Below are 212,335 nucleotides of genomic sequence, written 5' to 3'. Positions count from 1 at the left end.
GTATAGGTGTCTCGATCTCACCACCAATAAAATAATCATATCGCGTCATGTCACTTTTGATGAAGCGACCTTTCCTTTCCGAAATATCACTCAATTTCGTAGCCAAGAATATGATTTTTTAGGTGATGACTCTCCATCCCCTTACTTGTTTCATCCCACACTCCACAGCCCACAACAAGTAAGCCCAAATACACCTACCTCTCCACAAATCAGCAGCCTAAACTCATGAGGCCCAGCTACCCTTCCACTTAGCCCACAACGCACCCAAACAAATTCTGCCCAGCAGAATTCTCACGCTTCTCCTGCCCAGCAGACTAGTCCACGGCTAGGCTGCGGTAGCACTGACCCAGCCACGGCCAGCCCGCGGACTCCTCTGCCCATGGCACTGCTCCACCCACAGCCACCTTGTACGCCCAGCAGCCCTGCCTCCACACCCGCCTTCTCTCCACCACCTATGCGTGGCATTCCTCCCATACAACCCACTCGGCCACCACCTCCCTCGCCCCGAGTCACCCGTAGTCAACGGGGTATTTTTAAACCGAACCCGAAATATTGTAACCTCACAGTTCAACCTTCGGGTCCCCATCTTCATAAATCACCACTTCCAAAGTCCTATAAACTAGCTTTAAATGACCATAATTGGAATGCGGCGATGAATGATGAATATATTGCTTTAATTAAAACAGGGACATGGGAATTGGTGCCTAGGCCTGCGGGGGTGAATGTTGTCAATTGTATGTGGCTATTTAAGCATAAATACAAGTCTAATGGTGACCTTGAAAGGCACAAAGCTCGTCTTGTATGTGATGGTAGGTCGCAGGAAATTGGTGTGGATTGTGATGAGACTTTCAGTCCGGTAGTTAAACCGGCCACTATTCGTACTGTTCTCAGCTTAGCCTTGGCTAAAAAGTGGTCGATACATCAACTAGATGTCAAAAATGCCTTTTTACATGGTGACTTGCAAGAAACTGTTTATATGCATCAACCTCCGGGTTTCCTAGATCAGAGAGCGCCCAATCATGTTTGTCGTCTCCGCAAGGCTCTCTATGGTTTAAAGCAAGCTCCTAGAGCTTGGTACCAACGCTTTGCAAATTTTCTTATTAAGTTGGGCTTTGTCATTTCTAAGAGTGACACTTCTCTCTTCACTTTCCGACAGGGTGATGATATGGCATATTTGCTTCTTTATGTTGATGATATTATATTAGCTACCTCATCTTACAGGTTGCGTGCAGGGATCATATCTCAGTTACAAACTGAGTTTCCTATGACTGACTTGGGTCCTCTTAGTTATTTTTTGGGTATTGCAGTAACCCGAAAACCTTCTTATTTGCTACTTTCACAGGAAAAGTATGCACGGGAGATTTTAGAGCGTGCAGGTATGGCCTCTTGTAAACCTGCAGCCACTCCAGTTGACATTAAGTCCAAACTTAGTGCAGATGCAGGGCCACCTTTTCGGGATCCTACTTTGTATCGCAGTTTAGCAGGTGCTCTTCAGTATCTCACTTTTACTAGGCCAGATATTGCATATGCGGTACAACAGGTGTGACTTTTTATGCATGATCCCCGGGAACCTCACTATGAGGCATTGAAACGCATTCTGCGTTATGTTCAAGGTACCATTGATCACGGCTTACATTTATATCCGACTGTTTCTCATCGACTTATTACTTACACTGACGCTGACTGAGGAGGTTGTCCCGATACTCGACGGTCCACATCGGGCTATTGTTGTTTCCTTGGGGACAACCTCGTGTCTTGGTCATCTAAGCGTCAGCACACTCTGTCTAAGTCGAGTTCAGAAGCAGAATATCGAGGCGTCGCGAATGTTGTCTCAGAGGCGTGTTGGCTTCGTAATCTTTTACTTGAGTTACATTGTCCTCTACGGCAGGCTACTATTGTTTATTGTGATAATGTCAGTGCAATCTACCTTTCTGGCAACCCAGTACAACACCAACGCACCAAACATGTGGAGATGGATATACATTTTGTTCGAGAAAAGGTTGCATTGGGTGAAGTTTGGGTTCTACATGTCCCTTCAAGATATCAGTTTGCAGACATTTTCACTAAAGGCCTACCACGAGATTTATTTCTGGACTTTAGATCCAGTCTTAGCGTACGCCCTCCTCCCGCTACGACTGCGGGGGTGTGATAGATATTATAGGATTATTATAATATTTGTCGCAGAGTAGGATATATTTGTATATATTTGTGATATAGTTTGTATTCTAATCGTACTAGGTTTCCTAACATGATTAGGACTAGTATTGTAACACTATATATATTATTCAATGGTACACACTCCAACCCAAGGAGTTTTTCCGAAATCTAACACTACTGAATTAGCAAAGGCCAATTTTAGGAACATGTAATGGAAGAGGAAGTTCTTGCAATAGAAAATAATCTCCATATGTAACCAATCCATGATTAATGGCTTGAGAGAGTCTGAGAATTGTTTTTGTGTTGCAAATTTGCTTTATTGAATCTATGACGTTGAAAAAAAGTAACCATATTACTTTTTGAAAAATTCAACCCTTAAATACGTAGTATTTAGTTACCCCTAATATATGACGTTGTACAATAATATTATTGTACATATAACATATGTATGGAACAAAATATTTGTACTCCTTAAGAATGAACCACATAACATGTATCATGATAAACAAACAAAATTTTTAATGATTGATGTACTTGAAATTTGAATTTGCACACATTTCATGTTCGGAAAACTACTGTCCAATATATCTACAACTTTTGGAATTATCAGGCTAAAATGGTAATAAATCACAATCAACTCTATATTTTATTATCATTATTTTATGTATAAATATTAATGTAGTATAAACATAAAAAATATACGAAATTTATGACAAAATACTACTCCGTACATTTTTTTAACAAAATATAATTAGAGAGAAAGATAGCTCAAATAGTTAGACCTTCCTTTCCGATCTCAAAAAATCCTGAAAAAAATTCCCGCACTATAAGTATTTTTTAATAAAATTTTAAACACCCATAAAATCACATATTCACATTAGTGGTATACTGGTATGTTTAGAAATTGGGTCATATCAATGTGAGGTTTGAAAAAAACACAAGAAATCAGATTTGTAATTGGCCCAAATTGTTGACAATCAAAAAATAAAAGCCCAAAAGTTGAAATTTAAAAATTCCCAAAAAAAATACTTTAAACATAACTCCCGTAATTTTCTCACAATCTCACCGACATTCTCTCTTTCTCTCTCCTCTTTCCTTTCTTTCCTTCCTTCCTGCAACCACTACTTACTACACTACTACTACCAGTCATTCCAACTCAAACAAACAAAACCAAAAATCATGAAAACAAATTCTAAAAATTATAATTTAGTTCTCGTTTTATTTATATTTGCAATTATACCCTTTACTTTCTCTGAATTTACCTCTAAACATTATGTTGATGCTCTTTCTAAGAGTCTTTTGTATTTCGAAGCGCAACGTTCAGGGCATTTGCCTCATAATCAAAGGGTTCTTTGGAGATATCATTCTGGTCTCCTTGATGGCCTTGAACAAGAGGTATGTCGTAATCTTAGGACGATAATTTTTATTATATACTCGGGTGTACGTAGACTGTATTAAGGGTTTGGTGTGTATTGTTGGGATGATACAATATACATTGGGGTTTTAATGGTTTAATTTGATGTATTTTGGTATAATCAATCTATAAATCAATAATGCTCTGTGTTATAATTAGGAAAGTGAAAATTTTGAAAAATGTTATTTTATTATTATGTTGTTCATTCTGTTTCAATTTGTTTGCTTGATCTAACCATAAATGAAAAAGGGAGAAAAAGTGAAAGTGAGAAATATGAACAAGTTAGTGTGGGGCCCAAGCTAGGAAGATATAGTACTTTCTTTTGATTACAGGGTAAATGCAACAATATGATTTTTGCAATAATTTACCCATGTTTTTAAATTGGTCATAACTTTACTGCTCCATATTGTATAATTTGGGATTTTAATGGTCGAATAAGTTGTGCATTGACAATTGTGTTCGTCATTGTTGTATTTTTATATAACCTGAAATAAAATTATTAGAGAGTATTCTTAGAAGTTTACCATAAAAGGAATGAAGCTAGTAATTCAAGACAATTATAATAGGGGAATGAGACAAGTATTTTGAGATCGATGGAGTATTTTTTTAAAAACTGTGTATGTAAATAGATTGGTGGACAATATTGAAATGTTTAGCTTCAAAAGTCAATATGTATGTGACTAATTTTTTGAACAGAATTTTGATGGTTGGCTCTATGCCTGGTAACCGAAATGAACTAATGACCAATTTTTTTTTTTTTTTTAATCATAATTAATTGGTGAATGATAATGAACAACATATTTGAAGCTAAAAAAAAACAACTCATTAATTACAAGTTTACAACAATCTAGTGATTTTGTTATAAATTCTCAAACAGTCAAACTTGTATGTTTGCATATAGAACAAGCCATCTGTACCCAATTAGGATGAATGTACAATGGTTTGGTTTTTTTTTTTTTTTTTTTTTTTTTTCACTTTTACATTTTTTTTTTGAAGAAATATACAGAGTATAATGTAAGGGTTTGTTCTCATACGATTATTTTCAGTTCAGTTCAGCTTTAATCAGTTCAGTTCCTAAAATTCTTCTCTTATAAAATATTCATTTCAGTTCAGCTCAGCTCTAATAAGTTCAGTTCAATTCAACTGAGTTCGGTCAATGAAAACAACAGACCCTAAGTGTTATTTAATTAAGTCTGATCAATTTAACAGTCTTGGGAGAAAACTTTCTTAACTTTATATAAAAATATAAATTAAATTTTTTGACAAAGGCAAAAGCTAATGGACCGTCCAAGAGCATTAGATAAGATAACTAAATGTGAAAGTATTAAAGTAAAATTAACATTAATTACACCAATTGACACGTGATTTTGTCAAGCATTCCAAACTTAAAAATAATCCGTGTTTTAGTAATAAATTAAGTGGTTATCTAACGCTCCGGCGCGTTTGTTAGCAATATCGTTTTAAAAAAAATTGAATTACTCTTAATAATGTGGATTTATGTATTTTTTTTTTTGTGTTCACATTGCCTAAATTCATTAAAATATATGTACGTGAATAGATTGATTTGGTGGGAGGGTACTATGATGCCGGCGACAATGTCAAATTCGGGTTTCCGATGGCGTTTACCGTGACAATGTTGTCATGGGGAGTCCTTGAGTATGGAAAAGAGATGAAGGAGGCTGGAGAATATGATCATGCACTTGAAGCAATTAAATGGGGCACAGATTATTTCATCAAAACTCATCCTCATCCAACTGTATTATGGGCTCAGGTTTAATTTGTGCCCTTGTAACGCTTTCTTTAATTATATTTGTTATACCAATAGTTGTTAAATGTTAATATATTAATATAAGACATGATGCATGAACGCGTCATTTTAATTTAATCAAGGTTGTTACATCTTACATGATAAAACAAATATTAACTAAAGAGATTTTTCAGGTAGGTGATGGAAACTCTGATCACTATTGCTGGCAACGCCCGGAAGACATGACAACATCACGGCAAGCTTATAAGGTTGACGAGAACAATCCGGGATCAGACGTTGCCGGAGAGACGGCCGCTGCTATGGCTGCTGCATCGTTAGTGTTTAGGACAACTGACCCACATTACTCTAATATGCTCTTGGACCATGCTCAACAAGTAAGCATTTAATAATTCACGTAATTAATTAATTACTTTATCATCTATGTTGGTTAAACTCTTCATTTTAGCTTACACACCTTAGTCAACTTTTTAACTGGATATGAGTATGGCCCTTTTACAATTTTATTTTGGACTAAAATTGTGCAAAATTTTCATTTGGTCTAATTATTGGTCACATACTTGGTCCAAACACTTTTATTCGAGTCCAAGTACATATATCATATGAAATAATAATTAACACGAGTTTGTTACAAATGTGAATTCATTAAATTTTTTTGAGTGATCTATTCTATCAGGCCGATCAGGGTAATGTACTTATATTTATTTTTTCTTTTTTTATGAAGTTGTTTGAGTTTGGTGACAAATATAGAGGAAAATATGATGATAGTTTAAAAGAAGCAAAGGGTTATTACCCTTCATGGAGTGGGTACAAAGATGAGTTATTATGGGCAGCATTGTGGCTATACAAAGCCAGTAAAAAGGAGAATTATTTGGACTATGCAATCAACAATGCCGTCTCTTTTGGTGGAGTCACTTGGGCCATCAATGAATTCAGTTGGGATCTCAAGTATGCTGGCCTTCAAATTATTGCTTCCATGGTAATCATACATTTTACTATGTTTTTTACTTGCTCTTTCCCAAATAATTGCAACTTATTCAAAGTTTTCCACATTTCTAAATAAATGCATTGTTCCCTCTTCAATTCCATCATGTTTACTTGTGTCCACATATTTATGCTCACACTACTTTAAACATTTACATTCAAATAATGTAGACTTGTAGAGTATGTTTTGTATCATCTCGATTAGACGTCAAACTGTACCTAAAACTAAATAACTCTATACAATCCAAGTCGGAAGAATACTGATATGACTAATATTGACCGAAAGTATTTTAAAAAATATTATATTTGTACATATATGACGGTGCCTAAATTGAACTAAAACTAAACCAAATGACTCATCACCTTAGTAAGGCTCGAATTGAGCCTAACCTAAATGATTCATTTCGGCCATTTGTCACTTGTAGAGCTTAGTGATTTGCATTGTATAGTATTTTTCTTGTGATACATTTTCTAGCTCTAATTTTTTTATGATATCATTCTTTTTGGCAGCTATTAAGAGAAGAGAAGAATGATAAAAACAGGAAAATACTAGAACAATACAAATCAAAAGCAGAACACTACATTTGTGGTTGCCTCAACAAAAACAAAGCCAACAATGTGAAACGCACCCCAGGTGGCTTACTGTACACCCGCAGATGGAACAACTTACAGTACGTATCAAACGCTGCGTTTTTACTTACAGTCTACTCTGATTACCTTCAAACGACGAGTCAAACTCTAAACTGTTCTTTAGGAGAAGTGAGCCCACAAGAAATCATGGCTCAAGCCCAATCACAGGTGGACTACATATTGGGCTCGAACCCAATGGGCCTAAGCTACTTGGTTGGGTTTGGGCCCAAATACCCATTAAGGGTCCATCATAGGGGTGCATCAATTCCATCTTATAAAAAAGTGAGGGATTTTATTGGGTGTACTGAGGGATACAATAAGTGGTATGGACACCCAAATCCAAACCCAAATCTTTTGGTTGGGGCCCTTGTTGGTGGGCCCAATGATAAAGATGAGTTTACTGATAAAAGGAGTAATTATGCTCAAATTGAAGCTTGTACATACAATACTGCCCCATTAGTTGGAGTTTTTGCTAGGTTGCATAGTTTTAAGAATCATACCATATATTTTTCTTCTATTTAGAGTTCCTCTCATTGTTAAGGAACTTGTTACTTATATATATATATATTGCAATTTTGAAGCGTGACTCAAGGTTAAGTCCGCTCTCTAAATTTCTTACCCTTAGTTTTGTGTTTAGACATGTTAAATTGTCAGAAACTAATCTGTACCCGACCTGTAAAATTGCCCAAAATTGAGGAACTATGGGATAAAATCTAGCTAATACAAACAAATATGAGTGCTTTATCTATGTAATTGCACAAGATGATAAGCATTGGTATTTATTTGAGATTTAGAAGTGAACAAGATTACTACCTATATGTTTTGGATGCAAAAGAGGTGCCACAATAAATTGATATATATCTAAAAACTTGTACTTTTATAGTCCCTTATTAGTTATTACAGCAAAATTTCCATATAAATGACATAAGCAACTAGAACTATATTAGCTGAATCCAAAAAGAAAGCACTTGTATACAACATCAAACAATGCAAAATATTTAGAAGTCGGTCCAAATTAAAGATTATCACTGTGAGGCTTTGTACTTCTCGTTCACATCATCAGGATTATCATTACCATCATCATCATTAATCACCTTATCAGCATAATGGTGTCTTACAGTATCTTGATCAGAATTTTCATCCAAGCTTCTTTCCTTCTCATCCTCTAATTGTTGCAGCACCTCCGCCGTTGACGGCGCCCTTTCTCCTCTGTCCGATGATGACACCATTTCTTCCTTTCCTTCTCCTTTGTGTTGGCTGTATTTCTAATCGTCACAAATTCACAATACATACATAATGTTAAAATTTCATACATCGTATATTCATATTACGTATGTGTAGAGTATAACTTGTCTCACGTTGAAAGAGAAAAAACTATGTAATAAAACGCATATTCATATTGTTAACTTACAAGTTACGTACCACCCCTATTACTAGCTAGTACATCGTACGTTAATTAGATTTGACATGAAAACTAGCTAGAATTATTTCTTACGATTAGACATAACTCAAAATCTTTGGATCAATCTACAATTGTAAAGATGGACTAAAATATCTAAATGAAGTAAACAATATACTTTGTTAGAGTTAATCAGCTAGAAAATCATCATATTGCCACTTTTTAGTGTACAAAGAGCCACAAAGAGTAAGGTAAGTGAAATGCCTAAACTAATACCTAGGAATCACGCGCCTTATATTAAAACTTTCACCAATCAATTTAACCGATCTGATCTTCATCAGATTCCAAAAATCATCACAAAACACGAGAACATAATGTAACAATGAAAGATCCTACTCAGTACGGTATTGCTTAAAGCAATTAAAATTGACAATAAAAAGAAATTATAGTTCAAAAATTAGTACCTTGATAGATTTAGAAGCAGCATGTGGAGTTGCAAGAAGTGGATTAAGTTGTGGAGATTTACTAGAAACGAGGTGAACTAGTCGATTCATATTGAAGATCTATTTTATTGGTGTTAATATTATCGAGTTTCTAAGAATAGTAACATACAAAACACATACGCCCCCTTAACATAGGCATATTAATTTGTTTCCTCAAAACAAGAAGATCGAAGTAAATTCGTAGTTCGTATTATTATAATATGTATAAATATCGTGGCGTATAATGAGAAGTTTGTTAACACGTGGTGGAATAAGAGATGGCCACGTACTAATTGTTCTTTTTTCTTTTAATCTTTCTATTTTATCTTTGTTAAGAATATAGAAGCATTATCCACAATTACAACTCAGTGATGAAGTCATTTTATTTAATTGAGCATTAAGGGATTTCTGCGTCCCGAGGAAGAACTACTCTCATGTACGTATTTTATTATACGTACACATCATGTGATTTTGGTAAATTATATGGCAAGGTCGAGTTAAGTTGGGTTGTGTACTTATAACACCCCTAATAAAATTCAAGTTATAAGTAACACAATGTGTGCTTATGTTATTATTTGTTAATGCACGAGAAAATTAAAAGGTAAGGTCGAGATAAGTTGAGTTGTATACATATAGCAGCACTCCAAAAAAGTTCAAGTTACGTATAATTAACACAATGTGTTTGCTTATGACGACATTATTTCTTTCTTCCTATTATTTGACCCTTCCAAAAATCCAATTAAGATAGAATTAATAAGTGAGAAACTAGCTAAAAGGTTTTGTGTGATATCAGACTCACGTGAGACCGGACTCAATAACAAAAATCCAATAAAAAGGCGCGGGCTAACTAAACCCGATCGCGAGACCCACAACACCAAAAACATGATAGTGGACTCACGTGAGTCCGTATCACCCAAAACTTTACCCTTCTTATATCATATGTATACATATAAAATTCGAAGATTTATTTTTAATCCAAGTTTTAACTTTTTTATTAAATTAACTACCAATTAATAAAGTAGTATTCATATATGTATGATATGATATACAATTAGCCAATCAAATTTACTGATAGAATCAATATTTATATCATACTTACATGTATAATCTATAAGTTTATAACCAACAAAATCATTCTATTGACAATTAACATCATAACATTGGGACATATACACTGTACACACTTTTTACTCTCTCTTGCGCTTGTTACGTTGCAGCTTCCCCTTGAGTGGTTGCTCCTCCACTGCCTACTAGTGTCGCCACTTCATCTCTTTCGACCGCCTCCTGTAAAACACGACGATTCAATCCTTCTGTCATCATCGCCACCATCATTAGTTCCTCTAGCATTTCCATCTTGTTGGTCTCGGTATATACCATCATCCTTCCCCAAGTTGGCACTATACATTTTTACAATAATAACACATGCAATAATACAAATTAATCAAACGATATTATCAATACAATAATATTCTACGTTAGTGAATAATATTGTATTAACTTATGCATGATACTGTATGTAATTGGCCAAAGTTTAATGATATAAGATGAAATTAAATAAAAGATTAAGTGACAGTGGGGATAGCTCAAGTGGTTAGAGCTTCCCTCCCGATTCCAAGAGATCTTGGGATCGATTCTCACCCCGCCCTTATGGCTCTCTAAACACCAAAAGAATAAAAGATTTCAATACATGAACGTACCTGCCAACGTAGTCATGAGCAAGAAGATGGTAAGAATAGCAAATCCCTTCATTATGTAATATTTTTGTGCGTAAGCCTAACAATCTTTGCCCTATTTATTATGGTAATGCACAAAATTATTATGTCATTTAATTTACAAAAATAAAAATCTCACACGGAAGTAAAATGGGTGGAGTGAGGCCGATCCATTGGCATTATCTTTTTGATTTCATATGGACAACATTTTTTTAAATATAATTTTTTTATGGCCAACATTTTTTTGAAAGGATTATATGGACAAAACTCAGATAAAATCTTAATCCACAAGAGGGTGGTGGCCAAAAAAAAAAATAAATAAAATAAAATAAAAATAAAAAAAAACACAGAACTATGTCTCTCTCACCTCGACTCCAAATCCAACTCTTGAATTCCCTCTCCCTCTCTATAACCATCATAATCTTCGCTGCACAACCGGTTGTATATGTTGAACTAATGGCTTAAAAGGTCTTGATTATGGCTTTTTCATGGCATTTTTTCTTGAATTCTATGAGTTGCATTGTTTAAAACATGCATGTTAGATCTGAGCTTCTTAATGTTTCATTATATGTTGAGCCTATGAGAAAACCACATGTGAGTGGTGTATTGTCCCACATTGAAGAGTGCAAAAAGTGTGTGGAAGTGTATCCCACATTGAAGAAATAAAAAAGTTGTGTCCACTTGATAAGGCTAAGGAGCTTCTCCCTTTATTGGCATATGTTGAAGTAGAACCTCCTTGATTCTATAAAATGAACCGTTGTGACGGGTGTGGCTCAGGCCCGTTTATCATTATATGGTGTTTATGGATGATTACATTTAGATATATTAATATCTTTTTGAATTGTATTACATATACTTCGTTAATTGGAAAAATATCATAGCAAGGCTACTCTATCTAAAATGTGCATTCAATTGGGTTAGGCCACATTTCAGACCAAAAACAGGGCGCTAATACTTGGGCCTAATTGGATTGTGCTAGACGCAATTAATTTTCAAGTTGGCCAGCAGTCCAGCAAGGGCTAGGTTGTGAATTAACGAGGATAAAATATAAGTTTATCACCTTGATAAACCTATTTTGTTTATCAAATAACAAAATATAAATATATCAATAACTATTGGTAATTTTACGAAAAGTTGTTGAGTTCACAAAAATTTAATGTAAGTGATTCATTTTGCATGTCACAATCAATACTATTGGACACACAAAACAAGGTGTTTACGTATTTTTTTTTTGCAAATTCTGAGCTCAATTTGGTCCCTAGAGTTCTAAACCAAAGCCTAAAACATTACCCGAAAAATTTTAGCGCCAAAAAAAAAAATAATGACATGCAAATCAAAATTTTTTTTTGACACGTAAAATGAGGCACTTATGCTATTTTGGCCAATTCCAAATTCAATTTAGATGCTCAACGGAACATTTTTCGTCACGCACAACAATAAAAACAATAATTGCCCGTATTGTGTGTGGCCGGCCACACCGTGTGACCACTTATAAAATGACAAAGTAACCCATATAAAAATGATTAAGTAACCCCTATAACACTAACTGAGTAACCCTATAGCACTGACGAAGTAACCCCTTTAACACTGATCAAGTAACCTCTATTACACTAATAAAGTAATCCCTGCCACACGGTGTGGTCGTCAGCCAAATATAAGACTTTGTGAAAAAATAATTAGTTGACTATAAATGGAACCCCAACGAAAATTGTTAAGTACCAAAACTACCTATACTTTTAAATTTGATTGTTAGTAAAATAAAAATGAATTTTAGATAAGTATCAAAAATCAAGGTATATATATAGTCTTTTGGTGGTAACAAAAGTCAAAATTTCTTAAAGTTATTGAATTTAAAAAATTAAACAATGGCATCCAAAGATTTATCTAACAACATAAATTTCATACATGATCCACTTTCATTCATGATCCACAAAGATAAAGAGTAGGTATACATTTGTAGGTTGCATATACATGTAATGTATATAACAACCATGCATAACAAACATATGAAACATCACACAGATTAAGATAGCTCTCTTGCATCTTGCAGTTTTGCTTAACAATTGCTTAGTAAAAGCTAATTTTTTTTAATTTTTAATCACAAACTGCAAGAAGCATATTTATTTTATTTCAAACAAACTCTCTAATTTATATTCTTAGAAATTTTCTGAGCATCTGAGGCCAATAAGGAGGAGGAAAGTGTTCAACACAAACAGCATTGTATGGACCTTCAGAACAAGTGACGGGATTTCCAGCATTGCTAGTCGGACAGCATGAGACAAATACACAATTTTCACCAACTCCGGCGCAACCGCGCAACCTCGCCGTCTTTGTTGGCTCTTCCACTATTTCCACCACTTCTTCTTTTACAACCACCGGTATAACCTTAAAATTTTGTCCCATTTCCATCTCCTTCACCTCAGCTAGTATTTCTTGTTTCTCGTTTTCCATCCTTCCACATGTTGGCACTACATGTAAATCCATATAATAGAAATTAGTTACATTATTACATGTTATTGTAAATATGTAAGTGCAAGTAGATAATATACTTATGTTTTTAATGCTTTTCGATCAATTTTTTTTATTTTATTTCTATTATATATTACTATTTTTTCATTTGAGAAGAATTACTAAATTCATTTATTATTACTTAAACAATAATTAAAACCAAAAAAAAAAAAAAAAAGGACTAATGTTGAATAGTGTTAATTTAGTTTGGTAGTTCAATTTCTAGTTAAGTTGGTTAACAAATTTAACAAATTTAACTAGGAATAATCGAACTGCCAAAATATTATAACTTACGAAGTAGGAAATACATTAATACACTAAATCTCAGAAGAAATTAATTTGTACGCAGAACAAACAAGATATTGTATGATAAAACTAATGATAAAACACCGTACTTCAAACAATATTGTATGAAAAATTAAATGCTCGTAATAAGTTTTAGGCATAAATGAATCGAACCTGCCAATGTAGTTGTCAAGAGCAAAAAGATGGCAAGGATATTCAATCTCTCCATCGTTACTGTGTTTTTATTTGTAAATATAACCTTGAGAGTTAGTTGTATTGTATTGCAAACAAATTTTGCCATATTTATAATGCAAAAAATTATCCTCTTCATTTCAAAATAATTTACATTTTAACTTTTTGTACTATTTATATATTAACTTTGACTACAAGTTTTTATCCCCTTGAAATGTAGTAAAAACAGTTTTTCTCATCATTTTGTTTAATACAAAGTAGGTATTAATAATATATAGTTATCTTAATATCAATTTTTAAAATATTTTATTGAAATTTAAGGTCAAACTAGTATTGACATGTGTACTACATGTACTACATTTGACTTTGTTAATTATTATGGAACGAAGGGAATACTCTCGGCCTCCGTTTCACAATGATCTTTCAATTTAGCCAGAATCTTATGATATTAAAAATAAGAGGAATATTCTAAGTTCATCTTTGTTTATCTCATATGAAATGTAGTTTGATTTGTCAAAATGAATACATTATAGAGTATTCAATCTTTGTTGTTTTCACTACTGTATGTAATATTAAAATTTTTGCGATAAAAAATTTGCATTGTGCATTTGTGCCTTAGTTATATGTGGACTTCTCATTGTGTGGCCAACAGGCCAATAATGAAATGAGAGAAATTTACAAGGGTCAATTGTAGCTACAGTTGGGTATGTGTATGTGCCGTTACAAGCTAAGGCCCTGTTCTCTTCACCTTAAAAAAATAATATTCAGTAAAAATAAGTTCAGTTCAGTAAAAATAATTTCAGTTCAGTAAAAATAAGTTCAGTTCAGTAAAATTCAGTTTTCTTAAAGAAGAATTATAATAGAAAATCAGTAAAAATAATTTCAGTTCAGTAAAAATAATTTCAGTTCAGTAAAATTAAGTTCAGTTCAGTAAAAATAAGTTCAGTTCAGTAAAAATAATTTCAGTTCGGCAAATTAAGGTGAATCAAACAGGGCCTAAGTACTTATGTCATGTCAAAGTGTTTTGTGCTCAAGCGGCAGTGTGTGGGCAGGTGCCAAGAAAAAGCTAGTGACTTGCTAAGCTCCTGTTAATCTTCCATAAACTTGTTTTGTTAGCCCGTTTTGATTTACTGAATTGAGATGAGCTGAACTGAATTGAACTGAAATTAACTGATTGGAGCTGAATTGAACTGAACTGATTTGAACTAGGGTGTATTCTTTTCACCTTATAACAATTATGTATAAATCTAATTGAGTTTGATCCTATTCAAACAAGTCAATAGTTCATGAAAATAAAGCCTTATTTTGTCAAATAAATTTAGTTCAGAAAAATTTAAACAAAGAAAATGTAATTTATTTATTTATTTTTTGACGGGAAGTTAAGAGAAGTGATTTCTATATACTCTATCCGCCCACAATTATCTGCAACATTTACTATAAATGAGTGCTCTCTATTACGTGCAGCAATTTTTTTTTTTATCTTTCTTCTTTTAGTAAATGTTAAAGTGTAAAAAGACTATCTTATCAAACTTAAACATATGAGACCAGTTTCTCTCTCCTAATTCCCACTCACTTTAACCCACTAACAAACTTAAATATATAGGACCGCTTTCTCTCTCATATTTCCCTCCTTTTTACAACTTAATTAAACCCACCTAACCTTAATTAAACTACACTAAAAGTTTTGTCTAGGAAGTCCGCAAAAAGAACGTTTGGTGCAGATAATCGTGGACGGAGGGAGTCTAATTTTCAATAAATTAAATCACAAAATTAAAGTTTATATACTACGTATGTAACACCTAATTTTTGTAAGTATTGTAACTTTATTGGTTGAGTATGTACTATCAAACTTTAAACCTCAAAACTTCACAAAAAACGTGTTTGCTTTTTCATTGGCCGCCAGTTACGTCAATGATTGTGTCTTTTTTATTTCTTTATTATCCAATAATGCATAATTTTTTTTTTCCCTTAGCGTGTTATTATACTCCTTCCTCTCGTGCACCAAATTTTTTTATATGACTTGGGTTACTCAAGTTGTTCGGTCAGGAGTTATTTAAGGGGTTTAGCCAGAATTACTTGAGGGTTTGATCAGGATTACTCGAGGAGTTACTCGGTTAGGGGTTACTGAAGGTTTCAGCTTGGGGTTACTCGGTCAGTGGTTATCTTAAGGGGTTACTCGATCAAGGATTGCTCGGTTAGGAGTAACTTGAGTTACCCTTTACTAAGTAAATCGAGTAACTCTGGCTTTGGTGTGGTCAGCCACAAAGAACAATCCCTCCCCTCCCCCCCCCCCCCCCCAAAAAAAAAATATATAATAAAAATATTCCTTCAAATTTTTTTTTTCCAAAGATCGATTATTTTTTTCAAGTGTTACACTTTTTTTTGAGAAAAAAAGCTATTATTAAAAGCTATATATTTGCCTTTTATGGTCCATACTCAAATTATTACTTTTTAAAATAACTATTCTTGTTTCTAATTATTTGCATGTATAAAGAATTTTTTTTATGTCGTTCAAATAATACCCTTTGTTGCAAGTAATAAGAAACATATATAATATATTTTTTTTTAAAATTTTTTGGTTGAAGGATGTATTAATTCATTCCTCTCACTTGCATTCATTTTCAATAAATTGTTAACATTATTACCTTTATTTAGTAATATTTTAATGGAAAAACTTAAATGGACCCAATTCATAATAAAATTATTGTGAAACTGAGATCCACGCACGCCAACCGATATTAGAGCTGATTGGACTTATTGAACTTGATTAAAACTTAGTTTATTGAAACTTATTAAACCTAATTATTTGAACTTGTTTGGACTTGATTGAAACTCAAGGGAGCTTATTATTGGACCTGATTGAAATTTACATGAACTAATTAGACTCGAAACTTATTTTTAAAAGGTGAAAAGAACACACCTTACTATAATTCGGTCAAAGTTCGATAATGAATTTTCAGCAAAATTGTATAAAAAAAAAAGGTTATATATATGATCTTATAAAATCTTTCAATATGTAGTTTCTACAAAGTAACATTTTATAATATATGATGATAGTCATTTTTGTAAGTGCGATAAGTGATCGGCACATTTGCCAATTCACTATCTCAATCATATTTAATTTCGAAAGTTTGATAATTAGATATTTACTGGTATGTTTGTTATGGTTATACATACTAACTTTAGTTTTGAACTAAACGGATATGAAATTGTGTATTAAAGCATTATTATTAGACAAATTTAAGCTTTCTTAGACCCGGAGAAAGATAAGAGGATGAGATGCTCTTCATGGCAAGGCCTTGGGTGGTTACTTGGGGGGTTGAAAGATCCAAACTATCAACTTTCTCTCTTAATTTTTTAATTTAATTAAATAGGTGAATATATGGACACACCTTTGACCAACATTGACTCAAGGCCCTATCTCGAGCATTTATGTGATTGACTAATGACAATCTAAGTGAGATAATATTATTCCAAACAATGGCCTTTTATGATTTCCAGATGCACTCTTAGCTTCTTTTTTTTTTTTTTTTTTATTTTATTTATTTATTTTTTTGACAAGAGGATCTTATAAAAAAAAACAACAATACAACAAAACACATGAGACGACTAAAACAACATTAAGTAACAAAAACCCAGTAAGGACCAATGCGAGTGCGCTTCACACAAACTAACTTGCTGGAATCCAGATTAAGAGGCAAAGACGAAGATGGACGTCGCTTTGAGCCCACATGATCCACCCTACAACCTACAAATATCCTACCAGAAAACATCTAACCTGACGTCCGAAGACGAGAATGAGAAATAGTCAGTTGTTGATGATTTAGACGAGATGAGACCCTGGAAGGCAAAGGCAAAACTCGAAATTTATGACCTGACGACTGCCTATAAACCCTTGGGAAGCTGCCCCTTTTGGCAGATGAACTTGTAATATTGATGGCTTGATTAAATCTTCCAAAACTTGATTTGCAGCTGCCTCAACAGTGGACGATTGAGAAAAAGCACTCAAGACCTGATGAGAGGGAACCACTTGGTGCTCCGAGCTACACAAAGGAAGGACCGAAGAATTCTCTGCTTTCCTGGATTTTTCACCTAGGGGGACCTCTGTTAAGATCTGAGTTTTACTTGGGATGACCCGAACTGATGCATTACCGACATAGACCTAGAATGATAAATACTAAACACTTCACCGTGCTTAAGACACTGCAAATTAGATGATGCAATATGAGGAGATGAACCAAAACAACCACAGGATCGAAGCCGATGCTAATGCATACCATTATCCAACTTCATTGATTTTGGAGTAGACTTCCTAACTTAATCGTGAAAAATCTTCTTATTTGACACTATCGGAGGAGTTCCACTAACAGGAATGACAAAACATCACAGTCCATGTGATCTCCACTAGGTAACTCCTCGGGAATGACCTCCATACCATAGACCTCTTGATTGGTTGGAGTAGCAACTTCGCCTAAAGAGAGAGCTACAGAAGAGGCACAACCTTAAAGCCTTTCAATCTCCTGTAATTGTTTTTAATACTTCAACATTCCTCGAATCACTATTAAGTACCTTACAAAGGTCAGATTTGGCGGATAGAAGATCGCCTAACCCCTTAAAAGCCAAAGCTTCCCTAAACAAACCTTTTGTATGACAGGAATCATACCTCAACACAAACGAACATAACTTAATTACAAAATCAAACTCCTGTAATTTCAGGGCACAAGCAGCCAAATTGAGATTGTTAGGGCCAAAGACCGAAACATAGCATATGTCTCCTGTAATTCCTTGTTCTGAGCTAGCTTCTCTATTTATGTTTTTAACATTATTATAGCTTTCAAAATTGGTTCGATTTGATGTATTCTTATATCCTTCTATTGAGCCATTTAAGATAATTTTATACTTAACATGATTAGTCATCTAGTTGCGCGCTTCTCATGTTGAAGGGTCCTCATAGGCTTATTTGATGGCCAGAGCCATATAATTCATACATGCACATCTTCCTAGCTAGGCTTATGATTCCACATACTATATTTTTGTCATAAGGATCCACTTTTATTCATTAAAATTAATACACTCCTTAAATTGCATAATTTAAACACTCCATATATAGGTTGCATATCTATAGCAACCAAATACAAGACATTATTAAACCTTAATCAGTACAAACACAACTACACAAGTACAAAACCACTTGTTCTAGCAGCATGGGAAAGGAGGACCCATATCAACACAAACTGCATTGTCGAGACCCGCCGCACACACAACTGTACTTCCACTTTTTTCACAGCATGGTATGGACCCCCAACAACTTTCACCCACCCCTGCGCAGCCTAGTGGCTCCGCCTTTAGTGGCGGCTCCTCCACGACCGCCACCACTTCTCTAACAATCTCATTGAAACCTTCTTTTTCCACCTTCACTACTTCTTCTAGTATTTCCATTTTGTTGGTCATGATAACTCCCTTCCTTGCCCTTGTTGGCACTACATATAACAAAAAGAATATCATATAATTACAATATGTTATTGATCAAATAATGTGTCACCTATATATATGTTTATGTAGGTTAGTAAGGAAATCATGCATGCATATATATATGATGTAACACTTTGAAATGATAAAAAATGAATATACTATTGAACATATTGATGAAGTTGAACATATTAATGAAGTTAAGCATTCAATTCTCAACTTTAATTTTGTTAAAAAGATCAATAATAATACAAAAATTGCGCAAGTGGAGTTAGCAAGTGAGAAAATCAATAATGAATTTGTGCTTGTGGTGTTTGCATGAGAGGATGACAATAATAATAGTGGATATTTACTAAAGCAAAAAGTGTTGTAATTAATACTGCAAATATGAGATGAATTGAAAGTGTTATGCAATATGGATGAAGTATGAACCTGTCAAAGTTGCAAGCAATAAGATGATGGCAGTCATGGTCAATTTCTCCATTGTTTGCGTGTAGATAGTATGCAGTATTTGATTGCAATATATTGTGATTTAGTGTGTGATTATTAGCCAAATAACCTTCGTCGTATTTATAATGCACAAAATTGTTATGCTATAGTATTCTATCTGTCCCTTATTTTTTGTGCTGACCTATAGCCAATATTTGGGGTCAAACTTTGAAAATTTCGATCATGAATTCCCATGAATATATAAGAGATTATATAGTCATCTGACATCTTGTTAGATTCATTTTATTGTATATTTTATTAATATTAGTTTATAAATTTTTCATGTATGAAAATGGAGATATTTATGTTTTTTTAAAACTCATATTGAAGACAAAGAATTAAATGTGGCAACATTATAGGGACAAAGGGAATACTTTTACAAAAATAGAGTATCTGTTATGCTGATCAAACAATATGCTAAATAACTTTAATTATTAGGTCCTACAAAAGCTTCGTCTTTCATTCGCTGTGATTAATATGTAGGAATTCTTCTTTCAACTTATTTCAGACACTTATTTTATATTTTTATTCAGATCAAAAATTAATGATACCATATCAGAATTATACCGATCAAATCAATTCATATAAGATAGCTAGATGACTTATTAAATGATGACATGAAAAATCATATCATATCAGACTAGATAAATTTGGACATATTCAGATCAAATTTGAAATATTTAGATCAGACTAGTCACCTTACCTCAAGTGAAGAGTGTAGTTTTGGATTTTGATCAATTAAGTTAGATTTCTTGTTTCATTTTAGTGTTAGGACTTAGGAGTGAAGTATTTTCTTACATATACTGTATGGGGATCATGCAGTGTCTTGTGCTGGGATGGTGGGTATTAAACATCGGCACAACGTTGTTCGTAATACCCTTGTTAATATTTGTTTTCGGTATGAGATTTCTGCTCGAAAGGAGGTTAACATTGGGTTGATTGGAGGGAACGACGGAGCTCTACGACCAGCAGATGTGTTGCTTTATTCCTGGGATAGAGGCCTTGATGTATGTGTTGACTTGACAGGGTCTTCACCTTTGACACAATCGGGGTTGTCTGACTTCGTTCCTGGTCGTGTTGTGTCGGTGGGGGCTCAGTGGAAGCGGGACAAGTATGGGGCGCGTTGCAGGGCTATTGGCTATGATTTTCTTCCTTTCTCCTTTTCTTCGTTGGGGGAATTTGAGAAGAATGCTATTACGTTGCTGAAGCGGGTTCAGGCGTTCGCTAAGACTCAGGATATTGGTGCTCCTGCAGCTGCTCACTTTTTTAGCATGATCGGATTCGCTATAACTAGAGGGGTGGGGCCCAGATTGTATCTCGGCTCCCCACCAATTTCTTGTAAATTGATTGAGTTTGTAGGTTTTTTTGATATTTTTAAAAATAATTTAAGAGAAATAAAGAAATTGAGATAATATAGTATATTCTTCAAGATGTGACATTCGAACAATAACAATATTTTTTTTTGCTTCTAAAAGTTAAATTTGCATGATTTTGGTGTTTTAATTGATGAGATCAATAATTTTGGTTCCTAGTCAAATTTACCGACTACGGGACCCATCTAGTAATAATTAACTTACCATTTCAACTAAAAGGAGCTACACCATATTGTTAGGAAATTAAATATGAAGATAATTGCCTTTGATTAATATAGTCATATAGAACACATCAATGAAAAATAAGAATGAGAAATACAATTGAAAAAAACGAATAATAAACAAAAAAATATATTTTCTTGATTCGGTTGATTTAGACTAATTGATGGGCATATGATCTATCGTTGGAAAGATATTAAAATTAGCCGAAAGTTAAGAGGGAGTCCATTTCACAAGTCCAAAGGAGTTTCCATTCCAAAACCATACAACAATAGGACTATAGGAGGTTTAGCCCTTTAACGTTATAAAGTGTTTGACTATTGATCTCAACTATAATCAACGTGAGACTTTTATGTATGTTATTTGGTAGGATATACTTCACCAGCTCTTTGTTTTAATTTTACAATACGGAATACTTTTCATCTTCTTGTATTAGTTTGACTGTCGTCACAAGTTTTCTTTAGTATATCCTACTTTGTTTCTACTTTCTAAAATAAATACATGAGAAATTTCATGTTAAATGTGAGGTACCGTGGTTTTATTTATTATTTAAGATCTTCCTAAATACTAAGGCTACGTTTTACATTGCCTCGATCTTTCGATCCAACAATTCCAAGATCATTGAATTGAAAATGTATTTAGCTAGTACATTGCATACGTTGTATATGCAGATCTGATACATATTTGATGCTATATCCTGCACCCTGTCTGCCCTGTCATGATCCTAATTCGACGATTTATTGTACGTTGTAACGAGTTATTCTACCCATCCATAGTATACACGAATGGAATCAACATAAGCACATATCTTGTACTAGTAATTATTGTACTAAATATAACAAAATCAAGCTGCTAGTAGCATGATTGAAGGAGCAAGGAAAGTGCTTAATGTCATGTCGTCATGATACTAATTCGACGATTTAATTAGCAAGCTATTCTAATTATCCATAATATGCACGAGTGGCATTGACATTGTTGTAATTATTGTACTAAATATAAATTATTGTACTAAATATATCAAAAATCAAGTTGTTAGTATAATTGAAGGAGCAAGGAAAGTGCTTAAAGACATGGCCTTGTTGCCCTTAAACTTCATTTTCAAGAAATCTCAGTGAGCTTATGCTATCTTTACAGGCTAACGTTTACCATTTAACAAATAAATAAGTCAAAGCATATTTTGATCTTATTCGATCATGATCAATTGCACTTACTCTTTCAATTTGTACCAACTGTAATGTGCCGGAGAATGAAATAAATTTCACCTCATTTTGTTTTATGTTATGCAGATCAATAAAACACGTAATTACTCCGTTCATTTCATAATAATTGACACGCTTTGACTTTTATCATAACAGTGACTATCAATATCTTTAACAAACTTATACTCTAATAGTATTACATTATAATAAATAAATCTTATGGAGTACTTATTAACATCATATACTACCTCCGTTAATTATTATGTGCAGCAAAGGGGTATTATTTGTGAGACATAATATATTCCTTTGTTGCACATAATAATTAACAGAGGTAGTATATTATATAAAAACAAAAAGAAAAGCTAGTCAAAGTGTTAATTATTATCAAACAGAGGGAGCATAATTACTACGTACTTGTAGTTAATACATTCATCTCATTCAATTCGTGATTATTTGACCAAAAAATTGAAGATAATATTAGTTTCATACTTTATGATTCCGGCAAATTTTTCTTATTATGTGTTTCAAATGAAGAACTAAGTAATAGTTGAATACTACCACCGTTTTTTATTAGTTGATGCGTTTTAACTTTAGCACTATTCACACACTCCCCTTTGACCATGTTTTGTGATTTATACGTAATGAAAAATAGAGTAATGTGGGGTCTTATTAGATTCGTCACGGTATATATTTTCAAAATATCAACTTTTTATAATTTTACTTATCGGTAACTCAAGATATTAACGTTTTGATTTGTGCATTGGCAAACGTGACTAAAGAAATGTGTCAACTAAAAAGAAACGGAGGAAGTATAAATTAAGAAAATTCGAATGCAACACGATAAAAAATGGGAGATATTTAATGTACTGTGTATATTTATATGATCTGTACAAGAACTTTCATTTACATTTTGTATGTATATGTACACAAAATTTGCATTCTGTCTTAATTACTCAGAATGTTGAGAAAAGTTGATCTAGTCTTAACTAGATGCCTAAACAAGGATTCTAAGGCTTCGCCAAGAATTAGAATTTCGGAGTCCAATTTCGTCATCTGGCTCCTCAAATTCTCTAAATCATTAGTATTCTTTAGGCTTACAATTGACTCGAGAGTAGCATCGACAACATCGAATTCACTATTTTTTGTCGATGCTTCCTTGGAACCACCCTTGTGCATCAACTTGGATACAATAGACCATTTACTCTTTGGCGACTCCACTTTTGTACCACCGATGTAGGACAACATTGTCTTAAAAATATCGACGGTGATTGCCTCTACATCTTTGAACATGCTTCCGATTGCATTGACATCGACATAAGTTTGCTCGACGTCAATATTTTTCAAGCACTTCTTGATCAATTTCTTGGCAGTTTTTCGAGTGTTCAAGTATTGAATAACTTCGTTGCTAATGTTAAGCTCACCGTTGCACCTTCTCCTTAACACAGATTGTATGTCTTGGAGGCGTTCCCTAGATTGTACCAAAACATCCCTCGATGTACCACAAATGTCGAGAAGTCTTATCGATCCATCCAAGACTTCCTCGGTCCACTTTGATCGTTGTGACACAGCTTGTTGATTAAGTGGAAGTTGAAGCAACTCATCGACACTTCTGTACAAATCTTTAAGGTTTGCGAGTGTTTGGTTTAGCGACGATGAAGAAGAAGCAGCTAGGGAAGACCTCAATCGAGACAATTGTTCATCAAATTGTTCAACAACTGGGTGAGATTTTGATGGGAAACTCAATGAACGAAGATAATAACAATCCATTTTCAGATTTTAAGTTAAAATTAGCTTATTGAAAAAAGGACAGAGAAGTTTATAATACAAATAGTCTTGGAATTGGAATAATGTACTTGTATTACTTATCTCTTCCTTTCGCGTCTGTTTATATACACGAAAGTAAAGCGAAGACAGCACGAATTCTACAATAAATGGCAGATCATCTTACAACGATTTCAATTTACCAGGAAGAGTTCTCGTGTGGAATGTCCTACAATGTCTCTTCCTACTGAACTTTCCAGCTCATTCGAATAGACTATATCGATTTTGATAAAATAGCTCAACTCTTCACACATTGTATATTCATATATATGAGTAATATGACGTTCGATGTTTAATCCTGCACCCTGTAAGCCCGTCATGATCCTAAGTACGCGCTACTCACGAGTTAAATAACACCTTATTTATTGTTGTAGTTGACAAATCAATTAATAACCCGCACGAATGCGTGTTTGTATATTCAAATCTCACATTCAATGTTAAATTTTGCAATCTGTATATTCGCCATGATCCTAAGTACACGATGATAGTCAGTGGAAACGACGCCTCATTGACAATTCCAATTAACAAATCAATTATTCAATTAATAATTTCGATGAATGCATTATGTTTACACAAATTTAATACAAGTAGGATTGGAAAGGACTAGTTAAGATATATTCAACGATTTCAAATGAATATAAAACTCGAACTTACCTACATTGTTGGATAGTAGGAGGCCAGCAACATACAAATTAATATCGTACATGACCTTTTCGTCTACGAAAACTTCCTGAGTTCCTACAGATAATTGGATTATGTACAGGTTCGCTGCTATATGAATACATAATACAATTCAATGAGTACCTGCATTTACGCCTAACGGAAAAACATACCTGCAATCACGTAATATAATCAGTCCAAAGATATGAAAATTCTATTCTTTATGTATAGATATTATATCAAATAATACACAAAAATGAGATTCATTTTGATGGATAAACTTTTAATGTATTTCAAACTACTGTCAGTAATAATCCCCTGCTTTCGGATTTTCTAGGTGTAGCGAATGTATGGAATATTTCAACAATTAGAACGTGCATAATAAAGGATGAAAACTACAATAATTGGATGATTGTATATTCGTGTATATATACTTCGTATATAATTTAATTCACTGATCAAAATTTTGTACATTTCTGTTCTAGTAGCTAGTTAGTTACTAAGGACATTAAGAAGAATTGCTCTGGTTTTAATTAGATGCCTGAACAAGCATTCCAAAACTTCTTCGATTTCTTGGATTTGTGACTCTAAGCTCATTATTTGTGACATATCAATATGAACTTTCTTCTTTTGGCAGATCATCAACTCGAGAGTAGCATCGACAGCATCAAATTCACTGATGGATGCTGATGTTTCCTTCTCAACTCTTTGGTCGCGGACTAGCTTTGAGAATGACCAGCAATTTTTCTGTGATCCGCTGATGTAATTCAACAGTGACTTGAAGACATCATCTGTTACAGATTGCACATCTTTCAGCATGCTTTCGATGAAATTGGCCTCGTTAGAATGCTCTTTTTCCTTGATGTCTTTTAAGCACTTCTTGACTGTCTTCTTAGCTGTTTTTCGAGTGTTGAGGTATTCAACGACTTCATTGGTAATGTTAAGTTCTCCACTACACCTTCTTCGGTGCACTGATTGAATGTCCTGAAGCCGTTCTTTTGATTGTACCAAGACATCCCGAGATGTGGAACAAATGTCAAGGATCCTTAGAGATCCATCCAATACTTCCTCAACCCAATTTTCACCTAGACTTTTCTGATTGAGGGGAAGTTGAAGAAACTCATCGACACACTCATACAAATCTTTAAGGCCGTCAAGCTTGTTGGTCAGTGATGAAGTTGATGCACCTTGAGAAGACCTCAATCTGCACAATTGTTCATCTAATTGGTCCGCAATTGGGTGGGATTTGGAAGGAAAACTCAAAGAACGGGTGTGTTGAGACGCCATTTCAAAGCTTTTTTTGGATTATTAGAAAGCAAAGAACTTTAAGATGCAAGCTTAACTTTGGTTTGATGATTTGCTCGTTCTTCCCTGCCTTTATATACTCGAAGACAAGAGAAAAAGAATCTAATCATAATTAGCGAGTGATAAAATGATTAAGTTTTTTTTAATTAAGGTCTTCCTTTGGCTATGTTTCTTCCTAACCAAACCTGCCAACTAATAAATCCAAAGATGATCAGCTTACATTGCATTATGTTGGATTAATATATAGTAACTACAAAATCAAATGTTCGTTCAATATTTTTTTGTACTTTTAACACCCGACTTGCTATATAATCGTGTTTGATTCTGATCTTAATATGATATTTTGTCATATACATAGTATACACGGATGGAAATTACGAGGTAATGAAGTCTCATATTATAATATACTCTTGCTGGTACGCTAAAATTTTTCCAGGACGCACACGAGTGGCGTGTTATCAGGTGGATTAAGCCAACCCTTTGCAAACTAAGGGAGTTAAGGACAATTTTTGTACTGTTAACTAATTTTGAAGTTTTAAAGTTGCAAGGGATTATTTTCACATAATACTAGGTGATCTTGGATCATAGAAAATGTTGTTTTCCTTGGTCCAACACCAACTCTAACAGATTCTTAACCCGGTTGCACAAATCACAACCCAAAACTTCAGTCCACTTCCAGTATCTATGTTGTTGTTGATGCATTTGTTGTAAAATCACCTCATTTCGATTGAACCATGCTTTCCAGTTACCGAAAAAAAAAAAAAAAAGAATAAGACCTTAATTTCTACTTTCTACTAGTAGTTGGATATATATATTATTCTAGAACTAGTCATTATGGCCAAGAGTGACAAAGTATGTCACATAATGGCCGGGTTAAACACATAGGGAACCCTCTAGCTTTGCGCCTTTGGATTCAATTCATAAGTGATGAGAGGACGAAGTAAGGATATTAGCTCGTCTTCAAGCCATCTTCTTAGCTAACCTTTTAAAGGCTGAATCAATGCCAAGAAATCATCTTTTATGACTTAGCTTGTTCCCACACTATATATAGTGCAGGGAGCTCAGCCGAGTTCTAAAATGAAGTACTCTCAAGAATATCATTCAGAGGTTTAATTAATATTGTCCATGCCAAAATTAAGCAGAAGACAATATGACCAACAACTTTTCTTAAGTATATTGTCTAAACCACACGCTTTATATACGAACAAGGACAAGGGGGACGAACATTGACTTCCCAACTATACCAATTTTTGTTAATTGAATCTGATCAGTAGATGATCTTTTGAAATATGATTTTGAAATTTCTTCCACGAATGTCTTTGTTTATATAGCTATGTCAATGTAACAGAATACAACAGGAAATCATATCAAGATATTAACAAAATTTTTTAATTATCTGTTAGACTACATTTGTTTTTGTCTCGACGACTTTCCTAGCCAAGTTTCTAGCCAACTTATACATAAACTATGGTCATACATGATAGTATGATATATACATCCGAGATCTTTGATGTAATATACTGTGCCCTGCATACCCTTCATTCACCAACCTTATATTATACCACCTAACTTGTCTGTTTCTTATCTTTAGCCCATTATTTTATCGAAAATTCCCATGCTTCTACACCTAATTATATTTAATATACTCTTCATCTATAATTAACATGATCCATAATATGGACTTCACCGTCTTCACACGAGTGCAATTATTAAGAATAGATTTTGATAATATTGAGATATACATATTGAACAACGAAATTGCATAAATATTCATGATTGATTTGTATATTGTAGGCAACTGCATTGATGTAAGCTGTTGGAGATCAATTAATTAATATCATGGCCTTAATTGTACCGACTAACTTCAACGTCTAACATAGTGCCATTCGTGCGCTTTAGAAAGATTTGCACGAGTGAGGCTGATATATTTATTATTATATAGAGCTAATTACAGAGCAGACAAGCTGCCAACACGATCCATGAAGGCATGAAGCTAGCACGTTCAACAAACAAATCGAACCATATCTTCATAAGTACATGTTCTGGTCAAATTCCACGAAACCACACCCTTAAGGTGCCCATAATCTAATTTATCCCACATTTATTATAAATAGACATGTTTTAATTGGATGTTAATTGATTAAATTTGTTCAAAATCAATAAGTCAATCCTTCATTCCTTCTTCTATAATAATATACTAACAATAAGAAAATGGTGGGAAAATTGGGTCAGTTAATACTATTACTAAGAAATAATGCCAATATAGGGTCAATTAATATTTTTCTTAGATCTTGTATCATGATTTTCAAGTGCTATATTGTGCATTCCTGAGTTGATTAAGGCTTCTGAGGTATATTGTCTTAAGCCTAGATAACAACACTCTATGTATCTTTTCAATAATCTATTTGTGTATACGAACTTTTATTCACAGATTGTGTACAAGTACAAATTAATTTCTATTAGTACTAGTTACTTAGGGTGTCGAGAAGTGTTGCTCCAGTCTATACCAGATGCGTAGAAAAGGAGTCCAATGCTTTAAAATAACTTGAATTTTAGATTTTCATCGATCAGAGTCTAGTTCCATCACCATCTCTACACTATATTAGTATATTTATGTTCTGCTGGCAGATAATCGAGTTAAGAGTACCATCAAGCCATCAACAGCAGCAAATTCTTTGTTTTCGCCATGTTGTGCATTAATTTGCTGATTAGAGACCATTTGCTTGATTCTTAGTGGTTCCGATTTTGAACCACTGAAATAGGGCAAATGGACTTAAGGTTATCAAAGGGCTATGAGTTCACATCTTTTAACATGCTCTGAATGGCATTGTTCTTGTAGTTTCCTCTGCTTCCTTGATGTCATTCAAGGAATTCTTGATCATTTTCCTAGCACTCTTTCTGGCGTTTAAGTATTGAACAACTTCATTAGTAACGCTAAGCTCACTACTACACCTTCTAGTGCTGATTATTAATCTGCAGGCCTTCCCTTGATAGTACTGATACATCCTTCGATGTGCTACAAATGTCGAAATGCCTTAGAGATACATCAAAGACTTCCTTGACCCATTTTGAGTGTACAATTTGGCATTAATGGGATATTTGCCTTTTAATTAAGGGGCAGTTACGTTGAAACAACTCATCAAGACTGGATTACAAATCTGTAAGATTTGCTAACAAATCCCTGTAAGTCCATCATGTTATGATCCTAAGCAATTGCTGCGTGCACACGAGTGTAATGACACCTTATATCAATTAGCTAGACTTGCTAACATTTTTTTTTTTTTTAAAAAAAAAATGAGATTAGAATGGAAGGAACCTCAACCCTTCTAAGAGTAATGTACAAGGTCCAAGAATGTAGGTGACTGCCTGTCTGTAGGAGACCATGTAATATTATGCACGCCCTAACTACCGAGTTTTCTGAAGCTCTTGCAGACCATTGGAATCAATACAGCTAAATTAACTATGAATACACGAGTCGATTCAACGTATACCTTCACATGGTTCTGACAATCACCTTCTATTATTCAACCATATTGTTCTTAATTGGAAATAAAATAAAATGTATATATTGTTCCATTTCATCAATTTTATTTTATTAATTCCCTATGATTTCATATTAGATAACAGAGTTTTACTTTAGCAGTAAATAACAGAATTTTTAACCGTTTAATTTTTGTAATTATTTTTTTCTTTTTTCAGATTACTTATGGAATATATACGAAATTATGAACCTAAAGTTATCAGAAAATAAATAAATAAATAAATAAATAAGTAAATAAAATTATGAACTTGAAGAACACAAATATAGAGGTAATGTAAGGATCAGAGTATATTCATATTTCATATGTATAGAACTATCATTTACAGATCAAAATTTTTGTACAAGAACAAATTTTGTTCTAGTTACTAAGAACATTTAGAAGAGTTGCTCTGGTTTTAACTAGATGCCTAAACAAGCATTCAAGAACTTCATCAATTTCTTGAATTTGTGACTCTAAGGTGACCAATTGTGACATATCAACATTTACTTTCTTCTTTTCTAGAGTAGCATCCACGGCATCAAATTCGCTGATGGCTGCAGCTGCATTCTTCTTCGAGAAAGACCAGCTGCTTTTTTGTGATCCGCCAATGAATGACAACACGGACTTGAAGATATCAAGGGTTATTGTGTTAACTTCTGTCAACTTGCTCTCAACTGCGCTATCCTTAGTAGTTTGCTCTGCATCCTTGATGTTTTTCAAGGACTTCTTGATAGTTTTCTTTGATGTTTTACGTGTTTTTAGGTATTCAACGACTTCATTGGTAATGTCAAGTTCACCACTAGTCCTCCTTCGAAGAGCTGATTGTATGTCTTGGATCCTATCCTTTGATAGTGCCAAGACATCTTGAGATGTGGAGCAAATGTCAAGGAGTCTTAGAGATCCATCTAACACTTGTTGTACCAAAGATTGAGATACAGTCTGATTTTGGGGAAGTTGAAGAAACTCTTCAACACACTTGTATAAATCATTAAGGCCGCTAAGTTTACTAGTCAAGGATGAAGTAGAAGCGGCTTGAGATGAACTCAATCTGTTTAATTGTTGATCCAATTGATCGGAAACTGGGTGAGAGTTTGTGGGGAAACTGAAAGATCGGGTGTGGTGAGATGCCATTTTAGAGTATTTTCCTTTTAGTTTGTTCAAAGGCAAAGAAATGATAGTTAGAAGTTTTGATTTGTGAATTGTTCAGCCTTCTTTGCCTCTTTATATACTATTATGTAAAGAAGACAAATGGAATCTTAAAATAAATGAGACTGAATGATAACATGCTCTTCATTGGGCTTGTTTCACGATGTCTTCGCCAACTAATGAATCGATCGATGATCATAATTAATACTTCGTTAATATTACACATTAAGAAAGAAGATTTGACGGATTTTCTGTTATACAACAACCAATACAGTATCTGCAAGATGTCTTAATTTAAAGTATCATCTGTCAAATGTTTCTTCTGTGTTTTCGAACTCCCAACTTCACAGCTAATACATTATCTCCCTAATCTCACTGAATACGTTCATGTAGTGAGCTTAGTTTATATATATCGGTCCAACATTCGATGTCACACGCTACACCCTGTATGTTCATCATAAGACTAAGCAACAGCTGCACACGAGTGTAAATGACCATATTATTAATGATTCTTATCTTGAATGATTTTAAAATACATTCAAGTAGTTGGTATTGTAAGAAAAGGAACGTAAACCTAATAAAAAAAAACTAAGAAAATGTGTATAAGATCCAAAATTGAAGGCAACTGCCTGATTGTAGGAGACCATGTAATATTATGCACGCCCATTAAATCAAATTAATCAAGAGCTCCTGCAGACAAATGGAATATTAACAGCTAAATTAGCTACGAAGTTATTATGAGATGATTCAACGTGTATCTTCACATGGAGTCATTAATTGATCAAATTCATTTCATTAAATTTTTTTAGATGAAAATCAATAGTCTCTTTTTTTTTTTTTTTAAATATTTTTTTTTTAAATGTAAATTATGTTTTTCTTATAATTTTGTATCAAGAACAGAGATATCCATTAATTTATTTAAGTTTTTTTTTTTTTTTTTTTTTTTTTTTTTTTTTTTTTTTTTTTTTTTATCTAATAACTTGAGTAAATTACGCATTTTTTACTGTCAAAAATTTTTAACCCTTAGTTAGAGCTTCAACTTTTAAGAACAGTAAGTTTGGTGATTGACTGAATGAACTTGAATCTCAATTAAAAAAAAAAAAATTTATGAACTTGATGAATAGACACAAGTATAATTAGAGATAATTGTATGTATAGTATATTCATTTGTATGTATATTCACGTATCAAAAATTTTTGTACAAGGACAAATTTCTATTCTAGTTGCTAAGGACATTGAGAAGAGTTGATCTTGTCTTCACCAAATGCCTAAACAATGATTCCAAAACTTCGTCAATTTCTTGAATTTCTGACTCTAAATTTACTAGTTGTGACATATCAACATTCACTTTCTTCACAAGAAGAGCATCAACAACATCAAAGGTTGTTGCTGCTTTCTTCTCAGATCTTTGGCTAAAGAAAGACCAGCTACTCTTCTGTGATCCACCGATGTAAGACAACAAAGAGTTAAAGACTTCAGCAGTCAACGCTTGCACATCCTTGAGCATGCTCTCAATGGCAACGGGCTCAACTGCATTGATATCTTTCAAGCACTTCTTGATTGTCTTCTTGGAAGCTCTTCTGGTTTTAAGGTATTCAGCGACTTCATTGGTAATGTCAAGTTCACCACTGCATCTTCTTCGAAGAACTGATTGAATGTTTTGGATCTGTTCCTTTGACACTGCCAAGACATCTCGAGATGTTGAGCAAATGTCAATGAGTCTTAGAGATCCATCTAATACTTGTTGAGATTGAGATACAGTTTTCTGATTTTGGGGCAGTTGAAGAAACTCTTCAACTGATTTGTATAAATCGTTTAGACCACTAAGTTTGGTGGTCAAGGATGAAGTAGAAGCAGCTTGAGAAGACCTCAACCTGTTCAATTGTTGATCCAATTGCTCAGAAACGGGGTGAGAGTTTGAGGGGAAACTGAAAGATCGAGTGTGGTAAGAAGCCATTTTTGATATTCTTTTTTAGTTTGTTAAGAGGCTTAAAGTTATAAGATAGAAGTTGATTTGTTGAATATCTCATTTTTCTGCCTCTATTTATACCGAAATAGCAGAAGACAAAAGGAATCAAAAAATAAATGAGACTCAAAGAAAGAACATGGTCTATCTTGGGCTTGTTTCACATTGTCTCTCCACAGCAAACTAGCCAACTCACAAATCGATCGATCATGAAATTTTCTGTTAATATTATATATTCATAACCATTTAAAAAATAAATTGAAAGGATATTATGTTAGACAACAACCAGTACAAAAACTGCAAGATGATGTCTTATTTTAATCTAGCTCCTTTCAGTTGTTTCCTTTATGTCTAAAAATTCAAAATTAAACAGCAAATGTGTTATCAGCGACAAAATGTAGGTATCATGATCCTATAAATGCGGTATACACGAGTGGAAATGAGGAGTACTTATCTCATTCGCTGCAATGCAAACTCCATAACTCCTCTGTGTTCTGTGTGACCTTGTTCATTTGGTGCAATGAAAACTCCATCACATGTCCATGTTCCACGCTCATTTGCTGCTATATATGCAAGCAACAAACTCCATCACCTGTTCATTTTCCATGCTCAATCGCTGCAACGCACATTCCACAAGTCAGTAACCCGTCTATATTGCCAAGCATATCATACACTGTATTGATGAATTAACCATTAATTGTCATACATATCAATTAGTGCATTATACACGACTATACCTGCCAATATACATAGCATGTAGAAGTATGGAACTTGATAATCCGAAGATGAAAGCATTTCAAAAGCAGTATATCTCTTAGGCATTTCATAAAACACCTTATAGGCTTAATGTCTTTCCCTATCTCAAGGACAATGTAACAAATATATATGATATGAGCAAATGACCCTTAATGTAACATTTTTCCTTCTTTCTTTAGCTTCTGTAATGTAAAAAATTGTAATGGGATGATTATCTTACTTTATGAAATTTGTCACATATAAAAATTGAAGGTACAAATAAAGTTATATTGCAAATTTGCAATGCAGTTATTGGAGGAATTCATTTTCTATTGCAATGCAATTTATTATTCTTTACAGACTGAAACCTACCTCAACTAACTAATCAAACTATTTCTATATAAGTATTACATTGGACTTATCCTGGTCAATTTCTACCCAAACACACCCTTATGAGAGTTATACTGCAAAAAAAATCATCCCATAATTGTAGATATTAAAAATCACATAATATTAGCTGTTAAATATAAACATTGCAATTTGCTGAAAATAATGAAGTAAAGGCTTCCACCAACAATATAACAATACCCAGATAAAGGCAACAAGATTTTGAAAATGAATTCTCAATTTCTTAGAATAGTATCAGTACTAATTAAATTTTCATATGATCCAAGTTCAAGTGCCAGCTAATTATCACACGAATGATGCTCGGATTATTAACTTAGGATATTTATATAAAGGTGTAACATACAATGTCATATCGTGATCCCTGTATGTCCATCATGATCCTAAGCAACAGCTATGCACGAGTGTAAATGACACCTTATATCAGCAGGGGTAGCTAATTTAATATACCAATTAATGGTTTGCAATTGGCATGTCTTTTAAATAGATTTGAGTAAAATTTGAAGAATATATAGGAATCTCAACTCCTTCCTCCCTTTAAAAATGTAAGAACTTGTGTGCATGATCCTAGAATTAAGGAGAGTGCTTGACTGTAGGAGACCATGCTATTTCATGCATTCATGCTTGGCCTTAATATAATACATTCTGAAGCTCTCCAGCAGACATATGGAATAATTACAGCTAATTAGCTATGCATTCATGAGCCAATTCAACGCGTATCTTCACATGGAGTCATTATTGTGATAATCAACCTTCATTTATCATAATCTCTTTTAATTTTATCGTATCTTTTAACTTAAGTAAATCATGCAAATTGTGCTGTCAGATTTAGTTTTTTACCCTCTGTTTTTTCAAGAGTCTAGTAACTTTGGTACGATTGAAAAAATGATTGAAAGTGTAAAATTGAAGAACACAGATAAAAATTAGAGAGAATTGTATGTATAGTATATTCATTTGTATAAGTATGTTCAGGTATCAAAAAAATTTTGTACAGGGATAAATTTCTATTCTAGTTACTAAGGACATTGAGAAGAGTTGATCTTGTCTTCACCAAATGCCTAAACAAGGATTCCAAAACTTCGTCGATTTCTTGAATTTCCGACTCTAAATTTACTAGTTGTGACATGTCAACATTGACTTTCTTCTCAAGAATAGCATCAACAGCATCAAAGGATGTTGCTGCTTTCTTCTCAGATCTTTGGCTAAAGAAAGACCAGCTACTCTTCTGTGATCCACCGATGTAAGACAACAAGGAGTTAAAGACTTCAGCAGTCAACGCTTGCACGTCCTTGAGCATGCTCTCAATGGCAACGGGCTCAACTGCATTGATATCTTTCAAGCACTTCTTGATTGTCTTCTTGGAAGCTCTTCTGGTTTTAAGATATTCAGCGACTTCATTGGTAATGTCAAGTTCACCGCTGCATCTTCTTCGAAGAACTGATTGAATGTTTTGGATCTGTTCCTTTGACACTGCCAAGACATCTCGAGATGTTGAGCAAATGTCAATGAGTCTTAGGGATCCATCTAATACTTGTTGAGATTGTGATACAGTATTTTGATTTTTGGGCAATTGAAGAAAGTCTTCAACTGATTTGTACAAATCATTAAGGCCGCTAAGTTTGCTGGTAAGGGATGAAGTAGAAGCAGCTTGAGATGATCTCAACCTGTTCAATTGTTGATCTAATTGCTCAGAAACAGGGTGAGAGTTTGAGGGGAAACTGAAAGATCGAGTATGGATGGAAGCCATTTTAGATATTGTTTTAAAGTTTGTTAAGAGGCTTAGAGTTGTAAGATAGATGTTTTGAGTTGTTGAATATCTCATTCTTTTGGCTCTATTTATACCATAGTAGAAGACAGAAGGAATCAAAATAAATAAATGAGACTGTGTGAGAGAACATGGTATTCCTTGGGGTTGTTTCACAATGTCTCTTGTCAGCAAACTAGCCAACTCACGAATCGATTGATGATGAATTTTTCTGTTAATATAAATTATATGATATCAATTAATAAAATGAAATGAAGGATTTTTTGTTAATCAACAACCAGTACAAAACCTGCAAGATGTGTGTTATTTTAATCCAGCATCTTTCAGTTGTTTGTTCTGTGTCTTCTAAAACCTAATTAAACACCTAATGTGATTTCTGTATCACCATGTATCTGTGAAAGTCATATGGTGTCATAGTATTTAGCAACAAAATGAGGTATCATGATCCTATATATGCGCTAAACACGAGTAGGAACGAAGAGTACTTACCTCTCATTTGCTGCAATGCAAACTCCATATATAACCCGTCCGTGTTCCCTGCTCTTTTGCTGCAATGCAAACTCCATCACCCGTCTGTGTTCCCTGCCCATTTGCTGCAATACAAGTTCCATCACCCGTCCGTGTTCCTTGCTCAATCGCTGCAATGCAAACTCCATATATAACCCGTCCGTGTTCCCTGCTCTTTTGCTGCAATGCAAACTCCATCATCCATCTGTGTTCCCAGCTCATTTGCTGCAATGCAAGTTCCATCACCCGTCTGTGTTCCTTGCTCAATCGTTGCAATGCAAACTTAATGATCCCCCTCTTCAAAGGCCCTCCATTTGAGAGGCAGATATAGCTCCAAAGTCACATCAAAGAATCTCCTATCATGCAGACCAGAACATCATCAGAGCATTTCAAGAAGCAAGATTTCTTTCAGGCATTTCATCAAACACCTTCTAGGCATAACCAAACTCGGGGACGACGCAATTTATTCAAATTTCCCTTAACCATGGCAAAGAATGGTATCAAAAGGGCATATATTTATGAATTTGCAATTCCCAGAACATGAAGACGAAATGGGTATAATATCAGCAAGTTGAGGAGTTGGGGTTTTGGGTATGGATTCAATTGATGGCATTGAAACATTATGTTAGTGGGTTATTGATGAATTTGAAGATAAGGGTGGTGCCATTAAAATGGTAGTATTTGATTGACGAGATAAAGCGATTTGGATGGAAATTATGAAGCAAATTAGAGTATGGTTAAGTAAACTCTTACAAGTTTGTTTTGAAAGGAAAACTACGGTATGGTCTTACACTCTTACTATGGTATGGTCAAGTAAACTTTTACTACGCAGTGTCTAACTCTCTCTATGATGCCTAATGGCCACAAGCATCTCGTTCCGTCGACAATTAATTATGGGAAATTATCAATGGTACACCTGAGGTTTGGCCCTTTATCAGTGGTATACCAACTTACCTTTTGTTTATCAGCGGTACACCTGAGGTTTAGTAGACTCATCTACAGTAAGCCTGACGTTAATTAAACGTTAATTATAGGTTTAATTTAGGTTAAACCTGATTTTCTAACTAAAAAAATTCCCTCCTTTTTTTCCCTCTTTATTTTCCCTCCTTTTTTTTAATCTACCCTACCCACCCTCTATTTATATAAGTGTTTTCCCTCCATCCTAATTTTCTGTCTAATTTCTCCCTCTCTGTTCTTTTTTTTTTTTTTTTTTTTTTTTGGTTATTTAATTTGTTGGCAAATTATGTCTTCTTCTAGCAACAGAAATGGGAGGGCTTTGTGGTTCAAGTCGGTTAATTGCAACTGTGAACCATCAAGATTTGCGGATATCAGGTTCTCAAGCTCTTTATCAAACCCAGGAAGACCCTACTACAAGTGTAGATTATGTGAATTCTTTATGTGGGTGAAGGAGGATCAAATGGTTAGTGACACAGCTAGTAGAGTGGCTAGTTCATCTGAATCTACAAGTGTGCAATTGTTAAGGAGAGAATTTAGTGAGTTTATGATAAGAACCGATGAATTTGCTGACTTTGTTCATTTGGTCGTCAAAATTGCAATTTTTATGTATTTGGTGTTATTAGTAGTAGCTCTAAAATAATGTAATTTTCATGTACTTTGGTTATTGCAAATCAATAAAAGTTAAGTCATTTATGCTTTTTTATTTCAAAATTGTTGTACTTATTTTCAAGCTACTAATCATGTCAAGAGTTTATTTTTTAACACAAAAGGGAGCATACTTGTATTATATCATGATAAATCTGATGAAAAAAATCATCAGATTGGGCAAAACAGATCTGCTGTTCATGACAAGCAGCATAGCAATAGTACTATACTCAGATAGTTTGTGAGAACACTCTGAGCCAAAAGAGCTTAAGCTATTACAGAGAGTACAAACTAAAAAAAGATACATAAAATGTCAAGAGTTTATAATACCATATTCATAACTAAATAGACCTAAATGCATAAGTTAACAAACAAATGAAAAAAGTAAACTGAAGGTGCCATTCATTGCATATGTCAAAAGCTTACAGCACCAATTGCATTGTCAAAAGCATAGTACTACAAGACTTAAATTAAAAGTGATTGTTAAAAAGCTATTACAAACAATAATCAACCCAAAGTATTAAGCCATCAAGCAAAAAAAACATCAAGACCCAAAGTTTTGTAATTAGTTTAAACAGAACCATCAAGACACTAAGCATCTAAGGTTGGGGCTGTGATTGACTAAGAGGGGGCTGACTTTGCAGTTGGGAAGCATCAAGCACTGTTGCCATCTGTTGTGCAGCCTCTTTGCTGGTGGGACCTCCCTTACATGTTCTTGAATTATGACCAAAGGACCCACAGTTGCCACACTTGACTGTCCTTGATCTCTTGCCAGGTTGCTCCTCCCCTACTTCCCTTCTTCTATTCCTGCTAGGCCTACCAATCCCTCTTTTCATTTTTGGAGGGTCAATGTGAGGGAATGCATCCAAGGTTGGCCACTGACTCATATCAGGCACAGGATTAATGCAGTGATTGTACAGTTGCTTGTATGTTCTGACAGAATACCAAGAGCTGATGTAATTCCAAGGATCAACCTTTGCATGGACCATTGCCCTGATGGCATGTCTGCAAGGTATCCCAGATAGCTGCCAAGCACCACAAGAGCAAATCTTGCTGTTCAAGCTCAAAGGGAACTGAGATTTACCCTCATGTATCTCATACTCTCCTGGACTTGATGGGTATACCTTGCAAGATGTGGTTGCCTTGCTGATGTCATTCACCTTCTTAGCTATCTTAGGGCAAACATCATCATCATTCCAAGCCTTGGATTTCTCATGCCTAGTTGCCATCCTGACCATACACACCCTTCTAATTCCTATGACAAGAAACATGAATAAGTTAATGACAATTCACACCCTTCTAATTTCAAAGCTAAATAAGGTAATGGTATTGAGTTATACCTTCCAGGAGATTTAACACAGGTCTGCACCTGTCAACCCCAAGAGTGGAGTTAAAACTCTCCACAAAGTTTGATGTGTTTGAGTCATTACAAACATTTGGGTCAAACTTATGCTTAGACCATCTTGACTGATCCCCAATGTCTGCAAACCACTGCATAACATCATCACCTCCCTCCTTCTGCAGCTTCTCCATGGCTTTTCTAAAGCTGAATTTGCTTGTTGCATTACAGGCCCTCCAGAACAAGATATACATCATTGGACCTGGGAAAAGCTTCTTGAAATTCCTGCTTAAATGTCTGTAGCAATACCTTCTCTTTGCTTCAGGCCATTGTTCTTTCAAAGCTATGTCAACACCCTAGAAAAAACAAGTTCAATTATTTCAGTCAACATATATGCTCTTTTATATCAACAACTGATTTTAAAAATACAAGTGCATACCTTTTGTCTATCAAAAATTATAGTCCAATCTTTCCTTGTTGAGTGTTTGAAAAGGTTGTGTAGATGCCAAAAGAAGTAAGACCAGCTGTCCTTATCTTCAGCACTGACAACAGCATAAGCCACTGGGAAAATCTCATTGTTTGGGTCAATAGCAATGGCAGACAGTAAAATACCACCATAATTGCCCTTCAAATGTGCCCCATCAACACCAATTAGTGGCCTACAACTGCTTAATAGACCCTTTCATTGCCCAGCAAAAGAAATAAAGATACTGCTGAACAGATTTACCCTTGGAATGCTGTCACTCAATTTCCAAGCCACAAATGCAGCTGACTCTGGATTAGTACTCTTCACCATTTCTGCATATGTTGGAAGATGAGTGTAAGACTCATCATGCCCCCCAAACAGGACATCTTTCACAAACCTCTTGACTCTGTACTGTGAAGCTTGCTTCATATATATTCCATATCTCTGGAACAGCAACTCATTCAAGGCTTTCCCAGGGATATCTGGATTAGCCCTTATATCCTCCATGACCTTTTTTGCAGCCCACTTCACAGTGCACATAGGGTTGTATGTCTCCAAACCCCTACATGTGTGCATATCAGGCCAAATCTTCTTTATAGCCCATGTCCTGCCATCAGGAAGCTTGCTTGCATGTAATCTCCACTCACAGCACTCAGCATAGCAAACAACTGTGTACCTCCTATTGTCTGCAAACACAACATTCATTGCAAACCCCTCTTGAACTGCATAATCCTTCAATGTATCTCTCAAATGACCCTTGTCAATGAATAGCATCCAAGGTTTCAAATGAATTTTCCCAAAATATTTTTCTTCATACATTTCTCCATTTTTGTACAACCTATTTATGTAGCTGTCATCATCATCAGAATCAATAAACCCATGCCAATTTTCAGGCTCCCAGTTGTCCTCAACATGTGGAACATCAATGATATCTTCCATCTCATCTGGTTGAATTTCACCAGAATTGATGATTTCATTGTCTGAATCACCACCTGCAGATCCACCATCCCCAGAATCATCTTCACTTACACCATTCCCAGCACCTTTATCACTTGCACCATCAGAACCATCATTGCCTTCATCAAAATTTACCCTTCTCCTAGCAGCACTAGCACTGCAACTCTCTGGAATTTTGGCCTTTTTAGTAGATTTTTCCCAAACACCCTTTCTCAAAGCTGTGGTTTTTGGCATCTTTCTATCAAACAAGGTTGTCTGGGGTAAGGAAATTGTAGGGTTAGATTGAGGGACTGTGAATCTAGGACTCCTTCTTAAAGGCAAGGACTTGAATATGGTGTGTGGAGATTCCGGAGAAGGTGGAATTTTTTGGCCAAGTTCATTAGTAATTGCTAACCCAGAGTTCTCACCCTTGCCCTGACCCCTCCCTTTACCCTTGACCTTACCCTTTCCCTTACTTCCAGCAGAAGTCTCACCCATTCCCCTACCCTTACCCTTTCCCTTAGAAGCTGTTGATCTTGCCTCTGCCTTCTCAAATTCCTTCCTTCCCCTAGTGTATTCCTTACTAGACATATCAGGCACAACATCCCCAAGTTCATTTTGCAAGTCAAGACCAGTTATACTTGGGTCATAGTTAAACTCTGGGGGAAACATCTCACCTACAGTTGGGTCAGTAGGAATATCATCTAAAGACAGAGGGTCAGTATGAATATCTTCTAAAGACAGATTTGTGGCAGTAGCATCAGGGGCATCTTGATATTTCTTCACCAATCTCCTCCTAGGCTTGAGTTTGGTTAATGGTTGTTTTGAAGATTGCTCAACCTGTGGTTGAATCAAAGGCTGGTCAAGGTTTGGTTGAATGACAGGCTGGTTAGGATTTGGATCATTCAAGGGAATGTGGGGAATTGACTCAATCAATGTAGCTTCAGTGCTAGGTGTAATTATATGCCTAACCACTTGTGGAGGTAAGTCTGGGTCATTGACAGGTGGAGGTGGAGGTGGAGTTGGAGGTGGAGGTGGGGGTGATTCTGGTTCATCCAAAGGTGGTGCCTGATTAGCTAGTTGATCAGCAACATTCCTTCTCCTAAACTCAGACACTAGGTCATTCATGTAACTAGATTTCAATGGGTTTGTTCCAACTATAATCTCAAACAAATTAGAAGTAGGAAATGTCCTAAACATTCTCTGAATACCCCCATCATCATCTATGGGCCAATGCTTCCCCCTATAGGCATATGCAAAGATAGGGTTCACTATGACTACACCTTTCTTCTGCAGCCTATCCTCAAACTCAATAATTAAGTCCATCAGGTTGCATAAATCAGGATCCACTTCAATATCAATTTTATGAACCTTATACTTAAATCTAAACACAACCTTGTCATCCATTCTGCAAAATTAGGTCAAAACACCACATTTTAATTTCACTTCCAATTTAACATGCCATGCAACAGTACATAAAAGATGATCAGACCTAGGGTTACCTATCACACAAGAACATACATATACAAACTCATACACAAGCATACTAAGCACAATTTTAACCAAAATTCCAATCACAACCATATTATGCACAATTCGAATTATTTGTTCAACAAATACAACAATTAACCAACAAATGAAAGACAAAAGCATATTATCCGCAATTTAAACCAGAATTCGCATAGAATTATACATGGAAACCATAATTCAACCCTTTACACCACAATCGCATATACTCACAAAACTCATCCAATTGTACGCGAAAATCAGAAATTTTAAGGCTCAGATGTGCACTTACCTCACCGATCAACAATGCAGAGCAGAATTTCCAGAAATTTTGCTTCCAAAATCGCCTCACGCAATAACCTCGCAGCAGCAGAACAGGGGAGAGAAGAGAGACTGAGAGCGAAGAAGATGAATGATCTTCTGAAGGTTTTAGGGTCTTTTTAATTTGGTAGTTGAAGTTTGGAGGGAGCAATTTATTATTAAGTGGGGTAGGGGGGCATATTAGTCATTTCATTTAATCAGTTTAACCTAAATTAAACCTATAATTAACGTTTAATTAACGTCAGGCTTACTGTAGATGAGTCTACTAAACCTCAGGTGTACCGCTGATAAACAAAAGGTAAGTTGGTGTACCACTGATAAAGGGCCAAACCTCAGGTGTACCATTGATAATTTCCCATTAATTAAAGATACCGAATAATTGTGCCAGGGTAATTAGAGAGGTTGTTATATACACCAGGGTTTATCATACACCCATAAGTGTTTTGTTCTCATTGTAATGATGGTTTATTATTTCATCATCAAATGAAAAGCAAAAACTAACCTTGGGTTATAACAAATTCTAGGGTAATTAAATTTGGATGGAAATTTTAATGGAATCTATAATTTGGTGATTCGTAATCTAAAACATTATACTATCAAAATGACAAACTTCCCATCAAAAAAAAAAAAAAAAAACCTTAAAATTTCCAGCTAAGTATGATAGGGATTGGGCTAAGCTAAGGGAGAGTGTTCGGAAGAATCCTTAGATTGTTCGGAAGAAATTACAAGGTATTGGATATAATGCTTGCAATAACGAAATGTGGTTGCACAAGATCGATTGTATTTTTGGGAGAAAGTCTAACTCGCCGTATGTAGCAATTAGCAAGGGTGAAAGGCTTGTTGAGCGTAAGTTTAGTGGGATAAATTTGTGTGATCATCACCGTGTGACAGCCGGGTACATAGGTATATATTTGGTTCATTATATTGGATGCAAAAGTTTTTGGAGCAAGACCCTAACCGTACTTTCTACTTGGTCGGCCTCTGGACACAATGCAAAGGGTAGTGATTTCGATGGATTTATAGACTTAAAATAAATCAAGTGTTTATATGGCTCATTCATAAAAAAAACACGTATGGTCTTAGTGACATGAACAAATTTCAAATTTCATATACTAGTAAGTGTGTGAAACATCATTATTGGTGATTTTAATCTAATGATTTAATTTGCACGATTGACAATGAACTTCAGAAAATAATTGGACTCATCAGTTAAGAACATTTAAGTTGCATATAGCTAGATAGGAGCTAAATTAAATTGGAGGAGATACTAATCTTTTACAGGCTGACACAATCACACAACTCAACAAACAAATCAAACCATATCTTTACATGAATTTATCCTGGACAAATTCCACCCTTATAAAATATAAATTATGGTAGGAAATTTATTCCATAATCACAGAAATTAAAAAGAAATCCATGTTATCTGTTACATGTACGCCATTTATTTTGTTAATAATAATGAATAACGATCTTCCACCATAATAGGCTTAATAGCATACCGAGATTAAACAACAAGATATTGGAAATAACACGAGTGATGCTCGGATTATTGATTTTGGATTATATATTATGATCTAACTCACAATGTCATATCCTGCTCCCAGTATGTCCATCACGAATCTAAGCAACAGCTATACACGAGTGGAAATGAAACCACGTATCAGCAGTTTAGCTAAAATATCAATAAATTGTTTACAATTTGCATGTTTTCATTATGAAGATTGAATAAAATTTGAAGAATATATAGAAATCTCAACTCTTCTACCTTTAAAAAATCCAAGAATAAAGGCAACTGTCTGATTGTAGGAGACCTTGTAATGGCTGCATTAATGCATGCCCTTAAAACAATATACTCTGAAGCTCCTGCAGACACAAGGGATATTAACAGCTAATAAGCTATGGATTTATGAGTCGATTCATCGTGTATCTTCACATGGAGTCATTATTGTGATAAACAACCTTCATTAACCATAATCTCTGTAATGGATTATAATTAATATTATCATTATTTTGTTTTTTATTAATATTTTTTAAAAAAAGAAACTCTTTTTACCCTATAATTTTGTGTAAGAAACAGAGAATTACTGGCCTTATCCAATAATTAACTTCACTAAGTCATGAATTCTTACGGTTAGATTTTTTTTTTTTACCCTTTGAATTTTCAGGTTCAAGAGTCCAGTAACTTCGAAACGATAGATTGAATGATTGAAATAAAAGCATAAACTTGAAGAGCACAGATATAATTGGAGATAATTGTATGTATAGTATATTCATTTGTATGTATATTCACGTATCAAAAATTTTTGTACAAGGACAAATTTCTATTCTAGTTGCTAAGGACATTGAGAAGAGTTGATCTTGTCTTCACCAAATGCCTAAACAATGATTCCAAAACTTCGTCAATTTCTTGAATTTCTGACTCTAAATTTACTAGTTGTGACATATCAACATTCACTTTCTTCACAAGAAGAGCATCAACAACATCAAAGGTTGTTGCTGCTTTCTTCTCAGATCTTTGGCTAAAGAAAGACCAGCTACTCTTCTGTGATCCACCGATGTAAGACAACAAAGAGTTAAAGACTTCAGCAGTCAACGCTTGCACATCCTTGAGCATGCTCTCAATGGCAACGGGCTCAACTGCATTGATATCTTTCAAGCACTTCTTGATTGTCTTCTTGGAAGCTCTTCTGGTTTTAAGGTATTCAGCGACTTCATTGGTAATGTCAAGTTCACCACTGCATCTTCTTCGAAGAACTGATTGAATGTTTTGGATCTGTTCCTTTGACACTGCCAAGACATCTCGAGATGTTGAGCAAATGTCAATGAGTCTTAGAGATCCATCTAATACTTGTTGAGATTGAGATACAGTTTTCTGATTTTGGGGCAGTTGAAGAAACTCTTCAACTGATTTGTATAAATCGTTTAGACCACTAAGTTTGGTGGTCAAGGATGAAGTAGAAGCAGCTTGAGAAGACCTCAACCTGTTCAATTGTTGATCCAATTGCTCAGAAACGGGGTGAGAGTTTGAGGGGAAACTGAAAGATCGAGTGTGGATAGAAGCCATTTTGATTTTCTTTTTAGTTTGTTAAGAGGCTTAGAGTTGTAAGATAGATCAGATGTTTTGAGTTGTTGAATATTTCATTTGTTTTGGCTCTATTTATACCCAAGTAAGAGAAGACAGAAGGAATCAAAAATTAAATAAGATTTTTAAGTCTCTAATTAGAGAGAACATGGACTTCCTTGGGCTTGTTTCACATTGTCCCTTCACAGCCAAATGGCTAGCTAACGAATCGATTGATTATTAACTTCTGTGTTACTATTATATACTTCATATCAAATAATAAAATGAATTGAAGGATATTATGCTACACAACAACCAGTACAAAATCTGCAAGATGGTGTCTTATTTTAATCCAACTCATTAAAGCTGTTTGTTGTATGTCTTCTAACTCCCAATTAAACAGCTAATTTGATTCCGGCATCCCAATGTTTAAGTGAAAATCATGTGGTGATGAACTAAAAAATTCAGCGACAAAATGTAGTATCATGATCCTATAAATGCGCTCTACAAGACTATATGAATAGCGAATACTTATCTCTCATTTGATGGAATGCAAGCTCCATCACCAGTCCGTGTTCCACGCTCATTCGCTGCAATGCAAACTTTCATCACCCGTCTGTGTTGTGTGTTCCATGCTCATTTGCTGCTATGCAAGCTCCATCATTTATCCGTGTTTCACGCTCTATTGCTGCAACGCTAACTCCATAACCCATTTATGTTCCATGCTCATTCGCTGCAGTGCAAACTTCAAATTAAACCCGTCTGTGTCGTGTGTTCCATGGTCATTTGCTATGATGCAAGCTCCATCATTTGTCTGTGTTCCTCGCTCAATTGCTGCAATGCAAACTTCATAACCCGTCTATGTTCCATGCTCATTCGCTGCAATTATTCACAATACTATATGTCCTTCAACCCTTGATCTACTTATGATATGAGGCAGGGGATATGCCAGTTAATCCAATAGTAAAAAAAATTCCAAGAAGCAATACAAGTATCTCTCTTAGGCATTTCATCAAATACCTTCAAGGCTCTCCCAAACTCAGGCGATTATGTAGCGGTTAAACAATGTATCAAAAGGGTGCATATATGGAGAGGTAGTGGGTAGAAGAAATTTAAGGATTTAGGGTTATAATCATGGATTCGAATGATGGCATTAAACTTTTGAGGTCGTATGTTAATGAGCTATGGAGCTGTAGTTGATACAATTGAAATTGAGATGAATGACAGTATTGAATCTATTGATCAAGCTGATTGTGGAATCTTTGAACGTCGATAACGTGGTTGTGCTGGTGGAATTTGAGGCGGCTTTGGTGGTTCAATTTACTAGCGCATAAGGGAGGTAGAGCATGCCGGTGGTTCATTTACATTAACAACATATACATGGGTTTGCAAAAAATCAAGATTTGTTCTCTTCACCTTAGGAGGAAATACAAGTTTATCTCCGGGATGAGGACAAAAGTGTAATTTTTGTGGTGAAAATGGTTGAAACCGCTACCTTAAAACCACTACTTGAAGTAGCGGTTTATCCCAAAATTTCTCAGTTTGCCTAAAACCTCTACTTCAAGTAGCGGTTTGGGATAAAGCGGTTTATCCCAAAATTTCTCAGTTTGCCTAAAACCTCTACTTCAAGTAGCGGTTTTGGGATAAAGCGGTTTTACTCTATGATATCAGAGAGATTGGGGCGGCCTTTCACCTTAATTAGTTTTACAAAATTGAAATTATTTCTACTGTCATTATTGAATATTGATATTAAATTTGGTGAACTAAAGTTATTTTTACTTAACTTAATTTATTTGTACTGATTAAAGTTTATTATTACTAAATCTCTATTTTATTTGTTTTTTGAAGTAATGAGTTTCACTAAATAAAACTTATAATTTAAAAATATTTTTATTGAATTGAAAGTATATTTTTACCAAATTTTAATTTTTTTACAGATCATTATTTAAATAAGGTGAATAGAAGAACAAGGTCTAAGGGCCTTAACTGATTTACTGAACCAAGCTGAACTGAACTAAAATATACTGAATATTTTATGAGAGGAGGAAATTAAGAGCTGAATTGAACTGAAGAGAACATGCCCTAAGTAGATTTGGAATTGGAACTTGCGATTGCAGAAGTTAAATAAACCTAAAGCACAAGTTTAGATTGTTTGTAATTGACAGGGAAACAACTACAACAAGTTTCAATTCTGGCTTTCAAATTTTGGAATTGAAAATTGATGGGTACCCTGTCTAAATGAAAAAAAAACCTGAAAAATGGAAATATAAAACGATAACAAACTACCTCATAATCTCTATTACTCAGTTGTGACTTGTGAGTGTCCCACGTTGAAGAATGAGGAGAGATGATTTCACTTTATAAAATAGAAGAGTTATCCCTACTATCTCCAATTAGTATTAGTTTGTTCCTTTCGAATAGAATCAGTTTCAATCCGGGTAAAACCGTAACATCAACAGCAACATTATTACTTCCTACACAATCATTAGGCTAATTGACATGAGCACCTTTCAAATTTCATGTACTAATGCTCTGGAAAATAGTAGGCTTCTTTATATGATTACTTCCTAGATATTTGAAACAATGGTGATGTTAATCAAAAGATTTTCACGATCGACATTATTCCAGTTAATTTAAAACATACAAGTTGAGATAATATTATTAGCTCACACCTCAACTAACAAATCTCAGCATATCTTTACATAACATTGACTTTTCCTGGTCAATTTCCAACCAAAAACATTAGAGTACACACCCTTATTATAAGTTCTGGTGCAGAAATTCATCCCATAACTTCAGAAATTATAATAATTAACTTAATATTATTAGCAACTACAAGATTATAGAAATGAAATTGCAATTTAGTATTAGCACTAACCATATTTTTCATATGATCAAACCTCAAGTGCCAGCTAATTATAACACGAACAATGCTCGGATTATTGGTTTTGGATTGTATACATAATGATCTGACATACAATGTCATATCCTGCTCCCTGTATGTTCATCACAATCTCAAGCAACAGCTACGCACGAGTGTAAATGACACCATATATCAGTAGGTTAGCTAATAAATCAATTAATGGTTAGCAATTGGCATGTTTTTTTAATAGACATTGAGTATAATTTGAAAATGCAAGAACTCGTGTGCATGATCCTAGAATAAAGGTGAGTGCCTGACTGTAGGAGACCATCCAATTTTATGCATTAATGAATGCCCTTACTACAAAATATTCTGAAGCTCTCCAGCAGACATATGGAATACTAACAGCTGGTAAGCTATGAAATCACGTTCGACTCAAGTGATCCACGCGTATTATCTTCACATAATTAACCTTGATTTAATCATAAGCTCCGTTAATGGAAGATAATTGCATTTATTATTCTATTTAAAAAAAAATTAATTCTTATAATCAACAAACTTTTTTTTTTTTTTTTTTTTTTTTGGAACCTTGTAATTTTGTACAAGTAATAGAAACAGAGATTGCTTTAAGTATCCAATAATCAACAAACTTCAGTAAATTAGGATTTTCAGGTCTAAGAACTCTAGTAACTTTTGTACCATGCAAGAATAATGATTGAAAGCATAAACATGAAAGTAGAACACAAATATAATTGGAGAAAGTTGTATGTATAATATATTCATTTGTATCATTGTATTGTATATTCACAGTATCAAAAATTTTTGTACATCTATCTATTTTAATTCTAGTTACTAAGGACATTGAGAAGAGTTGATCTGGTCTTCATCAAATGCCTAAATAATGATTCCAAAACTTCGTCAATTTCTTGAATTTCTGACTCTAAATTTACTAGTTGTGACATATCAACATTCACTTTCTTCACAAGAAGAGCATCGACAGCATCAAATGATGTTGCTGCTTTCTTCTCAGATTTTTGGCTAAAGAAAGACCAGCTACTCTTCTGTGATCCGCCGATGTAAGACAACAAGGAGTTAAAGACTTCAGCAGTCAACGCTTGCACATCCTTGAGCATGCTCTCAATGGCAACGGGCTCAACTGCATTCATATCTTTCAAGCACTTCTTGATTGTCTTCTTGGAAGCTCTTCTGGTTTTTAGGTATTCAGCGACTTCATTGGTAATGTCAAGTTCACCGTTGCACCTTCTTCGAAGAGCTGATTGAATGTTTTGGATCTGTTCCTTTGACACTGCCAAGACATCTCGAGATGTTGAGCAAATGTCAATGAGTCTTAGAGACCCATCTAATACTTGTTGAGACTGAGATACGGTTTTCTGATTTTGGGGCAATTGAAGAAACTCTTCAACTGATTTGTATAAATCGTTTAGACCACTAAGTTTGGTGGTCAAGGATGAAGTAGAAGCATCTTGAGAAGACCTCAACCTGTTTAATTGTTGATCCAATTGCTCAGAAACGGGGTGGGAGTTTGAGGGGAAACTGAAAGATCGAGTGTGGATGGAAGCCATTTTGATATTCGTTTTAAGTTTGTTAAGAGGCTTAGAGTTGTAAGATAAAAGTTTTGAGTGCTTGATTATCTCATTTTCTTGGCTCTATTTATACCAAAGTAAGAGAAGACAAAAGGAATCAAAAATTAAATAAGACTCAGAGAGATAACATGGTCTTCATTGGGCTAGTTTCAGATTGTCTCTTCACAGAAAACTAGCCAACTCATGAATCGATCGATGATGAAATTTGCTGTCAATATTATATACTTTGATATCAATTAAAGAAATGAATTGCAGGATATTTTGTTATCCAACAACCAGTACAAAAACTGCAAGATGATGTCTTATTTTAATCAAGCTTTCAATTAAACAGTACAGCCAATGTGTTTTCTGTAATTGAAGTGTAACTCATGTGGGTGATCAACTATTATATTCGTCGACAAGATGTAGTATCATGATCCTATAAAGGCGGTATACAAGACTAGAAATGAGGGTACTTATCTCTCATTCGATGCAATGCAAACTCCATCACCTGTCCTAGCTTGTTCAATGATCATTCGCTGCAGTGCAAAACTCCATCAGACCATCAACCGTCAGTGTTCCTCTGTCCCACGCTCAATCACTGCAATGCAAACTCCATCACTCGTCCGTGTTTCACGCTCAATCGCTGCAATGCAAACTCCATCACACCATTTGAGAGGCAGAGAAGGTCCAAATTTTGATTAGGAAATTCCCCATTACACAAACCCGAAAGTAAAAGCATTTCAAGCAGCAGTATTTCTCTTAGGCATTTCATCAAACACCTTATAGGCTTTTTCAAACAACCTTGGCCAACTAATGGAGTCTACAGAGCACATGTATAAGAAATTCATTATTTTGATTTGTTGGGTTTTGGGAAAGGATTCAAACAATGGCATTTAAAGGGTGGTTGATGAAATTGAAGATAAGGATATCATAAGAAAGGCGCCATTAGAAGATTTGGTCATACGAGAAATCCAATTTGAAAATAAAGACAGTCTTGTCGAAGACCTTAGGTGCTCAGGAACATTTAGGGGTGTTTGTTCGATTTTCGATTAGAATTGTGTTACTTGATGGGCACAATCTTATTACTTTTTTTTGAAAGAGGTCGTACTAAGACTACTAAAAATCTTATTACTAGTAATGTACAACAGCAAGGAGAAAACCTCACACTCTTTTAAGACAATTTACATTTTCTTTTGTTCCCCTTTGTGAAAAATTTACACTTATTAAATTCACATAAGAAGGGTAAAAGATAACTCAAGAGGTTAAAGTTTTTCCCCTATTTCGGGTGAACATAGATCGATTCATCACTAGTTCTTGCGACTCTCTTGCCTCTCTAAACACCAAATTTTATTTTTTTAAAATAAAGAAAAAAGAAAATCTCACTTATTTATTGATTATTAATTTTAAAACAAAATCTGACTATGCAATATGAGTCCCATATCGATATTGTACTTAAAATTAAACAACATTATAACTAGAATTATCAACTATATGAGCACCCAACTACAATAGTTGGGTAGCCATTATAAATATTAAATCATGATATATTCCATTGATTAATGGATAGCCATACGTGAAGGATGGGCTAGTTTTCTTATTTTTTAAAGATAATTTTTTATATTAAATGTTTTGGCTCTATTTTCTTTACCTTATATTTTCTAAATTAAAATTATATTTACTTAATAAATGCAATTAATTCTAAATTAAATTATCCTCTATCTATAGCAAATCTGATCCTGTTGAAGAAACCTATAGGCCATAGCCAATAGCCATGCAACGCGTCCCATACTTGTCCTACTTATGTTGAGTTGCAATCGTAACATGACCATGAACGAAGTCAAACAACCCAAACTGTGTTAAAAGAGAAGACCCCGTCATCAATTCAACAAATACATCAAGGCCTCTATCCCACGAATAAAGCAACACATCTGTAGGTCGAAGAGCCCCGTCGTTCCCTCCACTCAACCCAACGTTAACCTCATTTCTTGCATAAATTATTATTATTATTATTATTTAGTTAAATTATTTAATTATTTAAACTTAATTTTTATTGATTCCCTATCTTAATTATTCTTTGAAATCATTGATTTTTTTAAAATGTGAAATTATTGATTTAGAGCTTGTTCACATTTACTGAACTGAGCTGAACTGAACTGAACTGATTGGAGCTGAACTGAACAGAACTGAATAGAGCTGAAATGAATATTTTATGTGGGAAGGAAATTAAGAGTTGAACTGAATTGAATTGAACTGAACTGATTGGAGCTGATCTGAACTTAAGCTGAAGTGAACAGGCCCTCATACTCAACTAATTTTGTTTGTATTGATATTATTTTAATGAACTTATTTTGTTTTTTACTCTTAAATTAGCGATGTAAATGTTCATTATATTCAGATTTTCTTGAATAGTTATTACTGGTATATTCATATTTAAAAAAGGAGTTATTATATTCGCATTTAAAAAAGGAGTTATAAAATAGGAGTTATATTATACAAGGGATAACAATTTATTTTTTCTTTTTTGTTACAGGATATGATACATGGAAAAAAAAAAAGAAAAAAGAAAAAGATATTGTATTCTTTAACCTGTAACAATGATAAATCAAACAAGATTATACTAACGTATACATTTCCCTTTAAATTTACATAGAGCCAATTTAGTATAATCTTCTACTCCCTCCGTCCCCTTTTGATAGTCCCTTATGGGCATTTTTCATGGGAATTAATAATCACAAATAAGAATAGTTAAAGTACATTGAAAAAGTAAATTTACATTGGATATGCAAAAAAGTAGAGAGAGAAAGTAATAAAAGTACATGGAAAAACAAAATTTACATGGGAAGTATAAATTTGCACAAGTATTGTTGCAAATTGGAGGGAAGTTTGGTAAAATATTAATATTTATGGTTGTTGGAAAAAGCAAATGAAGTGAACATTTTGGGACTAAAATTTGCCCATAAGGGACTATAAAAGAGGGACGGAGGGAGTATGATTTTATTTAAATTAAAATATAAATTAGAGCTGTCAAAAGCTGACCCGACCCAAACCCGATTATTAACCGATCTGTCTGAACTCGAAAAAATATTGACCCGAACCCGATCTGATCGACCTGAAACCAACCCTAAACCCAAGTTAACCCGAGTATTAAAGGCCCGAACCCGAATATGAACCAACCTGGAGATTACCCGACCCGAATATAACCTGTAAATTTTTACTTGAACCGAACTCGACCTAAACCGAAATTGATCCTTACCCGTTTTATTCCGTCAAAACTCGAATTTAACCCGATCTGTTACTAACCCGACCTGAATTTCACCCGACATGTTCCTACCCAGACCCGAATTTAACCCGACCTGTTATTGACCCGACTCAAAACTCAACCCGATCTATTACAAACCTGACCCGAAATCAACTCGACTCATTATTTTAATTTATACATCTTTATTATTGTAAATATTGACTAGCTAAATAAAGATATATGCTATATATATTGTAATCTACTTGTAAAGGCATAACTTCGTAAGACTAAAGCTACTCTACGTTTATTTGAAAGTATTTTGTCTTTACTTGAACTGAACTCGCAAATTATTAACTTGAACCAAACCCGACTTGAACCCAAGAATGACCCGACCTGAATATAACATGCAAATTATTGATTTAAACCAAATCCGACTTAAACTCGAGAATACTCGACCTGATTATAACTCGCAAGTTATTGACTTTAAGTGAACCCGACTCGAATCCGAAAATGACCCTAACCCGTTTTAACCCGAATTAAAACTGACCTATTACTCATACGACCCGAATGTAACCCGGCCTGTTATTAACCCGACCTAAACCCGATAAGATGTATGACCCGACGTGACCTGACTCAAGCATGACCCACCCTGAATCACATAGGTTATGACATTAACCCAATTTGACTTGCATTGACTCGAGTTAACCCAACCCATACTTATTACCCGACCCATATCCGATCCGTTTACCCGAATTGACAGCTCTAGACTCAATTTTGTCTACAAAATCACACACGATTGATATTTATAGCAATAAATAAGCATGAAATATACAACAAAAAAATTGTGAGAAATACGTATTTTGAGTTTCCTTATGATTAATGCATTTTGGATGGAATTCAGCTACTAAAATCAAAGAAGTTTCGACTTTTACTATCACTAAAAAGCACCACTTTAAATTTTACTGATTATCTAAAAATTTTATTTTATTTTTTGAAGGAAAAATTTACAAGGTATTTTATTTTACTGCCACCAAAAGCCCAAAAATTTTAGATTTTGCTAATGGAATAAATAATACAGAGTAGTCCTGTTTTATTAAAAATTGCACAGCATATGTTCTCAAAATTATGCATTGTAATTGGTATGCTCACACATATTCTCAACAATTGCATTCCAAACTTCACCCTCTTCATCTACATCTCAATTTGTTTTTACCCACTTCCTCTCCATCTTCTTATTATGTCCGCCTTTTGATACCATTAGTTGGCTTAAAGTTCATTGTTGTACATCCTTTGGTATATTTGTTGCACCGACAAGCTGTTTGATGAAATGCCTAGGTGAAATATTGCTACTTCGAAAGCTTTGATTTTTGGGTTGGTGTGTTCTCTTTCTGCCTCGACTCTATTGGGGCTTTGTATATAGACTTGTGATAGTTTGTATTGCAGGATTGGTTATGGAGTTTGCAATAAATGAGCCTGGAACACGATCGAGTTCTGGAGTTTGCATTGCTAGCATGGAACATGGTACGGGTAATAGAGTTTGCATTGCAGCAATTGAGCGTGGAACACGGATGAATGATGGAGTTTGCATTGCAGCAAATGAGCAGGGAACACAGTACAAAGGGTACGGTTCTGGAGTTTGCATTGCATCGAAGGAGAGTTAAGTACTCGCTGTACCCACTCGTGTATAGCGCATTTATAGGATCATGAATTCATGATACTACATTTTGTCGCAAAGTACTGTACTTGATCACCACATGAATTATACGGAAATTATTGTTTAATTAAGAATTACAAGACATAGAGGAAACAACTGATATGAGCTTGATTAAAATAAGACACCATCTTGCAGTTTTTGTACTGGTTGTTGCATAACAAAACATCCTGCAATTTATTTCTTTAATATTTTATGTACTTGTATATCATATTAATAGAAAGTCTCATCATTGATCGATTCGTGAGTTGGCTAGTTCGCTACGAAGAGACAATCTGAATAAGCCCAAGAAAGACCACGCTATCTCAGCGAGTCTCATTTAATTTTTTGATTCTTTTTGTCTTCTCTTACTTTGGTATAAATAGAGGCTGAAGAATGAGATATTCAACAACTCAAAACTTCCATCTTTCAACTCTTAAGCCTCTCAACAGAACTAAAAAAGAATATCTAAAATGGCTTCCATCCACACTCGATCTTTCAGTTTCCCCTCAAACTCTCACCCCGTTTCTGAACAGTTGGATCAACAATTGAACAGGTTGAGATCATCTCAAGCTGCTTCTACTTCATCCTTGACCACCAAACTTAGTGGTCTAAATGATTTATACAAGTGTGTTGAAGAGTTTCTTCAATTGCCCAAAAATCAAACTGTATCTCAATCTCAACAAGTGTTGGATGGATCTCTAAGACTCATTGACATTTGCTCAACATCTCGAGATGTCTTGGCAGTGTCAAAGGAACAGATCCAAAACATTCAATCAGTTCTTAGAAGAAGATGCAGCGGTGAATTTGACATTACCAATGAAGTCGCTGAATATCTAAAAACAAGAAGAGCTTCCAAGAAGACAATCAAGAAGTGCTTGAAAGATATCAATGCAGTTGAGCCCGTTGCCATCGAGAGCATGCTCAAGGATGTGCAAGCGTTGACTGCTGAAGTCTTTAACTCGTTGCTGTCTTACATCGGTGGATCACAGAAGAGTAGCTGGTCTTTCTTTAGCCAAAGATCTGAGAAGAAAGCAGCAACATCTTTTGATGCTGTTGATGCTCTTCTTGTGAAGAAAGTGAATGTTGATATGTCACAACTAGTAAATTTAGAGTCAGAAATTCAAGAAATCGAAGAAGTTTTAGAATCATTGTTTAGGCATTTGGTGAAGACCAGATCAACTCTTCTGAACGTCCTTAGCAACTAGAATATAAATTCATCCTTGTACAAAAAATTTTGATACTGTGAATATACATACAAATGAATATACTACTCATACAATTATCTCTATTTATATCTGTGTTCTTCATATTTATGCTTTCTATATATCTTTCAATCGTCCCAAAAGTCTCTTTTAACTTGACAAAAGCAGGGTTAAAAAAAAATATTAGACAGTTTGATGATGAGATAAATGATTTTTCGAAGTTAATATCCTTAATTATTAGATACTCTAATGAATTCTTGATTTCTAATTCAAAATCCTAGGGTAAAAAAACGTATATCTGAAGAAGAAATGTTTATAAAAATGGATTAATAAATATTTTTTTTCACTAAAATAAATTTTGATTGAATGATACACACGCGCTGAATTGACTTGTGAATTAATAGCTAATTGGCTGTTAATATTCGATGTGTCTGCTTGAGCTAATTAAGAATATATTATAGTAATGGCGTTCATGAATGCACAATATAGCATGGTCTCCTGCAATCAGGCACACTCCTTTATTCTTGGTTCATACACACGAGTTCTTAAATTTTTTAGGAAAAATTAGAAATAGTAATCCCAACTTTTATCAATTTTGCTACAATAGTTCCAACTTTGAATTATTCTGGAATAATCCAAACTTTGAGGGTTCCTCTTTTTCTTCAATCCCAAAAACCGGTAACCGGTTCAATGGGTAAATTTTTAATTTTTTTTTTAAAAAGTGACACGTGTCACAATTGAACTGGCTAAAACAATTTATAAAAAAAATATATAAATTAAAAAAAAAAAACCCCAACCAAACCCCCAAAATCCCAGCCACCAGCTGAACCCCAAAACCCACCATCAATCACCGGAGCCCCCAACCCCTGCTCACCGGAGCCCCCAATCCCACCCACTGCCCTCTCCCTCTTTCACCAGAAAACTACGGGTTAGACCGCAACCAAACCCCGACCTTCCCCCACCCCGAAAATCACCACCTCCACCCCCTATCTGACCTCCTTCATCTCGAAACCCCTAACCCCAGCCCACCCATTGTTGGCTTCCCCTCTTGCCTCGCCAAACACCACAACACCACAACCTCACCAAACACCACAACCACCCCAGCCGCAAACACCCCAACCGCAGCCACCAACCTCAAAACTACCAAACAACCTGTATTTCAATCGCAAAATACACATCAACCAAAACCGCAACCCCAATTTCGCAACGATTTTCAAGCAATTACATTGTTCAACTCGTTAATTAGCAGTGCGTAGGGAGGGGTAATTAGCGGCGCGTGGAAGGGGGAATTAGCAGCTTAGGGGGAGGGGGAATTAGCAGCTTAGGGGGAGGGGGAATTAGCGATAGGGGCGGCGATTTTTGGGGTGGAATTGGTGGTTGCGTGGGGATTTCGGGGAGGGGATGGTGCTTTAGATGGTAGCTTAGCAGCCGGAGCAAGCGACTAGAGGGTGGTGGTTGCGTGGGGGTCCGACGAGGTTGGTGGCTCGGCTGGCAACAATTAGAGTGGTGGTTGCGTGGGGGTCCGACGAGGTTGGTGGCTCGGCTGGCAACAATTAGAGTGGTGGTTGCGTGGGGTCTGCCGAGGGTGGCTGGGTGAATTTTTTTTTTTAAAATTTTTTTTTTTGGTTTTTGTTTTGTTTTTTTTTTTATAATTTTTGGACCAATCAGGGCTTGACACGTGTCAAGTGACCTGATATTATAGGTCATTGGTTTGTTGACCGGTCAGGGATTGAAGAAAAAGAAGACCCCCTAAAGTTTGGATTATTCCAGTATAATTCAAAGTTGGGATTATTCTACCAAAATTGATAAAAGTTGGGATTATTTTTTCTAATTTTTCCAATTTTTTAACGGAAGAAAAGGTTGAGATTCCTATTCTTCTACTCGAATTTCACTCAATCTAATTAATATATATGCTAATCTAGTAATCGATTGATACATGGTGTAATTTTCACCCGTGCATAGCTGTTGCTTCGGATCATGATAGACTTACAGGGAGCAGGATATGGCAATATATATGTAAGACCAATATATACAATCTAATTTTAATAATCCGAGCATCATTTGAGTTATTATAAAAAGGTTGCTAGCTAATCAATATCTTAAGCAATATAATTTTGATCATATGATTTATTTTTCTAGTACTAAAACTAATTCGAACTATATGACCTAGTTAGTTAGTACTTAGTAGTTTATGAAATCGTATCAATTTGTCAAATTAACTCAAGATCTCAAATTCTCATTCTTCCTCAATGTGTACATATAGGTTACAATATATTCCTAATTATCTTGGACTTAGAAATAATATCAAATCAAATATTAACATAAAAGATAACTAAGGAATCCTAACAAATATTTCCTAAATATTATCTTTCCATAACTATAATATTATCTCAACATCCCCCCTCAAGATGGAGCATGGAGATCTCGAATGCCCATCTTGCGAAGAATAAACTCAAATTGTGCCTTTCCCAATGCTTTCGTGAAAATATCTGCTAACTGTAACTTCGTAGACACATATGACGGACATATGAGACCCTCTTGAATTGCATCTCTAATAAAATGACAATCAACTTCAATATGCTTGGTTCGCTCGTGAAAAACTGGATTATTAGCAATATGTAGAGCTGACTGACTATCACAGAAAACTTTCATCCCTTGCTTGTGTTCAACCCCTAAATTTCGAAGCATTCTCTTCAACCACTTCAACTCACATGTCACGCCCGTGATTGCCCGATACTCTGCTTCTGACGAACTTGTAGCCACCGTAGGTTGTTTCTTGGTCTTCCACGACACAGGAGAGAAACCAAGCAACACAAACCAACCAGTCAAAGATCGTCTAGTCAATGGACAACCTGCCCAATCTGAGTCACACCATCCTTCTAATTGCAAAGCACTATCAGATCGAAGAAGAATACCTTGGCCCGGGCACTTCTTTAGATAACGAACTACTCTCAAAGCTGCTTCCCAATGCAATTCTGTCGGAGATCGCATAAACTGAGATAGGATATGCACTGAATATGCCAAGTCTGGTCTAGTCACAACCAGATATATTAGACGTCCTACCAGACGCCTATATTTCTCAACATCTGCGAACTCTTTCCCCCCTGAAACTGCTAGCTTATGATTCTGCTCCATCGGAAAGTCTGCAGGTTTAGCACCTAACAATCCTGTCTCTGAAATAATATCCAAGGCATACTTTCTCTGACAAACATAAAATCCATGTTTGCTACGGGCTACTTCTAGTCCCAAAAAATATTTCACGGCCCCTAGATCTTTCATTTTAAAACATTCACACAAATATGCTTTAAAGCTTTCTAACGCAAACTTACTGTTACAAGCAATAATCATGTCATCCACATAAACTAACACATTCAATTGTAATTTACCTTTCGTCAAAGTAAACAACGAATAGTCGTTATATGATTGCTTGAAACCATATTTTTTAAGAGCCACGGACAATTTCTTGAACCAACACCTAGGCGCCTGTTTTAGCCCGTACAATGATTTATTCATTTTGCACACCTTTTCTGAATTGTTTTTCTGAAACCCGGGGGGAACTTTCATGTAAATCTCCTCCTCCAACTCTCCATGTAGAAAGGCATTGTGTACATCCATTTGATGCACTTCCCATTCCTTCACCGCTGCTACAGCCAGAAAAGTACGAACTGTAGACATCTTTGCCACCGGAGCGAACGTCTCATTGTAGTCGATGCCTTCCTCTTGATGATTTCCAAGAATAACCAAACGAGCTTTCAATCGAATCAGTTTGCCTTCTTCATCTCTCTTCTCAGTGTAAACCCACTTGCTTCCAAGTGCTCTCTTCCCTTCTGGAAGTGTCTCCAAGGTCCACGTACCTTGATCTTCTAAGGCCTTAATCTCGGATGCCATTGCTTCTCTCCACCCTTCATGTTTCATTGCCTCTTTAAAGGTTCTCGGAATCCGTGCCTCTGTCACTGCAGCAATATAATTTCTATGTTTCTCGGAAAACCGATCATAATTAACAAAATAGGTTATAGGATAAGGAGTACCTGAGGAAGATGATTCCGCGGATGACAACGATGGGACTTTATTTTTCCGAATAGTATGCATGACACAATCACGAAGCTTTGTTGAAGGAAATTTTACCCGTTTTCCTCGACCCAACTCCTCTTCATATTTATCTTGGGAGTGCAAAATTTCTGTACGGGAAGCTTCCCCTTGCTGCTGGTCAGTGTACTCCGCAACCATGTTGCGGTCTTCCCCACTACTCCGCAACCTGGTCGCGGAGTGCTCTGCCACCTCTGTGTCGAGCTGCTGTTGCGGGTTGCAGTCACTCCCAGCACTCGATGCATCCCTCCTCTGCTGCGGGCTCTGCATATGCCCAGCAGGGATGGTGCTGGTCTGCTGCTGGTCACGACCAGCCCCTGCTGTGCTGGGGTGTTGGGGCTGCTCACAGCCAGCACTCGATGGACCCCCATTGGGTGCTCCATCTCCATCTCCTTCGACACCTACAACCTCTTCATCCGCCCCACGTAAGTCACCCATGTTCCATTCTTCAAATTCATCGAATTCATCAACATTACCAACACCAATCATCTCCTCTCCTACTCTCAACTTCGAATTTTCACCCAATTGCTCAACATAAGGAAATACATGCTCATGAAATTTTACGTCCCTAGACACAAAGTACTCCCTCGTCTCTAAATCAAACAATTGCCACCCCTTCTTTCCATACGGATAACCTAAAAATACGCATTTTCTACTCCGAGACTCAAATTTATCTCCCTTACTTCTTTGATTATGTGCATAACACAAACATCCAAACACACGAATCAGCTCATAAGAAGGAATTTTGCCAAACAACATTTCATATGGAGTTTTATTACCAAGTAGTGGACTAGGAGTACGATTAATCAAATAACAAGCCGTCAAAACACACTCCCCCCAATATTTAATTGGCAATCCACCTTGAAATCTCAATGCCCGTGCCACATTCAAAATATGTTGGTGTTTTCTCTCTACTCTCCCATTTTGTTGAGGGGTACCCACACAAGAAGACTCAAAAATAATTCCGTTTTTGACAAAATATTCCTTTAGATGATTAAATTCGGTTCCATTATCACTCCGAACCACCTTTATATCTCTATTAAATTGACGTTTAATCAAGGCAATAAAATTGAGAAAATGAAATTCAACTTCAGTTTTATTGCTAATCAAATAAATCCAAACGCCCCTAGAATAATCATCTACAATTGTCAAAAAATATTTAGCACCACACGAAGAGGGAACTTTGTAAGGCCCCCACAAGTCTATATGAACTAGATCAAACAAACTACTAGCCTTATTTTCACTAATAGGAAAACTATCTCTAGATTGTTTTGCTCGAGGGCATACATCACACAAATTATTATTTTTTCTAATTGAGTTACTCACAGGCGGAAGTAACCTCAAAACTTTTTCCGACGGATGACCCATGCGTTGATGCCAAAGATCGACCTCACAATCCACTGTTAGCACCTTTACTTGCGGCACACCTCGGAAAAAATAAAGTCCATTGTCTCGTTCACCCACGCCAATCACCATCCTCGTCGACTGGTCCTGAATAACACAAATTTTGTTAGTAAATTGTATTGTACATCTTGACTCATCACTTAATTGAGTAACAGAAATTAAGTTACAATTCAAATTTGGTACAAATAAAACATTATCAATAACAAGACCACCATCTAGTGTAATCGAACCCAATTGATTCGCGTTCACCGTTTGACCATCCGGCAATCCTACCGGACAATTTTGAATTGTTTTAATGTTTCTCATAATTGACAAATCATTCGTTACATGATTAGAGGCTCCGGTATCTACGATCCACGGGACTTTTGTCTTACCTTCTAAGCGAGACTTAGATTTATTACTCAATAATTCAATAATTTGTTGAGCTTGGTCAGAGGTCACACCCACGAGGCCTTGCGTAGAAGATGATTGATTACTACTTGTTGCACTATTGTTGTTCACGCCACCTTGTACAGCATTGGCGCGATGTGTAGTGTTCGTAGAGGCATTATTACGCCCCCCACTAGCACCACCACGGCCACCACCTCTTCCCCCACGAGCACCTCTGCCACGGCCCCTTCCACCTTTGCGATTCTCGTCCCACCATTCGGGAAACCCGATCAATTGGTAACATCCCTCTTTGTCATGTCCTTCCCGATTGCAGTGGGTGCAAAAGGGTCTGTCACCATCGCTTGACTTAGCACGCGAGTCTACTTTAAACGCCATAACATTCTCCTTAACCTTTCCATCCTTAGACCGAAGTCTTTCCGTATTAATCACCGCTTGATACGCATTGTCCACATGAGGCAGAGGATTTTGCGCCAACAACTGAGCTCGAATTGCCTCATATGGATCATCTAGGCCAATCAAAAAATAATGTAGGTAATCTTCATCTCTAATATCACCTACTTGCTTGGCAATATTACATGTACACTGCCCACAAGAACACTTCGGAACTCGAGAATATTGTAGCAGCTCCGTCCATATTTTAGATAAGCGTCCAAAATACTCCGTCACCGACTCCGTGGACGTCTGCTTACACTCTCCTAAAGAGTTCTTCAACTGACAAACTCTAGTACCACTAACAACACAATAACGTTGCTGTAAGTGTACCCATAATTCCCTCACATAGTCATAGTCTCCAATGGTAGATCGTAACGAATCATCCAATGTATTACTAATCCAAGAAACAAGCATGGAGTTGACTGCTATCCAGTGTTTCCTCTGTGAAGAATCGGCAGCAGGCTCCTTGATCGAGCCATCCACAAACCCAAACTTCCACTTAGCAATCAACGCTCTACGCATAGCCTTAGACCACTCATCATAATTCTCACCTCGTAGCTTAATTGGGGTTATGATAATTCCGGGATGATCACTCGATCCCAGGTGATATTCGTGATCCACAGGGGGCGGTGGTGGCGGAACATCATCATCCTTCGCCATCACCGATTAATTTAACGAGAGAAAAAAAAAAAATTTATGGATTTTTAAACCTTAGCTCTAGATACCATGTCAAATTAACTCAAGATCTCAAATTCTCATTCTTCCTCAATGTGTACATATAGGTTACAATATATTCCTAATTATCTTGGACTTAGAAATAATATCAAATCAAATATTAACATAAAAGATAACTAAGGAATCCTAACAAATATTTCCTAAATATTATCTTTCCATAACTATAATATTATCTCAACACAATTATTACTATGGAGTAATTAAAATGCAATGTCCAACTTTGCTGAGTATGTAATTATGGTGGAAGGTTATAATTTGTTAATATCAACAAAATGAATTTTAATTTTTCATGGGTTAAAATTGTCTGCGTTATAACTGTTGAGGGTGTCGGTGGATGTGTAAACTATTAATGAAAAGAGCGAAAACATATTTACTGCCCTTCGAAGCTAATTCTACATTCCTAAGAGGCTAAGATTTGTATATAGTCCCTCTAATATAATAGGGCGAGATTTGTATCTAAGAGGACGATTTACATCACTCTCTTTGAGCCTATATACTGTATTACTATATACGACGAGTGGTTTTGGTAATGGTTAACGGCAGTTGAAGTTAGCCATGATGTTGGATCAATTTTTATAGTTTGAGGCCATACTAGATACTACACTAAAACCATTCAAAAAGAGTAAATACTACCTCCTTTAACAGTTATGTGCAACATTTGCCAAAAACAGGTGCTATCTATTATGTGCAACAAACTGATTTTTTTTCCTATTTTGGTAAGTTTTTTTGTTTGAAATGACCAAACTGCCCTCACTTAACCAACTTACTCCTTTAATTATTTCACTAACTATACTCTATTATACCCCTAACTTAAATCATCTAATCTTCTAAAGAAAAAAAATCAAATCTGTAAAAAAACCAAACCTCTCAACATTCATCTAGTTCATCACATTTCTCACTCCTCATTCATCATCATATTCATCAAAATCTCACTCCCCCTTCGTGGTTCATCAACAAAATTTCTCTTTCCTCCTTCATCATCAAAATCTCTCTCCTCCACCATCAAAATCTCACTCCTCCTTCATCATCCCCATCTTCCATGGAGATCTAAAATTGGAGGTGGTTTTGGGCGGCACGAGTATCGTGGATATGGTGGTCAAGGTTTTGTGGGTTTCGTGGGTGGATCTAAGTGTCGAGGGTCTAGGTGGTGTTCAAGGTTTCGTGGGTGTTGTGGGTGGTCTAGGAGGTGTTGGGTTTTATGGTGGTAGTTGGGATTAATTCAATTCGTGGTGGTGGTGGTTGGGATTAATTCAATTCGTGGGGGGAAGGGGGTGGTTCGATTGAGGATTTCGTGGTTTTGGTGGTTGTTTTCAGTGGGTTTGGTGGTTGTTTTCGATAGGTTATAGTGGTGGTTTTCAGTGGTGGTATTTAGTGGATTTTGGTGGTTTTCAATGGGTTTTGATGGTGGTTATCTGGGTGTTGGTGGTATTCGGTGGTGGTTGTTTCAGTAGGTTTGTTGGTGGTGGTTTTCGGTGGGTTCTGGGTGTCGGTGGTGGTGGTTTTCGGCGGGTTCTGGGTTTCGGTGGTGGTGGTTTTTGGTGGGTTCTGGGTTTCAGTGGTGGTGGTGAATTTGGGTTTCGAGTTTGGTGGTTTATTGATTTTGGTTAATTGTGGTTTTTTAAAAATTAGATTAATACTTAAGTACTACCCTTATATTTCAATAATCATGTTTTAAAACTTTTGCCTAGGAGTCCGCACATGTCCCTTTCGTTGCAAATAACTGTTAACGGAGGTAGTATTTGTAATGTCCATATTGTATTTATTCTTTCTGATTTATAGCTTTATATATTGATATGTAACAATTAATAAACACCCACCTACAATAGGTGGGTAGCAATTTCAAAAAGAAGTGATTTGTCCCTATCATGTTGGAAATGGAAAAATTAATGTATAGCTATTCGTTAAGGGTGTACTAGTGTTTTTTTTTTTTTTTTTTTTTTTTTTTTTTTTTTTTTTTTTTTTTTTTTGGTAAAAAATGTACGAAGTATTAAATTTTCTACTAGATGTTTGTGTTTTTTTAAATTTTCCAAAATCTTCTAAAGAGTTCTTCAAACTTCTGATCTGCAACCCGACTCATATAAAAATCTTCAAAACATATACAATTACACAAAGGCCACCATCTTCAATTTCAATTCCCATTCAAATGTCACTTGTATACCAAAGTCTTGATAAATCAAGACTATAATACAAACTTTGATAAAACAAAGACCACAACTTGGCGCAAAAAAATTGTGAAGTCTTATTTTAAAACAAGTGAGAACTACTTCAATATGATGTCATGACAAGTCATAAAAATTTAGGGCTAATCTTCATATCATAATATGTTTTTACATATGGCATTGTATCCAACAATCCAATATAATTGATGTGTTTTGGGTATCATATGAAACGGTATTTGGGTGGTTATCTACTGGGCGATTTTCTTTAAGGAATAAAAAATTTGTTGAAGTATGGCATGAGCATATATACATATTTCTTTCTTATAATTGTGAAGTGTGGTTTTTTGTGCACATTATAAATAAAGTTAAGTACATACATTTAAGTGTAATGTGTCACACTTAATTAATGTGTTGTAAAAGACATATTCACTTGCCTAAAAGTGTCAAAGGTCTCGTTGAGCATTATGGATATTGTCAAAATAAAAAATCCTAAGTTAACAAAGGAACAATGGAAGAAACTTTGATGGAACAAGACAGGTACATTCCCAAACTATTTTATCTCATATGGTTGTATATTCTAGAGGGACACAAACCTATCTTTTTGCCAACTTTTAAGTTATTCACACCATTCATCTTCGAAAACAACATTATTCTACAACATTATGTTGTGTGTCCGTGTTGTATTATGATTTGTATTTCTCACTTTCATATCTCAAATATACATAATTTCGAAGATCCCTATTTACATTATGTTTTCCTTATTTATATCCTCCCACTTTTATTTCTCACAACCCATGTGCTCTAATTTAAAATTCATCACTTTTATGGTTCAGGATACATGAAGAGTTGGGTGAATATATACATGTCGAGGGAGAAGTTGTGGAAGAAGTGAAGTGTTCGTGATTTATTAGTTGATGTTTCGAAGGAAGAATCAGCCTGAGGAATTTCTTTAATAAATTCCAAAATGAAAAAGAATGACAAGGAACTCAGAGGTAATAAGGTATGTAGGAACTAATTAAAGTGGTTCATATATTTGGTGTTGGGCATATGAGTAAGTTTTATCTTCATTATTGTACGTGAATGAAAGAAAAAAAAATTGAAAGTCACCTTTTTTAAAAATAAGGGTGATTATTGAATCTTTATAATTTCTTAGATGATGAAGAGTTTTAATCATGAAGCTTGAGAAAGCTAAGGAACAGAAGGAAATATGGGAAGAATTTGATTATAAATCTAATATACATCAAGTTTCACTTATAAGCATGTTCCTAAGAGCATCTCCAATGGTTTACAAAAAGGACCTGCTTGCAAATTAAATTAAATTGTAAGCATGTAGCTTACCATTGGAGTGACAATATTGATGTAACGTAGCTACACCAAGCAACGTTGCTCAAACAAGCTACGTTGCTTGATTTTTCAAAGAACACTTCATCCACTTATATTATGACATGTGCATAATAAAATAATTTAATTTATTTACTTATTTTTCAAGCTACAACATTCTATTGCTCACCATTGGAGCACTTTGTAGCTTAATAATATACTAGCTCAAAATTTTGATGTATCAAGGTAAGCAACAAGCCCTTATATCTTACCATTGGTTAGTACATACCAATAAGGTAATGTGTGTTGTGTTTCATAAAACATTCAAGAGTGTGAGATGAAGGTAATTAAACTCTTATGATTATTAAAAAGAACCCAATTTCAAACTTTCTAAACTAAGAGCAGTACATCTGTCTCAAGTTCCTTCTACTCCATTATCTTCTTTCATACCTTTTGAGCTTAATATTCATTATCCTTTTCTCTAACAAACTTTTAAAACCGATTTTTGCTTGATTTTGTATCTTATCAGTCAAGTTCCTTCATTGGTTTTGAAGTTGGGTCTTTGGATTCTGAATTGGAAATTTGTGTAGTAACATCCGAGTTTGAAAATTGAGTATCATAAGCTTTTACGAATACTAAGTGTTTAACAATTATTATGGTGGTATGTGACATATGCTCTTATGTATGTATGCATAAATGATTGAATTGAATTAATAAACTATTACTACCGTGCATCGCACGGACACTAATCTAATGTGGGTTAATCTGATGATAAAACGAGCTAAAGTGTTCTTTTGCGGATTCATATAGGCAGCACAAGTGCACAACTGTTCAAGTATTATTGTCGACAACACTAGCTTATTATTATTGATTAAGGTAATTTCATTCTTATGCAAAAATTGAATATGCAAACAATGTCCCATATAGACGGTATAGTTAAAAAGTAACAACTTCATAATTACAGTTATCAATAGTTGGGTAGCCATTATATTTCAAAGCCATGATTATCTCTATCAATTAATCGATATCAAGGGTGGCTTAGTTTTTTTTTTTTTTTTTTTTTTTTTTTTCCAATTCCAAATATGTATTTTCCTTACGATTATCCCTCGTATGATGAATATATAAGCATGGAAAATTATGTATTTTCTTTACGATTATTCCCATATGATGAATATATGTTGCAGCAAATAAGCATCAAAGATGGACCAAGGACGGGTTATACATGGAGAAATGGAGTTTGCATTGCAACGAATAAGAATTAAGTACTTGTCGTTCCCACTCGTGTATAAGCATACTTATAGAATCATGATATTACAAATTGTCGCATAGTTGAGTTTAAAGACATGAAGGAAACAGCTCCAAGAAGCTTGATTAAAATAGCAAACCATCTTGCAGTTTTTGTCATGCTTGTAGTATAACAAAACGTACATCCCGCAATTCATTTTTATAACTAGTTTTTAGGTCCGGGCGATGCCCCGGGTTATTACATGAGGTTGATCATTAACAGAAATACTTGTGTGGACCTGGTCCACAATAATATTATTGTGGACCCGAGCTTTATACACACGTAACTGACATTACATTGAACATAATGACCCTTATTTTTAACATAGTAACTTTATTTTTAACATAGTAACCTTTATTAAAAGTTGTATAACGTTTAATACTATTGTGAACTTGAAGTCCGACGTTATGATCCTATTTTTATCATAGTGACCTTTATTATTTATATTGACCTTATAAAATATATCATTAAAAAAATTAACCTCTTATACCCTATATATTACAAAAATGACTTTTATTTTCAACATAGTGACCTTCATTAGTGAATTTTTTTTTATAAATAAAATAATCCTAGTTTCTCTAATGTTAGTGGTCCACAATAAATTAGTGTGAACCAAGTCCATTTAAGAATTTGTAGATCACTAATATACATTGTAATTTATCTTGTAATTAAATTTGTTGTTCATATATATTGAATTGTCATTTGTAACATATTAATATTTTGTATTCAAATAAATACATAGAAAATAACTTAGCTTGATGGTAAAACAATTAATTTTAAATTTAGAGGTTGCGTGTTCAAATCTTGTGGAGAAATTTTTTTTTTTATTATAAGTGCATGACGTGGCGTGGACATTCTTAGGAATACCTTGTGCATGACGTGGCGTAATGATTAGTTGAGTTGGTGACGTGGGATAATGAGGGGGGTCTACGTGACACGTGGACGTACTTATAAACGTCTTTTAATATATTAGTATAGATTTACATCAACTACTTGTGTATAATCTTAACGATCGATTTGTGACCTAGTTAGTAGTTTATGAAATCGTATCAATTATTACGGGGTAATTAAAATGCAATGTCCAACTTTGCTGAGTATGTAATTATGGTGGAAGGTTATAATTCATTAATATCAACAAAATGAATTTTAATTTTTCATGGGTTAAATTGTCTACATTATAACTATTAAGGGTGTGTATGGATGTGTAAATTATAAACAAAAAGAGCGAAAACATATTTACTGCCCTTCGAAGCTAATTCTACATTCCTAAGAGGCTAAGAGAGCAACCTAGAGGGCGTTTTCATATGTAGTCCCTCCAATATATCTAAGAGGACGATTTACATCACTCACTTTGAGCCTATATACTGTATTAGTATATACGACGAGTGGTTTTGGTAATGGTTAACGGCAGTTGAAGTTAGCCATGATGTTGGATCAATTTTTATAGTTTGAGGCCATACTTACACTAAAACCAAACCATCCAAAAAGAGTGAATATTTGTAATGTCCCATATTGTATTTATTCTTTCTGATTTATAGCTTTATATATTGATATGTAACAACTAATAATTGCCCACCTATAATAGGTGGGTAGCAATTTCAAAATGAATTGATTTGTCGCTATCATGTTGGAATTGGAAAAATTAATGTATAGCCATTCGTAAAGGATGGACTAGTTTTTTTTTTATTTTTTTTTAATTGGTTAAAATATGTATTAAATTTTTTATTAGATGTTTGAGTTTTTTTTTTTAAAATCTTCTTAAAAGTTCTTCAAACTCAACTGCCAAAATTTAACTCTGCAACCCTCTAACTCATATAAAAATTTTCAAAACATATACAATTACACAAAGGCCACCATCTTCAATTCCCATTCAAATGTCACTTATATTCCAAAGTCTTGAAAAATCAAGACTATAATTCAAACTTTGATAAAGACCACAACAAGGCGCAAAAACAATTGTGAATATACTATGTCTCATATCATAATAATTTCTTCTAGCTTATACACAATTTCATTTTTAGATGCGTAAGATAGATTGATCTCTTTGAGTCTTATTTTGGGAAGAGATTGTAACAGGATTTTTGAAATTTTCTACACATGTATATTCGGGTGCACCTAGAATCAATAAAGTAAAAAATTATCTTAGGTGGACATGTAAAAGTTTTTCTATACCACAATCAATCAATATAACATAATACTAAAATAGACACTAGAATGACACGTGTCAATTCCTGGTATTGTTTTTTCCCTAAAAAACTCCACCTCCATTTTAAGAAAAAAAAAAAAACTTTTATTTCTAAAATATTTATACAATACAATTATAATAATATTATTCCAAATCTTATACAAGTATATAATCTTTTTATAAAATGTATTTCATGTTCTTAATTTTTTCATATATACATTTATCTAAAATTTGTTTTTTTAACTATTTTAATTATAGAAAAAGTGAGCCACTGGTTTAAGTAAAACTAAAAAGTAAGCCACTGTAAGTAAAATATACTATCATTACTGCATGAACGTCTCTTAAACGGAGTATTATTGAATTTTTCCGAAAAAGTAATAATATCAATTAAATTTTTGTTATTACATAATTATAAAAATTACTACCTCCATCCCCGAAAGAATGACTCATTTGACCTTATTTTAGTCTCAAAAAAGAATGACCCATTTGCATTAAAAACACCCACCAAATTGCAACAATATTTATGCAAATTAGCTTCCCCATATAAAAATTTGATTTTCCATGTAATTTTATTACTTTCTCTCTCTATTTTTTTTTACAAACCACGTATAAATTTATATTTTCAATACTTTTACTTCTTTTTATTTAACTTTCTTAATACCCGCGAAATCAACCCAAATGGGTCGTTCTTTCGGGGACGGAGGAAGTAATATCTTAGTAAATACAAAAAAAATTAGTAGCTTTTGCTGAAATATTTCTTTGAGATAATAAATTTATTACATTCGACATTCATTAATTATTTCAACTCTTATTTAATTAATTTATATTATATTACAAGTAATTATGGGAAAAAAATTATTACTACCGTGCATCACACGGGCACTAATCTAGTGTGGGTTAATCTCATGATGAAACGAGCTAAAGTGTTCATTTACGGATTCATATAGGAACCACAAGTGCACAACTGTACAAGTATTATTGTCGACAACACTAGCTTATTATTATTGATTAAGGTAATTTCCATTCAAAAAAAAAAAAAAAAAAAATTGATTAAGGTAATTTCGTTCTTATGCAAAAATTGAATATGCAAAAAAAATGTCCCATATCGACGGTATAGTTAAAAAGTAACAACTTTATAATTACAGTTATCAACAATAATAATCACCCAACTACAATAGTTGGGTAGCCATTATATTTCAAAGCCATGATTCTCTCTATCAATTAATCGACAGCCATCCGTCAAGGGTGGCCTAGTTTTTTTTTTTTTTTTTTTCCAATTCCAAACATATATTTTCCTTACGATTATCCCTCGTATGATGAATATATAAGCATGGAAAATTATGTATTTTCTGTACGATTATCCCCATATGATACATATATTTATATATGTTGCAGCAAATAAGCATCAAAGATGAACCAAGGACGGGTTATATATGAAGAAATGGAGTTTGCATTGCAACGAATAAGAAATAAGTACTCGTGGTTCCCACTCGTGTATAAGCATACTTATAGATTCATGATATTACAAATTGTCGCATAGTTGATTACCACATTAGTAACACAAAAACTTGGTGATGAAAAAAACACATTGATTGAGAGTTTTAAGACGTACATGAAGGAAACAACTCTAAGAAGCTTGATTAAAATAGCAAACCATCTAGCAGTTTTTGTCATGCTTGTACTATACCAAAACGTACATCCTGAAAATCATTTCTTTATTTTATATCAACTACTTGTGTATAATCTTAACGATCGATTCATGAGTTGGCTAGTTTTCTGTGAAGAGACAATCTGAAACTAGCCCAATGAAGACCATGTTATCTCTCTGAGTCTTATTTAATTTTTGATTCCTTTTGTCTTCTCTTACTTTGGTATAAATAGAGCCAAACAAATGAGATATTCAACAACTCAAAACTTTTATCTTACAACTCTTAGCCTCTTAACAAACTTTAAATCAATATCAAAATGGCTTCTATCCACACTCGATCTTTCAGTTTCCCCTCAAACTCTCACCCCGTTTCTGAGCAATTGGATCAACAATTGAACAGGTTGAGATCATCTCAAGCTGCTTCTACTTCATCCCTTTCAAGCAAACTTAGCGGCCTTAATGATTTATACAAGTGTGTTGAAGAGTTTCTTCAACTACCCCAAAATCAGAAAACCGTATCTCAATCTCAACAATTGTTGGATGGATCTCTAAGACTCATCGACATTTGCTCAACATCTCGAGATGTCTTGGCAGTGTCAAAGGAACAGATCCAAAACATTCAATCAGTTCTTCGAAGAAGATGCAGCGGTGAACTTGACATTACCAATGAAGTCGCTGAATATCTAAAAACCAGAAGAGCATCCAAGAAGACAATCAAGAAGTGCTTGAAAGATATGAATGCAGTTGAGCCCGTTGCCATTGAGAGCATGCTCAAGGATGTACAAGCGTTGACTGCTGAAGTCTTTAACTCCTTGTTGTCTTACATCGGTGGATCACAGAAGAGTAGCTGGTCTTTCTTTAGCCAAAGATCTGAGAAGAAAGCAGCAACATCATTTGATGCTGTCGATGCTCTTCTTGTGAAGAAAGTGAATGTTGATATGTCACAACTAGTAAATTTAGAGTCAGAAATTCAAGAAATTGATGAAGTTTTGGAATCATTGTTTAGGCATTTGATGAAGACCAGATCAACTCTTCTCAATGTCCTTAGTAACTAGAATTATAATAGATAGCTGTACAAAAATTTTTGATACTTGAACATACTATACAAATGAATATACGTATACTATACATACCATTCTCTCTAATTTGATTTGTGTTCGTGTTTATATTCTCAATGCAACCATTGTTTCAATCATAACAAAGATACAGAGTACTATATTCTTGAACCCTGAAAATTTGAAGGGATTTAATCTTACAATACGAAATTCATGATTCACTGAGTTCAATTAAATTATTATTCCTTATATACTGTATGTAATTCTCTCATTCTAATATGAAAACTTTCCCCTAAAAAAAAAAGTATAAAAAAAAGGAATCATTAATAAAATTATTTTTAATCAAAATAGATTATGATTAAATGAAGGTTGATCATCATCAATGACTCCATGTGAAGATACGTGTGGAATCAACCCGTGAATTAATAGCTAATTAGCTGTTAATATTCGATGTGTCTCCAGAAGCGCTTCAGAATATATTATAGTTAGGAATGCATGAATGCATAATATAGCAAGGTCTCCTGCAATCAGGCACTCTCCTTTATTCTTGGTTCATGCACACGAGTTCTTTCGTTTTTTTAAAGGGAAGAGGATTTGAAATAATTCTTATATATATATATATATATATATATATATATATATATATATATATATATATATATATATATATATATATATATATATATATATTTATTGTTCAAATTTTACTCTATCTATTTAAAAATGTCAATTACACTTGTGCGTAGCTGTTGCTTAGGATCGCGATGAAGATACAGGGAGCTGGATATGTTAGATCAATATATATAGAATCCTTAATCGATAATAATCTGAACATTGTACGTGTGATTATTAGCTGGCGAGAAAATTCTAGTCATATGAAAAATTTAATTAGTATTAATAGTCTAATACAGTACCAAATTGAGATTGTATATACACAATCTTGTTGCTATCTGTCTTAGTTATATTTTTATGAAGGAATTTATTTCATTATTATCAGCAACTTGGTATAAATAATATATATATATGTAACAGCTAAATAATATAATGTGAAATTTTGTTTCTCAACTAATGAAATGAATGTGCAGATTGTTAAAAAAATGTAATAAAGAAAAATCTAAGTAATATCTACAATAGCTAGATAATTCTAGAATAGCCTAATGTCTTGAAAACTCTAGTTTATGTAAGAAAATAAAGAGAAATCTAAAGAAAGCTAGAATATTAGGAGTAGAGTGTAGTATGTTGGTGGAGCAAGCTAAGTAAACCGACCTATAGCACTATAAATACTAGCAATTTGCCATGCAAATGTAAGATTAAACCTTTGCTTCAAAATAAAAAAATGTAAGATTAACCCATGCAATAATATAACACTACTTCCACCCACCTAAATTCTAACAAGCATCATATATAACTCATCAGGGTGTATCTGAATGGAATTGGTATGTCCAGATAAGTCAATGTAAAGATATGGTTTGATTTGTTAGTTGAGATTTCAGCCTGTGAAAGATTAATTAATTGTATAACAAAATAATAACCTCCAATACAATGTAATTTGTATATTTTAATTTGAGTTCAATTATTATTATTATCTGAAATTTAATCAATGTCTTCATTCAAATGATTCGAGTATCATTAGCAGTACAGTGTATCTTAAAACATTTTTTTTCGGGGGCAAGGTTGTCAATTGATGGATATTAGTAAAAAAAAAATAAAAGAAAAAGAATGAGATATCAATCGTAAAAACGTATTCTAATTTTCAAGTGAGCAATTTATCAACCTCATAATGTCTTGTCTTCTAAAAATAAAAAATGGTTTTAAGTGCTCAAACTAATCAAAATAACAAATAAATTTAATTGAAAAAAATTAAAATTGAAACTCGATTTTTTTTACCGATGATCCACAAAATTCAAGGTCATTTTTGTAGGATTAGAGGATTTAGACAATTCATTCATTAAAATGAATGATCTTGTTAGGCCATACGAAAAACTGAAGTAGTATACAAAAGCTACATTAATGTCAATTCTATACAATTCATTTTTTATTTTTAATTATTTTTTATGAAACAATACGAAGTATAGGACATAATAATAATTTATAATATTATTATTAATGTAAAATGAAACTTGTTCAAGGTGCAAATACTTGGGCGAAGAATAGGGGTGCAAAGTGCTCTCTAGCACAGGGCCCCGATTATTAGAGGGTCTATTTTTTTTTCAATTATTATTTAATTTTTTTTAATGCTACAACTCTCAAGAGCCTCCTTATTTGTAAGGTAGAACATATTTCCTCTATTAATTCAAGCTCCCATATTAATTTCTAACACTTTTCATATTCTTCTATCAATTCAAATTAGTATTTTCACAATTACATCAATTCAATTCCATGAAATTGTAATGTATATTTCTCCATTTCAGAATTTTCGACGTAAAAAAGTTACTTTCAGCCAAATTAAAAATTAATGATTCGTATTCCGTAACAACGGCAAAGCATTTAAGCAATTAATTTTGATTTTTCATAATTATTCTTATCAAGCTGTTAGATATCTTCCCAGTATATAAGGGTTATCTAATTGTGTATGGCGTAAATAATAGGTTAAAAATTAAAATTTTGTATGTTTTCAAATTATTAAGGGCCCATTTTTTTTCATTTTAGAACAGGGCCTCAAAATTATTGTAACGACCCTGTGCAAATACTTCATTAATTAAAAGAATAAGTGTAGTAGAAGAGGGAAAAACTTTTAAGGGTTGTCAGTGCTTTAATGGCCTATAGTAGTAGATTAACAGATTAGTACTTTTATTACTACGGAGCACTACGTTATTTCTCCTAAAAAAAAAAATTTAAATAAATAAATTCATTTAATTTGGCCTTTTACCTATCACTGTACATTTTTTCCCTTAATCTTTCAAGGACCAAGCCCCATTGAGCCCTAACTAAGGTCCGCCTCTAATCAATAGTTAGCTAAAGTAATTGTTAAAAGAATTTAATCAATTAAAATTAAGTATTCCCTCTATTTAAATTCTTCTCATTTAATTTTCTTAAATTTTGTGAACATATTAGGGTTGTGATTAATACGATACGGAGTGAGTAGTAATAAAGTTTCTTTTTTAAAAAAAAGATATATATTTATATATATATATATAAAATTGAGGGGCAGTCGAAATATTCAAATACTTTTTGAGATTACTACCCACCTGCTTTTGTAGGAGGGTAATCTTTAATTGTTACAAATATGGATATAAAGTTGTAAATCACAAAAAGGGTTCGTTTGGCATTGCTGTGGTTTTCTGTTTTTTGGTTTTTTGTTATATGAAAGTATATGATATATGCCACATAATGAATCAAAAATTATATAAACTTATTAAAATCATAATATTTTTGAAAACTGGCAACAAAAAAGTGGAAACACCTTTTTCTTGTTTTCTGTTTTTGGGTTTTAGTTTTGTAAAAAACAGAAAACTAAAAACCAAAATTGATGCCAAACAAGCCCTAAGATATGGGACATGATGTAATCTAAGTACTCTATTTTCTTTTAGAAAACATTCTTATGTTGGTAACTAGAGTTAATACAAATTGGAGGGACTAACGTTTCCCAAAAGTTGCACAAAAGGGACTAACGTTTCACAAGTTGCAGATAGAGTACTCACCACATAATTGACCTTCTACAACAGGTTAACCAAAAAAAAAAAAAGGAAAATTAAAATTCTGACATTAATAAAGAAGGGGACTAACGTTTGGCATTGTTCAAGAAATCTAGCATTTAAATATTATAGCTGGTACAACTCCAAAAATCTTCCATATATACTCATCTCCATAGCCATCTTCTCCACCTTGCAGCTATTGATTTTAAAAAAAAAAATCAAAAGAAATAATTACAAAAATTACAGGAAATTAATTCATGTCTTGTCCTTAATTCATGTACAACTAAACATGCTTAATTCATCCATTCTGCCATAATAAGCACTCTCTTAATAAGCATATCATAGCATTTGATTAACTCTAGAATAAGTGCATAATAATATCACAGCAAATTAATTAATAGGAGTGGCTTCATTAATACATATACATTTAATTTGTTCCATCACAAAATGGCTATACAATCAAGCCAAGCCATCCATTTCAACCTAAGCATTGTCATGGTAGTGACAAATCCCAAAAGATTATAAATGATTTGTCACTTTAACAACAAAAACCTACTTAACCATGACAATGCACTCCTACAATTCACATCTTAAAACTTAAAAAAAAAAAAAAAAAAAAAAAAAAAAAAAAAAAAAAAAGAACAAGCTTAAATCTAGCAGCTCCTAACTCCAAAAAACTTCTAGCTGCACATACCCCCCACCCAACCTAACAACAACAGCCTACACATCCTTCTTGAAGAGCAGAGGGAAGCCATCAAAATAGACTGTCATGTCATTGTTGATCCAGGCATGAAAGTCACGGCCATCATTATAGATGAGGTCGCTGAGGATCCACTCGTTGACAGAGGCCCTAGGACCAAAAAAGGGCTCAAGTCGGGCAAGGTGGCGGGTCTTCCACCACAAACGCCATTTCCTGCAGACCTTCTTCACTTTATCCCGACTACCCCAGTCCAGCTTGGAGAAGACATGGACCACAAGCTAATCGGGGTTGCTGAAAATTGGGTGGGCATCGGAAAGAGCGTCCATACCTAGGTAAATTAATGGAGTTAGACAAGGTAATTTCCATGGGAAATCCTACTCTGTTTTAGTAAGCCAAAACCCTAGAAATAATTCTCAAGAAATTCTACCCAACAACAACACAATTCAATTTTGATAATCACCCACAACAACAGAATTACGCAAACAAAATACAAGATCATGATAATTGAAACAAGAAAAATCACTTTCAAACGAAATTCGCCCAAAAGAAAAAACAGAACAAGCATACAGCAACATTAATGGCGAAATTACGAAGGTGAAGACAAAAAAAGGGAATATACCTTGACTAGATTGAAGCTCAGCCAACTTTGCTTTCTTGGCGGAAGATTCACAATCACACTCCCACATTAATGGCGATTTTTTTGAAGAGGAAGTTCGAGTTTTTTTTTTTTTGGAATGAAATGCTCTGTATTTATCTGAAAATGGAAGCTAAGTAATGAGGAAGCCAATGGGGTGAGAGAGAGTGAATAAAAAGGCCTTAACCTTTCCAAAAATCGTGCCGTTGTCAGTGTAATGATGGCTTTTCACTTCCCAAAGTACAGCTGAGTGGATTTTTTAATTTTTTTTAAAGGGAAATAGGAATTAACCGGTCATTGACCTTTGCAATCTGATTGTTGCAATAGTGGGTTGAGTACCCTTTTTGCAACTTGTGAAACGTTAGTCCCTTTTGTGCAACTTTTGGAAAACGTTAGTCCCTCCAATTTGTATTAACTCCTGGTAACTAAGTATAACTTGTTCGTAGTAGTGTTATATATGCATTAGGCCATTGGTATAATAATAAAGCTACATTTGCAGATTTATTATTATGGCCTCAAATTCATCCCATGAGAGATTAAGTTTCATTTTGTTTATATTGTAACCTTCCACCATAATCACATACTCAAATAAAGCAACAACACATATAGCTCGAAATTAAATTTTAGTTGGTAATTAGAATGAATTCATTAACTATGTCATGTAGTTTAAATTAGCAATAGTACTAATTAAATTTATCATATGATCAAAATCAAGTGCTTAAGCTAATATTTCTATGCCAGCTATTTATAACACGAACTATACATATAAGTTCGGATTATTGATTTAGGATATAGTATATATTGATTGAACATACAGTGTCATATCCTGCACCGGCCCTGTATGTGCATCACGATCCGAAGCACGCAACAGCTACATACGAGTGCAAATCAAACCATTTATCGATCAATTGGAATCCCCGCGTACGTTAAAAGTTGAAAGAACTTGTGTGTATGAACCAAGAATAACGGAGAGTGCTTGACTGCAGGAGACCATGCTATATTATGCATTTATGGAAACCCTTGCTATATATATTCTTAACTAGCTCCAGCAGACACATCGAATATTAACAGCTAATTAGCTATTAATTCATAAGTGAATTCAACACGTATGTACACATAGAGTCATTCGGGTAATCAACCATTGTTCAATCATAATTACGATTTTGTATTAGTAACAAAAATTAACCATATAGTATTTAGTAAATAACTTCAGTAAATCATGTATCTCAACATTAAACTGTCAAATATTGTTGTTACCCTTCGTTTTGTAAGGTTTCAAGACTCTTTTAGATGATTGAAAGCATAAATTTGAAGAACACAAATATAATTAGAGAAAATTGTATGTATAGTATATTCACTTGTATATGTATTCACAGTATCAAAAATTTTTGTACAGAGATAAATTTCTATTCTAGTTACTAAGGTTATTGAGAAGAGTTGATCTGGTCTTCACCAAATGCCTAAACAATGATTCCAAAACTTCGTCAATTTCTTGAATTTCTGACTCTAAATTTACTAGTTGTGACATATCAACATTCACTTTCTTCACAAGAATAGCATCAACAACATCAAAGGATGTTGCTGCTTTCTTCTCAGATCTTTGGCTAAAGAAAGACCAGCTACTTTTCTGTGATCCGCCGATGTAGGATAACATGGAGATAAAGACTTCAGTTGTCAATGCTTGCACATCCTTGAGCGTGCTCTCAATGGCAACGGGCTCAACTGCATTCATATTTTTCAAGCACTTCTTGATCGTCTTCTTGGAAGCTCTTCTAGTTTTTAGATATTCAGCGACTTCACTGGTAATGTCAAGTTCACCACTGCATCTTCTTCGAAGAACTGATTGAATGTTTTGGATCTGTTCCTTTGACACTGCCAAGACATCTCGAGATGTTGAGCAAATGTCGATGAGTCTTAGAGATCCATCCAACAATTGTTGAGATTGAGATACGGTTTTCTGATTTTGGGGTAGTTGAAGAAACTCTTCAACACACTTGTATAAATCATTAAGGCCGCTAAGTTTGCTTGAAAGGGATGAAGTAGAAGCAGCTTGAGATGATCTCAACCTGTTCAATTGTTGATCCAATTGCTCAGAAACGGGGTGAGAGTTTGAGGGGAAACTGAAAGATCGAGTATGGATGGAAGCCATTTTAAATATTCTTTTTTAGTTTTGTTAAGAGGCTTAGAGTTGTAAGATAGAAGTTTTGATTTGTTGAATATCTCATTCTTCAGCCTCTATTTATACCAGAGTAAGAGAAGACAAAAAGAATCAAAATATTAAATGAGACTCAGAGATAACATGATGTTACTTGGGTTTGTTTCGCATTGTCTCTTCACAACAAACTAGCCAACTCACAAATCGATCGATGATGATACATTTTGTTAATATTATATACAACTTGATATCAATTAAAGAAATGAATTGCAGGATATTATGTTATACAACCACCTGGACAAAAACTGCAAGATGATGTCTTATTTTAATCAAGCTCCTAAGAGTTGTTTCCTTTGTCTTTAAACTCCCAGCCAATGTGTTTTCTGCATCACCAAGTTTCAGAGTAAATCAAGTGATAATCAACAATAAAATTTCGCAACAAAATGTAGGTATCATGATCCTATAAATGCGCTATACACGAGTGGGAATTGAACGATGAGTACTTATCTGTCCTTTGCTACAATAAAAACTCGAAAACCCATCCTTGGTCCTCACTCAGGTGCTGCAATGAAAACTTCATCACCCGTCCGAGTTCATTGTTTGCTCAATCGCTGCAATATAATGCAAACTTAATAATTCCCTCTTCAAAGCCCCCATCATTCCAAAGGCAGAAATAAGTCGATGATTTTCCATTAGGAATCATCCCATTACATTGCCCCTAAAATCGAATCATTTCAAGAAGCAATATTTCAGTTAGGCATTTCATCGAACACCTTGTGGACTTTCCAAAACTCGGTGATGGAACAACAAATATATGGTATGATCCTCATCCTTGGCCAACTAGTGTATCATAAGTCGATATTTTGCGAGTCTCAGAAATGAAGATGGAGAAGAATTGGGTAAGAGCGATTTAAAAAGTTAGGGTTTTGGGCATGATGGCATTGAATTCATATATATTGAGGTTTTGGTTGATGAATTTGAACCGTTGAACAGTGCCTACAACTCGAACAATTGGTGAAGCCAACTCAATAAAATGGTTGGATTTGGGATACTATTATATAAGAGTAATAACTAATGAGACCCAAAAAAACACATTGGTGATTAGAGAGCCAACAAGGGCAGGTAATGAGAATCGACTCCAAGATTAGCCCTAATTCTTACGGCTTGTCAAGACATCATTCTAAAGTGGTTCTCACTTCTCTTAAAGTCAGAATTCATTATTTGTGGTATTATTGTATGTCTTTGTTTTAACAAAGTTATGGAGTCTTGGTTTTTCAAGACTCAAATTAAGATATGATACAAAATATAACTACATAAGTGATGTCAATACGGGAATTGAAAATGTTGGCCTTTTGAAGTTGGATATGTTTAGAGAAGGTTTTGGTGATTTAGGGTTGAGTATATTTTGTTAGTTGAGTTTGAAGAAATCTTAACAATACTTTGGAACAAAAGAAATTAGCAAAAATTATTTTCACAAAAAACTAGTCAATCCTTCACGAATGGCTCGCCATTAATTTTTCCAACTTCAACATGATAGGGACAAATCATCTTTTTTGAAATTGCTACCCACCTATTGTAGGTGGGTGATTATAATTGTTACATATCTATATATAAAGTTGTAAATCACCAATAATAAAAAACAATATGGGACATTAAAATATCGTTTAGTTACTCTCGTTCTTTTTCTGTAAATAATAAGCTTTACATACATATATAATTATAAAAATTACTTCTAAATTTTTGGAACAACGACTCAATATCATCTTCCTTCAATTTGTTTCGCTGATAGGTATTAATACTTGTTTATAGTTGTGTTTTATGCCTAGGGACATTGGCATGCATAATGATAAAACTACATATATTCTGTTTTTTTTTTTTTTTTTTTTTTTTTTTTTTTTTTTTTTTGTTGTGATAACTGATAAGTACATACTGTATTCTGTTTTTGGGAGGCTTATGGCCTCAACCTATACATATAGCCCAAAAATCAATCCCATCATCATGGATTCATGGCTACCTTCCAAACGCCATTTACCACTACCAAATTAAATCACCTCTTGTTTGTACCACTACCCAATTACTCCCTCTGTTTCCTTTTGATAGTCCCGTATGGACAAATTTTAGTCCCAAAGTGTTCACCCCATTTGCTTTTTCCAACAACCATAAATATTAATTTTTTACCAAACTTCCCTCCAATTTGCAACAATACTTGTGCAAATTTATATTTCCCATGTAAATTTTGTTTTCCCATGTACTTTTATTACTTTCTCTCTCTACTTTTTTGCATACCCAATGTCAATTTACTTTTTCAATGTACTTTAACTATTTTTATTTGTGTTTATTAATTCCCGTGAAAAATGCCCATAAGGGACTATCAAAAGGGGACGGAGGTAGTAAAATATATTTCAAATTAGTATTAGTACTAAATTCGGAGTAAATTAATTATATTATCAAAATTATAGTGCTTAATATACTTGTTTGGCAACCTATTTAAAATACATACAAAACGATGCTTGGATTATTGATATTGGATTGTATATAATGATTTATTTAATCTACAATGATATACAACCTGCTCCTTGTAAGTCCATCAAAATCCGAAGCAACAACTATGCACGAGTGAAAATACGGAGTAATAAATTGATTGAGTAAATTTCGAGTAGAAGAATAGGAATTTCATTTCAATAAGTAGAGGGTTGCAGAGTTAAATTTTGTTAGTTGAATTTAAAAAAATCTTAACAACATTTAAAATTACATTATTAGATAGCTTGCATACAATGGTGAATTTTGGTGTGGTTGATTGTCTTACATGATGGTACTTCAAAATTAACAATTTTAACAAAAAAATTAGTCCATCCTTTACGAATGGCCTTACCCGAATGATCGGGCCTGTCATAAAGATAATTTTATGATTGCTACACACCTTTGGTAGGTGTGCAATCAACAATTGCTATATATCTATATATAAATCAGTAAAGCACTAAAAATAATACGATATGGGACAAAAAAAGGAAGTAGCTTAGGTACTCTCATTCCTTTTCGTTAGCAAGAGGGTGATTTAAAACGCCCTCTTTGATACAAATTTCACCCTATTAAACTAGAAGAGTGACTATGAAAAGGTCTTCTAGGTCGCTCTCTAAAGATCGTTGAATTAGCTTCAAACATTCGCCCTCTTTGTTTAAAATTACGTATCCACACGACCACACTCACCCGTCCTTAACTGATAGTTATAATGCCAAAAAAAAACTATCCCATTATTTGAGAAATTAATTAAGTTTCATTTCGTTCGTTGAAATTAAGGAATTATAACCTTCCACCATACTTACGTAATACTGAGGTAAAGCAAAAAATCAAAATTGAATTTTAATTACTACAAAATAATTGATACAATTTCATAAACTACTTAGCAAGTTATTTAATTCAAATTAGTATCAGTATGATCAATTCTTTAACCAGTATGATCAATTCAAGTGCTTAAGAGTTAAGATGATATATATAACACGAACCAAACTCGGATAATTGATAGTGTATTGTACAAACAATGTCGTATATATCCTGCTCCGAAGCAACAACAGATCAACAGCTACACACGAGTAAAATTTACACCATTTTAGGGTCAATTGGCATGTATTTAAAATAAATTGAGCAAAATTCGAATTGAAGATTAAGAATCTCAATCCCTCTCTCATATTAAAATTTAAGAAATCGTGTGCATGAACCAAGAATAAAGGAGAGTGCCTGACTGCAGGAGACCATGCTATATTATGCATTCATGTATCCCTTTCTATAATATATTCTGAAGCGCTCTTGCAGACACATCGAATAATAACACCTAATTAGCTATTAGGTCACGGGTTGATTCCACACGTATCTTCACATGGAGTCATTGATGATCAACCTTCATTTAATAATAATCTCTTTTGTTGAAAATAATAATTCTATTCATTTTACCTTTTTTTATACATATATTTTTCTCAGGGGATATTTTTTTACCATATGATTTCATATTAGAATCAGAAAATCACTTACAATATCTAATGTATATTAAAAATTCACTTTGGTAAATCATGAATTTTGTACTGTAAGATTATTTTTGCCCTTTAAATTTTCAGGTTTCAAGAATCTAGTGCTCTGTAATTTTGTTATGATTGGAAGAATGGTTGAAAGTATAAACTTGAACACAAATCAAATTCGAGAGAATTGTATGTATAGTATATTCACTTGTATAGTATGCTCACGTATCAAAAATGTTTGTACAGTAAAAAATTTCTATTCTAGTTACTAAGGACATTGAGAAGAGTTGATCTTGTCTTCATCAAATGCCTAAACAATGATTCCAAAACTTCGTCAATTTCTTGAATTTCTGACTCTAAATTTACTAGTTGTGACATATCAACATTCACTTTCTTCACAAGAAGAGCATCAACAGCATCAAATGATGTTGTTGCTTCCTTCTCGGTTTTTTGTCCGACAAGTTTTGAGAAAGACCAGCTACTTTTCTGTGATCCGCCGATGTAGGATAACATGGAGTTAAAGACTTCAGTTGTCAATGCTTGCACATCCTTGAGCATGCTCTCAATGGCAACGGGCTCAACTGCTTTAATATCTTTCAAGCACTTATTGATTGTCTTCTTGGAAGCTCTTCTGGTTTTTAGATATTCAGCGACTTCATTGGTAATGTCAAGTTCACCACTGCATCTTCTTCGAAGAACTGATTGAATGTTTTGGATCTGTTCCTTTGACACTGCCAAGACATCTCTAGATGTTGAGCAAATGTCAATGAGTCTTAGAGATCCATCTAATACTTGTTGAGATTGAGATACAGTTTTCTGATTTTGGGGCAATTGAAGAAACTCTTCAACTGATTTGTATAAATCATTTAGACCACTAAGTTTGGTGGTCAAGGATGAAGTAGAAGCAGCTTGAGAAGACCTCAACCTGTTTAATTGTTGATCCAATTGCTCAAAAACGGGGTGAGAGTTTGAGGGGAAACTGAATGATCGAGTATGGATAGAAGCCATTTTGATATTGTTTTTAAGTTTGTTAAGAGGCTTAGAGTTGTAAGAAAGTTTTGAGTTGTTGAATATCTCATTCTTTTGGCTCTATTTATACCAAAGTAGGAGAAGACAAAAGGAATCAAAATATTAAATGAGACTCTGAGAGATAACATGCTCTTACTTGGGCTATTTTCAAATTGTCTCTTCTCAGCAAACTAGCCAACTCATGAATTGATTAATACAAACTTTGCTGCATTATACATATAGTTGATATTAAATAAAGAAACGAATTGCAGGATATTTTGTCATACAACAACCAGTACAAAATCTGCAAGACGATTTCTTATTTTAATCCGTTGTTTCGTTTATGTCTAACACTCAGCTAATATAATTTCTGCATTCCCTGGTTCAAGAGTAAATCATGTGGTGATCAACTATAATATTCAGAGACAAAATGGAGGAATCATGATCCTATAAATGCGCTATACACGAGTGGGAACGGTGAGTACTTAACTCTCCTTCGATGCAATGCAAACTCCAGAACCGTACCCTTTGTACTGTGTTCCCTGCTCGTTTGCTGCAATGCAAACTCCATCAATCATCCGTGTTCCACGCTCAATTGCTGCAATGCAAAGTCCATTACCCGTACCATGTTCCATGCTTGCAATGCAAACTCAAGAGCTCGAACGTGTTCTAGGCTCATTCATTGCAAACTCCATTACCAATCCTGCAATTCATAGTCGAACAATTATAAGTCAATGTACAAAGCCCCAATTCAGATGATGCTGAAAGAAAATACACCAATACAACAATCAAAGCATTCCAAGAAGCACTATCTCACTTAGGCATTTCATCAAACACTTTGCGGGTGCAACAAACACATCAAATGATGAACTTACTATGAACCTTGAGCAACAAATGGTATCAAAAGGGGCAAATATATAATAAATTCAGGATCATGTGAGGCCCAGAACATAAAGAGGAAGTGGATAAAAACAAATTGAACAGTTAGGGTTCTTGGCATAAATTCAAATGATTAAAATCAATCAAGTATAATAGATGGTTGTTTACGAAATTATAGATAAGATTGCAGTTTACTGCAGTGTAGTTTTGATGAAGATGGACCTGCTCATAATGTAGAAGAGTTTGGGGCAGTTTCTATGATTTAATTGCGAAGGAAGGCGGATGTTTTTTGCAAGAATACGATTAAGAAAGTTAAGAGTTTAATTGTTTAATTGTCCAACTAGTTAGTGACCCGGGCAATGCCCCGGACTTGTTTCTCTTCCTCATATTCAATTACATGACAAATAATTACATACATTACATCTTTTTTTTGTAAAAAATAAATGTAATATCGTTTCAAATTGGATGCACAAATAATCATCAGACCAATATTCAACCACTGAGCATAAATAGTGAATAATGAAAAAATTTGCGCGCACTAACTTTGAGTGAACTATAAAGAAAATCAACCAATGGAATCTCATATTAAAATATAGCAAATCCTACATATTACACAATCATCGAACCAAAATGCTCCTTATTGCTTAAAACATATATAGGCCACAATTAATTTGGAGTGATTTATTAAAAGTGTAAAAATATAAGTTAAGTGTGCAAACTATGTAGTATATATATCCATTGCATGTCAAATAAGGTAGAGCAAACAAATACTCACCTAGCACAATACTGACCCAGTAAAATGTTTCTCCAAGAGGCCAGGTTTAAACCGTTTAGTGTGTCATTTCCTTGGATAGTTAATTTATACGGATAAATATATTGAATACATATCTGTTACATATACTTCATATTACAAATTAAATGGGTCAAAGCAATTTAAAAACATTTTAATAATTCAACTATTCAATTGTGACCAAACTAAATACTAATAATGGTTAGTTTATTGGTTTGCAAGTAACATCTTCTCTTTATTTAAAGTTAAAATCAATATTTCATCAATTGATCATTATTCTTAGGCATAAACCAAGCACATTTAAGTACAATAATACAATTGCAAAAATAATAATGTGGCAAAAGATTTAAAGTGATGTGGCGAAATGACAAAGAAGAATTGACAAATGGCAAAATGTCACTCCTTGTCTTGGAGTTTTAATAATAATATAGATTAAACAATTCATAAACCCTAATTTTTGGAATTGAGCAAAAACCCCCAAATTGATATTGTTAACCCTAATTAAACTACTCAATTAAGTTTGTTCAACGTTAGATTGCAACAATTGTAACCTAATTTGCGAAAATTTCGTGTTTAAAATCGAATTTTCAGATTCAATTGGAAGGATATCGTGGGAAGAAAGAGGGAAATCGAGGGAAGAGAGAGAGAAAGAGAGGGAAACATGTTGCGTGGGCCCTAGATGACGTCATGTCTCCCAAAAGGTGGGAGTTTCAAAAGTTTTGGAAAAAACTAGGTGGTAAAATTTTTTTTACAAAAAAAAAAAAAAAAAAAAAAAACTTGAGGTGGTAATTTCAATTTTGGCCACAATACTTGGTGGTAATTATCAAATTTTCCGTTTTACAATGTACCTAATATCACTAAGTAACTAACTAAAAGACCAATATAGCTTTCGGTCTTTCGGATCAGCAGTTTGATTTGGCTCACGATATACATGTCGAGTACTTCAACTATCAAAATTATTGAGCAGAAGATACATGTCTGTGATAATATGATCAATCTGCCACGGGTAGGTCACGAACCTTGAGTTAATAACTACTTTGTAGCTTTGTTCAATCACAAGAAGGATGCCCTTGTGAAGGAAAGAAAATTAATTCTCAACTATGAAGGCAAAGCTAATTGTGGTGTATTGGACATATAAAGTATGACAAAATTAGTTCTCAACATGAGTTGAATGACTTCTCTCTTATATATCATTTGAAATTTTACTTTGAGGTTGGTGTTAATTCAGATACTTGAGTCAAGTTCGGTGAGGTCAAGTTTACTTCATCATGCTAAATTATTGTGTTCATACAAGTTGAAATTTAAATCGAATATTTTTGGGTCAAACTAGATCGCGCTTCATAGTAACCGTAAGACTATTAACTTCATATGTTTTGGATTAATTGCAAGGACTTGCTTATTGGAAAAGAAACACCAATATTAAAATGCTCCGTTTTTTTTGTATAATAATCTTGTTCTTCTATTTCACACAATGTAATTTTACTCTACATTCTACAATAACTACACCTTACAAAATTGTTTCACTTTTAATACCACATTATGATATACAATCTCAATTTATTTCATATACCTATATTTTCTTAAACTATATATGCAGTGCAGTGTAGCTATTAATCTAAAACAGACTAATTTATACTACCTCCGTTTCTTTTTAGTTGACACGTATTCCTTTTTAGGAAGTTTTTTTTTAGTTGACATGTTTTGGGGTAACTTTTTTACCTTGCATTTACAAGCTACCCTACTTGCTTTTTCATTCTCTCTCACTCTCTCTCCTCTCCTTAATATATGTGCCTAAATCAAACGCGTCAACTAAATAGAAACGGAGGAAGTAATAAGTATCCTTCATTTTTACATATCAAGTACATGAAGAAGCCAAGTACATTAATGCAAAGGATATTAGATAGATTTCTTACCTTAAGTGTTACTCCTCACAGGTCTTACACATGTAAAAACTAATAGATCGACATGAACAAAAGTCGACATAAAAGATAACTTATTTACAACATTACTTTCGAGCTAGATGAAATTTTGGTAACAAAAAATGTTTAAACTTATGATCTGCATGAGTTGCAATAAACTATAGATAAGAGATGTGTAATATTATATTGGAGAAAATCCTTTTGTAATGCAATAAACTAATCTTTTTCATAAAGCATTTCTTTACATAACTAAGGCAGAGAAGTCAAAATGCAGATCTTATTTATACATTAAGGTAAGAGAGGACAAGTAGTGGAATCTTGTATTAATCCGTGAAAGATTACATGATTTTATTTTTCCATAGAGGGCTTCCATGGTTATGTACTTATGTTTCATATTGTCTCTTCCTAATCAACTGGCCAGCTAACTATAGCACGAATTGAACGATGCTTGGATAATTGACTTTGGATTGTATATAATGATCTTACGTACAATGTCATTTACTGCACCCTGTACGCCTATCACGATCCTAAGCAACAGCTATGCACGAGTGTAAATATTGAGATAGGAGTATTGAGATAGGAGTATTGTGATATGATATTGTGAGAATAATATCATATGAGATATTATTGTGAAAAGATATACGTGAGATATTTTGAATATATTTATATTAGGAAGATAAGATAATCAGGAATATTAGGGTTAAGTATTTCTATTGTCTATATATATTGTAATGTGGCCAAATATTATGAATGGGAAAATACAATGGAAATATAGAGAGAACTATTTTCCCCAATATTTAACATGGTATCAAGAGCCTAGGGAGATCTTGGGATGAAAACATGAGAGCTCATGTGGGAGAATGAGAGAGCCTAACTTAAACACGAGAGTTCGTGTGAAAGGAGAGAATGAAAAAAAACCCTTAATCACGAGAGTTCGTGTGAGAGGAGAGGATGAAAAACACGAGAGTTCGTGTGAGAGAATGAGAAAAACCTTAAACACGAGAGATCATGTGAGAAGAGAAGAAAAAAAATATGACGGGTTCGAAAGAAAGACGTTCTCGTTGTATTGATTGATGGGTTCGAAAAGAATGACGTTCTCATCAAATGGGAGAAAATACCTTAAACACGAGAATTCGTGTAAGTGGAGTGATCAATTGCACGCATTATTCATTATGTGCGTTCAATACAGTGAGGTTGTGAGAGTTCACAATTTTTTTGGAAATTAAAAGTATACGTCATTAACGTATAATAAAAGTATGAGAATTATTGTGAGAGTTCACAATATAATTTTTTTTATTTTTTATGAGATCGATTTTATGACTATGTTGATCATGGTGAAATTTGAAGATTTTGATGAAGAGGAAGAACGTGGCATGATCAAGTATTGTCCAAGATGTAGATGTTATTTTATTGTCCAAGTCGGACGTTCGAGATCTACCCCTCCGACTTGAGGGAGGGTATTGAGATAGGAGTATTGTGATATGATATTGTGAGAATAATATCATATGAGATATTATTGTGAAAAGATATACGTGTTATTTTGAATATATTTATATACGGAAGATAAGATAATCAGGAATATTAGGGTTAAGTATTTCTATTGTCTATATATATTGTAATGTAGCCGAAGAGAATGAAGGGGAAAATACTATGAGAATTACTTTCCCCAATATTTAACAGTAAATGACTCTATTTATCTACTAATAATGAGTAGAAATTGGCATGTTTTTAAAATGGATTGAGTAAAATTTGAAGTATTCCTTTTAAAAATGTAATAACTCGTGTGCATGATCCTAGAATAAAGGTGAGTGCTTGACTGTAGGAGACCATGCAATATTATGCATTCATGCTACAATATATTTTGATATTCCTGCAGACAAATGGAATCTAAACAGCTAATGAGCTATAAGAATTCATGAGTCGATTCAAGCCATTCAACGCGTACCTTCACATGGAGTCATTATTGTGATAATCAACCTTCATTTAATCATAATGTCTATTAAGGGAAAATGATCTTATTATTATTCTATTTTATTTATTAAAAAAAAAATATTCATAGAATAGAATTCTTTTTTACCAGATAATTTCATATTAGAAATAATTAACTTGAGTAAATCATGTCTTTTGTACCGTCAAATTTGTTTAACCATTTTCAGGCTTCAAGCCTCTGGTAACTTTTAGTACGATTGAATGAATGATTGAAAGCAGAAACTTAAAGAACACAGATATAATTAGAGAGAATTGTATGTATAGTATATTCATTTGTATGTATATTCACAGTATCAAAAATTTTTGTACAAGGATGAATTTCTATTCTAGTTGCTAAGGACATTGAGAAGAGTTGATCTTGTCTTCACCAAATGCCTAAACAATGATTCTAAAACTTCGTCGATTTCTTGAATTTCTGACTCTAAATTTACTAGTTTTGACATATCAACATTCACTTTCTTCACAAGAAGAGCATCAACAACATCAAAGGTTGTTGCTGCTTTCTTCTCAGATCTTTGGCTAAAGAAAGACCAGCTACTCTTCTTTGATCCACCGATGTAAGACAACAAGGAGTTAAAGACTTCAGCAGTCAATGCTTGCACATCCTTGAGCATGCTCTCAATGGCAACGGGCTCAACTGCATTGATATCTTTCAAGCACTTCTTGATTGTCTTCTTGGATGCTCTTCTTGTTTTTAGGTATTCAGCGACTTCATTGGTAATGTCAAGTTCACCGCTGCATCTTCTTCGAAGAACTGATTGAATGTTTTGGATCTGTTCCTTTGACACTGCCAAGACATCTCGGGATGTTGAGCAAATGTCAATGAGTCTTAAAGATCCGTCTAATACTTGTTGAGATTGAGATACGGTTTTCTGATTTTGGGGCAATTGAAGAAACTCTTCAACTGATTTGTATAAATCATTTAAACCACTAAGTTTGGTGGTCAAAGATGAAGTAGAAGCAGCTTGAGAAGACCTCAACCTGTTCAATTGTTGATCCAAATGCTCAGAAACAGGGTGAGAGTTTGAGGGGAAACTGAAAGATCGAGTGTGGATAGAAGCCATTTTGATATTGATTTTAAGTTTGTTAAAAGGCTTAGAGTTATAAGATAGATGTTTTGAGTTGTTGATTATCTCATTGATTTGGCTCTATTTATACCAAAGTAAGAGAAGACAAAAAGAATCAAAAATTAAATGAGACTATGTGAGACAACATGGACTTTCTTGGGGTTGTTTCACATTGTCTCTTGTCAGCAAACTAGCCAACTCACGAATCGATTGATGATGAAATTTTCTGTTAATATTATATACTTCATATCGATTAATAAAATGAAATGAATGATATTTTGTTATACAACCACCACTACAAAATCTGCTATATGATGTCCTATTTTAATGTAGCATCTTTCAGCTGTTTGTTCTATGTCTTTTAACTCTTAAACAGCTCATATATATTTTCAAATCATGTGGTGATCATCTATAGTATTTTGCGACAAAATGGAGGTATCATGATCCTATAAATGCGCTATACACGAGAGTGTAGATGAGGAGTACTTATCTCTCATTAGCTGCAATGAAAACTCCATAACCCGTCCGTGTTCCTTGCTCATGCAAACTCCACAACTCGTCTGTCGGTCTGTGCTCCTAGCTCTATAACCCATCTGTGTTCCGTGATCATTCACTGTAATGCAAATTGCATACCCCATCTGTCGTCTGTTGGTCTGTGTTACTTGCTCATTGCCGCAAATGCCATAACCCATCTCTGTTGGCCATCCTCAGTAGCTGAAGATTGAATACTACAGAGCAGTATACCAAACTCATCTCACCATATGGATGCTGTATCAACGAATCAGCCCATTTTAATTTTTACCATACATATCAATCACTGTAATAGGCACTAATATAGCACTAGAATTAAATTATACCCTCAGTTCCCAAAGTCCTATAAACTGAAAAGCGCTCCAAGAAGCAAATTTTCTCTTAGGCATTTTATCGAACACATTCTCAGCATCGTCAAACTCGGCAGCTCGGGTATGACGCAAATTATGTTCGGATGATGTGAGAAGGGCAAGGATTCGAATAATGGGATTGCAGTCATATGTTAGTTGAAGGAGACGGCAGTGGGCTCGAGAAGTTCGGTGCGAGGTGCGACGAAGATGGTGCTTTTGTGGGTTAGGTGATATTTAGTTCGGAAATAAAACAATCGTGATACTGTTAGCAGAGGATCTGAGGCTAGAGCCATCAATTCGGGTATTGAGGTCGGGTTTTGATTGGACCATGTTAGGTTTTGATTCATATTCAAATCGGTTCCTTTTAGGTTGATAATATCTTCAAGTTCAGATTGGATTATGTTGTTCGTTTATCTTTTGGTTTTGGGGATTTAGAAATTAATTTTCATCAAATTATAGTAAATCCAATACTTTGGGTTCGAGCAAAATTAAGTTGATTCTTTCAAAAAAAAAAAAAAAAAAAAATTAAGTTGAATGATAGGTAAAATTGGACTCAAGTAAGGCGTAGGTTGATTTATACTTAGGTTAGGTAAACTTTTCATTGTTACAAAGAAGCTAATCGGGTGGCTGATTGGCTTGCAAACTTTGGGGTAAATTCGGAGCAACAATTGGTGATGTTTGGGGCAATCCCTTTGAATCTTCATGCTGTTTAATTGGAGGATTTGAGTGGAGTAGCTTGGGTTTGTATAGTCTTGGACAAAAATAAGTAGTTTTTTATTTTATTTTTTAGTCGTTTAGTTTTATTTTTGCTATATACTTTTCTTTTTTTTTTTTTGTATCAATATTAATATTAACTAGGTTTATCATTGTAAGCAAATTAAGTTCAACCACTTGTGGTTAAATCTAGTTTCATTTGTTGCAGGTTGGTTAAAAAGATATTGGGAAGCAAATGATTTGAATTGTGATTTACTTCTCCATGTATAATTTTGATTATTATACATCAATACATGACCAATAAACATAATTAAGTTGGGTTTTTTTTTTAATTAAAAAAAAATCGGATAAAAAGATTTCCATATGATTGTATTTTTGTTAAAATTGTTTCAATAGGTATTTTCTATTTTACTCCGTATAAGTAACCATGTAAATTTTTAAGGGGTCAAAATTATGCGTTGATAAGCATGCGGGTCAAAATATACAACTTAAAATTTTAGAAAATTCAATTTTTTTTGGGCCCACTTAAAACCTTTTTCTCCACTTTTTCTGCGTTTAACCAATAATCATCATGACCTATTTCGAAAAATTGAACGACTTTTACTTGGGAACGCAAAAGAATGATATTAGTAAATATTTAAAATACCACGAAATGAACATAAACTTAATGAATATTTTGTTTAACTGAAAATTTTATAAAGCATTCTAGTGAGGACTTGGCATAATTTCAAAGATGAGGACTTCTGTACAAATGTACTATAGGTCATTAAAATGGAAATTTTGTGTAGAACTACCCTAAAGATAGGGTCATTTGTGAACAACTACCCATTTTTTTATTTGTTTAGAACTACCCACAAATTTGAAAACGTTTGGGTAGCACTACCCATTAACATTTTCCGTTCAATTAAGACGTTATCGGAGCTCACTTTTTTCACTTTTCCCACCCAATTAACTCTCCCAATTTGTATAAAGGTTTTAATTTACTTTAATTAACCTAATTAGGGTTTTAATTAGAATTCATTTTAGGGTTCGTGAGTTTAGTATTATTTGGGGATTTTGATTTCTAAGGTTTGGGGGTTTAATTGAATTGGGATTTTTGCTTATTTTAGCATTAATTGGCCATTGTAATTGAAAAAAGTGAAAAATTGGGCCAAAATAACATTTTAATGGGATGAAAAACGTTAGTGGGTAGTGCTACCTAAATTTTTCCAAACTTGCGGCTAGTTCTAAACAAATATAAAAAAAAATGGGTAGTTGTTCACAAATGACCCTATATTTAGGGTAGTTCTACATAAAATTTCCCATTAAAATGGGTGAATTTGGAAAGAACAAAAAAAAATCGATTTTATTTTGCCCTGTTTGAATTGATGCATTCCTTGACATTTTTGCTTCATAACCTCAGCCTTCCCTTGTCGACAAAGTGACAAACCCACCAACACCGCCACAAATCCCATCGTGGTATCGCCAGATCAACCACCATCTTCATCGGCACTATACTTTCTCCTCCATTAAAACCTCGCTTACGAACCCCTCATCTTCAATTCATTATCTGTTGCACGAAGGGTGTTTGATGAAATGCCTAACTGAGATTTTGCTTCTTGGAATGCTTTGATTTTCTGAATTGGAGTTCACTTTTTTTCTGCCTCTTCTCAAATGGAGGCTTTGAAGAGGGGATAATCAATTTCTAGTTCTATAATGCAGTGACTGATGAATGCTTGAATCGTCGATAAAGCGTGTGATGAGTTTGGCAATACCAACTTATTTGGAGTACATAGCAAATGAACGTTGAACACAGACGGGTACTGGAGCTTGCATTGTAACAATTGATCTGAGTGTGGAACTTGGACGGGTCATGGAGATTACATTGTATTGCAGCGATTGAGCGTGGAACACGGACTGATCATGGAGTTTACATTGCAGCAAATGAGTATCGAAGATGGAACAAGGACGGGTTATATATATGAAATTTGAATTGCAGCAAATGAGAGATAAGTACTCGTCTTTCCCACTCGTGTATAGCGCATTTATTGGATCATGATACCTATATTTTGTCGCGAAACTCTGTAGTTAATTACCACATGATTTCCATTGGAACAGGGGATGCAGTAAACACACTGGCTGAGAGTTTATAGACATAATGGAAACACCTCTTAAGGAGCTTGATTAAAATAACACATCTTGCAGTTTTGTACTGGTTGTTGTATAACATAATATCCTGCAATTCATTAATTTAATTAATATCAAGTCTATAATTGTATTCACAGAAAATTTTATCAGTACTCGATTCGTGAGCTGGTTAGTTTGCTATTAAGAGGCATTATGAAACAACACCAAGGAAGACCATGTTATCTCTCTGAGTTACATTTATATTTTTGATTCCTTCTGTCTTTTAGCATCCTGGTATAAATAGAGGCTTCAGAATGAGATATTCAACAACTCAAAACTTCCATCTTTCAACTCTTAAGCCTCTTAACAAAACTAAAAAAGAATATCTAAAATGGCTTCCATCCACACTCGATCTTTCAGTTTCCCCTCAAACTCTCACCCCGTTTCTGAACAATTGGATCAACAATTGAACAGGTTGAGATCTTCTCAAGCTGCTTCTACTTCATCCTTGACCACCAAACTTAGTGGTCTAAATGATTTATACAAATCAGTTGAAGAGTTTCTTCAATTGCCCCAAAATCAGAAAACCGTATCTCAGTCTCAACAAGTATTAGATGGATCTCTAAGACTCATTGACATTTGCTCAACATCTCGAGATGTCTTGGCAGTGTCAAAGGAACAGATCCAAAACATTCAATCAGTTCTTCGAAGAAGATGCAGTGGTGAACTTGACATTACCAATGAAGTTGCTGAGTACCTAAAAACCAGAAGAGCTTCCAAGAAGACAATCAAGAAGTGTTTGAAAGATATCAATGCAGTTGAGCCCATTGCCATTGAGAGCATGCTCAAGGATGTACAAGCGTTGACTGCTGAAGTCTTTAACTCCTTGTTGTCTTACATCGGTGGCTCACAGAAAAGTAGCTGGTCTTTCTTTAGCCAAAGATCTGAGAAGAAAGCAGCAACATCCTTTGATGTTGTTGATGCTCTTCTTGTGAAGAAAGTGAATGTTGATATGTCACAACTAGTAAATTTAGAGTCCGAAATTCAAGAAATTGATGAAGTTTTGGAATCCTTGTTTAGGCATTTGGTGAAGACCAGATCAACTCTTCTCAATGTCCTTAGCAACTAGAATAGAAATTTATCTCTGTACAAAAAATTTTGATACTTGAACATACTATACAAATGAATATACGATACATACAATTCTCTCTAATTTTATCTTTGTTCTTCAATTTTATTCTTTCAATCGTACCAAGTTATTACTATATCCTTGAAATACAAAGGGTAAAAAAAATCTGACAGTACGAATTGCATGGTTAACTGAATTTAATAAATACAGCAAGTGATTATCAGTTTTTGAAATGAAATCACATGAAAAAATAAAAAATAAAAAATCGTTTTTCCATGAGAAATAAATAAAAAAAAAAAACGGAATAATAAAGATTATTTTCCATTAAAAGAGATGATGATTAAATGAAGGCTAATTATCAGTTTATCACAATAATGACTCAATGTGAAGCAACGCGTTGAATCGACTAAAGAATGCATAGCTTATTAGCTGTTATTATTCTATATGTCTGATGGAGAGCTTCATGATATATTGTAGTAAGGGCGTGCATTAATGCATGAAATTGCATGGTCTCCTACAGTCAAGCACACTCCTTTATTCTTGGATCATGCACACGAGTTCTTACATTTTTCTAAAGGGAAGGAGGTGCTGAGATTCCTATATGTTCATCAAATTTTACTCAATCTATTTAAAAACACGCCAATTGCTAACCATTAATTGATGTATTAGCTATTCTACTGATATATGGTGTCATTTACACTCGTGTGTAGCTGTTGCTTAGGATCGTGATGGACATACAGGGATCAGGATAGAACATTGTATGTTAGTTAGATCATTATATGCAATCTAAAATCAATATTTTGAGCATCATACGTGTTATCAGTAGCTGGCAAATTGAGTAGGAGGCGACAGTTGGAAATGTCATAACCATGGATGGCTCTGAATAGAAAAATATAATCATGTTATCTTTCATATTGTTACTTTGATTTATAAACACCTAAAAACGAAAGGTAAAGTCACCTCACCATAGTCACCAAGACTTGCATATTCAACTTCTCTGCCTTTGTTTTCATCAACAAGCTACAAAAAAAAATTAAAAAAAAAAAAATTTAAAAAATGGCTCACCCAATTTTAATTAATGGACAATAGTGCAGATATCTTGATTGAGATCGTATCAAGCTGCCTTTACTTTACCAACACTAAGCCAAACACTTCAGATACAAACCGTAGAGATTTGTGAGTTAATTCAACTTCTGCACAATTTAGAAGCCTTATTATTCCAAAATCTGCACACAAAGGTGATACATCAAGAGATGTCCTCATAAAATCAGAGGAACTCTTCTAAGATATTCTATCAGTAATAAGGGCAAGGTGCAGTGGTGAACTTAAATAATAAAATTACCAAGCAATTGATTTAATTAATAATCTGTCAAAAGAGATGAAAATTCTACAAAGCATTAGACTCCTTGTTCAGGCATTATTTATTTAAGACTGGAGCGATTTAACATTTTTTGATAAAACAAATCCAAATCATCTAGAGTGATGTTCTCTAGAGTTGGATGAGTGTAAACTTAAATTATTTCCAAAACCATACATCCAAAAAATACAGGGACATAACCAGCTATAAGAGGTTAATCTTAAATTAGTGTACAAAAATAAAGAGATTTGAATACCAATTAAATGGATTTAATTAGTGAAAATTAGTGTCATTTGGGACTCATGCAACTTAATAGAATTACCCTCTAAACTAGAACTAAACATCGTCTTTCGACTTACTGAACAAATGAGGGGTGGTAAGGGAGCGAGGGTAAGTGTTTAGTACTACCATGTTAATTGTTAACATCCTTGTTTTGGATTGCAAAATGGCTACAGTTCATCCTATTACCTACTGTTCCTGCAAACAAAAGCTACAAAATAGAGAAACAGATAGAATCTTATAATAAGTGAAAGATAACAAGATTTTATTAATCTGTAAGGGCTTCCATGGTTATGTTTCATATTTTCTCTTCCTACTCAACGTGCCAGCTAATTTATAACACGAATAATGCTTGGATTGACTATTGATTTTGGATTGTACATCTATATATTGATATAACATATAATGCCATATCCTGCACCCTGTACATCCAACATGATCCTAAGCAACAGCTACGCACGAGTGGAAATGAACCAAGAATAAAGGAGAGTGCCTGACTGTAGGAGACCACGCAATTTCATGCATTCATGCACACCCTTACTATAATATATTCTGAAACTCTCCAGCAGACATATGGAATATTAACAGCTAACAAGCTATGCATTCATTAGCCAATTCAACGCGTATCTTCACATGGAGCCATTCTGATATTAAACAACCTTCAATTAATTATAATCTCTTTTATTGGAAAATAATTGGATTTATTATTTCATTTTTATTAATATTTCTTCAAAGAGAAACTTTATTTACCTTTGGATTTCACTTTAGAAACAGAGAATTACTTACAGAGTATAATTAAAGTAATTTAATTGACTTTTGTAATCATATAACTTATGCTGTTGAATTTTATTTTTACCATCTGTTTTTCAGGCTTCAAGAGTCTAGTAACTTTGGTACGATTAAAAAAAATGATTGAAAGCATAAATTTGAAGAACACAAATATAATTAGAGAAATTGTATGTATAGTATATTCATTTGTATGTATATTCACGTATCAAAAATTTTTTGTACAAGGATGAATTTCTATTCTAGTTGCTAAGGACATTGAGAAGAGTTGATCTGGTCTTCACCAAATGCCTAAACAATGATTCCAAAACTTCGTCAATTTCTTGAATTTCTGACTCTAAATTTACTAGTTGTGACATATCAACATTTACTTTCTTTACAAGAAGAGCATCAACAGCATCAAAGGATGTTGCTGCTTTCTTCTCAGATCTTTGGCTAAAGAAAGACCAGCTACTCTTCTGTGATCCACCGATGTAAGATAACAAGGAGTTAAAGATTTCAGCAGTCAATGCTTGCACATCCTTGAGCATGCTCTCAATGGCAACGGGCTCAACTGCATTAATGTCTTTCAAGCACTTCTTGATTGTCTTCTTGGAAGCTCTTCTGGTTTTTAGGTATTCAGCGACTTCATTGGTGATGTCAAGTTCACCGCTGCACCTTCTTCGAAGAACTGATTGAATGCTTTGGATCTGTTCCTTTGACACTGCCAAGACATCTCGAGATGTTGAGCAAATGTCAATGAGTCTTAGAGATCCATCCAATACTTGTTTAGATTGGGATACGGTTATCTGATTTTGTGGTAGTTGAAGAAACTCTTCAACACACTTGTATAAATCATTAAGGCCACTAAGTTTGCTGGACAAGGATGAAGTAGAAGCAGCTTGAGATGATCTCAACCTGTTCAATTGTTGATCCAATTGCTCAGAAACGGGGTGAGAGTTTGAGGGGAAACTGAAAGATCGAGTATGGATGGAAGCCATTTTAGTATTGTTTTAAAGTTTGTTAAGAGGCTTATTGTTGTAAGATAGAAGTTTTGAGTTGTTGATCTTCTCATTCTTTTGGCTCTATTTATACCAAAGAAACAGAAGACAAAAGGAATCAAAAAATTAAGTAATACTCGGAGAGAGAACATTGTATTCCTTGGGGTTGTTTCACATTGTCTCTTCTCAGCTGGCCAACCAACGAGGCAACGAGTCGATCAATGGTGGACTTTCTACTAATATAAATATACTCCATATCAATTAAAGAATAGATATGAAGGATCCATTGTTCTACAACAACCAATACAAAATCTGCAAGATTGGTCTTATTTTAATTCAATACCTGTCTAATGTGTGTTAACTCCCAACATCTGATGCATTTTCTTTCTGTATCCCCTCGTTTAAGTGAATACATGTGGTGATTAGCTAAGTTTTAGCATACAATACTCTGCTATAAAATTAAACATCATGACCCTTAAAACGCGCTAAACACGAGTGGAAAGGATTAGTACTTACCTCAAGTATTATATATGCCGCAGAGAGTGCTCCAAGAAATGCCATTTGCTGCCATGCTCGCGCTCATTCGCTGCAAATTCCATAACCATCCGTGTTCCCCGGAATAATACTCTTCTTGCACCCAACATTGCCAAACACATTGCGCTCTATTCGGCAATGAACCCATCTTGTCCAAATAAACCAATCACTACATTACACCCCGCAATAATCTTTATATATGTCCAACTTATGATCCTTAGTTTAGAACTAGAATTCATCCCTTCATCCAAGCCCTCGTTCGAGTGGACGCAGAGAAAGAACACAAAGCAAGGCAACATCATCAGGAAAGCTGCCTACATCAAGTGGCCAAACAACGTATCAAAGCATTCCAAGCAATAAAGCAAATATTATTTTATTTAGGCATTTCATCGAACATCTTCTGGGCAACCCCAGAATCTCAAACATTTCAATCCCAGTTATTGGCAAGCGTACATCCACGATCCACCTTGAACCCAGGTGAAAGAATGTATCAGAGATAGAGTACGAAGCACGGCGACAACGGTCTAACAATGTATCAAAGCATCCAAGCAATAATGCAACTATTTCATTTTGGCATTTCATCAAACACCTTCTGGGCAATCACAAAACGCAGAATTACAGCTTATAGTCATTGGGATTAGCACATCCACCTTGAACTAAACGAATGTATTAAAATCTCAACCTTTGCCATTGCAAGTGCAGATTTCTTTGAGGATATGACAGTCATGTGAGAGCTGCAAATTGGAGAGTTTGAAAATTGGAATGACGTCGAATTGTGTGATTTTGGAGGGGGCAATGTCTATAAGACGATGGTGGAGTTGGCGGTAAAGCGGTGGAGTTCAGGGTGGCTATTAATTGATGAACTAAGCTAGCCAGGGTAGAGGACAGGAGGTTGGAGGTGATAATTTGCGTGCTTGGTAAACACGAGCCGGATAAAAAAAAACAGGGGCCAAAAGTAACTTTTGCGAGTTACTCCGTATATACAATTGAAGGTACTAAAGTTTAGGAAAAGTTGCAGTGAAGGTACTAAAGTTTCAAAAGTTGCAGGTAAAGTACTCACCACAAAATTAATCTATTGTAACAAGTTAACCAAACAAAAAAAAAATGAAAAATAAAATTCTGACATTTATGAGGGTACTAATGTTTGTCCTCACAACTTTTCTAATTCATCTTCTCTCTCCTCTCTTCACATGTTAACCACTTCACTAAAAACAAACACCAAACTTCCACCAACACCTCCTCACCGTCAACTCCAAAGACAAACACCATTCACACCAAAACTCCAAATTCTCTCTCTTCCTATCCATAACATCTACTCCACACACTTCCCCTCTAAAGCCCTCTTCCAGCAACTCATTGTCTCGCAAAGTCATCATTCTCAACAATGGTAGGGGTATTTTCATCTTAGTGGTGGTTTTATTTAAGAATAGAGGACAAATTGGGTGGGGAAAGTGAAATCCCTAAATTTTGATTAAAATGGCATTGTTGATTAAGGTGAGCAAAATGGAAATTGGGCTGCATTATTGGTAGTATTTTCACTGTCAAATGTGATGTTTTTGGATTTGGGTTAACGATTTATAATTGGTGTTCCTGAGTATAAAAGCCGGCGACAAAAGCTTTGTGGCGAGAAGGAAGGCGTCGACCAAGGTTGGGTAGCGTCGTAGCGGTGGCTAATGAGTAATAGCGGCAAGGGTCGTGGCGGCATAGGTTTAGATTTCGTCGTTTGTGTTCGATTGATTTGATTTTTGGCATTTTTTACCCTTAATAATTTTTTATTTTGTTGATTGATTATGAGAATAATGTTGAAAATATGTTGTTTCTCAAAGTACAGCTGATTAGACAAATCAGTTTTTTTTTTTTATTCGAAATAGGGGTAAACCGGTTACAGGCAATTGCCACCGGTATTTTAACCTCCTATTGTGGGTTCAGTACCCTTTTCGCACAAATTTAAACTTGAGTACTCTCTTTGCAACTTTCCCCAAACATTAGTACTCTCAATTATATATAACTCTAACTTTTGCGGTAAAAATAGGTAAAAATCGGGGTTTATTAGAAAACCACTTCATGATAAACGAACTTCTTTATAACAGAGATTAGCTGAGGGGAATTATTTTTTAGGATGCCCATTCGGTTGATTAAAGCTTAGTTCCAAGTATATCTAAATCCAATCCGGATCGCACACCTGGTTTATGATAGGTGAGTCTCCTAATAAGAATTTCTGCATACAATGAGGCTTGAACTTGAGTCCTCCCTTAAACGGCTTTAGTTACTATAACTAAGGAGAATGTTAACACATTGGTTTTTCAATCATTTTTGTAGACTTTTGACACAAAGCTACCAAATTTATCTTTTAGGTTTTGTTTTTTGAGAAAATAAGGTTTTGCAATTTAGATGCTTGTATTTAATTTGTATTAACATTCAAATGAAATACGAGTAGCTATTTTAAATTTTCTAACTACCCACCTCTAATTTCTAAATCAATAGCTAACATCTACTCTCAGTGTCAACAATGTTATTAACTATGTTACTCGAACTTGATAATCCATGTTCGACATGGGTCTTGTGACTTGTGTTCAAGTGTTCAATTAAATTATCATGTGAAAATTCTTCATGATTTTGATTGTATTTCCGTGTGACTATGTCTATGTGTTAAAGATTCGGCGTGATTATTAATTAAATATATAGGAGAAATAAAGAGTTCGAATAACATACATAAGTACTTCGTACTAGTATATACTTCGTATATTATAAATGACTTGAACTACCAATCAAATTAAAAATCATCTAGCTATCCTCACAATATTTACTGTCATATTCTGCTCCCTGTATGTCCATCATGATCCTAAGCAACTGCTATGAACGAGTAGAAATGACACATTTTATCAGCAAGCTAGCTAACAAATCAATTAATGATTTGCATTTTCTGTCAATTTTAAACGAATATGTTGAACATAATTGCAAGGAAAGGAGCCTTAAAAATGTTAATGAACTCGTGTACATGATCCAAATTTGTAGGCGAGCTCCTAAATAATACTTCGACTGTCATACATACACGCTCTTGTTACAATAATACTGAGTTTGTTGAAGCTCCTACAGACAATTGGAATCTTACAGCTTACCTTCACATGGAGTCATTCTGATAATCCACCTTAGTTATATACTTTTAATCATCTTAATGAAGAGTATTTATAGTTTTTTTTTTTAATTCAATTTTTATATATTTTTTTCTTAAGAAAGACTTTTATTTTCATTTAGTGTTTTTAGAAAACAGAGAATTTCTTAAATAATTAACAAGACATAACAAATTAAATTTACAGCTTTCTGTTTGTGGATTGGAGTGAATCTTGTATCTCATATTTTGTATGATGCATGATTAATGTATAATTGTAAGTATAAATTTGATTGATAAAACAAAAATTTGAGATAATTGTATCAGTATCATGTATATTCATTTGTATTGTATGTTCAAGTATCAAAATTTTTGTACAGGAAAAATTTCTGTTCTATCTAATAACTAAGGACATTGAGAAGAGTTGATCTAGTCTTCACCAAATGCCTAAACAATGATTCCAAAACTTCGTCGATTTCTTGAATTTCTGACTCTAAATTTACTAGTTGTGACATATCAACATTCATTTTCTTCACAAGAATAGCATCAACAGCGTCAAAAGATGTTGCTGCTTCCTTCTCAGATTTTTGTCCAACAAGTTTTGAGAAAGACCAGCTACTTTTCTGTGATCCGCCGATGTATGATAACATGGAGTTAAAGATTTCAGCTGTCAATGCTTGCACATCCTTGAGCATGCTTTCGATGGCAATGGACTCGTTAGTTTTGTCAACTGCATTGATATCTTTCAAGCACTTCTTGATTGTCTTCTTGGATGACTTTCTTGTTTTAAGGTATGAGGCGACTTCCTTGGTAATGTCAAGTTCACCACTACACCTTCTTCGAAGAACTGATTGAATGTCTTGGATGCTTTCCTTTGTCAAGGCCAAGACATCCCGAGATGTGGAGCAAATGTCAAGGAGTCTTAGAGATCCATCTAACACTTGTTGAGATTGAGATACGGTTTTCTGATTTTGAGGCAGTTGAAGGAACTCTTCAACACACTTGTATAAGTCATTTAGACCGCTAAGTTTGCTTGAAAGGGATGAAGTAGAAGCAGCTTGAGATGATCTCAACCTGTTCAATTGTTGATCCAACTGCTCAGAAACGGGGTGAGAGTTTGAAGGGAAACTGAAAGATCGAGTGTGGTAAGAAGCCATTTTATGTTCTTTAAAGTTTGTTTTAAGGCTAAGAGTTGAAAGATAGAAGTTTTGATTTGATGATTTACTCATTTCTTTGGCTCTATTTATACCAAAGCAAGAGAAGACAAAAGGAATCAAAAAATAAATGAGACTCACAGAGATAACATGTCCTTCCTTTGGGTTGTTTAACATTGTCTCTTCTTTCGCCTACTAATCAATCAATCGATGATTAAATAATTTGTTGATACCACATACTCCATTAAGGCAGATAAAAGAAATGAAGGATTATTTGTTATACAACCACCAGACATTGTCTGCAAGATGAATAGATGATGTCTTAGTTTAAAATAGCTCCTTACAAATGTTTGTTATATGTTTCTAATATGATTTCTGTATCGCGTGTATACCCTTATTACAGTGAATATGATCATGAACCTTATTTTTTATAGTAATACTCTGTTACAAAGTACAAAATTTTGTACATGATCCTACTAATGCGCTATACACGAGTGGCAAAAACAAGTACTCATCTCTAGTATAATGTACTGCAGGAGTACTCTTTCATGGTGCCTATTAACAATCTATATAAAATTATGTACTTATATTCACAAAATATTCAATGTCTTATGCTGCTCCCTGCATGTCCATCATGATCCTAAGCAAATGCTACGCACGAGTAGAAATGACACATTCTATCAGCTGGCTACTTAACAAATCACATATTCTGTTTTTTTAATACAAATGAATGAAATTGCGAGGATAGGAGCCTCAAAAATATTAATAAACAACAATAATGAAGTTGTGTACATGATCCAAATTTGTAGGTAAGTACCTGACTATATTGTCTATATACAACAAGAACCTGCATTTTTAATGACTGTCATACACGCCCTTATACAATACAATATAATACTGATTTCTGAAGCACTGCAGACAATTGGAATCGTACAGCTACTTAGCAATTAATTCGCGATACAATTCAACGCTTCCCTGCAAATGGAATCATTCTGATAATCAACCTTAGTTAAATTTTCATAATAATCTTAATGAAGAATTTATCTTATGTTAATTTTTTTTATCCAGAAAAGGCTCATCTTTTCCTCTAATTTGTCTTAGAAAACAGAGAATTTCTTAAATTTTTAACTAAAACAATATTTACTGTTTTTTGTTAACTGTAATGAATCATGTATGATATGATGTCTCATACTATCAGTCATTTTAATTTTATTTTACCCTTCATTTCAAGTATTTAAGCATCTCTAAGGCATGATTGAAAGTATGAGCTTGAAGAACACAACGAAAATTCGAGATAATTGTATGTATAGTATATTCATTTGTATGTATATTCACGTATCAAAAATTTTTGTACAAGGACAAATTTCTATTCTAGTTGCTAAGGACATTGAGAAGAGTTGATCTTGTCTTCACCAAATGCCTAAACAATGATTCCAAAACTTCGTCAATTTCTTGAATTTCTGACTCTAAATTTACTAGTTGTGACATGTCAACATTGACTTTCTTCTCAAGAAGAGCATCAACAGCATCAAAGGATGTTGCTGCTTTCTTCTCAGATCTTTGGCTAAAGAAAGACCAGCTACTCTTCTGTGATCCACCGATGTAAGACAACAAGGAGTTAAAAGACTTCAGCAGTCAACGCTTGCACATCCTTGAGCATGCTCTCAATGGCAACGGGTTCAACTGCATTGATATCTTTCAAGCACTTCTTGATTGTCTTCTTGGAAGCTCTTCTTGTTTTCAGATATGCAGCGACTTCATTGGTAATATCAAGTTCACCACTACACCTTCTTCGAAGAACTGATTGAATGTCTTGGATGCTTTCTTTTGTCATTGCCAAGACATCCCGAGATGTGGAACAAATGTCGAGTCTTAGAGATCCATCCAACACTTGTTGAGATTGAGATACGGTTTTCTGATTTTGGGGCAGTTGAAGAAACTCTTCAACACACTTGTATAAATCATTTAGACCACTAAGTTTGGCGGTCAAGGATGAAGTAGAAGCAGCTTGAGATGATCTCAATCTGTTCAATTGTTGATCCAATTGTTCTGAAACGGGGTGAGAGTTTGAGGGGAAACTGAATGATCGAGTATGGATAGAAGCCATTTTAAATATTCTTTTTTAGTTTTGTTAAGAGGCTTAGAGTTGTAAGATAGAAGTTTTGATTTGATGAATAACTCATTCTTCTACCTCTATTTATACCAAGGTAACAGAAGACATAAGGCATCAAAAAATTAAACGAAACACTGTCTAATAACATGGTCTTCGTTGGGCTTGTTTCACATTGTCGCTTCTTTCGTTACTAATGAATCAATCGATGATTAAATAATTTGTTAAAATTACATATCAGTTAAGGCGAATTAAAGAAAAGAAGGATTTTCTGCTATACAACAACCAGACAATACCTGCAATAGCTTCTTTCCAATGTTTGTTCTGTGCTTAATAGCACCAAGCTAAACAGCTAATGTGATTTCTGAATCTTGAGTATTCCCTTATTATAGTGAATATGATCTTTTGATGATCTTATTTTTTTATAGTAATATTTTGCTACGAAGTCTTGTATCATGATCCTAATAATGCGCTATGCACGAGTGGCTATGACAAGTACTCATCTCTAAGCTAGTATATATATAATGTACTGCAGGAGTGCTCAATAATTTGCCAACGATGCACACGAGTAGCATTGAAATCAGGTGCCTAGGAGGAAATTACATAGATACAGGAAATAGATAATAGAATAAGATTTTGATTACTGTTGTTAATAAGATCCTGCAAGGCTTTTTATTATGTAGATATAAACTGAGACCTGCCTGAATGATCCTTGAAAGTAGTAGGCAATTTCTTGACTGTATCAGATAGTCCATGCTATGTTCATCTCGACAAATCGAACTGTAACAGGATTAGTCCATCATTCGTCCCAGTACACTCTGTAATGGAAAAAATCCGTCTTATTTTGTTCAATTTTTATCAAGAAAGTACACATAATATAATCAGTCAAATTTATCTTGAACACATTGTGTTCAAGCTAACAGACATTTCTTTCACAATGTGATGTAATTCAAAAACAGAATGACTTGTAACATAAACTAGAAAGTTTGGTGTATTTTAAACTCTCTCAGTTAATTTCCTTTGATTTGAAGTATTGACTAGTGTTACATATCAGGCATATTGTAATGTATGATGGTATAAATTCAAATAAGAATAAAATGGAACACAAATTGGATAAAATTGTATAATACTAGTATTTATTTGTGTATAGCTAGAATGTTTTTTCACCTAACAAAATGTGTGTACAGGAATTAATATCTGTACTAGTTACTAAGAACATTGAGAAGAGTTGCTCTGTACCTAATCAGATGCCTGTATAAGCATTCTAACACTTCGTCGATTTCTTGAACTTCATACTCTAATTTCACTATTTGTGACATATCAACATTTAATTTCTTTTTTTGGCTAATCATCAACTCTAGAGTAGCATCAACAGCTTCAAATTCACTGATGGATGCTTCTGTTTCCTTCTCGGATCTTTGGCTGACAAGTTTTGAGAAAGACCAGCTACTATTCCGCAATCCACTGATGTAGGACAACAAGGAGTTGAAGACATCAACTATCAATGCTTGCACTTCTCTTAGCATGCTCTCGGTGGCATTAGTCTCATTAGTTCTGTCAACTTCCTTGATATCTTTCAAGCACTTCTTGATTATCTTTTTGGATGTCTTTCGGGTTTTAAGGTATTCAACAACTTCATTGTTAATGTCAACTTCATCACTGCACCTTCTTCGTAGCACTGATTGTATGTCTTTCAGCCGTTCCTTAGACTGTACTAGAACATCTCGATAGGTGGCACAGATGTCAAGTAGCCTTAAAGATCCATTTAACACCTCCTCAACCCAAATTTTGCTTTGAATTTGGCATACTGTTTTCTGATTCAGAGGCAGCTGCAGAAATTGATCAACACACTTGTATAAATCTTCAAAACCAGTAAGTTTGCTGGTGACTGATGAAGTCGAGGCAGCTTGACATGACCTTAATCTGCACAATTGTTCTTCCAACTGATCAACAATTGGGTGAGAATTCGAGGGATAACTAGAAGAACGGGTGTGGTGAGATGCCATTTTTGTAGTTGCTTTCGATGTTTGAAGGTCAAAGAACCACTCAAGATGCTGCAATGTTTTTATTCTGTGACTTGCTCTTCCTTCCCTAACTTGGCTAACTAAATATGATTAGGTAGAAGAAGACATAAGGAATCTCATCCGACAAACAAACAGTTAAGGTTATGCTTCACAATGTTTCTTCTTTCCAAATTTGCCAGCTAATTAATTAATACATTATCAGATTATTGATTCAGATCATGCTGCACAAATATAATCAGATGTTATATTCAATGGTCTACATTGTAGTGTATGTCAATCTAATCGCGGAATTATACTTAAGTTGAGCATAAGATATGAAGAATCTCACCTTCAACAACAACCAACACAATTTTTATCATGATCAAATGTTTGTGCTATGTTTTTAACACCCAACTTACCAGCTAATGTGTAGTACAGACATGCAGGGGACCTTAATTTTAATACAAGTCATGTTACAAAGTTTTATATCATGATCCACAAGTTGTGTACAATGAGTACAGGAAACAGTACTTTTCGGTTGTGTTATATGGTACAATCTGCAGGAGTGCTGAAAGGTTTCACAACAATGTGCTAGGAATTAGATCAGTAAAAACAGAGCAAGCAAGCAATTAGAGAGAAATGTTAGCCAAAACCGATAGATTGTATTGCAAGACAGAGAAACTTCAATACAACTCCTTTCTTTTGAGAGGAAAGGATGCTCTCCCAAGGAATGATTCCCACAATTGATTTCTAGATACATTCCCTCTACACAAACTCCCCTTAAATAGCTAAAAATAACTAACAATCAGAAATAACAAACTTATCACACAAAACAAGGACTAACAAACTAATTCTCATAATGACATATTTGCCCTCCCTGTAACAACTTTTAGCTTCAGAATTCCAGCTCACTTTCTCTGCCAGACCCTTGCTTAAACTTCCTCCTTGCATATGTGAAACGCACCATAGGCTTAGGCTGATCTCTTGCAATACCCCCTGCCCAAAAAAGCACCTTGTCCTCAAGGTGGAACTGAGGAAAACGAGCAGCTATTTCATCATGGTCTTCCCAAGTAGTCTCAAAGTCCTGTAAACCCTTCCACTTAATCAGAACCTCAGTAGCAGATTGAGAATTCCGCACCCCAAGCACAGCCTCTGGTTCCACCTCTAACACCAAATCAGCAGAGAGTTGAGTAGGCAAGACAGTAGGCAGTTGTCCTGGTCCCAAGGCCTTTTTCAGTTGAGAAATGTGGAAAACAGGATGAATCTTAGCTGTATCAGGGAGCTGCAAACGATATGCCACCTTACCCACACGTTCCAACACTTCATAAGGTCCATAAAAACGTGGAGAGAGTTTGTCAGACTGTCTCCTAGCCACAGTGAGCTGCCTGTAAGGCTGTAGCCTAAGATAGACCAAGTCCCCCACTTGAAACTCACCATCTCTCCGAGACTTATTCTCATATTGCTTCATGTAAGCCTGAGCTTGCACCAGGTGGTATTTCAAGTCATCCAAGATCGCATCCCTCTCCAAAAGTAAGTCTTCCAAAGAAGAAAGTGAAGTGCCCCCGGAAGAGAATCTGACCAAGTGGGGAGGATCTCTTCCATAGAGAGCCTTGAAGGGAGTGCATAGAGTGGCTGTATGAAAAGCCGTATTATACCAATATTCTGCCCAATGTATCCAACTAGCCCAACTCGATGGTTTCCCATTTACAAAGCAACGCAAATAGGACTCAATTCCCTTGTTGACCACTTCGGTCTGCCCATCTGATTGCGGATGGTAAGCTGTACTTCTCCGAAGACTCGTGCCCTGTAATCTGAACAGTTCCTTCCAGAATATACTGAGAAAAATTTTGTCCCGATCGGACACTATAGAAGATGGCATACCATGTAACCTCACCACCTCTTTAACAAAAACTTGAGCAACCAACTGAGCATTATAAGGATGCCTGAGAAGAATGAAATGACCATACTTGGTCAATCTATCAACAACCACCAGAATAGTGTTCCACCCCAAAGATTTTGGAAGACCCTCCACAAAATCCATGGAAACATCTTCCCACACTTGCTCAGGAATAGGAAGGGGTTGCAGAAACCCCAAGGGAGATAAGGTGGATACTTTGTTTTGTTGGCAAATGTGACATTGCTGAACATAAGTTGTCACATCCTTGCGCATTCCCACCCAATACCACTCACCCGCAATTTGTTGATATGTTTTGAAGTCCCCGGCATGGCCCCCAACTGGTGAGTCGTGGTATTCCTTAAGCAACCTGGAGGTGAGTTCACTTTGCTTGGGAATAACCACCCTGCTCTTGTACTTCAACACCCCATTTTCGAGTGTATACCCTTTTGGAACTACATCCCCAGCTTGTATTTGAGCAATGAGCTGCTGGATGGTCTTGTCTTGCTTAATAAAAGACTGAACAAATTGCCATTGAACCCCGCAAGAAGTGACCAAAGCAGCACACTCTAACAGAACACCATGCTGCCTAGACAATGCATCTGCCACTTTATTAGTGGCCCCTGGCTTGTAATGAATGTCAAAGGTATACCCCAAGAGTTTGCTTACCCATTTTTGGTAAACTTGGCCTACTTCTTTCTGTTCAAGCAAGTATTTAAGGCTGCGTTGGTCTGTCCTTACCACAAATTGCCTTCCTAGCAAGTAGTGTCGCCATTTCTCCACCGCAAACACAATGGCCATGAGTTCTTTTTCATATATTGGCTTCGTTCTAGCTCTCAAACCCAAGATTTTGCTGAAGAAAGCAATGGGGTGGTTGTCTTGGAGAAGGACAGCTCCTAACCCGTGCCCCGAAGCATCAGTTTCCACTATGAAAGGCAATGAAAAATTTGGAGCAGCTAGGATAGGGGCTGTAACCATGGCTGCCTTGAGGGCTTCAAAGGCAGAGGTTGCTTGTTCTGACCATCCAAAGCAGTCTTTGCGCAGCTGATTAGTTAAAGGTTGAGCAATCATCGCATACCCTTGAATAAACTTTCTATAATACCCTGTAAGCCCGAGGAATCCTCTCAATTCCTTAATGGTGGTAGGAACAGGCCATTCCACCATAGCTTGCACCTTAGAAGCATCCACTTCAACCCCATTTGCTGAAATTACATGCCCCAAATAAGCTACCCGAGTCCTCCCAACTTCACACTTTTTAAAATTTGCATACAATTGGTGAGCAGCCAACGTTTCCAAAACCTTCCTGAGATGGTGTTGATGAGACTCCTCACATGGACTATATACCAGGATATCATCGAAAAAAACCAAGACAAACTTCCTCAAAAAAGGGCGAAACACTTCGTTCATAAGTGACTGGAAAGTTGCAGGGGCGTTTGTGAGCCCAAAGGGCATTACGAGAAATTCGTAATGACCCTCATGGGTACGAAAGGCTGTTTTAGGCACATCCTCTCTTCTGACTCTAATCTGGTGATACCCAGATTTCAAGTCCATTTTGGTGAAAATCGTGGAACCACACAGCTCATCCAACAATTCATCAATCATGGGTATGGGAAATTTATCAGGCACGGTGTCCTTATTCAAGGCCCTGTAATCTACACAAAATCGCCAACTACCATCTTTTTTCTTAACCAACAGAATAGGGCTAGAATAGGCACCGATGGAGGTTTGTATTATACCTGCTCGAAGCATATCTGTCACTAGCTTCTCAATCTCGTCTTTCTGAGATTGGGGGTAACGGTATGGGCGAACGCTGATCGGATTTGCTCCATGTTTCAGTGTGATGGCATGCTCTATAGGACGTCTGGGTGGTAAGCCCTCGGGCATATGAAAAACTTGCTGGAACTCATGAATTAACGGCTGGAAATTGGCAGGAACAGAGGGCTGCTCCTCGTCCACACTCTCCAAATGGTTACATTCGACTATGAACCCATGCCCTTCCTTCTGCAATGATTTGAACAGGCTTTCAACGAAATACAAGTCCTGCTAAGTTGAGAATCTCCTTTCAATGTGACAGATTCTCCCCCTAGCTGAAATTTGAGAGTCTGATTCTTCCAATTAGCCATGGTAGTGCCCAATTTCTCCAACCATTGGATTCCCAGAATTAAATCTGAGTTTCCTAAGGGCAGCACCAAGAAGTCCTCAACAATGGTGATCCCTTGAACCTCCAGCACCACACCACGACACACTCCACTCCCTTGCACCGTGTCCCCTGTTCCCAATGTCACCCCAAAACTTGCCGCCTCAGTCACCGGAAGCTGTAGATGCTCGGCAGCGACGGAAGATATGAAGTTGTGTGTCGCGCCGGGATCCACCATTACCACCACCTTATCATCCTTGATGGAGCCTAACATTCTCATAGTTTTAGGACTCGTAAGTCCCATTACGGAGCACAGAGCTACCTTGGGGTTGGTTGCGGGTTCAGTCACGGGTGGAATCGGGTCGGAAATTTGTGTTTCTGCTGCAGAAAATTCACCGGAATCCTCCCACTCCATCTCCTCGTCGTCCACCGTTAACAAAACACTCAACTCACGGCGGCGGCAACGGTGGTTGAGATTCCACTTCTCATCGCACCTGAAACACAGCCCTTGCTCCCTCTTTTGCTGAAGCTCCCTCTCCGACAACCTCCTTATCTCGCCGGTGGTTTTGTGGTGGGTGGTTGCGTGTTTGGGAGGTGGGTATGTGTTTAGGTTTGGGTGGTTCGTGTTTTGGTTTGGGTAATTTTGGATCTGGGAAGAGGAGTTAGAACGTAGGGTAGGATTGGGTGTGCGCCACGTGGGCGGGTTAGTATTAGGCTTGGGCCGTGGGCTAAGCCTTAATTTCTCCTCAACCCGCATAGCAAGCTCCATAGCCCGATCCAGAGTAATCGGGTCTAACAATCAAACTTCGACCCGGATTTCTTCGCTTAAACCATTAATAAATTGCCCTTTAGCAATTTCTTCTGGAACACCCTCAATCGGAGCTAAAAGCTCGATAAAACGACGCCGATAATCCTCCACCAATCCTGTCTGCTGGTGCGCCAACCACTGCTCGTGAAGTGAGCCCGTCGCGGTGGTTCTGAAGCGGCGTAGGATCAATTGCTTCATAGCATCCCAAGTCAGCAAGGGACGGCGACGATGCTCCCATTGGTACCACAGCAGCGCGTCTCCATCAAGCGCTACCACCGCCGCCTCCACCTTATCTTCTTCAGCCAAGCGGTAAAAATGGAAGAAACGCTCCGCACGGAGGATCCACCCATCGGGGTTTGTACCATCAAACAGGGGTAAGTCGAGTTTCCTCAACTTCCAGTTTGCTCCACCTCCTTGAGCGCCACCGCCACCTTCACCGTACTCAAGGTGTTGTGCGGAAAACGGGTTATCCCAGGAGCCACCATTAGAAGGCCCTGTTTCCGACCTAGTAGAGGTGCGAACCTCAGCACGGATGGTGTTGATGTCGATTTTGAGAGCCGCTAGAGCAGCAGCAATCTCCTGAGCCACCTTCGCCGGAATCTCAACAAGCTCTTGCTCCATCAAGTCCATGCGTTGTGCATTGGTTAGGCGTGCCATTGCCGCTCCGATCGTCACTGCTCTGATACCAATTTGCTAGGAATTAGATCAGTAAAAACAGAGCAAGCAAGCAATTAGAGAGAAATGTTAGCCAAAACCGATAGATTGTATTGCAAGACAGAGAAACTTCAATACAACTCCTTTCTTTTGAGAGGAAAGGATGCTCTCCCAAGGAATGATTCCCACAATTGATTTCTAGATACATTCCCTCTACACAAACTCCCCTTAAATAGCTAAAAATAACTAACAATCAGAAATAACAAACTCATCACACAAAACAAGGACTATCAAACTAATTCTCATAATGACAGATTTGCCCTCCCTGTAACAACTTTTAGCTTCAGAATTCCAGCTCACTTTCTCTGCCAGACCCTTGCTTAAACTTCCTCCTTGCATATGTGAAACGTACCATAGGCTTAGGCTGATCTCTTGCACAATGATCCTCCTGTGATGTCAAAATCAGTGATTATATGTGAACAGCAGCAGCACACATGAATGAGTTGCAATTTTAGTCTTGTTAAAAGGGATATATTAAGAGCATGTGAATTAGTTTGTCTAAATGTATGTCCAATTAAGTTGTCATGTCAATAAATTTTTATCAAGCATCAAGCTCCTGCATATATGTCTACCAGTCTTACCTTCTTTGCAAATGTGGAGTGTATAGACTGTATACTGGTTGTTTAGTAGCTGAAATTTTTTTACAGTAAGTAAATGAATTAATATAAAAATTAAGATGGCAAAGATGGATTAATATAAAATTTTCTAACTCCATATTTTCAATTTAAATTTGTATCGTCTCTTCAATTTTATTAAAGGTGCATGCCATGTTATGTTACTATTCTAAGTTTCTAACAATTTCTTGCACCAGTTCAAACATCACAAAGCCAGTGTGCGGTTTCCAATTTCAAACTCACCTAATCATAAGTTCGAAAAGTCTAGAAATTCACACTTATAGTTAGATTATAGCAATCATAAAAACAAACTTTGAATCTTGTTTGAGAACAAAATTTCCAAATTAGTTTGATCCTTCTCTATTTGGTGATATATAAGTGTAATGACCCACTAAATTTCTATAATTCCAAAGTCCACATAAAATTGGGACGGAGTAATTTAGGGTCTTAGCCACTAAAGTTATTCTGTGTTGGCTTAGTTGATTCTTGATAATGGTTAAACTAAAAGTGGAAGTTTTGCGACAATAATAATGATAGGTAAAAGTGAAAAACCCCTATTTAAAGTAGCGGTTTCCCCATTTAATATGTAATAAACTAAACAAAACTTTTTTTTTAGGGAAAAATACAAAAGTTAGGTAAGTCTTCTCTCAAGACTGTACCCTAACTATAAATTTATAAAGCTTAGTTAAGCTACCGAAATTGGCAAGACTGTACCCTAATTAATCTAAAGATATAAAATTAGAAAACTTCGCATCTACATTAAGGTCAACGTTTATATAACCTGTAATTTAATAGTCTATAATTACAACATAATCTGCTGCACGATTAGCCTCTCGAATCTCGATACACAAGGCAAGAAAAAACAACTTACTAAAAAGTGTAAAACACTAAAACCCCTATTTCTTACCTTTTGACTGTTTTAGACTATAAACGCAAAAAGTCAAAATTGTAGGGTTTTTGACATTTTTATCACCTTCATTTCATCACACTCTCTCTCTCCTAAGTCCTACCTTCTTCGCTGCAGACAACAATGGAGTCACACAAAGATGAACCCAATATTAAATTACTTGACGAAATCGACGCTTTAAAAGCTCAAAAAAGCGACATTGAAGCTCGAATTTCAGCCCTAGAATCTCAGCTTCGAGATTCTTCGATTTCCAAACAATCCCCATGTAACGGTTCCTGCCCTTCAATCTCCACCGTCGATTCCAACCGCAACCGCCATGGATTACCGTCCGATGCTATTTACCGTTATAGTCGTCATCTTTTGCTCCCCTCTTTCGGCGTTCAAGGTTTCCCCTTTTCTTTTTAATTTATGATTCATTTTCATGATTTTTCTGATGTTTGTTGTTTTTTTCATTAATTTGTGTTTTTTTATGTAGTTTAATTTAGTGTTGATTTAATTTTGAGTGTCTATTACAAATTTAGTAGATATCTTTCATTATCTGGGTAATTTTATTAAAGTGTGGGGTTTTTTTTTTTTTTTTTTTATTTAAGTGTATTAATTCTTCAATTTCGGTTTGGAGTAGAATATTGCAAGGAAATTAATTTAATTGTTGCATTGTTGGATTTCAATGCTTAATATAGATTTTGGATCAAAATTGAGGCAAGGAATCGTATTTCGGGTTATTAAGTATTAAAATCATAGCATAGTATATGCTCACCATGTTTGTTAAATATTTACAAAGGGTCCATGTTGCTTTAGTGTGTTTATGGAGACTTTGTATGGCGTCTAATCATGTAAGAACTTGTTGAAATTGGTGTAAAGATTATTGTTTGATATAGCATTATTGGGCTGTTCTTTTGTTTATGCAAGATATCAAAAGGTTTAAGAGGTTTCTTTTGATTTACTGTTTGTTTTTTATAGGGCAGTTAAATCTATTGAAGTCGTCGGTGCTAGTTGTTGGAGCTGGAGGCTTGGGGTCACCAGCTCTTCTGTATCTTGCAGCTTGTGGAGTCGGTAAGACTTCATTTTATCTAGAGGGCAAATATTTGCACCTAGCAATCCGCATTCTATCCTAATTAATATACATTTGTCATTTATGTGATACGATTAAACTTACTGAAGAGACTGAACTTCATCAATTCTAAAATATTTTCTGGTTGTCTTTCAGGACGAATAGGTATTGTTGATCATGATGTAGTGGAGCTTAATAATATGCATAGGCAGGTGTGCTCCTTAAACTGTTCTGTTCTTGTCACGTTGTTACTTGCTTACTATTGTACTCCGTATTATAAATTTAAAATTTTCTAACTTGAATCTCCTTTTAATTTGGACTGGACGTTAGGTTATCCACACTGAGGCCTACATCGGCAAGTCCAAAGTAGAATCTGCTGCTGCTGCCTGTCGCTCGTGCGTAATTCTCTACTTGTATCCTTATGCCTTATTACCACCTTAAAAACTAAAATATAAAAAAAGCATTTTATTAATTAGGCTTGATGTTGATGTTTGTTTCAGGATCAACTCCACAATTGAGATTGTTGAATATAGGGAAGCATTACGAACATCAAATGCTTTGGAGATCTTTAGCAAGTACTTTTCCCAAATTCTTTTATACTCGTGTATTATTCTTCATTTAAGTAATTAACTGTCAACTTGTTTATGACTTGATAATTCTTCATTGATGGCATTTTGCAGGTATGATTTAATAATTGATGCCACAGACAATGTCCCAAGTCGCTACATGATAAATGATTGTTGTGTTGTGTTGAAAAAGGTAATGGGTTTTTTTAAAGCCCTGATAATTACTTGGAGTTACTTAATTGATGATTTATCAGGTATCTGATTTGTTAAAACCATTGTTTTAATAGAATATTATCAGGGAAGTATAATTTATTCTGTTTCTCTAAGAAAATAGATTATTTATATAGAAATTCAATAATCAGTTGACAACTTGCTGTGAGTAATAATGACAGTGTGAAGGTTTAAACTAATGTTATTAAGAAAAGGTAACAAATGTGATGGTTGGTACACCTAGTCATATTTTCTTTCTTGTGTGCTCACTGTGCAGTAGGATCATGTAGATTTTCAGTATCATTCACCATAGAATCATGTGTAATATGCATGTCATTTTGCCTCCTAGGTTATGCAAAATTAGTTCATTTCTCACATCTTTAAATTCTTATTCTGCAGCCTCTTGTATCAGGTGCTGCTCTAGGATTTGAAGGACAGGTATATCCTGTGTAATTGTCATATAGTTTTTTACTTATATTTTTGGCTTAAGATATTATGTTCTAGAATCTTAAGCTGGCTATGTATGAACTGATCAGAATGTATTCACAGCTTACCATTTACAACTACAAAGGTGGTCCGTGTTATAGATGCCTATTTCCAGCTCCACCACCCATGACAGCATGTCAAAGATGTTCGGACAGTGGTGTCCTTGGAGTAGGTGAGTTGCTGAATACGTAGTACTCACATATACTTATATAGCCTGCATATCATGCTTGTCTCAAACTCAATGGTTAACTTTTGTATGGTGCTTCTACAGCTTGTGGTTTTGGATTCCATTTGTAGTAATGTGGTTATAAAGCATTGAAACAGTGTGTAGAAGTTGAGTTTGAGGCAATGGTCCTGGCATTGCATACACTTAATATGTTATTTTAACTCACCAGAGTTACTGTCTGCATAATCAAGTTTGAGTCTTACTATTTTTGCTAGTTGCTGATTTTGATCTTGTATTTTAGAACTTGTTCAGCTCCCTAATTCAGTGTCTTGTGAATTACTTTTGCTTTTTATTTCATACTTCACCTTCTATTTTTGCATACACCTGCTTATTATTTTCTCTAACTTATGATTTGCAGTTCCTGGAGTCATTGGAACTTTACAAGCCCTAGAGGCTATAAAAATTGCTAGTGATGTTGGTGAGCCACTTTCAGGACGGATGCTTATATTTGATGCATTGTCTGGAAGGATTCGTGTGGTATGAGTCAAATTCCCATTTCTGATGTTGGGCCTTGTCAAACTATGCCTTTCCAATCTCCTTTTTAAATTGTGCCTCTTCTATGTTACAGTAGTTTCAATCAATCAATCAAAGCCTTAATCCCATAAGTGGGGTCGGCTACATGAACCAAAAGTGATTATTCCGTGTAGTCATCGACCTATTTGACAGTAGTTTAAATAGTAATATTATCATTACTATCTGTATTTTGTTTGATGTGTTTTAAGCTGGTGAGCAATATGGATAACTCTATAAATGTGCTATGTGCTCTGAAAAACCCACAAAATACTTTTTCTTTACATCAAAGCTCCTTGTTGAATTATGTGATGATCAATGGATCGGATAAGCAACTAAAAGTCTTATTGACTTGTGCCTGCACAGTCGGTCTTAGTGCTTTAATGTGAATCAAGAGAACAATGAGTGTTGGGCATTGCTGATATGTCCTTGTGGAGATAATTCGGTATTTGATTCAAGCTTTACTTCCTAAAGATTTTATCAATATCAACCTTCTTTTGAAACCTATTGAACTGAAAAAAGTACTATGTATTTATTTTCTACTTCTATTTTCTAAATTATCTTGGGTTTTGCTGACAACTCATTTGTGCATGCGGATTGCTAATGTTAAATTTTCTCATTGTTAAGGTCAAAATACGGGGACAGTCACCACAATGTGAAGCCTGTGGAGAAAAATCTGCATTCACCCCTGAACATTTTAGAGAATTTGACTACGAGAAGTTCACCCATTCTTCCCTGTCAACAGTAAGACTTTATTTTCTTTAGTTTTTCAAGCTTGACGTTCTCTGATGTTATTATCATTTATGACCCCCAATGCTGGTAATTATAGGATCATTTTTTTTTTTTAAAAGTGACATTATAGGAATTCCTGCGAGTGTACTCAGTGTAGTGTATACACAGTCAAATTCTACTGAATGAATTGGGTGTTCTGGTCTCATATTTCTCCTATTTAATCATATTGAAATATCGCTAGATATGATAGTGTTGTCCTATCTTCAACGGTTTTTTTTGGGGCTTTAAGAAAGATGCCTATGCTTTGACAAACGCATAAACCTGGATTCCCATGCAAGTCTGTTTTAGGGTATATGCTTTACTTTAAATTTTGCACCAAAACAAATGCTATACTTTAAAATGACTGCTTGGTGTATGATGATGATTTGTTATGTTCAGCAAAATCTTTCTAAAATTTAGTAGTCTCACAATAAAAGGTGGTAATATTCTTGGCAAGCTGAAGCATTATAAGTATTCCCCACAATAAAAGGTACTCTTGGCAAGCTGAAGCACTTTATATCAACACACCCTTCCTTTGTGAGCTGTGGCCATTAATTATTGTACATAGAGCTTTATTATGAATTTTGATGATAGAAGAACTGCCTAAGATTTTAGGAAGTTGGTTGTATGAATGGTTCATAGACTAGGTCGACTAACCCTAAATAATTTTTTCTAGGTCACAGAATTTAATGAAAGATACATTTAAATGAACTCCCGGCCTTCATGAATCATGATAGCTGAGGAATTATCTTGCAATGCATGAAACTCGACTACATGCTGTAATTTGTTCGTGTTTCTGTAACAATTCGTTTTAAATGTGTTTCAAAAGGCTGATTTCCTGTGTATCTGATCTGGGTGCAGGCTCCTCCCAAGTTGAACCTTGTACCTGCAGATTCAAGAATTAGCTGCAAGGAGTACAATGAGAAGGTTGTCAATGGAGAAGCACATATTTTGGTCGATGTTCGACCTGCTCATCATTTTGACATAATCTCACTTCCCAATTCTCTTAATCTCCCACTCTCAAGTTTGGAGTCCCGATTACCAGAAATCTCTGCCGCTTTGAAGGAAGAGGAAACACGTAAAGGTGTTTCCGGTGCTCATCTGTATACAGTTTGCAGAAGAGGCAATGATTCTCAGAGAGCTGTCCAATTACTACACAATCATGGCTTCACCTCAGCCAAGGACATTGTCGGGGGATTGACATCTTGGCAAAAAGAAGTTGATCCTAACTTCCCTGCCTACTAATAACATTTACACAAATTATAATCTTGTTTTTTTTTTTTTGACAAATTATAATCTTGTTATTCGCTCTTTAAATTAGAAAATTTTTTGGCTTGGTTTTAATCCTTGAAAATTTAATTTCCCCATTGCCTCTCTCAAGTTCACATTGTATGACTGATAAACTTCTATAGCTATGTTGAGCAACTAACACTACTGTAACAAATTACTAGTACTTCATGTTCTGATAATTTTTACAAGTCCATACAGCATACTATGAAGTATGAACAGTTGAATCTTTACTCGGGCCATGTTTCCAAAAACTTGATATTAATTGTTCTGAATTGATACCCAAAACTGGTTTAATTACGCTAGAAGATATTTGTATGAAATATGTATCTCCAAAACTGCCATCATTTAATTACGCTAGAAGACTGGCATCTTGAAGATCTTGCTGGTTTAGCGCAGGAGACGAAATTAACAAAAAATAAATAAATAAATAAATAAAACTTTCATAAGATGTCAAAACTTCTGATAACTTCAAACAGATCCTCAAAAAACACATCATAGAGCCCTCATCTTGCTCCTACTAAACCAACACTTAAAGTCCCTAGCAAATCACTAATTCTCTAATCTATTGGCTACCATCCAAGAAGTAAAAGCTTCAACAAAGCCATACGGATATAAAGACCATTCTTTGCTTGTCTGAAGTAGGCTGCCCTTGGATCGTCATCCACATCTACAGTTATCTGTAAAGGCCAAAATAAACCATCAAACAAGAGAAGCAATTGCTTGCCAATATATTCCCCCTAAACGTGGAAAATAGGGAATGAGAAGAGGGGCATAGATTAATGATCTGATGTGGAAGGAAGGGCCACAGTACATGCATTGCTTTCATTAGTAAGGGTTCGGAAAAATACCTCATCGAGACGTGGAAGAGGGTGCATGACTACAGCATGCTTCTGCATCACATTCAACACATTTTTATTAACTATGTATTTCCCTCTTGCTTCTTCATAAAGATCAATCCTTTCCCCAAAACGCTCTCGCTGAATACGAGTCTGATAAACTACATCACATTTAGAAGCTACTTCCATCAAGTCAGCACTTTCTTCCCATTGAATGTTCTTTGAGGTCAGATACTCCTTAATATCATCCTGAAGTTGCAATATTGCAATTTAGTATTCTAGAATTACTGCACTCTAAATTTCCATATTTGATTATTTTTTCAGCAAGATACATTAAATGACCCATAAAATATTCACCATAGCCATACCTTCATTTTCACCACATCTGGTGCCACAAAAGTATATTTTTACATCATTATACTTGGCAAGCAAATATGCCAGAGAACGAACAGTCCTTCCATAAGCAAGATCACCAACCAATGCAACACTAATGCCATCTAGCTTTCCTACCTCTCTTTGAATGGTGTACACATCTAAAAGAGCCTACATACACATAAAAGAGGATATCAGGATTAACAACAATAATGCTTGCGACATATAACATCAGAATCAATATAGGCCACATCTTTGTATTTACTAAATTACGATCATCATACAATTCTACTTTTTTGTTGATTATGTAAGGTGAAGGGCCAACCCAAGATGGTTGGGGATGGGGAGATAAAGATGACATGATGGAATTTATTTCAGTCCCCAAGCCAGGAAACCAGAAAAGTTGGGGAAACTACTCTGACTTTTTTTACTTACTAAACAGTTCATGGGATGTTTATACAGTGTATAAAAAGACAGGATATTGCAAAAGGAAACAGACGAGCCTGACTTCTTCCTAAGCAAAATATGTCAAAATAAATATAAACCTTTCTTCTTCTATTATTTTTAAACTTTTTTTTTTTTTTTTTGACGGGTCTTCTTCTATTATATCAGTGAGGGCAATATGATCAAGAATTGATAACAAATGAATTAATGTGAGGATTCCCAAATGAGCAGTGGCTTGCACAGATTAAGTAATTTTGTGAAGTATCATCATCAAAGATCACAGAGCATGACTGAAATATACATTATCCATTTATCAATAAAAAAAGTTGAACTATTACAATAAAAATGTCATACTTTGGGGGTGTTAAGTTAGGAGCCGTTTGGAGCAAAAAGAGATGTTTGACCAAAGCTCTTTGGGGTGTATGGTTAGGAGCTCAGATGAAGAGCTTTTTGAAAGAGCTTTTAACTTTTTGTTGTTTTATACAACTACTCTTAAACAGCCAATAACTAATAGTTATATACCAAACACTTGTACACAAACAGCTAATTACAATCAGTTAGTCAACAGAGCTAATACAAACAACTAACGGCAACTAATAGCTATATACCAAACACTTATACACAAACAGCTAATTACAATCAGTTAGTCAACAGAGCTAATACAAACAGCTAACGGCTGGTCAAAGCAACAAACAGCTAATTGCCAAACAGGGCCTTTGTGCGATCTATGATGAAAAGACTTTGTCACACAGGTGCACAAACACACCCTCAAACACACCAACACAAACGCATAGCTCAGACACCAGTATGCTGGTAATATAGTTCAGCAATTAGCTCTCATCACTAAATAACCAAAACTAAAGCCATAACAATAAGGTTATATTTCTGTCTCACTACATACCATAGGAATCATGGCTAGCCCAAAGGATGTATTTCCTTTAAACTATGACCTAAAAACATCCTCTTATAGATTAAAATATCCAATGTTAACATTTTATTAGCACCTCAATAATGTAGGGTCCAAGATAATTTTATCAGCTAACATCATTAGCCTCCAAAACATGTTATTAAATGAGCAGCAACATCATCGAAAATTAAAGTCATTACTGATTAAAAGGTTACAATCAAGATAAAATAAGACTCAACCTGAGTTGGATGCTGCCCTGGACCATCTCCTGCATTTATGATGGGAATTCCCGCGGTTGTAGCTGCCCTTCTAGCAGCACCGCTTTCAAAGTGCCTCATCACAATGATATCCGCATATCCTTCAACTGTTCTAATAGTATCTGCATAAGAAAGCAACACATTACAACCAAAACACATCAGAGGACTGCCAATAACAATCACGTAGAAACAAGTAAGACCTACCCTCTAGTGTCTCTCCTTTGGCAGCTGATGAAAACTCTCTAGCATTCTCAGTTGTCAAAACTTCACCACCTAACCGTTTCATAGCAGATTCAAACGAAAGCCTGGTTCTAGTAGAAGGCTCATAAAACAAAGTAGCCATTAAGTATCCCTTCAAAATCTGGCTCCCAGGTGTATTTTTCTCCACCTTTTCCATCTCCCGCGCCACTTCAAAAATCGCACTAAGAGTCTCTCTATCAAACTGCTGAGCATCAAGCACATCATCAAGTTGAAATTTCTGACCTACTGGGAATAAATTTGTATTCCTAACATCAACTACATGGCAAAGAACTCCAAGCCTCATCGAAACTTCCCCATTCGACTCCCATTTTAAAGGCCTTGCCCCGAACGAGCCCCTCAACGGGGTGAAGTCAGCAGATGAGCAATTTGGCATGCAATTAACCACCCTTTTCCCGAATAAATCCGGACCGCCGCTCATAATAATCTTTTGAGATTTACTCACATTACAAACACCTACCGCCCCGTTCGATGCACACATGCTCAATGAGGATGAAGAGGCCATTGCAATTATGAAAACTACCTAAATATTATGCTAAAACCCCTGAAAAATGCACAAAACAAGTTGCCATATCATGAAATGCACAAACTAGTAAAGATAAATTCTTGCAACAATTACCCACAAAAGCAGGAGAAATTAAACAAATTATATTAAGCAATTAACCACAAAAGCAGAAGAAATTAAACAAATCCTAATTGAGAAATAATACTCACAAACGCACAAATTTTATTCCAAAATTAAAAATCATATAGAACCTTAAATTGTTCTAGCTACGTACGTAATTCAAATTACAGATTCAAAGATACACAAGTAACAACTCCAAAAATAAATAAAAACCCACCAAAATTATAGCCAGAAATAATTCAAAAAAGATACGGAGTAGTATAATTTTAAAAAAAAAATAAAAAAAACAAAAGATAGAGATAAAAAGCATTGAGATACCTGAAAGGCCGAAGAAAACGGTGTCGCTTTGGTGGAAGAACAGTGAGATACAGAGGAAGATGAGAGTGTGAGGGATGACTGACCAGAGTATGGGAGTGTTTTGAGCCTGTGACTGACTGACCGTGTGAGTGAACGGTGAATAGGGATTTTGGGTGTCTTTTTTGGGTTTTTGGTACTCTTTTTTTTTTATTCTTCCTAGTGGGATTGGTCGATCTTGTATGTTGCGCTTGCGTGCCTAGAGTCGGCTAGGCTCGGTCCATGACAATTTGACACAGATTATTAATACGGAACCTTATATGTCGTGGTTGCGTTCCTAGAGTCGACTAGGCTCAATTTATGACAGTATGACACAGCTCGCTCAGCTCGCTAATAAGGCAACGATCGTGTCATATGACAATATTTTAAAGGCTTGGCTAGACGCCTAAACACAATATGAGTATGGTGTTTTATTGCATCCATGCTTTTCTAGTGTATATGTTAAGTTTCATTTTATCTTGAGGTGTTTTGATATGTTAGCGTGTAATGAGCTGTGTTTTTCCAACAGAAATGTGGTCCCGGGCTCCCGGCATGCATATTAACGCGTCATGTTGTGCTTTTTTCATGATGGGTTGTGCGTTCCTAACCTGACACAATATCCTTTGTAATATGATGTTTTATTGGTGTGATAGTATTAAACTATTATGTAGACAAGGTTACTCTCACATAAGTCACAAGGTTTTGAAATCTAGAACCAAATTTTCATTAAACATGACCAAATTTTTATTAATAAATTTGTGTCCATTATATCCTATTGTAGTTTGTAGTACATTGTTCTTTCACTTTGTGCGCCGTAATAATATCAATTAATTATTTATATCCCCTAATTTTAATGTTTGTAATTATAGTTTATCAAAAGTCAGGGCTCGAATTAATAAAGAACGTTTTGTGAATGATGTTCACAACGAATAACAAACATGAGAGAAAGATTATGTGCAAGACTACAAGCAACATTACCTAAAGACGAATCATGTATTACCAATTTTACAGCTTTTATTATTTGGAAAAAATGAAAATTACCTTCTAAGTAAAAGATTTTAATAAAGAGAGACCAACATAATATAAATCCATATAAATTTATATATTATTTAATAAAAGGTTAAAGCCGGTTACAATTTTAATTGCATCATTCAAAATCTTGTGAATAGTTGTAAATAATCAACTATTGCACTAAATCAAATCAAATAGCTCCAACTATGAGCTATGACCATGAAACAAACACTAATAACTTAAATAAATATAAGAAACATGACTACTACCAATCCAAGATATTAATACTTGAAATGACTATCCAAAAGAATTAGAAGTTGAAAATTTTAAATGAACATGCAAATGGAATAGTCTTAGCTTGCATGCTTAAAACAAATGAACCATGCATGTTAATGCCTTCATTCTTTTTTGGAATTTTGGGGACTATTTTGAGAGCCAGTAGATCCAGGAGGCCCAGGGAAAGGAAAGGGAAAAGGCGGTCCGGGCAGCATCGGAGGAAATGGGATAGGAGGATAGGGTTGTGCATAACCACACAATCCATACCCACAAGGCCTTCCGAATCCACACCTTTTCCCACATCCACCACAATTAAATGGATCAAGGTTGGTATTCATGCACAATCCATTACAACATTGCCATGTAAATGGACATCTTATGCCACAAAAACCACAATTTAGAGGATCGGACATGATATCAATGCATCGATTCATACAGCATAATCTTCGTGGGGGGAATTGAGTTCCTGAACAAATCCACGGCCTACTCCAACACCCTTGTTGTTGAGCTCTTGGGTTTATGGCTCTTTTAAGCCATGGTGATGTGGTGTTAGCCTTGGTTACATTAAATCGCGCTTCTTCAAAGTTGTGTTTTGCACCCACTTCTACAATTAGAGATAATAGTGCTAAGAAATAAAAAGTATAGGCTAAATTTTTCATTTTGAGATGCATTATATCATTTGTTACCAACTAAAAAGTCTGCTTTGTAACGAGTTATATAGGGGATTTTAGGGAACAAAGTTACGGGGTGTACATTCATGCTTTTCTTACATAGATTGATTATTACCTGGTTCTCATGGAAATTAAGTGAGTTAATTGAAAGAACCTTCTTGCTTTATTAACTAGTTAAGGTATTAAGTTGGGTAGTCTTTGGCTTTTTAAACCCAAAATAACGGATTAGAGCACATGTAAAGGCATAAAGGAGCTGTATTCTTGTATCCTTGCACACAATTTGTTAGGGTGTAAACATGGAAAGGCTTTTGGTCGGCTATTTGATATGGAGTTTAAGAGCATAAGTGTATGAATTTGTTGCTCACAAGTCACAAATAGAACCCACACATTTCCTTAATAGAAAATTCAGTTTAAATATCAGTTATAATAGTCATAAATAATGTCTAAAAAGAAACACATTTCACATCCTCTAGCATAAATGCTAAATACCGCCGTCCAAATTTATCGCCACCGCCATCATTTCGAGCAAACTGACAATTTTGCCCTTATTAAACCCAAACCCATTTTTCAGCCTTATTTTTTTTCTCTATTCTCAAACACCAACCACTCACCTTTCTTACCATACAACCACCACATATTTGAGAATTACCGGGAAGCAATTGGCGGCAGTGCTCAAGCAGCGGTGGCGACTTCGACGACGGAATGGGTGGAAAGGAGGTAAGTAGTTTCCAGTTTGATTTTTATTTATTTATTTATTTATTTTTATTATGTAGTAGGTAGCGGTAACCGAAGGTGAAAACCGGTTACCAGCCACCATATTTAAAATTTTTTTTTTTTGAAGAAAACTAATCAATATACAAAGAAAAAAATGCATTTCGATCCCGTCCTAGTTCTCAATCATTTCGTGGCACCAGGCGTGGGGCACAGAGGTAGCCCGGCAAAGGACGAGCTATGACCTTCAGTCCCAAGGATTTATACCATTGATTAGCAGGTCTCCTAGGATTCGTCTTGAATAAGTAAGGGGCCTTTAGTCTTTTGATTAGAGTAGAGGTTTCAGCAAGCAGAACCTACCATAGTCGCGAGTTTGTTTATAGTCGCGACTGTATTTTTTAATTGGGCTCCAGTAACCGGTTTTGGCCTCCGGTTACCATGGACGGTAACCGGATTTGACCTTCGGTTGACCGTGGTAACCGGATTTGACCTCCGGTTGATCGTGGTGACCGGAGCCCAAATCCGGTTACTATGGACGGTAACCGGATTTGACCTCCGGTTGACCGTGGTAACCGGATTTGACCTCCGATTGACCGTGGTGACCGGAGCCCAAATCCGGTTACCGTCCACGATAGCCGGAGGTCAAATCCGGTTACCGTGGAACTGCGGTTGACCCTCGATTCTTTTTCCGTCGAGCCACCTCGATCACCATCCATTTCTTGTCGACTTTCGTTGTCGTTGTAGCTGTCCGGTGTAGAAGGTGGTGGTTGACACGGTTTTGGTTGATGGGCTAATGTTAGAGAATGAAATGGAAAAAAAAAAAAAAGTTAATAAGGGCAAAATCGTCAGTTTGCTTGAAATGATGGCGGTAGCGATAAATTTAGACGGCGGTATTTAACGCCCCCTTTGTTTTCTAATTGAAGTTCTCATCTTTATTATTTATGTATGTCATAAACATTTTTAACCATCAATACCTTTGATTTTGAATTAAAACATATTATAAAACAAGACTCCAAATGACTATAATTTTTCTACTGTATTATATTAGGAGAAATTTAGAAGTTTTTAAAGGTAATTAGAGTACTTGATAAACATGTCTGAACAGTGACACATATAAGTCTATAAGATACTTTTAAAACATCATCTTGTTTGGATTTTTAGACTGAACATATGATTTTAAGGCATGGTTCAGCTCAAACAACTGCAATGAACCAATACACTACACAATAAGCCAATTAATTACTTAACAGTAGCTATTTGATGAAATCCAAATAACAGCGTCTTACAAGCGCCAAATTGCTCAGGGCAAGCGCACTTATATTACATCCCTCCTGAGGCAGATTGCCTGTTCAACATCATTCCTGAGGCATGTTGCCAACAGGCAACAAATAGGTTCCAATTTTCAAATTCTCTAGTTTCCTAGTTTTTTTTTTACTTTTATGAGTTAATTACTTACATTACTCATACCAATTTGTCAGCAGCAAAACATGCGACTCATTGATATATATAAAGCTTAAACAGATGATGCAAACTCAGATTGCATCATTTAGGGAAGCAAATTATAAGCTGAAGAGCCATATTACTGTCGGACCAAACACTCATGGTTCCCGGACACCATAGGAGAAGCAGCTGGGTTGATGGAATCCGCTTCTCTAGAAGCATGGGGAGATATAAGCTCAGCCTCCTTGAGAAGCATGTCTGACCCATTTTCAACAACAGGACAAGCAATGGCTTCAAATATCATGGCTTTCACTTCTTCGAACCTAGCTTCTGACAGAGACACCTCAGCCAGAAGCCTCCAAGCATTACCCTCAGACGCCTCATCATAGTCCTTTCTCCTCTTTAACACAATATGCCCACTGATCTCCCAGACCGCTGGGTTGACTTGGGTGTCAAGGAGCTCGGGACTAACCTCCCCTAAGGCCTGTTTCTCAGCATAGCACTGAATCCAAAAACAAGAGATATAAGTAAATAACTAAAGAAATGACAAGGATAAGAATTCAAGGGAGAGGTAAAAAGGGATTTATTTATAGCACCTGTGGGAGGATAAAAATCCGTCTTCCAGAATCAGCAATAAGAACATTGTAAGGGATGTTAGTGTCTTGCAGAAAAATGCAGCAGTCTGAGACCTCCTTGGCTAAATCTTGGAGAGAATTCCCGCCTTCAAAGACAAGACCCCTTACTGGATATTTCAGGAGCTCAAATATCTTGACCCCATTACTGGTGGTGGTGATTTTCTTGGTAGGAGCCTTCTCAATGGGAAATGGGCTAGCCAGGTAATAAGCCTGTTTTCCGGAAAACATACAGTTAATCTTTAAGAAACACTATCCATGGAAGGTATAATAAAATTAAAGAAAACCAAAAGGGCCCTGAGAGAATACCTGGAAATGGAGATGGTTAATGGTAGCAAATGCACCCAAGCTATTGTATCCGAGACGGAAGTAAGGACTCCCAGCTTCAACAGCCATGTTCAGAGCAAGCAAGAAACTCTCACAATCAATCCTTTGAGGTAGGCACTCGAAAATTCGAGGAATCAGGAGCACGTGTCCATATTCGATAGGACTGACCTGTTTATCAAAATAACATAATACATCAAATGATTAATAAATATTTGCAACATCACAAATAACATAATTCTTAACACTGGATAATAGTGGAAAAATTTACATTAATGGCAACAAAGCTTGGTGAATTCTCGACAGCGATTGGAGCAGCAGGGATGAAGTAAGCTTCACCGTCTTCACTTGCTTCAAACTGGAAGAGCACCTCTTCCTGCCCAACTTTCGTGAAGTTGAATTTGCTACCATCAAAGGGTTGAAGAACCTTATCCACTTGGAATTCAGTCGGCCGTTTCTTCAGGTGACGGCCCTCATTAAGTTGGGCAACAAATCCATAATCACCAGGAATCACCTGTTGTTAATCCATGAAGATGAATCAGTATTGCAAACCACAAAAATTAACTCCAAACCAATAAATAGAACAGAGATAAAAGATGATAATATAGAACATGAAAAGCTATATCAGACCTTGGTTTCACAAGCAGTAACATCATAGCGGAATAGGCCCCTCTCGAAGCGGTCCTCCCACTATCATAGCAAATTAAGAATAACATTAATACAGTGCATAGTACAAAACTAATGTCTAAACAATATAAGAATCAGGTTTGTATATCTGTTTAACTCGAAATATCAATTACCTCTCCGAGCAAGAGTGAGTCGAGGAAGGCAACAGGAGACTCTCTAGCCTCATCAACAACCAAATCCTTATCAGTTCCAATCTTATTGACCCTCTTGTAAGCGTACAGCGGCAGTTTTGCACCTATTGATAAGTCCAGGAACCAATCAACAAAGATCAATCACAGTAATGTGTAGATGTGCCCTCAACCAAAACTACATGCAACACCTTTAACATAACAAGCACCTAGCAATCAGTGTACAAAACTTAAATCCAGAAAAAGTAGTCCTGTTAAGGGGCTAACACAATCACCCCTAGGTGTTGTTATCTGAAACATTCTCAACAATTCTCCAAGACATCCACTTATAAATCATTCAAGAACAACAAATTGCAACGACGACCCCATGCAAACCATATCTAAGCTCAGCCAACAATTCCTTCACTATATTGACAAAAATCTAATTGATTACAATATATTCCCGTCTCACACATAACATAAGGTTTCAAGCGATACCCAACTGACCCTAAGCTTTGAGGATAATCTCAACATCCATCAAATAAGCAAGAGATACCCCTCCCTCCCAAATTCGCCATTGACAAACATTCAAAAGATTTCACCAAACATTCAATTAAATATCAAATCAAATTCCCACAAATTTCAGGACAAAAATCCAATTAAATACAATCCAATACCAATAGCACAACATGCATTCATTAATAACCACACATTTCACATTTCAGGACAAAACCCCAATTATATACAATCCATCAATTACAAATAGCACAACATGCATTCAAAAAATTAAAATCAAACATTTTCACAAAAAAAGACCATATATAAATTAATAACAAGAATTCAAAGAGGAATTTCATCGAATACCTTGTATGCAACACTCTTTGAGACAATTCCGGCCACACCCACCAACAATCCGAGCAGACCCATCTCCCTCCTCCTTCTGATAATTCGAAACAATCGTCGGAACCCTCTTAATCCTCAACATTTTTTCTTTTTCTTCTTCTTCCCCAGAAAAAATTCAAAAAATCAAACTTTCTTCTATACAACTACTCCAACTACTTGTATATATATAAAAACTACAACTACGAAGCTCAGAAACAACCGCCTCCAGCAAGAAAGAGAAGATCGGAAGGGCTGCCGCCTTCGGAAGGCAAGGCGCCGCGTCCGCCGTGCAACGATGGGCTACCTCGATCAATCAAAAGACAATTACAACCCTTCTTACGTCGCACATCACGGGCGTGCAAAGGCCGAATTTTTCTTTGTATAGCCGTGTTTGCAATCAAAATCTCTGTCCTTGGGTTCTAACCCCAGCAAATTCCTTCATCAAAATCAAAAATCAGCAAAAATTGGAACTGGGTATTTTCTGGGTATTGATAATTTGGGTGGGAATTGGATGAATTTGAGGAGAGAGAAAGGATTAGGAAGGCGGAGTTAAATAGAGAGAAGGGTGAGTGAAGAAGAGAGGATTGAGAAAGGGGGAAAATGGTGGAATTGTGGTTGTGGTTGTGATTCGTAGAAACGTAGATGAAATTTAGGGGTTGTGAGTGATTTGTTGAATGTGGACAACAAACAATAGGATAGGGAAAGAGAAATAAGTCAAATAACGGTTGTTATATGGTTTGGTTTGGGGTTATTATGCATGCAACGTATATGCTTACGGTATAAACTATAAACTACTCGAATACTCTTATTAGACTGTTCGATGGATCATCTTTGGTGGGAATCAACTCTAAATATTGAAATACAAAATGAGTTATTTTTAATACTCAATGATGATATTTAATGAGAAGATTTTTTTGTCGGTAAAGAGGACGGCCCTATTAGATTAGAATCTCGCACAAGTTAATCCAATTTTGATACACGACAATACTCATTTTTTGACAATACTCATTGAGAATAAAGAATTTCCACCCTAAATTATATATAGTGGGGATTGATTCCATAAGTTAAGTTCGAAAAAGGCCAGGATCTAAGAGAATATTATCCTCGTGATTTTAATAAATAAAAAAAGAAATAAATAAGTAAGAGTATACCTTAAGTCTTAAGGATTGATTCCTCATAATTAGCCTCCATTTCTGTGATAGGGTGGGCATCTCCCCATAGTTTACCTTAAAAGAAATAAAATAAAATAAATAAGAGTATATCTTCTATCATCTTGTATCTTGAGATGTTGCAAAAACTTAGATTGTTCACAATGGTGAAACATGAATTTTGGTCCAAACTACTCTTTAATAAGAAAATTGGAAGTACATTACACATAGTTGATTCTAACTTCTAAGTTATTTTTTCGTAAAAAAAAAAAATTAAAAAATAAAAAATAAAAAAACTTCTAAGTTATTTCACTAGTACTATTTATTCAATTTTTATCACAAGTTAATAAACATGTCAAGTTGTCAACTAATGCCTTTTTACCGTTTAGGATGGGATCAAATTTGTAAGAGTCTACTCATCATCATAATCTATAGCTTAGGTTTTCTCTTTATAATTTGAATACTATATCCAAGCTTATATTATCTTGACTTATTAATAAGTGTGTCTAAGCTTACTTTTTTAAGTAACAAAACTTATTTAGTCTAATTATCCCGTTAATTATTAGTAAAAATACAACGGTTAAAGTACGTTCTAGTGGTAGACTGGTAGAGCATGCAATCCTTTTTTTTTTTTTTTGGTGTTCTACTCGGTTCATCCTTTGGGCTAATTCGGATTCAAAGAATAGTTCTGGATGGTTAGGTTTCAATCCCCTTCCAAATCCCGATTGTTATTGCGGGGGATCGAATACAGATGTCCCCTATCAAATATAGTCCCAATCATCACTACACCAACAAGTTGATATACAATTCATTTGTTTATCGTCTAGGACCTCGTGGCTACTTCGTAGTCAACCAAGGTACAAAAAAGCCAACATTTTTCACGGACGTAATGCATCTGACATTCAAACAGCAAAAATCCTCTCATTATATTATTTTATTTGCGGTCTAAAGCTTTTCTAGCTGACTAATTACTGCATTTTATGAGAATCAAACCAATCTAATATTAAAAGCATATTTCATACTCAAACAAATAAACTTCTCTATTTTCGGTCCCCTCTAACTTTTGTGGACATGGAAATTAGTCAAATTACTACTATTATTAGGAAAATGGCAAAAGAGGACATATTGTTAAAGTGTACTGTATGAAAGATCTCAATCATCCATAAAATGTACCGCAGATATCAAGTGTGCATGTTGCATTGAATATTTTGCAGTGGATCACTGGATTGTTCTCCCTTCGCTTTCCCATCCTCTTTTACTCTTTGGCCCCGTTTGATTTAATGTAAAATATTTTTAATGAAAATTAATCTTTATGAAAACAAATTTTCAAGAAAAAAGCACAATTACAAATTATTTTTCCTTTTGCATACAAGAAAAATAAAAAATAGGAGTAGAAACTAGGTTAGAACATGTGCGATGCACGGTTTATATAAAAACCTATTTTTAATTTTTACATTTTAAAAATAAATCACTATTGTACATGAATATAAATAAAAGTTACGTACATTTTTGATAATTTTGAATTTTTTTATTTTCATCAAAATAATGATATAGTGATCTATGTTACTTGGACTCGGATGAAGTGTCCAATTAGACACGGGTGTCCAAGTATCGGACTCGCCCATTTTCTTGAAAAAAATTGTGTTTTTAGTTGAAAATGAAGTGTCCAAGTGTCGGTGTCGGTGTCCGACACGACACGAGTTGTGTCGACACGGACACATGAGGTAAATGAAAGAGTCCGAGTAACATAGATAGTGATCAACGTTGTCTACTTCATAGTTTAATATAGGAGGTCATATATCAGTGTGCTATTCAAAATTGTTTAAATTTTCAACGATAAACTAATAGGTTTTAGTTGTAATGTGGAAGCTTCTAATATTTAAATTTCAAAATGTAAAAATAAGATAGCAATAAATAAATAAATAATAATAATAATAATAATAATAATAATAATAATAATAATAATAATAATAATAATAATAATACATTTGAAAAATATATTAAAAGAGATGACATCAACATTGTTATAGGCGGGAAATTTTTTATTGAGAGAGCGAATGTGTGCAATGATGATGTCAGCAACTTCTGTTTTAGTAATAGTTAATTGATGTAAGGATGATTGAGAGGAAAGGAGATAAGGAGGAGAGAGGAAAATGTGGCTTCCCTTATTTTGTGAAGGAAATTGTTTTCCATCATTAATGATAGAATTTTCCACGCATGGGTAAATTGTTTTTCACCCCTTAACAAACCAAAAACAAAGGAAAATGGGAAAAAAAATGGAAAATAATTTTCCATGAAATCATTTTACATTAAAACCAAACGGGGCGGCCTGTATGCGGAGTTGGATGTAAGTTGTGTTGGATCAAGCCCATGTATCTTGGGTCTGGCTAAGATCGGCTCACGATCAAGCTCATTATGTGTTGTGCCAAATTTTCAAAAGGCGGCATAAACATTGCCCAATGATCACATGTCACCTTGTAGTATCATATCGTGTTTGTGTGTATAATATAAATTAATTAATTAATTTTAGTATATTTAGTGGTGTCGTGGTTTAACCCTTCAAAAAACTTGGCCCATAACCCAACAAGTATAATCGTGTATTATTGTGTCACGTCATGGCTATCCTGTGTGTGTATTACACAACGCTTTTTTGGGGGTTGGATCATGTTGTGGCACAAGCAAGCCTGATCCAATGCTATAATTAAATCATGATGGTTCTAGTTAATCTTTTTGACAACTTTTTTGCCTTTGATAATTTTAATTTGATCAAATGTTATTTTATAAAATACGATTCAAATGAATATATGCTACTATTACCTCATAACTTAACTCAGCTAATAGATTAAACAAAAGGAGACTCCGTAATACAGAGACATGATTAAAGCTAAACATGACATAAGGTTGGGCCTATTCAAGCCAAGCAAGACATGTGTTATCATGTGCATGGGGTTGTGCTTGGGCTACAATTTTGTGCAAAAATCGCAAAGCACAATACAATACAACACGTCAACACGACAAATTACGTCCGAATAAAAATACTTAGGCATAACATACTAACATGATCTTTCACTATGGACATATGAACCTCAACTATGCGTTCTTATAAATGGTGTTTAAGATCAGTCTTAGCCAACCCACCTGAACTTGGGCTCAGCACAAGACATTGTACATGTCACTTGGCATATTGATGGTATAAGTCCAGCACTCCAGCCCACTAAATTTCTAGGTGAAATACTACTTAATGTGTAAATTGGACTTGGCCACCCAATTATGCTTGGACCTGGTTTTTTGAAGCATTAGTTAAAAACAAGGACTTGTTTGACATTTTTTTTGTTTTTAATTTTTAATTTTTTTAAAATATAAAAAACCAAAAATAGGATACAAAATAAATGTGTTTTTACTTTTCTCAGTTTTCAAAATTATCATGATTTTAATAAGTTTGACTAATTTTTTATTCATTATATGACATGTATCATTTGATTTTAAAAAACTAAAAACCAAAAAACAGAAAACCACAGTGATGCCAAACGAACCCTATTGGGAGAAGAATCAAAGAGCATGAAATATTATAAGTGGGCGAAAAAACGAGTAAAACGTGTGTTGCGAGGTTCTCAACTGAACAATCTCAAAAAACTAGACCATTATATATGACATGGCCCAAACGTGCACATGCCACGAACCAACCGGACGATGGCGATGCACGAGGATGCCCCTTCCAGCCCACAATACAAGGGATAGTACTTCAAACATCTACATTTAAACCCACATATTTAAACCAAGTAAAACATTATTCTCACACTAATGTGAGACAAACTCATTTCTTCTAAAATATAAAACAAGTAAAACTTCTTCATCCCACCCATGTGAGACAATGTGTTTTCCTCCAAAACTAACTCTCTTCCTTAGCATTATTTCCAACAATCCAACATAGAGACCTCAGTAGTCACTAATTCACTAAACTCTTATGATGTAAAGAGTCAAGAAAAAAACAAGAAAGAGGCAAGGAGCAACCATGGTTTCTTCCGAGGAATGTTTTCTACTCTCCTCCTTGCCAATGATTTTTGCGACAAAATAAAAAATTTGGTGCCAGACAAAAAGTAGTCGATTGATCAAACTTACTCCGTAGTATTTAGCCAATAAACATGTTTTGTTTCCAACCCAATAACATGCATCTCACCAAGTTAAGCTTGGTCTAGTGGTTTCAACCTTGAGGTTGGGGGTTCAATCCTCACTAGAGACATTTTGAGGGTGGAGATCACTTACCCTTCCCCCTCACTCTCAAAGTGTCTGTAAATTCCAACTCATAAGATTCATAACCGAATTATCTACCCGAATCAACATAGCTACGAAAAACCCGCCCATGACATTAAAATTTAACCAGATCGACTAATTTACGAGTAGGTTGACTTGTGTGTTCGACAATGAGCTATAGCAGTTAGCACCAAAGAAGACATCATCTGAGTCCAAACCAATTGAAACTCCCCAATTTTCCATTTTCATCCCATCAAACCATACCCAAAACACACAAAAATATTCACCCAAAAAAACGTCTTTCTCTCTCCTCCCCTTCTTTCTCTCTCTTCTTGAGGTTGCTGCTGTTGGTGGAATAACCGAAGAAGAAGAAGTAGCAGAAGAAGAAGAAAGTAGGAGGTGATGACAGGAAGAAATATAGACGCTTTAATAGCAAGTTCAAATTCATCAACTTCCTCAGATCAATTGTTAATGTTCCCTCCTAATTTCCCTCTTGTTTCTGCTCTTCTTGCTATTTCTCTTGCTCAATTTCTTAAGATCTTCACCTCTTGGTAATTTTTTATCCCTAATTTCTCTTTATAGCAATTAAATTGTTTGATTTCATTGTATTTTGTACTGTTTGAAGGGTTTGGATCATGTGGGGTTGTTGCATTCTTGGTCAATTGGGTTGATTTTGTGTTGTTTGTGATTAGGGTTTATAAATTTGTTTGAATTTTGATGTGGGATTTTGTCGATTTGATTATATTAGCTACTTGAATGTATAGATCATGATTGTCATGTGTTTGTGTGAATTGGGTTTTGTTGATGGTTTAATTTGGAGTTTTGTTGGATTTGATTGTTTTTTGATGGAGCTAATGTTAGATTTTAGTCAAATTTGGGATCTTTTGTTTAGTATTTACAATTAATTATGCATGTTTTGTTATGCAATTGAGGTTTATATTTTTTGTTGGTTGTAATCTACTTGAAGTTATGGGCGAATGTCTCCTGTAACATCTCTTGCGGTTTTCGGTGTTAGGGATTGTTTCATTAGGTGGATTGTGATAGGTATGGAGTAATGAAGTATTATAGAAGCAGTTTTGATATTGTTAGTGTTTCGAGGATTTGGAATATATCATTGTTAGAGTATCTGCCTGATACCATTGGTTGACTAGTCCTTATGATTTGTGTTTTTGAACATATCTTCTTTGAATCCCTAGCTTAAGTTTCTTCCTTTTGCAATATATAATTTTTAAATTGACAGGTTCAAAGAAAAGAAATGGGACTCCAGAAGGATGCTAAGTTCTGGCGGTATGCCATCATCGCATTCAGCAGGCGTGTCAGCTCTTGCCGTGGCAATTGGTGTGCAAGAAGGAACAGGTGGATCGGCATTTGCTCTAGCCGTCGTTTTGGCTTGCGTTGTATGTACTTCTTAACCAGATGTACTCCACATTCTCTCCTTTATGGGATGCTGCCTATTATCTTTGGATTGTCTGATGAATGCAGTGCTTGTTGCTTCTGTAAGAGTATTGTTTTAACTTAAAACTGATTACTATAAAAATAGTTCAATTCATTGATATTATACTGATCACTTCAAAGTAAAAACTGAAACTTTTGAAGTTCTTGGCAAGACTCATATTTGGATGCACACTGATTCATTCAAGTTTAACTTTCACTGTCTTGAATCAATTGCCTCACCAATTTGGGATGTCTTAAATAGTAGGAATAGCCAACTTTAACTCGGTAACTCCTCACGCTTTTCCTTAAGATATATAATTCTTTCATATACCTTAATTTTGGAGGAGTCTTTTCTTTTATAATGTCTCGGCTTGACTTTTATAATTAGGATATTTAGCTGAGATATGTTTGGTTTTAGTTGAAGGAATGGAAAAGAATTGGGGATGGGAAGAAAAGCAAAGGAGGAAAGGAAGGGATGATACTCTTCTTCATTTATAGGTGTTTTTCCCTCCTTCCCTCAACTGTCAAAAAACATGTTTTTATATATAGATCAAACCACTTGTTTTTGACAAGATGATGGAGACAACTAGGATATAGGAACAAGGATTAGGGGTTATGGCCCAAAAACTGATGCCTAACTTAGTTCTCTCAAAAACATTATAATTTGTAATGTTAGAAAGCCTGAAGCCTAGTAAAGTGAATATTTATCTATAGAAAAAACAGTTTGTGATATGTGTTTGAGCATGAAGCCAAATCAAGTGCATATTCATCAAGATTACATTTTTAATGTTTGGTTAGATATTTTTTATTTCACTTTTTGTAAGGCACATATGATTTAGTCACATGAACAACGAGTTGTGATTGGATGATAAATCAATTTTGGATTTTGAATTCAACAGCAGCAAAATCACAAAATGTAATGCCAAAACATATATTTGTTCTCACATGTCTGTTAATTTATGCTAAGGCATGCTTGGATCGAGGGAGATGTATTACTAGGGTAATAAAAGTCAAACTAAGCAAAATGAAAGTGAATATATGGAAGGAGGAGACAGTGATGGTGTGATTGTAAAGAAACTTATGTAGTGATAGTGTAGTATGAGGTGAAGAAAGAGGAACTGTTACCCTCATTTTGAAGTAATAGTTACACTAGGGGGAGGGTCGGTAACTATTTGCATTGTGAGGGTTCCATCTCTCTCTTTTCCTCATGGCGTAACTACCTTATTTTATTTGTAAACACCTTGTCTCCTACAACACCACCTCTAATTACTTTTGTTTTTTAAGTTTGACTTTTATTACCCCCTCAATATACTACCCCCAATCCAAGCATGACCTAAAAGTGTCATATGTAGGCCACAATCAGGCATTTTTTTTCCCCAAGATTGACTAATAACTTAAACATTTCCCCCATTTGTGTTTTAGCATGGAAAGAAATTGTTTCTACACATGTATAAGGATTTAGGTAGGGATTTGGTTGTCAGCACTCACTAATGCTTGTCAGATTTGATGCACTAACATGTCTTGTATCACTTACTTTTCAACAAGGTAAATATATATGTTGTAATGAGTTTTTGTTTTCTGCATGGCAGGTGATGTATGACGCCTCTGGTGTGAGACTTCATGCTGGTCAGCAAGCTCAAGTAAGTTGGCTTGGATTTGGATATTCTATTTGTATCAACTTTTCTTTGAAATTATAAGCTTTTCCGTATTGGAGATTGAGAAGACTCTAGGAAACTTCTAATACAAAGTATTCTCATTTTCAGTTTAGTAAAACATTTCTTTGGTGTTCTTCTTTCCAAATTTGGTGATGCTAGTTTCTTTGTTGCAGTTATTGAATCAAATGGTTTGTGAGCTGCCTCCTGAACATCCTCTTTCTAATTGTAAACCTCTACGAGACTCATTGGGTCATACTCCTCTACAGGTTTGTTGAGCTTTTATGGTACCTTTTATAATTGTTGTATTTGCATGTTTTCTTACTTATTATAACATCTGTCTAGATATTCTATTTCACGATGGATACTGCGCCTGCTGGAAATTTTGTTGTGGCAATTTTCCTGTAAATGTTAAATAGTGCTAAGACAGTATAATGTCTGATATTTGTTGTATCTATTTGATATAGGCATTTTGGCATTGGTGAGTGGTGGAAAAGGTTTTTAAAGCCTTAGCCCTTAAGGTGCCTTGTCCAAATATGATAAGTTTATTATAAGCTGGAATTTCAAGAATAACCTTAAATCATATTATTCAAAATCTCCAAACATTCAAAATCAGAACTCCTCATCATATTATCTGTATGGTGAATGTATTTTCTAGGTGCCTCAACACATGCTTTTTAATTGTTTAAATATGTTTTATACAGTCAGTTGGAGTTATAAAGAGATATTGGACTTAAAAATTCGGTTGAGTTGGAATATGTATTTTGAATTTTTATCATGCCAATGCAGGTTGGAGCAGGTGCTATATTGGGCTGTGTTGTTGCTTACCTTATGAAGTTTTACAGATATGTGCCCTAAAACTGACTGCAATTCCTAATCCTGTGGCAACTGTAAGAGTTTGAGCAGCATGGGCAGTTTTTATGGTTTGATGGACAGTCAAGCTCAAGCAGCAAAACTGCTGTCAGTTTTGTTATCCTGTTGTTCGAACACAGCTGAACAAAATAGCAATCACTACTCAAAATTTGTCATATATATAGTAGATTAGTATTAGTGTCATCTTATTGAAATTTTCCAGCTTCACCAATTGTTTTAGGACTGCCAATTTTAGTCCAGAGTTAACCATATGTCCATATGTATCGATTGTTTCTGTTTTGAATCTTGAAAAAAGTTGTAGATAAAGAAAATTGTTGGCCGAAAGTATACTTGCATAATTTTCAATTCAGAATCCATTATCCACTTAGCTACTCATTGGAAGGCTCGTAGTAAGCATGCTCAATGCTGGAAGGCTTCGGTTTTTTCTTCTAATGTGGTTCCTCCTGTGGCAACTCAGTCTGGGCAGTTCTTATCCTTACAGGGTTTACCTGCTATCGATCCCACTGTCTATTTGGTTGTAGATGGTGCTTGGGATTGTTTATCGAATAGAGCAGGTGCAGGTTGGATAATTCGGGAGATTGATTCTTCAGAGGTACTTGGGGGTGGATGTCGTGCTTTTTTTGCCGCCTCGGCGTTGCAGACGGAGTTACAGGCTTGTCTATGGGGTTTGGAGTTTGCTCTGCGTGAGGGTTTTTTGAAAATTCGTATATACACGGATTGTGCTGCTCTGTTGGATGTCCTTCCTCATAAAGGGAATATGGACATTTCGGTTTTCTGGCTCATTCAGGAATTGTGGGTTTCTATTCAAAGGCTCTTGGTTTGTCAAGTGCGTAAGGTTCCTCGTTCCTGGGTGTCTCCAGCTCACTGGTTGGCGGGTTGTGCTCGTCGTCGTCAATTACTGTATTTTGTGTTTTAGTTTTTGCCTTGGTTTGTTTGTTGTGTTTTTTTTTCAGCCCTGTTAAAAAAATAAAAAAAAAAAAAATAATTTCAATTCAGAATTTCAATGGAGAATAAGTTTTTTTTTTTGTGTATCACCTATCTCTCTATTCAAGCTGTGTTCAGTCAATAAACAAATAAGATGGTGTCTACTGAAGCTGTGTCCAGAATTTTTGTTTTGAATTTGAATGGTTTTCAAAATTTACCTTTGGCCATGTTTGGTAAACAGCTTATTGGGGATAAATTAGCTTATTTGACTAAATTTAGCTTATTGACTAGTCAAATAAGCTAATTCTGGTGTTTGATGGCAAGCTTATTGAAAAAGCTTATTTGCCTCAATAAGCTAATCTACAAAACGTTGGTGATAGCAGCGTTTTTGAAAAGATGATTTGGTTGGTTGTGTTTAATGACAAACTTACCCTCTTATTTATACTAAGCACCCAAACAAATCATTTCACTTTAATTTCTTTCACTTCCCACTACTACTCCTGCAGTCCCACTCCATAGTAGATCTCTAGGTAAGCTTTCTCAATTATCTTTGCCATAATTTTCTTTCCTTTTTTTTAAAAAAGTTTTTTTTAATAATTGTACATGTGTTAATTATTTTTTTGTAAAAGAATTATTTGTTTACAAATAAATCCAAATATTAGCAATCCTTATTTCCTCTAAATAATTTCCATCTTAACTAAAATTTTCCAATTCCTTTTTTTTTTTTTTGAAATTTTTTTTTCCAATTCCTTATCACCCATAAATCTGTAAAAATTCTCCAATCTTTATTTATTATTATTTTTTTTTTGTCGGATAAATCGGGTACTGAAGACTCATTCGCAAATATAGCTCCAACAACCGCCTTATAAATTGGACTACAAGTCTACAACATTTGTTCATATAAAAAAATGATCTCACAACTTCATTAATAAAATTATACATTCAATTATATATTTATATGTATACATAACATGTAAATTTGTTCAATATTTATCTTTTATGCAATAACTAATCCTTCAAAATTAAATATGCCAATGTCCTTATTGGTCATTTTGCATACTCAAACAGCTTTAAAAAATCTGCTATTTACCAAACACTTTTATACAACCAGCTAATGTAATAAGTTAGTCAAATCAGTTAATAATATCAGCTAGTCAAAATCAGCTAGTCAAAATCAGCTAATGTAATCAGCTTCAGCTTTCAGCTTTCAGCTTTCCCCCAAACATGGCCTTTGACTTTCAATATCACTAACAAAAATTAAAGAGAAGTGTGAAGATTTTGGGAAACCAATTTGGATTTATGCTTGGAAGAGACTATGGAGGCAATCCATCTTATGAGACAACTTTGGAATAATGTGGTTTGAAGATGAGTAGAAGTTAAACGGAGTATTTAGAATGTAAGTTTAGCAGCGTGAGTCGTGAAATACTACTGAGAAATAATGAGGCGAGGTGATCACGTTGGATTTATGTTAAAGCTTTTGTTGTTGCTAATTCCCCTATTTTTACTTTTTGCTGTTAATCAAACAAGCTCATACAAATTTGAAATATGTAGTATATAAATTCATGAGAATTTTTTATCCCTCCATATTTAATGTGCAATCAAATATGAGTGCGCCCCAGTTAATGTTGTACCCTCCTCCATCTTCTTCGTCTCCTTCTTCATACTTACGGCTTGTTCTCATTGACTGAACTGAGCTGAACTGAACATAACAGAACTTCAACGTAAGAGAACAGACCCTTAATCATGCTTTTCCTCTTCCATTGAAGCTACTTATGAAGTTGTGAACTACTACTTTCACCACCATATTTTTGTTAATGAAAAACCTAAGAGAAAAGAGAATTTCATGTTAATAAGTCTAAATCGAGTAACAAGTGAGTGAAATCAGGGGGTAAAAATCGAAAATATCTTGGTATAAAAAAGGGTTCGTAGGTATTTTAAAACTAACTTGAAAAGATGGTGGGAATTTGATTTTACGGCGTATTGTATACAAAAAGTCTCCGTTACAAATCTTACAATTGATGATTGAACTATTAAAAGGTATGGTTCACCCCAAAAATTTGGCTCCATCGGAACTCTTTGTTATCTTCAATTTCTCCAGTGGGGTTTTTCCATTTCCCCATTGAAAATTGAAATTCTTCTATTTTTGCTCCATTACTTTGATTTCATTGATAAAAATACGAAGTACAATATTAACACCAATTTATTGAATGAAATGACAAATGTGCCCCTATGGTTTCTCAAATTGAAAACTTGTATTTTCTCACCAAATAAGAAAAAAAAAATTAGCATAAACAAAAGGACGCCCTATAATCCTACTCAACTGAGTCAACTCCATCTTCATCTTCACATTCAAACAACACTCAAAAACTATTCAATTTCCCCAGAATTCAAAAACCCCATCTTCCCCCCTTTTTCTCTCTCCTCTTCAAATACAGAACAAAAAAGCAAATTCAAAGCTTCAACAATGGCGGAAACCCTAAGTCCAAATCCACCATTACAAAAACGAAGAGCTTCAATTTCTACTCGCCTTCAATCGCCGACTAGCCCCTTCTTCTTAGGCTCTAACGACGACAAACTTGAACGCGCTCAAGCACGTGCCGCACGCGCCGCCGCTGTTCGCCGTAAACTCGCCGAAGATGATCTTCTCTGTCCTCCTCCTTCTTCTCCCTCGAATTCTTGCCTTGATGGTGATCAAATTATGGAGTTGTTTCGTAATTGCATCAAGCTCGCCAGTGAAAATGTCCGCTCTCTTTTCCCTTTTTTGATCCGCCCATTTTCGAAGTTTTTGTCTGCTATATACCTGAAATTCTAGTGTTTTTGGGTAATTTTTGGGTGTCTGCTTGGATTGGTGTAGTTTAATTTCTTTGATTATATTGAACTACAATTTGTGAAATTCAATTGCCCTTTTTTGTTTTACTTTCAGGGATTTTATTTTTATTCTTTTGGCTTGAATTGGTGTAGCTTATTGTACTGGATTCGCTAGCCTCTCTCAATTTCTGAGTTCTATTTCATATGCTGTTGCTTTGCTTGGTTTTTGTAGATTAATTTCATGAGATTTTAGTAAAGACGCTGGTTTTCTGTAATTATTTATTTTTAGGGGAATTTATGTTGGAAGTTAAGGAATTATGTTCATGTCAAGAACTAAAAATTAGATTTTTTTTTAAAATTTTTTTTTGAACATATGCTTTTTGGGGACATTGTAGAAACTGAAACGAAGAAACCTTTTGGTTCATGTTGAAATTTTTTTGTGCCATTTTACTCTATGTTGGAAAATCTTATATTCTGATTGAGCAAGCTGATACTTAGGACTTAGGAGCCCTAAAAAATCATAATATGCGCTCTTAGAGTTGTTTTCGATATCAATTTGTTTCCCCCCCCCCCCTTTTTTTTTTGTTTTTTTTTGCTGTTTGTCAAGGGTATTGTATGAACCAAAGTTGGTCTATGTTATTAATTGAATTGTTATTTTTGTTTTGGGAATACAGAAAATCAATCAGAAGAATACCTGGGAACTGAAGCTTATCGATCATCTCAGTGAGATTATCAAAGTTGAAGATGAGGATGATGCTGAGACCAACTTTCAAAAGGTTAGACGATTCTTTTCAAAGTATTTCTGCAAATTGTATACAGTGCCGTTTGCTATGCCTATGAGCGAGATGACGTTCTGTGACAATCAAGTGAGAAATATGTGAGTTTGACATTGGTATGCATGTCAAGCATTCTTTGTTTTGATCCTTGTGGAATTGTCTTGGATGATGGATGTTTGATTGTGTTCATTGATGATTGTATGTATACTTATACTTTTCTTCTGTCGTTTTATCTACATGTAATTCTCTGTGGTTTTACTTATCTGTAATAAGAACAAAGGATTCATTGGCGATTAGAGGCATTGAGTCACGGAGAATGAGCTTTATCAGCAATTAGGATTTATCTAGTTTTCCTTAATATAAGTGGTTCTGGGGATAACATTTTATTTAACCAAAAAATTATATTATCTTCCTTAATTGTCATTCATAACTTCTAAATCTCTATCATTGTTGAGCAGGCAAGTTGCACACTGGAAGCTGGGGTGAAGATATATGCACTGAGGGTAGATTCTGTGCATTCCGAAGCATATAAAGTCCTTGGTGGAATTAGTAGAGCTGGTCTTGAAGATCAACAAGGTTTGGCATGTGTAAAACTTAATGCGCTATACATTGCTAAGATGGTTGTTATTATGCAAGAGAAGCAAAGGTTTTTTTTAGTGGTCACATTAGAATTGAGTATTTTCCATATATGCCTGTATTAGTGGTAGCATTGTTTTCTCATTTGTGATTACTTATATAAGGATAAGATTTATTGTGCTGAGGTAATTGTTGCCTTGGCTTGCTGGCACCTTAATTCTAGATCACTTGTTTGCTAAAGACCTTAAGTGTTTCAGTTTGCTTTTGTAAGGTAGCATCTTGATCAATTCTTGTACACTTGGTTTTCCTCTTGTTGTTTGGTCTGATGTTTTATGATATTTTGGTGGCTGGGCAGAAACTTTAGCAGGAGACAGTGAAAGCAATGAGCAAGATGGTGATCAGCCCAAAAAAGAGTCAGAGAAGAAGGTTTTTATTTATTTATTTTTCAGTATGTTTATCTTTCATTTTCATCATAATGGTGTTGGGTTTATTTCTTAATCCCATGCTAATGGATGCACTTGCAGTTATCACCTCTGTCAACGTTGGAATCATCTTTTGAGGCTTTGAATGTCAAGAAGCTTGATGGTAATGGACATAGATGCCCTTTTGTCTATTCATGCCCATGTTCCTCTCACTTTGCTTTATGATATACACATTTTTATTGTTTTCTAGTTTCTTTTGCGGTGGACCCTCTGTATCACCAGACAACTGCGCAATTTGACGAGGGTGGGGCAAAGGGTCTTCTTCTAAACAACCTTGGAATTTATGGAGGGTGCCGAGTACTTTTTGACTCACAAGAAGTCCCAGCAAAGTGCATTTCTTCAACTACTGATGCTAATTCTTCCAATCTTATCGACATCTCTTTTGTTGGCGGTAAGTAGTTGAAAATTATTCAGTTTCTCATTGCATCTATTGGTCAAATAATTTACTCTTGGTCTTTGACAGATTGCATTGACCAGATGGCGACAAACATGAACACAAAGATAGATATATCCCCTACTTTTAATGCGATAGCGGAGCAGCTTGATGATAATAGTTTGCAACAAAGGCAATACCAGAGCAGTCAGGACTCTGTATGTGATGCTGATGCAGCTGATGATGTCACAGTTGAATTGAATGGAGGTTCAGAGTTTACAATCGTTAATGAAGCAGACGATGATAAAGGCTGTGAACTAGATGACGGTTCATATGATCATGCTGAAGCATGTTCATTTGATCATAACGACGATGCATATCATGCTGATGAGGGTTTTGACATCAGTGATCAGCACTTGAATAATCAGTATGAGGTATTTTGTCACGCTTAGTTGATAACTTGGTATCAGATTTTTGAGTTTTGACATAATTGTTTTTTTTATTCCTTTTCTTTTACATGGAATGTATTGGATATTTCTGATTTTACCAAAATTGACTACTATACATTAAATGTATTTATGTTGTAAATTGAAATCATTGGATTTGTAGGAACAAGAACCTTCTATGTCTAGCGAATTTGATGAATATGACAGATTTGACAATGTTGCTTCCCTTCTTTTGGGGGTTTCTGGAATTACATCAACTAATAATGCATGGGCTGGACCTGACCATTGGAAGTACCGAAAATCTAAAAGTTAGTCGAGAAACTCCCTATTCACTTTTTTCCCCCCTACCCAATTGATCTGTGCTTTTTGCAGAAGGTTGACTTAGCTTTAATTCTAGCTGTAGGTACGGAAAGTGTTAGTGCTCAAGACAGTGAATTGGTTGCTGCAGCCAAGAGGCAGAAAACGAAAAAGGCTTCAGAAGCAGATATCAATTTGACAAAACCTTTGGATGAAGATGTGCCTGATATTTTTGCACCTCCTAAAAATCCCAAGTCTTTATTACTTCCTGCCAAAAAAGTGCCTTGCTCCAACAAACTTCCAGAGGATTGTCATTACCATCCCGAGGATCTTGTGAAACTGTTTCTTCTTCCAAATGTGATGGTAATATATGTATTTGTTTCTTTTTTTTTTTTTTGGTGGGAATTGGGGGGGGGGGGGGGGTAAGAAGGATCCATTCAATTCAGTTATCCTGTTAGGAAGTATGAAGGGGAACAAAGGCAGGTACACCAATGAAGATAGCCTTGCAAACTTATCCCCCAACAAAAGACCTCAAAAAAACATACAAATGAATCAGACATAATTGGACAGACACATAAACTATGCAGGAGCTACTATAATACCTGACATAAAATTAAAGTGATGTCATGAAGGAGCTCTGGTGACATGTACCTGCGTTCTTTATTAGAAAATGTGTTGCTGTGTCTTTTTTTTTTTTTTTCCCGCTTTTCTTTCCAGTATTGGAAAAGAAAAACCTTATGGAAACTTTAACTGAATATGATAAATATATATGGATTATTGGGTCAAGTTTGGAGTCTATAGACATCTTATGCTTGATTTAGTAGGTGAAAAGTTTTGCAATCTCAGTTAAGCTGGTCTATATTTTTATTGATTTGTTTTTGTTTAATGTAATGAATTAAATATGAAGAAAAGTGGTTGTTTGAGCATTAGAAGTGTTGTCAATCAATTGTAATCTTAATAGAAGGTGAATTTGGGTTCTCAGCCAATCATATTCTTAGGTGGTTGTAATATTTGAGCATTAGTTTTGCTGTTATATGCTGATCTTAGTAAATTCTTTTTTGTCATTAAGTTGCCAAATAAAAGGCCCTGACAGCAGCTCAATAAGAGTTTCATTTGTGATTTTGTGTTAGTACATCAGATTAGGTAATATAATGGATGTATAGCTTGTTATCTCAGGTAATTGGACTGATAGATTGTGTTGCTGTTCATCTGCTTAAAATTATCTTTTGCATTATATTTGATGCAGTGCAGTTTTGAATTAGTATACATTTGAGCTGAATTAGTAGACTTTTTTTTTCCTTTTAAAAATTTGTTTGTTGTATAATGGACTAAATGGGACATACTTCTGCACTAAAATGTATTTCAGCAAATTAAAGCATTTCCCTTGAGAAATCCTTGTGTACTGTCAATTCTTCTGTCTTTGGAGCTATGACTGTAGGGGACCCTAGGGGTTGTGTTGTAAATTGTAATCTTTTTGAAGCATAGAAGTGTAGAACCGTTTTGTGGTAACTCCTCTAAGGTTGATTCTTCTCTTTTAATTTCTTTTATATCGCAGTGCCTTGGGAAGAGAAGACGAAGAAGAGTGACAGGTATAACCTATTAAATTATATTCAGCTTATCTTTTCTCATCTATTTCCCTCTCCTCCTTTGTCAGTTTGTCACTTCAGTGTACAATATGTCCTTGAATCCCTCTGGTTATCTTTATGCTATTTCATATAACTTGGCTATTTACTCTTTTTGGTTGTTTCTTTTATATTATTAGTTACACACTTGCACTTAAGCACCTCCTATATTATGTAATCTGTTGAGCCATAATTCAGTACAAATTTAACCTCATTTTTCTGATTCTAACTCTTTCAGTTTGAATAATTATGTAATTAAGAAATGGGATTTTAGCACACTAAACAAATCTGATTTTATTGTGTTCATTCCTCTCTTTTCAAGTCAGTTTTTATCAGCTCTCCACCACTCTCAGTATATTTTTTTCCTCATTCTGGATATAGTGAACCAAACCTTGGTAAGATGAACGACAATCTTTCTCACAGTTAGAGATAAGTGATATGGGTGCATTGTTACCCCGGGGCCACTTAGTTTTTCCATCCTACTTCCTACTTCATAATGTTGAAAATTTCCAATGTAATTTATGGGTACAGATATAGCTATAAAATCCTGGAATCTCCAAGGGGTTCTAGTCTTACGCACTTCTATTGAGAAAGTGATTCTTGAATTAACTTTTAATCCCGTGTTTTCATGAATCAAGGCATTTTGTATTGTGCATGAGCAGTGATGTTGACATTTGATGATGTTTAACAAAATTATTCATAGGTATTGACACTTCATAACGTTATTGAAGATGCTTTTTTGTTTTTTTTTTTCTCTTTCCTTGTCATCATTTTTCAAGATAATGGGTCCTGGGAAGAAGGAGGTGGTTTTAGTGGAGCATTTGCTGCATGGGACAATGAAAGTGCTTATAGTGGCTCAGATAATGATGCTCATAGTGATATAGAGGAACAAGATATACTGATCTCCCAACCTCGCCAGGTTTGTCTGAGCTCAATTTCTGCCATTGTTTATGGCTTATCACTTTTAAGGTGTATCTTATGAAGGAAAAAATCTGTTGGTGTCCCAGAATTATTCATGTTATCTTGGTACTTGCGCTAAGTGGGTCATGTTTTTGTCTGATTGTTTTTGCTACTATCTAGTAGTTAGGGATGAAATTGTTTTTTCTAATTATGTCACCTATTTCATACTAATTCCTTTCGGTTGATATCTGTATTGGTTTGTTTCATGGCCTCATGGGCATAGATTAAGTGATTTCCTAATAGTTTCTCTCTATTTGATTCCACAAGCATGCTCTAATCAGGTATGTCCAAATTCAGGTTAACAAAATTGAAGTTCAGTATGATAAAACGGCTAAGCAAGTTGATGTACATTTGCTGAAGGAGACACTTTGGGATCACATAGGTGGGTTTGTTCAAGCACCTGAAACGGTGAGTACACACTTATTTAGCTTCATTCTATGGATTGTGTTAGCCTTTACTACCATGTGCTTTTGTTGTAGGATAGCTTTATACAAATTACATATCCACGTTACACAATTATAATTGTTGCCTCCCCCCCCCCCCCCCCCCCCCCCCCCCCCCTCCTCCTCCTCCCTCCCCCTTTTTTTAAATATTAAATGAAAAAAAAGAGAAGAATAAGAATGAGAGTAGTAATGAGGGGATGTGTAGAGCTGTTGGTTACAGAGTGGTGTCTGGGCTGTTGTATGAGTTGTATCTCAGCTGAAAGCTGATGTACATGTTTGTTTTTTAAATGCAAAACAAAGTATCCAAAATGTTCATTTACTTTCTTGGTCATTCTTGATATGTGGTCATGTATCTGAATTAGAAGAGATCCTGTGTATGAATCGGCTAGGTTAGGTCCCAGGAGAGAACTGTTGTTGGGGGGGGGGGGGGGGGAACTCCAGAGGAGTGTTCAAACATATTTTGCCTTGCAGCTCTTAATTTGATGGCAGGTATGTTGATCTGTTTTGAATTTGCTTTGAATTTAAAATATTGATTCTGTTCTGTGTTACATTGTCAGAATGTTCATGAAGAGGCCATATCTTTCAACCAAGTATTAGCCACCTTCCCTGATGATTGTGGTGCAGCAGCGGCCCGTGACATATCCCCTCATCTATGTTTTATCTGCCTTCTGCATCTGGCTAATGAGCACGGGTTGAGGATAGAAGGCTGCACAAATATGGATGACCTAAGTATACATCTTCCTGTCTCTTCCCAGGACACAGGTGAAAGTTTAAGCCTCTTGTTATATAGTTTTTTGTTGCCTAGGCACCTAGCTAACATTGTCAACATGTTTGCCTAATTTTGACATTTCTATTGGGTGAAGTTGGATTTTGTTATTTTGTAACTAGTGTAGGTTATCTTGCTTTCCTCAAGCAAGCAGTCTATCCTTGCCCCATCTCATCAATTTCTGAAACTCAACATCAAAGCTTGTTTGAAACATGGAACTTTTATGGTTTTTTCATCCTGGGATACGCAGTTATGCATTCTAATACTTTACAGCTGGCCTGACCAGCCAAGCACTTGGCTACCAACCAGCCATAGTAAAGAGGGCAGGCAGAGAAATTGTCTGAGCATAGAAGCAGCATAACCTCTCGATCAGTCAAAATACTGTGGTTTTCTACGCAGAGATAGATGCTTAATCTATATGCAACATATTGTTAATATATTTATGTCAATCTCAATAATGCAGGCTGTAGCTGACATTGCTGACTGTCAAAGCATACATTATGAAGACGATGTTTAACATTTCAGACCTTATACTCATCCGGTGTGATATTTTTAGCAATACTAAATAGGCATCACTATAATCACCGGCATACATTATCAGTTTCTGCTCGAAACAAGTGCAACATTTGATCTCAGCAGCCTTGGCCAAAAAACTGAAAGATGTAGTAAACCTGTGGTGTGAATCTAATGAAGTATAGTGACATTGTAATTCTTTTGACTGTGTTGGTGTTGTGACCTAGCTCAAAGCCTGTCAACGGTGTTGTATTATGTATCTGTAGATAGTTGAAAAATCAGCATTTTTCTTTGCATGTTTATACTACAGTAATGTGTGCGTTTTGAAAATTGAATTATGGGTGTAATGATAAAATTATGTTCTGCTAAATGTACACTAGTTTGATATTCAACATATGCTACTTCTGCTTTACATTGTCTACTATACTTGATTATTGCTCAATTACTGACCTGTTCCCATAAACAGATTGAATACTTTCATACAAGTATGTATTACTCTGTTTTGTTTTTTCCATTCAAAAATAAAATACACCACAAGTATGTATTACTCTGTTACCAAAAATGAAATCACCCCTCTTTATTCCACTCAAAAATACAACAAAATAAAATAATTCCTCCGTTTCTTTTTACTCGCAACAAAGAGGGAGTTTGCAAACTCATAGGCAAAATATCTTAAGGAGCTTCAAACACAATTTCCAAATGTTGCAATTGTCTATGCTGATTATTTCAACGCATTGAAGGGACTCATTCAAAATGCCACTTCAATTGTTAGTAATAATCTTATATTGATCTTGAAATCAATTATTTAGCCATGTTTTAAAGTATTAGACGTAATAAAACTAATAAATTTAATTATCGTTATGCAGGGTTTGAAAAGGATGACGTACAAAAGACATGTTGTGGAATAGGTGACAACTGACAACGAATACAATTTTAACATCACTCGAATGTGTGGAAATAACGGAGTTCTAGTCTGTCGTGATCCATCTAAGCTAATTAGTTGGGATGGAGTTCATATGACTCAACATGCCTACAGAGTCATGGACAAGGGACTATTCAAGCAAATTGTTCGAGGAATTGCTACTCAAGTTTAGACTATTAATTACTACTTAGTTGATTCAGTTACTATTTTATGTATTGTCCTATTTGTCCATACATTTATTTTCGATGAACACCTACAAGTATTTAAAAACATTATCCAACGAGTTTCTTTCATTTTAACCCTATATAGTTCATAGATATTACGAAGTACAAACGTTGTAACAAAAACTGAAGTATTTATTATTGGTTGGTGATAGATATTATAGGATTATTATAATATTTGTCGCAGAGTAGGATATATTTGTATATTTTTGTGATATAGTTTGTATTCTTATCGTACTAGGTTTCCTAACGAGATTAGGACTAGTATTGTAACACTATATATATTATTCAATGGTACACACTCCAACCCAAGGAGTTTTCCCGAAATCTAACATGGTATCACAGCCTAGATTTTTTGGGGTTCCACAAAATTAATTTTTCTAAAAAATCCGATCCTTTCTTTGTTTCTTCCGCAAACTCTAATCCTTCGTGGTATTTTTCATCACTAAATTGCTACCTTTTTGGCCCACTTTGCTGCAACATCAACTTTCTTTTGTCTTTAGCCTTCTTTTGGTTTCCAGTAACATAGTGTTTCGGCATAATTAGCAATGGCCAAGGATGATGCTGAACCCACACCTCCTCCTCCTCCTCCACCTTCTAATGACTACCACCCTGCTAATTCTATTAGCAATATCAAGAATGAGGTCCCGGAAATTCTTGATCGTGACAAAGGGAATTATGGTAGTTGGGTTGAACTCTTTGAGATTCATTGTCATTCCTGCAATGTTATCGACCATATAGATCCAAAATCACCTCGTCCTACGGACCTCACCTCGGCGCAGTGGAACCGCCTTGACTCAATTGTGAAAAAGTGGATTTATAATACAATTTCTGCAGACTTACGAAGCACAGTGTTGTACAAGAATGCTACGGCACAAGAGACTTGGGATAGGCTCGCTAATATTTTTCAAGATAATGGTGAAATTCGTGCTATATACCTTGAAAATCAATTTAACAATCTTTTTGTTGAGAATTTTCCAGACGTGTCTTCTTATTGTCAGAAATTGAAGGAACTCAAAGACCAACTTGCTAATGTTGGACAACCCGTATCTGAGAGAACTTTGGTTCTTCGTCTTTGTGCAGGTTTAATTGACTCGGACTATGATGGAGTGGCTCAATCCATCACTCAAATTCGCCCTCTTCCCGGATTTGATGAAGCAAGATCAAGAATTTTGTTAGAGGAGTCAAGAAAATCAGCTAAGGAAAATTCCGGGCAAGCTTTTGTAGCGCAACACAATAACACCACCACCACCACCACCGCGGCAGCCGCCCAACAGCAGCAACCACCGCAGCAGCAGGGCAGGGGTGGTGGTGGCGGTGGGCGTGGCAGCAACAGTAAGGGGCGGGGTGGCAAACCCAAGGGCAAAGGCAGGGGTCGTGGCCAGACCCAGCAGCACCAACAGGCCCAAGCCCAGACCACTCCACCCAATTCTTCAAGCCCAACGCAGCAGCAGTTGTGGGCAAGCTTCCAGCAATGGGCCCAGCAGGCCACATGGGCCAGGCCGCCAGCACCGTTCCCTGTCCAACAGCACCAACAATCCATTCTTGGGCAGCCCAGACCTCAGCAGGCCTACGCGGCCCAATATGGGCAGCCCATGACTCCTACGGACTTGGCATCTTCCTTCTCTACAATGACTCTTCCAAATCCCGACAATCAGTGGTACGTGGATTCGGGTGCCACATCTCACATGACAAATAATGCTGGTAATCTCTTGCCCCTTTTTAATTTAAGCACTAAAAATCATATTTTAGTTGGCAATGGTCATCGTATTCCAGTAACAGGTTATGGTCATGGCACTATTCCACATCCTAAAACACCTCTTATTTTACGTGATGTCCTCCTAGCACCTAAACTCATAAAGAACCTTATTTCAGTTCGTAAATTCACCACTGATAATTCCATGTCTATTGAGTTTGATCCTTTTGGTTTTTCTGTGAAGGATCTTCGTACGGGGACAATAATAACGAGATGTGATAGCTCGGGAGATTTATATCCAGTCAAAATCACCAAGTCCACTCCATCAACCTGTCTAGCTACCTCCCTCACTGTTGTCTCCCCATCTACTTGGCATAGCCGTCTAGGACATCCTGGAGCTCAAGTTTTTAGCTATCTTAAGTCTAAAAATCATATTAATTGTAATAAGGAGCATGACTCCACTTTTTGCAATTCATGTCAATTAGGAAAACATACTCGCCTTCCCTTTGACAATTCTAATAATACTACTGTTTGTGCTTTTGATATTATACATGCCGATTTATGGACATCTCCTATTCGTAGTTCTCAAGGTCACAAATATTATTTAGTCTTATTAGATGATCATACTCATTTTGTGTGGACAATTCCTCTAAAATACAAATCTCAAGCTTTTCAATCTTTTATTAATTTCCGAAATTATGTTGAAACCCAATTTGAACGTCAGATTAAATGCTTTCAATGTGATCATGGTCGGGAATTTGATAATGACCCTTTTAAGCAAAAATGTATTGACCATGGAATGCTTTTCCGCTTCTCTTGTCCACACACATCCTCACAAAATGGCAAAGCCGAGCGTATGATTCGTACACTTAATAATATTAAGCGTACAATTCTTTTTCATGCGTCTCTCCCCCCTTCGTATTGGTTTTATGCTCTTGAAACGGCCACTTATCTCTTAAATATTTTGCCAACAAAAGCCCTTAAACACAATACTCCTGCTTTAGCCTTGTTTGGAAAAACTCCTTCATATGATCATATCCGTGTCTTTGGGTGCCTCTGTTTTCCTAATTTATCTGCTACAGCTCCACATAAATTAGCTCCTAGATCTACGCCATGTGTGTTCTTGGGTTATCCTATCGACCATAGAGGGTATAGATGTCTTGATCTCACCACCAATAAAATAATCATATCGCGTCATGTCACCTTTGATGAAGCAACTTTCCCGTTCCGAAATTTAGCTCATTATCGTAGCAAAGATTATGATTTTTTAGGTGATGACTCTCCCTCACCTCACTTGCTGCACCCTTCTCTCCATAGCACGCAAAACCCAAGCCCAAACACACCTCAACCACAAAATGGCCCAACACCATCTGTCAGCCCACAAACCGGAGCAATGGGCCCAGCAGCCCCTGTCCGCCCACTCAGCCCACCTACCTTGCAGCCCAACTCCCCTGGCAGCCCAGCAGCATCTGTCCAACAGGCTACTCCGCAGGCAGGCTGCGGCAGCCAAACGTCAGCCGCGGGTAGCCTGCGGACCCCACTGCCCACACCCACCTCGGCCGCCAACGCCACCACACCCACCAGTGCTTACACCCCGCCACCTATGCGTGGCATTTTGCCCATACAACCCACTCGACCACCACCTCCCTCTCCCCGAGTCACCCGTAGTCAACGGGGAATTTTTAAGCCAAACCCGAAATATTGTAACCTCACCGTTCAACCTTCGGGTCCCCATCATCATAAATCACCACTTCCAAAGTCCTATAAACAAGCTTTAAATGACCATAATTGGAATGCGGCGATGAATGATGAATATAGTGCTTTAATTAAAACAGGGACATGGGAATTAGTGCCTAGGCCTGCGGGGGTGAATGTTGTTAACTGTATGTGGCTCTTTAAGCATAAATACAAGTCTAATGGTGACCTTGAGAGGCACAAAGCTCGTCTTGTATGTGATGGCAGGTCGCAGGAAATTGGTGTAGATTGTGATGAGACTTTCAGTCCGGTAGTTAAACCGGCCACTATTCGCACTGTTCTCAGTTTAGCTATGGCTAAAAAGTGGTCGATACATCAATTAGATGTCAAAAATGCATTTTTACATGGTGACTTGCAGGAAACTGTTTATATGCACCAACCTCCGGGTTTTATTGATCAGAAAGCACCCACTCATGTTTGTCGACTCCGCAGGGCTCTCTATGGTTTGAAGCAAGCTCCAAGAGCTTGGTACCAACGCTTTGCAAATTTTCTCATCAAATTGGGTTTTGTCATCTCTCAGAGTGACAACTCTCTGTTTATTTTTCGGCAGGGTGATGAAATGGCATATTTGCTTCTATATGTTGATGATATTGTATTAACTACCTCTTCTGACAAGTTGCGTGCAGGGATCATATCTCAGTTGCAAACTGAGTTCCCTATGACTGATTTGGGTCCATTGAGTTATTTTTTAGGGATAGCGGTAACCCGTACTCCCTCTTATTTGCTACTTTCACAGGAAAAGTATGCACAGGAGATTTTAGAGCGTGCAGGTATGGGCTCATGTAAACCTGCAGCTACTCCAGTTGACACTAAGTCAAAACTTAGTGCAGATGCAGGACCACCATTTCGGGATCCGACTTTGTATCGCAGTTTAGCAGGTGCTCTCCAGTACCTCACTTTCACTAGGCCGGATATTGCCTATGCGGTACAACAGGTGTGTCTTTTTATGCATGATCCTCGGGAACCTCACTTTGAGGCTTTGAAACGCATTCTGCGTTATATTCAGGGTACCATTGATCACGGCTTACATTTATATCCGACTGTTTCTCATCGACTTATTACTTACACTGACGCTGACTGGGGAGGTTGTCCCGATACCCGACGTTCCACATCGGGCTATTGTTGTTTCCTTGGGGACAACCTCGTGTCTTGGTCATCTAAGCGTCAGCATACTTTGTCTAAGTCGAGTGCAGAAGCGGAATATCGAGGCGTCGCGAATGTTGTCTCAGAGGCATGTTGGCTTCGTAATCTTTTACTTGAGTTACATTGTCCTCTACGGCAGGCTACTATTGTTTATTGTGATAATGTCAGTGCAATCTACCTTTCTGGCAACCCGGTACAGCACCAACGCACAAAACATGTGGAGATGGATATTCATTTTGTTCGAGAAAAGGTTGCTTTGGGGCAAGTTCGGGTTTTGCATGTTCCTACTAGATATCAGTTTGCAGACATTTTCACCAAAGGCCTACCACGAGATTTATTTCTGGAATTTAGGTCCAGTCTTAGCGTACGCCCTCCTCCCGCTACGACTGCGGGGGTGTGATAGATATTATAGGATTATTATAATATTTGTCGCAGAGTAGGATATATTTGTATATTTTTGTGATATAGTTTGTATTCTTATCGTACTAGGTTTCCTAACGAGATTAGGACTAGTATTGTAACACTATATATATTATTCAATGGTACACACTCCAACCCAAGGAGTTTTCCCGAAATCTAACAGTTGGTAAATAATACTTCATGTATGAGTATTTCATCAGAAAGCCGCAAAATGCATCAACCGCGCGAAAAGCTAAGCTTCAACTCATCGTTTGTACTAGTAATACCCAAAAAAAAAAAAAAAAACTACTTTCTTGTTAATCCACTTCTAATTAATACATAAGCTGCATATTTTTTATGTACAATATATTCGTACAGGGAGAAAATCATATGTCCCATAATTTGTGTTCCACTGGTGTTCCGCTAAATATGATTGGTTCTTAAAATATTTATTTGCCTTTTAAAATTTGAGAAGTGGGACCTTGTAATTATTACAACCAATGATATTAAGTGGAACACAAATGGAACATGAAAAATGGGACAGAGGATTTAAACCCGCATTAGTTCAATATGATTTTAATAGTAGTATATACAATATTCATCCATCATTAATTCAATCAAATGTAAATCATGTGAATAAAATATATAGAAATTACTGAATTTGTATTGAAAATATATATAAACAGTAATTTTGAATTTTTAAAAAAGTTTTAAGTTTAATCTGTAATAATAGTGCTCAATTCTATATAGGGACGTGGAAAGTTTAATACAGTATGGACTACGGAGTACTGAGTACTCGGAAAATACAAGTTCATCAAAAAGATTTCTTTAACTTGCAAATCAAGGGGTTATTTTCGTCATTTCAATCATTTATTAAGGGCATTTCTGTATTTTCCACCTGGCTGACAGTGCTTGCTTGCCACATGGGATTATACGGAGTGTATTCACAGGAACAAAAGTGTGCCAAACGACGTTTACCCCTACAAAGTTCACAAATGGAAAATCATACTCATTCGTCAAGAAGGTGGCATCGAAACAAACAACATCCCCAAACTCTTCATATGCAGCACAACTATGAGCATCCACCCATAAAACATCTTTCAATCGACTTTCATCATCTAGACGTTGTGCATGGTAAAAGTTCTGATTATCTGATTGCATTTGTTGGAAATACATCATCATCGCAGCTGAATCTCCACCCACCATCCTCAAACATCTTTCCTTGTACACTTCATGCTCAAGGTCTTTCACGGAACTGACAGTCCATGACAAGTTGTCAGTTCCGTCTTCATCTGGTGCCAAACATCCATGAATTTGAGTAACCGAGACCCTCATCAAAGAAATGTAATAACTTCTTCCTAACTGTTGAAGTGAAACGCTTCATGCGATACTCTTTAACCAACTTCGCCTTACTTGGACTTGGTGTGTGATTCGAATGCTCCAACACTACCTTCTTAATTACCCACTTGCGGTCACGGTTGATACTAGCATAGATCATTGCTTTGCATTCGCATTTTTTGGACCTCCTCTTCCGTCGGTTTAGTTCATTCTCACAAACTACGCCATCAACTACTCCGCCTGAACCACTCACATCCATCAACTTTGCCCTCTTCTTTGCTTCCCTTAGAGCCCTTATATCAGGTTTCCCCCAACACTCACATCTCCAAGTCGTGGCAATACGATCCCTCCCTTCACCCTTAGAGTACACGCCCTGGACTCTGGTAACTCCAAATCCCATTTGTTGAGCATATTCTTTGTAGTAAGCTTCTACGTCTTGCCATTTCTTAAATACCATTCCAACCTTAGGAGACTCCACATAAGATACTATACTGACATGGTTGCTAGATACAACCGTTTGCACAGTCTCAATTGTTTTGAAGTATTGCTTCCTAATGCATTGAGACGGTCCAGGACTAATCGGAGGTGGTTGTCCCTCCACGTATGGAATAATTATACCACCGTGCAAGTCTGCACACTCATCAACATGATCATGTTGCTCAGCACTTTTATCGCAACACTTAACCCCACTTCCCTTGTCAGCCACACCTAGATGAGTAACACTATCAACTTTGGGAGACACATCACAATCCCCCATTGGAGTGCAAGGGTATCCCTGAAATTGAAGCATTGAAAACAAAAGTTTAAATCAAGCTTCAGTTTGTATGTATCTAAAAGATTAAACGATCACAAAGGTACAAATACCGTATGTATGGAGTATCACATACAATTCCCAAATTTAACACATGATTCATATATGCTTCAAATCTTCAATTGTATGTCAAACCAAAATATTACACATTCCTAATCAGATGCATTTGTTCATATATATATTCAATAAGATCTGTTAATTTCGTTACACGACTTTCTAATCTACAAATTCAGCAAGAGCTTGTATGCTGGTACATTGGTCTACAGCTACACTCTTAACACCCAACACCCAATAAAATTTATTCATTACTGCTCGTTACACGATCTAATATGAATACCACACAATACTAGTTAAGCGTGATCCAACCATAAGCTAGTATTCATACTATACATAGATAGCCCATATAACAAAAAAAACAAGCTTCATATCAAAAGTATATCAACTCGATGCAATAGATCACTCGCATAATATAGTTTTAAACGTGATGTGATAGACAAAAAATACAGATAGATCAGCGAAATAGATTTTTAGTTGTGTTTAATTTTTTGAAATAGACAAAAAACGATTTATCATCCGTAGTGTATTTTTTCAGATAATAAGCAAAATTACAATGATCGACAAATGATCGATGTATGATCGACGTACCTGAAGCCAAACCACAACGAGGATCTACCTTGTCTTGCCAACCATCAAAGGATACGGCTTCAGATCTTCAAGGTATGCTTGAACTCTGGTTGAAGTTTGAACTTTGAACTTAACACTAGCCATGAAGGTGACTAATAGAATGTGACGGTAACGGCAAACAGTCTTAACAAACACCGTAACCTTTATCATTCGGTTGTAACATAAATGCGACGAGTAGCCACAAACAGAGTTAATATACAGCTGGCCTTAGTTATACCACTTGTCGCCAACAACGCAAAATATTACAGCACAGCATAGCATAGCAAGTGGATGGCCAAATGACGATTTGTACACAAGATAAACATAATACGTTTATCACTTTATCTTGAAGATCAATGGGGGCGCCCTCTTGAGTATTGACCTTTCCTTTGTAACGTCTTTTAAATTTTAATTTTATTTTCAAGTGTATGTAACAAGTTTCTCTTTCCCTCCAAAAACACAAAAAACGGCACCGTTTCATCTTCCTTCCACGTCTTACCGAGTTCATTTCATCATCCCATCAAAAACTGAAAAACCACACCATTTTCAGTTCATCTCTCTCCTCTGAAGCTGTGTAAGGTGTAACAATGGCGGAAACCCTAACCCCCAATTCAATTTCAAATCCGAACCTAAAATCACCAATACCTGCTCCTACAAGCCCGTATTTCCTCGGCTCCAACGACGATCAACGCGAACGCGCCGCCGCACGCGCCGATCGTGCCGCTGCTTTCCGTCGGAAGCCTGTCGAAGTTCATCCTTCTCGAAATTCTCTCTCCTCTGACTCTTGCCTTGACCGCCATCAAATTATGGAGTTGTTCCATAATTGCGTTAAGCTTGCCAGTGAAAACGTAACTTCCTGTAAATTTCCCTTTTTTTTTTTGTTTAAATTATGAGAAAGTTTCTTTGGATTTTGATTTTGATTTCTGGAAATTGCAGAAAATAAATCAGAAAAATACGTGGGAGCTGAAGTTGATTGATCATCTTAGTGAGATAATTGAAGGATTTGAAGCTGAATCAGAAAACAACAACGCTGAAACCAATTTCCAGAAGGTTAATTGCTTATTTATTTCTAAATTGTGTTGAAATGCTCGAATATAACAAATTTGAAGTGTAGAAATGAAACAAAGTTTAACAGCTTTTTACGTGTTTTTGTTCATTCGTATATATTTAGGGTTGCACTAGTAATTTCATAACTTTCTGTGTGTGTACATATATATGGCAATGTATTTTTATCTTGTGGATATTATAGGAAGTGCTTAAAATTACAACAAGACCTAGTATCGAATCCCGACTGTATTTGTGCTTTTAAGGCTTAAGCAAATTAATATTTGTACTTGGCTTAGAATCAACTATTTTGTATGGAATCGCTTTTACATTATCGTCTTTTATTACTCGTTGTGTTGTTTCATTTATTTGTTGAAGAAATTTAGGAGATAGAATATGGCAAAGTTACTATGAAGTATTACAAGTATCTTTCTTAAGTTAGAGGATTTTATTTTATTTTTTCAAAACAAAGGGAACAAATGTTTTTGATGCGTTAAAACCTCTAATCCTCTATTGTTTAACCACATCATATATGTTTTTTTTTTTTTCATTTATTCATTTATTTATTTTATTTTAAAAGAACCACATCATATATGTTATTACTATGAGAAATATTTTAAAGGGAATAGTATGGATATAATTTAGATTATGTTTGGTTCGGGTAAAATCTGTTCCCACAAAACTTTGATCTTACTATTTTCCTTTGTATATTTTTTTATGAGAAAGTTATTTTCTTTAGATGAAGGTAGGAATGTTACATTTTCCACTCCATGCCTTACATGCCTGCTCACCTTTTCTTTGTATCTCTCTTTCATTTCTATATTTTTTTGGTGTGAAATCAAATAGAAAAAACCTAAGTTTATGATTTCCATTGAAAATATTTTTCCATAGTATATAAATTTTCGCGTCAATATATAAGTGAAGGGGTCAAAGGTGGTAAAGGTAGGTAAGGATTCCCCATAGCTTACTCCTTAGGTTTTGTAAACAAGTAGATATCTAGCTCTACATGGTAGCATAGTATCACGATGCTATATGCTTATAAAACAACTACTTGAGACAAACTTCAATAGTTTAATTTTATGCTGTGATTAAGTAGATGTTTTTTAGATTTAGAAATACTAATCTCATGTACAAGTGCAAAGAAGGAATGAAATAAGTCAAGCAAATCACATAGAAGTGGATTTAAGATGGAAGAGACTCCCAATTATTTTCCTCATATTTTCCTCTTAAGAGTGGAGATGACTTTCCACAGATGAAGTAATCTGTTGATACATGTTGTCATGTCATTGGCAAGTGATGTCCTCTTAATCACAATTTCGGTACACGTAATCGAATTTATCAATCAAATTGTAATATCATGATCTATTCATCTTGTTGATAAACAGATAGTGTTTATTGCTGAATGTAGATGCAATAAATCGATGAGAACTTTATTGTTGAGGTGATTCTTTGTACTTGAAAATATGATCATCATCTCTAAATGCAATTATATCTTGACAGCGTCTGTCAAATAGAAATGTAAAGCTAAGTATTTTTTGTTTTGGCTTTGATGTAGTATTTTGAAGTTTGAACTTCTGATTACTGTAGGCAAGTTGCACTCTGGAAACTGGGGTGAAGATTTATGCTGTGAGGGTGGATGCATGGCATGCTGATGCTTATAGAGTCCTGAATGGTATAAGCAGAGCCGGTCTAGAAGATGTGGAAGGTTCGATATTTATTTAATAATAAAGGCGACACAATTGTGAATGGTGGGAGGCATGTCATTATGTGTCCACTTACAATTTAGTAGCATAGTACAAGCTAGTCCATATGCATTTTTGGAAAAAATTAGCATGCACTATGTTAGACTATTAATAGGCACAAGTGAATAACCTCATTAGTATAATTTGATGACCTTCTTAATGTATCCAGAAAAGCCTGATCTTTTAGTAAAAAGTATTACCTGAGTTGACAAAGTGAAAGGAAGTTTTATGCTACTGGTTAAGTTTTAACTATTATGCAGTTCCTTAAATAGCAGATGGTGCAATACATGTTCCTTTCTGGTCAGCTTCCTGATTTTGTAGTTGTTGACAGAAACTTTAATTAGAGGAGATATAATCAGCAAAAAGAGAGAGGAAGGCAGGCATCCTGTGAAGGAAGTTGAGAGAAAGGTTGTGCGCTCCTTTTTTCATATCTCAATGATTATGGGGTCAACTTACAGGTATAAATTTCCTGGTATAGTCTTATGAAATGTTTATTTATGGTTTCATACAGGTTTCACCTTTGTCAACAGTGGAATCATCCTTTGAAACTTTGAATGCTAAGAAGCTTGATGGTAATGTGGGATTTATCTCTTTCTCTCACGATACACGCTTATATACATGTACTCTCTCTTTCCAACTTTGAGCATCCATGTTCCTCTGGTCCCTCAGTTGCATTTGCAGTGGATCCTCTGTATTATCAGACGTCTGCACAGTTTGATGAAGGTGGGGCTAAGGGTCTCCTTCTATGTAATCTTGGAGTGTATGGAGGGTGCAGGGTACTGTTTGATTCCCAAGAGTTCCCTGCAAGGTGCATATTACCCACAAATGATAGTGCTACTGATCTGGTTGATGTCTCTTTTGCTAAAGGTCAGTTTAAGAACTTTGATGGAGTCCCTTCTTACATGTCCAGCAGGTTATTATATTGGTTTCTTCCTTGCACAGAATATATTGAGCTAATGGCGGCAAACTTGCATCAGAAGCAAGATGTATCTCCTAGCCTTGGAGTTTTAATGAAGCAGCTTGACTTGCCATCAACGACATTTGGTGGTGCTGAGCCCATTGCCAATGGGAATGTAATTGATTCAGATAAAGCTGATTTCAATGTGGATGAGGAATGTTTTGGTACCAGTGATGCAACTGAGGATATGGGGGTTATGTCCGATGGCGGTTCTTGTGATGATTCTGGGGCATGGTCTGCAAATCATTATCATGAAGCAGATGTTTCTGAAAACTATAATAAAGTATGATTTATCATTCTAAATTTAGACTGTTCATTTGCATTCTAGAGTATCTGTTTTATATTCCTATTCGGAATAATCACTTATGGTTCATGTAGCCGACCCCACTTATGGGATTAAGGCTTTGATTGATTGATTATCTGTGTCATATATATCATGCTTCAATAATCAAACTCATGTTTGTCAATAGCTAATTCCTTGAAAATGGAATAAGACTCTAATTTTGTTTGGTTCTTTTTTATATTCCTAGGAACCAGTGCATTTTATATTTGATGAACCTGTTGTGAGAGACAACATTGAGAATGTTGCATGGCTTTTTTCCAAAGGATTGAGATGTAAGTCAGTACGTAATGCATGGGCTGGACCTGACCACTGGACATATTCAAAACCTGAAGGTTAGATTTGAATTTTGATATGGCTGCTGGATGACTATTTTGTTTTGTGTGTGTGTGTGTGTTTTTTTTTCACAGACAATTAAACATTAATCTCTAAATTTTTTTTTTAAGAGTTTATTTCAGCTCATGACAGCAGGCCAAATTGTGCTGCTAAGAGACCAAAACGTAAAAGTTCATTGGAATCAGATATTGACTTCACTAGAAGTTTGGATGAGGAAGTGCCTGATCCATGTGCTCCTGTGAAAAATCCCAAGTCTTTGCTTCTTCCAAGTAAAAAAGTTTTCTGTTCAAACAAACTTCCGGATGATTGCCATTATCAACCGGAGGATCTTGTGAAATTATTTCTTCTTCCAAATGTCATGGTAATTTAAGTTACCCCCCCCCCCCCCCCCCTCTGAAACTAATTATTAATCTTGAATTTAACTATATGTAAAATGAACTTGTAAAGGAAATTGAGGTTATAGTTTACATCATGTTAATTGGAAAGAAAAAAGTATTTAAATGATGATTCCAGCTCAGTCCTTGTCTTGTATGTATAAAAAATGTATTCATTTCCTTAAGCCTGGGTAATTTCTACCTTAATGCATTGTGTAATAGTTCATTTATTTATCAAAGGACAGCTTATCATTTAAGACTATTGTTATTTACCAAGTTATTAAAGAAACTGTGGTTGATGGTTCATCTTGGTTCAGTGCAGTAATTTTGCAAGATCTTAGATTGTGTGTGTGTGTGTGTGTGTGTTTTTTTTTTCGCCGGTGGATAAGGTCTTACATTTCACACATTGATATTTCACGTAACATGGAGTATGAAGTCTATGAACTGTGAAGAAAGACATCAGCTAATTATATCCGCTACTGACTTAGATTTTTTTTATTTTCCTTATGCAAATCTATTATGTCTATTATGGAGTAGTTAATTAATTGTATGTCCATCTATTGCAGTGCCTTGGGAAAATTAGAAGAAGGGTTTCAGGTAACAAAATTTTCCTAGACCTTACCATTTGATTTGTCTGCATGACTGAGTTGAGGCAGTTCATATGTATCAATTGGCTAGTCTCAAATAATCTTGGTGTAACGAACTACTACTATTGGTAACTCTTTGCTGAGTAAAAATTATAAGGAAGATGTTTTCGAGAATAGAAAAGGCTGCTTGGTTGATTGACAAATGGAAATTATTACAACAGTGGCTTGAGGCCACCAATCTTGAACAGTAACTTTAGGCTACCACGCTCTACAATACACAAGCTGCATATTCTTGCTACCCTTCCCCTTTTTATATTTACATAGCTCTCCAATCCCAAAAGCTGCCAAAAGGATCCTACTCCCTTGCTGTCCAATTGTGATCGTTTGTCCTTTTCCTCCCTGATCTGCTGCTCTGTACTTCACTACAGCTCACCTAAATGATTCTTGTACTGCCTCCTCTTGTAGGTAATCAATCCATCTGGAGGGCTGTCTTTATTCATTACACTTGGTTGTAGTCCTGAAAAGTACTTCGTATTATGATTTGATGAACTTGCACTGATAAAAAAATTTCCCTCTGCTATTCTTGGTCTGTCAATCCAAATGAAAGTTTAAAGTGCTTCAAGCTGTTTTGTAATTTAAAGCAGTTTTTAAAAGTCTTGGAAACTCGTGTTAGTCCAAACTCCAAATTATATAATTACTAACATATATTTTGGGTAGTGCTATTCCAATTGATGCTGCTACTACTCTAGGACTTGACAAAAGTCATGATTATTGGTATGTGATAGATAGTGATACTCACTTATTCAATGAGGTCTGAGGTTACCAAGCGCTTACTGCATGTACCTTGCGTTTTGCCAATCCAAGTGGTGCAAGGTGTCAATTATTTGACGTTACACATGCTTAGTTATTTATGGGACATTTTCTGATTAACCTTTTGATTTATTTGTGTGTTTAGGGCCTGACTCTTTGCAGCAAGTAGATGATGTGGATAGTACATTTTCTTCATGGGACCATGAAATTACAGTTGATGGCCCAGACAATGATTACAATTACAGAGATGCAGAAGATGACACCTTTGTTTCTGAACCTCGCAAGGTAATATTATGCTTCTCTTTTCATTCTGTGTTGCCTTAGCTGTTAGCTCAGTTAGACATATCTGCTTTTTGTTGCGATCAATTGCAATGTATTTGAAACTTGAAAGTTGTTGGTCAGTTGTATATTTTAATAATGTAAATTACCACTTGGTATCTGCTTGGGGATGTTAAATCTTTTGGAGTTCTTAATTTTCGCTGTCCTGACGAGTAATATAATGAACTAGGTTGATAAAATTGAAGTTGAATATGACACAACTTCAAAACAAGTTGATGTGCATTTGCTGAAGGAGACACTTTGGACCTGTGTGCAAGAATCTATTCGGACTCCTGAAGTGGTGAGTACTGATCTATGAGAATATACTTGGATGTTTGGTACCCTATGTTAGAGACATGATGGTTTTTATCCTGAGTAAATTTGGTCTTTATAATTTCCCTGAATATCATTTGCGGGTTTTAGATCTTTGTTTGGCTTTTTGATGATATAGAATATATTGTGTGGTAGGGTCATAGAGAACTTTTTTTCATGGTAACAAAAATGGAGGAGAGTTCGCATTGTCCAAGTATTAACCAACAATGTGATTCCATTTGACATTCCTTTCAACTTCAACATTGGCTTAAGCATGTCCTGTGGAGTTCATTTCATGTTCATAACCTTGAAACTATAATATATTGTAAGTGTCAATCTAACGATATTTGCTGGTTTTTAGCATCCATCAACCAGTAGAAGGTGTAAAGCAATAAAACATGAAACTGGATTATTAGTTTTGGTAAATATGTCATGCTTTAAATACTTGATGACATATAATTGACATGCTTATGAGAAAAAGTATTACTTATTTATGATAGGAAAATGTCCCTTGGATATACTGTAATGAAAATTGGAATGGTAATTGAACCATCCTGGTTTGGTTTTCATCATTCTTTAAGACTTCAACATTATAGGGGAGTTAATGCACTGATTGACTTGATTTTGATTGATCCGTTTGTTGTAAATATACCATACTTGTTGCAAATGCAGTAATGGCTGCTGTTTCCAATTCTTTAAAGAAAAATGTCACTTCTTATTTGATGAATTTGTTGAATAACTGATTTATACCTACCATGTCAATGATTGAGGTTTAGTATTACCTTTGTTGACATAGCTAGTGAAATGCTTGCTCAGCTTTTCCTTTTAATCAAACATATTTCCATGGCAGTGTCAATTTTAATGATGAGCAGTCAAACACATAATCTTATGCTGCATATGCATTTGAACTGTTTTTTTTTTTGGCTGATTGTATAGGATTGATCACACATGACTTCCTTTAAATTAGCTTAGATTCGCTATAAGCTGTATTTACCCCTAATTTTCTGTTGGACACCATTTCTCATCCATCTTAGGAAATCATCACATGGAACTTTAATATGCTCTACTAGTTTAATGATATATCGAGCATTAATTCTTTATATATGCATTGAGTCCTTTATTATCTGTAGTTGCCAGAGAATGCAATCATACTGGTCATACTACTTATAGATGATATGATCTTTAATGCTATGATTGCTATCCCTCTTCCGCTTTTCATTTTTACACTTGTCTTAACTCCCATAAATCAATGCAAGTGTTTTGCTGGACATTTTTTAGTTTTTAATAGTATTGATTAAGGGCCTGTTCTCATTGACTGAACTGAACTGAATATTTTATAAGAGAAGGAAATTAGGAGCTGAACTGAACTGAACTGAACTGAACTGAACTGAGCTGAGTTGAGCTGAGCTGAACTGAACTGAACTGAACTGAACTGAATTTCAACGTAAGAGAACAGGCCCTAAGTTTATGTCCTAAAATAAACTCTCATTTATGTGATATACTTGTGTACTTTTTTATACTGTCATCTCCCTCTTCATTTATTAGACAGGACACCTTTTCTCTTGTCATGTTCCAAAAGTCTGGTGCATCATCTTTTCAGCCAGGGCAACAGTAGATTTGCTTTCGTTTCAGCATCCTGATAATGTGTTTTTTTTTTTTGGCAGGAGTTGCATGGAGATGCTGTATCTTTCAGATATGTATTAAATGCTTTTCCTGATGAATGCAAAGCTGCTTCAACTCACGATATTTCCCCTCACCTATGTTTCATCTGCCTTCTGCATCTTGCGAATGAACATGGACTGACTATTGTAGGGAACCCCAATTTGGATGACCTCAGTATACATCTTCCCATTGCATGTGATGAAACAGGTGAAGTGATACAAGCATCATCTTAGTCAAAATATCTGTATAAGTCACAAATTGTGTACATAAGGTTGATTTTAGTTGTAGTATTGTCTCACCAACTTAAACAACATTAGAGATTGGAGAGCAGCTAACAGAGGGCCATGAAAATCTATGTGTCACTTGCATCTTGATGTTTGGTTTTGATGCAATTTATTTAGCAAATGTACAGATCCTGATACCGTTTCTCTACATTAATATATAACTGTTTCAGGCTAGATTTGTTCCTTTCATGTCTCTATAGTTCATCCTTTTTCTGACTTCTCAGACATTATCATAGATTCATAGGACCTTATGGAATCAGCATGTGTCAGAGTTGTTTTGAGAGGAGGAAAAATGCTGCTTAGTTTTCAGCTTTTCCTGGCAGCGCTTTGTTCAGATCGGTGGCACCGTGGGTCATGAATGCATTCTTTCAGCCTCATTATATTTGTCATACTACTCACCTTGCCGTTTTATATTCACTTGACAAACTTCAGGTACGAGCACTCATGTATAGTTTGTTTTCTTTTCCGACTATTTGTATAATACCTGTTGTGAAATGATATGTGCTTCCCTTAACTCCTACAGAATTATTCTTAGATCATTCTTAGATCTTATACTCCCTCTATCCCCAAGTAAAAGGTTCATTTCTGTTGGTAGTGGGATATTGTTTATTAGTGCTTAGTATGAAAAGAAACAAGAAAGCATGCAGCAGTGGTATTGGTTAATTTTTTGGGCAAGTAAGAAATTATGTAGTCAGATTCAAAGGGTTTTGTTGATTAGAAATGGATTAATATTGAAGTTAGTGGATGGCGAACCTCTCAAATAAGAAATGATGCTCATTATGTGGCTCACTATTTGGGTAATTCATTGTGAACTTGGGATTGGTAGTTTTTCAGAAAAAAAAAGTCACAAAAGTTACTGAATTGGTGGGTCGGGTTCAACCCACAAATCACCTTGGTGGACTGTTATATCCGGGGTTGTGTCCGGGTGAAATCATAATGGGCCTTTGTGAGCCCGGTTAGCAGATTGTTTTCATTTAGATTAGGTCAACTAAGCCCAATGACCACCTCTGAATGATAACCATGCATGAGATGTGCTCACCAAAATGATCATTCTCATGACATTGATTCCCTTAAAATGTACTGCACCTTTGGGAAATAACTTCAAGAAAAGAGCAAAAAACAGCAGGGGGAACCGGTAGCTGTGCTTTACTTTGTACGTGTCCGGTTTGGGGGACGAATAGTAATCGAATAGGTGCTAGCCACACATTGTATAACCTTCTAATTAGGGCGGGGTGGCCTTCAGGGGGGGGGGGGGGTCGATTGCTCATTACTACAGCATGGAATTGATAGCAAATAAGCAAATCAACGTCTTCATGGGACGATTCGCACAAATGTGGTCAGTATTTTGGTGACCTTCACCGTCGATATTTAAGGACACTTGTGGACTATAGGCCTTGTTGATGAATTCGTTACATTTATTCTTGTGTTTTGCTCAAAGATAGATACAGATACAGGTATAGGTACAAATCAGATAAGAAAACGAAAGAGATGGTGAGCTTGAATATATAAGTGGTATAGAATGTGTGTTGGTGTGTGAGTATTGGACACTTAATATGTCATTTCCTAACAGTGCCCGTGCTACGACTGCTACCTTGTTATTTCATGTTCCTTTCGCTATAGTCGGTCTAACAACAACTGAATTATCAAGCCTCGTTTGTGTTATCCGATTTTCATGAAGTCTTGATCCATGTTTTTAATGTGATATGTTTTATTCAATTTTCATGAACTCTTGATCCATGTTTTTAATGTTGTATGTTTTATCCGATTTTCATGAAGTCTTGAATTGATATGTTTTTAATATTGTCATTCGGTCATTCAGGGGCGGAGCCAGGGTGGGCTGGGGTGGCCATGGCCTCCCCCTTGGCTCAAGATAAATATTAATTTTGTTTATAGTTATAAGTTTTAGGGTAGAGGAGTTGGTTTTTGTCATGTGATAGTGGATAAGAGGTCAAGAGTGAATCTTACAAATAGCATTTTGTAGTTTTTTTTTTTTTAGTAAATTTAATCAATGAACTCAATAATAGTTGCGAAATTACACATACTTAGCTATGATCCTGGCCCCCCTCACTTAAAAATTATGGTTCCGTCACTGCGGTCATTAGGATTTAGGGTAGATGTCGACAACAGAAAAATCTGCAAAGGGCCTATCATTTTGCATGAAGATAAGCCATTTATTCAAAAACGTATGTTTCTCATGTCATTTTCAACATGGGACGCAAAACCAATTACAGTAATTTTGGGTCTTGATCAAAATTTATTTTATATTAATTGGGTTAGTTGAAGTGTCCTAGTGATTTCTAATTTTTTTATTATTATTACTCTATTATTATTGTTTTTATTTTTTTAATAGTAGTAACTAGACTTGTAGTAGTGTCCTTGTGTTAAGTTAATCCAATTAGAATATATTCCCTGGACCAATCTAATTGACTACATACAACAAAGCAAAATATTGTGATTTGACATGATAAAAAAAAAAAAAAAGGTTCAATAATGTATCATCCATAATATTTGGAGTTGAACCAAAGAGTAATTAAACTACTGTAGTCTAAATTTTGGATAAATACAATTTTTGTGAAGAAATTTTTTGATAAACTTTACAAGTATAGTTTATTTTTGAATGGCAAACGGCCAAACGTAAAAAAGTGCCAAATGGTCGGTTTAATGTCACATGTTGCCTTATCCAAATACTAATATATTGTTCCCTCTTAAATCTTCAATTAAAGGTTATGAAAGAAAATTTACAAAGCTAAAATTATCTTAAAAGCTTATCATGTTTACTTGTTTAGGCTACAATACTATGTGGAAAGTGCACCCTAGGGCATGCGTAAACGTCGACACTTTTTATTAGCTGCATTAAGTTTTTGCTTTCCTTTGCAAATTCATTTGTTTGCATGCAAAACTTGAACTGGTTAGGTTTTTTTTTTTTTTTTTTTTTTTTTTTTTTTTTTTTTTTTTTTTTTTGATGGTATGATTTTGAGTCTTTGACCATTAACATTATAAAGTATTCGATGAAAATAATACTGTTTTAGAATTATAAATAAAGATAAATTTAACATATTAAATTTTAAAATTTGTTTATATATGCTAGTTAAATTAAAAAGACAATCAAAGTGAGATTTGTAAGTGGTACTTGTATAAATCTCAATGTTCTAAATTTCTTTTTCTTTAAATTTTATATTCATACATCTATCATGTCTATTCATAACAAATTTGAATGCTAGAAGTATTACTCCCTACAAAAACTTTTACATGTACCCGGTTTACAATAATTTTATTGTACATCGAATATTTTTGCAAAAAGTGACCCTTTTTTCTTACAAAAGTGACCCTTTTATTAAACAAAAGTGACCCTTTTTTTCATAAAAGTGACTTTTTTTTCACAAAAGTGACTATTTTTCACAAAAGTGACCCTTTTTTTTCACAAAAGTGACCCGTTTTTTTCACAAAAACGCACTAATGTTCGCCGACGTCGCCGCCATATCCATTAGTGGCGGGTTGCATCCCTGTCATAACATTTACACTAGCAACACAGTAAAAACTAGCTCCAATCATTTGATCACATTTACCAAACATAGATCAATAAGAACACACAACCACAATTTGTTTAAATAGAAGAATTGTAACAAGAAATCAATACAGTATGGAAAAAAAATCAACTGCTTTGTAAAAAAGAGGAGCATTCCATCATTCCTAAAATAAAGCATAGTAGTATAGGAGTAATATTCAACAATTTACTCAAGATTAGAGTTATAAATTTGCGATTGATTTGGTGAAATTATCAATCTCCATCTTCCCCAAATCTCACCAAATCAACCAGTTAAGTGAACATTATATCTAATTATTGTAGTATCTCTTCTCACATTCAATATAGAATGAAAGAGAAAAAAGATTGAGGGTATAAAATTAATGTAGTATATCAAAATTAGGGAGGAGAGAGAAAGTGGGAGGAATTATGAAGTTTTGATTATCATCGCAGCATTGAAATTGGAGGAAAAGATAATTGAAGAGTTGGATTAATCTTTAAGATTTAGAGCAAAAGTAGTGTTGGAGTGGAGAAAGATGGCGATATCGTCAAGTATCAATTCCTTTAAATGCCATGAACCTTAAAAGAGGAAGGAGAAGAGGTCGCCAGCAACCGCCATTCAATAAATAATGTAAACCGGATTTTTTGTAAAGTTTGTGTACTCCCTAATTTACAAATAGGGTACCCCGTCAAAAAAAAATAAAAAAATTTACAAATAGGGTAAAAGAGATAAATCCTTCTATCTTTAATTATAAGTGTGATAAGTTTTTAAATTCAAGATAACTTGATATAGATAAAGATTTCTCAATTTATGTGGGCTAGCTGAATGAAAGGATTTGTTGCTTTTGGTCATAGCTTGTTGTGTTTGTTTATGTAGGTAGGCACAACACAACGGTTTGTAGGAACTTGATAAAACTTATTAATGTTGACAAAGATTCCTCTATTCTTTTCTACTCGAAGTTGTGTAGAGGTAGGCGTGTATGAGTAATTGAGTATGTGGTGAAGTGTACTTAAATTGAAGTATGTATGGCAAGTTTTTGCATTCTTTTAGGCCTGTTTGGTGGTAGCGTTTGAGGTAGCGGGTAGCGTTTTGACCAGTCAAAACACTACTAGAAAAAATTTGAGAGTGTTTGGCAAGGTAGCAATTTTAGTAGCGATTAGCGATAGAGGTAGCGTTTAGGTAGCTTTTCTCAAACGTTAAAAATAGTAGCGTTTGGTTTAAAAAAAAAAAAAATAGTAGCGTTTAAAAGTAGCGAGTAGCGTTTGGCAAATTTTTGTTAATTTTATATAATATTTATATGAATTTTAATATATTTTGGTTTTGCAACCGCTACTTTTGCCAAACACTCATACTATCAACCGTTACTTTGACAGCTAACCTCTACCCACTACTAATTGACCGCTACTCGCTACCTTAACTGCTACTCGACCGCTAAAAGCTACCCGCTACCGCTACTTTTGCCAAACAGGACGCCTTTTTTTTACAAGGTGGGATAAAAATATTATTAGACCTTCTACACAAGAATTTTTTTTTTTCTATGCAATTATTATTTATCAAAACAATGCCTTTTAAAATCAAATTAAATTAATAATTTCTACTTTGAATTTTGTTTTTGTTTTTGGTTTTTTTTTTTTGTTTTTTTGTTTTTGTTTTTGTTTTTTTTTTTTTTTTTTTTTTTTTTTTTTTTGTTTTTTTTTTTTAAAAAATTATTCTATATTATATTTTCCTTTCTAAACGATAGAATCCTACCATACTTCATATTTTATTCAAAGTAATTGTTATTTAAATATGTACTCAATATTTATAGTGCAACTTTTGGGTGTTTTAGTTCAATAATCTAACTTATGAATGATATGACAAAGTATATACAAAAAATAAAGATAATTTATACTCATAAGCATCAGAATTTTGATAATTATAATGGATAAGAATAAATTTGCACATAAATTTGAGACCTATTTTGATAATTTATAGTGCACTAAAAAATGATCATGAAATATCTTAATTTTATGTTATATCTGCATCAAAATAGACCTTGCACAGTAGCACTATTGGTATGAAATTTCGAATATAAATTGGCCAAGCCGCATTTTTTCGTATTCTTCACCGACCTTATCATGGGTTCATCCAATCAAAATTCAAGCAAGTTGCTTTAGTTATCTGCTTTTTTACTAATTGCCCTTACCACTTTTCTTTATCCAAACTTTTTGTTTGATCATTTTTATTCTATTTTTATCGTTCTTTTCACCCTAAAGTTCTTAAAATACCATAAAAATAATTTCGTGTAATATTTTGAAGATTTTAACTTGTTAATATAAATTACATTATCATCCCAAATCTACTTCTCCTAGTAGCTTCTTAGAGAACGACTATTCACCCAGTAATCGTGATAGTATTGTTAATAATCGTAAATAAGCTAAAAGACAATAGCTTATTCATGCTGTTTAATATATATGTATGTATTGCAACTTGATATTATACGTAATTTAAGGTTGCAATTTGTAATTTGTTTGATTTATATAACAAGAGAAAACTTGGCTTCATATGATTTGTAATTTTGTTTGGTATTTTGGTTGATTTTGCTGACTAAATTTAGTCGTTGAAATAGTTTAAAATGCATGAATTATATTTCCACATGAATTTGACAACCTGTAGCCCAACATATTTACCTAAAATGTACACATTTGAAATTAAATATTTAGATTTTTTTGGCCCACTAAATTTATTATTCAATTCCCCTGAAAAATTTTGGTCACAAATATTCTTAGTGGTTTCAAAAAATTATAGTGGATATAAAATAGTATGCAATTGTACATTTAATTAGATCAAGGTTCAAACCATTAGCCTAATTTCATGGCCATCATTTGGCCCAATTGATATTATTATACAGAATAAATGTAACATAAATATAGATGAATAGAACAAATAAATAAGTTTTGTTAAAAAAAAATGTTAATAGTGTAAATAGAAAATGTTTAAATCTTAAAATTTAAAAATTAACAATTTGGAAATTTTGGATAATCATGATTCACGAAGAAATACATAGATTATAGCACAAGTAGTCAAGTAGATGTTACAATTTATCTGAGTTATTACATAGAGCATGGAAAAGGAGATAAAATTTGGCTTAACAAATACAAAGTACTACGTAAATTTAAACTGACTAGATGATTAGGTTAACTAGCTCTCAAAAAAAATGAACGAATAAGGGTCTATTTTGATTGACTAAACTGAGCTGAATTGAACTGAAGTGAACTGAACTTATTGGAGCTGAACGAACTTAACTAAACTTAATAATTTATGAGAGAAGAAAATTAGGAACTGAAATGAACTGAACTGAAATAATCTAAGGAGAAGAGCCCCTAAATACCTATTTAATTTTACTTGCAATTTTAAAAAAAAAATTTAAAAATAAATAAATAATTATAAGTTATTTACTGAAATAATTAAGATTCAAAATGTTGGTAACACAAAGCCAATCACCAAATAAGACAATTACATAATAGATGAATATCTTACGTTAGTTGATCCATTGTAGATTTTGTTACATTTTTATAGTTGGAATTTACTTATTAATATAATTAGACCCACATTTCCATTAAGGAGCTATCTCTACTTTTGAAGTACATAAATGTGACAAACATTCCAGACTTTCACCAAAAAAAAAAAAAAAAAACATTCCAGATGCTTATCCAACATTATAATATTCTTGCCTTCTTATTCCTGTTGTCCTAATCCATCAACAACCAAAATTTAATTTTAGCTTATTAACAATTTTAAATAGATTCCTTCTCCTTTAATCCTCTATATATAAGTAACCTTAGCTTGCCATTCTTGTTATCCCACATTTTTCCTACAATCCTACTACAAACTACACAATATAAACAAGCTAAGTTTAAACACATGGAAAACTCGAAGAAAACACAAGTTTTAACCTTGTCTCTTATAGCAACTCTACTCTCATTAACTCCACTTTTATCGTCCTCATTTAGATCAACCTATCTTTACTTCATTATCAATGTTCTTATTGTTATTCTTTGTGCCGAGGCTGGAATCCTCTCCTCGTCCTCATCCTCATCCTCATCCTCGATGTCTTCCTCAGAAGGGGACAAGAAGAGCACATCGTCTAACATTATTGTCACTGCTACAAATTTAAATACAAGTTGTATTTCTTCAAATTTCATCGTCGAAAACTCAATACCCGAGAAGATTATAGTTTGTGCTGATGATGTTAAGAAGATGATCAAGAAGTGCCCTTCAAGTCCTAGTATATTCTTCATAGAGTCAGGCAACGAAAGCGAAGCCGAAGTAGAAGAGGAGGAAGAAGAAGAAGAAGAAGAAGTGTATGAGGAGGAGGAAGAGTTGTTTGTGAAAGCGGAGAATTTCATTGGAAACTTCTATAAGCAGTTGAAGATGCAAAGGGAAGACTCATGGAATAGGATTCATGGGTTTCATAATAATGGGTTAATAGTTAATTAGCTAGTTAGTCTTTTTTATTATATAATTATTTTTTTACATTTAGATGTTACTTAAGGATAAGAGTTCAATAATTTATTAATTACTTGTAGTGTGTTAGGAGGTATTGTCATTGTAACTCTAAAATTGACCTCTAAATCGAAAATTACATGTGTACTCGTTATGTACAAATTACTAATGCAAGATTTTATGTCGTTTCAACAAAATTATGTAGGTTAATGTAAAAAGGCCAGAATTCGATTGATCGGTTATTAATAAAATAAAAGAACGAACACGAATAGTGAAGTTTATTGGTTGACTAGATAGTGACTAAAAAAAGACAATTGAGAAATGAGACATTTACTTATTGACAATATATTTGGATCAAATTATCCTTTTATTTATCCATTATAGAGGGAGTAGCATGCACTCCGTACATATGTTGAAGCTAATTATAAGCGTCATACTATTTGAAGGAAACTTATACAAACAAACTCCCTAAATACGAAATAGAAATCTTGACTTTTTATTTGTGCAAGAAGTTGTAATCGTGGTTGATAATTTGGTAGTAAAGTTACAGTTAAATTTGGACGAACATACTATAAATCATAATAACTCTATCAAAACATGATATATAGATAATACCTGTTTTATAATTTAATAACATGAGTTGATTAGAGCAAATAATCAAAACAAAATTGTGTGAATTGTGGTAAAAGCAGTACGTGCATACTTATTTAATTAAGTTATAATTAATTCATTGAGAAGCAAAGATTGTTTTGGTTGGGTGATTTGAATTGGGTCACACTTCTATTGTAGGGTGCGTGAACCTTGGAGAGTTGCATTGGCGAAAGATATTTATGGTTTCAAGAGACAAATAAAAACGCAAAGGCCAAGATCGATCACAACCAGACACACCACACAGTCAATTGTGCTTGTGTGGGCACGCTTGTGCCAAGTTCTTGGTGCAACGTGCAACCGGCCCAGTTGTGGAAAATATAGCAGGGATAGTAGGGGCGAATGAAGTAGTAAAAATGACGCATCATGGGGGTACACTTAGCAGGCTTGCAAAGGATTCGAGTCGAGCTGAGTTTTAGTTTGTCCAAGCTAAGTTTGATAAGAAATAATATTAGTGTTCGCGCTATCTCAGCTTTTAAAAATCTTGTTCGAGTTTGGCTCGTTAAAGATTTGATATGTTTGAGCTTTGTTTACAAACGTGCTCAGTAGTATTTTGAGTTTAAGCTCGAGCTTGAACGAGCTTAATTGAATAAACGATCCCTCATTTGTCATTAAAAAATTATTTCTTTATTTTAAGTTTTAAACTTTTAAAGCGTCCACTTAATTTTATATGAGAAGTTCTTATTCTTTTTATAAAACAAAAGGTAATGACAGAAATTCATTCATGCCTATAAAGGATGAAATATTTTAAATACAAATATGTATGAGTAAAAGATATATAAATATACAAATGTAATTTTAGTATGATAGAGATTTTTCGAGATTGAGCAAGCTTTAAGTGAGTAATAATTGATCGTTAACAAGCTTGTAAATAAACTTAAACGAGTTGCTCAAGAGCATTATTGACTCAAACATGATGTTGTTCGAGCTTTGATCATTCATCTTTCGACCTTTAAATTTTTGTTCAAACTTTTGTTACTTAACAAAAAAGTTTTGACTGAGTTTGTCCAAAAGTAGTTCGTGAACGTATCGACTCATTTACACCCAAATACACTACACTTATGTATATCCATAGGGATAGTAATATGAATTTAAAATCTTCAAATGTTTGTAATTCTTAGAGAGTATCTAGTGGGAATTTTCATAATTGTGTATAGAAAAGTTTTAAGTTAGTTTAGATTGTAAAAGTTACATTTTATAAATTTTACATTCTTAAGAGTCCAGCTTATTATTGAAGTATAATTGACTTTTCATTTTCATCTCCTCCAAAAACCCCATGTAGAGCTAGCTACTTGAAAATTTCTATCGTAAATGCTCCTACAATAATCTTTACCTACTCTTTCACCTTTTTATTTATTTATTTTTTAAGAAGGAAAATGGCTTTAATGGGCCGGAACCCGTCATTGGTCAACCCGTCCTGATTAAGTGCTATGCCCTTGAGAGTGTGGTAGCTAGGTTTAGGAATCCCCCCTACCATGCCAAGTCAACCCAAAAGTATCTCTTATAGAGTTTGATCCTCATATATAATCAGATAAACCTCATGGTTTTAATAATTTTATTATGATGTTTGGATAAATCTTTAAGATTCAAAAAACCTAGTTGTCAAGTTGAAAAGTTAAAGAACGTATAAGAAATAAAACCTAAATTATAGAAGAATGTCAACACAAAATGTAAATGATGTTAAGCAAATCGCAAATATAAAAGTGTCAACTTTGCTATCAAATGTGCTTAAGAAAATCATATAGATTCAATAGGAATTAGCTATACAAGAAAAGAGCCAGGGTTAGTTACATGTTGATGTTGACCAAATGGACTTTTTGTGTTTACAAAAGTTTGACTTTATGGCCATTTTAATTTAAGAAAATTAGAAATCAAACTATGTGAGTGTAAGAAAAAAACAGACTTCATATAAATTAAGGTCATAATCGATTAATCGGAAGTTGTTGTGCCAGTGCCAGTGCCAGTGCCAGTTAGTATTATATTGAGACATAATATATGTATGTGGAGTGCACAATTATCAAACTAGAGCATATATATTACCAAAACACTTAATTATTTATCTAATTTTGTTTAGGATTGTATATCTTTGATCACCCGACAAAAGTACCTAATGAAGTCCCAAAAAGTTTATCTTTCTAGTAATTTTTGTTACATGATCAAGACATTAGTCGATTTGATTGAATGTAATATAATCTCTTCACTCAATTTATCTAATTCTATAAGAAATCTTCCTCAACAGGCAAGGTAAACTTGTTATTATTGTAATTTATAATTGGTTCAATAAAAACCAATTGGATGTTAATTTAGTACTGATGATTGGGACTACATTTGATAGGGAGAATTCGTGTTCGATCCTCCGCAACAACAATTGGGAGGGGATTGAAACCTAACCACTTATAACTGATCTCCGAATCCGGATTAGCCCAAAGGGTGAACTGAGTAGAACACAAAAAAAAAAAAAAAAAATGGTTCAATGAATTATGCTTTATGCTTTTATAATAAGCTGGAGACATGTTACAAATTCTTATGACACTTCTTAATGTGGATTTTATTTTGTTTGTGAGTGGGATCAATCTTATTAGACTTAATTAGCTTTTTTTTTAACAGGGACTTAATTAGCTTATTTGTTCTTGATTGTGTGAAATATTTGTTAACTTGTGTGTGGTTAGCCACACATAAAAGTTTTTTTCCTATTTATCTACCACTAAGGGCCTGTTCACTTCACCTAATTTCAGTTCAGTTCACTTCAGTTCAGCTCCAATCAGTTTAGTTCAGTTTAACTCCTAATTTTCAGCTCTATTAAGTTCAGTTCAATTTAGCTCCAATAAGTTCAGTTCAGTTTAATTCATTTCAGTTTAACTCAGTTCAGTAAATGTGAACAGACCCTAAGGTTATTATTATCTTTCATAAGTAATTAATTTTAATTACTTCTGACAAAAACTACTTACATAACTAATTATTACTCAAATTAAGTATAGTTATTAAAAGACACCTAAAATTTCCTGGAAAAAAACACCTAAAATTATTGCCGAACATGACTCAAACTACATATACATATTAAAAAAAAATTATTAGGAATATTCTCACCAACCTCACCAATTTATCATGGGTTTGCCCAATCAAATTTCATGTATATATGTTGCTTTTAGTGTCATCCTTTCTACTAATTGGCCTTACCACTTTTTATTAGATTGTTTTTATTATTATTATTATTATTATTATTATTTTATTATTATTATTTTTTTTTATATATATATTGTTCTTTTCACCCTAAAGATCTTAAAATACTGGATTTTTTTTTTTTTGGGGTTAATAATTTGTAGATTTAACTGGTTAATTTAGTTAACATTATCACCAAATTCTAGTACTCCTAGTAGCTTCTCAGAGAACGATTGTTCATCCAGTAATCGTCGTAGAATAAGCTAAAAGACAATAGCTAAATTAAGTTTAACGTATGTACATATGTATGTATTACAACTTGACAATATTATACAGTATAAGTTTGCAATTTGTAATTTGTTTAATATATATAACAAGAAAAAAACCTGGCTTCATATGATTTGTATTTTTGTTTGGCATTTTGTTTGATTTTGCTGACTAATTTAGTTGTGGGAATAGTTAAAAGTGGGACAATAGTATAGATTTGTATTTCGACATGACTTTGACAACCTGTGGTCCAACATTTTAGCTAAAATCATATAATGTACACGTTTGAAATTAAAAGCAATTAATAAAAACAATTTAATTAATTATAGAAAAATTTAATTTGAATATTACATTCGTCTTAGAATCTCTATATACAGTTATAAAATCAATTACTCATACAGTAATTATACGTACTACCTGTCTACCTCCATAATTATTATCTGCAACTTTGGGGTATTATTTATGATATATAAAAAATTCCAAATTTGCAGATAACAATTAATTGAGGTAGTATCAACTATTGAATATAATGGTTAAAATAATGCATTTAAAATGTATGAAACTACAATTAGTACAAAATAGTTTAAAGAGCCATCTCAATTTTGGGGTACTTAAGGGCTTGTTATCTTCAGCTTATTTTTAGTTTAGTTCACTTCATTTTAGTTCTTATTTTAATTTCTTTCTCTCAAAAAATATTCAGTTTAGTTTAGTTCAGTTCAGCTTCAATAAGTTCAACTCCGTTCAGCTAAGCTTAGTTCAGCTCAGCTCAGTTCAGATCAGTCAATCAGATTAGACCCTTAATTGTAACTAACCTCCAAATGCTTAACCAACACCATAATAATATTCTTGACTTCTTATTCCTGCTGTCCTAATCCATCAACCACCATCTTCACTTTTAGCAACTAAAAACTTAATTAGTTAATAGAAACAATTTAATTAATTATAGCAAAATTTTAATTAATTAGATGCCTTCTCCTCTAATCCTCTATAAATAAGTAACCTTAGCTTGCCATACTTGGTATCCCAACTTCCTAGTACTACTACTACTACACAATAGAAACTAGTTATAATCACATGGAAAACTCGAAAAAAACACAACTTCTAACGTTGTCTCTAATAGCAATTTTACTCTCTTTAACTCCTCTTTTATCGTCCTCTTTTAGATCAACTTATCTTTACTTCATTATCAATCTTCTTATCGTTATTCTTGTCGCCGAAGCCGGATTTCTCTCCTCGTCCTCTTCCTCATCCTCATCCTCATCCTCATCCTCGACCGTGTGTTCCACGTCGAACAACGGCCTAGTAGATGCCCTAGAAGGGGACAAGAACACATCATACACGTCATCAAACTTTATTGTTAACACTACAAAAACAACGTGTTTATCTTTGAAAACCGTCGTAGAAAACTCGATTCCTTTGAAGAAGATCATCGTTTGTGCTGATGAAGTTAAGAATTCTTTGAAAACCGTCGTTGAAAACACGATACCTGTGAAGAAGATCATTGTTTGTGCTGATGAGGTTAAGAATACTTTGAAAACCGTCGTCGAAAAATCGATACCGGTGAAGAAGATCATTGGTTGTGCTGATGAGGTTAAGAAGTTGATCAAGAAGTGCCCTTCAAGGCCTAGTTTGTTCTTCATAGATGGCGACGAAAGCGAAGCCGAATCCGAAGATGAAGAAGAAGAAGTGTATGAAGAGGAGGAAGAATTGTTTGTGAAAGCGGAGAAATTCATTGGAAACTTTTATAAGCAATTGAAGATGCAAAGAGAAGAGTCATGGAATAAAATTCATGGGTATCATAATAATGGGTTATTAGTTAATTAGTTAGTTAGAGTATTTTTTTTTTTGTTAATTAAATAAGTTTTAGTTTAGGTGTTATAGATAAAGGTTCATTAATTTTTTAACTACTTGTAATATTTCTAGGAAGTATTGACATTGTAGCTCTAAAATTGACCTCTAAATCAAAGATTTTATAAATATAACTTAGCAATTCAAGATCTTATGCCCTTTCTAGCTAAAATTAAAGTATTTTCACCGGCAGTCACCAAAGAAACGTCTCACTTGCTTTTCTTACTCAATTTATGAAAAGTGAACGAAAATAAAGATATTTGAGTTTGGTTGATTAAAAGTGAATGAAAAAATAGTGTCGGTTACTAAAATTAACTACTTTGTATAATTAGGGAGTATTCATTCCCTACAAGTGACTTGAAGTAGATTAGTAGATTCTTGATATTTTTTTTTAGTATACAGTTATTATTGATATATGAATAATGCAAAATTTAAGGTGTATAGGTATTATCGTTGAATTATAATGCAAAAAGTATACAGTAAAATGTTAGTGGATTATGATTGTTGAAATTGAAATATCTAGATGCTAAAAGCAGCCGTGCACACACTTATTACTTTACAAAGTGCATAATTATTAGCACTTCTTTAATTTCTAATATCTTTAATTATCTACTAATTAAAGTAAATAGATACGAAGTATAAAACTTGATATTATGAGATAAATTATTTCAACAACATTTTGTTTGAATAACATGTACCTATAATAAAATTGTAAATATATATTGTTGATATAATGCAAATTAAAAGTGTTACGGATTACTATTATAAGTGTTTTTGTGAAAGGAGGAGGAAATATTTTACATGAGGAGGTAATATATTAGTGGATTTTAATCATTAAAATTGAAATATCTAAATGCTAAAAGCAGTCGTGCACACACTTAATTAATAGTTTCAACGTACATAATTACTTTATAAATCCACTTGCTTAGGAGAAGGGATATTTATTTTGTAATTGGGTGGTTCGATCAGGTCAAATATCATAGAGTGGGTGGACCTTAGAGGGTTGGCGGGAAAGATATTTATGGGTCCAAGAGACAGATTTTAACCAAAGGCCAAGATCTAAATTAAGAGACAGCCAATTGTTTGCGTGTGAGGCCGTCTTGGCTCGGTTACGCAAAATGTAGCAGGCCAGGGGTTGTAGGGTCGAATGCAGTGCAGAAGTGTTAGGACATAGGGTACACTTGTAAATATACCCATCGTACAAGTGGTTAAAGCTTTCATCTCGATTTTAGAAGTCTATGAGATCATGGTATCGATTTTCATCACTTGTCCTTGTGACTCTTTTAACACACACACAAAAAAAAAATAAAAAAAAAACTTTTTATTTGATAATCTAGTTGTCAAGTTGTAAAGTTAAAGCTTAGCATGATTGTGATTATAAGAAATAAACCGAAGGCATAGAAGAATAATGTTGATACATGACAAATTTGCTGTTAAGCAAGTCCTTCGTTGTCAAAAGTTCAACATAAAACCAAATAGAATCAAACAAACAAAAAAAAAAAAAAAACAAAAAAAAAAAAAAACAGCTATAGAAGCTAGAAAAAAACAAGGATTAGTTAAATGTTGCGTGCTATCGATTAACTATAAGTGAAAATATTATGCTACATTAAACGAACATTAATTTATCTTACATTTTTTTTTGACAAAATTTATATTAGTATGAATGAAGTACAAATTTTAATGAGTTACAGATATAACGTATGTATCTATATCTATACTCATATAATATAAATCTTTTAAAAGGATATATGTCGGATCACGTTACAACAAAATTAAAGCACAACTAATCAATGAGTAATTTTAAAGGACCAACTTAATCAAAAACTTAAATTGGTGATTGGAACCCAATATTGGTTTAAACACTCTATCACGTCCTCAACCCTTGGACCCGAAATATAGATACAATTTAGGCCTCCTCTAACCCAGCGCAAATAAATTCCGCTTGAAAAGAGAGGTGGATGATATTTGGACCTATGATCTTTTGCCACACTAGATCTAATATCATGTTAAATGACCAACTCAACCAAAAGGCTTACTCAATAGTTGATGCCCGAAATTGATTTATATACTCTATCAGGTATATTCCGTTATATTAAAGCTTATTAAAGTGATGTCTTCATGTCTAAATCGGAAATTGTTGTGCTTGTTAGATCGAGACACACTTCGTATAAAATATGTATGTTGAGTGCACATTTACCAAACTACATCAATTTAGCAAGTTCCACTGCACTTATATGTGACAATATGTCTACTTTGGTTTAGGATTGCATATCTTTTATCACCCGACAAAACTAATCTTTGGTGACTGAAGTACATAATTAAGTACCAAACGGTGATATAATGGAGTAGTAATTTATTTATTCTTGTCAAAAAAATTTATTTGTAATGAAGTATATAATATGATCAAGACGTCAATTTTATTGAAAGAAATACAATTAGCTATGTCTCACTCAATCTAATTCCATGTGAAGTTGAATTGGTTTGGGAAGTACCATGAAACCTGCAAAGATTAGGACTTGTTTTTTTTTGTTGTTTAGAGAGCCACACAGGCAGAGGTGAGCTAGAATCGATCTCAGAATCTCTTAAAATCAGAAGGGATACTCTAACCACTTGAGCTTGTAGGTAATTTAACCTTGCCAATAGCTCCAACACAAGGCAAATACAATCATTTTATTTAGCTAAGCTATATACTTAAAGTAAAACGTATGCAAAAAACAAAGTAAAACTTATAAGTTTTAACATACATACAAACGAACTACATCATCGTAAACTTTCAAAACATACATTCAATGATTCTAAACAATATTTTTTCATTTACTTAAAAGCTTATTAATCCGTAACACAAATCATATATGACGGATAATTTAGAATTGATGACAAGAAATATGTAAGAGACTAAGAGATGTATAGATCGAGGCTGATAGAGTATAAAACATATTCCTGGGCCTCAACCATTAGCTTAAGCTTTTGGTTGAGTTGGTCCATTAACATGGTATCAGAGCCATCGTGACACAAAGGTCACGGGTTCGAATCTCATCCACCCCCCACTTTCAAGTGGAATATTAAGCGCAGGGTATGAGGAGGGTCCATGCTGCATCCACACTTCTAGCCCAACGGGCTCTCGTGTGAGGGGGCGTGATAGAGTATAAAACATATTCGTGGGCCTCAACCATTAGCTTAAGCTTTTGGTTGAGTTGGTCCATTAACAGAGGCATCGAGCATATGATATTAAAATCCATATTTTAGATTTAGTTGGTCAGTATAGTGACTTAGTGAGTAGCAAATGGCATTAAAAATTTGCCAATCTTCCATATTTTACGCTAACATCACCATAGTTTAGGGCAATCGTTCATTGACTAATTACTTAAGTCTAAGAATTGAACATTATAAAAATATGGACAAACAATAAAAGATTCAGAGTTATTCACGAGATTATTAATGCTACAAACATTTAATTAATGGATTTGATCTAGCATCGATCCAAACGACGTATTAATCGATCTTAACTTGAAGTTTCATTAAACGACACTTACTAAGATTCAAAGTTAAGGTTCATATAATTAATAACAATGGAGAAATTGGTTACAAGAAGATGGCTAATTCTCTTCTTAACGGCTAGTTCTATATTTTTCATCCTCTTACTTCAACAATCGTTTCCACCTAGGAGTTCTTCTGTGAAATTTGATTATTCGAGTAAGTGATAGTTCTACTCCCTCCGTTCTTTTATGTTCTATTTCTTTTTTTTAGCTATATTTAGTCTTCTTAGCTTTAAAAAATTTGGTTATACATAGTTGTTGTTGCTATTCGGATGGATGTTAATGTAAAGGCTTTGATGATGCAATTAATAAAATGTGGATTGTAATTTATTTTGTAAATGAAGGGAAGCATCAAGTATGGAGCAAGAAGGAAGATGGCACTACTATGGATGGAAAAGAAGGCATGGAACTCCATTTAAGAAGATTAATACGAGGTACATATGCCAAAATTCGCCTTTTGACATATACGATACTAACTTTAAAGCAAACCTCGTATTGTTTACTATTTAAGCTTTATTCTATTCAACTTATAACAATTAAACTACGCAATCAATAGTTTTGATCAAAATCAGTTTTGATCATAATAACAATCAACTCAATTCAATATTAATCAAATTAAGAGAATTGGGTGTCCTTATTCAATACAATTAATCTTGTGTATAATCTTGCACATTATTATTGATTGATTATCTTTACATTATTACCTAGGATTTAGGATATCAATGCATTGTCACTCACTTGTTTAATACGTGTTGCAATAAGTATTGTACTGTTATACGAAGTACTACGTAGTATATTTTTTGGTGTTTAATGAGCCACAAGATGATTACAATCGCCCTGTAATTGGAAAGGAAAGCTATAAACACTAGGCTTCATACTTATTTTTAATATGTGTACTGTGTACATAACCTTATGGGCAGTACTCGAACACTTTTTTTGAAATAGAGGGAGTATTAATCTAACACCGAATTAACTTTTCAAATGTGTTACAAAACCAGGGAAAGATTTAGCTCAATTAGATGCAACTGGAATTTCATGCCTCTATGAATTTCACTTTGAACAATGCATCATCAACAAACAAGTGATTGTACCAACAAACCAACCCTTGGTTGTGTACGTACCGTCCGATCAACCATTAGAGAAACGGACGGTTCAGCCGTATGCAAGAAGGGAAGATCCGACGGCCATGAAAGAAGTCACACCAATACAAATACTTCATGGGACTAATATAACACAAAGAAAAAATGCATCTTCTTATTGTGAGGTTACACATGAAGTTCCAGCAATAATATTTTCAACTGGTGGATTTATAGGAAATGTATTTCATGAGATAAATGAGATTATAATCCCATTATTTCTCACTTCTCGGCATTTTAATTCTCAAGTGCAATTTGTAATCACGGATTATGCTGAATGGTGGGTGTTTAAGTATAAGGAGGTTTTGAAGCAATTGTCATCTTTTGAAGTTATAAATGGTGATGAAGATAGAAGGGTTCATTGCTTTCCTAGTGCTGTTTTTGGTCTCAGGTAAATCACTTAATGTTCGTCACTTGAGGTGGCGGTTTACTTGTCTAGCAGTTAGGCAACTACGTACAAGTATTTCAATTGTAGGATATTAGGATGTAAATATATTGTATATCATGCATGCTCTTACTTTTTGTTTTGTTCATAGCCAAATGTCAATGCTTACTTGGCCCATTAAAGACATATTAGTAGATTCGTCTGATGTTAGTTGCCTAACTTGTTCAGCAATTATGTTTTTTTCAATTTACGGCATTGATGCTTGGCATGATTACACCAAAATGACATTTTTTTTTTCAACAATTTCATTTTTGATGCATGTAACATGACATTAGATATTCAACTAAACATGTTTATATTTTTGTTATAGGTACCATGATAATCTAGCACTAAACAGCTCAGAAATTCCAGGAGGCTATACAATGGCAGATTTCAGGCAATTCCTTGGGCAATCATACAACTTGACCATGAAAGGCCCAATAAAGCCCAAAATACTCTTCATATCTCGCAAAGAAACAAGAGTACTTCTTAATGAAGATGAAATGGTTAAAATGATGGTAAGTTTGGGCTTTGATATTTATAGGGCCAAGGCCCATGAAATGCTGTATTTGGACAAGTTTGCAGAAGTTGTGAATTCATGTGACATCATATTGGGGGCCCATGGTGCTGGGCTTACAAATGAGGTGTTTCTTCGTAATGGGGCTATTGTGGTCCAAATTGTGCCATTGGCTCTTAATTGGGCCTCCGATATATATTATGGTAACCCGGCCCATACAATGGGGTTGAAGTATATGGATTATAAGATTGTAGCTAAAGAGAGTTCTTTGTATGACGTGTACGGTCCAGATGATCCGATTGTTTCTGATCCATTGGTTGTGTTTGAGCAAGGGTATAGGTCTGCTAGGTCATTGTATATTGATGGACAAAATGTCACCATTGATATTGCTAGATTTAAAGGTACTCTCAAGGAAGCTTTGAAGTTATTGGGATATTAATGTGCTGAAATTAAGATAGGAGGGTTTATGAGTAATGAGTGGAAATGTAAATACTACTCTCATTGTTTGAATTTAGATATCAGATCGTTTTAATTTCTCATTAGTTCAGATGTAACATAGATATACTAAACATTTTCTACTGTAGCCATTTTATTCGTCAACTTTATCATCTTTCATTACTTAGGGCTTGTTCTCTTACGTTGAAATTCAATTCAGTTCAGTTCAGCTCAGCTCAGTTCAGCTCAGTTCAGCTCCTAATTTCCTTCTCTTATAAAATATTCAGTTTAGTTCAGTTCAGTTCAGCTCTTAATTTCCTTCTCTTATAAAATATTCATTTCAGTTCAATTCAGTTCAGCTCAGTTTAGTTCAGTTCAGTTGAGTTCAGTTCAGCTGAGTTCATTTCAGTTCAGCTGAGTTCAGTCAATGAGAACATGCCCTTAATCTTAATAAGCGTACATTATAAATCATTTTGGTTTATACAAGTACTAGAATTTTGAGTTACATTACACAATTGACAAATGCCTAAAACAATGTTAGGGACTTTAAAGAAATTTTGGTGCAACACAATTAATGGAGACATTGGTGGCAATTGGCAAAGACCTTGAAAGAAATGAGTATTTAGGCCTATTAGCCTAATCAATAATCATCAGCAAAAGTATAATGGACAAGATTTGACCGTAAATGTTGAACATTGTGCTTTAGATATAGAAGGGAGAAAGAAAGGAAAAAGCTACGCAATTTCAGCAATTTAAGGCGGCAAACCTCAAGAGAAAGTGAATGAACATATATAGCATTTATTTGGATACCTCACTTATTGTAACAAACTTGAGTGAACATACGTAACTCTGCAATTCTGCAGATTTGTGTCTCGTGAATACCTCACTTATTATAACAAACTTGAATGAATATATGTAATCCTGCAATTCTGCATTATGTAAATTTGTGTCTCGAAATAAATAAGTCGAATAGAACAAAGCTTTACACCAAACTTACATTAGTTACATGTGATGTTGGTTATGGCAAGACCACAGGTTTTGTTAGACTTATTTTTCGATCCTCAAAGTACTTCCTTTTTCTAAATGAAATGTTACATTAGCTGTTACTATTACAAACTTAAAAAGGATGAAAAATATAAAAATATACATTAAAACAAATTTAAGTATTTAACATGGAAAATTATCAAAAATACTTAAAAATTATAAAATTTGATCACATAAACAACAATAGTAAGTGAAAGAAATGTACATAGAAAGAAAGGAATTACGAGGTTTACTAGTTAAGCTGCGATAGCTCCCTTTCAACCGGTTTATAATATGCTGGTAAACGCATACGAGTTTTACCGGCTATAGGTCATTATTTAGGTCATTATTTGGTCTCCTCAATTCCTCCTCCAACATTCCTACGGGCTACGGCAATAAAAAGTCTAAGATTTGATCAAGACTTAGCTTTCAAATTGGACTGAATGACGACAATTTCGACAGCAAATGGAAAACTAATATTATTAGAGATATCTGTTTGAGAAAGGTGACATATCAAAGGAGATAACTAACAAACAAAATCCAACTATTAAAAGATCGAGAAACCGATTCGGGAATATAATAAAACAGCAAACAAAAATTCCAAATCAATAATGTTTTTTTGCAATACTATTTGTTGCCCCACTTTATTGGATAAAATATTGTAAATAATTTGATGTTAGATGAGCCATACAAAAAACTTATGTACCATATAACGCAAAGAATTCAATGGAGTCTACTAAAAACAAAGTTTTTTTGTAGCTTATTATTTTAGTATTTATATATGATTCAAGTAATATTAGTAGTAAATCAAATCATTGTAGTTGCTAAAACTAAGTTTTCAATAATAAATAAAACATTAAAAATCAACTGCGGTTATGAGTATCAAAAATAATATAATAAAGCTATACTTTGTATTTGGCAGCACTTAATGATTTGAAATGGAGTTGAAATTAATAATTTGTGAACTTGTGACCTTATTTTAGTCTTATGATGATAAGACGATGTTATTTAAAAATATATAGAGATGATCTATATATTTTGTCAATGTAACCTTTTTTTTAGGACTTGAAGAAAACTTTGTATTGAAATGCCTTTTTTTTTTTTTTTTTAAGGCAAGTTTCTTTTCTCATCATATAAAGATTCTGAGTTAGAATATTTTCAAATGAAGAGTGTTTGTAGATAGGGATCTCCTTAACCTTTTTCCCCACTCCCAAGTGGTTTATGTATAAATATCGAAATATAAAAACGTGAAGTTGAAATGTTGTCTAGGTTGTTGATCAGAATTTGTTGACTCGAATGAACAATACAAGAGGGGGGATGAATTGTATTGTGGAGGAACTAGGGTAATTTTTGCGGAATTCTACAAGAAACTTAAACAAAAACTATAAAGTGCAAGAGAGATTTTACGTGGAAAACTTCTTGGCCCTAATCAAGAAGAAAAACCACGACCACAAGGGATTTTAAACACAATTCTTAATAATAATAGGGCAAGCAACCTATTACAAATTAAGACTCTAACCTTAAGTTCCTCTACGAACTTAAGTTCCCCCTCAACTGATCCCTCAACCAGTTGAGCTCTCAAATCTCTCTCTTTCTCCTTGCTTCACTCAAAGCAATCTAAACACTCTAGAGTTTACCCAAACTCTACCCCAATACAACTCGAATTAAAACTCTAAGATGCTAAGTACAAAGACACTCAAGGACTTAAGTGGATTTTTGACTCTTTTCGAAAAGCTTAGAAGATTGTAATGCTCAAGTGTACTTTTCAAAACAGAAAACTAATCCTATTTATACAAGAGGAAATCAGTTGAAAAACCCCACGACTGCCTTAACTCCCACTTCACCACAACTTCCATGAAATAAGGAAGTGCAGTTCGTGGAGGCTTGGGCAGCAAGCAGAAGCACGTAATAAGGAAGTGGTTCCTTTATTTTCTCAACCTCCTTGACTCAGTAAAAATATGTTTTTCAAGATTAGTTTTACCAAGTCAGATTTTCCAAAATATTAGGATAAAATCAAAACAGAAAATCTTTGAAATAAGATAATTTTTCTGAAAATAAAATAGAATCTTTTTAAACCAAGGAAAATAAAATCTTTATAAACTGAAATTAAATCCACTTAAAATCCTATCAATTAACAAAGTACTTAACATATATACAAGAAGCCTAAAATAAATAATAAAGTTACAATAGACTTCTTGGAACTCAGTGAAGCTTCGACTCTGGAGCTTCAGTTCCTCACTCAAGGAACTTGGCTTCTGATTGTCTTCTATGCTAGTCCACAGCTCATCCTTAGACCTTGTTCCATGCTCCATTCTGACTCTAGAACTTCGTTGCATATAAAACCTGTCAATTTATCAAAGCTAAAAGACAAAAGTTAAAGCCCTTATGGGTTTGCTTAGGTTCCTTGAGTCATTATCAAAACTTAAGATCAACAGAATTCAAAAGTAACCTATTAAAATGCGAGGGATGTAATAGTAGATCGATATATATAGAATCTCATTGATGGCAACCGATTTCGATTTCTGTTCATCAAAGGAAGCAATTCAATTATGCATGGGCCACAACTTATTACTACTACCAAGCACCAACCTCTTAATGAATAACCTTAGCATGATGTACTGACATCTCTACAATGAAGCTTTCAATGCATGTAATACTGTAAAAAAAAACTAAAAATGGTACATTGTAGACAATTTTCAAATACCATTTGGAAAAGGGCTAATTTAGAAAATTATCTATAATTAAGCTAATCAGTAATCACATTTTATAAGCGTTATTTTGTTATTTTTAATCTATACAAATGTCAGAGAACAGCAAATAGTGAAGAGAATAAACTAGTCTCACCAACCACTAATGTCGTCCACTATCAGTTAACCCAGTCATATTAAACTAATGACATAAACAGTTTAACCTTACTTTTAACCTATTAAAAGCAACTAATTAGATCAAGGGGTCCATTTCTTTAATAAAGTGACTCCACCTTCACTATGCACAGTCTTTCACGTACACATCTTGGTCCTAATACTTGTATGAGTCGGACTTACAATAACTTACCGGTAAAAATCTTCTATTTTAACTTTAATGGCTGTAAAAATTGAATTTTCAATGATTTATATATGAAGTACAAAGGTTTGTATTATTTTTTCCTACAAGTACAGGATAACACGAGTAATAAGAGCCAGTTCTGATTAACTGAACTGAACTGAACTGAACTGAATATTTTATGTAAGAAGGAAATTAAGGACTGAACTAAACATAATTTGAAGAGAACATACCCTAAATTAAGATAACACGAGTAATAAGTTATTGTAAGTCCGACTCGATATATGGATAAATAGGCACCCTATACAACAAATATTATGCCGACAGTTGGACAAAAGAAGAAGACAAAAGCAAAGCTAAACGCTTCAAAAACCCAACTGAACAAACATTTCCCTGGTTACTACTGTTAATAGCAGTCATATTATCAGGGGAAAAAGGAAGAAGAAATGGAGAAAAAAGAGCCCATTTTTAGGAAACTGCTAGTTTTTTCTGCTCTTCCAATCTTCATTCTTCTGCTCTTCTTCATCCATCATCAACAGCCATTATATTCAGGTAAAACTTTATATTATATCATTTTATAAAGTTTTGATTTTTGATGATATTGTTCAGTTTGGACTGAATATTATGAGTATTTATGTTGTGCAAATGAAGGGTTACAAACTATTGGAAATAGGAAATATGGGGTATTTACTGAAAAAGTAGATTTAAACAAGCTACATTTGCAACTCAGAAAACTTGTTAGAGGTAAGTGTATTAATCACTACTTTCTCTGTTTTCATGTAATTATTCATTTGTTATTATTATGTTGCTTTTGTTTTCATCATTTTTCATGGTTTTTGATTTGTTATTGGGGGACTTTCATCATTTCTTGTAAAGTATTGGATTTGATTATGAATTGCTGTTTGAGGTTAATCTTTTAAGTGTAGAAGTATCAAGTGAGAGCTCAATGGTAGAACTTCTACCTCGGGATTTGGAATTTTGGTGATGGAATTATAATATCGTTACCCCGTACCATTCTAAATGGTTAGCGTTTCCTTGTGAGTTGAGATCCCCTTATCGGTCACACCTTACATGGGTTGTGGACTTGTGGTTGTGCTTTTTGTGACTAGTAAATGTTACTCACCTACTCGTAATATCCTAATTTTATATTCCATAAAATGTTTTCGAGAAATCTACTAGCAATCTACCCAAAATCCCTAAATAGAAAAAATAAATAATTGTCAAAAGTTATGTCAAAAAGTGTTTACATAAAAAAAGGACCACGAGACTTTCATAATTTCATCTAAAGTTGTGAACTTGTGATTTTTAGTTTTTTACCATCCAAATTAGCCAAAAGTATGCAAATTACACTTAACAAGTTAAACCTTAATTAAGATTTTATGAAAAATTTTAGTAAAACATTATTGCTGCAAATAAAGAAGAATGTTTGATGAAATATCTCAGTTGTGTTCAAAATTAATGATCGTATAGTTGTCGGGGAGAGGATTACGGCGAAAAAATAACAAAAAAAAATAGTAGATAATAATTTTCTAATTAGAAAAATAGATTGATTCTAGATTTGCTAAAGAATGATTATTTCAAGATGCCTAGTTAAAGAGTATCCAATTATTTAAGTGTAATTGGAGTTTTTAAAGCAGCTTTAAACATGTCCATGTTAGTTTTTGTACATAATTCAAGTATTTTTTGTCCACACGTCTGCTATTATTTTTATTTTCTTCTCTTTGTTGGTAGAACCATTGTTGTCAGTTGTCACTTACCAGTTGTATTTTTAGAATTATAATCTCTGAATCAACAATCATTATTGTTTACTGTATATTCCCTTCTAAACCAAACTTGCATATAATTTGAATATAATACTCGCGAACCATCTATTTGGGTTGCATTGTTGTACAAGAATGTGCATTCTAACTTGTCAAAACTTATTTGAATTTATCTGAATTAAGGACATGTTCTCTTCAGCTTAATTTTAGTTCAATTCAGTTCACAATTTCCTTCTCTCATAAACAGTTCAGTTCAGTAAATCAGAACAGGCCCTAAGTTAGGATAACCCTTTTATGAACTTATGTGTTTTCTGGTACTTGATCCTTATGTTAATGTTTCAGCAAACTGTTATAAATTTATGTAGTCAAAGATCTTTGGAGCTGGAGTTTAATAACTGCTAGTTGATTAACCAGGGAAAGATGTAGCCGAATTTGAAGCCACAGGATTTGCTTATGATGTTGACAATTTTACTGAAGTATGTGTGATAAACAAGCCAATTATATATGACGAACAATCTATGACTGTGTATGTACCCTCTGAAGATGAAAAAGAGGTTACAAAACTGATGGTTAAGCCTTATCCTAGAAGGGAAGACCCGTATGCCATGGAGCAGGTTACGCCAGTGCAGATCATCCGTGGAAATTACAGCAGTATCAACCCACCAGCTTGTCAGATTACACATAATGTACCTGGTTTATTCTATTCATTTGCGGGATTTGCAGAGAATCCGTTTCATGCTTTCAACGAGATCATAATCCCATTATTCCTCACCAGCCGCCATTTTGATTCTAAGGTGCAGTTTGTCCTAACAGATTTCAGAGGGCGGTGGTATTGGAAATATACTCAGGTTTTGAAGGAGCTGACCTTGTTTGACAATATTGGTATGGATGCAACTAAACGAGTTCACTGTTTTCCTGCTGGTGTTGTTGGGCTCAGGTATTACTCTTATTTATACTTTGATTACTCTAGGAAGAAGAGTTTCAAACCTAGAACCTTGCTCTAGACATGGCAGAAACGTTTAGTCAAGGTCATATATCGAGTATAGACTTCTTTGGTCAGGTCAATTACTGGTTACAATAACTACAGCATCTTGTTTGAAAATCACGGTTGGAACCCCCAATTTTCGGTTTTAGGCTATATGACTGGGACTTAGCTTGGGTACTCCTGTTAGTCCTGTAGTCCTGTTAAGATTATGCGTCCAATTATTGGACTCAGGCCATTTTATGTGTGAATTTCATGTTTTTGGTCCAAATTATAGTGTCAACTGTCAAGTGCTCACAGTCTTACACCCATGTGCCAAAGACTGTCAAGAATTTGACACGAGTACTTGAGGTGAAAAGAAGAACCTAGACATAAAATTTGTGTCTAAAATTTACCTGCTTTCACTTGGTCAGTGAGATTATTTCTGATCATTAAGTCTGTTAGTTCTGAACCCATTTACCCCTGTCATTTTAGAGTTCTGTTTTTTTTTTTTTTTTTTTTTTTTTTTTTTTTTTTTTTTTTTTTTTTTTTTCCCCTTAAGTTGGTTAATCTTGTGCCTCCTTTAGCTTCTTTTGTTCAAGTATGAACCTTGTGGACTTGTGTTTACTGAAATCGGTCAAAAAGTTATGCAATGCTTAACTCATTTTCTTAAACAAGGTTATACATGCTACTACTCCGTACTATTTAGCATTTACTACCCCTATAACTTATGAACCAGGATTTCCAAGGATTATGACCATTGACCAATACAATTTTGTCATGTAGGTATCATGAGAATCTTGCAGTGAACAGCGACGATGCTCCTTTAGGATATACAATGCAAGATGTCAGAGAATTTCTGTGGAACACCTACAATGTGAAGGTAAAAAGAACATTAAATCTCAAAAGGCCAAAAGTTCTCCTTGTTTCTCGCCGAGGATCAAGAATATTTCTTAATGAAGATGAGATGGTGAACATGATGGAACAAGAATTAGGCTTTCAGGTTTATAGAGCCATGCCTAATGAAACAAAAAAATTAGACAAATTTGCCCAAATTGTGAACTCATGTGAAATCATGGTTGGGGCTCATGGAGCCGGTCTCACGAATGCTTTGTTTCTGCCCACGGGTGCTGCAATGATCCAGATTGTTCCCTTAGGTCTAAACTGGGCTTCCGATCACTACTTTGGTGAACCGGCCCCTGGCATTGGACTAAAATACATTAGATACAAGGTTTGGCGCAATGAGACTTCACTCTACGAAAAATATGGTCCTAATCATCCAATTGTATCAGATGCAGCTTCTATTTGGGCTAAAGGATATATGGCTGTAAAGGAAGCCTATGTCGACGAGCAAAATTTTAGAATCAATCTAGATAGGTTCAAGGAGACACTTCTTGAAGCTTTGAGGCTTATGGGACAGTCGGATTCCTGATTTTAGAGTGTGTGCTGTTCTATTTGTAAATGAAGCACTATTGGTTATAGTTTAAACGAATACTTTGGATGGGAACTCGTGTTCTCAGGAGATTTTGGAGGATTGCAGCTTACAGGATTTGTGTAAATAGCGCGATTTTGATGCCTGAATTTCCCTGCCATCAGCTGTAAACTTGAAAATAAGTTTGGCATAAAATATGGATGATTGGTTTTCAAGGTGATGAGCATGGAACTCTATGTTAATATACTTGTCATGGGACCGATCTTATCTATATCAATTTTATCTTGGAAAATTTGTCAGGAATAAGCCAACCTTTGCGTGGTTAGCTCAAAATAAGTCAATCTTTCGATTAACTTAAAATAAGTCGACTTTTAAGAGTATTTTCTTTTAATAGGTAAAATGACCTACAACTTATTAAACAGGTTATTTTTTTTAATTATAGATAATTTAATAAATTTATTATGTTTAATTATTATATTAATAAACAAATTTAAAAAATAGCTCAACCCCCTTCCCCACCACTGCCAGCCCCTGCTTTGCCAACCGCCGGCGGCCAGAGGCCAGCAACTATCTCCCTCCTTCGGCGCCGAAGACCACCTCCCTCAACCGGCGCCGACGACCCCCACCTCTCCCTTCCCCTTTTCCTCATTCTCGTTTCCCCCAACCCCACTCTGACCTTCCCCTTTTCCCCATTCCCGTTTCCCCCGACGAACACTACTCGGCTACTCCTCTCCCTCATCCCCACCATATATCGACCCACCTGTAAATGCGTCATCAAAAACCTAATCCCAATCCTTGCGAAACCATTCTAAATGACTAAATGGGTTTAGGTTTCACGTTTCCAAAAAGGGGAAGGGGGCAGGGGAACGGGAGAAAGCAATGGGTTGGGTGTCGCGATGGTGGGGGAGAGGGGTGGCTTGAGTCGCCGGCGCCAGGGAAGACATCTGGCCGTCGGTCGCCAGCAGGGGGAGGGGCTGCCAGTGGTCAATGATGGTGGGTGGCTGGTTTTTTCTAGTTTATTTGTTTATTTTATCTTTTGATATAATTATTAATTGAATTAATTGTTAATTACTAAGTAATTAATCTTAATTATTTTTTTTTAAAAAAGACCAACCACACACTGACACGTGGCATATTTTACCTTAATTGCCGGTTAATTTCTAGTCTAACAAGTTTTGACTCATTTTGAGAAGATATTATATAAAGATCGACTTATTTTGAGTTAATCGAAAGGTTGGCTTATTTCGAGCTAACCACGCAAAGGTTGACTTATTCTTGACAAATTTTCCTTTTGTCTTTATAGTCAGCTCCACATTATTGATAACTCCCCACTTGGGCCAACCAGGGAAATAAAAAGAGCTGTATTTTTGGTGTAATTGAGTTGCAGATAGAGGTGTCAAAAGCACACCCGACCCGATTCATAATCGACCCGAAAAATATCCGATTCAGATTTTGACTCGCGTGGACATAATAATTTAGTATAACTCAACTTTAAATATTTACCCAAATCAGACCCGATCCGATTATCCGAATTGACACCCCTAGTTGCAGACCACATATGACTTTCTTCTTAAATCATAATGTCTCCGAAACAATTACAAATAATAATCAATATTCGCCATTGTTAACCTATAAGCTTAATTTAATAATACACTCAGTTTCCATGTTATTAACTTATAAGCTTTGGAGTCTAGCCTGAATTCTTTACTTTTTTCTCCTTGATGTCCTCATTAAGCTGGCTATTATTAACAGCTTTGCAGTCTTGGTTTGAGCTCTCGCCCGGACAAAGAAATCGATCCTGCTTATCATTATTGTCACTCTGCAATCCAAACATAGATTTAAGTCTTCAATTATCTTTCGATGTGTTATTTTACATGTTTCAAATCATCATTATTCCATGAATGATTAACATACATCTTTGATTAGAAACAGTTAAAGAGTTAAAAAGTTTATAAATAACAATGATGTATTTACCTACGTATTATATTAGTATACGGAGTACATAAAACAACTACGTATTGCATCATAAAGACTTTAACACTACTATTCATGTAATGTTCTTTAACCATCTTATGTGATTTATCCGTAAGGAAAAACATAGTCATGTGGTATCTAATTAGATTCGTCTTGAAATCTACATTTCAAATATCAAATTTTTAAAATTTTTACAAAAGTATAATTAAAGATATTCAGGCAAAGTAATGCATTTGGCAAACGTAATACCGCTCATGGTGTAATTTTTTTTTTTTAAAAAAAAAAAAAAAAAAAAAAAAAAAAAAACGGAGGAAGTACAATTTTTGTAAGGACTTTTTGTGAATTATACACTTTAAATTTAATGAAAAAACAATGTTATTAAAAAAAATCATTGTAATAAGGACTTTTTGTGAATCCTTTAAATGGCTACCATTATACTTAATTTTCATTGGCCGAGTTTTTTTTATTTATTTATTTGTGAAACTTATGAATAATGATTTTTCTTGTTTTAAAATTCATTTGATTTTGGAAATTAATTTTGAGAATTTTCAAAAATATTTTTTAATTAATTTTTGAAAATAAAATATTAAACAATTATATTTTATTTGTTCAAATTTCAACTTATTTTTCAGATCTGAGCTGAAATAAGGAAAAAAAAAAAAGATTAACTAAACATGTTTCAAAAAGGAAAAAAAAAAAAAAGATTAACTAAACATGGCCCAAAGAAGGTTAAACATATTGTAACAACAACTTTCATTAATAATGTTTAGTAGCGTTTTTTTTTTTTTTTTTTTTTTTTTTTTTTTTTTTTTTTTTTTTTTTTTTTTTTTTTTGGTGTATAGAGAGCCACAAGGGCGGGGGTGAGAATCGATCCCAAGATCTCTTGGAATCGGGAGGGAAGCTCTTACCACTTGAGCTATCCCTCACTCTCATAATGTTTAGTAGTTAACTAAGCCTTTTTTAACAAAAAAAAAAAAAAAAAAAGTCCAGTTCAGTAATAATAATTTCTTTTCGGCCAATATAAGTTCAACTTTGTAAAATCCAGTAACCTTAAAGAAGAATTATAATCAGTATAAATATATAATTTCAGATTAGCAAAAATTAGATGAAATAAACAAAAAGTCAGGAGTTGGTCAATACTACTTATGTAAAAAAATTATTACCTCCGCTCCAAATTATTTGCAACTTTGGAATATTTTATATCTCACAAATAATATCCCAAAGTTGCGAGTAATACGGACCGGAGGTAGTATATATCATGGGTGAATGGGTGATTGTGTGCTTGTCAATTGTTTTGTTGTGTAACATCCAAATATCCAATATCCACTTTTCATTAAGGAAAAGTATTGTGTAGAACGGACTCACGTGAGTCCAGTCATACAAACATGAAAAAAAAAATTCTTAATTGTCAGAAATTAGATAATAATGGTCAGATATTAAGTTATAAATATCAGATATTAGATTAAAAGTGTCAGAATTTAGATGAAATTGGTCAGAAATTAGATGAAGTTGGTCAAAAATTAAATGATATTGGTCAGAAATTAGATGATAATGGTCAGAAATTAGATGCTATTGTTCAGATATTAGACAAAATTTCCTTTTCTATGGCTAAAGAATCACTCACCATGCTTGTATGTCAATGGCGGCACTTCGGTGTTGAAGATAAATCATACAGTAGTTGTTATGGCTACTACTACGTTTATCATATTGTCACTATAGTCGGTGCTTATCACTTAGTCGCTAGATGTAGATATGTATGCTTTTAAGTAATTATCTTTTGCTTTTATTAATTAGCTTGTATTTTTCTTGCTTTAGTTTGTTAATGGCTCGCACTACTCAATAGAAAATCATCAAAAACTTTTCCAATTCTTATAATCGGCACCTTCATCATCATCAACTGGATTGTCTTCTTAGCGGCACCTTTTTCATCATCATCTGGATCATCTTATTCAATCCTACTTCTATATGCTTCGATCTTCCTATCTCAACGGCGGTACCTCCATCATCATCATCTGAATCATCTTCTTTGCGGCACCTTCGTCATCATCATCTAGATCGTCTTCTTCGATCTCGCTTCTGGCCTTTCTTTCGCCGAGGTCGGATGGGTGTGTGCATTATAAACTGGATTCACGTGAAACGGTCTCACACAAAACCTTCTCTTTCATTAATTACCTTAATATTTAATTTAGGTCAAACATGTGCACACACAAAATACATAGAATGATACAAGTAAAACACAAGAGATACAACAGAGAGAGAGAGAGTACATAAGAACATGTTATGGCATGAGTAAGAGCTTACCAGTTTCTCATTCGAGCCCTCATCATCCGAAGTTTCTTTATTCGAGCCCTCATCATCCGAAGCTTCTTCATTCGAGCTTTCATCATTTGAGCGCTCATTTGAGCGCTCATTTGAGCTCTTATCATCCGAGTCATCGATCGCTTGAATGGGTTGATATTCTGTCGCATTGGTATTGTATCCCTGCATTCAAACTAACATAAGATCCCAAACCTCCCAAAGGGAAAAAAACATAAAAGATAAATTTAACAAAGAACATGCATTATTAAAGAACATAAAGACATTACAAATAGAACATGTTAAAAACTTTATTAAAATTTCATGAAAAATAACACATTAACGGAAAAACTCTTTACCAAAGATATCATTTCTCCAAAAGCAGTTTTCTCTCTCCAAAGATTCTACTTTACATAATAATTTTATTTTTCTCTCTCTGTAATTATTTTCATCTCAAAATAATTCAAGATTTCATTTTCAAATTAAATTTCAAAATTCAAAATAACATATATTAAAAAACATACGTTAGAGAACACAAGTTAAAGAACATACGTTAAAGCGCTCATTAACTTTACTAAAGAACATATGAGGTAAATTCAGAGAGCATATTTTGTATTATTGAAACCCAAAATATATATTTAATCAACATATGTTAAAGAACATAAGTATAGATGAACATATTATCAAACATATATAGGTATGTTCTTTGTCAAACATAACTATGTTTTTTGTCATATAAACACGGTATGTTCGTCGTCAAATAACAGTATACTCTTTCCGCTTTCCGGGTGCACCATGCACTTGGGTGTACAATACTATTTTCAAGTTATGCATAGTATACAAATAGCAATTGTAACACTCCAAAATTATTAAAGGATGTTAAAAGCATTTTTATAGAGTTAACATGAAGTACGTACTACTATATTGTTTGAAAATTATAGTCAGAAACAGAAGAGGAATTAAAGAGCTCACCAATTCAAGTAGAGACATTTGGTCTCTCTGATTTTGCTTCTTCTTGGCTGAAGAGATCCGTAGGACTTTGTACAAAAGGGTTCTACTTGCCGAAATTCCAAGGAGAGAACACATAATGAGGATAATGATGGCTGCCCAAAGAACCTTTGGGTATATAACCACATAGACCCCAGTCATAAACGCCAATAAAGTGGAGTAAAACGCTACCATGAGTATCCACATGCTTCGATCAATCAACAATAATGACTTATTACTCGAATCTTGGACCATGGACCATACAAGGCAAATCAACACCAACATGGAAGTACACATAGCCAATGTATTAGACATCAAAAACACCAAAAATGCAACCTTTTTGGCTAAAAGTGCCTCCCCGCTTTCTTGATTTAATCCACCTGGAAGTGTAAACCCAGCAGTAAATGTAATAGTGGCTAATAGAGCCGCCACCACAAACAGTGAATTTCGCACTTCTAACAAATTGGTCCTACGTTGGAAATATGATGTTTTTATCCACGGATCAAACCCAATTCTTTGGCACATCTCTTCCTGCAAATGGTTTGAATTGTCAAACATAAAACAATGTACTTGTATGTTATATTGTTCGTTCACCAAAATACTCCCTCTATTACTAAAAGTTCCACTAGATCACTTTTCATTTGTGCGGTCTCTAAGTGCATATTTGACCATTAATATCTTCAACTATGCATAATTCAAAATTGTATATAAAAAAATTAATATATGTAAAACATACATTATAGCGAAACTAATAAGATCTCGTGTTATATATATATTCTTTGATATAATCATAAAATGAGGTTACAGGCCCTCACAATTAATTTATTTTGACTACTTAAATTGGTAAGTGAGTTGAACTATCAAAAACAAAGGTTATACAATACAATAATTTTTACATGTATGTATAATATTCATTCCATGACAAAGCTGAATTTTCTCAATAAAAATGACTTTTTCAATAGATCAATTTTTAATTGATACCTAGTCATCACTTATAAACTGAAATATCTCAACAATATACGAAATATAAGATTTACGTGACACCAAGGGCCTGTTCTCAATCTTCTCATATGTTTATTTTCAGTTCAATTCAATTCAGCTCCTAATTTACTTCTCTTATACAATATTCATATCAGTTTAGCTCTAATAAGTTCAGTTCAGTTCAGTCAATAATGAGATATAAGGACCTTTTGTGCTACTTTTTTTTTTTTTTTTTATATATAAAAGGGCCTTTCTCACGAGGTCGACCACTTAAAAGGATCTTCCTTGCAAATTTTTCTTAATTTAGTATAATAAATTATTGATTATATAGTGTGAAAATTGTATAGCACCATGTCAACTTACGACGAGAAAGAGAAAAGTAAAGATATATCCATATTATTTTATCAATTATCAATAATAATGCTATGAGTGAAAGGTAAAAAAGAAAGATAAATAGATTATCGACTCACCTGTGCATAATGGAGCAAGATGCAAGATATTGAGCATTTGATCATTCCTAAGAAGTTGAGTCCAGCCTTTGTCATCGATTATCTTCAATATTTCTTCAGCCACTGTATGACATTGATATTCCACAGCCAAGAATAGAGCATTCTCCTCACTTTGAATAACTACATTGTCATCCACTGACAACAAATATATCGCCAGAGTATCATTCTTACGGGCTATGGCCAATGACAAAGGTGTTTCTCCATCATTGTCCTTCACTAACCAGGGATGTTGATTATTTGAAAAGCTTGGAGATTCTTTTTTGTAAATATCTATCAGCAATTCTGCTATTTTTTTAGCATCTTCTGTACATGGGGCAAATTTAGCCAAGTTGTGTAATGGGTTGCAACCATGCTTAGTTGTCGAAGATATCAAGTTTGTGAGAATCTTATTTATATCTTGGATGATATCCTTACAGCCTAAGAGAATTTTGAATGGCCAAATTTTATCTTCATATGCCCACAAATGAATTGGCGAAGATCCATTATTATTTTTTTGTTTAATTAGCTCTGGCTCTCTCCGAAGTAGTTCTCGAAAGATTTCTTCTGATTCTTCTGTAATAAAAAATAAAAAAAACTAAAAAAATAAAAAAAAGGTTTTCAAAGATTATATTTATGCACATGCATTTGTTTATATTTGTGTGTTCATGTATATATACACATATTGATAGTGATGGTTAGCTCAAGTGGTTAGAGCTTTTCTCCCAATTACAGGAGATTCTGGGATCGATTCTCACCCCCGCACTTGTGGCTTTCTAAACACCAATAAAATGTATATATACATACTAATATACATATATTACATCCGATTCACATTACTTACAAAGGGATATTATTTGTGAGATATAAAATATTCCTTTGTTGCAAGTAAAGCGAAGGGGAGGTAATATATGTCAACTCTCACTAAATTATACTTCGTACTATATAAAGAAAAAGATACTCATGTAGTCATGTAATAAGATTTTATTTGATTCATATTGATGGTGTACCAAGTACAATATAATTTTAATACAACTTTCTCATTAATAGGTGTTTGTTCCATTTTGACTTACCATGTGTTTTTCATCGTTAACTTTGACCCACATTATTAACAACGAAATTTTGTGAAAAGCAAAATTATTAAAATCGGTTTAAAATATGTTATAATAAAGTACTTTAGTTTATAAAGTGTGTATAACATGGTGTAACAAGGTTCCATGCTTCCATTGCCATATTATGGGAGTTTAACTATCATGTTGTCAAAATTTTTTCTTCTTTTTCATTAAAAATTAAAGTAGTTTCCCAGAAAATTTTCCTACATTTAATCATTTATTTTTAAAAAAAAAATTTTAAAAAATATTATTATGTTCATTATTGAAAGATGTTAACAATAAGCATGTTTACCTGAGCTTTCGATAAATTGTATTGAGTGGAATGGAGTGAAGCCATTATTATTGCCGTTGCAAGTAATAGGATGGGGGGACCTCAAAATCTCTAATGCTAACTTGCTCATCTTCCTTTGTACAGCTTCGTAGACTAAGGAGCTACCACGATGACAATGCATATTGGAAATCAACTCCGTATCCATTTTATAAATTTCCATCGCACATTCTTCTTGATAAAATCCAACAGCCACGAAGCAAGGGCTATCTCCCTTTGAATTCTTCAACAACCAGGGACGGAGTCTTTCTTGTTCCGAAAGACGAGTTGGTAAACAACGATAAACATCTAGAAACATCTTTACTATCTCTACATTACCAATTTCGGCTGCTACATGAAGAGGATTTCCGTTGATTGGTTCGCGTGGTTGGAGGAGGAGTGTTTGAGTGTTTTTCGAAGGTAATATCATAATAGCCTCTCTTATAAACTCTTCTCTATTATTGTATGCCGCCATGTGGAAGATATTACCATGACGACGGTGAGCTTTATCACTGCTTTGAGGGTAATAAGTTAGGTAGTATTCCATGGGTTTATTAGAAGCAACACATTCTCTAAGGAACTCCACATCTCCATTCAAGGCCGCATCTCTTAGATCCTCATCCATTTCCATTGAGACAGTGGCGGATCTTGGACCAAAAAGTTAAAGGGGTCAAGGTTTGATCCCTCAACCTGCCCCCTGCAATGAGGCCAAGTTTCGTTTCAAGAAAGCTTTGGCTTTTGAGTTTTTGTGTTTTGGTACTACTTTAAAATAAAGGGCATGTATACTTGTATAGTAGCAACTTATTGGCTTCTCTTTTCCCATTTATAACGTCACGCTTCGCTTCATTATTGGATGGGTTTATTTTTGAAAAAATTTGAAAAACTGGAAGGCTGGGTGTAGTTAAAAAGATATATGGGGGATTAAGTATTGAGTACTGTAACTTTGAAAAAACCCTAACCTCCTTTTCTCTCTTCTCTCTCCTAAACCTAGTCTCCATTGTCAATTTTCAAGGGGCTTCCATCGGATTTCACCGGTGGAAAGCCCCAATCTTTATTTTCTTTTAAGCCTTTTGTTTTAGGTTACAATAATGTCTCCCTCGAAAGAAAGGGTTTATCTCCTTCGAAAGACAAGGTTTTTTCGATCTCCTTCGAAAGACAAGGTTTTTCGTACTCCTTCGAAAGACAAGGTTTTATTTGTGCTTAATTTGGTCTCCGGTTGTGCGAGACTACTATTGATTAGGGCTCGAATTCGGGTTACGGAATCAGCACAAGAATTAACTTTCTTACAAAATTGTGAAGCGACGACGGATCCACTCAAAAAGTTGTATGAGACAACGAATCGAGAATATGCCGAATTGTTATATTTATGTATTTGGATTCTTAGCCCTTCCCCGATTAATTCTTGTTTGGTTTTGTTAAATTCATTTTCATTATCGTTCATTGTCAATTGTAGATGCCGTATGGCTTATATTAATGAAATTTAGTGTCCTTTGGAACTTCTTTCACAAAAAGATATATGGGGAGCACAATCAATTCAGTGAAAACCTTTAAAGGGTTATGATTTAATCTCAATATATTCTCTCTTACCGCATTTATGCGGAAAAGTAGTCAAGTACAGTAGAATTTACTCCGTATTAATTATGCCTGAATAAGAAACTACGGAGTAATTTCTTATCTTTGTTTTTGAATCCAAGTCCAAGGATCCAAGCACGTTGACTCTAGTGCACATGATAATGTCGAGCTTTTTGCAGATTAGCTCATTTTTTAACAACTCAAGTTAAATTATTCAAATATTTTAATCAAAAGAATACTGGCTACTGCTCCCTCCGTTTTTAAATACTTGTTCCATTTCTCCATGCACAGTGTTTTAGGAAAAATTGGTGAAAGTAATAAAATACGGAGGTAGTGGGGTTGGTTGAAGAATAAAAAATAGAAAAAATTGGTGAAAGTAATAAAATACGGAGGTAATGGGGTTGGTTGAAGAATAAAAAATAGTAGAAAGTTAAAGTAGTGGAGAAAATTGGAGGAAAAAGAATACAAGTATATATTGGGTCTATTAGGTGAGAGAAATTAATTAATTATTGTAAAAATTTTCCAAATGAAGAAATGGAGCAAGTATTTAAAAACGATCGTAAATGAAAAGTGGAGCAAGTATTTAAAAACGGAGGGAATAGCTAGTACCATAAAAATCCTCAATTTATGGTTTAAGCGTATGTAAATATATATGAAAAACAAAAAAGTGAAAAACTCCAATTTGGCAATTTGTGTTTATGGTTTATAAGCATATGCCAATCCAAAAAAAAAAAAATATTAAAAAAAAAAATGGAAAGAAAATCAAGGAACATGGGGTTAGGCACTTAAGCCGCGGGTTAGGGATAGAGTATCGTTAGGCAGACATACATGTTTTTAGGGGTACGTATCAAAAATTTACCCAATTCGAAATTTTTTCTGAAATCCAACCATTTTTTAATTAGTTGGACTCGAGAATTTTATATCCAAATCAAATCTAACATCAACGGTCAACCTGAAGTAAAAGGTGCTTTTAAAAAAAACTAAATTATGTTTTCAAAAATAAATAAATAAATAAATAAATTATAAAGTTGTCTAAATTTTATTTTATTATAAATTATGCAGACAAGTAGTCAAGCACAGTAGAATAAATTAATTATCTTTAAATAAGATACAAGTAATAAGTTCTTAGCTTCTTATTATTGCTTGAATAATTTTTACTACGTATATACTACATCCGGTCCAATTTACTCGCAACAAAGGAATATTTTATGTCTCACAAATAATACCCCTTTATTGCGAATAAATTGGACCGGAGGTAGTACATTCGGTGTATAATAATATAATGTATATCAATATCAGGGGTTATTTTTTTTTTTATTCAAATTTAAGGTCAGTTTTATAATTTTTGGGTAATTTTTATCAATAAAGCATAAGTGTTTCGTAACTTTTATTTATGCCAGGGTAACTTTAAATCAAATTTTGCTCTAACTATTGTTTTCTTATAATAGGAATGGTGATAGAGATTGATTGTATATGTTTGGTAATTTTTAGATTTCCAACCCAATATTTTCCCCATTTTTTAAGTTTCGTATTTCTACTTGGTTGTCCATAACTTTCCTTTCTCCTTCATCATTGTCAAGCTGAACACTTGCCTACAATAAACTCAATTTCACAACTTGCAACAATAACTCTTTTATAATTAAGCTAGATACAAAAATATGGATGTCGCAACAAAATTAGTGTTAGCTGTGTTTATGCTAAATTTCGTCAAGTAGCATTTGATGTGGAATACGGGCTACGGATCAACTAAATTTAAATAAGGAGCATGGAATGCGGAATGTAAATAACGGAAAAAAATAAAGGGAGAGGGAGGAGACACGATATGATGACGCAGAAAACCCCGATAAAGGTGGATAAAAACCGCAGGTGGCAATGAGTTCACCAATCCACTATAATACGAACATAAAGGCATAAAGCTGATGTTTACAAGTACAATATGTATATGATAATCGATATCAATAAAGCATGCATAGAAATAAATATAACAAGCTTGGGCGTAAGTTTTTATTTATAACGCAAAATAGAAATATTATATTACATCAAAGTGATCTTAGTCACTTGAGCAAAAGCAGAATAAGCGGGCGCATGAGTAGCAGCCCAAACCTTATCCTTGATAATGTTTACAAAAGCATAAGAAACTGTAAGATAGATGCTAGCTAGACTGGATGCTAACTGTAGACTTCCTAAGATTCACAAAGTGAGCAAAAGGTGAACTTGGAACTAAAAGCAACACATAGCAAATTAGTTGGATGATAGTCAGGGATTTCTGAGGCATAAGTTTCGAACACATCAGGTGGATAGAAATAAGTTTCCTTCTCCCCCTTCTTCACTCTAGGTCTTCCAATCATAGCCAATTTGTCAGCCACAAAATTAACAGTCCTTGGAGCATGAAGAATGTTAACAGTCCAGGTTCTTTGGAGAAGAGAAGCAACATCCCTTATGATGTTTCCCACATCAGTGTCTTTGTGATTATCTGGGTTTTTCAGCATTTTTGTCAGAGCATCCGCATCAGTTTCAAGATCAAGATGGGTTATTTTCCTCTTCCAGGCCATAAGTAAGCCTTCCCTAATTGCTATTAGCTCAGCAGATGCAGAAGATATGTCATTGAAATTCACAGCAAACCCTTGAAATTCACAGCAAACCCTTCCTGCCAGATTCCCTTGTCACACTTGATCACACCACCTCCCCCTGCATTATCCAGATTTATCCATGAGCCATCAGTGTTAAGCTTGTAGCAGCCTTGTTGAGGTGGAGCCCAGGTTCTCATAGCAACAAAGCTTGAGGAAGAAGCAATATCTGGATGGCCCTGTCTTAATTTCAGATAGTAGTGATAATCAACTAGGAATTTGTTAAAATTTGATTTGATAAATAACTTTGATATTGATCAAAGATAGCCACATTTCTCAACTGGAGCTTCACATCCAATGAAAATAGGGTCAAAACTGAAAATTTTCTACTTAAGAGTAGAGCCAGTAGGAAGGATATCCCTAACAAGTTTCCACAAAAATAGAGCTGCTCATTTGCGGGTTTTAGCCGGGCCAAATCCTTTAATTTTGTCCAACGGGCTAAACATGCAAGTCCAAGCCCTTTTTAGCGGGCTTAATATGTTGTCCATACCCGCCCTCTTAAATGGGTCGGGCTTGCCCACAGGCGGCTAACGAGCCTTATGACCTTTGTTATTTCCAGTGGATTTATTTCTTAAAAATTTACAACCTATAATTATTGGCAGCTATAAATCTTAAATTATAAAGTGTATACGTAGTATATGATATGAATCATGAAGTAATGAAAAGATGAAGATGTTAGATTTAAGGGTATTTTTGTTAATGTTGTGGGGAGAGATAAATGACAATCAAATATATAAAGACTCTTCTAGATATCTAGTACCTACTACTTCGTACTATCGTATATAATTTATACTTTATTTTATACTTCGTATATATTTTTTAAGAAAATACTATTTAATAATTTACAAAACGAACCGGACGGGCGGGCCGACCCGGAATATAATTACCATTGTCCATGCCCGCCCATTTCAACAAACTGGCCAAGCTTAGCCCATCCATTAATTTATTTGTTTATAATAAAGTTGTCCAAGCCCAAATTTTAACGGGTTGGACGGGCCGGGCCTAGCGGGTCGGACTGTCCATGAATAGCTCTACACAAAAGCATCTTATATTTGTAAGGAATTTCACATGTTCTTCCAAGTAAAATTAGACAGGAAATAAGGGCCTGTTCACATTTACTTAATTTCAGTTCAGTTCAGTTCAGTTCAGCTCCAATCAGTTCAGTTCAGTTCCAATTAGTTCAGTTCAGCTCTTAATTTCCCTCTCACATAAAATATTCATTTCAGTTCAATTCAGTTCAGTTCCAATCAGTTCAGTTCAGTTCAGTTCAGCTTCAATCAGTTCAGTTCAGTTCAGCTCAGTTCAGTAAATATGAACAAGCCCGAAGTATTAAGATTACAAATAGGGAGGGTGCTGATGTAAGCTGATTTAATGGTAAAGGTACCACTTTTATCCTTACTCCATCTTAATCTGTCCTGAACATCAACAAGTTTAGCAAGGGCCAAGGGGATAGGCATAGATTTGATCACAAATAGAATCAGAGATTATGTGTTTAACATTATCTAAGTACCAAGAGTTAATTCTAATGATGTTAGACACCCTCCAATGGCCCTTAGAGTTAGGGATTTTAATATTGGGAATAAGGTAGAAGGGGCACTCCCCAATCCAGTGATGATACCAAAGATAGGTATCCTCTCCATTTCCAATATTAATGATAATTCCAGCTTTTAGAATATTTCTTCTAGCAAGAATGTCTTTCCAGATAATAGAATTAGTAACTCTTTGGTTGTAATCTATGAAGTTACTATATTTTAGGTTTTTTTTGGTTAAAATTTGCACCCATAGTTTAGATAGTTGAGTTGTTGAGTTAAAATCTTCCACCCCAACTTAGCCATAAAAGAAAGATTTCATCTTTTTAACTATCTTATCCCTAAAACACCCTTAGCCATAAGATCACAAACAACTTTCCAATTAGTTCTAGGAATATATTTTGACCTATTAACACGGTTTCAAGGAATTGTTTACAGCTTTTTTGAAGATCATTCAAAACAGTAGATTGAAGATTGTTAGTTTGCATGGCATAAACCGGATAAGAGTTTAAAACAGACTTAGTGAGAGTGCATCTACTTGCCATATTTAAAAGTTTAGCTTGCCAACACTTGATTTTAGAACAAGTTTTGCTTAGAAGAGGAAAATAGTCAAGATGTCTTAACAGTTTATGAGTGATAATGATGCCTAGATACTTACCAAAATTAATAGTATTGGCAATGTTACATATATCACAAATCGAT

General features: G+C 34.7%; 26 protein-coding genes, 1 long non-coding RNA gene and 1 pseudogene across 29 annotated transcripts; 10 read left to right on the top strand and 18 right to left on the bottom strand.

Annotated features, from left to right (window-relative positions):
• The first annotated feature begins 3,218 nt into the window (after nt 1–3,218).
• On the top strand, nt 3,219–7,877 carry LOC145605309 (endoglucanase 11-like). Its single transcript, XM_081661348.1, has 5 exons — nt 3,219–3,552; nt 5,130–5,342; nt 5,513–5,713; nt 6,061–6,315; nt 6,831–7,877. Exons 1-5 carry the CDS (start codon nt 3,337–3,339, stop codon nt 7,470–7,472), a joined length of 1,527 nt encoding a protein of 508 aa, XP_081517474.1. The 5' UTR covers nt 3,219–3,336; the 3' UTR covers nt 7,473–7,877.
• Nucleotides 7,878–7,964: 87 nt separating this feature from the next.
• On the bottom strand, nt 7,965–8,950 carry LOC145603626 (uncharacterized). The gene is made up of 2 exons (XM_081659572.1): nt 8,814–8,950; nt 7,965–8,215 (listed from the first exon to the last, which is right to left on the bottom strand). The coding sequence occupies exons 1-2, from the start codon at nt 8,901–8,903 to the stop codon at nt 7,976–7,978; spliced, it is 330 nt and encodes a 109-aa protein (XP_081515698.1). The 5' UTR covers nt 8,904–8,950; the 3' UTR covers nt 7,965–7,975.
• Nucleotides 8,951–9,872: 922 nt separating this feature from the next.
• On the bottom strand, nt 9,873–11,079 carry LOC145605662 (uncharacterized). The gene is made up of 2 exons (XR_014105127.1): nt 10,529–11,079; nt 9,873–10,228 (listed from the first exon to the last, which is right to left on the bottom strand). It is a non-coding gene; the product is annotated as an uncharacterized LOC145605662 (long non-coding RNA).
• Nucleotides 11,080–12,632: 1,553 nt separating this feature from the next.
• Nucleotides 12,633–13,586, bottom strand: LOC145603432 (uncharacterized). Its single transcript, XM_081659340.1, has 2 exons — nt 13,511–13,586; nt 12,633–13,011 (listed from the first exon to the last, which is right to left on the bottom strand). Exons 1-2 carry the CDS (start codon nt 13,563–13,565, stop codon nt 12,692–12,694), a joined length of 375 nt encoding a protein of 124 aa, XP_081515466.1. The 5' UTR covers nt 13,566–13,586; the 3' UTR covers nt 12,633–12,691.
• A 9,636-nt stretch (nt 13,587–23,222) lies between these two features.
• On the bottom strand, nt 23,223–24,044 carry LOC145604404 (uncharacterized). Its single transcript, XM_081660311.1, has one exon. It carries the CDS (start codon nt 24,042–24,044, stop codon nt 23,223–23,225), a length of 822 nt encoding a protein of 273 aa, XP_081516437.1.
• A 1,206-nt stretch (nt 24,045–25,250) lies between these two features.
• On the bottom strand, nt 25,251–26,045 carry LOC145604403 (uncharacterized). Its single transcript, XM_081660310.1, has one exon. It carries the CDS (start codon nt 26,043–26,045, stop codon nt 25,251–25,253), a length of 795 nt encoding a protein of 264 aa, XP_081516436.1.
• Nucleotides 26,046–28,870: 2,825 nt separating this feature from the next.
• Nucleotides 28,871–30,715, bottom strand: LOC145604402 (uncharacterized). The gene is made up of 2 exons (XM_081660309.1): nt 29,971–30,715; nt 28,871–29,079 (listed from the first exon to the last, which is right to left on the bottom strand). Exons 1-2 carry the CDS (start codon nt 30,713–30,715, stop codon nt 28,871–28,873), a joined length of 954 nt encoding a protein of 317 aa, XP_081516435.1.
• Nucleotides 30,716–31,949: 1,234 nt separating this feature from the next.
• LOC145604401 (uncharacterized) lies at nt 31,950–32,687 on the bottom strand. Its single transcript, XM_081660308.1, has one exon. It carries the CDS (start codon nt 32,685–32,687, stop codon nt 31,950–31,952), a length of 738 nt encoding a protein of 245 aa, XP_081516434.1.
• Nucleotides 32,688–44,607: 11,920 nt separating this feature from the next.
• LOC145604400 (uncharacterized) lies at nt 44,608–45,345 on the bottom strand. The gene has a single exon (XM_081660307.1). It carries the CDS (start codon nt 45,343–45,345, stop codon nt 44,608–44,610), a length of 738 nt encoding a protein of 245 aa, XP_081516433.1.
• A 679-nt stretch (nt 45,346–46,024) lies between these two features.
• On the bottom strand, nt 46,025–49,788 carry LOC145604399 (uncharacterized). Its single transcript, XM_081660306.1, has 3 exons — nt 49,059–49,788; nt 48,809–48,895; nt 46,025–46,176 (listed from the first exon to the last, which is right to left on the bottom strand). The coding sequence occupies exons 1-3, from the start codon at nt 49,786–49,788 to the stop codon at nt 46,025–46,027; spliced, it is 969 nt and encodes a 322-aa protein (XP_081516432.1).
• A 5,404-nt stretch (nt 49,789–55,192) lies between these two features.
• LOC145604397 (uncharacterized) lies at nt 55,193–55,927 on the top strand. Its single transcript, XM_081660305.1, has one exon. It carries the CDS (start codon nt 55,193–55,195, stop codon nt 55,925–55,927), a length of 735 nt encoding a protein of 244 aa, XP_081516431.1.
• Nucleotides 55,928–71,885: 15,958 nt separating this feature from the next.
• LOC145604396 (uncharacterized) lies at nt 71,886–72,623 on the top strand. The gene has a single exon (XM_081660304.1). It carries the CDS (start codon nt 71,886–71,888, stop codon nt 72,621–72,623), a length of 738 nt encoding a protein of 245 aa, XP_081516430.1.
• Nucleotides 72,624–79,003: 6,380 nt separating this feature from the next.
• Nucleotides 79,004–79,741, bottom strand: LOC145604395 (uncharacterized). The gene has a single exon (XM_081660303.1). It carries the CDS (start codon nt 79,739–79,741, stop codon nt 79,004–79,006), a length of 738 nt encoding a protein of 245 aa, XP_081516429.1.
• Nucleotides 79,742–84,018: 4,277 nt separating this feature from the next.
• On the bottom strand, nt 84,019–84,765 carry LOC145604394 (uncharacterized). The gene has a single exon (XM_081660302.1). The coding sequence runs from the start codon at nt 84,763–84,765 to the stop codon at nt 84,019–84,021; it is 747 nt and encodes a 248-aa protein (XP_081516428.1).
• A 5,903-nt stretch (nt 84,766–90,668) lies between these two features.
• On the bottom strand, nt 90,669–91,406 carry LOC145604393 (uncharacterized). The gene has a single exon (XM_081660301.1). The coding sequence runs from the start codon at nt 91,404–91,406 to the stop codon at nt 90,669–90,671; it is 738 nt and encodes a 245-aa protein (XP_081516427.1).
• A 4,095-nt stretch (nt 91,407–95,501) lies between these two features.
• Nucleotides 95,502–96,239, top strand: LOC145604392 (uncharacterized). Its single transcript, XM_081660300.1, has one exon. The coding sequence runs from the start codon at nt 95,502–95,504 to the stop codon at nt 96,237–96,239; it is 738 nt and encodes a 245-aa protein (XP_081516426.1).
• Nucleotides 96,240–98,903: 2,664 nt separating this feature from the next.
• On the bottom strand, nt 98,904–99,641 carry LOC145604391 (uncharacterized). The gene has a single exon (XM_081660299.1). The coding sequence runs from the start codon at nt 99,639–99,641 to the stop codon at nt 98,904–98,906; it is 738 nt and encodes a 245-aa protein (XP_081516425.1).
• Nucleotides 99,642–103,682: 4,041 nt separating this feature from the next.
• LOC145604390 (uncharacterized) lies at nt 103,683–104,441 on the bottom strand. The gene has a single exon (XM_081660298.1). It carries the CDS (start codon nt 104,439–104,441, stop codon nt 103,683–103,685), a length of 759 nt encoding a protein of 252 aa, XP_081516424.1.
• Nucleotides 104,442–105,809: 1,368 nt separating this feature from the next.
• On the bottom strand, nt 105,810–106,545 carry LOC145604389 (uncharacterized). The gene is made up of 2 exons (XM_081660297.1): nt 106,087–106,545; nt 105,810–106,025 (listed from the first exon to the last, which is right to left on the bottom strand). Exons 1-2 carry the CDS (start codon nt 106,543–106,545, stop codon nt 105,810–105,812), a joined length of 675 nt encoding a protein of 224 aa, XP_081516423.1.
• Nucleotides 106,546–107,750: 1,205 nt separating this feature from the next.
• LOC145604387 (uncharacterized) lies at nt 107,751–108,554 on the bottom strand. Its single transcript, XM_081660296.1, has one exon. It carries the CDS (start codon nt 108,552–108,554, stop codon nt 107,751–107,753), a length of 804 nt encoding a protein of 267 aa, XP_081516422.1.
• A 7,187-nt stretch (nt 108,555–115,741) lies between these two features.
• On the top strand, nt 115,742–120,904 carry LOC145605194 (adenylyltransferase and sulfurtransferase MOCS3-like). Its single transcript, XM_081661232.1, has 11 exons — nt 115,742–116,010; nt 116,586–116,678; nt 116,833–116,888; nt 117,007–117,071; nt 117,177–117,251; nt 117,357–117,435; nt 117,852–117,890; nt 118,002–118,110; nt 118,523–118,641; nt 119,302–119,418; nt 120,307–120,904. The coding sequence occupies exons 1-11, from the start codon at nt 115,749–115,751 to the stop codon at nt 120,688–120,690; spliced, it is 1,398 nt and encodes a 465-aa protein (XP_081517358.1). The 5' UTR covers nt 115,742–115,748; the 3' UTR covers nt 120,691–120,904.
• Nucleotides 120,905–121,153: 249 nt separating this feature from the next.
• On the bottom strand, nt 121,154–124,399 carry LOC145605327 (aspartate carbamoyltransferase 1, chloroplastic-like; annotated as a pseudogene). The gene is made up of 5 exons (XR_014105044.1): nt 123,756–124,399; nt 123,534–123,673; nt 121,940–122,114; nt 121,584–121,820; nt 121,154–121,412 (listed from the first exon to the last, which is right to left on the bottom strand). The product of XR_014105044.1 is annotated as an aspartate carbamoyltransferase 1, chloroplastic-like (transcript).
• Nucleotides 124,400–128,670: 4,271 nt separating this feature from the next.
• Nucleotides 128,671–132,162, bottom strand: LOC145603649 (GDP-L-galactose phosphorylase 1-like). The gene is made up of 7 exons (XM_081659598.1): nt 131,491–132,162; nt 130,633–130,754; nt 130,463–130,522; nt 130,104–130,346; nt 129,818–130,003; nt 129,473–129,721; nt 128,671–129,378 (listed from the first exon to the last, which is right to left on the bottom strand). The coding sequence occupies exons 1-7, from the start codon at nt 131,609–131,611 to the stop codon at nt 129,016–129,018; spliced, it is 1,344 nt and encodes a 447-aa protein (XP_081515724.1). The 5' UTR covers nt 131,612–132,162; the 3' UTR covers nt 128,671–129,015.
• A 4,984-nt stretch (nt 132,163–137,146) lies between these two features.
• LOC145604767 (uncharacterized) lies at nt 137,147–141,897 on the top strand. The gene is made up of 5 exons (XM_081660716.1): nt 137,147–137,458; nt 138,148–138,304; nt 139,931–139,981; nt 140,170–140,262; nt 140,783–141,897. The coding sequence occupies exons 1-5, from the start codon at nt 137,310–137,312 to the stop codon at nt 140,849–140,851; spliced, it is 519 nt and encodes a 172-aa protein (XP_081516842.1). The 5' UTR covers nt 137,147–137,309; the 3' UTR covers nt 140,852–141,897.
• Nucleotides 141,898–144,159: 2,262 nt separating this feature from the next.
• LOC145605038 (condensin complex subunit 2-like) lies at nt 144,160–152,246 on the top strand. The gene is made up of 14 exons (XM_081661048.1): nt 144,160–144,530; nt 145,273–145,374; nt 145,833–145,950; nt 146,306–146,376; nt 146,475–146,535; nt 146,623–146,823; nt 146,896–147,239; nt 147,415–147,559; nt 147,649–147,911; nt 149,104–149,137; nt 149,950–150,089; nt 150,428–150,538; nt 151,131–151,335; nt 151,803–152,246. The coding sequence occupies exons 1-14, from the start codon at nt 144,255–144,257 to the stop codon at nt 151,811–151,813; spliced, it is 2,082 nt and encodes a 693-aa protein (XP_081517174.1). The 5' UTR covers nt 144,160–144,254; the 3' UTR covers nt 151,814–152,246.
• Nucleotides 152,247–161,206: 8,960 nt separating this feature from the next.
• LOC145605202 (condensin complex subunit 2-like) lies at nt 161,207–170,029 on the top strand. The gene is made up of 13 exons (XM_081661240.1): nt 161,207–161,648; nt 161,737–161,850; nt 163,432–163,549; nt 163,918–163,994; nt 164,098–164,158; nt 164,256–164,453; nt 164,529–164,827; nt 165,075–165,219; nt 165,343–165,581; nt 166,161–166,191; nt 167,137–167,276; nt 167,500–167,610; nt 169,286–170,029. Exons 1-13 carry the CDS (start codon nt 161,388–161,390, stop codon nt 169,514–169,516), a joined length of 2,025 nt encoding a protein of 674 aa, XP_081517366.1. The 5' UTR covers nt 161,207–161,387; the 3' UTR covers nt 169,517–170,029.
• A 17,038-nt stretch (nt 170,030–187,067) lies between these two features.
• Nucleotides 187,068–189,550, top strand: LOC145603544 (xylan glycosyltransferase MUCI21-like). Its single transcript, XM_081659470.1, has 4 exons — nt 187,068–187,191; nt 187,379–187,468; nt 188,033–188,561; nt 188,926–189,550. The coding sequence occupies exons 1-4, from the start codon at nt 187,068–187,070 to the stop codon at nt 189,548–189,550; spliced, it is 1,368 nt and encodes a 455-aa protein (XP_081515596.1).
• A 4,344-nt stretch (nt 189,551–193,894) lies between these two features.
• On the top strand, nt 193,895–197,979 carry LOC145604819 (xylan glycosyltransferase MUCI21-like). Of its 2 annotated transcripts, none has more exons than XM_081660789.1 (4): nt 193,895–194,163; nt 194,263–194,355; nt 195,915–196,308; nt 197,119–197,979. In XM_081660789.1, exons 1-4 carry the CDS (start codon nt 194,058–194,060, stop codon nt 197,762–197,764), a joined length of 1,239 nt encoding a protein of 412 aa, XP_081516915.1. In that variant the 5' UTR covers nt 193,895–194,057; the 3' UTR covers nt 197,765–197,979. The 2 variants fall into 2 exon arrangements, with proteins under 2 accessions (XP_081516915.1, XP_081516914.1); XM_081660788.1 differs by having other exon boundaries at nt 193,898–194,163; nt 195,786–196,308.
• Nucleotides 197,980–212,335: the final 14,356 nt, after the last annotated feature.

This window comes from Chenopodium album, chromosome 22 (assembly GCF_948465745.1).
Source record: "Chenopodium album chromosome 22, dcCheAlbu1.1, whole genome shotgun sequence".
Lineage (NCBI taxonomy): Eukaryota > Viridiplantae > Streptophyta > Magnoliopsida > Caryophyllales > Amaranthaceae > Chenopodium > Chenopodium album.
Note: the sequence above shows the minus strand (reverse complement) of the source record. Positions and strands in the feature narration are given on the sequence as shown.

Excerpts from the sequence above, each read along its gene's own strand:
- LOC145605309 (XM_081661348.1), top strand. The coding sequence starts at position 3,337 with ATGAAAACAAATTCTAAAAATTATAATTTAGTTCTCGTTTTATTTATA. Across the intron at positions 5,714-6,060 it reads TCTTGGACCATGCTCAACAA|TTGTTTGAGTTTGGTGACAA; the intron begins GTAAGCATTTAA and ends TTTTTTATGAAG. Across the intron at positions 6,316-6,830 it reads TTCAAATTATTGCTTCCATG|CTATTAAGAGAAGAGAAGAA; the intron begins GTAATCATACAT and ends TCTTTTTGGCAG.
- LOC145603626 (XM_081659572.1), bottom strand. The coding sequence starts at position 8,903 with ATGAATCGACTAGTTCACCTCGTTTCTAGTAAATCTCCACAACTTAAT. Across the intron at positions 8,216-8,813 it reads CTGCTTCTAAATCTATCAAG|AAATACAGCCAACACAAAGG; the intron begins GTACTAATTTTT and ends TGTGACGATTAG.
- LOC145603432 (XM_081659340.1), bottom strand. The coding sequence starts at position 13,565 with ATGGAGAGATTGAATATCCTTGCCATCTTTTTGCTCTTGACAACTACA. Across the intron at positions 13,012-13,510 it reads CTTGACAACTACATTGGCAG|TGCCAACATGTGGAAGGATG; the intron begins GTTCGATTCATT and ends ATTTACATGTAG.
- LOC145604404 (XM_081660311.1), bottom strand. The coding sequence starts at position 24,044 with ATGGATTGTTATTATCTTCGTTCATTGAGTTTCCCATCAAAATCTCAC.
- LOC145604403 (XM_081660310.1), bottom strand. The coding sequence starts at position 26,045 with ATGGCGTCTCAACACACCCGTTCTTTGAGTTTTCCTTCCAAATCCCAC.
- LOC145604402 (XM_081660309.1), bottom strand. The coding sequence starts at position 30,715 with ATGGCATCTCACCACACCCGATCTTTCAGTTTCCCCACAAACTCTCAC. Across the intron at positions 29,080-29,970 it reads AACTCTTCTAAATGTTCTTA|CACATCGAAGGATGTATCAG; the intron begins GTAACTAGAACA and ends CGACATTTGTAG.
- LOC145604401 (XM_081660308.1), bottom strand. The coding sequence starts at position 32,687 with ATGGCTTCTTACCACACTCGATCTTTCAGTTTCCCCTCAAACTCTCAC.
- LOC145604400 (XM_081660307.1), bottom strand. The coding sequence starts at position 45,345 with ATGGCTTCTATCCACACTCGATCTTTCAGTTTCCCCTCAAACTCTCAC.
- LOC145604399 (XM_081660306.1), bottom strand. The coding sequence starts at position 49,788 with ATGGCTTCCATCCACACTCGATCTTTCAGTTTCCCCTCAAACTCCCAC. Across the intron at positions 48,896-49,058 it reads AACTCTTCTCAATGTCCTTA|TTACTAGAGTTCTTAGACCT; the intron begins GTAACTAGAATT and ends ATGGTACAAAAG. Across the intron at positions 46,177-48,808 it reads AATCTCTGTTTCTATTACTT|CAATTGAGCGAGGAACACAG; the intron begins GTACAAAATTAC and ends TTTGCATTGCAG.
- LOC145604397 (XM_081660305.1), top strand. The coding sequence starts at position 55,193 with ATGGCTTCCATCCACACTCGATCTTTCAGTTTCCCCTCAAACTCTCAC.
- LOC145604396 (XM_081660304.1), top strand. The coding sequence starts at position 71,886 with ATGGCTTCTATCCACACTCGATCTTTCAGTTTCCCCTCAAACTCTCAC.
- LOC145604395 (XM_081660303.1), bottom strand. The coding sequence starts at position 79,741 with ATGGCTTCCATCCATACTCGATCTTTCAGTTTCCCCTCAAACTCTCAC.
- LOC145604394 (XM_081660302.1), bottom strand. The coding sequence starts at position 84,765 with ATGGCTTCTATCCATACTCGATCATTCAGTTTCCCCTCAAACTCTCAC.
- LOC145604393 (XM_081660301.1), bottom strand. The coding sequence starts at position 91,406 with ATGGCTTCTATCCACACTCGATCTTTCAGTTTCCCCTCAAACTCTCAC.
- LOC145604392 (XM_081660300.1), top strand. The coding sequence starts at position 95,502 with ATGGCTTCCATCCACACTCGATCTTTCAGTTTCCCCTCAAACTCTCAC.
- LOC145604391 (XM_081660299.1), bottom strand. The coding sequence starts at position 99,641 with ATGGCTTCCATCCATACTCGATCTTTCAGTTTCCCCTCAAACTCTCAC.
- LOC145604390 (XM_081660298.1), bottom strand. The coding sequence starts at position 104,441 with ATGGCTTCTTACCACACTCGATCTTTCAGTTTCCCTTCAAACTCTCAC.
- LOC145604389 (XM_081660297.1), bottom strand. The coding sequence starts at position 106,545 with ATGGCTTCTATCCATACTCGATCATTCAGTTTCCCCTCAAACTCTCAC. Across the intron at positions 106,026-106,086 it reads TTGAGAGCATGCTCAAGGAT|AAGAGTAGCTGGTCTTTCTT; the intron begins GTGCAAGCGTTG and ends GGTGGATCACAG.
- LOC145604387 (XM_081660296.1), bottom strand. The coding sequence starts at position 108,554 with ATGGCATCTCACCACACCCGTTCTTCTAGTTATCCCTCGAATTCTCAC.
- LOC145605194 (XM_081661232.1), top strand. The coding sequence starts at position 115,749 with ATGGAGTCACACAAAGATGAACCCAATATTAAATTACTTGACGAAATC. Across the intron at positions 116,889-117,006 it reads TTAATAATATGCATAGGCAG|GTTATCCACACTGAGGCCTA; the intron begins GTGTGCTCCTTA and ends ACTGGACGTTAG. Across the intron at positions 117,436-117,851 it reads GTTGTGTTGTGTTGAAAAAG|CCTCTTGTATCAGGTGCTGC; the intron begins GTAATGGGTTTT and ends CTTATTCTGCAG.
- LOC145603649 (XM_081659598.1), bottom strand. The coding sequence starts at position 131,611 with ATGTTGAGGATTAAGAGGGTTCCGACGATTGTTTCGAATTATCAGAAG. Across the intron at positions 130,523-130,632 it reads ACTCACTCTTGCTCGGAGAG|TGGGAGGACCGCTTCGAGAG; the intron begins GTAATTGATATT and ends TTGCTATGATAG. Across the intron at positions 130,347-130,462 it reads TTACTGCTTGTGAAACCAAG|GTGATTCCTGGTGATTATGG; the intron begins GTCTGATATAGC and ends GATTAACAACAG.
- LOC145604767 (XM_081660716.1), top strand. The coding sequence starts at position 137,310 with ATGACAGGAAGAAATATAGACGCTTTAATAGCAAGTTCAAATTCATCA. Across the intron at positions 138,305-139,930 it reads CCGTCGTTTTGGCTTGCGTT|GTGATGTATGACGCCTCTGG; the intron begins GTATGTACTTCT and ends TCTGCATGGCAG. Across the intron at positions 140,263-140,782 it reads TGGGTCATACTCCTCTACAG|GTTGGAGCAGGTGCTATATT; the intron begins GTTTGTTGAGCT and ends ATGCCAATGCAG.
- LOC145605038 (XM_081661048.1), top strand. The coding sequence starts at position 144,255 with ATGGCGGAAACCCTAAGTCCAAATCCACCATTACAAAAACGAAGAGCT. Across the intron at positions 146,377-146,474 it reads AAAAAGAGTCAGAGAAGAAG|TTATCACCTCTGTCAACGTT; the intron begins GTTTTTATTTAT and ends ATGCACTTGCAG. Across the intron at positions 150,539-151,130 it reads TTGTTCAAGCACCTGAAACG|AATGTTCATGAAGAGGCCAT; the intron begins GTGAGTACACAC and ends TTACATTGTCAG.
- LOC145605202 (XM_081661240.1), top strand. The coding sequence starts at position 161,388 with ATGGCGGAAACCCTAACCCCCAATTCAATTTCAAATCCGAACCTAAAA. Across the intron at positions 163,550-163,917 it reads CGGTCTAGAAGATGTGGAAG|AAACTTTAATTAGAGGAGAT; the intron begins GTTCGATATTTA and ends AGTTGTTGACAG. Across the intron at positions 164,454-164,528 it reads TGATGTCTCTTTTGCTAAAG|AATATATTGAGCTAATGGCG; the intron begins GTCAGTTTAAGA and ends TTCCTTGCACAG.
- LOC145603544 (XM_081659470.1), top strand. The coding sequence starts at position 187,068 with ATGGAGAAATTGGTTACAAGAAGATGGCTAATTCTCTTCTTAACGGCT. Across the intron at positions 187,469-188,032 it reads TTTAAGAAGATTAATACGAG|GGAAAGATTTAGCTCAATTA; the intron begins GTACATATGCCA and ends TTACAAAACCAG. Across the intron at positions 188,562-188,925 it reads AGTGCTGTTTTTGGTCTCAG|GTACCATGATAATCTAGCAC; the intron begins GTAAATCACTTA and ends TTTTTGTTATAG.
- LOC145604819 (XM_081660788.1), top strand. The coding sequence starts at position 194,058 with ATGGAGAAAAAAGAGCCCATTTTTAGGAAACTGCTAGTTTTTTCTGCT. Across the intron at positions 194,356-195,785 it reads ACTCAGAAAACTTGTTAGAG|GGAAAGATGTAGCCGAATTT; the intron begins GTAAGTGTATTA and ends TTGATTAACCAG. Across the intron at positions 196,309-197,118 it reads GCTGGTGTTGTTGGGCTCAG|GTATCATGAGAATCTTGCAG; the intron begins GTATTACTCTTA and ends TTTGTCATGTAG.